Genomic DNA, 221,097 nt, shown 5'->3' with positions numbered 1-221,097 from the left:
TTATGACATTTTCTGTTTTATTAACCATTCCCTTCCTAATAATTCTTAACATTCTGTTTGCTTTTTTGACTGCTGCAGCACACTGAGCCGACGATTTCAAAGTATTATCCACTATGATGCCTAGATCTTTTTCCTGGGTGGTAGCTCCTAATATGGAACCTAACATCATGTAACTACAGCAAGGGTTATTTTTCCCTATATGCAATAACTTGCACTTGACCACATTAAATTTCATCTGCCATTTGGATGCCCAATCTTCGAGTCTCGCAAGGTCCTCCTGTAATGTATCACAATCTGATTGTGATTTAACTACTCTAAATAATTTTGTGTCATCTGCAAATTTGATAACCTCACTCGTCATATTCCTTTCCAGATCATTTATAAATATATTGAAAAGCACCGGTCCAAGTACAGATCCCTGAGGCACTCCACTGTTTACCCTTTTCCACTGAGAAAATTGACCATTTAATCCTACTCTCTGTTTCCTGTCTTTTAACTAGTTTGTAATCCACGAAAGGACATTGCCACGACTTTTTAGTTTTCTTAGAAGTCTCTCATGAGGGACTTTGTCAAATGCCTTCTGAAAATCCAAATACACTACATCTACCGGTTCACTTTTATCCTCTGATAAAACAGAGAGAGGCGCCCCCCATCTCTTGTTTCCGAAGGTGGGTTTGCAAACCTTCATTGGGAAGCTTGGGAAGATCCGCCACCTGAGCCCACTCCTCTCTTGGCCTGTCTGGGATGAAAGGACTGAGACCTATCGCAAGGCCGAGTCCTCTGAAAGGTTGACCCCCTGAAGGGATGAAACCGCTTGGAACCCCGGAAATGACCCTCATACCTAAGGGACGCTGCAATTTCTTCTTATCCTCCAGCAACTAAGAAACTGGAAATTCATCCCACTTACTGGCCAGTTTCTCCAACTCGCTCCCAAATTAGAGCAAGCCTTTAAAGGGCATCTTTTTAAGATTAGCTTTGGATGTGCATCAGCTGACCAATTTCACAACCAGTGTTGACACCTGGCTGCTATCACCAAAGCCACTCCTCTGGCCGAGGTACAGATCAAATCGCAGCCTGCGTTGGCTAAAAAGGTGGCAGCAGATTCCATAACAGCTCTGGAAGTCCCTCCAGAGTAATCAACCTCCTGAGAAAGAAGCAGACAAGATTGTGCCATTAGGGCACAACAGGAAGTGATTTGTAAAGTCATTGCCACTGCCTCAAAGGCTTGCTTAAGGATAGCCTCAATCCTCCTCTCATGTACATCCTTCAAGGCTGCTCCTCCCTCCATGGGGATAGTCATCCGCTTAGAGACAGCACAGGGAAAACACAAATGCTCTCTTCACAGCTGCCTCTGGAGCGTCCCTTTCAAGATCAATCAATTCCTGAATGGCATCCATCACAGGGAAAAAACAAGAGGCTTTACGCAAAGAAACCAAAATGGGATTCTTCTTCGGTTCCGACATGGCATTCGAACCAGGAACACCCAGCTGTTTCAAAGTCTGGGAAATCAGTGCTGGCAGTTCATCCCTATGAAAGAACCTCAATATGGTTCAATATGGTTCCAGTCCTGGAGGAATTTCCCCATCTTTCAGGGAATCAGGATCTACCTCATCATTAGTGCTATCGGGATTCCTTTCGGGAACACTTGCAGGGAGCCGAGGTGAGCTCCGGTGCTGAAGCCTAGGACTGGAAGAAGGAGGAGCCACCGGCTGAGGGCCCAACCTGACAGAAAAAGAAAAGCTTGTAAACCTTGAAAAATTTCACCCAAGAAAAGGTAGCTGGATCCAAACTAAGCCCAGAAGGAACTGGAGCTGGTTCCACAGAACTGCCCTCACCAGCGGAGCCGGTCAAGAGAGAACCAAGGTCTGGCATCTCTCCAGTCAAGGCCGTAACCAACCCATCATCAGAATGGGAGGATCCAGGCTTAGCAAAACCTGAGGAAGACAACTCTCCCTGAGTGTCTGAGTGTCTGAGCAGGTTAGAAGCCAAGTCAGGCTGAGAAGCCCTAATATAACAGGCAACACAAATAGGAAGATGCTTAGGCTTGTTTACCGGCACCATCGCGGCGGTAAACGTGCCTCTGAACAGCTCGCACTCAAAAATTAATGTGCACAAAATTGAAGTGCTGCAGAAGTGCAACAAGGCATGCGAACAACTTATGCGCCAAGTCTTGAAGCATGTAAAGTCCAAAAGTTGTGTGCGTAAAAGGTGCACCCAAAACGAGCGCGCAACACATGTGCAGAATCTACGTACTGCGCACACCGATGGCCTGTAGAGGGCAGAGGAGCAATCACAGGAGGGTGAAAAAAAAGCTGCTGTGGCCTACCATGTGGCATGCAAGGAAAAAGCCTAACTGCTGGGCCTAGCCCACTGAGGTCGCACAACCTGCCAGGCTGCCCAATTCCCCAATCCCCATCGGGAGCAGGAACATACAGTGCACCAAGCATGGAGGCTGGAGGAAGTCCTAAAACCCCTCTAACTGTCTGTTTAAAAGGTAAAACTTTTTTTAAAACCTTACCTGAGCTCAGCGCTTACCAGGTTAAGAGCAGTAATCTCCATGCCTTCTGTTAAAGGTGGTAACTGCTGCACTGAGCAGGGTACCCCCATGCTTATCAGTACTCCAGATCGTAAAAGTTGGAGCCCTCATTGGTTTTAAGGGAGCACATAAGCAGCCTGGAAGGCAAATTACAGGATGAATGACTGCAGTCCTTCCTGTCAGTTCAGACAGCCATCCTATAGCCCTGGAACTTATTTATTTATTTATGTGTTATTATATACTGATAACCGTATTCACATCGGTTTACATAGAACGTATAATAATGATAGAGAAAATACACTGAACAATTTGGTTACATGGCAAACAGAGAAAGGAGAATAACGTTATATGCAGAGTGAACATAACTGTTGATATAAGTATATATATATATATATAATAGAAATCAAAAAATAAGGCAAAGTATTATGTATTATGTGTGCTTACCGTATGGTATACACAAAAAACCCCCCAAAACCAAAATATTTGGGGAGAAAAGGAAAGCACTATTACTTCTTATTTACTTCAACCAAAAAACTACATCATTCAGTTAAAAATTATTATGCTTTATTGAAAGTATAACATAGTGTCAATTTTACTTTTTTTGTAAAACATACCAAAATCTAATAAAAAAAATTTTTACTACTTAAGTATAGAGTTACTACTTAGTATAGAGTTGAGGAAAATATCAGTTGGATTTAAAACTGTACGTTTGTGGATACTGATATTGAGGTTTAACTTAAGTAGTAAAAACTTTTTTTATTAGATGTTGGTATGTTTTACAAAAAAAGTAAAATTGACAGTATATTATACTTTCAATAAAGCATAATAATTTTTAACTGAATGATGTAGTTTTTTGGTTGAAGTAAATAAGAAGTAATAGTGCTTTCCTTTTCTCCCCAAATATTTTGGTTTTGGGGGTTTTTTTGTGTGTATATATATATATATATATATATATATATATTGGGCACTATATACAATGTTTGGATAAAAATTAGGTAATAAGGCATGTTTAGAGATAGGTATATATTATTGAAATTAAAGAAAGGTGCATGACTTTATATGCAGAGTGAAACATAACTGAGGATAAAGGCATATATATATTGTACACTATATACAATGTTTGGTTAAAGATTACGGTAACAGGCATGCTTAAAGTGCGGTGTATATCATTAAAACTAGCAAGTAGACGACTGTTGAAATAAAATATGTGTAAGGAAAATGGCTTGGTAACTAGGCATGTTCAGAGAGCATTTTATGACTTTAAAGCAGTTTATAACTAAAATAGAGCATAAGTGGCTGGGGGTAGGCTAGCTTAAAAAGTCAAGTTTTCAATTTGTTTTTCAATTTGTATATGCAGGGTTCAATGCGTAGGTCGGGAGGCATAGAGTTCCAGTTGATGGGTCCTGCTATTGAGAGTGCTCTGTCCCTAGTGGAGGTTCATTGTGTAGTTTTAGGAAAGGGGATGTGGAGGGTTCCTTTATAGGCAGATCTGGTTGGCCTGTTGGAGGTATTGAAGTGGAAAGAGTTATTTAGCCATGTGATATTCTGGTTGTGTAAGGTTTTGTGTATAAGGGAGTGTGCTTTGTAAAGAATTCTAGATGAGATCGGGAGCCAGTGTAGGTCTCTTAGGATGGGTGTGATGTGGTCTTTTCTACGGGTATTGTTGAGTATTCTGGCAGTGGCATTCTGTAATAGCTGGAGGGGTTTGGTGGTGGAGGCGGGGAGGCCTAGTAGGAGAGAAGTACAGTAGTCTAACTTGGCGAAGATTAAGGTTTGAAGAACGGTGCGGAAATCATGGGCGTGTAGGAGTGGCCTAATTTTTTTTAAGCAATCTAGTATGGAGAGGGAAAATGTATATTCCCAAAAATATTAAAATACTTATTCAATATATTAAGTAAAGAGAAAGGTATCAAAGTTAAAGTGCCTAGTAGTGTCAATCCACCGTCTCCCGCCCTTACAGGGCCTCAGACGGTATCAGCTCTTATGGCACCATAAATTATAATCACGTACCCACTCTCTTATACATATATATTTTTTTATTTTTTATGTGCAATTACTTTATTTATCAAATCTCTGAAAATGCAATAATATAGGTATCTCAATCCTAACCACTAATATCTTAGTTCAAAAATTCCCAAAAAGGTACTTAGTTCAATCACTGGCGTATCGATATAATATTTTGCTGATACTGTATCAATTCAATGAATCACAATGAATCATTGAGCGTACTTGGCGCCATTGTTAAATCTGTGTCGGCAAGAATACCCTGTTTTGAGAACAGCTTTGTTCCGTAGAAGGGTGTGGAGATATGAAGAGTTCGTGGCGTGCTGATAATGTTTGAAAAAAAGAAAATCCCCTGATGAAGGCTAATTTAGCCGAAACATGGTCCGTGTTGGGAACAACTTATGATTCATTGAAATGATACAGTATCAGCAAAATATTATATCGATACGCCAGTGATTGAGCTAAGTACCTTTTTGGGAATTTTGGAACTAAGATATTAGTGGTTAGGATTGAGATACCTATATTATTGCGTTTTCAGAGATTCCATAAATAAAGTAATTGCACATAAAATATCAAAAAATATATATGTATAAGAGAGTGGGTACGTGATTATAATTTATGGTGCCATAAGAGCTGATACAGTCTGAGGCCCTGTAAGGGCGGGAGACGGTGGATTGACACTACTAGGCACTTTAACTTTATGATACCTTTCTCTTTACTTACATATATTGAATAAGTATTTTAATATTTTTGGGAATATACATTTTCCCTCTCCATACTAGATTGCTATATATTGGGAGAGGAGTTTGACTTCTATGGTGTGACTAATTTTTTTTAACACATGAAGTTTAAAATAGCATTCCTTTAAAGTTGATTTTATGAATGATTAAATCTAGTGAACAGACAAAACAAACGGTAGATCAGTCACCTTAGATGTAGGGATGCTTTTATTTGCAATGCAACTTCGCAGGATAAAATAACTTACACCCAACTCAGGCCGAGTTTTGCCCAGAAACTGGGCTGCATCAGGGGCTAAAAAAACAAGCTGATATAAATTGCAATATGAAACTTGGTATTGCCTTTATTTTCTTTATCTGAATTCTTGGGCTCCTGAAGCTCCGGGAGAGGGAGTACCTCAGCTTCCAATGTACATTTTCTTTACTCATGCTAAAATAAGCGTTAACTCCTGATGCAGTAAGCTAATGCATTAGGAGTTTAAAAAAGCACCCTAACCTGAAAATGTGCGTGGCGACATGCTTAGTGTGCAGAAAATGGTTTTTGTCCTAATTATAAAGCATGATCACCTTTTTCTTCTATATTAATCAGAGCTGGGCATGGAAGAGAAACAAAATAGCAAAATGGTGTTAATTAGCATAGAAAGGTTCATTCCTGTTCACAGCTGCTAAACAAAACTTGCCTTGGGTCACAGATTCTGCGAGATACATCCCATCCCAGGTAGAATGAGAGCAGGAGCCCTGTGCCTATAAGCTACAAAATATTTAAAAGGATTGCAGAAGGCATAGGAAAGGCTTACTGATTATTACTGTTTATTTTTAAGGAAATAAAGGTTAAAGATTAAAAACAAAAATATATAAGGAAATAACTTCTTAGCTTTTGGGAGTTAACACTCCCTTCCTCAAGTAAAAATAGAATGACAAAAGATATTACGAGAAAATCTAAAAGACTTTCCAATGATAGTATGAAGGGGAAGGGATGCCATTGGAGAGGTTTGATGAGTGATCAGAAGGTGACAGGCAGTATCATTTTATGGCTCATAATGGGTTAAAAAAACCCAGGTGCTTGCCGAGTCCTTTTTTGTCAGTTCCTGTGTCTGTTACGGTCCCGGGCTGTGCCCCGGTCCCTCCACCTATCTCGGGGCCGGCCCGGGCCGCTAGAAGGCTTCTTCGGCAGTCTAGGCCTGACCTGGCTCCTGCCCGGCATTCCCTCTGCGAGGGAGATGCTGTTGATCCTCCATGCCTGGCCCCGCCCCCTAGGCGCGCGCACGCACAGGGTCTCCGGATTTAAAGGGGCCAGTGCGGGAAAACGAAGGACAGCCCTAGAGATGACGTCAGATGCTGCAGGGATATTTAAACCCTGCAGCTGCCTCAATGCCCTGCCTTGCAACGAGGTTCACTCTCTTGAGTTACGAGTTGCTGTTCTTCTGACTTCTCTTGCTTCTGACTTCTGGCTTCCGACCTTGGTTCGTCCACTGACTCCAGCTTCAGCTTCCGTCCCTGGCTTTGACTCCGGCTTCTGACTTCTGGCACCTTCCACAGGTATCCAGTTCCTCACCTGCCAGGAGGTCTCGCCTAAGTCCCAGCGGCTCGGGTCCTCATGGGCTTCTCCCAGGGGGACCGCGGGCTTCCAAGGGTGAAGTCTCTTCTGACCTCCTGGCTCAGCCGCTTCTCTGGACTACCTCTTCTGGATCTCTCTTCAGGTCCTCGGTCGCAGAGGACCTCACCTAAGTCCAAGAGGCCCGGATCCCTATAGGCTCCTCCTGGGGGGAACTCAGGCTTCCAGTGGTGAAGCCTTCCCAGGACCACCTCTTCAGCGCCGCCTCCCAGCTGCGACGTCCACTGTGGGCTCCCCACAGTGCATCACCATCCGTCTCAGCTGGCCCAAGGGTCCAGGAATCTAACAGTGTCTGATCATTTTAACATCAAAAGTCTTGCATTTCTGGATTGTTTTCAATTTTCCTTTAATTAACTTGATCAGAAGGTAATTGATGCAGTGATCTGCTTCTGAAAAATGTTCCTCCCTCAGAGATGTCACTTTGATTTTCTCTGTGGTGTTTGATCTTGTTTGTTTTTACTTATGTACCAAGCCTGAGGCTGGTTTTTCACCCTGACAGTCTAACTTTACACACACTGTGAAGCCAGCACCATCTAGTGGCGAAATGAAATACTGTATCAGCCAGATATACACAAAAAAAAATCACTATTAATATTACTAGATTACGTGTTAATTTTTCTAAATAGGGTCCCCTTTTAATGATGTTTTATTTATATTGCATTTTTTTTATTGATTATATATTTTTGTGTTGTACTCTGCTGAGAATTTATTTATGGATTGGTGGAATATAAATGTTGTTTAAATAAATAAGTAGAAGCTAAATGTCTCCACAGGATAAATACTACATGAATAGTGGCAGTCCAGTTAATACACCTGAATTAGATTTTGGACAGTCCACTCTCCCCGCTGGAGTGGGGAGGTGACTTGGCATTTATTTTCAATAGTTGACCAGTTGTGTGTGTTTCTTATTATGTTCTGCACCCGCATAAAATTTGTCCAAAGGAAAAAAAAGTGATAATTGAACTAACAATACAGCAAGATACAAGCTAAGCCTTCAAAGATATCATTTTATATAAATATTTTATTAGGCATTATAGATATATTATAAACATAGACTTTATCATAACAGTTAGTTCATTTATCTAAAAAGCTATAAAAATGCTTTAGAAGAAAATACTTTAAACCAGTGTTGTTCTGATCCTTCACGCAGCGGTCTCTCAGTGAGGAGCGCAGGAGCTGGAGTAAAGGCAGGCCCTCGAGGAGCGAGTACCTGGTTCCAGGGAATAGCTCTGAGAGATAGAGGTGGTAACTCACAGATGTTATAGGCAGCAGTGTCTTCCTGGCAGAAGTGGAGTCCAAGTAGCGAGTCCAGGAACATGGGCCCTCAAGGAGCGAGTACCGGTTCCAGACTGCGACCTGAAAGTTAAGAAAGAGAGAGAGGCCCCCGAGGAGCGGGTACCCCAAATAGAGTAGGTCCAAAGGAGGCAGAGTTGCAAGGTATGGAGAGCGAATCCCATCCATTAGGAAACCTTTGCTAACTCGATTAGCTAGCAATCGCGTAGGCCTTTTGTATCCTGGATGCATGATGTCATCACAGGGGGACGCCCCAGAGGTTCGCGCCACTGAAGGTACTTGAAGCAGGGCCGCCCGGCATGCGCCCTAAGGCAGCTGAACAGCATGGCGGGAGGCAGCGCCCAAGCCGGGCCGGGGATGCCGGAGAGGATGGCAGACAGACGCCGCGGAGCCAAACGTCCGTCAACCGCAGGAGGAGTCGCCAGAGAGGTAAGGAGGGCAGAGTGGAGATGTCGAGCAGTGACAGTCGTAACAGTACCCCCCCTTCAAAGGGCGGTCTCCTCTTCAGGTACCAATCTTCGGTTTAGAAGGATGCGCAAGGTGAAATTGACGGAGCATCTCTTTATCAAGGATGTTGGCCTATGGCTCCCAAGAGTTTTCTTCGGGGCCGAAACCTTCCCGTGACAGAAGGGATTCAAGTGCTTTGCCTCGTCTTCAACCTTGTATTCTAGGTTGTCTTCTGTGTTGATAACAGGTGGCCCCTGAGTCTTGGAAGTAAATTCGCTGAGAATGAGCGGTTTTAAGAGTGAAACGTGGAAAGCATTACCTCTTCCACGCCAATCCTTACCTTCACATACACCATGACTAACCTTCTTGTTTGAATTTTATATTATTTTACACTATCGTTACATGTTTGAATTAATAACCTGTCCTTTCTCTTCTCTCTCTGCCAAGTTCTAATCTCCCTGTTATTTGTAACTGCCTTTTTCCGCACCATTGTTTTAGTTTTGTTTACGATGCACACTTGTTTTAATGTGAACCAGCATGATGGGACTGCGTTCTCGAATGCCGGTATATAAAAACCCTAAATAAATAAAATAAATAAATGTTGAGTCCAGGTGGTAGCTTCAGACTATAGGTGATGTTGCCAAGATGTCGGAAGATTGGAAATGGTCCAACGTAGCGAGAAGCGAACCGAGTGGAGGGTAGCTTCAGTCTGAGGTGTTTGGTAGATAACCAGACTTTATCTTCAGGCGTGAAGACTGGCTCTTGAAAATGGTGAGCGTCATAGTACTTCTTAGCACGGTCACTCGCTTTATTCAGCATGTCCTTTGTCTGAACCCACAAGTTATGGATTTCATCAGCAGTAGCTTGAGCTGCTGGGGCCGTCACTGAGAGCTTCAGTGGAAGTGGCAGTGTTGGAGAAAGTCCATATACCACTTCAAAAGGTGTTGATCCAGTTGATGTTGCTAGATGAGAGTTGATGGCGAATTCAGCCCATGGTAGCAGTTCGGCCCAGTTATTCTGACAGGAACTGACGTAGGCACGAATGAACTGCTTCAAAGTTCTATTCATCCTTTCTGTTTGGCCATTTGATTGCGGATGGTAGGCTGAAGTGTAGTCTAGAGAGATGTCAAATAACTTGCACAAGGCCCTCCAGAATTGTGCCGTGAATTGTGAACCACGGTCAGAAACAATGTGACTAGGTAGGCCGCGAAGGTGAAATATGTGCGATATGAAGAGCTTGGCAAGCTCCAAGGCTGAAGGTAAGCCAGGAAGTGCTACGAAGTGGGCCATCTTGCTGAAGCGATCAACTGTTACCCAGATGGTATTCATTCCTCCAGAAGGGGGTAAATCGACTACAAAATCAGTAGCGATGTGTGACCAGGGCTGTTCCAGAACTGGCAGAGGTTGCAGCAGACCCCACGGTTGACCAGAAGCGGGTTTGTTCTTGGCACAATTTGTACAGGATGCCACATAGGAATAGGTATCTTTCTTGATCAAAGGCCACCAATACAACTTCTATATTTTGAGCAGGGTACGGCTTGACCAGGATGGCCAGCCAGCTTGGAATCGTGCGCCCAAAGGAGCACCTTCTTCCTGAGGTGTTTTGGAACGATGGTCTTACCAGCGGGAACAGAATGGGTAGTCGCCAAGATGACTTTCTTCGGATCAATTATGTGCTGAGGTGCTTCAGACACAGCCTCCAAGAGAAAGGAGCGTAACAAGGCATCTGCTCTGGTATTTCTGTCTCCGGGGCGATACTTAAGCACAAAGTCGAAACGATTAAAAAATAAGGATCATCTGGCTTGTCTGTGATTAAGATGTTGTGCATGGCAGAGATACTCTAGATTTTTGTGGTCCGTGAATACATAAGAACATAAGAAATTGCCAAGCTAGGTCAGACCAAGGGTCCATCAAGCCCAGCATCCTGTTTCCAACAGAGGCCAAAACCAGGCCACAAGAACCTGGCAATTACCCAAACACTAAGAAGATCCCATGCTACTGATGCAATTAATAGCAGTGGCTATTCCCTAAGTAAAATTGATTAATAGCCATTAATGGACTTCTCCTCCAAGAACTTATCCAAACCTTTTTTGAACCCAGCTACACTAACTGCACTAACGACATCCTCTGGCAACAAATTCCAGAGCTTTATTGTGCGTTGAGTGAAAAAGAATTTTCTCCGATTAGTCTTAAATGTGTTACTTGCTAACTTCATGGAATGCCCCCTAGTCCTTTTATTATTCAAAAGTGTAAATAACCGAGTCACATCTACTCGTTCAAGACCTCTCATGATCTTAAAGACCTCTATCATATCTCCCCTCAGCCATCTCTTCTCCAAGCTGAACAGCCCTAACCACTTCAGCCTTTCCTCATAGGGGAGCTGTTCCATCCCCTACGGTTATTTGTTGTTGAGCGCCTTCGAGCCAAGGCCGCCATTCATCGAATGCAAGCTTTATTGCCAAGAGCTCTTTATCACCGTTCCCATAGTTCTTCTCAGTCGGGGAGAATCGTCGTGAGAAGAAGGAACAGGGCCGTAAGGCTTTCGAGTCTCCTGTCTGGCTCAATACGGCCCCCACGCCAACATCTGAAGCATCAACTTCAACGATAAAGGGCTTGTTGGGGTCAGGATGCCGTAAGCATGGTTCCATGGAGAAGGCAGTCTTCGGATTCTTGAACGCAGAAATGGCCTCCGCAGACCATTTTGAAGCGTTGGCACCTCTGTGGGTCATAGCGGTCAAGGGTACTGTTAAAGAAGAGTGGTTCTTTATGAAACTTCTATAACAGTTGGTGAACCCCAGGAATCTTCTCAGGGCCTTCAGGCTGGTAGGTTGAGACCAATTTTTGATACTCTCAAGTTTGTGAGGATCCATCTGGAAGCCTTCTTTAGACACAATATAGCCGAGGAAAGGCACTGAGTCTGTGGAATTCGCAATTAGAAAGTTTGGCATAAAGCCGGTGTTCACAGAGTTGGCGGAGTACTTGTTTGACATCTTCAATGTGAGTGGACAGGTCCTGGGAGAAGATTAGGATATCATCCAGGTAGACCACAACATTCTTGTACAGCAGATCCCGCAAGATGTCGTTCATCATGTTCTGAAATATGGCGGGTGCGTTGCACAGGCCGAAGGGCATCACTAAGTACTCGAAGTGGCCGTCTCGAGTGTTGAAGGCTATTTTCCATTCATCGCCACTACGAATGCAAACTAAGTTGTAGGCCCCCTTCAGGTCGAGTTTTGAAAATATTTTGGCCCCTTGAAGCTGGTCTAATAGCTCCGAGATTAAAGGCAAGGGGTAGCGGTCTTTAATCGTGATCACGTTCAGACCTCGATAATCGATACATGGACGTAGGGTACCATCCTTCATCCCCACAAAGAAAAAGCCTGCGCCGGCTGGAGACTTCGATGCTCTGAAAAACCCCTTCTGAAGGTTCTCTTCAATGTATTCGGACATTGCCTTGTTCTCAATTGCAGAGAGAGGATAGACATGTCGTTTAGGAGGTTCAATGTTGGGTTTCAGTCTTATGGCACAGTCATAGGACCTATGCGGAGGAAGGATGTCAGACGCTTCTTTGGAGAACACATCCCCATAGGATGCGTATTGGGGCGGACGTCCTGGCATCACTGGAGTCGTAGGCATGCAGATGACAGGATCAATCTCCTTAAGGCACCTCTCATGACACTCTGGGCCCCAGCAGGAAAGTTCCAAGGATGCCCAGTCAAATTGCGGTTGGTGCGCTTGCAACCAGGGTAACCCCAGGACGATATGGTGCATGGCCTTTTCCAATACAAAGAAAGGAAGCAATTCCGTATGGAGAGCTCTGGTGCGGAGAGTCACTGGTACGGTTTGGCAAGTCACGTCGCCCGGTAAGGGCTCTCCATGGATGGAGGATACAAGAAGCGGTACTTTCAAACTGACGAGGGGAATCCTCAGGTGTTCCACTAAACATCGGAGATTAAAGTTGCCTCCTGCCCCAGAATCCACCAGGGCAAGAGTTTGAACCGTGGACGGTCCGCAGGTCAAGGAGACTGGGAGAGAGAGTGGAGAAGAGGGCGTAGTGAGGCCTAAGAACAGTCCTCCTGCAGGACTTAGGCCCGTCCGTTTCCCGGACGAATGGGGGTATGTAGGGACATCATGGCCGGACTGACCACAGTACATGCAAAGACCATGCCTCTTCCGAAGTCTTCTCTCTTTGGAAGTCAAATGCCCGTGACCAAGTTGCATCGGTTCATCTTCACTGGCAGCAGGAATTACTGGAACCATTCTAGGTGCAGGTTTAGCACTAGCCTGTTTCAGCCCAGGAATTCTATTAGGCCGGAGTTCCTTCACCTTGTCATGAAGCCGGTGATCGATCTGAGTGGCCAAAGCCACTAGTTCATCCAGTGAGTCAGGTGTTTCGCGAGTGGCCACAGCTCGTCTTTTAAACGGGTATCCAGGCCTCTGAAGAAAAGGTTTTTCAGGTATTTAGGGTCCCAGCAGAGTTCTGTAGCAAGAGTTTTAAACTCTATCGTGAAATAAGCTAGTGGTCTGTTGCCTTGCTTCAGGTCCACCAAAGCAGAGCCGGCAATGGTAACTCAAGCAGGATCATCGAAAACGGATTTAAATGTCCAGAAATCCAACTGTCTCCTGCAATATAGGATCCTTGCATTCCCACAGTGTGGTCGCCAGATAAAAAAGGACGTAAGTAATCTTGGAAAAAGCTGTAGGGAACTGAGAAGGCTGTAGAGCAAAATGCATGCAGCACTGGTTTAAAAAGCCCCTGGTCTTCTGAATCTCTCCCGAGAAACGAACTGGAGCCACCAGCGGTACAGCAGTCTTTAAAGTTACCTCCTGTAACTGACCTTCATTGCTGGAAGCAGTGCCTTGGGTCTTCTGTGTGTGCAGCTGATGAAACGCTGAAGTGAGTTTCTCCAAAGCGTCTTGCTGCTCCGAAAGGCGCAGGGCCGGTATGGCCTGCAGGGCATTGAGCTGTGCCGGATCCATGGAGTTAGCAATCTGTTATTATTTGTAAGGGTTTTGGGTGGATCCCTGGACCTGTGGCAGATGACCACGCCCACGGGGGGAAGTCCCGTGAAGGGCCACAGGTCAGGCTCAGCGTAGGAGATACACACACTAGTTCTTTTATTATACAGGATTGGTGAACCATCAGAGGTGGCAGTAGTGAGCTGGAAAGTAGCCCGATTGGGCTTGTAGTCCCTCAGGCTCTGGAACAGCCATCCCACAATGGCTGTGCTGTAATAGAGAGAACTGATATTGTGAGTAGTAGCAGGATATGCAGAGTTCAGGAATAGAGCCTCATTGATAATGTACTCACACAGCGGTCTCTCAGTGAGGAGCGCAGGAGCTGGAGTAAAGGCAGGCCCTCAAGGAGCGAGAACCTGGTTCCAGAGAATAGCTCTGAGAGATAGAGGTGGTAACTCACAAATGTTATAGGCAGCGGTGTCTTCCTGGCAGAAGTGGAGTCCAAGTAGCGAGTCCAGGAACATGGGCCCTCAAGGAGTGAGTACCGGTTCCAGACTGCGATCTGAAAGATAAGAAAGAGAGAGAGGCCCCCGAGGAGCGGGTACTCCAAATAGAGTAGGTCCAAAGGAGGCAGAATTGCAAGGTATGGAGAGCAAATTCCATCCGTTAGGAAACCTTTGCAAACTCGATTATCTAGCAATCACGTAGGCCTTTTGTATCCTGGATGCATGACGTCATCACAGGCCACTGAAGGTACTTGAAGCAGGGCCCACAGCGCATGCGCCCTAAGGCAGCTGAACAGCATGGCAGGAGGCAGCGCCCAAGCCGGTCCGGGGACGCCGGAGAGGACGGCAGGCAGACGCCGCGGCAGCCAAACATCCGTCAACCGCAGGAAGAGTCGCCAGAGAGGTAAGGAGGGCGGAGTGGAGACATTGGGCAGCGACAGTCGTAACAGGGACTCATTGTTAGAAAGGTCAAGTGATTGCAGAATCAACCTTTCAACATCCATGCCGTCAGAGACAGGGAGTGGAGGTTCGGATATCGCAATAGTCCGTTGTTCTGCGTTATTTAGAGTTGGATCTGTGCCCAGGTGAATTGGTTGCTGGACTGAGAAGTCTCGTAGGATGGGAAACCAAACCTGCCATGGCCAGTATGGGGCTAAGAACATAAGAACATAAGAAATTGCCATGCTGGGTCAGACCAAGGGTCCATCAAGCCCAGCATCCTGTTTCCAACAGAGGCCAAAACCAGGCCACAAGAACCTGGCAATTACCCAAACACTAAGAAGATCCCATGCTACTGATGCAATTAATAGCAGTGGCTATTCCCTAAGTAAACTTGATTAATAGCCGTTAATGGGCTTCTCCTCCAAGAACTTATCCAAACCTTTTCTGAACCCAGCTACACTAACTGCACTAACCACATCCTCTGGCAACAAATTCCAGAACTTTATTGTGCGCTGAGTGAAAAAGAATTTTCTCCGATTAGTCTTAAATGTGCTACTTGCTAATGTCATGGAATGCCCCCTAGTCCTTCTATTATTTGAAAGTGTAAATAACCGAGTCACATCTACTCGTTCAAGACCTCTCATGATCTTAAAGACCTCTATAATATCCCCCCTCAGCTGTCTCTTCTCCAAGCTGAACAGCCCTAACCTCTTCAGCCTTTCCTCATAGGGGAGCTGTTCCATCCCCTTCATCATTTTGGTTGCCCTTCTCTGTACCTTCTCCATCACAACTATATCTTTTTTGAGATGCGGCGACCAGAATTGTGCACAGTATTCAAGGTGCATTCTCACCATGGAGCGGTATAGAGGCATTATGACATTTTCCGTTCTATTAACCATTCCCTTCCTAATAATTCCTAACATTCTGTTTGCTTTTTTGACTGCTTCAGCACACTGAGCCGACAATTTTAAAGTATTATCCACTATGATGCCTAGATCTTTTTCCTGGGTGGTAGCTCCTAATATGGAACCTAACATCGTGTAACTACAGCATGGGTTATTTTTCCCTATATGCAACATCTTGCACTTGTCCACATTAAATTTCATCTGCCATTTGGATGCCCAATCTTCCAGTCTTGCAAGGTCCTCCTGTAATATATCACAGTCTGCTTGTGATTTAACTGCTCTGAATAATTTTGTGTCATCCGCAAATTTGATAACCTCACTCGTCGTATTCCTTTCCAAATCATTTATATATATATTGAAAAGCACCGGTCCAAGTACAGATCCCTGAGGCACTCCACTGTTAACCCTTTTCCACTGAGAAAATTGACCATTTAATTCTACTCTCTGTTTCCTGTCTTTTAACCAGTTTGTAATCCACAAAAGGACATCGCCTCCTATGCCATAACTTTTTAGTTTTTGAAGAAGCCTCTCATGAGGGACTTTGTCAAATGCCTTCTGAAAATCCAAATACACTACATCAACCGGTTCACCTTTATCCACATGTTTATTAACCCCTTCAAAAAAATGAAGCAGATTTGTTAGGCAAGACTTCCATTGGGTAAATCCATGTTGACTGTGTTCCATCAAATCATGTCTTTCTATATGCTCATAATTTTGAGAATAGTTTCCACTATATTTCCCGGCACTGAAGTCAGGCTCACTGGTCTATAGTTACCCAGGTAGCCCCTGGAGCCTTTTTTAAATATTGGGGTTACATTGGCCACCTTCCAGTCTTCAGGTACAATGGATGATTTTAATGATAGGTTACAAATTTTAACTAATAGATCAGAAATTTCATTTTTTAGTTTCTTTAGTACCCTAGGATGCATACCATACGGTCCAGGTGATTTGCTGCTCTTTAGTTTGTCAATGGTTACATGGAATAGACTTAGTTTTTGGGTACTTGCCAGGTTCTTATGGCCTGGATTGGCCACTGTTGGAAACAGGATGCTGGGCTTGATGGACCCTTGGTCTGACCCAGTATGGCATTTTCTTATGTTCTTATAATCTGGCCTACTACATCTTCCAGGTTCACAGTGATTTCGTTCAGTTTGTCTGACTCATCACCCTTGAAAACTATCTCCGGAACTGGTATCTCCCCAACATCCTCATTAGTAAACACAGAAGCAAAGAATTCATTTAGTCTTTCTGCAATGGCCTTATCTTCCCTAAGAGCCCCTTTAACCCCTCGATCATCTAATTGTCCAACTGACTCCCTCGCAGGTTTCTTGCTTTGGATATATTTTAAAAAGTTTTTATTATGAGTTTTTGCCTCTTTGGCCAACTTCATTTCAAATTCTCTCTTCGCCTGCCTTATCAATGTTTTACACTTAACTTGACAATGCTTGTTTTATCCTATTTTCTTCAGATGGATCCTTCTTCCAATTTTTGAAGGATGATTTTTTGGCTATAATAGCCTCTTTCACCTCACCTTTTAACCATGATGGTGATCGTTTTGCCTTCCTTCCATCTTTCTTAATGTGTGGAATACATATGGACTATGCCTCTAGGATTGTATTTTTAAACAGTGTCCAAGCCTGTTGAACACTTTTAACCTTTGCAGCTGCACCTTTTAGTTTTTTTCTAACTATTTTCCTCATTTTATCAAAGTTTCCCTTTTGAAAGTTTAGTGTTAGAGCTGCAGATTTACTTATTGTCCCCCTTCCAGTTATTAGTTTAAATTTGATCATGTTATGATCACTGTTGCCAAGTGGCCCCACCACCGTTACCTCTCTCACCAAATCCTGTGTTCCACTAAGAATTAAATCTAAAATAGCTCCCTCTCTTGTTGGTTCCTGAACCAATTGCTCCATGAAGCAATCATTTATTACATCCAGGAACTTTATATCTCTAGCAAGTCCTGATGTTACATTTACCCAGTCAATATTGGGGTAATTGAAATCTCCCATTATTATTGCACTGCCAAATTGGTTTGCTTCCCTGATTTCTCTTAGCATTTCATCATCTGTCTGACCATTTTGTCCAGGTGGGTGACGTCACTGACGGAGCCCTATCACAGAAAACTTTCTGTCAAAGTTTCTAGAAACTTTTGACTGGCACACTGAGCATGCCCAGCATGCCATGATATTTTCAGCCACAGGGTCCCTTCAGTCTCATATGTAGCAATAAGCTTTAGCAAAAAATAAAATAATAAAACGTATCGGACCCAACTCCGCAGGGTGGCGGGTGGATTTCGTGAGGACTACATCCTGCTGTCCTGGGATAACACCTATTACAAGGTAAGCAATTTTGCTTTATCCCAGGACAAGCAGGATGCTAGTCCTCACATATGGGTGATTAGCAAGCTATAGGCTGAGTCATTTTGTAGTGAAGCAACATTGCAGTATTGTTGGTAAAAATGAGGCAGCCAAAAATCACAGCAGGTTGGATGTAGAAGGAGTTGGAATTATACTGGAAACAAATTCTTTAAGACAGATTGTCCGTAGGCTGAATCTTGTCATCCTTCTCTGTCCAAACAGTAATGAGCTGCAAAGGTGTTAAGAGAACTCCATGTTGCCGTTTTACATATGTCAAGGATTGACACTTAACGATAGTGTGCTACTGAGGTTGACATTGCTCTTACTGAATGTACCTTTACTCACCCTTGGAGAGGAAGGCCTGCTTTTTCATAACAGAATTCTATGCAATCTGCTAGCCAGTTGGAGAGAGTGTGTTTGCCCACTGGATTACCTGGATTGTTTGGATCAAAAGAAACAAAAAGAGTTGAGTGGATTTCCTGTGGACTGCAGTGCAGTCTAAGTAATATGCTAGCGCACGTTTACAGTCCAAGGTATATAAAGTCCTTTCACCTTGGTGAGAGTGAGGCTTTGGGAAGAATGTGGGCAAAACTATGGTTTGGTTCAAGTGGAATTCCGTAACTACCTTGGGGAGGAATTTTGGATGTGTATGTGGAATCATCCTGCCATGTAGGAATTTTGTATAGGGTGAGTATGTGACAAGTGCTTGTAACTCACTAACCCTTCTAGCCAATGTAATGGCTATGAGGAAGATAGTCTTCCATGTGAGAAATTTAACATCACAGGAATTCATGGGTTCAAAAGGAGAACACATGAGCCTTGTTAACACCAGATTAAGGTCCCATTCTGTGACTGGTGGCCGTATTGGTGGTTTAAGGTGAGTTAAACCTCTCATGAATCTACTAACAAGAGGTTGTAAGGATATAGGTGCATCTCTCATCTTGTTATGGTAAGCCGAGATTGCACTTAAGTGTACTCTTACAGATGAGGTCTGGAGACCAGAGTCTGAAAGATGACATAAGTAGTCTAGCAAAGAAGGTGTGGGGCAGGAGAAAGGATCAATGTCCTTTTGTGCACACCACAAAGTAAATCTTTTCCATTTTGAAGAATAGTTCTTCTGTATGGAAGGTTTACGTGAAGCTATAAGCATTTGAGAGACATTAGTGGAAAGATTGAGTGGTTGTAAGATCAAGCTTTCAACATCCATGCTGTCAGAGATAGGAATTGAAGGTTGGGATGGTGCAACCTGCCCTGATCTTGAGTTATGAGAGTGGGAGCCACAACCAGGCGAATTGGCTCTGCGATTGAGAGGTCGAGAAGTATGGGAAACCACATTTGTCGAGGCCAATGTGGGGCTATTTCTCGCTCTTGCCTCCAAGGGCCCCTGCGCCGACCACGGGCCATCTGGCAGCTCATCTGCCCGCCGTCCTTGAACCGACGAAGCCCTCAAAGACGCCGATCGCCTTACACAGGCGCCCCTCCTCCACTGGACGCACACGTGACGTCATCACCCCTCGACCTAGGGGGATTTAAACTTGGGAGCCGCTCCCAGGCGCCCTTTCCCGCGGCGACCAACGCGATCGGAGGACGCCCGAGCAGAGGCAGAAGCAGGAGCTGGGAGAAGGGGCCGCGCAGTCGGCGCTTGAGCCCGTCGGGGTAAGGCCCACTTTTTTCTCGCTCTTGCCTCCAAGGGCCCCTGCGCCGACCACGGGCCATCTGGCAGCTCATCTGCCCGCCGTCCTTGAACCGACGAAGCCCTCAAAGACGCCGATCACCTTACACAGGCGCCCCTCCTCCACTGGACACACACGTGACGTCATCACCCCTCGACCTAGGGGGATTTAAACTTGGGAGCCACTCCCAGGCGCCGCGCGCCGAAGGAGCGCGACAAAGGGGCCTGCCCCTTTGTGCGCCCCTTCGTGCGGACCCTGAGAGCGGAGCTGAACCACACAGAGGCAACCAAACACACAGCACAGCCTTACCAAACAAACATTCATCATCCAGACTACCAGTCTTCCAAACAAGCCCTCTACAATACAGACAACCCAATGAGATGCCGCAGTCTGCACTAACGACACAGCTTAAACAATAAGTCTTCACTGCTCAGACAACCAGAATCCACAGTTGCAGACAAACAGACAGCACTGACTGATAATCAGACTACACAGACATCACAAATAACGAAACTAACTAAACTACCAGACGCCATCACCAGACAACTCAACCACTACCCAGACAACCAGACGCCATCACCAGACAACTCAACCACTACCCAGACAACCAGACGCCATCTCCAGACAACTCAACCACTACCCAGACAACCAGACGCCATCTCCAGACAACTCAACCACTACCCAGACAACCAGAGCCATCTCCAGACAACTCAACCACTACCCAGACAACCAGACGCCATCACCAGACAACTCAACTAATACCAAGACAACTAAACGTCATCAATTAAACAACTCAGCTACTGATCTGACATCCAGTCGCTTCATCACTGACAACTCAGCTAGCTCCTAACAATGCAAAAAATGTGCCACGGTCTCCCAATACCGATTCTCCATCATCGAACGCTACTCACAGGAAAACCAAACATACTCTACAATCAACGCACCTACAAATCCCTTATCCCTATCATGATTACTCCAATCACACAACTTCTAGGATTCACTCTTTTTTCACTGATATTATTTAATGCTCAATCACTATCCAAGAAATCTCTGATTATAAATGACCTTCTCCTAGATGCAAACCCAGACCTCTGTGCTATAACAGAAACGTGGTTTAAATCTACAGATATAGCTTTAATTAATCAACTACCAACTCAGACCTACGACTTTTTCTCGATCCCACGACAGAAAAAAAGGGGTGGGGGCATTCTCCTAGCAGCTAAGAAAGAACTCAGATTCTCTCATCACCCAATCAAATCTGACTCGAAATTGGAAACAGGTCTTTTCAAATCAGACTCTCTACAAATCCTTCTAGTATATGCCCCCCAGGACTTCTAGAAGCGGATCCATCACCCTTCCTAGAAATCTTAGCATCTTATCTAAAACCAGACTTCCCAACGATAATCCTAGGAGATTTCAACTTGCACGTTGATAACACCACACTCTCTACCAGCTGCGAAACCATTCTTACAGCCATGTCTGCAATGGGATTCAAACAAATAATCAATGAACCTACCCACAAGGCAGGTCACATACTGGACCTTATCTTTGTGAACTCAGGTATAACACATTCAGTACAACCCACTTGCAAAAAAGTTCCCTGGTCAGACCACTCTTTAATCTCCACCACCTTCTCAATGACCCAAACGAGCAATAAACCCTCCCCTCAACACTCATTTCTCTACAGAAAAGTATGCGCCTCGGATGAACTCAGCAATCATCTAATCACGGAACTCTCACACATAGACGTCACATCACCTAATGCAGCCATAAATTCCTGGTCTACTATAACAAAAACTGTGGCAAACAAACTTTGTCCGTGGACAACAAAAAAAGTCAAACAAGGCGAGTCAAAAAGACAGCCATGGTCTACTAACGAACTTAAAAACCTCAAATTTAACCTGCGTCAAAAAGAAAGTAAATGGCGTAAAGCCCCTTCCCCCTTTACACTTTCTACATACAAACTCGCCCTCCAATCATACAAGAGCTCCACTTTAAAAACAAAAAGGGACTTCTACGCACATAAGATTCATGACATTATATTCGACTCCAAAGCGCTATTCACATTTGTCTCCAATCTAACTCAGGCCAACCCTCCTGACATACCACCTAACCAAGCTCAAACAAAAGCTGATGAGCTGGCATTCTTCTTCAGTAAGAAAATCACAAACCTGCTAACACAATTAAAGCCTAATACAGGCACACCAGCCAGCAATTACGCACTCCATAATAAAGACATCTCCCTCCAGTCTCTTGAACTCACCACTTCCTCAGAGATCCAAACACTTCTTAAGAAAATGAAACCCTCATCTCATCCACTAGACCAGATCCCATCTAAATTACTACTGCTAATCCCGGACACCATAACCAAAACCCTAGCGGACATCATAAACTGCTCATTCATCCAGGGTTTCTATCCAGACGACCTCAAACTAGCATCCATTAAACCGCTCCTCAAGAAGCCTAACTTGGACCCCAAAGATCCTAACAACTTCCGTCCAATCTCCAATCTGCCTTTCATTGCCAAGGTGATGGAGAAACTAGTTAACACACAACTATCTGATTACATAGAAGAACACAAAATTCTATTCCCTACTCAATTCGGTTTCAGAAAAGCTTCAAGCACAGAATCCCTTCTAATCTCACTGACTGACTACATTATATTGGGCCTCGACAAAGGACAGGCCTTCCTACTGATTTTATTGGATCTATCGGCAGCTTTCGATACTGTTAACCACGCCATATTACTAAACCAACTGGCGAACATCGGTATTGCAGGATCAGCACTAACATGGTTCAAGACATTCTTAGAAAACAGAGGTTTCAAAGTTAAAATCCACAACAAAGAATCCCCCAGATACCCATCTTCACAAGGAGTTCCTCAGGGTTCCTCTCTCTCACCAACACTTTTCAACTTATACCTTCTCCCGCTTTGCCAACTGCTAAACAAATTGAACCTAAAACACTTCATATTCGCCGACGATGTCCAGATTGTGATCCCCATCAAAGAATCCATTACTAAAGCTCTAGAACTTTGGGAAAACTGTTTTCAAGAAATTAACGATCTCTTATCCAGCTTAAATCTTATTCTAAACCAATCAAAAAGCGAATTCATGCTAATCTCTCCAGATAATTGCAAAATCACTACAAACCCGCCAGCCAACTTGCAAATCTCAAAAGTAAGAGATTTAGGAGTTTCTATAGACAACCGGCTAAATTTAAAATCGTTTATCAACCAAACAACCAAAGACTGCTTCCACAAACTGCACGTATTAAAAAGAATAAAACCCCTATTTCATTTCCATGATTATAGAACAGTGCTCCAAGCAATAATATTTGCGAAAATTGATTACTGCAACTCTATCCTACTAGGCCTCCCATCATCCCACACTAAACCTCTCCAAATGATACAGAACACGGCAGCAAGAATTCTAACAAACAAAAGGAGAAGAGATCACATTACACCAGTCCTCAAAGACCTTCACTGGTTACCAATCCACTACAGAATAATTCATAAGTCCCTCACCACAATCTTCAAAAATATCCATTGGCTGGCTCCACTCCATCTACAAATAGCTCTCAAAAAACACTCCTCCAACAGACCCATCAGAGAAGCATATAGAGAATATCTACAGGTACCTCACAACAATACTACCCAACATATAACATTGAGAGATCGGGCCTTCTCCACAGCAGGTCCCCCACTATGGAACTCAATCCCCTTAGAATTACGACAGGAACCATGTCTTCCAACCTTCAGGAAGAGACTTAAAACATGGCTGTTCATGAAAGCATTTCCGGACCCTTAATGATTCACTTCCATCAAATGCAGCAACACTGAGCATCTTCTATTAAACTGAAACAGACAATACCAACCAATCACTATAATGTTTTACTTCTAGTTAAACTTTTTATCTCTCCTCTAACTCTAATCCCAGTTAGAATTACCCCTGTTTTATTGTAACTTTTTCTTCTATGCACTTGTTATACTTTTGTAATGTATACTCTTACGTTTTAGCTATGTACGTTATAATGTATTGCTCACCCCTTGTTTTATGTAAACCGACATGATACGAACTTCCGTGAATGCCGGTATAGAAAAACACAAATAAATAAATAAAAAATCATGGACCCCTTGTCCTGTTGTAGCTTCACTAGAGTTTTGGATATTAGCGGTATCAGAGGATACGCGTATAGAAGACCTGAGTTCCAAGGGCGAGCAAAGGCATCCTTGGCTGGCTGGTATTTCTGTTTGTGCAGAGAGCAGAAGTTGTCCACTTTGTGATTTAGGTGTGATGCAAAGAGGTCTATTGTTGGTTGCCCCCAACGTTGAAATATCCTGGTCGCTACTAAGGGATCCAGGGACCACTCGTGAGGTTGGAACTGACGACTGAGGCGATCTGCAATTACGTTGTGGATGACCGCTAGATAAGTGGCCCGGAGAAACATGGAATGTGTCAGGGCCCAGTCCCAAATCTGTGCTGCTTCTTGACAAAGGAGATACGAGCCCGTACCTCCTTGTTTGTTCAGGTACCACATGGCTACTGTATTGTCTGTTTGAATCAGAACACTCTTGTGTGAAAGGCCGTCCTTGAACGCATGCAGAGCATAACGTAGAGCTTGAAGTTCCAGGAAATTGATCTGAAATGTTGCTTTGAGTTTTGTCCAAGTACCCTGGGTTTGGAGATTGTCTATGTGAGCTCCCCAACCTAAGGTGGATGCATCTGTAGTTAAAGTTATCTGTGGGACTGGTTGTTGGAAGGGTAGGCCCTTGCGCAAGTTGTCCCTGTTTGCCCACCAAAAGAGAGATGAATGTAGTTGGTGGGTTACTTGAATTGGAGACGACAGTGGTTGAATGGCTTGTATCCATTGTGACCTTAATGTCCATTGGGTCATTCTCATGGCTAGTCTTGCCATAGGAGTGACATGAACTGTGGAGGCCATGTGGCCTAGTAAAGTGAGAAACTGATGAGCTGTGGCTTGTTTCTGCAAGTGTAGCGATTTTGCCAATAGGGAGAGTGTTTCTGCCTGATCTTTGAGTAGGAAAGCTCTTGAAAGGATGGCATTCAAGTCTGCTCCAATGAATTGAAGTACGTGAGACGGGATGAGATGGGACTTTTGGTAATTGATGAGAAAATCCATCGAGTGTAGCAGAGTAATCGTTTGACTGAGAGAAGCCAGAGCTCCTTGTTGAGATTGACTTCTGATGAGCCAGTCGTCTAGGTAGGGGAAAACGTGTACACTTTCCTTGTGTAAGTGTGCTGCTACTACTGCCAGGCATTTCATGAACACTCTGGGAGCTGAGGCAAGTCCGAATGGCAGTACTCAGTACTGGAAATGTTGTTGACCCACCAGGAAATGCAGATACTTGCGATGAGGAGGGAATATTGGAATGTGAGCGTAAGCATCTTGTAGATTCAGAGAACAAAGCCAATCTCCTGTTTGAAGAAGGGGAAGCATGGTGCCTAGAGAAACCATCCTGAACTTTTCTTTTCATAGAAATTTGTTGAGATTTCTGAGGTCTAGGATGGGACGTAGGCCTCCTGTTTTCTTTGGAATGAGGAAATAGCGGGAGTAGAATCCTCTGCCCTGCTGAGTCCGGGGCACCGGTTCTATTGCTCTGGCTTTCAGAAGGGTGGATAATTCTGCTTGCAGATGAATTCTGTGATTTTCATTTTGCGAAAGAGGTTTTGGAGGAGAGTCTCTTGGAATTGAGAGGAAATTGAGTTGGTAACCTCGTGATATTATTGAGAGTACCCACTGGTCTGTTGTTATCTGTAACCAATGGTTGTAGAAGGAGGAAATTCGACCTCCTACTGGCAAGTTCAGTTTGGGATTGAGGAGATGGCTTTTGCTCTCTGGTGGTGGTTTCAAAAACCTGTAGCCAGTCCAGTCTGCGGTGGAGGTTGCAGCCTAGCGGTTCTTTGCTGTGGGCGAGATGATCTACCCCTGGATGCTGGTGGATAATACTGTCTCTGCCTTTAGAAAGGTTTCCTGGTTTCTTTCCTTGGTGGATGGCGAGACATTGATGAGGAAGAGTCTTGTGGGACTGACGATAGTTGGCGTAATGTCTCTGGGGGTTCTTTTAATTGGGCCACTGCGTCCTGGACCTTTGACCCAAACAGGTTGTCACCTACGCAGGGTAAATCCACCAGCTTATCCTGTACCTCAGGCCTGAGGTCAGAGGCTTTTAGCCAGGCCCATCGACGTGCACTGATTCCTGAGGCTGCTATTCTCGAAGCTGTTTCGAAGTTGTTGTAGGCGGCCCGGACTTCATGCTTTCCAGCTTCAAGTCCTTTATGTATGATAGCCTGAGCCGCATCCTGGTACTGTTGAAGTAGGGAGTCAGTGAGTTCCTGCATCTGCTTCCATAGATTCCTCTGGTATTGCGTCATATATAGTTGGTAAGACGCTATCCTGGAGTTAAGCATGGCTCCTTGGAATACCTTTCTCCCTAAAGAGTCCAGGAATTGATGTTCCTTTCCTGGTGGAGTAGAGGAATGAGGTCATACTCTTTTGGATTTCTTTTGAGCCAATTCAACTACTACAGATTGAAGCGGTAACTGTGACTTTTGGTAACCAGGAACATGTTGGACAAGATATGTAGTGTCCACTCTTATTAATTGGTGGAACAGAACATGGATGTTCCCAGAGCCTGTGTTGTAATTCCAAAAGTACTTCGTGGATAGGAATGGTCAGAACCTCTTTGGGTGGATCAACGAATTGTAAGATTACTAAAGTCTGCTGATGTGTATCCTGCTCAGACAATAAGTTGAAAGGAATTGTATCTGTCATATCTTTTATGAAATTAGTGAAGGACAAGTCTTCTGGTGGAGACTTTTTCCTTCCTTCAGGAGGAGATGGCTCAGACATGAAGCTTTCAGATGAGGAATCAGTATTTTTCTCCTTCCGTGAGTCGTATGGCACTTGTTTTGAAGGAGAAGTTGGAGAAGACCTCGGTGGAAGTGATGGAGCCAGTGGTCTGAAGAGTCCTGAAGATCCCGGTTGAGGATTATCAAAGGGGTTTTGCCAGGAACATCCTCTATTCCCCTAGGATTAGTAGGGATAGGTTGCGGTGGGATGGCACCGACGAGGACGTCGAGTCTATCCATCAACATTTTAAATATGGAGAATTCCAGTTGCTCTGGAGCCCCACGCATGGGTACTGGCATCGGTGTTGGTCCTGTTTTCAGGGATGGCCCCAGCCTTTGTGCGGGCACCGGTGTTGGTGCTGGCATCGGCAGAGGTGCCGGCATCGACAATGGTGTCGGCTTTGGTGAGGGCATCGGCGTCGGTATCGATGGTCGATGCTCCTGGAGTGCTTCTTGCACCGCCTGGCGGATGAAACCACTCAGTTCCTCCGTAATAGCTGATGCAGGCAGAGCAGCTATACGTGGTGGCGGTGGGGCATCATCGGTCCTACCACAGGGCCTGTGGAGGTTCGATGTCTGGCACTTCGATAGAAGGTGAACGCCTCAGTGTCAAAGGCCTCGGTATTTCTTGTAAGCGAGTCCGCTTAGCTGTCGACTTCTCCGGGGATAATAGAGACTCCGGAATCAAAGGATGTCAATGTTGATGTTTAGACCGGTGCTCCAAGGTTTTTTCTAGGCCCGATGCCGACTTGATCGATGCCACGGATGGGGTTGGTGATGAACGATCCCCTGAACCCTCCAGACGATGTTTTTTAAGGATTATCCTTTTCGAAGCTCCGGCCAGAGACGACTGAGTGGACATCGATGTGGAAGGTAATAGTTGAAGGTGGAACAAGTGTTCCATCTTTTCTTGTCTTGCTTTGCGACCTTTAGCGGTCATTTCTGCACATTTCGGGCAGGATGAAACATCATGAGACTGGCCCAAAGTACACACTCAAGGTGTGGATCCGTAATCGACATGGTCCGATTACATTTGGGACATTTTTTAAATCCCATAGCCATGATAATCCTCAACAGCCGTCGATGGATATCTGACAAAAAAAATTTTTAAACTCGAGTGAGTTGGAAAGGGATTATTGTACTCACCGGCCGGTGGTAAAGTGAGAGAGACCCCAATGTGGGAGAGAAAAAATGAACTTTTAAACTGATATTTAGTCAGAGATTGTGTGAAGAAGTTCACACAGGGCTCCTGCTCCGCGATGCCAAAAGCAGCGCGGAAAAACAAAGACTGAAGGGAGACCCCTATGGCTGAGAATATCATGGCATGCTGGGCATGCTCAGTGGGCTCAGTGTGCCATTCAAACGTTTCTAGAAACTTTGACAGAAAGTTTTCTGTGATAGGGCTCCGTCAGTGACGTCACCCATATGTGAGGACTAGCATCCTGCTTGTCCTGGGATAAATAGGAATTTCTAATGTGGGCAAATATCTAACAACATAGCCAGTAAATTCTTTGGTATAGTAAAAATAATATTCTGTATTTCTAGATCTTTACAATTTTAGCTAAGGTGGTTTACAAAATTTTTCAGTAGCGGGTGCTGCCAAGCCCACACAAGAATGCCAACAGACCACGCGGCAGGACGCCACCATCACTCTCACTCCCGAAGGCTCCTAGGCGCACACACAAAACACTCCTTCTTAAAGGAGCTGTGGCAGCAAAAGGCCCTGTGGTGCCCTCTGATGAAATCATGACCCAGACTAAATCATAGGGGTGTGAATCGTGTGATCGATCGTCTTAACGATCGATTTTGGCTGGGGGGGGGAGGGAAATCTGATCGTTGTGTTTTGTTTTGTTTTTTTTTTAAATCGTTAAAAATCGTAAATCGGGGGAGGGCGGGAAAACCGGCACACCAAAAAAACCCTAAAACCCACCCCGAACCTTTAAAACAAATCCCCCACCCTCCCGAACCCCCCCAAAATGTTTTAAATTACCTGGGGTCCAGTGGGGGGGGGGGGTTCCAGTGCGATCTCCCTCTCTCTGGCCACGGCTGCATTAAGAGAAATGGTGCCGGTGGCCCTTTGCCCTTATCATGTGACAGGGCAAAGTTAGCGCCGGCGCCATTTTGGTTCCAGGCTCCCGACATCACGCGTGCAGGAGATCGCCCCCGGACCCCCAGGGACTTTTGGCCAGCTTGGGGGGGGGCCTCCTGACCCCCCAAGACTTAATAAAAGTCCAGCGGGGGTCCGGGAGCGACCTCCTGCACGCGGGCCGTATTGCCAATATTCAAAATGGCGCCGGTGCTACCTTTGCCCTCACTATGTCATACGGGCGACCATCGGACATAGTGAGGGCAAAGGTAGCACCGGCGCCATTTTGAATATTGGCAATATGGCCCGCGTGCAGGAGGTTGCTCCCGGACCCCCGCTGGACTTTTGGCAAGTCTTGTGGGGGTTAGGAGGCCCCCCCAAGCTGGCCAAAAGTCCCTGGGGGTCCAGCGGGGGTCCGGGGGCGATCTCCTGCACTCGTGACGTTGGGAGCCAGGAACCAAAATGGCACCGGCGCTACCTTTGCCCTGTCACATGATAAGGGCAAAGGGCCACCGGCGCCATTTCTCTTAATGCAGCCATGGCCAGAGAGAGGGAGATCGCGCCGGGACCCCCCCCCCCCCCCACTGGACCCCAGTTAATTTAAAACATTTTGGGGGGTTCGGGAGGGTGGGGGGATTTGTTTTACAGGTTCGGGGTGGGTTTTAGGGTTGTTTTGGTGTGCCGGTTTTCCCTCCCTCCTCCCTCCCCCCTCCCCCGATTTACGATTTTTTGACGATAAATCGGGGGAATTGTTATTGTATCGCGGCTCCAACGATTTTGACGATTTAAAATATATCTGACGATTGTTTTAAATCATCAAAAAACGATTCACATCCCTACTAAATCAGCTCAGGATGCTTCCTCAATGCCTCAGCAACAGGTCCCCTGGTGTTCCTTTGTGTCCCAGTGCGTGTTGCTAGTTGTCTGTGTGTTTTTGTCTTGACCTCGTTCCTGCCTTGCCCTTGCCCTAGCCTTGCTTGTGCTTCGTCTTGTCTGTTCTGTGTTCCCCTTGGCTTGACTCCCTTGTTTCAACCCCAGCATGGGCTCGACTGTGCTATCTGTTGCCTGCCTTGACCACTGGCTTGGATCTCATCTTGCCGTCTGCTACCTGCCATGACTCTCGCTTGGACTTGGACTCTGTTCTCCTAGATAGCCCTAGGGACCCATCTAAGACCTGCCAGCCTCCACAACACAAGGGCTCAACTTGTGGGGGAGGCAGCTGGTATAGGTGAAGCTCCAGTCGGTCCTAAGGGCTTCTCTGCCAGCTGTTGGTGTGAGCCTGATGGCTTCACTCACTAGGCAGTGCCAATTGCACCACAGCATTATGGGTCCACTTTTCCTGCCAGCAATATAGGCTGCTGAGACTATGGCACTTTACTCATGTAAGTGAGCTGTTGAAAATTGCTATAAAATATGCCATTGAATTGTCCATAGGATATTCATATGTAAGTGCACTTTACGCTAGTAAATGGCTTTTGAAAATTATGATAGTATGCTACATTAATATGTGTAACTCCTTTGAAAATTACCTCCCCTGTGAGTACCTCTGGCAATAGAAGACAAAGTGACTTACCCAAGGACACAAAGAATGTTAGTGGGAGAAGCACGATCTGAATCCTACTTTCCTTGGTGTGTAGCTGATTGTTCTAACCACTAGGCTCCTCCTTGCTCAGCCTACAGCATCATTTATATTTGATCTTTAGCTTTAATTAGATGAAATTGCACAGCAATTAATTTAGGCATAAAGCTGGGAGCTTTCAATCAATGGAGTTCTATAGATGTTTCAAAACTGGGACTGTGAAGTTTTTTTTTTTCATTTTAGCAAAAGCAGCATGAATAAATTAAGAAGGGCCTTGGAACATATATGATGGTGGGGGGAAGGAGTTCAAGAAAGATGGTGATATTTTGGTACTTTTTCTTTGCCTGCACCTCCTTCCTCTGCTTCCTCATGTTGTGTGTGGAATGCTTGGTGCACCTATTGTTTGACACATAATCAATGTGTTATGACAGCAAAGTGTCACTAACACACTACCCATTTACGATACTGAGCTATCAAAAAATTGGGTGAGAAAAAAGTAAGACGAGGGGAAAAAAAACAAAAAACTTTTTGTGGACTTCTTATTGTTCTCATGTTTGACATTTTTGTACTGATGCTGAGAAGTTCAATAAAACGTATTTTGAAAAAAAAAAGATAAAAATACAAATAGGAAGACAAAAAGCAAATCAGATGCTCCATGCATGGTTGGGTTTTTTGGGGCTTAACAGTTTCCTTCTGTTCCTTTGGATTTTCAGCTCAATTGTAACTAAGCCTGGGATCTCACACTGTCAGCTTTCTCAAAGGCCTAGGGATCTTTCCACTATTTGATAGCCACCTCAACACTCTAGGGGCTGATACAATATTTGTGCAAAGAAAACGGGTGCTTAGTGTTGAGCGCCTGTTTTCCTAACGCATACTCAGCCAACTCTTCTGGGCACGAGATGCAATATTTAAATTAGGAGTCACACAATAAAGGAGGCAACCGTTTTCTCCTGCTACCGGCATAGACATGCACAAGATACATGGACCGGGACCAGGCTGTCATAAAATTTGCTGGATTGCAATGGATGCACTGGCCATACGGGAAATATTTTGCATCGCAGAGATTAGCTAATAGCCTCATCTCCATAGAATTTACATGTGATGAGCATTATTAGCTTTGCAGTGATTTGGACGCGCGTTTTGGACATGCTAATCCCCATATGGCATCGGAGGTTATGGACACGCATCCAGTCATGTGTTAAACCATATGCTAGCCACTGCATATGGTGTTGCATCGGTCCCTTAGTCTGATTAATGCAGCAACAATCCTGAGCCAGGGGCAATGTACCAAGGCCCCTTCCAGAGCCTGCAATCATGGGTCTTGAATACAATCATGAGTTGTCACCATTAGACACTGACCACGACTCCCTTTACTCTAGAGGTGGTCAACTCCAGTCCTCAAGAACCATAAACAGGCCTGGTTTCAGGATATCAACAATTAATATGCATGAGATGGATTTGCATACAGTGGAAGAACTGCATGTAAATCAGGCTCATGCAAATTCATTGTAGATATCCTGAAAACCTAGCCTGCTTTTGGCTCTCTAGGACTGGAGTTTGCCACCTCTGCTCTGCTTCCCTTCCTCCCTCCCTTCCAGGGGCTGTGAACACTCCTTCTGCAGCATGTCCAACCCCGGTTAATCTGGAAAGTCCTGACTCAGGGATCCACTGTCATAAGCCACTGAGCTAGCCCTCCATGTTTGTTCTAATGAAAAACTGAAGAACTGGAGACAGAGAAAGAAATAAGAGATAATAGACAAAAGTCATGTTGAGTGGCTTTTCTTAAATAAGATATTAGAAACAGGGAAATCCTTCTGCTCAGTTCTCTGGGCCCTGACTTGGCTGAGAAAGAAGGATTAAATACCAAACTTTGCCTGCATAAGTTCTCCTTAGCCAGCTTAATGATACACTTGGAACAAGCATTTTACTATCATTAGAAGAGTCAGAATAAAGGATTGTACTCCCTAAAATGTTCTGAACACTTTCACCTCGCTCTATACAATCATTATAAAAAAGTTTCAGCTCTGAATCTCACAGACCATAAGAAGAACGGGGAAAAACTTTCGGTGCATATTTACACCTGCTAATGTGTTCACCGAGTTTTTCCTGGGGAAAAATTATATCCATGCTTCTGAAAATGCAAAAGTATACCCAGAATTCTGAAGCCCACCCCAAACTCACCTTTTCAGACTGCAGGTAACAGGCCTAGCGTACAGGTCCTTGGTGCATACGTTTACCTGCAGATCAGGCGGGTAATTTTGTAAAAGCCCATTTCTGCAAGTGTAACTATTTTGTTATGGTTAAGCTGTGTTTGGGTGGATTCCTGGGTACTGTGGCAGATGACCACGCCCATGGGGAGGAGCCCCGTGAGCCACCACAGTACTGGGCTAAATGCACACGTACAAACATAGAGTTAATTCTTTTATTAAACAGCTTGAAGTGTTCCACCAGAGGTGGCAGTAGTGAGGTAGTCTGGATGTAGCAGTCTCAGGACCCTCGGCAGAGGAGACCATTCTCACCCAGTTGGTATAGGGGAATTCCGGTGCAGGTTTCCCAGCAAGGTAGAGCTGTAGGTAAGATAGACTGAGAGTTAGATTACTCACTAGATGGTTGCTGTAGGTATGCGATTCCACCAGGTTGAAGAAGTTGGTAGCGGCACTGAGGCAGGGAGAGCAGGCCCTTAAGGAGTGAGTATCTGATCCCTGTAAGGCACCTGAAATAAAGTAGAGGGGCCCCGAGGAGCAGGTACCCAGGTTAGCAATACCCCGAAGGGCAGAGAGAGAGAGAGAGCTTCCAGCAGCAGCATGAAAGCGGCAGAGTAGCTTAGACCGGCCAAAACCAATCCTTTGCTAACTCAATGAGCTAGCAACAAAGTACAGGCTATATACCCGGATGGCGTGACGTCAGTAGAGGGGAACGCCCCTGAGGTTCGTGCCAATGCTGGAATAAAAAGACGTGGGTGGCGTGCGCGCGCGCACCCTAGTAGGCCCTTGGGAGGAGCAAGGCAGAAGGCAGCACCATAGCCGTTCCGGGGACGCCGGAGAGGTTGGCTTGTAGACGCTGTGGCAGCCATTTTCTCTAGGGATGCGGAAGAAGCCGTGAACAAGGTGAGGCAAATGGGGCGAAACCGTCTAGCACCGACGGATGCAACAGTACCCCCCCCCCCCTCAAAGGGCGTCCTCCAGGCTTCCTACCTGGTCTTGGTTGCTGAGGATGCATCTTATGGAATTCCTGTAGCATCTCTTTATCCAGTTTATTAGCCAAAGGTGTCCAAGAGTTATCTTCAGGTCCATAACCTTCCCATGACAGGAGGTATTCCCATACTCTGCCTCTTTTTCTTACGTCAAGGACAGCATCTACCTTGTACTCGATGTCTTCTTCTGCATCTATTGGTGTAGGTTCAGGTGTCTTGTTAGAGAACTCACTAAGGATCAACAGCTTCAATAGTGAGATGGGGAACGCATTATGAATATTCAATGTAGGTGGTAGCTTCAGACTATAGGTGAGATTGCCTAATCGTCGGAGAATAAGAAAAGGTTCAACAAAGCATGGAGCGAAGCGAGTTGAAGGTATTTTAAGTCGTAAGTGCTTAGTGGATAGCCAGACTTTGTCACCAGGCTGGAAATCAGGAGCCTTGCAGTGGTGAGCATCATATCCTTTCTTAGCTCGAAGTCCTGCTTTGAGAAGCATCTCTTTGGTTTGAGTCCAAAGTTGTTGAATATCTTTGGCAGTAGACTGAGCTGCCGGGGACGACACGGACAGTGGAAGTGGCAGTAGTGGCAATGGTAGTCGTCCGTAAACCACTTCGAATGGTGTTGATCCAGTGGATGTTGCTGGATGAGAGTTGGTGGCAAATTCAGCCCAGGGCAACAGTTCTGCCCAATCATTCTGGCGAGTGTTCACATAGGCACGAATGAACTGCTTGAGTGTTCTATTCATCCTGTTTGCCCATTAGATTGAGGATGGTATGCTGAAGTGAAGTCGAGAGAAATGTCAAACGTCTTGCACAATGCATTCCAGAATTTAGCTGTGAATTGGACTCTGCGATCGGAGACTATGTGCTTGGGCATGCCATGTAGGCGGAAGATGTGCATGATGAAGAGCTTGGCAAGCTCCATAGCTGTGGGTAAACCAGGGAGAGCCACGAAGTGAGCCATCTTTGAGAACCGATCTACAGTTGCCCAAATCATGTTGCTTCCTCCTGAGAGTGGTAACTCCACCTCAAAGTCTGTAGCAATGTATGTCCATGGCTCGTCTGGCACTGGCAAGGGTTGGAGTAGACCCCAAGGACGATTGGGTGGCATCTTCTGTCTAGCACAATTTGCGCAGGAAGCAACGTAGGAGAATGTGTCTTCCTTCATGGTGGGCCACCAGTAAAATATTTGCAGTTTAGACAGAGTTCTGCGTTGACCAGGGTGTCCAGCCAGTTTAGAGTTGTGAGCCCATGCTAACAGTTTTTTTCTGAGGTTCTTGGGTATGATGGTTTTACCTGCAGGTACTGAGGTAAAACCTCAGTACCTGCAGGTAAAACATGCAGGTACTGCATGTTTTACCTGCAGGTACTGGCGCAGGCTTCTTCTTTGTGCAGAACTCTGTCTAAACTGCAAATATTTTACTGGTGGCCCACCATGAAGGAAGACACATTCTCCTACGTTGCTTCCTGCGCAAATTGTGCTAGACAGAAGATGCCACCCAATCGTCCTTGGGGTCTACTCCAACCCTTGCCAGTGCCAGACGAGCCATGGACATACATTGCTACAGACTTTGAGGTGGAGTTACCACTCTCAGGAGGAAGCAACATGATTTGGGCAACTGTAGATCGGTTCTCAAAGATGGCTCACTTCGTGGCTCTCCCTGGTTTACCCACAGCTATGGAGCTTGCCAAGCTCTTCATCATGCACATCTTCCGCCTACATGGCATGCCCAAGCACATAGTCTCCGATCGCGAAGCCTTTTTGAAGATTTTCCTGAATATATTCGGACATGGCTTTATTCTCTGCCACAGAGAGAGGGTACACCCGACCCTTGGGTGGTTCAGTGTTCGGCTTCAGATTAATAGCACAGTCATAGGATCTGTGAGGCAGTAGTACATCTGCAGCTTCTTTAGAAAAAACATCTTGGAACAATGCATATTGAGGCGGCAATCCTGGCATCACTGGGGTAGTTGGCATGCAGGGTATAGGAGCGACCTCCATTAGACATTTACCATGACAATCGGCCCCATCGTGAAAGCTCCAGAGTAGCCCAATTGAATTGCGGCATATACTGCTGCAGCCATGGTAGCCACAGCACTATAGGGTGCATGGCCTTCTCTAAAACAAAGAAGGAGATAGTTTCAGAATGGAGAGCACCAGTCCGCAGACATACTGGTTCGGTGAGCTGGGTTACTTCACCCGGCAAGGGTTCTCCATGAATTGAAGATAGAAGTAGCGGGGACTTCATAGTGGTAGTGGGAATCCGCAAGTGCTCCACTAATCGTTGAAGAAAGAAATTACCTCCTGCCGCTGAGTCCACTAGGGCAAGAGTCTGATACTCCAAGGGTCCGCAGATCAAGGATACAGGAAGAGAGAGCGGAGGAGAGGGGGCAGTAAGATCTAGGAAGAGTCCTCCCGCAGGACTTAGGTCTGCCAGTTCCCCAGACATATAGGGCATGTTTGAACAGCAAGACCAGCTTGTCCATAGTACATGTACAGCCTCAGTTGCTTCCTTCTTGTTCTCTCTTTAGCTGTCAGATGGCTGTGGCCTAACTGCATTGGTTCTTCTTCGTCAGCAACTGGAACCGGGGAGCAGGTCTGGGTGTGGACTTAACTCAAGTTTCACCCTGAAAGGGTCTTCTGGGAGTCTTGGTCTCTTGAACCTTGTCACGAAGTCGGCGATCAATCCTTGTTGCCAACTTCACTAGTTCAGCCAAGGTCTCAGGCATTTCACGAGCAGCGAGCTTGTCCTTCAGACGAGAGTTCAGTCCTTCAAAGAAGAGGGTCCTCAGGCATTTAGGATCCCAATGTAATTCAGATGCCAGTGTCTTGAATTCAATAGCGAAGTCAGCCAAAGGTTTATTACCTTGCTTCAGGTGAACCAAAGAAGATCCTGCAGTGATATACCGGGCAGGGTCATCAAAAACTGATTTGAATAGCTCGAGGAATTCTTCAATGTCATGGAGAATGGGATCCTCGTGCTCCCACAGCAAAGAGGCCCAAGACAACGCTCTTCTGTCCAGATAAGATAAGATATAGGTGGTCTTGGCATAAGCTGTGGGGAAATGGCTAGGTTGCAGGGAGAAGTGCATGCAACACTGATTAATAAAATCTCTGCATCTCTAAACCTCCCCCGAGAAGCATGTAGGAGCAGATAGAGGTACAATCGTCTTAACCATCACTGCTGGCGGTGTAGCTTCTTTACCTGTGGTGGTGGGTAAATTCATCTGTGTGTGCAGCAAGTTGAATGCAGTAGTCAAACTTTCCAGCACACTCTGCTGTTCGGAGATTCACTGGGCCAGGCCTGAAATGGCCTGCAATGCAGTGAGCTGAGCTGAATCCATGGAGTTAGCAATCTGTATGGTTAAGCGGTGTTTGGGTGGATGACCATGCCCACGGGAAGGAGCCCCGTGAGCCGCCACAGTACTGGGCTAAACGCAGACGCACAAACACAGAGTTAGTTCTTTTATTAAACAGCTTGAAGTGTTCCACCAGAGGTGGCACTAGTGAGGTAGTCTGGATGTAGCAGTCTCAGGACCCTCGGCAGAGGAGACCCTTCTCACCCCGTTGGTATAGGGGAATTCCGGTGCAGGTTTCCCAGCAAGGTAGGGCTGTAGGTGAGATAGATGAGAGTTAGATTATTTATTTATTTATTTATTTATTTATTTATTGTTTTTGTTATACCGAGTTTCATGATAGGCATCACATCAACCCGGTTTACAAATAACAAGGAGTGTAAAGCATAATGTAACTCACTAGATTGCTCACTAGATGGTTGCTGTAGGTATGCGATTCCAATGCTGGAATAAAGATGTGGGTGGCGTGCGGAGGAGCATGGCAGGAGGCAGCACCATAGCCATTCCGGGGACACCGGAGAGGTCGGCTTGTAGACACGGCGGCAGCCATTTTCCCTAGGGATGCAGGAGGAGCCGTGAACAAGGTGAGGGAAACGGGGCGAAGCCGTCTAGCACCGCCGGACGCAACCTATTTATTATTTTGCCATTATCAGAAATTCCCTTTAAGAGGTATTTAGCATGCAATTATTCTCTAGCAGGATTAGCAGTTTCACTTGATCCTTTAACTCTTATGGCTGGAGGCAGTATCTGTCAGGAAATTAATGTAAAGTTCGAAAATAAAAATGAACACATTTTTGGACCTTTACAGCTTTCAATGTTATTGACCTGCCAGGCTTTTGTCTACCATTCAGATCCAAAACACAGGTCCGCTCTATGCCAAATGGCTCATGAGGTGCCGTATAATTCCATGGATTAAAGCAGACAGCTAACACTAATGATACCAAGAATCCTTTTATAACAACACAGCCTTGTTGTCCACTTATAATTCTAGGCAGCCAACTGGAAACAAAAGACAGCAACAGAACAATTCAAAGAAGTGATATCATGGAATGTTAACTCAACAGGCACATGTTACCCTACAACAATTTAACACAAATAGCAATATCCTGTCCTACACAAGTATACATTCTTCTTCTGTCTATGTTTGCATTCAACCTTTTAAGACTATAGTGACAAGCAAAAGTGTAAATTAATTTGCTACATCATTAAATTTTATTTGTGTAGTTTTATACAAAAATTATGGGAACAGAAATGATTTTTAACAAAGTCTCCCAACGTTTCAATGGTACAAACCAACCACTTGCTCTTCACAAGATAATGGACCTAAAAGAAGAGCTCACAAAAGCTGTGTGAGGATTTCCTGCTCACTTCCTATCTATGAATCTCACGTTGATGGCATCACCTGGTCCTAAGAGTCCACATGTTTGTGCATGTACTGCCTTTGATTTGGGAGATACTCCAATTTCAAATTTCTGAAGTATCTGAAAACAAAGAATATTAAAAATGTTAAATTAGACAGTTCAATTGTAACACCAGAGTCAGCAGGAGACACCTCTGCCATTTTAAGTGCTGGTCACTCAAGAGTTATGGAATGGGGATGATATAGTTCTAACTATGTCCTCAGAAGATTTTTCCAAACAGAAAAGCCCAATCAGTTAGCAGGAACTCTTTCTGTAAAGGCCTCTTGGGCTCCATACCTGTATCAGTGCAAGGTGAATCTCCAGTTCTGCAATTCTTCTGCCTATGCAGCTTCGAACGCCATAACCAAATGGGATGGAACCAAAGTTGTCCACTCTATCCATGTTGCCTTTCCTCAGCCAGCGCTCTGGTTTGAATTCCTTTGCTAATGGGAAATAATCCTCCTCGTAAGATGTGGAATAATGGCACAGTGCCAGCTGGGTCTGAGGAAATCAGTCACCAATTAAAGGAAAAAAAAAACAGAATACATCAATGAAATTTTCTCCAGGAATCCAGTGAGTAAATATCAAATAAAAGATGATTCAAACTCCCTGACTGATCACAGGTTTAACAGGAATCACTAACAAAAACGACACCTTAAATCTCCTTAATTCTTTCTGTTGCTGACTAATAAACATGGGGAAAACAATTTTCCAAGCGATTCACTCATGTTAATCAGCCATCTGAAAATTGTCTTCCCATAGGGGCAGATTTTCAAAGGGGTACGAGCGAAAGATAGCGCACATACCCCCCGAAAACCTGCCCCAAGCTCCCCCTGCGCGCGCCGAGCCTATGTTGCATAGGCTGCCGGCACGCGCAAAGCCCCGGGATGCGCGTAAGTCCCGGGGCTTTCCTGGGGGGCATGTCGGAGGGGGGGGGGATGTCGAGGCCGGCGCGTCATCGGGGGCAGGGCCGCGGGCATGGTTCCGGCCCGGGGGCATGGCCGCGCCCTCCAGACCAGCCCCCGGACCGGAACATGGCGCGCCGGCAGCTGGCCCAGCACGCCATGTTCCAGGCGCGCCTTGGGCAGGCGTAACTTTTACAACAAAGGTGGGGAGGGTTAGATAGGGCTGGGGGGGTGGATTAGGTAGGGGAAGGAAGGGGAAGGTGCAGGGTGGTGGAAGGAAAGTTCCCTCCGAGGCCGCTCCGATTTCAGAGCGGCCTCGGACGGAACGGAGGCAGGCTGCGCGGCTCGGCGCGCGCAGGCTGCCGATTTTGCTCAGCCTTGCGCGCACCGACCCCGGATTTTAAAGGATACGCGCGTATCTATTAAAATCCGGTGTAATCTTGTTCGCGCCTGGTGCACGAACAAAAGTACGCGCAGGCGTACTTTATTAAAATCTACCCCATAATGAGGCTGAAAGTCTATACATTGCTCCACAATGTGCCATTTAACCTTGTTGAGGGGAGCTGTTTTCCTGGAGGCCTAGGAGGAAAAGTGTGCACTTAAAGGTGAATTTTAAAAGCCCGGCTCACACCAAAAGTGGGAGATACGAGCACAAATCAAGTAGGTGCACACCGAGTGGATTTTAAGCTGCCCGAGTACACGCATACTTGCTGCTACATACACAAATGAAAAGTTCAAAAAAAGGGGTGGGTGTGAGCGTGGTCTGGGTGGGGCATGGGCATGCCTAGATTTCACATAGAAATAAGTGCGTAAATACTTACGTGCACAGGGGTACTGGGGTCCCCTGCTGTGTAACTTTACTTCTGCTATGGATGATGTGTAAGTTGTAAAACAAAAATTTCTAGATAGATTAGTGGGATTTTAAAGGTTCGGGCTAACATGGGAAAAGGGAGACTATTAAAACTAGGGAGGTTTGGATGTCCTATATCTTACCTGGGCGAACTGGGAACGAACTGGGAAAACTAGTAATGGTATCAGTACGTGTCTATTAAAATCCCCCTATTTATGCGGTAGGAGCGGCATTTGCACGCACAGACGCACATCTGTTTAAAATTGCGGGTACATGTGTGTGCGGTCAGGCTATTTTATACCATGCAAATATTCACACGTATATTATAAAATGGCCACATCCTTGGGCACGGGTTGATGAATGCATGCACATGGGCACCCGCGCACCTGTTTAAAAGTTACGGCCTTTGATTGTATTTTCCACTCTTCTCAGGTACTTTTCCATTTAAAAATTCACCCACAGAAAAAGGTGGTGCAAGTGACCCTCCATATTTTGTACCTAAGGCAAATTTCAAAGCAAAAGTCCATGCATATTTATTTTAAAACATTTATGGCTTGCTTCGTCCGCAGTTTAAAGCATAAAATTCAGTACATTACACCATAAAATGTTCCAGAAGAAAAAGATGGGACACTGGCTGAATAAAGCGTGCTATTAGTGAGCTACCATAATGCCAAAATATTATTGAGATCCATATTCAGTTACTGCTGGATTCAAATTTAGCCGGATAAACTTATCCAGCTAACTTTGGAGAGATATTCAGTGGTGCAGCTGTATTACTCAATATAGACGACTATCTTAAAGATAGCCAGATAATTTTATCCAGTTAACTTTAGGACAGCTCTATGTCACAAGCAAGGTTTGCTGGATGTGTTATCCAGCTATCACTGAATATCACAGTTAGCAGGATAACTTATCCGGCTAACCTAACAACTCCCAGAAATACCCCTGGAATGCCTCCTTAGTTATTTGGCTAATGATATCTAGCTATAGTTTAACTGGATAAGTGCCAAAAAATATTCAGAAGTTGGCATTTAGCCAGATAATGTCTGAGTTATTTGTTTAGATTTATATTCCACTTTTTGCAGCACTTCAAAGTGGATTATATTGAGGTAATGTAGGTATTTCCCTATCCCCAGAAGGCTTATAAGCTAAGTTTGTACCTGAGGCAATGGAGGATAAAGTGACTTGCCAAAGGTCACAAGGAGTGACAGTGGGACTTGAACGCTGGTCTCCTGGTTCATAGCCCACTGCTCTAACCACTAGGCTACTCCTCCACTCCACTCCTCCACTGTCTTTACATATTGACCACTGCTCTAACCAATAGGCTACTCCACTCCTCCACTGTCTTTAAATATTGACCTTATTGTACCTGAGAGCCTGCTGGTATTACATAGAACATAGAAATGGCGGCAGAAGAAGACCAAACGGCCCATCCAGTCTGCCCAGTAAGCTTTCGCACTTTTTTTTTTCTCTCATATTTATCTGTTACTCTTGGCTCTTAATAACCTTTTTTATTCTATTTCCCTTCCACCCCCGCCATTAATGTAGAGAGCAGTGTAGGAACTGCATCTAAGTGAAATATCTAGCTTAATTAGTTAGGGGTAACCACTGCAATAAGCAAGCTACACCCATGCTTATCTGTTTATCCAGATTATGTAATTCAGTCCTTGTTGGCTGTTGCCAGAATATAGATCCACCTTTCTTCATTCCTCCCTGCCACTGAAGCAGAGAGCCATGCTGGCTATGCATTGAAAGTGAAGTATCAGTCTTGCTCCCCTGCCGTTGAAGCAGAGAGCTATGCTGGATATGTGTGAAGTGTCAGACTTTCTCCCCCATATTATTACAATGATAAAAGTTGTATTTGTATTCCAAATAAATTGGTGTAACTGCGCTTTAAAAACTGGTGCAAAGCCTGGTGTAATGGATATGGGGTGTGGGAGCCCTTAACATTGCAACCAATTTTTTTTTCTAGTGTGTGGATGACCCATTAACTTGAGCAGCATCAAAAAGCTGCTGTGCAAGATGCATAGGGAAATGTCCTTGTGAGATACTCAATGTTAAGAGGTGTTTTTAATTACATTAGGCTTAATTAATTAAATACATTTAATACAGTTTTACCAATGAATTTTTTATTTGCAGCATTGACTTCAACAATTCTTTATCAGTATGTCACTGAACATCACAAATTTTCAAATATCTCCTATCAACCTCAACTCTTGTAAACAGTTAATATTCAGTTAATCATTTTTGGCATCTGTCTTTCAGCGACAACCCTTGTTTATTCATACTGTCATGATTGATCTGTTGTCTGTCATTCTGATGTGACTTTATCCTCACAAGCATATCTAAATGTAACTCTTACAACCGATTTTGAGAATGTGTTTTTATAGTGTTCATCAGGCTGAATCCTTGTTCAAAGTCTGTGCTTGATATACCTGACATCAAGATATTGAAGCATTTTTTATTTTTAATATACCAACATTTGATCTGAGATATCACAGTTTACATTCAGGTACTGTAGGTAGCTCCCTATCCCCAGAGGGTTTACAATCTAAGTTTTGTACCTGAGGCAATGGAGTGATTTGCACAAGGTCACAAGGACTCGAACCCTGGTCTCCTGGTTCTTAGCCCACTGCTCTAACCACTAGGCTATTCCTCTTTTTAATGTCATCAGAATTATTCAAGAATGCCACATATCTGGAAAACAGTGCTGCGAGTTCTTCTTGACCAAAGTCAAAATCTGACATGTTGACTATTGCAGCTACTTGCTTTCAGGGAAGAGAGCTTCTAGATGCAGCAAACATAGGCGTTCAATATATTTTAGGATGGAACTCATGTTGATCTCCTTGTCATTCTAGAGCACATTTTCACCAAATTACTGGGCAAGGAGCTTAGTTATCTTTGCTCTCACAAACTTAAATGCCTCGATGGTTGTAAGATTTTTTTGTTACAGCAGCTTGCATAATTCAGTTAGTTCACCAGCAACTTCGTCAAAAACAAGCAATGCAGTTTGAAACTCTGGGTCCCTTAATTTCTTCATACAATATTTGTTGTCTGTATCATTATACAAGTGTATGGTATTTAGCCAAAACTTTTATGTTTCTCATCAATGCTCATAAAGCAAAGTGTTATGAAAGTCACCTTACTTCATTCAAAGGTCTAAAGGCTAGAGACTCACATTTCAACACTTCAGCTAATTCAGTGAACTTTGCTTTCCTTACAGTTGACCTACTGAACAATGTCTAAACTGTCGTAAGGAAAGTTCCAATAGCTGCCATTAAAAATCATTTCTGCAAGCATCTTCTATACTTAATCCTTCCCGATCAGCAATGAGGTGGTTGTTCTAGCAGATGTGGAATACTACAATGAAGAACTGCAGCGACACCATTGTTCTTGCCTAGCATAAACTGATGCACTATCTGATATAAACATAACCATTTTCTGTATGTTCGCGTTTTCTTCATAAAATGCGGTTATTGCTGCTGCTTTGGAACCACTGTCACATGTAATCAAATGTACAGTTCCAGCAAACACTGTCTTGTAAACAGTGTTGTCATGTGGCTGAAACTTGGCGTATAAGATCAGCATTTTTGTAACTGATGCCAGTGCTCTCATCTACTGCTTGTGTATGGAAATTTGTGCTGCGAAGTTTGTGCATGGTACTCTTAACTACAATATTTATACATTCGACAAACTGAAAAGCATAATTCTCACTGCACCAACTGTCAGGGACCGAGGTATACTTTGCTATGTGGTCATGTACATCTTGCACTCATGTTGATAGACAAGAAATATTGTCAATCAAAATTTTTACCTGGTCAGCTTTTGCACTTTTATGTTGCCCTATGTTTTTTCTCATTTCTTGATCAACAGCACTTTCTGTGAGTGTTCGCAACAGACCTCAGGGGCGGATTTTAAAAGGCCCGCGCGCGCCGGCGCACCTATTTTGCATAGGCCGCCGGCGCGCGTAAAGCCCCAGGACGCGCGTAAGTCCCGGGGCTTTCGAAAAGGGGAGGGAGGGGGCGTGTCCGGGGGCGTTCCCGAAACGATGTGGCGTTTTGGGGGCGTGCCGCGGCGTTTCGGGGGCGGGCCCGGGGGCGTGGCACCGGCCCGGGGGCATGGTCGAGGCCTCCGGACCAGCCCCCGGGACCGGAGGACGGAGCGGGGCTGCCGGCCGACGCGCGCAAAGTTACGCCTGCTGAAAGCAGGCGTAACTTTGCCGATAAAGGTAGGGGGGGGTTTAGATAGGGCCGGGGAGGTGGGTTAGGTAGGGGAAGGGAGGAGAAGGTGGGGGGAGGGCGAAGAAAAGTTCCCTCCGAGGCCGCTCCGAAATCGGAGCGGCCTCGGATGGAACAGGCAGGCCGCGCTGGGCTCGGCGCGCGCAGGTTGCACAAATGTGCACCCCCTTGCGCGCGCCGACCCCGGATTTTATAAGATGCGCGCGGCTACACGCGTATCTTATAAAATCCAGCGTACACACACCATCATTCTTCAAACAATAAAATCAAGAAATATAAAACATCATTATGTTAAAATCATACTAACAAAAAAATTAAATATTTCAAAAGAGTTGATGAACAGAATATCCAATAACTGAAAACATACAAATTTTTAAAAGTACCCAAGCACCAATAACATATATTGAAAAACAGCAGACATATCAAACAACCACCAAACAATTAAAATTAATAAGAATTAAACAATCCCCTGCTCTCCATAACCCCGACAGTGCAGGGGTTATGGAGAGCATTTTGGAGCCCTCTGTGAACAATTAATGTGCACTGCTGTGGTGTCAACCAGAAAACTCTGCATAAAAGCCAAAAAGATCCTTGGAACACTTATAGTATTAAGACTATTGTAACGCAAGATGGTTGTGGGCTTGGTCCTCAGAAAGCCATGAGCAAACTAAATTACAGATACAATATAATAAACCTCCCATTCCGAAACAGCACTAACTGCCAGCACTCAAACAGTTAGAACCCTATGAAAAGGTGACCCTGCAAACAATACACCAGGCCTTAAAACACCAATATACCTCCTATTAAGAAAACATAACAAACCAAGCTTCTATAGATTCCGAAACAGAAACAACACTTTAGCAGGATACCCTGCTAAAGATAGTAACTGCTGCACCAGCAAGTGAAGGGAGGTAACTTACTGGTGCGACAGTTACTACCCTTAGCAGAAGGCATGGAGATTATTACACTTGACCAAAAAGCCTTGATGCTTTTAATGCAACTGCAAAATTGCTCCCCACTTCAATGGCAGGGGGAAAAGGGGAAATGAATTCGGACAATAACCAAGAGGGCTCTGACTTCTACGGTCTGGGGTACTGATATTCAGGCAAAAGGGAAAAAGCACAGCACTGCTTCTACAGCAAAGTCCGTAAGTAATGCATGTCAAGCAGCACTGCCTAAATGTTCAAGAAAGCTCATCACCCAGTAAAAAATGTTGGTAGCTGAAATTTTTATGGGTTATCATAAAACTTTGGATAACTACACAGAGTGGCAGTTGCTACCTCAGGAAGCTTGCTGGACAGACTGGATAGATCATTTTGTCTTTTTCTGCCGTCATTACTATATTACTATATATGTTACATAACCTCAATCACACATGCAGAACACAGACAGACCCTTACAAATATAGAATAAAGTGTCATAAAATATAAATGGAAAAATGCAAACATAAACTGAACTGGAAACCGCAACAAGTCAAACTCCTTATATAGTGTGCTAATGGAAAAACAGAAACATCACCATTCCTCAGAAAACATCAAACAATAAAATCAAGAAATATAAAGTATCATTCATAATAGTAAAACCATTCTAATAAGAAGAATTAATATTTCAAAACAATGAACAGAACATCCAAAAATCAAAAATTCATATATTTTATTTTCCAAACACCAATACAATTTTTCAAAACAGAAGACACATCAAATAATACCTGATTAATTAAATCAATAAGACAAAATAGATCACTCACTCTCCTCCATACCTGGGAATTTTTGACTTTCGGTCACCCTTTGTTCTCTCTCATATACACGCGTTCATCCTCATCTGCTCACACAGACACACAAATGCTCTTTCAAAACTCACACGCTCACAGACATGTACACATGCTGGCTGGCTCTTTCAAGCATACAATTCATTGGCTCCCCCTCTCTCACTGTAAAAGAGATGGAGATGATAGTGATGGTTGGGACGAGAAGCAAGTGCAGCAATGCAGCACTTTCTTACTTTCAGCATTATTAATTAATCATCAAATCATCATTATTCAATTAATTATCAATAATTCATCATCATGAAGTAATCATTTTTAATCAATTCATCATCATCATTAAATCACTAACTTGGGTCCTACTTATTCTCTCAGACTACTCTGAGCCCTGAGGCTACTGCTGGTATACCCTTCTGCTGGTATACCCTTCTGATCCAGCTAATTATCGCCCCATATCCAATCTTCCATTCATCTCTAAACTACTTGAAAAAACTGTCAACAAGCAGCTCACAGAATACCTAGAAGAAAATCATATCCTGGCCTCTGAACAATACGGTTTTCGAAAATCTCATAGCACTGAAACTCTTTTACTTTCCCTGACAGACCACATTATCAAAGGATTTGAGAAAGGGCAATCATACATTCTTGCCTTCCTTGACATCTCCTCCGCATTCGACACCGTTAGCCATCCCATTCTCCTACAGCGGCTAACTGAAATCGGTATTACAGGTGTTGCCCACAATTGGTTCAACTCCTACCTTAGTAATAGAGATTACAAAATCCAGCTAGGAAATCACGTATCCAAGGCCATCCCCCTCAACCGAGGTGTCCCTCAGGGATCCTCCCTATCCTCAACCCTATTCAATATTTACATTCTGCCCCTCTGTTACTTCCTCTCCAGTCTAAACCTCCCTCATTACATATATGCTGATGATGTTCAGCTGCTTATACCCATCACTGACTCCCTATCAAAAACCATGGACTTCTGGAATGAAACCCTCCATTCCATTAACAATCTCCTTTCCTCCATCCACCTTGCTCTTAATACTAAAAAAAACTGAAATTATGCTCATCTCACCCCAAAGCCAACCGATCCTCCCCCCCTCTTCCTCAGTTCCAATTTGCTCAACAAGTCCGTGATTTGGGTATCATTCTTGATGGTCACGTCACACTAAAGAAATTCATAAATAACATTCTAAAAGACGGCTTCTTTAAACTCCACACACTAAAAAAACTCAAACCCTTATTACATCCCCCCCGATTTCCGTACAGTTCTCCAAACCACAATCTTCGCCAAAACCGACTACTGCAATTCCCTACTCCTCGGCCTACCTAACAATGCCATCCATCCCATTCAAATCTTACAATACACCACAGCCCGGATCTTGACCAATTTACGTAGACATGACCATATTACACCTGTTCTAAAGACCTACATTGGCTTCCAATAGCCTCCCGCATACAATATAAGGCTCTCTCTCTCATCCACAAAGCCCTATACAATCCCGAAATGAACTGGTTCAATGAATCCTTCCGTTTTCACCAGTCTAATAAGCCCACCAGACTAGCACATCTCGCAACCATGCCTATCCCCTCTCCTAAACTCTATAAACTCACTTCCACAAGAGCCCGTGCACTATCGATAGCCGGGCCGACCCTCTGGAACAAAATGCCTGTTGAACTACGGCAAGAAGAATGCCTCAAATCCTTCAAGCGGAAGCTCAAGACCTGGCTCTTTGCAAAAGCATACACTTAATTTTTCACTATACCTCACCACTGTCCCCACTCTCCCCATTCCTCCCCTGTTTCCCATTCTACCGCCCCTCTCTCCCCTCCCCTTTTCTCCACCACCTTCTTTTCTTTCTCTCTGCCCCTCCTCTTTCCTCGCTCTCCTCCCTTCTCTTCCCCTTCTTATCTCCTAGCCTGATTAAAATTAACCTCATAGTTTTCTTTCTTTTGTACATATGTATATAATTGCAAACTTTGTTTACAATTTTATTGCAAAACTTCCCATGTTATTGTTCCCCCTCTTGTTAATGCCTTGTTATCATGTTTTTACTGTTCAATGTAAAGCGCCATGCCGTGCGTTTGTTTTTGCGTTACAATGTGAACCGATATGATATCCTGGATGAATGTCGGTATATAAAAATTTTAAATAAATAAATAAATAAATAAATAAATAAATATAGGTGGGCAGCTCAGCTGTCCAGAGCTGCAGGCACTTCTCCCTGGACTTAAAAAATAAATACCACCACCATGGGCCCCTGTAAAACTTGTACAGCCTCTAATTCACCCTGAGGCATCTGTGCCACTGTGCGTCAATCAGCACCAATCATATCTTTCCCTGCTCCAGGCTGGATTACAGAAAGGAAGATAAGCTGAACAGATTGGGCTGGAAGACGAGGCTGGACTAGAAGGCAAGACAAGGCTGGACTGGAAGGCAAGGCACAGGAATGCTGGTGAGATGCACTTAAGGATATGCAAGAGACCTGTTGCTGAAGCGTCTTCTGCTCCTCTGAGGGAGCCTTATATAGGGAGCAGGCGATGATGTCATCAAGGAATGCCAAAGCAACTTTCCTGCCATGGGTCCATCATAATATGGAGCATCAGATGCACACATGCCTAGGAGAAGGGGCCCAGAGCAGAAGAGCAGGGCGATTTGCCACGCTGCACTTGGCAAAAATGGAGAGAGTGTGGCATCCTGGCCATGGAAGCGTGTTGGCAGTGTTGGGTTGAGTCCAATAGCTTGCAGAGCCTTTCTGTGAGCCGCGATTCTTAACAATCGATGGGTAAAAAGTATGTACAGATTTTGTCCCAGTGTGAATGGTTTGAGACTTGCCCCCACAATGAATTGTGGTCTAATCACTTGTTCATAGTGCAGTCAAACTGCAACTACAGTATAGTTACAAAACTTTTGATGAAGTACCATAGCAATTCTTCTTGACCCGTTGGCTCTAGTAATAAGGCAGCTGCTGCTAAGCAGAGTGAGCAGAGATACTTCCTGCCTCTGACCTATGGAGATGTGCTGCACTAGGCTCCCACAGGGACAAAGATTTATAGGTGTGAAAGAAACAAAAGTAGTGATTGAGCCAACTGTAATACTTTTGTAAGAAGCTAGAGTAGAGGATCTGGTCCCTTTTGCTGGAAGATGGCATATGCAAAGTTGAAGTAGTAGCTGACAGTGGAATAGGACTGAACAATAAATACAGTCAAGGAAGGACTTTGATATCTAAGCTCCCTTCTCCTCCCTCAACAAAGTAGGGCCAAGTGGGGCTAGAATAGCCTTCTTTTAACAGGGTCAAGTAAAAAACTGCTAAAAAAAAAAATTCAGAAATATTACAGCATTATTCAGATCAATTTCATTCAAATTTTGTCTGAAATCATTTTGCTTTTGGAGATTTTCTTGACACCTTATACCTGTGGTTCTAGCGTTCCCTATTGGAAGCCTAATCCAATGCCGTTTAACATTGTCAAAACTAGGAAATTACAGTAGAAAAATAAAAAATATGCAAATTCCAAGATTAAAAAAAACTCTGCAAAAGTGTGGAAAATCAGAAACATTCTAGTGCCCATACTTTTCCAAATTTTTCAGCCATGAGACTAAATACTAGATATCAACTTTGTTCAAATACTTGCTTCTTAGAGGTGGTGGGAAACAAAGCCGTTGTCAACAGTGATGATGTATTTTCCTTGCTGCTGCACTGAACAGAAAAGCTCTTGGGCTGACCTGGTGGCAGTGCTGTTCTCTGCCATGCAGCAGGACCTGGGTTCAATTCCTGGATCTGGTCTTCTGCTCAGAAATGTCAACACCTAGAGGCTGGATTTAGGGCCCATGACTGCAGACTTCTGGAAGTTCCTTGGTGCCCAGTTCCTGGCTGAGGACTGTCACTGCCACAACTGGACTAAATTAAGTTGGAAGAGGATATCAAAAAGGGTAAAATTCCACGATTTGCAAATGAGGCTTGTGGCACCAGATCCCAGTCCTGGTCCCGACTGAGCTAGAAGCCCAAAGGAGCAGGAGAAAACTGCAAGGTTCCCCCACAAAATAAATAAATAAAAGCTTTCCAGAACTTGTGTCCCATATTTGAGAATAATGTACTCAACAAGGACCGAGATCTATCAAACAAAACAGTATTCTATGCAATCATATTAAAAACTGCAACAACATGGAGACAGAGCCCATGAAATCAATGAGTCTCATCCTCTTTTTCAATATAGAAGTACAGAGAGCTTTTCTTATTAACTTTGTATTGTATATATTGTTTCTAAAGAGAGTTTATTTATTTAACATTTATTGCTTTACTGATTAAAAAATGCTCAAAGAGATGTACAATTTTTAAAACACATAAAATATTCAACAAGACCATATACAAGCAAAGCACTTTATCTAATGCTCATTTTAATTCCCTGTCAAACAGGGTTTTTTTTAGATGTTACATCTTAAAATGCTGCTAAAATGAGCCATGTTTTCAGCTTTTTTTTTTTTCTAAACTGCTTCAAACCCGTTTCCTCTCTTAAGTCCAAAGGGAGACTATTTATAAACTTGGAGTAGTCCCTAAAAAGGACCAATTTTGCTGTCATGAGTGGTGGAATGATTTGCTGGTGGTAACTGTAATAAAGATTTTCCCACTGACCTTAGACTCCTACCAGATGAATACCACTTCAATTTTTCCCCAACTGGGGAGAACCCCTCCTCATAGAGCCTTAAAAGCTGTATTTAAACATATAAATTTACATCGTGCCACCACAGGTAATTAGTGGAGTTGTAAAAGTAACGGAGCAGCTTTGGTCCTTCTAATGCTGCATGTCATAATCTGGGCCGTTGTATTTTGCATCAGTTGGAGTTTACAAATCAATTTACCTGGTGGTCTCAATTAGTCAAATAAAAGATATTCTCTGTTGAAAGAAAGCTTTGCAGTTGTGCCTATATTTGTTGGCAAACAAGACAGTGAAAAATGTAAACTGGCGTGACACAGAAAGAATTCCATCTGGGTTCAAAGAGGTTTCGGTAGATTGTATCCCCTGGTAGCAGCAGGAGCGCCAAGCCAGGGAACTAGTACCAGGTTTTGGTAACACAAAGCACCCCATGCAGTTTTTAAGCTACCGCTGAACTGATACCCTTCAGCTTCCATACAAGGGAAGAGCTAAGCCAGCCCTTTCAGAGCCCACTTTTCAATAAGAAGGAAACGAAAGGCCATAACTATCTGACATGTTCAGCACAATGTTGACAGGAGCACACATTTATTCTGTACAGGACATATCTGTCAAAACTGAAGTAGCATGTCAGTTTTATCTATACCCCTTAAGAATATAAAGGCGCAATGGTTTTCTGCTGTCCCAATATACTTTTAACCTTTGTGAATAACATTTTGTAAATGCTTTTCAGCTGCTCTCCTTAAATTCTCTCAAATCTCTGGTCGTGATCACAAATGACCAGATATGGGAAATGATGTTAATGGTGTTTTCAGTTTCATGGATAAGCAGTAAGGAAATATAATAAAGAAATAAATAACTATGTTGGCATTCTAATCCAAACTCCCTGACACAGCATTAGTAAAGGGTACCTCGACTAAAGAAAAATCTGCTGAATATTTTACCATCTTGGCTGCTGATCTTCTTGCTTGCAATGCCAGGAGGCCCACCTATTTGGTCTCCAAAATAACTGACAAATATACCATGAGATATTGGACAAAATTAGCATCAGACTGCCCCCTAGCGAACTCTGTCAAATCTATAGCAAACTCTAAAAAAAAAAATACTTCCGAGTTATGTTGGGTTAGGGGACATAACCATACACTTTATACCACTAATAAGTAACTTGGCATACATAAAATTTAGCATAAGATTAGGGACTTTCATTTTCTGTTTTTATTTAATCTTTTCTGGGAATTTCGCAATATGTATGATAAACAAAAACTGGACAAACTCAATGGAAAACAGTCTCTCTTTCACACTGATTTTTAGGGGTGTGAATCGTGTGATCGATCGTCTTAACGATCGATTTTGGCTGGGGGAGGAGGGAAATCTGATCGTCGTGTTTTGTTTTTTTTAAAAATCGTTAAAAATCGTAAATCGGGGGAGGGCAGGAAAACCGGCACACCAAAAAAACCCTAAAACCCACCCCGAACCTTTAAAACAAATCCCCACTCTCCCGAACCCCCCAAAATGTTTTAAATTACCTGGGGTCCAGTGGGGGGGTCCCGGCACGATCTCCCTCTCTCTGGCCACGACTGCGTTAAGAGAAATGGCGCCGGTGGCCCTTTGCCCTTATCATGTGACAGGGCAAAGGTAGCGCCGGCGCCATTTTGGTTCCTGGCTCCCAACGTCACGCGTGCAGGAGATCGCCCCCGGACCCCCGCTGGACCCCCAGGGACTTTTGGCCAGCTTGGGGGGGGCCTCCTGACCCCCACAAGACTTGCCAAAAGTTCGGGGTGGGTTTTAGGGTTTTTTTGGTGTGCCGGTTTTCCCACGCCCTATTTAACGATACAATACAAATGCCCCTGACGATAAATTGGGGGCATTTGTATTGTATCGTGCACTCTAACGATTTTGGACGATTTTAAAATTATCTGACGATAATTTTAATCGTTCAAAAACGATTCACATCCCTACTGATTTTCTCCCATTTTTATTCTTTATAATAATTCCCATGCAAAATAAAATACAAACTGAAAACAAAGGTCTCTGCATATGATTTATAGGACTCCCAAATCCCAGCGCTTGTTGATGCAGACACAAATATAACTCACCCCTTTGGGAATCAAATATCCTCCTATAACCAGATCATCTTGCGTTATTCTGCCATTTCCTGGTAAAACTGGAAATAACCTGTAGAAAAGGAAGTTGTATCTGTAAGTTCTTCAGTACTATGAATTGACATATAAAGGGTGGGAGAGTGTTTTTTATACTACTGAGTACATCAACTCTGATTATGCTATATTCTTTATAAAGATAATGTTTTAATTGTTTTAGTGTACTGTATTCTTTATATTCTAACCCTCTTGAGGTTTTTTTTATATATATAGTGGAAAATCTATTTTGTTGCTTTTATTTTTTATATGCTTAGTTTGCTTTAGTTCTGGTTTTTAATTTTTTTAAATTTTTGATGATTGTGTTTATTTGTAAACCACTTTTATTGTTCTCATACTGATTCTGGTGAATTTTCAAAGGAATTACGTATGTAAATTTAACATACTATTGTAGCAATTTTCAAAAGTCATTTACCCAGGTAAGGAGAAATTATGTCTTACTTGTTAATTTTCTTTCTTTTACTTCTGTTCCACCAGTCAAGAACCAATGGGTTACATCCTCTCGTTCAGCAATTGGAGGCAGGGTGATTTTTTTTTTTTTTTATATAATGACATTGCATGAATGTGTGTCATCAAGGAATCTACCTAGCCAGTGTACTACAGTCAAAGCCAAAAACAAACATTAAATTCGAAAAATCTCTGGCTATAATAAACATTTTTTAAATAAAACTCAAATGCTAATGGACAATCAAAAACCAAAAAAGTAAAACAAACATAGGGGGTAATTTTCATAAGGATTTACACGTATAAATGTAACTGCTATTGTAGCAATTTTCAAAAGCCATTTACTTGAGTAAAGGACACTTACGTGAGCAAATCCTATGGACAATTCATGACATATATTGTAGCAATTTTCAAAAACCCACTTACACGAGTAAAGTGCATTTACTCGAGTAAAATCCAGTTTTAAGTGAGTAAATGCTTTTTAAAATCAAGCCCATATTCTTACTTCAAAAATATATGTTCAATATATAGGCAAATGCACCCTCTTTGCAGATGTACAGCTGAACTTTAAATCCTGTTGGGTGTCCCCTGTCCAAGAGGCTGGAACCTTCCCCTTCTTTCATCTCTGCATCTTTTGTTTATATTCGCTACATCTTGAAAAAGGGTGGGGATCTTGATTGGTGAAGCAGAAGTAAAAGAAAGGAAATTAATAGGTAAGACATAATTTCTCCTTCCTCTTCCTTCTGTTTCACCAGTCCAGAACCAATGGGAAGCACTAAGGCCAAAAATGGTATCTTGACGAGTGAGAACATCCAAAATATAATGTCAGGCTAATGGACCTAATGATGACCATGTGGCTGCCTTACAAATATCAGCCGGACTCACCACACCTCTTTCAGCCCAAGATGCCAATTAAGCTCTAATCGAATGTATCTTAATGATGACCGGTTCTTGTTTGTCTTGAAACAAATATGCAGAAGTAATTGCCTCTTTTATTCATCTGGCAATAATAGCCTTAGAGGCAGAAACACCCTTAGAGATCAGAAAAAGAACAAATAGGGGTAGATTTTCAAAGAGTTGCGCGAGTAAGATACGCGCACAACCCCCAAAAACCTACTCCTGCCTCCCCCTGCGCGCGCCCCAGGATGTGCGTATGTCCCGAGGCTTGCAAAAAGGGGCGGGGTGGGGCAACTTCTTCAACAAAGGTAAGGGGGGGTTCTAGGTAGGGCTGGGGGAAAAGTTCCCTCCATGGTCGCTCCGATTTCGGCGCGGCCTTGGAGGGAACGGAGGCAGGCTGCGCGGCTCAGCACACGCAAGTTGCACAATTGTGCACCCCCTTACGAGTGCCAACCCTGGATTTTATAACATGTGCACGGCTGCACGCGCATGTTATAAAATCGGGCATAGATTTGTTCGTGCTGGGTTGCGCGAACAAATCTGCGCCCGCGCACAGGTTTTAAAATCTGCCCCATAATCTTTTTGATTTACGAAATTCCTTAGTTCTATCTAGATAGAACTTCTGACATCTAAAAACTGAATTGGCTCCAAACCAGCTTTAAAATCCTCTTTATCAAAAGCAGGCAAAATTATCTATAAATGGAAAACAGATAACACCTTTGGAAGAAATGAAGGTACTGGCCTTAAAAAGATCACATTCTTAAGTGAATCTGAGATAGGGAATTCAACTTGACAAAGACTGCAATTCCAAAATACTGTAATGGAGTATATATTCCTTGGGAAAGGAAAAAGGGAGATGACAGGGGAAATGTTGGCAGGGGTCACCTATAATGATTGTCCCCTGCCAGGGAGGAGGGAGGAGTCCTAGGTGAGGGAGGGTAGGGATTCCTGGCACACAAGTGTAATTGAAGAGTGGGGGTGCTGACTCAGAGGAGAAGCCTAGGAGAGTGCTGCAAACTCTCCAAAGAGACTGGAAATTATGGTGTCATAAGAATTCATATAATGGATTACAAACTTCGTTGTTAGCATATTGTGCTAAAGTAGTTTACAGACATATAGCAATGGGATAACAGCTTCACAAACTGTAAGCGACAATCGGGCCGCTACAGTAAAGCGCGGCCGTGGTTACCCGGTTTTTAACCCGCTTTGGACGCACGTTTTGGACACGCAAGGTGTACCCGTGATTCAGTATCGGCTTTTACGCGTCCTTACTGCTTGCCGAAAAGAATGCGTATCCCTTTCTACCCGCCGCATGTATATGACATGTTAATGATCGGATTAGCTATTCCCTCCGATACAGTAACGTGCGCCCAAATTATCACCCTGTTAACCAGCTTATTTACCGCGTCTTTAAGCTGAATATTTACCGCCTACCCTGTGTCCCTGGCATTAGTGTGGTGTTCAGTCAGCTTCGTACCGGACAGCGCCATGGACAACATGTATATACTGGCTCTGGCGATATTTTTCATACATGCGGATACAGGCGGGAAGGTCCATGAACGAATGCCGCGACCTTGGATGTCCGAGGTCGCGGCTTCCGTTCATGGACCTTCCCGCCTGTAGGCCCCACTGCCTTGAGCGCCCGGCCGGACATCCAAGCTGCAACCCATCTGGCCAGGCGCTCAAGGCAGCGGGGCCTCTGATCATGGACGCCCAGATACAGGTGGGAAGGTCCATGAACGGAAGCTGCGACCTCGGACGTCCAAGGTCCCGCTGCCTTGAGCACCTGGCCGGACGTCCAAGGTCGCGGCTTCCGTTCATGGACCTTTCCGACCTAATGGAGACAAGAGGAGCCTGAACTGTGAAAGTGTATAAGTCGGAGACTAGATTACACTGAGTTATGTCTTAGTAGGGAGTCTGAATACAAGTCTAAAATAGGGCCAACTCCACAGCATGGAAGAAAACAGAGTCCTGCAGAGTGGAGCTAGCAGGGAAAGTCAAGCCTGTATTTGATGATCATCAAAGTGGGGACAACACCTTGCGATAGATTTGGTGGTAGCAGTGGTATTCGATGTCATACCGGAAAAGGAGACCCTGAGTGTGACCGGGCAAAAAGAAAGATAGAGGAGAGAGTGAAAACCCTCTTGGCAAGGCAACCAACAAGAAGGTGTGAGGTAAGAGTACCAAAGCCTTCTTGTTGAAGGATACCAAGGAGGTGATAGCAAAAAGGAGGAGTGTTGACCGGCAAGAATTGAGTAGCGATACGAGATCCAGAGGGAAAAGATGAGCATGTATCGCCCTTCAAAGGACCTCCTATCAGGGCTTTGAGCAAAAGAGCAGACGGTAAGGGTTTCCAAGCCTGCTTGTTTCAGAACATCATAGAGAAAAGTTTCATTTAAATTAGATGGACGGGAGCCAAAGGGCTGGAGGGTTGGAAAAATAAAAAGAACCACACTTGGATGTTTTGTAGGTGCAGTGGGAGAACAATGGATGCAGAGAAACTCTTTGGTTGTTGCAGCAGCAGCTCAAGGAAACAAGTCTATTTGCAAAAAACTAAGTCTTAAGGAGTTTCCAGAGGAGTCAAGAGGAGATAAGATTCAGTTTGGGAACCTAAACTGTGAAAGTGTTAAGTGAATACAGGTCTGAAATAGGCCAACTCCACAGCAAGGAAGAAAACAGAATCCTGCAGAGTGGAACTGGCAGGGAAAGTCAAGCCTCTGTTTTGAGGATCACTGAAGTGAGGACAACGCCTCGCTACAAATATATCTGGCCAGAAATATAGTCTTTAATTTCAAACCCTTTATTGTCTTAATGGCTCGAAAAGGGCTTTAGGTAACACTCACAAAACCAAGGATAAATTCCAATGAGGAAATATTGGCCTAAGCAGAGAGCGCAAATGTTTTACACCACTTTGAAAACGAGCCACATCCTTATGGGAAGAAATTAGACTATCTTTAATTCTCCCTTGGAAACAAGAGAATGTTGCCACCTGAACCTTCAATGAGTTTAGAGTAGGCGCTTATCAAGCCCTTTCTGCAAAAATGAAAGGATGTCACTGATTTGAGTCATGCATGGCAACAAATGTTTCTGTACGCAATAATCTTAAAAATACACCATACTCTTACATATGAAAAAGAAACAGACCTCTTTTTCTTTATTTAAAATAGTTTTTGCCTGCTTACACCACAACAAGTGAGCTAAGTGAGTTACAACACAAGAAATAAAATACAAAAAAAATAATCATGGGGGATCATGTGATGTGGTGAGTCTGGTGAGCTGTAATTACTAGAGCTCCGGGTGCCAGTCCTCCAATTTTCGTGTTTCTTCTCCTTAAAAGATTTTTTTTTTATGGTGGATTGGAACTTATCTGATTTATTATTTGTGCATGGACAAATGCATTATAAAAGGAGACGCAGAGATGACAACCAAGCCTCTCAGACAGGAAAAAGAGAAAGGCAAAGCGATGGAACAAAGTGGCCGTCAAGCAGGAGACCCTGGGTGCTTACAACATAGATTATCAAATGGTTCTCAAGCTTACCCAAGCTGTAGTTGCGGCATTAGAGAGTAAATTTGAGACTACAAACTCTAACTTTTCAGAGCTGAAAGAATCAATGGCCGAGATCGGGAGGAAAATGGAAGTGGCCAAAAGGAGGATTTCCCTCATGGAGAATGGCACTATGGCGCTAGTGACAAAAGTATACATGCTGGAAAAAGCTTTGGCGACAAGTGAGGCCAAGCTGGAAGACTTTGAGAACTGTTCGCGCCGCAATAATTTAAGGTTTTTGGGCCTACTGGACAGTATCCCAGAAGAAGAGCTATTGAATATGCTAGAAATTTCGCTCCTATGCTCATTGATATTACTGGAAATGGAAGGTAAACTTACAATTGAACAGGCTCATAGAATTGAGCGGAAGAGAGACATGGGAAGCACTCGTGAACAGTAATTGCAAGATTTCTAAATTCCTCCCAATAAACAGCATTGCTCACAGCTTATAGAAAATCCAGAGATCTCAAAAACAAAGGGCAAAAGATCCTGATATTTCAGGATTTTCAGTGGCTGTGTCTGCTCAGCGTCGTGTGTACTCCGCAGTGTGCAGTGAGCTAGTAAACAAAAATATAAAGTTTGCTTTACTCTTTCCAGCTAAGTTGAAAGTTTAGAAGGATGGAAAAGTTCTTACTTTTGATTCTCCTATTCAAGCAAGATTTATTAAAACCTTGATTGATTTTTGCTGAATGTAATAGTTATATTACACTGATCAGGCCAATCGTTTAACTGAGCTATCATTTGCAGCATTTGAAACTGCCAACAGTCGGGAGGGATACATTTTGTTTACTTCGCATGGAAAATGGTGCCCATCGGGGGAACAGGAAAAGCAAAATTGCTTACCTTGTAATAGGTGTTATCCCAGGACAGCAGGATGTAGTCCTCACATATGGGGTGATGTCACTGACGGAGACCTATTGCGGGAAAACTTCTGTCAAAGTTTCTAGAAACTTTTGACTGGCACTGTGAGGCCACTGAGCATGCCCAGCATGCCATGATATTCTCTGCCACAGGGGTCTTGTATGTAGCAATAAGCTTTAGCAAAAAATAAAATAATAAAAGGTATGAGACCCAACTCCGCGGGGTGGCGGGTGGGTTTCGTGTAGCTAGTCAAAAACTTGAAACTAGTTTATCTGGCTGCTGCTTTGTGGTTTTGTTGATGACTCTCATGATGGTGACTGCATGTTTGGGTCATGTGAGCCTGTTGTCAACTGGACTGAAGGGTCAATAGTCAGTAATGATGGAACAACCTGTACGGTTTCCTCGGGTAGTAGGGCCTCTTATACGAAAAGTAAAGTCGCCTCCTTGCAGTATGAGGTTCTGCAGCTGTCAACAAGGACTGAACCGCAACATTTTGTTCTTTTATTTGTGAAAATGTTTTCCTTAGTTTCTTACAAAAGAGGTTATCTTCCAGACATAGGAGATCAGCCAATGGACATCCTCTCTGATGCTACTGGCCGTGCCATTCAACATGCTCCTATGGAGGCAGCAGATGTGTTTGCAGTGGTATCAAATGACTCAGACAGATCACAGAAAATGTCTGATGGCTTCTTCCCAAAATGAATAGTTGAACAGGGCTTATCTGTTCCCCTGATTCTGAATGAATTTTAGACACACTTGTAAATGTGTTGCACCATGTAAAATTGACGTTAAGTAATTCTCGTTATTAACATGGTGTCCTGAAAAACGTTTTTGCTGAATTCATCTAGCATCTGGTGGGCCTTTCCCAGAGGGGTGTTAGAGTGGAGATGGGTTTTCTTCACCTTTTTCACCACAACAGAATTATATGGTAGCTGAATGACTCCATATCCTGAATATTTTTTCATCCAGAATTTCAGATCCAATTTTCAGATTTCTGTTGTCCCAGAGTAAGGAGTTTCCCACATCTTCATGAACAGCAAGTCTAACAACGCATGAGTCGGCAAGGCAGACAGCTCTGCAAGGATGTCCAGTATTTTGAGTATACCTTTGACTTCGCTTCTGGGGTCTGGATCTTTTCATACTTCTATTTTAAGTTCCCATTTTCTCCACAAACCTTGAGTATGTGAGATCCTCTGGCAGAGATGTGTGATCAGGCGGCCCTGGAGGTGGTCCGGAAGGAATATCCTTCAAGTTGCTTGGGGATTGATGGCTGGACCAGGAAGAATGTGGTAAGCAAGGAGGGCTCTGGGCTCCTGATGGTAGAGGAAGATCTCTGATCAGAAGAGGAAGAAGATGAAGATGTAGGAAAAGGTGGAGCACACTGAATCACCCTTTGTGGAGAGGTCGGGATGATTGGGTAGGCCAGTAGTAATGATGGTTGTTCCTGCTCCATCATTTGTTGAAATCTCTGATTTGGCGTAAGCAGAGTAGCATCTTTTTCAAAATGAGAACAGGTTCACATTCCAGCACTGGTGGCTGGTATGGCAGTAGCAGAAGAATCAGATAATGTTTGGAGCCTGAAGGTTCAGACTCTGAGTTAACAGCTGTGACACTGGAAGTGGTCTTGTTATAGGAAGTGGGAAATGTATCTTGGGTCATTTAAAGGAAGAGGCAGAAGCTGTGTGTTTTTTGTGTTGGTTATGCCGCTCATAGAATCTCGTGTGTATATTGCTCATCAGGGTAAACTAGTAGAACTGGGAAGTAATAGTCGCCACTTTTGGATCTCCTGGATGTCATGAAATGGGGAGATAGAGGGAAGAAGTCCGGTTCATTGTCTGAACTAATAGAAATGATCTACTGTGTTTGTTCTGGAGCTGGCTCAGCAGCCTTCTTTTGAGATTTGTGTTACTCCATGTGCTTCCCCACACAGTATGTCAGCATTGACTGTGATGGTTTTTGCTTTTCCTGATGTTTTGTGCATCAAATGTGTTGAGAGATCATGTGCTAATTGTCCTGGTGCTCCATGTGCAGAGTGCTCCAATGTTTTATGCGCGATGCGCTCTGGCACTCCAGGCACTGGGCACTCTGCCACCTCTTGTGTCAAGAGCTCCAATGTACTGAGCCTTGAGTGCTTCAATGCATTGAGCATTGACAGCTCCAATGTACTGTGCTTTGATTGCTTTAATGCAATTTGCTGTTTAGAAGTAGTCGTCAAAAGCTCTGATGCACTTTGATGTTGCTTCATTGATTTTTGTAGAATTTGTTGCGTGCACCAAGGAATCACAGTGCTTAGCCTTAGTGAACCTTATGACCAACTCAATCGATTTATGCCATGGTGGTGTCGGTGCCTCTCGAGTCATCCATTCTGGCTCTCGATGGTGCGAAGAACTTGTATCAGAGGACTTACTTCTACAGCACTGAGAGGAAGAGGAATGTGGTCCTGGAAGTAGATGCTTCCTGCAATTCGGTTCTGAGGGTCTCTATCTTAGCCGCTCTAGAATGCTGGGCTCTTGGTGACATTCTTCCGCAAGTCAGGCAGTTGGGCTGGTCGGGTTCTGGAGCTAAGCAGAAGTAGCATCAGTCAAGGCAGTCAGTGATGGACATTATTGGCCACATGCGCAGGCCATGAAGCCACTCACTATCTTTTCTGAGGTCATGAGAAGAAAATAAGAATTGAGAAAGTTGATTCTTCTCAGAATTCCCTCAAATAAGGACTAGTAGTACTGAAAAAGTGTTGTGGGTCACAAGAAGTGGAAAAATGACTAAGGAGTGAAAAATTCCAGAGAGACAAGATAACCATCTGTGCAAAGCGGACAGAAAACAGAATGAGAAAATGCTGAGGGGACTCTCGCACATGCTCAGTAGAGCTCAAAGCTCTACTAGCTTGGCGAGACAATTCCATTCAGTGCCACCAGATGACGTTACCCACAGAGCATGGCTAATTCAGCCCTGCTTATCAGTGGAAAAAGGACATTTACATAAGTAAAACCCAGTTTTAAGTGTGTAAATGCTTTTGAAAATCATGCCTTGTATGCAGTATATAAATGTGTTAAAGAAATCAAATCAAAATTATAAATAAATAAAAATACATTTTCTTTTCAGTTCAGCAGTTTCCTTCTTTTTTTGGGCTTCCAGCTCAACTGGAACTGGCCTCTCTTGTGCTATGGTATTAGGAGCTTTTCCTCCCCATTTTATATCCCATTCCCAACTCAGGCCAGCATTTTGTCAACAGTCCTCAACCACAGACTGTGGCTCCCTTTGGAACCCAGCTAACATGGACTCCTTGTCTTGTTGCGAGGCCTCACTGTTTAGCAATGGCTGAATATCCCCATCCTGGTGAACACTGAGTCCACGGTATCCCAGCCAGCCCGGGAATCAAACCCAAGCATCAGTGCCAAGCAACAGTGCATAGCATTGCCCCTAAGTCACTTGGGTGGCCAACAACATTTAAAGAGGGTCATTTTCAAAATATTTATGGGCACAAACTGGCTTTTGAAAATCGTCTTCAGAGAAGAGGATGTGAGTAACTCAATTCCACAGCAGGATGCTAGTCCTCACATATGGGTGACATCACTGGACGGAGCCCTATCACGGAAAAATTTCTGTCAAAGTTTCTAGAAACTTTTGACTGGCACACTGAGGCCACTGAGCATGCCCAGCAAGCCATAATTCCCTGATCCACAGGGGTCTCCCTTCAGTCTTCTTTTTTCCACGCTGCTATTAGCCTCGTGGTTAAGGAGCCCTGTGTGGTATATTCACACTTCAAAAAAGTTTTTAAAAATTGTCGGAAAAAGTTATCCCAAGATGGAGCATCTTTTCCATCTTCAATTGTTGCTGTCAACTTCGACCCAATCATCTCCAGCTGGAGCAGTTAAAAAATTGGTTTTGAAAACTCAACGTCGTCCGGACGAAGCGGGTGACCAACCATCACCAACCCCTTCTCGGTCGTCTATCAAATCAACCTCGATCATCGAGAAAAAGAGTGCCGAGCATCAAATGAAACATCGGCATTGAAGGCCTCTGGATCCAGATTCTGACATGATGCCCGGAGTTGCTTCGATGCCTATCGAACCAACTCCTAAGAAACCTTGGATGGATGAGTCATCAATGCCCTTGAGGCCTATGACTCCCAGGCGATCCCCACCGACATCGGTGATGGGTACCGTGCCACCACAGGGACCTGTGGACCAGCTGGTTTCACCCTCACTGCCACCCCCTATAGCTGCTCTGAATTCACCAGCTATAAGGGCGGAACTGGATGTATATATATGTCAGGTGGTTCGAGATGCTATCCTAGAGTTACCTTCGATGCCAGCACCAGCGCCGATTCCATCACCGATGTCGATTCCATTACCGTCACCGATTCCATCGCTGATGCCAACACCTTCGCCGGCACCAATGCCTGTACCGATGCCGATGCCAGATATGTTGCTGTTGGAACCATACTGGCAAAATTGGACACTCTTATCGGTGCCATGCCGGTGCATGCCGGTGCCATGCCGGTGCAGCCGCTAGATGTTTTGATGCCACAGCACACAGATGAGGATGTATCAAAGACTTTACTGATGCCTGAACCATCACCAGGTCCATCGGGAGTTTCTCATCCCAAACCTTCCTTCTCTCCATTACTTCCATCGAGGCCACCAATGAAACCGTCGATGCCCTCGATACCATCTTTCCATCTTCCTTCGACACCTCCACGTCGACCTGCCTCAGACACCTGGGAAGACGCAGGCACCGATACTTCATCGGACGAAGTCCTATCTGATCCATTGCCTCCGGAGGAAAGAAGACGATCCCCCCCAGAGGATCTCTCTTTTTCTACTTTTGTTAAAGAGATGGCTGATACCATCCCTTTCCAATTAGAGATGGAGGAAGATACCAGACAAAAATCTCTAGAAGTTTTACGATTTGTGGATCCATCAAAAGAAGTTCTTGCATGAGGTGCTTGTGGACCTCCAACACAGGTTATGGGAACACCCTTGTACCATACCACCTGTCAATAAACGGAATGATGCCACCTATTTGGTACAGCACATTCCAGGGTTTCAGAAGCCTCAGCTTCCCCACCAATCTGTGGTGGTGGAATCGGCCCAAAGGAAATCTAAAAGAATCAAGCCACATTCATCTAGTCTTCCTGAGAAGGAGCACAGATTCTTAGACACCATTGTAAGAAAGATGTTCCAAGGCTCAATGCTGGTTTCCAGAATTGCGTCATACCAGCTTTATATGACACAATACCAGCATAATCTATGGAAACAGCTGCAAGATCTAATTCACTTCCACAACAGTTCCAGGATTCTTTCAATACTATCATTTATAAAGGCTTGGAAGCTGGAAAGCACGAGGTACGTGCAGCATATGACAGCTTTGAAACATCATCCAGGATGGCTGCATCGGGCATCAGTGCTCGCAGATGGGCCTGGTTGAAGGCCTCAGACCTTCGGTCAGAGATACAAGAAAAACTCGCATACCTCCCTTGTAGAGGAGATAATCTCTTTGGAGACAAGGTATGTGAAGCTGTATCACAGCTCAAGGAGCACTCAGAAACTCTGCATCAGCTTTTCTCTGTTCCAGCAGAACCCCAATCTTCTGCATGCAGACCTCCCAGGAAAGACTCAAAAAAAGCCATATTACAGCTCAAGGAGATACTACCCCCAGCACCCCGTGGTAGGTCATCAAGGCCAGTGCAAAGAGCCGAAGCCCAACAGCCAAGAGCTCCTAGAGCCCAGCTTCCACCCCAGACAGGTCCGGTCTAGGGGTTTTGAAATCTCGCCAGAGAACAGAAGCCTGTCCACCAATTCGACCCCAACTCTACCTGTAGGTGGTCGAATAGCCTTCTTTCATCGAAATTGGTCGCACATCACCACCAACCAATGGGTACTCTCAATCATATCTCATGGTTACCATCTGGACTTTATAACAGTACCAAATGATGCTCCACCCAGATTGTTTTGGACAACTCAAAATCATTCCACGCTTTTACAAAAAGAATCATCCACCCTTCTGAGAGCCAGGGCCGTGGAACTAGTTCCCCGACCTCAGCAGGGCAAAGGATTCTACTCCCGATATTTCCTCATTCCAAAGAAAACAGGAGGCCTACGTCCCATATTAGACCTCCAGAAACTCATCAAATTCCTGCGGAAGGAAAAATTCAGAATGGTATCCTTAGGCACCATGCTACCTCTACTTCAAACGGGAGACTGGCTCTGTTCTCTGGAGTTTCAAGACGCTTATGCTCACATTCCAATATTCCCTCCTCATCGCAAGTATTTACACTTTGTGGTGGGACATCAACATTTTCAGTACCGAGTTCTACCGTTTGGACTTGCCTCAGCACCTAGAGTGTTCACAAAGGGCCTAGCAGTGGCAGCGGCACAGTTACACAAGAAAAGTGTACACGTTTTCCCGAACCTGGACGACTGGCTCATCAGAAGCCAGTCAAGACAGGGAGCTCTCAACACTCTCAAGCTCACAATCAATCTACTTCTTTCCTTGGGATTCCTAATAAACTACCAGAAATCCCATTTCATACCATCTCGCCTATTGCAGTTCTTCGCAGCAGAATTAAACACCATAACATCAAGAGCTTTCCTTCCAAAAGAACATGCAGAGACACTCTCCTCATTAGCGGGATCTCTACGCACAAAGACACATGTGACAGCCCATCAGTTCCTAACTCTACTCGGCCACATGGCCTCCACAGTTCATGTCACTCCTATGGCCAGATTAGCCATGAGGATCACTCAATGGACATTGAAAGCACAGTGGATACAAGCCATTCAACCACTGTCGTCTCCAATTCAAATAACTCATCAACTACGTTCCTCTCTCCTCTGGTGGGCGAACACAGACAACTTGCTTACAGGCCTACCCTTCCAACAGCCAATTCCACAAGTAACTTTGACTACCGATGCGCCCACCTTAGAATGGGGAGTGCACATAGGAAATCTCGAAACACAAGGTACTTGGACGAAACTCGAAGCAACATTTCAAATCAATTTCCTAGAGCTTCAAGCTATACGTTATGCGCTACATGCATTCAAAGACCGTTCTCATACAGACAACACAGTTGCCATGTGGTACCTGAACAAGCAAGGAGGTACAGGCTCGTATCTCCTTTGTCAAGAAGCAGCACAAATTTGGGACTGGGCCCTGACACATTCAATGTTTCTCCGGTCCACTTATCTAGCAGGCATACACAACATCATTGCAGACCGCCTCAGTCGTCAGTTCAACCTCACGAGTGGTCCCTGGATCTCTTAGTAGCGACCAGGATATTTCAACGTTGGGGTCAACCAACAGTGGACCTCTTTGCATCTGAGCTGAATCGCAAAGTAGACAATTTCTGCTCCCTATACCATCAGACCAACAAGTTTGCCAGGGACACCTTTGCTCACCCCTGGAATTCAGGCCTTCTATATGCGTAACTCCCGATACTGCTACTAACCAAGACTCTAGTGAAACTACAACAGGACAAGGGGTCCATGATATTCATAGCCCCATATTGGCCTTGACAAGTATGGTTTCCCATACTCCTCGATCAGAGAACCAATTTGCCTGGGCACAACACCCACTCTATTAACTCAGGATCAGGGCCGGTTGCGCCATCCCAACCTTCAATCCCTATCTCTAACAGCCTGGATGTTGAAAGCTTGATCTTGCAACCACTTAATCTTTCAACTAATGTCTCTCAAGGGCTTGTAGCTACACGTAAACCTTCCACACAAAAAGGCTATCATTCTAAGTGGACAAGATTCACTACATGGTGTGCACAGAAAGGCATTAACCCTTTCTCCTGCCCCACATCATCTTTATTAGACTATCTTTGGCACCTTTCAGACTCAGGTCTCCAGACCTCATCAGTAAGAGTACATCTCAGTGCAATCTCAGCGTACCATAATACATTAGGGGATGCACCAATATCAGTACAACCCCTTGTTAGTAGGTTTATGAGAGGTTTAATTCACCTTAAACCCCCTATACGGCCACCAGTCACAGTATGGGACCTTAATGTGGTACTGACAAGGCCCATGCGTTCTCCTTTTGAACCCTTGGCTTCCTGCGATATTTAATTTCTTACATGGAAATCTATATTCCTGATAGCCATTACATCTGCTAGAAGGGTTAGTGAGTTACAAGCACTTGTCTCATACTCACCCTATACAAAATTCCTACATGATCGAGTGGTACTTCACTCGATCATGTAGGTACCCAAAATTCCTTCCCAAGGTAGTTACGGAATTTCACTTGAATCAATCCATAGACTTACCCACATTCTTCCCAAAACCTCACTCTCACCAAGGTGAAACTGTTTTGCACACCTTGGACTGTAAATGTGCACTTGCATATTACCTAGATCGCACCGCACCTAGTCCACAGGAAGTCCACCCAACTCTTTGTTTCTTTTGATCCAAACAAACCAGGTAAAGCAGTGGGCAAGCAAACTCTCTCCAACTGGCTTGCAGACTGTATAAAGTTCTGCTATGAAAAAGCAGGCCTTCCTCTCCAAGGGCAAGTAAAGGCACACTCAGTAAGAGCAATGTCAGCTTCAGTAGCGCACTATTGTTCAGTGCCAATAGCTGACATATGTAAAGCTGCAACATGGAGTTCTCTTCACACCTTTGCAGCTCACCTACTGTTTGGACAAAGAAGGAAGACAAGATTCAGCCTACGGACAATCTGTCTTAAAGAACTTGTTTCCAGCATAATCCCAACTCCTTCTACATCCAACCTGCTGTGATTTTAGGCTGCCTCATTTGTTTTTTTCCAACAGTTCACCAGTTGTTGTGCCTGTTGCACACTGTGTTCCCTGTTGGTCCACTACACAATGATTCAGCCAAAGCTTGCTAATCACCCATATGTGAGGACTAGCATCCTGCTTGTCCTGGGATAAAGCAAAATTGCTTACTTTGTAATAGGTGTTATCCCAGGACAGCAGGATGTAGTCCCCACAAAACCCACCCGCCACCCCGCGGAGTTGGGTCCAATACGTTTTATTATTTTATTTTTGGCTAACGCTTATTGCTACAAACGAGACTGAAGGGAGAGCCCTGTGGATCAGGGAATTATGGCATGCTGGGCATGATCAGTGGCCTCATCAGTGTGCCAGTCAAAAGTTTCTAGAAACTTTGACAGAAAGTTTTCCGTGATAGGGCTCTGTCCAGTGATGTCACCCATATGTGAGGACTACATCCTGCTGTCCTGGGATAACACCTATTACAAGGTAAGCAATTTTGCTTTCTTTCTCCTGCTCTCATGATAGGTGTTCCAGTGGGGGAAGCTGGGGCGGGGAAAGCATTTATGTGCATACTTTTGATTTTAGAAAGTATGCACATAAATATACATGCAGAAAGTTGTGCTCTTTCAGGAGCATGGTGTAACTTTCTAGGTGTATGTGTACGTATGTACTGAGACAACCTGCATATTTTCAAAGATTTGTGTGCTTAAGTCTACTCTGACAATTTGGGATAAAGTTTTTGTACCCCCACACTTTAGCGCTATGTGGGTTATTGACAATTACTCTCTAAGGAGTTAATTTTCAAAGGAGTTATGCATGAAAATGTAACATACTATCAGCAATTTTCAAAAGCTATTTACGTGCTAAGGAGGTAATTTACTATTGTAACAGTTGTAACAGTTTTAAAAAATCCATTTGCATGTGACCTATTGGCCCCCAGAACCCAAGGGTTCAACCTGCGGGGGAGGGGGTTGGTTAGGCAGAAGACCAGCCCTAATCCTGCCCTGCATTCTGCCTTGCTGTCCTGTACTGTTCTTCAGGTAATGTACCTCCAGCAGAGAAATCCTGACAAAATCCTTTTGAAAATTACCCCTAAAATAATAACCTAATCCAATAAAGATACTGTATTTTAACAGTCACTCTCAGACAATTGCTGCCAGCACTGATGGGGCAAGGTGATTATACAGAATGGGGCGGATTTTAAGAGCCCTGCTCGCCGAAATCTGCCCAAATCTGGGCGGATATAGGCGAGCAGGGCCCTGCGCGCCGGTAAGCCTATTTTACATAGGCTTACCGGCGCGCGCAGAGCCCCGGGACTCGCGTAAGTCCCGGGGTTTTCGGAGGGGGCGTGTCGGGGGGGCGGGCCCGAACCGCGCGGCGTTTTCGGGGCGTGTCGGGAGCGTTCTGGGGGCGGGCCCGGGGGCGTGGCCGTGCCCTCCGGACCCGCCCCCAGATCGCATCCCGGCGCGCTAGTGGCCCGCTGGCGCGCGGGGATTTACTTCTCCCTCCGGGAGGCGTAAATCCCCCAACAAAGGTAAGGGGGGGGTTTAGACAGGGCCGGGCGGGTGGGTTAGGTAGGGGAAGGGAGGGGAAGGTGAGGGGAGGGCAAAAGAAAGTTCCCTCCGAGGCCGCTCCGATTTCGGAGCTGCCTCGGAGGGAATGGGGGTAGGCTGTGCGGCTCGGCGCGCGCCGGCTATACGAAATCGATAGCCTTGCGCGCGCCGATCCCGGATTTCAGCGGCTACGCGCGTATCTACTGAAATCCAGCGTACTTTTGTTTGCGCCTGGAACGCCAACAAAAGTACGCCTATTCGCGGTTTTTGAAAATCTACCCCAATGGCTCTATGCTATTACTGAAAAGCTTAAAATAAATTCAGCGAACGAAGATGGCTGCTCGCGCATGAGGCTCTGCCTTGTTAAGTCATAACATCTTTACTTTTCCCCCGAAACTAACATCAAAACTGGTGAATCGCCGCAGAGCCCGATTCAACACATTGTGCGGACCGCCATCTTGAGGAGCGCGAGATAAGTGGGAGACGGCCTGACCGGGCAAAAAACAGAGCAAATAAAAGCAAACAACAGCAGCACCGAAGACAGCTTACAATAAAAAGCAGTCCTCAGCACTTACTGGTGTGGGGGCGAGCACTGCGGGACAAACAGGAGGCCTGGTGCTGGAATAACGCGCTCTGCCCCTCCCCCTCCTCTCTGGACACGCCGTGGATCTGATGGTCAGAGAAGCAGGAGATAAGTATATAAATTGGATCGCCATAATTACTTGACTCCGGGAGGCGCCTTATCACCCGAGAATGCTGTGTGGGCGGCGGGGCTGAGAGGAGACGGAGGAGGGTTACCCGCAATAGAGTGTTGCAGCCACATGGCCTGACAGAAGGAGCAGGGGAGCTGCGGAGGACAATCAACTTTGCCTCTGTTTCCCTTAGAGGCAGTCAACAGTGCCTCTGCAGTTGTCTCAGCGACAGCCATCATCTATAGGGAAATACATATAACACTGTCAGATTCAGGAACCGGCCACTAGTATAAGGTGAACTGACTTGTTTCAGGGGACAGAAGTGCCAACATCAGGGCCTCCCATTTTACCCCTAACAAGTACTATCGAATAATAACCAAGCAGGCGAGGGCCGGTGCGGAGTGGAAAGGCAGCCTTATCAGAGAGCGCCCGACCATCATGAGCCATTAAATGCAGACGGCGAAAGGGGGGTGCAGGTGGGCATCGCGGCAGGATGATTGATTGAATCACAAGCTTCATTTTCTTTGCTGCCCCCCCTTCTCCGGGTTCATTAAACTCTTTTCAAGACTAGCCTCAACCCTACCAACATTTAACCGACAAATCCAGTAGCATCTTGGGATTAAGATGGCTGCCCGCTGAAAAGCGGCAGATTTAAAGCAATTTGCATTTAGGAAATTAATGGACGAAAACTTGTCTGAGGTGCAAGCGACCCTGACTACTTCCCAGGGAGTAAGGTCTGCTGAAGATGATTTGGGAGAAGCGAGAGCAGAGGGTCCGGATGCTTCAATGGGCACCACTGGTCCAGACTTCCCTACATGGGATGAATTGCAAGGATGGTTTGTTGAATTCCGGTCGGACCTTCGAGCTCACAAAGCGGAAATTCTAGCTTGCATTGAGAATGTGAAAGAGGATCTTGCTTCCTTGGGGACTCGTGTGGATGAGTTGGATGGGAGAGCGGACGGACAAAGCGGCCAGATTGATGTCCTTTCTGCACAAGCAAAGCAGTTCACGACGGAACTGGAAACTCTGGGAGACAAAGTGGAAGATCTCAAAAACCGGTCTCGTAGGTCTAACATACGCATCAGGGGAGTCCCCGAAGAGGAGCAATATGCGGATAGCATGCAGATGGCAATGACAATTTGCAAAGACCTATGGGACTGCTTCGGGACCCCTTCAGGAGAGCGGGACCATAGCTTCCAGGTGGATCTGGAGAGAGCTCATCGAGCCCTAGGGCCTAAGCGAAATAACCAGCCCAGGGATATCATCATCAAATTTCTTCACTATAAACAAAAGGAAGACATCAGTAAGCTGGCTCGGGCTCATCCCCAATGGAAATGGCGCAACCATGACATTGCCATCTATAACGATCTAGCGCCTTCCACGCTACAAAAGAGGTTTCTGCTGCGCGAGGCGACAACCGTCTTACGTCGTGAAGACACTCGCTACAAATGGGCCTTCCCGTTTGCCTTGATTTTTCAACATCAAGGCATCTCTTACAGGGGTAAATCACTAACGGAGGCGGCGGAATGCTTCACGCAAGCGGGTATTAATTTTGATTTCACCCCAACAGCTTGGCCGGCGCCACATGCAGTGATGGATGCAGACCTCCGATGGAGGCGACAGGGACCAGGCAGAGGACAGCTACGTCGGCAATCAGCTGGCCCTAGGAGCTCCAACACAGATAAGCGCTGACGGTGAAAGATCTTATCATGCTTCTAACCTGGGATTAGGAGACAGTTTAGAGGCGGAATGGATTATGCTCTCCTTTCAGACTTCAATGGTTTTATGTGCAAACTGTTCGTTTCACAATTGCTTGTTACATCTTGTCTTAGGGTATTATTAGTGTGCACGGTAGGCAAATAGATAACGATAAACCAAATTTATAGATACATGGCTCGATAAATGGGTGTGGGGGGGACGGGACAGCAGCTGGTCTGGCGGTGGTGTCCACCATGTACCCCCCAGGGATGAATTCGCAGAAGATGGAGAGCGAATCCTTATTTGTTAAGGTGAAGGAGGCGGCAGAGCTGGAGCATTTGGCTAACCTGAGCGACCCAGGAAGCTTAAGGTCGTTACTTGTTAATACAGCCAAAGCTATGATACATTCTCACTCACAGTTCTTTAGCTTAGGGTCAGTTGGGCACCTGAAGGTTGCTTTCCCTAATCTCAAAGCGATGTTACCTTTTATCATTGACAATGGTTAAGATATCCCTCTTAATGTTAAAGGCCTCAACACCCATAGAAAGCGATTCCTCCTCCAAAAAGAGATGCTACATCAAAAGGCAGACATAGCATTCATTCAGGAAACCCATCTGAAACGCAAACATGAGCACTTACTGTCGAGTAGGAAATTTCCACATGTATTTTTAGCTGCTAGGGGGAAAGAGGCTAAATATTCGGGGACAGGGATCTTGATATCAAAGCATTTGGTATTTGAATACTTATCCCATGCTGCCGACCCGAATGGGAGGTTCTTTATCTTAAATATCCAAATTGGCATTAAAAAATACACCCTTGTGTCTATCTATGCCCCAAATCGGGACCAAGGACCCTTCTGGAAGGCACTACATGGAGCCTTATCGTCACATGCGGAAGGGCCAATAATAGTAGGAGGGGATCTTAATGCTGCCCTTAAACCGGACATAGATACTTCTAAATTGCACTCTTCCTTATCTGGGCCCATCAGAAAACTAGTCCGACATTTCATGACTGACTGGAATGTTGTGTATAAGTCTCGATCCTATACTTTTTTCTCAGCACCCCATGATAGCTACTCATGCATTGACTACTTTTTGGTTGACAAACATTTGGGAAATCAGGTTAGGGGAGCAGATATAGATGTCATTACTTGGTCTGACCACGCCCCAATTAGTTTGGAAATTGACCTGGATGATCGGGACGAAGGTAGTCGATTCTGGAAGCTGAATGAATCCCTCCTACAAGACGAGGCCTTTGTGCAGATTTTGGGCACTCAGCTGCAGGAATATTTTCGCCTAAATTCGGATGGGATGGTATCCCCTAGCACTCTCTGGGAATGCTCCAAGGCGGTAGCAAGGGGGGTACTAATATCGCAGGCTACTGCTTGTAAGCGCCAGGAACAGGGGGTCCGCCTCACCTTACTGGATAAAATTGCAGCATTAACGCAGACACATATGAGAACCCAATCTAAGCATTGCTATCAGAAATTACTTGCTCTAAAAGATGAATTAGCACAACTTGATAATAAGCGTATACTTTATGCTTTGGATTCTCTAAAGCAGAAATATTATGAAGGGGGGAATAAGGCAGGACGTTTCTTGGCCCGTCAACTTCGGGCCAGGATCTCCCAAAATACCATCCCAAAAATTAAAAATTCGTCAGGCGACATCCTTACAGCCTCAACGGGCAAACGTCGTACCTTTACGGAGTTTTTTCAGATTTTGTATATATCTGAGGGATCCATTCAGCAAACAGACATAAATGCCTATCTGCATGACCTAGAATTGCCTAATTTGACACCTGAACAACTGCAGAGTTTGGATGCTCTGATCCTTCCCAGTGAAATTGAGCTGGTGATTAAATCCTTGAAATCCAGCAGGTCCCCTGGCCTGGATGGACTCTCTGGGGTTTATTATAAAAAATGTGTGTCGGTAGTAGTGGAACCCCTAGCTCAGTACTTTAATCACCTTAGAGAGGGCAACGGTATTGGATCCCATAATAATGTGGCTGGCATCACTGTTATTGCTAAGACTGGACGGGATCCGGTACAATGTGGCTCTTATAGGCCCATCTCGCTTATCAATGTGGATCTAAAAATCCTGGCCAGGGTCCTTGCTCAACGACTTAATAATTTTCTTTCCCAGCTTGTCCATTCCGACCAAGTGGGGTTCATCCCGCAGCGCATGGCGGCGGATAATATCCAAAAAGTCATTGATCTCATCTGGTGGGTTCGTAGAACTCAGACCCCAGCAGTCTTATTATCCCTTGATGCTGAAAAGGCTTTTGACCTAGTTCATTGGCCCTTATTTTCCACCTTAAAACATATGGCATTTGGGCCCTTCTTTTTGCAATGGGTACGACAGCTTTACGACAATCCCTTTGCCTGGGTTAAAGTGAATAGTGGTTATGGCCCTGCTTTTCCCATAGGAAGGGGAACTAGGCAAGGGTGCCCACTATCCCCCTTGCTATTTGCCTTGTATCTTGAACCCCTAGTGACCAGAATCCGCAAGGCCGCTGATAAACATGGAGTCCAAGTGGGCCCTGAGGAGTACAAAGCATCACTATTTGCTGACGATATTCTCTTAACATTAACGGATCCAGTATCGTCACTGGGAGGGGTTACATGCGAATTACACAATTTTGGCATAGTAGCTCGTCTCAAGGTGAACCTTACTAAGTGGGAATTGCTCAATGTGAACTTGGAACCAAGCCAAGTACAAAATATTCGCAACAGGTTTCCATATAAGTGGGCGAAGTCCCATATAAAGTATTTGGGGATATTCTTAACTGCCAACTTAACCGACCTCTATATTCTAAATTATATACCATTGCTTAATAGCCTCACCTTAGATATGAGTCGGTGGAATAGGGGCATGTTCTCATGGTTGGGAAGAATAGCAATTACCAAAATGACGGTCTTGCCTAAATTTATTTATTTATTTTTTTCCCTGCCAATAGACATCCCCTCTCAGGTGCTCAGACGCTGGCAAAAAAGGGTTTTTGATTTTATCTGGCGAAGACGCCCCCCCCCCCCGCCTGGCGCATCAGGTACTCTATCTTCCAAAGTCTCGGGGGGGGGGGGCTGGGAGTACCCAACCTCCTATGGTACTATAGGGCAGCTCAGTTACGGGCTATACTTGATATCTACTGCAATATTTTATTTATTTATTTAGATTCTTTTTTTATACCGATGTATAGCAGAATGCCTTCACTCCAGTTTACAGTGAAACAACTTCATACATAAAACGTTTTCAAAACACATAAACATTACAATAATGATAATTAACATCTCGGCAAAAGCAGAGTAGAAGAGAAGAACAGATTTAAAGAAAAACGACTTATAAATTGGTCTTGCTGATATTTAACAGGATCTATTGAACAAGCAATTTTAGGGCCAATGGATTTGCAGGCCATATTTTGGCAACCCCGGAATACTTGGAGACCAAAGCATTGCATGGTCCTTACAAGTTACCTTACAAATTTGGAAGCAGAGCAGTAGGCAAGTAGTTGGGGATATATAAGCACTTTTATCAAACTTCCCTTCTTCATAACAGTCACATGCCGACAGGTTATCAGATCTCTCAACTGAACTTTTGGAGGGACAAGGGGGTTACCACCATAGGGCATATGATGTCACAGGGGTCGATCCTTTCATTGACGGGGTTGACGGATGTTTTTCCCTTTAGCACAAAAGATTTTCTGGCGCATGCTCAAGTGGTGCACTTTATCCAAACTCTGCAACGCACCAAACTGCTACGACCAGGACGTTCGCTGTTTGAGTCCCAAGTTCGGTACAGTGACAGAATAAAGGGTGCCATCTCTAAGATATACCAGGCCCTTTTCCCAGACCAGCTGGAGATCAGCAATTATGCGAGACAGTGGGCAGTGGACCTGGGGGAGCAGATGAGCTCTCAGACATGGGAGGTCATATTGCATTTTGCCAGAAGATGTTCAATCTCAGCCGGATTACGTGAGAATTGCTATAAAATGATATATAGATGGTATCTCACTCCAGATAAAATCCATAGGATATATCCGGCGGTATCGGACTCCTGCTGGCGAAACTGTGGCAGTAGGGGGAACTTATCTCCATATTTGGTGGACTTGTCCAAAAGTACAGACCTTTTGGGAGATCATATTCACTTGGTTAAGTAACCTATTCCAAGTTACTCTATCTGCCTCTGCTATTATCGCCTTGTTGCATGTTTATCCTAATGACTTACATTAAGTCCCAATAGTGATTTTGCTCACATACTTTTATAGCTGCCCGTAATTTGATAGCAGTACGGTGGAAGACAGAACAGGTGCCTCAACTACTGGATGTTATAGACAAACTTCATGCATACTATCGGCTGGCCTCGTTAACAGCCACCAAATATGGGAGAATGTCTTCTTTCCTTAAATCTTGGCAACCCTTTCTTGATTATATTGCTCAAATGTAACTTGATATTGTTTGCAATTTTCAGAAGATATCTGAGGGACTGTTTTGCATCTCGGGTGGGAATGTATCACACTACTTTGTTCTTCATGGTGCATTAGAGGTGGCGTGTCTTTCATAAGCATTACACACTTTGATATTCTGGTATGCATATGAGAAGCCACTCTTTATTTCTACTGACTTTGGATCCTGAAGCAGACTGGCCACAACTCCGCTACACCTGTGGGGACAGGGGTGGGAGGGGGGGGAATTGGGGAGTTTTTCTGTATTTTGTATTCATAATGATATTGTTCTAGCAATGTTATGTTGAAAGTTAATAAAATCATTAATTTAAAAAAAAAAAAATAAATTCAGCATTACCACATTGCTACTTAACAAACCCAGTTAACAGCAGATTTTCAACACATTTCAACTTCTGTCAAACAAACTGAAAGACAGTAGGAGTGCAATGCTAGCCTTTCTTTTGCATGGAAATCCAGAAAAAGGTTGCCCATACCACAAGAGACAGATCAAGTGGATCTAAATGCGGTCAAACTGAATATCCAATCTAAAATTAACCAAAGTTGTCCAGGTACAATTAGGCCTGCTATTTGACTGACTAGAGTTACCTGGATAACTTTGGCTGGCCAGGAATGCCCCCAGTGCTGCCTCTTTATCTGGCAACATTTCGTGCAGGCTATGCTTGGTCACACAAAATTTAGCTGGCCAGCGGGAACAGGAAGTGGAACACAAAAGCTTCAACCATGAAAATGTGTCCAGCTAATTCCAAAAGTTAGCCAGACAAACCTTTTGAATATGGACCTCAAGCATTTAATTTCATTTATATTCTGCCTTTTGTGACTGGTCAGCCACTTCAAAGTGGATTATATTCAGGTACATTAGGTACTGCCCTGTCCCCAGAGGGCTCACAATTTAAGTTGGTACCTGAAATGATGGAGGGTGCAGTTATTTGCCCATTGTCACAAGGCGTGTCAACAGAATTTGAATCCAAGCTTCCTTGGTTCACAGCCCACTGCTCTAACCAGTAAGCTATTCTTCTACTCCTTTTTCATGTCATTCATCATTTCAGTTTGTTTTATTTCACAGAATTTCCATTGGGGGAAAAAAGAGAAAAGTCCTTGGAAAACACCTATTTTTCTCCAAATTTTGCCAGGTATTCATATCTCTACACTCACCTCAAGGTTTCCTTCAGAATGGCTCTAATCATGGGCATTTTTGGGACATCTTCTGTAGTAGGGACCTGATCTTTTCCAAAGTTCCTAACAATCTCTTCATACACAGTTTGCTGTACTTCTGGATGTTTTGCCAGAAGGTATGCTGCCCAGGATAATGTGAAAGCCGTCTTAGGAAAAAAAACAACACAGCTGTCAGTCACATTAAACAAAATGGACTGCCTAGTCTCTAAAGCATCCAAGTTTCACACCATCTACATACATCAGCAATGGCAAACTTTAGGTTCCAAGAGCAACAAGTGGATCTGGTTTTCAGGAACATTCATGAGATATAGCTAAGAACCAGATTAGATTGCATTATTTATCTATCCTGAAAACCAGGCCTATTTGTGGCATGTGGGGACCAGAATTTGCCCCCTGTCCTTTATTAATTATCTGAGTGTCAGGTGAGGTCAGAAAAAATGCATGTAGTAATTTTCAGACAATTCCCACTGGAAATGGTCTTAGAGTTAGGGAGGGGTTCTACATAGTAAAGGAGTCCAGAAGGTTCTGTTCTTCCTGTTCTGGCTCTCCTCCAGGAAAGGTGGCTGAGATTTAAGGTCAAAGCCTTCTAGGAGAGCTTATAAGCTTGGAATCCAGGAGGATCTTGAAAGGGAGAGGACCCAGAGGTGATCCTTGTAAGAGGGAAGTTATCCCTAAACTCCTTGTTTGCAGTGGAGATTATTTTATCTGTCTTGAAGTGATTTTACTGTCTGGAGAAAAGAACTCTCCCTCAAGAACTGGCAATGGAAACTCGAGGAGGATTTTCACAAAGGACAAGGCAAGTTAAATTCTTGCAGGTAGAGGGAATCAACATTTACCCAAGGTACCAAAACAAGGAAAGCTCCAGTGGAGAGAACCTCTAAAGAGTACTCTGCTAGGGTTGTGGGAGAAAAGAAGCCCCTTAGTGTTGTTGACCAGTGCCTGTGAATTTTTTCGACTGTTTTAAGAATTTTGTTGTTTCTATATGGATGTCAATGGAAGAAACCATCCACTTTGTAACATTACTTTAACCTCCCTAATAATTCAGGAAGTGTTTCTTTTATGAACAATTGCTGGTGAGGACAGTTGATTTTTTCCCATTATGGTCAATGAGTCATAACCCTGTGGGCCCCTGAATCTTTTGCTTCTTTCCACTGAAGAACCCCATGGGATGCAGTAAGCTAGCTCTTGTGCCCTTTTGTTCTTTCCAAGGGTGAAATGGAGGTTGTACCTGTTATTTATTTCTACTGAAACATATTTTTCTCTTTGCTTTGGTAATACTAATTAAAGGAAAATTGGTTCTTCCCTGCTATTTTTTGTTCCTGGAATACCACAAATCTGTCCAGACAATTGGGTTTATGCATCCCTACCAGCAGATGGAGACAGAGAACAAAACATTGAGGCACTGCTACATATCCGAGAGTGCCACCTGCACTCCCTCAGTATTGACCTGTATCCAAGCCAAGAAGACTAACCCCAATCTCCAGGACCTCTATTTCTAAAAAAGCTGGGGCACCAGTTGCAAACTCCCAACCAAACTGACCCCAGAACTAGGGGCAAGAAAAATAATTCAGTCTCAAACAAGTGAAAACTATATACAATATTATTCTGCAGTACACAACTTAAGTTTGTATCACAAGGAGCATCCAGAATCAGGAGAGGTCTTTCAAAAAGCATTATAATGGGCCTGGATTCTGGACTGATCTGTGGTACTCCAGGAACGAAAATTAGCAGGTAAAAACCAATTTTCCTTTTCTGTTCATACCCCAGATCAGTCCAGACAAGTGGGATGTACCCAAGCCCCTATAACCTAGGTGGCCACTGAATAACACAAAAAGATGGCCAGAGCAGCGAAATCCTTTGGTCACCTTGAGATATCTGAGGAGAACCCGACACACATCCAAAAGATGAAGCTCCCTCACATGGGGAGAATCGGGCAACAGGTGAGAAAACCCCAGCAGCTTCATCATCTGGCTGGTGGCTGGAAAAAGATCAGTGAGTACTGCTTGGAGAAACTTTTAAAACTTAAAATTATTGTGGAGATGTAAATTATTGGGATATATTATTTAGTGTGTTCGTGTGTTTTGTTTTAAATAGGTAGTCAGAAAGCCAGGCAGCAAACAGATTTTTGTGTGTTTTATTTTAAATAGGTAGTCAGAAAGTCAAGCAACAAAAAGAAGTTTGTGTGTTTGTATTTTCCAACCTTCCCACCCCTCTCCCACCCACCCCTAGCTCCCCCTCCTTTAATTTATAGGCAGGTGTCACTTTCATACTTACATTTTTTTTTAAATCAGCCTTTTAACTTAAATTCAAAAAATCCCCATACCTTATCAAGAGTTTGATCATTCCCTTGTAGGTCACTACCAGATATATAGTGAATACACTAATACATTTAAAGGGCCCTAATTGTACACAATCCTACATCCATAGACCTAAAATTTAACTAGGAACCTATCAAATTTAAGATGACTCTTAATAACTGAGAGGGAACACTTTTTAGTATAAATAACAAGTATTTTAATGTATATTTAATTTGTTTTTAATTGGATTGCATTTTATTTCATTTTAATTGCTTATTGTATTTGCTTTTGCTTTTATTTTACTATGTTTTAGAAATAATTGCTCTTTATCTAATTTATTGTTATTTATGTTTTATATATGGAAACCGTTGTGATGGTCAGTCTGAACGACGGCATATAAGAGCTTAATTAATAAATAAGTAATTAAATAAATGACAGCAATCCAGCAGCAAGAGGGGGGCCTCCCAGTCTTTTGCATCGAGTGTCACATGTATGAAGCAGTACATGTACATCTGATGAAAAGAGCTCCTGTCTCTCAGAGAACGAGTCTGATCTCTGGAGGCTAGAGTGGCAGACCTGGAGGAGCTGAGGCAGACAGAGAGGTATATAGATGAGACCTTCAGGGACACAGTAGCCAAGTCCCAACTCCAGCCTGGCATCCCTGGTGCTGCCTTGGAGGAGGAAGGTCTCATGATCAGAGAGAATCAACCTGGTGCAGCAGGAAATGATCCTGTAGCAAGGACCTGCTCTCCAGGTGGTGCATTGTCCTCTTGCACCAAGGATGTCTCTCCCAGGGCTTCTGCCAAGGAAGGAAGGGTTAGATTGGTTGTCATGCCTACCTGGTGCAAAGGTGGTGGACCTCAAGTATCACCTAGATAGGATTTTAGACAGTGCTGGGGAGGAGCCGGCTGTCGTGGTACGTGGGCACCAACGACATAGGAAAATGTGAGAAGGGGGTTCTAGAAGCCAAATTTAGGCTCTTAGGTAGAAAGATTAAATCCAGAACCTCCAGGGTAGCATTCTCTGAAATGCTCCCTGTTCTACGCGCAGGTCTCCAGAGGCAGGCAGAACTCCAGTCTCAATGAAGGGATGAGACGACGGTGCAGGGAAGAGGGATTCAGTTTTGTAAGGAACTGGGGAACCTTTTGGAGAAGAGGGAGTCTTTTCCAAAGGGATGGGCTCCACCTTAACCAGGGTAGAACAGGCTGTTGGCGCTAACATTTAAAAAGGAGATAGAGTAGCTTTTAAACTATAACAAAGGAGAAAACCAACAGTCGCTCAGCAGCGCTTGATTCAGAGGAATGTATCCTTGATGCCCTAACTCGAATGAAGCATTCGAGTTAGGGCATCATAACAGAGAAGTTCCTATAATAAGAAAAGTAGTCCAAGTGCATATAATTAAAATCTCATCTGAGCTAAAATTGTAAATGCAAACAAAAACAAAAAACTCATTTTGAAATGTTTGTATGCTAATGCCAGAAGTCTAAGAAGTAAGATGGGAGAATTAGAGTGTGTAGCAGTGAATGATGACAGACTTAATTGGCATCTAGAGACATGGTGGAAAGAGGTTAATCAATGGGATAGTGCTATACTGGGGTACAAATTATATCGCAATGACAAACAGGAGCATCTTGGTGCTGGGATGGCGCTTTATGTCCGGGATGGCATAGAATCCAACAGGATAAAGATCCTGCATGAGACTAAATGTACAATCAAATTTTTATGGGTAGAAATCCCTTGTGTGCTGGGGAAGAGAATAGTGATAGGAATATACTACCATCCACCTGGCCAAATGGTGAGACGGATAGTGAAATGCTAAGAGAAATTAGGGAAGCTAACCAAACTGGTAGTGCAGTAATAATGGGAGAGTTCAATTACCATGAAGAACAACAAGTGCAGATCAAATTCTTGGATTCAATGTCAGCTCCTCACAGACCTCGGCCTCAAATTCTACCTCTATGCAGATGACGTTCAAATCGTCATTCCCATTCACAACTCTCTCTCAGATGCCCTTGCCTTCTGGAACACATGTCTTGCCAACATCAATGACTTCCTCACCAACATCCACCTCGCTCTAAACTCCTCCAAAACAGAGCTGCTCCTTATCTCTCCTCACCTCCCTCCCAAACCACCGATCTCCAACGATCCAGCTTTCAACGTCATTACACCCCAACCCACAGTAAGAGACCTTGGGGTTATCATAGATCAACAACTCAATCTCAAAAAACAGATCAACTCCATCCTCAAAGAAGGTTTCTTCAAGCTTCACATCCTGAAGAAACTCAGACCCCTCCTCCACTATCATGACTTCCGCACCGTCGTCCAAGCCACCCTTTCCTCAAAGCTGGACTACTGTAATGCCCTCTTCCTTGGCCTACCCTCCTCCACCACCAAGCCCTTACAAATGCTCCAGAATGCCATCGCCAGGGTCATCACCAACTCAAGGAAAGCTGATCACATTACCCCAATACTCAAAGAACTCCACTGGCTCCCCATCGCATCCCGAATTCTCTTCAAAATTCTAACCATAGTGCACAAGTCCATCCACTCGCACAATTCCAATTGGTTGGATGAACCCTTTCGTCCTATACGCACTGAACGACCCACTCGCACTGTCAACAAAGGCACCCTCTCCATTCCCCCTTTGAAAAAAGCCCACCTCTCCTCTACTAGGGACCGTGCACTATCCATTGCAGGCCCTAAACAATGGAACACCCTCCCTACCACTCTCAGGCTAGAGCCATGTTACGCCAAGTTCAGAAAAAAACTTAAAACATGGCTCTTCCGACAAGCCTACCCTGATTAAGTACACCGACTTCTGCAAGTATCTTGCCTACGCCTTGTATATTCCTGTAAATAGTCCGTTGCAGTTTTTATTTATTGCTTTAATTCCTCCACCTCCTGCTCTTTGTATACTCCTCCTTGTTCGCCCTCCCTGTTCATTGTAATTTCTACCTTTAAAGTTACATTGTAAACCGGTATGATGTATGCATACTAATACCGGTATATAAAAGTTTTTAAATAAATAAATAAATTTATTAAGTGTAAACAGATTCAACGGCAACTCCACTGTCAAAATTATTGTATTATTCCAATCACGGGTAGGGGTCCCCCAACACGGACCCCGTGTTTCGCCCACTGGCTGGCACTACCTGTAACCCTGATGTTGAACTCTTTAAAGAATATTGATTATATGGTGCTGTCCCTCCCGACGCAGCCAGTGGGCGAAACACGGGTCCGTGTTGGGGGACCCCTACCCGTGATTGGAATAATACAATAATTTTGACAGTGGACTTGCCGTTGAATCTGTTAACACTTAATAAATATTTGGATCCAAGAATTTGATCTGCACTTGTTGTTCTTCACGATTTCCTGTTCAAAGTGCAGTACCAGCCTATGTGGTGTTTAGATTTCAATTACCCCAATATTGACCGGGTAAGTGAAACATTAGGGCATGGTAGAGAGATAAAGTTCCTAGATGGAATAAAAGTTTTATGGAGCAATTGGCTCAGGAGCCAACGAGAGTGGGAGCAATTTTAGATCTAATTCTCAGTGGAACAAAGATTTGGTGAGAGAGGTAACATGGTAGGACCGCTTGGCAATAGTGATCATAATATGATCAAATTTGAATTAATATCTGGAAGGGGGACAGTAAGTAAATCCACGGCTCTAGCACTAAACTTTCAAAAGGGAAACTTGGACAAAATGAGAAAAATAGTGAGAAAAAAACTGAAAAGTATAGCTACAATGGTAAAAAGTATGCAACAGGCATGGACATTGTTAAAAAATACCATCCTAGAAGCATAGACCAGATGTATTCCATGTATAGCAAATATTGCTTACCTGCAACAGGTGTTCTCACAGGACAGCAGGATGTTAGTCCTCACATATAGGTGACATCACAGGATGGAGCCCTGTACGGAAAACTTTTCTGTCAAAGTTTCTACAAAGCTTTGACTGACTCTGGCACACTGAGTGCACTGAGCATGCTCAGCCTGCAATTATCCCTGTGAGCCACAGGTGTCTCACTCAGTCTCGTCTTATAGCTAAAAGCACAAGCGAAACTAAAATAAAAGTAAAAACATATACAGACCCAACTCCGCAGGGTAGCGGGGGGGTGTTTCGTGAGGACTAACATCCTGCTGTCCTGTGAGAACACCTGTTATAGGTAAGCAACACTTGCTTTCTCACAGGACACAAGCAGGATGGTAGTCCTCACATATGGGTGAGTACCAAGCTGAGGATGCCCAAGAGTGCACCAAATGCACCCAAGACGCGCGAAAGGCGCAATGACGGGGGTGGAATTTGGAATGGAGGGCATCCTTCCACCAACCCTTAACGGGTTGGTGGAAGGATGTTGGGTTCTTAAACCAAAAAGAATAAGAGTAGACGGACTGGCTAAACATGGAGCATGCCGGTTAGTCGTATCTAAGCAATAATGGGCTGCGAAGCTGTGGAGAGAGCTCCAGGTTGCAGCCTGATAAATATGTACAAGCAGCAGCGGCCGAGGGGAAGCTATTGAGGCTGGGACGGGCGCGACAGAGTGTGGTTACACACAGTTTTGTAGTGAAATGCCTGCTTGTTGGTAGGAAAAAAGATACAGACAGTCAATTAGGAGGAATAGGTCTGTTTGCCCAGTGGAACTCGCAGCTTGACTCTTGCCACAGAAGGAAAGAGTTAGGTGGAATTCCTATGGAATGTAGTGCGATCTAGATAGAATGTAAGTGCACTATTATTGTCCAAGAAGTGGAAAAACCCTCTTGCTTTGGTGAGAGAGAGGTGCTGGGAAAAATGGGCAGAGTATATTCTGAGTAAGGTGAGATGCAGCGTCTACCTTAAGAAGGATATGAAGTTGAATACGTAAAACCACTCGGTCACGGAGGAACGCAGGGTCGAATGAGTATGTAACAAGGTGTGTAACTCACTGACCCTGTTGGCAGAAATAACATTTATGAGGGAAAGAATTTCCCATGCCAAACTGTGAAATGAGAGGAATGGAAAGGCTCGAACGGAGAACGTATGAGACTTATAAGGATAAGATATAGGTTCCATTCCATGACTAGTGAAAACAGAGGTGGCTTGATCAGTGGATAATCCATGGTAAGCTGACTCAGAAGGGGTTTACCTTAAATCGGGTATCCCCACTCCCAAACAATACACCAAGTGGAATAGAGGTGTGCCTATGTGGAGGATGTCTGAGGAGCAGAATCCGAGGGAGCAAGAGAAAAGAGTGGTGTAGAAAAAGAAAAAGGGTAATACCCTTTTGTATGCATCATGTGGTAAATCATGCCATTTTGAATGGTAGGATTTATGTATGGAAGGTTTTGTGACGCTACCAGTACCTGAGAACATCAGTGAGTCTACGATTTGAGACTGACTTGTGAGAAGGCAAATTGATTACTGGTGCAATAAATTGAGAAGTATGGGAAACATACTGGTCTCGGCCAGGACCTGGGTCTGAGGAACAGTGAACCCCGTCCCGGTTCAACATTAGAAGAGTGCTGGCTATGAGAGGCAGCAGAAGAGACACATTTAAGAGGCCTTTGATGGAAGAAAGGAGTCTATGGGAACGCATTGGAAACGTGTAGGGAGTAGAATCTGTGCACCGTATGGTTCGATTCGGACGCAGTGGGCAAGTTCGGTTGACCTCAGCGTTAGAAGATTTTTCTCGCTACACATGTAGTCCGAGACATTCGAGAGGATGGAAACCTACATGGAGAAGTTCTGCTAGTGCACTCTTAGATAAGTGGCCCGAGGATGCATGAAGTGAGCAAGGGCCAAGGATAGAGCTGCGCAGCTTCCTTGCAGAGCAGCGAAGATGTTGTGCGTGCTTGTGTGTTGGAAAGCACATTGTCCCTATGCTGTCTGTCTGTATGCCCAAAGATTTGTTGCAGAGGCAGTATTGAAAGGCATAAGGGTATAACTCATGGCTACAAGCTCCAGAAAGTTCATGTGAAACTGTGCCTGGAGTGGAATAGACGCATATTGGGTTGAGAAGATTTTAGGTCAAACTTTACAACCCTGAGTAAATGCAAGCATGAGCAGGATCAGACTAGGTTTTGGTTCTAGATCTGCAATATGGATGAGGGACGAAAGCAGTTGAACAGCTTAGATAATGGAAATTCACTGAATCTAACCCATAGCAGTTTTGGATCTATGAGGAAAGTGCATAGTGAAAAAATCCCATGGCCCGCCAATGAAGAATTGAGGGGCTGAGGTTATGGAAAATGCGCGCAGGGACATGTAAGAATTTATTAGAATGTCTGCGCGTATGCTGGAGAGGAAGGTCATTATGACTGTGGTGTCCAGAAGTGTTGTATAAGGGATTTATGGCAGTGACAGTAATTCCAGGTAGTAAATGTATAGTGAGTCATGAAGAAGTTAGAGCTCCTTGCGTGGATTGACTGTGGTTATGCAGCAGTGCATGCAAGGAAGGCGTGAATGATGTTGTACTCCGTAGAGAATCAGCAGTCAGCGATAGCGATTCAATGAAATACCCTAGTTGCCGAAGCTGGTGCAACCGACAGAGTTTGGGATCGTAATATTGTTGACTCACCATGAAGCACATAGAAAGATTAGAGGTAATGTACTTACTGCGATATGGAAGCATGGTGACGAGAGATACCATTTTACCTGTGCCTTCTGAAGAAAGTTGGTATTTCTGAGGTCCAGGATGGGCGGAAAGTAACTACTTTCTGTTGAAAGAAAGAATAGTGTAATTCTCCCCAACCCCCCCCACCCCCGCGCTTTGTAGCATCTGGGGGAGTGTACCGGGAACCTTGGTACAAAGGGAACAAAGTGGGGTGGCCACTCTGATATCCAGCCAGTTGGGAGACCAGGAGGTGTCCAACTGGAGGGGCTGATGTAATCTGGATATCATGTAAGCTTCTACGGGAGAATGAGCGGTAAAGTCTTACCCACATTTCTGTGTGCTGTACAAGGAGACATCAAGACCTGTTGTCAGGCTTCGAGGTGAACTTGCACTTGAGGTAGTAGTTGCTGGATCTTGTGTTTATCAGATCAGCGAATGCATCTGGAACTTTGGTTCTGAATTAGGAACCAGAAGCCAGAGTATTAATCAGTACAGAGCCCAGTTGCTGAAAATGGGAGGATGTCCTGATGCAATCCCAAAGAAATGATAGAGAGGTTCTCTTGGTATTGTGGCTGACTTAGCTGGCATAGCGATATGTGATACTAATACAGTTCTTGGAAGGTACATGACCTAAAACTTTTCGAACCATGTGGCCCGAATTAGAGAACACATCTCGATGGCAATGCCGCAGAAGCAGGTACTTACCATCCGACGTGGATCGCCGAAGGACGAGCCGGTGAAGATTGCTGGCTCTGTGGATTTCAGGAGTCATCGAGGGAGTAGACGCCCGTCTCAACTCTGATGCCTGGTATGGTGGCGCAGGTATAGAGGAGACTGGCTGAGCGTGGCTGGCGCTACCACTGTAATTAGTGGAGGGCCACAATCCCACACCGATGTCGGTGGGGCACGCCTCGGGAACAGGGGAGCCAATTAACAGCTCGTGAACCCAGCCCTCGTTGCAGCGGCTCAATGTTTTGTGACGCCAGTACAGAATTCTTCGGAACTCGTTCCGGTGTTTCTGGAGCACCAAGGACTGCCAATACTGTGTGGAACAGTGTTGATGGCAGTGGTGATGTTGCTTGGCCTGAGCATTCTCCAGCATCGAGAAGGATAGCACCGATGTGCGGACGGCGTCGGTGGCGGACAGTGACCGTGTTGGTGACTATGCATGCCATGGTGCTCGGCCCGGTCTTTCCCCAGCGCCGAGATGGATGCCCTCGCTGTCTTGGATGGTGACTGATGACGGACTGTCAGCATGCCTGCATTGCTCCTGGCACTATGTAGTGTCATAGGCTAATATGGGGCTTTAATAAGAACATCCAGGCGAGAAGTGCAGATATAGGAATTCAATCCCAAATGACTTTAAATCCAGTTCTTAAAGTACACAGATTGTTTATTTCTTTAGAAATGCGGCAACTCCACTGACTTATAAAGCATCTTACAGGCGTCCCCCGACACAGTCCCGTGTTTCGCCTCGGGCTGCATCGGGAGGGAACACAGACTTTTGAAAAAGTAAGCTGTAAAAACATGTAAACAAATCAGGACAAAGATAATGGGCTTAATGCCGAACAACTTATAATGTAACAAAAGTATATGGGTACAAACTTACCTGGCTGCAGAGTAGGTTCAAATATAACAGGGAGCGCGCGTTCACCCTGAGTACAGGGTGAACGCACATAAGAACCCAAGCATGGAGCACTGTGTTTAGGCGTGGTCATTGTTAAAAAATACCATTCTAGAAGCACAGTCCAGATGTATTCCACACATTAAGAAAGGTGGAAAGAAGGCAAAACGATTACCGGCATGGTTAAAAGGGGAGGTGAAAGAAGCTATTTTAGCCAAAAGATCTTCATTCAAAAATTGGAAGAAGGATCCAACAGAAGAAAATAGGATAAAGCATAAACATTGGCAAGTTAAATGTAAGACATTGATAAGACAGGCTAAGAGAGAATTTGAAAAGAAGTTGGCTGTAGAGGCAAAAACTCACAGTAAAAACTTTTTAAAATATATCCGAAGCAGAAAGCCTGTGAGGGAGTCAGTTGGACCGTTAGATGATCGAGGGGTTAAAGGGGCACTTAGAGAAGATAAGGCCATCGCGGAAAGATTAAATAATTTCTTTGCTTCAGTGTTTACTGAAGAGGATGTTGGGGAGGTACCCGTAATGGAGAAGGTTTTCATGGGTAATGATTCAGATGGACTGAATCAAATCACGGTGAACCTAGAAGATGTGTAGGCCTGATTGACAAACTGAAGAGTAGTAAATCACCTGGACCGGATGGTATACACCCCAGAGTACTGAAGGAACTGAAAAAATGAAATTTCAGACCTATTAGTAAAAATTTGTAACTTATCATTAAAATCATCCATTGTACCTGAAGACTGGAGGATAGCAAATGTAACCCCAATATTTAAAAAGGGCTCCAGGGGCGATCCGGGAAACTACAGACCGGTTAGCCTGATTTCAGTGCCAGGAAAAATAGTGGAAAGTGTTCTAAACATCAAAATCACAGAACATATAGAAAGACATGGTTTAATGGAACAAAGTCAGCATGGCTTTACCCAGGGCAAGTCTTGCCTCACAAATCTGCTTCACTTTTTTGAAGGAGTTAATAAACATGTGGATAAAGGTGAACCGGTAGATATAGTATACTTGGATTTTCAGAAGGCGCTTGACAAAGTTCCTCATGAGAGGCTTCTAGGAAAAGTAAAAAGTCATGGGATAGGTGGCGATGTCCTTTCGTGGATTGCAAACTGGCTAAAAGACAGGAAACAGAGAGTAGGATTAAATGGGCAATTTTCTCAGTGGAAGGGAGTGGACAGTGGAGTGCCTCAGGGATCTGTATTGGGACCCTTACTGTTCAATATATTTATAAATGATCTGGAAAGAAATACGACGAGTAAGATAATCAAATTTGCAGATGACACAAAATTGTTCAGAGTAGTTAAATCACAAGCAGATTGTGATAAATTGCAGGAAGACCTTGTGAGACTGGAAAATTGGGCATCCAAATGGCAGATGAAATTTAATGTGGATAAGTGCAAGGTGATGCATATAGGGAAAAATAACCCATGCTATAATTACACAATGTTGGGTTCCATATTAGGTGCTACAACCCAAGAAAGAGATCTAGGTGTCATAGTGGATAACACATTGAAATCGTCGGTGCAGTGTGCTGCGGCAGTCAAAAAAGCAACAGAATGTTGGGAATTATTAGAAAAGGAATGATGAATAAAACGGAAAATGTCATAATGCCTCTGTATCGCTCCATGGTGAGACCGCACCTTGAATACTGTGTACAATTCTGGTCGCCGCATCTCAAAAAAGATATAATTGCGATGGAGAAGGTACAGAGAAGGGCTACCAAAATGATAAGGGGAATGGAACAAGTCCCCTATGAGGAAAGACTAAAGAGGTTAGGACTTTTCAGCTTGGAGAAGAGACGACTGAGGGGGGATATGATAGAGGTGTTTAAAATCATGAGAGGTCTAGAACGGGTAGATGTGAATCTGTTATTTACTCTTTCGGATAGTAGAAAGACTAGGGGGCACTCCATGAAGTTAGCATGGGGCACATTTAAAACTAATCGGAGAAAGTTCTTTTTTACTCAACGCACAATTAAACTCTGGAATTTGTTGCCAGAGAATGTGGTTCGTGCAGTTGGATACGTTCTTGGAGGAGAAGTCCATTACCTGCTATTAAGTTCACTTAGAGAATAGCCACTGCCATTAGCAATGGTTACATGGAATAGACTTAGTTTTTGGGTACTTGCCAGGTTCTTATGGCCTGGATTGGCCACTGTTGGAAACAGGATGCTGGGCTTGATGGACCCTTGGTCTGACCCAGTATGGCATTTTCTTATGTTCTTATGAGGGCATTACATGGCTATGTCGGTATTGATGGTGTCGATGACGGCCGAAGCGGCCTCGAGGGTATCGTCAAAAATATATATGAAAAAACATCGATGATCCGGGCAGCAACGATGACAGTGATGGAAGCACTGACGGCATCGGCTTAGATATCTATGAAAACGATGTGGCATCGAATAATCAAAAAAACATCGTTGGTATCGGAAAAACGATACTGGCATCGACGGAGTCGATGACCGCATCGATAGGAACGTCGAAGACACCGATGGAAGCAACGTGGGCATCAATGGCATCGATCTATGGAGGCGGGCGCCAATGGCATCGGTGGCATGGCCACGGACGTCGACGGTATCGATTGGATCGACTCGGGCACCAATGGCATCGTTGGTATCAATGCCACCAACATGGGCATGGATGGCACCGACATGGCACAGATGGACTCGACGTTGGCATGGATGCCATTGATGGAATTGACATTGTCATTGGTGGAATCAACCCTGGCATCAATGCCATCGATGGAACCGACCTGGCATCGATGGAAATGTCCTGGGCATCGATGACATTGATAAAATAAACAATGGCATCGATGGAAGTGCCCTGGGTGACAATGGCATCGACCCGGGCATGGATGGCACCAATGACACAAAGTGTGAGTTGATGGCATCCATCTGGGTGATGATGGCACCAATGAAACCCAAGGAAAAATCAGTGCCATGGATGAAAAACATGGATGGCACTGATAGAAACGATGCAGGGACCGATGGCATCAGTGTACCGTGGGGAGAAGCGTACCGATGGCATCTAAGAATCCAGGACGGTCTGAAGGGGGTTCGGATGGTAGCGATGGGGGCATCGACTGCGTGAGGGTACCGAGAAAATCGAAGGACCTGAAATAGACAGGGGCCCTGGCAGCAACGGAAACCGTGGAAGTCCCTGTCCCACTAGCGCTAATAACCAGGCAAAGTCACAGAGGGACACTCGCAGGCTTTGTGTGGCTAACTGAAAACATAGGGAGAGGGAAGGCCGCAGTCGGTTGGCAGGCCAGGGAGGTGACAGGAACCGACAGAAAAAACAGGGCATAGTACTCACAGAGCGTCAAATAAACGTATGCGAAGGGAGACCAGTGCATGGAAAAGTGTTTGTGAAGTAAAAGTTTAAGTGTTTCCGTGAAGAAAAAGTATTAGAATTTCTCATAGAGCTCCTAACTGCTATGCTTACTGCAGAGCGGAAAAAAGAAGACTGAGGGAGACACCTGTGGCTCACAGGGATAATTGCAGGCTGAGCATGCTCAGTGCACTCAATGTGCCAATGTCAGTCAAAGCTTTGTAGAAACTTTGACAGAAATGTTTTCCGTACAGGGCTCCATCCTGTGATGTCACCCATATGTGAGGACTACCATCCTGCTTGTCCTGTGAGAATAAGAAAGATGGAAGGAAGGCAAAACAATTACCAGCATGGTTAAAAGGTGAGGTGAAAGAGGCTATTTTAGCCAAAAGATCTTCCTTCAAAAACTGGAAGAAGGATACATCAGAAGAAAATAGGATAAAGCATAAGCATTGGCAAGTTAAATGAAAGACATTGATAAGACAGGCTAAGAGAAAATTTGAAAAGAAGTTGACCATAGAGGCAAAAACTCACAATAAAAACTTTAAAAAATATGTCCGAAGCAAAAAGCCTGCAAGGGAGTCAGTTGGACTGTTGGATGATCAAGGGTTACAGGGGCACTTAGAGAAGTTAAGGCCATCCTGGAAAGATTAAACGATTTCTTTGCTTCAGTCTTTATTGAAGAGATGCCCATTCCGGAAAAGGTTTTAATGGGTGATGATTCAGATCAACTGAACCAAATCACGGTGAACCTGGAAGATGTGGTAGGCCTGATTTACAAAATTAAGAGTAGTAAACCACCCCCAAAAGTCAAAATCAGGGCCAGGAAGCACCCTCCCTCCCTTTCAATCTCGCTCACCCCAGAAGTCCCCTCAGGCTTCAGTCCTCATAACTAAGCATCTTGCATTGATCCGACTCCTATCACTATACTCTTACGCAACACACATGGGATTTCTACCCATATAGAATCTACTGAGCATTTAGTCTCTTGTATGAACTTTATCCTGTTAGACTCTATACCTTCCCGGACATAAAGTGCCACACTCCCACCAAGTTGATCCTCCCAAGGGTCCACCTTCCAAATCAGAACAAGGGCTGATGTGCACGGAGCAGGAGAGAGACCTTGGGGTGATAGTATCTAACGATCTGAAGTCGGCGAAACAGTGTGACAAAGTGATAGCTAAAGCCAGAAGAATGCTGGGCTGCATAGAGAGAGGAATATCGAGTAAGAAAAGGGAAGTAATTATCCTCTTGTACAGGTCCTTGGTGAGGCCTCACCTGGAGTACTGTGCTCAGTTCTGGAGACCGTATCTCCGAAGGGACAGAGACAGGATGGAGGCGGTCCAGAAAAGGGCGACCAAAAAGGTGGATGGTCTTCATCGAATGACTTATGAGGAGAGATTGAAGAATCTAACTATGTATACCCTAGAGGAAAGGAGGAGCAGGGGTGATATGATACAGACATTCAGATACTTGAAAGGTTTTAATGATCCAAAGTGAACGACAAACCTTTTCCGTTGGAAAAAAATCAGCAGAACCAGGGGTCACGATTTAAAACTCCAGGGAGGTAGACTCAGAACCAATGTCAAGAAGTATTTCTTCACGGAGAGGGTGGTGGATGCCTGGAACGCCCTTCCGGAGGAAGTGGTGAAGACCAAAACTGTGAAGGATTTCAAAGGGGCGTGGGATAAACACTGTGGATCCATAAAGCCTGGAGGATGAGAATGAAGAGAAGAGGTATGGGGGTGGCTTGCGGGAATGACGGCTACTACTTAGTGATTAATACCCTTATTCAATAAACGTTCACACGGTTAATGCGACTCCAACATTGCTCTATGCTTCAACGGCAAGAGGAAATGTGGAAAAGCAAATGTTGCTTACCTGATGTAACAGGTGTTCTCACAGGACAGCAGGCTGTTAGTCTTCACAAATGGGTGACATCGAGGATGGAGCCCTGTACGGAAAACTTTTCTGTCAAAGTTTCAACAAGCTTTGACTGACACTAGCACACTGGGTGCACTGAGCATGCCCAGCCTGCAATTATCCCTGTGAGCCACAGGTGTCTCCCTCAGTCTCGTCTTATAGCTAAAAAGCGCAAGCGAAACTAAAATAAAAGTATACAGACCCAACTCCGCGGGGTGGCGGGCGGGTTTCGTGAGGACTAACAGCCTGCTGTCCTGTGAGAACACCTGTTACATCAGGTAAGCAACATTTGCTTTCTCACAGGACAAGCAGGATGGTAGTCCTCACAAATGGGTGAGTACCAAGCTGAGGATGCCCGGGATTGCACCAGATACACCGCAGATGCGCAAAGGCGTAACGACTGAGGTGGAAATGGGAACGGAGGGCATCCGCAACACCATAATGGGTTCGTGGAAGGATGTTGGGTAGTGAATTGAAAAAAGTAAGAGTAGGCGGACTGGCCAAACATGGAGCATGCCGGCTAGTCAAATGTAAGCAATAATAGGCTGCGAAGGTATGGAGAGGACTCCAGGCTGCAACCTGATAAAAAAGTACAAGCAGCAGTAACCAAAGGGAAGCTGTTAAGGCTAAGACGGACACAACAGTATGTGGATACCCACAGTGTTGTAGTGAAATGTCTGCTTGTTGGTAGGAAAGGAAATATAGACCACTTAATCAGAAGGATTAGGTCTGTGTGGCCACTGGAAGTAGCAGCTTGACCCTTGCATGAAGGAAAGAGTCAAGTGGAATTCACATGGAATGCAGTGCAATGTAGATAGAATGTAAGCGCAGCATTACTGTCCAGGAATGTGGAAAACCCAGTCTCTCCCTAGGGCGAGAGAGAGAGGTTAGGAAAAATTAATAGAGTATTTCCTGAGGAAAGGAGATACAACATCTACCTGAAAAGGATAGAAAGTTGAATGCGTAGAACTACTCAGTGGCAGAGGAACGGAGTCAGGTGAGTATGGAAAGAGTGCATAACTCACGGACCCTGCTGGCAGGAATGACATTAAGAGGGAAAGAAGTTCCCTTGCCAAACTGTGGAAGAGAGGAATGGAAAGGCTCAAACGTAGAATGTATGAGACTTATAAGGAGAATATATATGTTCATTCCGTGATTAGAGAAATAGAGGCGGCTTGATCAGTGGATAATCCATGGTAAGCCGACTCAGAGAGGATTACCGAAAACGGGAACCCAACTCCCAAAATGATACACCTCCTAAGAGAAAGGTGTATCTATGTGGAGGATGTCTGGAGAACAGAATCCGAGGGAGTAAGAAAAAATGGTGGAAAAGTAAAAGGGGTAATACCTCTTTTTTTTTTTTTTTTTTTTTTTTAGCGTCAGGAGGTAAAGCCTGCCATATTAAACGGCAAGATTTATGTTTAGAAGGTTTTGTGACGCTACCAGAACCTAAGAACATCAGTAAGTCTATGATTTGGGACTGACTGGTGAGAGAATAAAAGGTTACTGATATGATGGATTGAGAAGTATGGGAAAGCATACTGATCTCAGTCAGGGAGTAGGGAAAAGAATACTGAACCCCATCCCAGTTCAACATTAGAAGAATGCTGGCTACGAGAGGCAGCAGAAGAGATATATTGAAGAGGCCTTTGATGGAAGAAAAGGCATCTAAGGGAACGCATAGGAAACATGTGCAGGGAGCAGAACCTGTGCATCGTATGGAATGATGCAGACGCCGAGGAAAGTTTAGTTAAACTCAGCGTTAAAAGATTTGCCCTGTACACATGTAATTGAGACCATTCGAGAGGATAGAACCTACGTGGAGAAGGTCTGATAGAGCGTTCATTAAATCTCTTAGATATGTGGCCCAAGGACGCATGAAGTGAACAAGGGCCAAGGGTAGAGCTGCGCAGCTGTCTAGCAGAGCAGCTAAGAGGTAATGCGTGCTTATGAGTTGGAAAGCACATTGTCCCTATGCTGTCTGTCTGTATGCACAAAGAATTGTTGCAAAAGCAGTATTGGAAGGCATAAGGGCATAACTCATGGGTGCAACGTCCAGGAAGTTTATGAGAAACTATGCTGGAGTGCAATAGATGCATAATGGGTTGACAGCTTTCAGGAGAAACTTTATAACCCTAAGGAATTGCGAGCATGAGTCGAAGGAGACTAGGTCCTAGTTCGAACTGGGATAAGAATCAGGGACGAAAGCAATGAAACCACTTAGGTCCATTGAGTATAGAATGTCACTGAATATAACCCATAGCAGTTTGAATTATGAGAAAAATGCATAGTGGGAAGAAATCCCATAGCCCAACCATGAAAAGTTGAAAGGCTGAGGTTATGGAAAATATGCGCAGGGACATATAACAATGTATCAGAATGTCTGTGCGCATGCTGGACAAGAGGGTCTTAAGACTGTGGTGTCCAGAAGTGTTACAGAAGGGATTTATGGCAGTGACAGTAATCCCAGTTAGTAAATGTATAGTGAGTCCTGAAAAAAGTGAGAGCTCCTTGCATGTACTGAAAGTGGTTAGCAGTAGTCTATGCAAGGAAAGTGAATGATGTTACACTCCGCAGAGAAAACAGCATTCACCAACAGTGATGCAAGAGACAGTTCACTTACCGAAGCTGGTGCCAGCAGCAGAGCTTGGGGTTGTAATGTTGACTCACCATAAAGCACATAGAAACATTAAAATAATGTACTTACTGCAGTATGGAGTGATGGTAACCAAAGATACCATTGTACCTGTGACGTCTAAAGAAAGTTGGATTTTCTTAGGTCCAGGATGTGCGGAGAGTAACTATTTTCTGTTAAAAGAAAGAATAGTGGCAATTAAAAACTCCCCAACCCCCCTCCCTTCTCCCCTCTGCACTTCGTAGCGCCTGGGGGAGTGTACCGGGACTTTGGTACAAGGTGGGGTGGCCGCTCTGATATCTGACCAGATGGGAGACCAGGAGGTGTCCCAATGGAGGATATCATGTAGGTTCCTGCAGGTGTGTGAGCGGTAAGTGGTACCCGCATTTCTGTATGCTGTACAAGGAGACACTGAGACCTGTGGCCAGGCCTCAAGGTGGACTTGTACATGGGGCAATGGTTGCTGAATCTCATGTTTAGCAGATCAGCCAATGCAGCTGGACCTTGGTTGGGAGGGAACCAAGAGTCAGAGCATTGGTCGGCACAGGGACTTGTTACTGACAAGAGAAGAAGCCCTGCTGCAATCCCAAGAAGATAGAGGGGTTCTCCTGATATTGTGGCTAACATAGCTAACATAGCGATATGTGACACTAATACAGTTCTAAAAGGCACATGACCCAGAACTTTTCGAACCACGGTCCGAATGGGAGAACACAACTCTATGGGAATGCCGCCGAAGCGGGGTACTTACCATCCGACGTGGATCGCCGCAAGACGAGCCGGTGAAGATTGTTGACTCCGACGGTCTCCGGAGTCCTCGAGGGTAAGGCCGGGGACGTAAACGTCCATCTCGCTCTGAAACCCGGTATGGTGGCACAGGTACAGAGGAGACAGGCCAGGCGTGAGTGGCGTTTAGACTGCTAAGTGTAACAGATGGCCATAGTCCCACACCACTTGACGGTGGGGCACGCCAGGAACAGAGGAGCCCTAACGGAACTCATGTTCCCTTCCCTCGTCACAGCGGCTCGATGTGTCGTGATGCCAATGCAGAAGCTGTCGGACCTGGATCCGGAAGTTCTGGATCACCAAGGACTGCCAAAACTGTAGGAACAGTGCTGATGGCAGTGGTGATGTCGCTCTGCCCGAGCGTTGTCCAGCCTGGAGAAGGATGGCACCGATGTGCTGGATGGCGTCAGCGGCGGACGATCACGATGTCGGCGATGATGGGTGCCACGGTGCTCGGCCCGGTCTTTCCCCAGCGCCGAGATGGAAGCCCTCGTCGTCCTGGAAGGCGATCGATGACGAACTGTCAGCACGCCTGCTCTGCTCCTGACACAATGGAGTGTCTTAAGCTAATACGGGGCTTAAAAAAGAACCCAAAGCGTGGAGCAATGTGAGGAGGCGAGGGTATTATGTGGCGGTGCTATGTCGGTATTGACGATATTGAAGGCAACCTAAGGGGCTTCGAGGATATCATCAAAATGGGTATGAAAAATCATCGATGACTGGCCAGGAGAATGATGACAGTGACGGGCACTGACAGCAGTGGCATAGGTATCTTTGAAACGATGTGGAATCGAATAATCGAAAAACATTGCCGTTATTGAAAAAGATACCGGCATCGACTGAGTCGAAGTCGAATCAATAGGGCGTCAAGGACACCGAAGGAAAACGGAGGTATCGAGGGCATCGATGCATGGAGGCGGGCATTTATGCCGTTTGTGGCATGGCCACGGGCATCAACTATAGGGCCACAGACGTTGACGGTATCGATTTGGACAGACTCAGATTTCCAAGTGTACATGGCATCGGTGCCCCAGACACGTGTGTCGGTGGCATCGATATGGACACGTATGGAATCGATGGCATGGATCTCCCAGTCGATGAATTCCATCCCGGCATCAACGCCAGTCCTGGAATCGGCATGGGCATCGATGCCAGCCATAAGGCTGGCATTGGCATCAACGCCCATCCACGGAATCGAGCCGGCATGGATACCCACCGATGGGACCCACCTGGGCATCGAATTTCACCGATGGGAGCAGCCTGGCATCGACTGCCCTCGATGGATGCATTCTAACATAGATGCCCATGGATGAAACACCTGGGCATCGGTGTCCATCGATGCAAAAGGACCTGGCACCGATGCCATCGACGGACGGCCATCCGGCACCAATGCCATCGACGGACAAGCCATCCGGCACCGATGTCCATCGATGGGGACCATCCGGCACCGATGTCCACCGATGGGGACCATCCGGCATCGATGCCCACCGACGAATCGATGTGGCACCGATGCCCACCGATGGAAAAGGGCTGGACATCGGTGGGGAGGATGGGGCATCGATGGCATCCCCAAAAGGGGGGGTTGCATCGATGAAGTGACCCTGGGATCGTTAAAAAGTGTCTCGGGCAGCGGTGGCGGCGACCCGAGTATGCATGGCAGTGACTAACGGCGTGTGCGTCAATGGCATGCATCCGGGTAGGGACGGCACCGAGGAAGCCCAAGGAAAAAAACAGTGCGTAGGAGGAAAAAGCCTGGTAGCACTGAAAAGCAAAAAACATGGATAAAGGCATCAGGGCACCGTGGGGGGAGGGGCGCTGATGACATATAAAAGCCCAGGGCGGTTTAGGAGGGTCCCGGTGTAGCGATAGGGTATCGACTGCGTGAGGGTACCAGGGAACGAAGGACTTGAAGCTACAGAGGTCCTAAAGTTAAGGAAAAAATCCCTACCCCACTAGCATAAGCAAGCAGAGTGTCACAGAGATACTCGCAAGCTGTTTTAAAGTTAACTGAAAAATGGGGGAAGGGAAGGCTTCAGTCAGTTAACAGCCTTAAGATAGTGACAGAAAACCGACCGAAAAATAAGAATTAGTACTCACCGAGCGTCGTAAAAACGTACGCGGAGGGAGACCTGTGCAGGGAAAAGTGTTTTTTGAAGTGAAAAGTTAAGTGTTTCCATGAGGTAATTAGTTAAAAAAATCCTCACAGAGCTCCAACCGCTATGCTTACTGCAGAGCGGAAAAAAGAAGACTGAGGGAGACACCTGTGGCTCACAGGGATAATTGCAGGCTGGGCATGCTCAGTGCACCCAGTGTGCTAGTGTCAGTCAAAGCTTGTTGAAACTTTGACAGAAAAGTTTTCCGTACAGGGCTCCATCCTCGATGTCACCCATTTGTGAGGACTACCATCCTGCTTGTCCTGTGAGAAAGAGGATTTGCATTCAGGCAACAACCAACAAGGTAGCATAGTCTGGGTAAACAAATAAGCATGGGAGTAGCTTGCTTGTTACGGCGGTTACTACCCCAAACCAATTAAGCCTGATACTTCACTTTCAATGCATATCCAGCGTAGATCTCTGCTTCAACGGTAGGGAGGGAAAGAAGATAAGAGGATTTACATTCAGACAACAACCAACAAGGACTGAATTGCACAGTCTGGGTAAACAAATAAGCATGGGAGTAGCTTGTTTGTTGCGGCGGTTACTACCCCTAACAAATTAAGCCTGATACTTCACTTTGAATGCATATCCAGCACAGCTCACTGCTTCAACGGAAGGGAGGAATGAAGAAATAGGATTTACATCCAGACAACATCTAACAAGGCATTGATCTGAGCAGTATGAGTATACAAACATCGTGGTAACTTGCTCGATATGACGGTTACTACCCTCAAACATTAAGCCTTATTCTTCACTTTGATGCAGCTCCAACACTGCTCTCTGCATCAATGGTGGGGGTGGAAGGAAATTAGAATAAAAAAGTTACCAATAAGGGCCCTGAACTCAGTGGTTGGAGTAACAGATTATGAGAAAATAAGTGTGAAAGATTGCTGGGCAGACTGGATGGGCTTATTGGTCTTCTTCTGCCGTCATTTCTATGTTTCTATGTTTCGTTCCACCAGGTCTCTGAGATGCCAATTATGTCAATCTCATCATTTACTGCTATACACTCTAACTCTCCCATCTTACTTCTTAGACTTCTGGCATTTGCATACAGACATTTAAAAGTGTGGTTTTTGTTGGTATTAACAACCTGCCTTTCAGTTGATAGGGATAATTTGGAAATCTTTAGCGCAGGTGATTTTTTACATATAGGCACATGGACTATGTTTGCTTTTATTTGAACCTCTCTGTTGGGATGCCATAACTCTCCTGGTTTCATTATTATTCTTCAAGGATACATTCCTCCGAACCATGCACTGCTGAGTGACTGTCGGCTTTCATAAGAACATAAGAAATTGCCATGCTGGGTCAGACCAAGGGTCCATCAAGCCCAGCATCCTGTTTCCAACATAGGCCAAATCAGGCTACAAGAACCTGGCAAGGTTCCCCCTTGTTCTAGTTTAAAAGCTGCTCTATCTCCTTTTTAAAAGTTACTGCTAGCAGCCTGGTTCCACTCTGGTTAAGGTGGAACCCATCCTTTCGGAAAAGTCTCCCCCCTTCCCCAAAAGCTTCCTTACAAAACCGAATCCCTCTTCCCTGCACCATCGTCTCATCCATGCAATTGAGACTCCGGAGCTCTGCCTGCCTCTGGGGACCTGCATGTGAAACAGGAAGCATTTCAGAGAATGCCACCCTGGAGGTTCTGGATTTCAGCTTTCTACCTAAAATCCTAAACTTGGCTTGTGATCTATCTAATGTTTGGTTCTTGCCAGGTACTTGAGACTTGGATTGGCCACTGTTGGAAACAGGATACTGGCTTGATGGACCCTTGGTCTGACTCAGTATGGCATATCTTAAGTTCTTATGTAAGATGAAAAGATGACATTACCTTGGGCAAAAAAGAAGGAACCGCCCGCAACGAGACCCCCTCATCAGAAATTCGCAAAAAAGGTTTTCTGTACGATAAGGCTTGGAGCTCAGAAATCTTATTTTACTTTAACAGACTGCAGGTTTGTACCTCTACTATCTGCTGGAGACAGAGAAATATTGAGGGACTGCAGGTGGCATTCTCAGATAAGTAGCAGTGCCTCAAAGTTTTTTTCTCTGACTCCATCTGCTGGTAGGGATGCATAAACCCACTTGTCTGGACTGATCTGGGGTATGAACAGGAAATATTGTTACAAAGTTTGACTTTAGTCATATGAAGGCCAATATTCAAAGGCATTTATCCAGATAACCAATCAGAACCCTGTAAATGTGCCCAGCTGCTGGGACTGTGGTACAAACGTACCACTTCTAGTGGTGTCATGCGTTGCTTTGACAGCAACGTTGGTAGCATAATTTACAAGTGTTACAGTAGAAGTAGTACTCTTACAGCAATGCTAGAAGTTTATGCTATCAGTGATGCTGCCAAGGCAACACATGATGCTGCCATAAGCAGAAAGCTTGAACCAGTGCCCCAGAAAATGGGGTCATTCACAGGGTTCTGGCAAGGATGGGAGGGTTGGGGTTGGCCTCGAGGGAGGGTGAGAAAAGAGAGGAATGGGGGGAAAATGGGACATTCTTTATTCCTAATCAAATCATTGGGGATGGGGGCTGTCTCGCCTCCATGGGCCTTTTGGCCCACTGATTTTTTCTAACCATTTTGGAGGGCATGTGGGAGTGGGGGGCATGGGCTCACTAGCCCCAGCTTGAACAGTACTAAGGTGGGGTGGGGGGAGGGGGACCCTGGCTGTAGGGCTGAAATTTTTTTATTTTTACGTTGCATGGCGCTTATACGGCTATATTTTTTTAATATAGCTGCATAAGCTTAAACTTATCTGGCTACCTTCAGCAGGATAAATATCTGGCTAAAGATGGCTAGACAATTTTAATTGTCAATATTCAGCAAGACATTTATTCCATTGAATATCCTGGATAACATTTAGCTAATGTTAGCCGGATCAGTTATTTTAGGGATTTTGGAATATTTACCTCATTAAGTAGTTTTAGATAAGAGTCTGCCTAATGTCATTATTATTAACAAAATAATCCCACTGTGCTTTAAGGTCATTTGTGCCCTTACTTGAAGATTCAGACCTTCAATTCAGACAAGATATTTAGAACCCAGTATTCAAAAGATCTGGGCTCCTAACTTTTGGAGTAGGCACTTAGATCTGGCTCTGTAATCTTTTTCCTGGACTTAGCAACTAAATTTAGGGGCATAATTTAAAAGGCAGCTACATTTAGATGCTTTGAAATGGGTGTGGTCAGGTCAGGTGAAAAAAGTTAGGGGCTTAGTGCTAATTTCCAGTACTAGTGTTGCTCAAGCCGCCAGTACCTCAGCATCCTACCTTGCATCCAGCCTTTTTAAAAGCCTAACGATGCCCCAATCTCCTGAAGCTATGAACATGCATGGCACTGACATCCCCCACCCCCAAAAGTCATAATCAGGGCCAGGAAGTGCCCTCCCTCCCTTTCATTCTATCTCTCCCCAGAAGCCCCCTCAGGCTTCAGTCCCTCCAAACTAAGCATCTTGCGTTGCTCTGACTGCTAACAGCTTTGCTATCAGAGCAGCAATAGATGCTGGGAGGACACAGGCTTAAGCTGTTCCAGTGGCATTCTGCGATGCTGCCAAAACAACGCAAGATGCTTAACTGGAAGGATTGAAGCCTGTGTCCTCACAGCTAGGCTGGAGAATCTTTTGGTTGGGAGAAGGGGAGAATCTGGGAAGTGGGAAAAGTAATATTGTGGGATGGGGGGGCTTTCCGGTACTGATTTTGACTTTGAACAGGTGGGAGGAAGCGGGGGTGTCAGCATCACATGTGTTTATGGCTTCAGGCAAGTTTGGAGAGGGCGAATGTCAGGCTTCTTCCAACATTTTTAAGTGACTAGGTGCAAAGGAGGATGTTGGGAGGACTGGTAGATCCCTCAGCCAGCATTAACAATTTAAATTTGCAGATAAGAAGGGAGTTATGAAATATCCTTGGTCCTGTGATATAATTTTTATTGGGTACTTAAAGTCAGCTGAATATAAGATCCTAAACTAGACACCTAATTTAGGAGCCTTGAGGCACTGAGCATACTGTGAATATTGGCCTCTTACTGATTATAAATGCCTTGTCCAGAAACAATTATTACTATTAAAAGGTACAAAGGTCTTGGTTTAAGTTTTACTTTTAACATGGTTTGTAAAAAAAAAAATAAAATAAAATAAAAAAGCAGAAGAGAGAAATATTTTACCAAGTCATTGAACTCAAGCCTTTGTAAGCATTATGACATTCTCACTGTACCACCACCAATCAAGAGTGCTCACAATCACTACATTCATGTGCTGAAAACCAGTATTTCTCTCTCATTCAAAGTTAACTGTTTTTATGTTATGCATCTGGGGAGGGTTTTCTGATCAGATGATTGATAGAGAACATCTTCTGCCTGAGGAAGGGACCTTAGTAGTCAGGAAACTTGCATTTTTGAAATTTAGTTACCCTACATATAAATTCACTGTACCCCACTACTGGGTTGTTTATAGCTAAGCTGGAGGCCCCCACAGAGGGTAGGACTTCAGGCAACGTTGACAGGATGCATGAATAACAGATTATGAATTGAACTATATATTTATTGCATATGCGTTGTCATTTAGTATTTCTACAAGTTGGTGATGGCGGCCTAGAACATCGAAATAATAAATAAATAAATAAGGAGAGTCCTGGCAGAGGGCTGCTGCTGTAGAGGGCAATTTTCAAAGCCACTTATGCAGGTAAAACACTGGAGTGGATAGTTTGGGGAACTCACACTGGCCAGATTTAAGGGAAGCATGGAAGATTAAGATGAAGTAGGGTTACCGTGTCAACCCCAGCCAAGAACATCTCCGTTACATTGGCATAGATCTCTTCCAGCGAGAGCTCTTTGCTGACAAGGAGGCAGGTGAGAAGCCCACCTGTCACTTCTTCTCCTCTCTCCAGTTGGGATTGAATTTCTCTCAGTCTGTTGTCAACATGAATTTGACCTTTTGGAAAAAAACAGAAAAAGGGTTTAATTCTTACAGCTGTGAAGTCACCCTTATTTGAACTGAATTCTTTCACGGGTAATTTTATAATAGCCTACACATTTTAGCCCAAATTTTCAAAGATTTATGAGCATAAATCTGCTTTGAAAATTCATGAGTGCACCTGGTATGCACGCTGATATATACGCACAAACTTATGCCTGCTCCCAAGCAGGCATTATTTTGTGTGTAGATCTCTGTGCACACTTTCAAAAAGAGCAAGACGGTAACTTTCAAACCAGTGCACATTTGCGTACATACATTAGCCCATGCCCAGATACGCAGCCATTGTATAATATATGTGCCCATGTTATAAAATAGCCTGGCTGCATAAACATGTGCGCCAAATTTTAAGTGGGTGCACACATCCCGCTTCTACCACATAAATCGAAGTATTTTAATAGGGGTGCATGCTGACGCCATTCCCACTTTTACCAGTTTATCTCCAGTTCACCCAGTTAAGAGAGAGGTCCTCCAACCCCCCCCCCCCCCCCCCCCCCCGGCCCGGTTTGATAGCCTTCACTCCCCCCAGTTAGCCCCAACACTTAAAACCCCGCAGATCTGCTTAGTTTTCTTTAAATTTTAATTGGCACGGCAACCATACCAGAAGTAAAGTTATGTGGCAGCAGGCTTCAGCGTGTGCTAGGTTGCGCCAATATTTATGCATACATCTTTGGTTCATGTCCTACCCAGACCATGCTCACACCTCGCCCCCTTTTTGAAAACTTTCAAGATGTGTGTGCTGCAGGAGATATGCACATATCTCGACGGTTTTAAAAACCTGTTCGGTGCTTGTGATCCTCTAATTAATGCGCGGGTCGTGCTTTTAAAATTCACCTCTATGCATGTAAATCCTTTCCTTGCCCACCTCCCCACCCCATAATGCCTCTTCCTACTGTAGGCAAAAGTATGCACAAAATCAGGATTTGTGTGTAACTGTGCTCAAACAGCTTGCAGATTGATTTCCAAAGCACAATTTATGCAAATAAAAGGAAAATTAGTTCTTACCTGATAATTTTCGTTCCTGTAGTACCAAGGATCAGTCCAGACAGTAGGGTTATGTCTCCCTTCCAGCAGGTGGAGTCAGAGGTCAAAGTTCTAAGCACCTCCCATATCCCAGGGTGCCTCCTGCGATCCTCCAGTATTTTGAATAACAAAGCAGAAACTCATGAATAAGGATAATCAATGACTAGATCAACTATATATATGAATAGAACAAATACATAACCTGAAAAAAATAACGTAACCATATTCAGAGCTTCTTAAATCATTGCATAGGAAAAATATAAAAAGGAAATCAAAATAAGAAATTAATAGCGAACTCTCCGGAAAAAAAAACTGGGCAGGCGTCTGGACTGATCCTTGGTACTACAGGAACGAAAATTATCAGGTAAGAACTAATTTTCCTTTCCCTGTACGTATCAGGATCAGTCCAGACAGTAGGGATGTACCAAAGCTGCCCTAAATGGGGTGGGATCCGGAGAGTCCCGCCTTCAGCACACTACTGCTGAAAGAGTCGACGTCTGGAGCACGAACGTCCAAACGATAATGTTTGGCAAAAGTGTGCAAAGATTTCCAAGTCGCCGCTCTACAAATTTCTTGAGGTGAAACACAATGACTCTCGGCCCAAAACGCTGCCTGAGAGCGTATCGAATGTGCCTTGAGACCATCAGGAACTGGACGACCGTTACAAATGTATGCCGAAGCAATGGCTTCCTTCAACCACCGTGCAATGGTAGCCTTAGAAGCCTGATAGCCCTTCTTAGGACCGCTCCATAGAACAAAAAGGTGGTCAGAAAATGAAAGACATTAGTGATTTCTAAATAACGTAAAAGCACTCGGCGGACATCAAGTCTCGTGATTGAGAAGAAGATTTATCCAAATCTGGGAAGGCTGGCAATTCAACAGATTGATTGAGATGAAAAGAGGAAACCACTTTGGGTAAAAAGGATGGTACTGTGCGCAATGATATACCTGAATCTGAAATTCTCAAGAAAGGCTCACAGCAAGACAATGCCTGAATTTCTGAAATGCGTCTAGCAGAACAAATTGATACGAGAAACACTGCCTTGAGCGTTAAGTCCTTCAAAGTTATTCGCTTAAGGGGTTCAAAAGGATGAGCACAAAGACTACGAAAAACCAAATTCAGATTCCATGATGGACAGATAGCCCGGATTGGTGGTTTCAAATGTTTGGCTCCTTTGAGAAAACGGACAACATCCTGATGCATAGCAATAGACACACCATTCTCCTTACCTCGTAAACAGCCTATTGCCGCAACTTGAACGCGGAGCGAATTATAAGCCAGACCCTTTTTTAAACCGTCTTGTAAAAAAGCCAAAATGTCTACAACTGTAGCTTTGCGCGAAGACAACCCGGACTTACTACACCAAGCATCAAATACCTTCCATACTCTAACATAGGTGAGAGAAGTAGAAGGTTTTCTCGAACTAAGCATGGTGGTGATGACTGAGTCTGGATAGCCTTTCTTTTTTAATTGCCTTCTTTCATAAGCCAGGCCGCTAGACAAAAGTGAAACGCCTGGTCGAAATATACTGGACCCTGTCGAAGGAGGTTGTTGAGGTGGCCTAGGTGGACTGGACCGTCGATCGCTAAGTTGATGAGATCCGCATATCATGGTTTGCGAGGCCATTCTGGAGCGACGAGAATCACCGGACCTTCGTGGGATTCTAATTGTCTCACAACTTTTCCTATTAGTGGCCATGGGGGAAACACATAAAGAAGGATGTCTTTGGGCCAAGGTAGAACCAAGGCATCCACCCCTTCCGCTCCATGTTCTCTCCTTCGACTGTAGAACCGAGCCGCTTTCGTATTGACACGGGTAGTTATCAGATCTAACCTGGGTGTCCCCCACCTTTGAATGAGAATGTTCATTGCCTCCCAGGAAAGTTCCCACTCTCCGGGATCTAGATACTGACGACTGAGGAAGTCTGCTTGAAATTTGTCTACTCCTGCTATGTGCGATGCCGCTAGACGGCGTAGATGAGATTCGGCCCAGGTCATTAGCATGTCTGTTTCTATGGCGACGGAGCAACTTTTTGTGCCGCCTTGCCTGTTGATGTACGCTACCGTCGTGGCATTGTCGGAGAGAACCCTCTCCGACTGATGTTGAATAAGTGGTAGAAATCTGCGGAGTGCTAGTCGTACCGCTCTGGTTTCCAAACTATTGATAGGCCACTTGGCTTGTGAAGCTGTCCACCGATCTTGTGTCGAATGTGACTGGCATACAGCTCCCCAACCGAAAAGGCTGGCATCCGTTGTCACTAATATCCACTGAGGAGGCTCCAGGTCCATTCCTTCCTGCAAGTGACGCGGTATCAACCACCAATTTAAACTGGACCGAGCCAGCTCCAGAAGGGGTAGAGGAAGATGAAACTCCTCTGACTTGGGGTCCCACCTGGAAAGCAACGACCTTTGCAAAGATCTTAGATGTGCAAAAGCCCAGGGGACCATGTCCAGAGTAGATGCCATAGAACCAAGAACCTGTAAATAATCCCATACCGTGGGTAAATTTAGATCCAAAAGCCAACGGACTTGAGACATCAATTTGATCATCCGGTCCTGTGGAAGAAAAACCTTTCCCACAGCCGTATCGAATCGAGCACCCAGAAACTGCAAAACTTGCGTTGGGACTAGATGACTTTTCTTGAAGTTGACTACCCAACCAAGTATATGAAGAAGATGCAGAACCTTTTGGATCGCTAGTTTGCAAAGAGTCTTTGACTTCGATCGAATGAGCCAATCGTCGAGATAGGGATGAACCAATATCCCTTCTTGTCTGAGTGCTGCTGCAACTACCACCATTACCTTGGTAAACACTCGAGGCGCAGTTGCTAGACCAAATGGAAGAGCCCAAAACTGATAGTGTTCGTCCAATACCATGAAACGAAGATATCTCTGGTGGGATTCTTGAATTGGTATATGTAGATAAGCTTCTGACAGATCTAAAGAAGCCAAAAATTCGTTTTTGTGGACGGCCGCAATGACTGATCTCAAGGTCTCCATATGGAAACGAGGAACCCGAAGTGACTTGTTTACTTCCTTCAAGTCTAATATTGGACGAAATGTTCCTTCTTTTTTGGGAACAATGAAATAAATGGAGTAACGACCGGTGCGATATTGGGGCAGAGGAACCGGAACAATAGCTCTTAGATCCTGCAACCAATGTAAGGTTTGACAAACAAGTTGCTGCTTTAGAAGAGAACCCCTTGGAGATACTAGAAACAGATCCTTTAATGGGCGTGCAAAATCCAAAGCGTAGCCTTGTTTTATAATATTGAGGACCCAATTGTCTGAGGTAATTTTGACCCATTCCCTGTGAAAACGTGAAAGATGTCCTCCTATTTCTGGCACCAAGGAATGGGCCGGTGCACCTTCATTGTGGAGATTTGGAGGATGGAAAAGTTTGGGAGCTGTTAGAACGGAGAGGCCGTCTCCCACGAAAGGAATGGGCCCAAACCTGAGCCCTTGAAAGCTGTTGACGTGTAGAAAAAGATGGAATTCTACCAGTACGGAATCTTCTCTGGCCCCGAAAACGGCCTCTAAGGGATTGATAGGAACAAGGTTTATCCTCTGGTAATTTATAAACTTTATTATCTCCCAAATCTTTAATTATTTATTTTATTTATTTATTTTATTTAACAGCTTTTAATATACCGGTGTTCGTGCGAGCACATCACGCCGGTTTACAATAAACTTGAGAAAGGAAGAAAGTTACAAAAAACGGGGAGTGGGTGATGGAGCAGGAAGAAAAAAAGGGGTGGGGAGAGAGCGGGAGAAGGTAAAGGTGGAAGGATAGCAGCTGAGAAGGTAGAGGAACGTAACAGTATTTACAAGAGTAACTGATTAACACGGGTTACATATTGTAGCTTAATTACAATGGATAACGAAGGAGGTATAGAGTATAATGACGGATATATAAAGTAGCTTATTTACAATGGTTACAGCGGTTATAAAAGGTGACTTATTTAGCATTTCTAACACTTTCCCAAAGAGTAATGATCCTTTAAATGGAAAAGAACCCAAGCGAGATTTGGAAGTTGCGTCAGCTGCCCAATGACGAAGCCAAAGAAGCCTCCTTGCAGAAACTGCAGAAGCCATAGTACAAGACGAAGTACGTAACAAGTCATATAAAGCATCAGCAGTGTATGCTACTGCTGATTCTAAACGATTGGCTTGTTCAAGTTCTGCTGACGGCAAATCCTGAGAGGTAACTGTTGGACCCACTGAAGAGTTGCCCTCTGCATTAGACTACTGCACACCGCCGCCCGAACACCTAAAGCGGATACCTCAAAGATACGCTTAAGAAGAACCTCAAGTTTTCTATCCTGAAAATCCTTTAGAGCAATGCCTCCAGTTACTGGAATTGTGGTGTGCTTAGCAATAGCAGAAACTGCAGAATCAATCTGAGGGACCTTTAACAAATCCAAAAATTCTTGTGGAAGTGGATAAATTTTATCCATAGCTCTAGTAAAAGCAAGTTTGCTTACCGTAAACGGTCTTTCCGTAGATAGCAGGATGAATTAGCCATGCTGTATGGGAGCTGTCAATCAGAGCCCGGGAGGCGGAGCTTCATAGCAGAGTGTAGATCTTTTTGATCCTCTGCGGCTGCGCGTGGGTTCCCGCGCAGTAGTCAACGGTTCTCCTCAGTCTGTATTTAAGCTTGAGCGTAGCGGGAAAGTCACGACTGCCAGGGAGGTGGGTGGGTCAGCATGGCTAATTCATCCTGCTATCTACGGAAACACCGTTTACGGTAAGCAAACTTGCTTTTTCCCGTCGATATCAGGGCTGAATTAGCCATGCTGTATGGGAGTCCCAAGCTCCAGTACACGCTGTCGTAACGTTCTTTAGCGTGCATAAAGTGTGGTAGTCGTGGATCACTTAGAGATGGTGTGCAGAATGGTTTGTCCCAGTGCCGCATCTCCTGCAGATTGCTTATCTATGCAGTAGTGAGTCGTGAAGGTATGCAGCGAAGACCAAGTGGCTGCCTTACATATATCCACTGGCTGAACGTTATGTAGAAATGCCACCAACGTTGCCATAGCCCTTAGTTGATGGGCTTTTGGCAGCGAAGGAAGTGGAGTTCCTTTCTTGGAATAGCAAAACTGGATGCATTGTACGATCCAACTGGAGATTGTACGCTTTGTTACTGGCAATCCGGGAGCATTCGGGTTGAATGATACAAACAGTTGCGATGTCCTATTAGGAGAATGTGTTCTTCTCTTATAGTACGCTAACGCTCTTTTACAGTCCAAGGTGTGTAACAAGCGCTCTCTATCATTTGAGTGAGGCTTTGGGAAAAATATAGGCAAGTTTATGGTTTGATTGAGATGGAACGTGGAAATTATCTTTGGAAGGAACGATGGGTGAGTCCATAGGACAACTTTGTCATGATGAAACTGTAAATACGGTTCGTAGTGAACTAGTGCCTGTAACTCACTGACCCTGCGTGCCGAGGTTATGGCTACCAAAAACACTACTTTCCAGGTGAGATACTTCATGTGCGCAGATTCCATGGGTTCGAACGGAGGTAGCATGAGTTGTTCCAGAAGCACATTAAGATTCCATGGCACCGGTGGTTTAGACACCGGTGGGCGTAAGTGCAGAAGACCCTTGAGGAATCTAGATAGCAACGTGTGTTCCGCTACGGAGTGGCTATTGAGTGGCCTATGATATGCAGCAATTGCACTGAGATGCACTCGGATAGAAGAGGTTGCTAACCCAGACTCATAGAGAGACTGCAGATAATCTAGTAAGGATGCTGGCGAACAGTCCATGGGTGAAATACTCCTTTCATTACACCAGTTGGAGTAGCGCTTCCATTTGAAGGAGTAGCTTCTTCTAGTGGACGGCTTTCTAGACTTGATAAGAACGGTTTGAACCGTGTGAGAAACTCCTTGTTTGGTTAATAATGCCCGCTCAATCTCCATGCAGTCAGATGGAGGGAGGAGAGGAGCAGGTGAATGAGAAGGCCATCGTCCTGGAAGAGAAGGTCTGGGCGGTCTGGGAAGCGGATTGGGGCTGCCACTGACAGACGCAAGAGATAGCTGTACCACGGTTGCCGAGGCCAAGCCGGCGCGATGAGTATGAGCTGACTGCTGTCTGTGATGCATTTTTGTATCGTTTTCGTTATTAATGGAATTGGCGGAAAGGCGTATAGAAGAGTTGACGACCAAGGAATTAGGAACACGTCCTGAGCTAAGCGGGACGGGCTGGGTCGGATGGAACAGAACTGTGAAGTTGGGAGTTTGCTTCCGTGGCAAAGAGGTCTATGGTCGGTGTTCCCCAACTGTTGAATATCGTCCGCAGGACTTCGGGATTCATCCTCCACTCGTGCGGGTGAAAGATGCGGCTTAATCTGTCCGCTCTGGTGTTTGCTATACCCGGCAGATACGTGGCCTGAAGGTGAATGGAATGTCTGTGAGCGTGAGAGAAGATCTGCAGAGTCTCCCTGCAGAGGGGCCATGAACCGGACCCGCCTTGTTTGTTTATGTAGAACATTGCGACTTGGTTGTCCGTGTAAATCATCACCCTCCGACTGCGTAGATAATCCTGGAAGGTGAGTAGGGCATTGCGAATTGCCCTGAGCTCTAATAGGTTTATTTGTAACACCTGTTCGGATGGGGACCAAAGGCCTTGTGTCTCCAGGAGGTCTAGATGAGCCCCCCATCCCCTCCGAGAGGCATCTGTTATGTGGACTACATTGTGTGGAGGGGGGTTGAAGGGTGCTCCTTTGTCCAGAGTTGGCCCCCGGAGCCACCAGTCGACGTCCCGTCGCATCTGGTTGGTTAATTGTATTCGTTTGTGTAATGGTTGAGAGTGTTGTGACCATTGTCTTTTTAGACCCCACTGCAGGAGTCGCATGTGGAGTCTTGTGTTGGGGACAGTGAAGTTTGCAGCTGCCATGTGTCCCAGAACTCTCAGTATGGTTCGGGCTGTGGTGGCGCGTGCTCTCTGTAGGGATTGGAGCAACGAGCACATCATTATTTTTCTGTCTTCCGGCAGGAACGCCCTGGCCTGAACTGTGTCGAGTTGGGCTCCTATGAATTGTAGAATCTGCGCGGGTTGCAACTTGGATTTTGGATAATTGATGATCAACCCCAGTCATTGCAAACAGTTTATTGCTGTGCTGAGATGAGATTTCAAAAGGATCGGATCCAACGCAACTAGTAGCCAGTCGTCGAGGTAAGGAAATATAGTTAGCCCCTGTAAGCGGAGATGGGCCACCACCACCACCATGCATTTGGTAAATACCCTGGGTGCTGCCGAAAGTCCAAAAGGCAGGACCCTGTATTGGTAATGTTGATTGTGATACTGGAAACATAGGTACTGCCAATAGGATTTGTGGATCGGAATGTGTGTGTACGCATCCTTGAGGTCTATAGAACACATCCAATCCTTGGGTTGTAATAAGGGCAGGATGGACTTCAGGGATACCATCTTGAACCTTTCTCGAACTAGGCACTTGTTGAGCTCTCTGAAGTCCAGAATGGGTCGGGTGCCCCCTGACTTCTTTGGAATGAGGAAATATGGGGAATAGAACCCCTGGCCCAGTAACGCCAGAGGGATTGGGCGGATAGCTTTTTGATGAAGAAGAATTGTTAACTCCTGGGCCAGTTGGGGTTGTAACAGATTCCTCCTTTGCAGGGGGAAGTGCGGAGTAATGGGTTTGGATAGGAAGTGTAACTGATATCCGTCTTTTACGATGTCGAGAACCCACTGATCGGTCGTGATGGCTTGCCATGCGGCCAGACAAGCTGTTATCCTGCCTGGGGGAGCTTCCGGTAAAACAGGTGGTGGTGGTGGTGGCAGTGAGTTCAAAAAGACTATGCAGTCTTTGCTGGGACTGCCGTCTGCTGTAGTTGTTGCTGCTGCTGTGAATGAGGTTTTCCCCTCCTCTGTTGCTGTTGTGGAGGATTATTATTGGGTTGCCTGTGATAAGGTAGATAGGGTTGCGGCCTGAAGTTCTGATAATTTCTGTATGGTCTCCTGGAGAAAGGCTGTCTGCGCGAGGAAGAGAAATATCGTTTAGCAGATGTTGGGGCTGCAAGCGACTGAACCGCTAGAGCCTGATCTTTTAGTTTACTAACTGTATCATGCAGGCGGTCCCCGAAGAGGTTATCGCCCGTGTATGGTAAATTAGCAAGTTTTTCGTGGAGATCTTCTCGAATGGCACTAGCCTTGAGCCAGGCAAGACGTCTGGCTGCTATAGCCATGGCTGAAGCTCTCGAAGAGTTTTCGAAGCCTTCGTAGACCGCTCTCAGCATATGACGAGTGCACTCCTCCATGTCCGATATCGGGGACGAAATGGTCTGCCCCAATGCCGTAAACATGCCCTTGGTGGCTTGTAGGCATTCGTACATATACTGTACCATGTAGAAGTGGTGGTGATGAATTCGTGCAGTGAGCATTGCATTCTGATAGACGCGTTTCGCAAAGTCGTCCAGGCATTTATTGTCCTTCTCTGGGGGGGCAGATGCATGCGCTTTCGCTTTCCGAGACCTCTGTAGTGCAGACTCTACCACTATGGATTCATGTGGTAGTTGAGGGACGGCATTCGTAGATGGTTTTTGTAGCTTGAATTTTAAATCAGTTTTCCTAGATACCGCTGGCAAAGCAAAGGGGGTGTCCCATGATTTTTGCAGGACCCCGTGCAGAACCGCGTGTGGTGGAAGAGCTGACGGTTCCCCCGGGGCGTCGAAAATTTTTAGCAACCCCAACGTCTCCGCTCTCGGTTCCAGCAATTTTTGTACATCTAGTTTTAGGATGTTTCCCATTTTATCAATGAACTTGGGATACGTAAGATCCTCCGGAGGGGAATATGGTTCCGCTGGCTGGTCAGGCGGATCAGATGGGTAACCCGTAGAAGATAGAGGTGAGGAGTGTATGGATATGGAATCTCTCTGAAGAGATGGAGAACAAACCGGAGAGATTGGTGGAGAGCGGGATAATGTGGGCGGTATATCCTGTTGGGCTTGCTGTTGCGGAGGCTTCGCATTGTCTCCCGGGGACGAAGACTCCGGTGGCAGAGTATACGAGGATTGTAGGGTTTCAAAGAAGCCCGCTAAGGACTGTTTCAGGTCCCAAAAGGCTTTTGAAGTCTGGGGTGGCATTGGGGGGCGTTTCGCCAAGTGAGCAGGGTCATGTGTTAAGTCTGAAGGAAGAGGATTAGGACCCCTCTCCTCATCTGATGGATCACTCCACTCCGTTCCGTGGTGACGTGTGGACTGTAGACTCCGTGATCTGCTAGGAGATGGGGATGACGAAATTGGTATTACTCCATGCGAAGTAGAGTGAGAGCGATCAGATCTACTTCTATAATGGGAGGAGGATGAAGATGAAGATATCACCTTCCTGTGATGGGAGACATGATGTCGCTTTGAGTGACCATGGCCTCGACTAGGGGATGGCGATGAGTCAGAATAGTGATGATGTCTCTTCCTTTTAGAAGAAGGTCTGCTGTCTCGGGGATCCTTGTCCGTGTGTGCCCTTCTGCACGAATGGCTATCTGCTCATGGAGACCTGTCGTGTGCCTTCTGCAACTGTCTAGTCCCCTGTGGTGTCTGGTCACGCTCCCTCATCTGGAAGGTAGCTAGTGCTGCCGGTGTAAGCTCCTGCGAGTCCTGTCCCGGCTGTTGCGCATGTACCATTTTGTGTGGCACCTGAAGTGTGGTAGCCGATGGAGATTTGGAGCGCGATGCAGTATGCGCCTCGCTCGTCTTTGATATCACTTTTCGCTGCTCGGACTCCAAGAACCCCTGCTTTGGATGGGACTTATGTCGCGGCGCCGGATGCACAGTCGACGGCTCCGAGCGTGTGGGCTCCGACGCCAATTCTGATCTCTTCAGCCCCGATTCCGGTGTCTTCGGCGCCAGGTGTGTTTTCTTCGGCGCCGATCATGCCTTCGGCGCCGACTGTGACTTCGGCTCAGACTATGACTTCGGCGCCGACTGTGATTTCGGCACCGACTGTGACGTCTTCGGCGCCGCCTCCGATCTCTTCGGCGCCATTTTTGGTATTTTCCATGCCGGTTCCGAGCTTTTATCCCGCTCCGACTGCGGCCTCGGGTCCATGTCCCATGGCATCGACTGCTGCAATAGCATTAATGCCCGCACTGGATTGTCCTTAAGTGGCGTTCGGGAACGGGGCTCAGACAATTGGAAAGGCCTCTGTTTCCCAGCATCAAGCCCCTGGGACTGAAGACCAGGTCCCTGGTCTGCACTATCCTTGGGTTTCCTCTTTGTATCCCGTACCTTCGGGGACTGCGGGTCCCAAGAAGCCGCTCTTTTATTGGAGGCTGATATTCTTGATTTTGGCCCCGGGGAACAATGGGTCGTGGACGCCTTGTCTTCTACCGAGAGCTCCAGCCAGCAATAGCTCCTATGCCAACGAGCTTTCGGGGACATCCGGTCACAATGCTCACAGTTGGACTGGATGTGGTCGCGCCCCAGGCAGCGGTAGCAGCGATCATGCCCGTCGGTGACGGACATGATCTTACCACAAGGGCACGGCTTAAACCCCGACTGCTTCTTTGACATTCTAGCAAAATTTACTTTCTTCTGAGGAGAAGAAGGGCTCCGCGTGTGCTCCGGCACGCGGAAAAAAACAGACTGAGGAGAACCGTTGACTACTGCGCGGGAACCCACGCGCAGCCGCAGAGGATCAAAAAGATCTACACTCTGCTATGAAGCTCCGCCTCCCGGGCTCTGATTGACAGCTCCCATACAGCATGGCTAATTCAGCCCTGCTATCGACGGGAAACCTTAAGACCAGCTTCTGGGAAATCCCATTCTCTAGTAAGCAACTGGAAAAGCTTAGGATGAAAAGGAAAGGATTTAGGCGGAGCCCTAATCCCTGCGAGAACAGGATCCCCAGGAGTGGAATCCGTTACTGGTTGTGGTGCTGGAATTGCCAGTTCCTCTAGTACAAAAGGAATAAGAGGATCTAACTCCTCTTTGTGAAACAATCGCAGTACTTGGGGATCATCCCCTTCCACCAGCGCTGATCCCATAACCTCTTCATCAATAATATCAGCTGATGATCCCAGAAGTGGGTCTTGTAAGTCAGGATCCTGACCCATATTAATTAAATGTGACATAGGTTCCTCTGCATGCTTAGGAATCTTAGCAGAGGGAGGCTGATTACCTTCTGTATCTGCTGTAGCCTCCAAATATGCCTTATGCATAAGCAAAATAAATTGTGATGAAAACGGCTGCTTTAATACACCCCCCGGGGGTAAAGAAGGTTGAATATTATCATTTTCGTTCAAACTAGAGTGCTCTGGGGCTAAAATAGGAGGTGATAAACATTCAATGTGCTCAGATGGCTCTTCGCCGCCAGAAACACAGCGAAAGCACAGACTGTCTCTGGAGAGCCGTGCTGCCGGCTCTCCACAGGCAGAACAGCGACAACCGCGTGGCATAACAAAAAAAAATTAATAAGCAGCTCTGAAAAAAAGAAAGGCTTGAAATAAATTTGTCTTGTGTCCTTCCCAATATTAAAATTTGCCTTGAACTTAACAGTTTTTTTGTTGGTTTTTTAAAACTGCTATACAGTTAATGGAGCTTTCTCTTCAGGGGAATGAAACCTCCCTGGAAATCAACAAAAAATCTCTAAGCTCCCTTCAGAGGCATATAAACTTCTCTGGCACTGAAAGGGGGAGGGACCGGCCCACCGGTAAATCCCCTCTTTGCCCGGGAATAATTAAAGTTTTCCGGGTGTCAAGGCCAACAGACACAGCATCAAATTAATTCTAAATTCTTTTTTTTTTTTTAAACATAAGAAGATCTAGTCAAAGATCAGCCAGGGACAAAAAACTCCCTTCACTACAAATAAAGGTAAATTTACTCAGTTGACCAAAGTAACAGGACCGCAGGGGATGTCTTCCTTCACCTGCTGGAGTCAGAGGAATACTGGAGGATCGCAGGAGGCACCCTGGGATATGGGAGGTGCTTAGAACTTTGACCTCTGACTCCACCTGCTGGAAGGGAGACATAACCCTACTGTCTGGACTGATCCTGGTACGTACAGGGAACTAGGGTTTTATGCATGTAAAGAGCTCTGAAAATCAACCCTAAAAAGCCTAGTGAAGTACTACTGCAATATTTAAAATTCAGAGCATTAATATGTTTAGCTATGTACTAACAGAAAACTCAGGATTCTGGGTGGGCACCACTGCAGAGCACTTTGTAAAGAGGTACAGCCAGAGATACTGCTAAACATTATTAGCTGATCTATATGAAGCATTTTTCCTTCTGTTCAGGCTCCCTGACAGCAAAGGTTCTTCATATGGATTCCCCTACTCTGGCAAGAAGCATCTGTAGTTAGAATTTCTTTAAACTATGTATAATCCTGAACTGGAGTCCTCTTATAGGAATCAATGGGAACAGAGTCCAATTGGAGTCTTCTTATAGGAACCCTGGACTGGAGTCCTCTTAGTTAGAGGAATCCATGGGAACAGAGTCCAATTGGAGTCTTCTTATAGGAATCCTGGACTGGAGTCCTCTTAGAGGAATCCATGGGAATAGTCTTCTTATAGGAACCCTGGACTGGAGTCCTCTTAGAGGAATCCATGGGAACAGAGTCCAATTGGAGTCTTCTTATAGGAATCCTGGACTGGAGTCCTCTTAGAGGAATCCATGGGAATAGTCTTCTTATAGGAACCCTGGACTGGAGTCCTCTTAGTTAGAGGAATCCATGGGAACAGAGTCCAATTGGAGTCTTCTTATAGGAACCCTGGACTGGAGTCCTCTTAGTTAGAGGAATCCATGGGAACAGAGTCCAATTGGAGTCTTCTTAGAGGAATCTTGGACTGGAGTCCTCTTAGAGGAATCCATGGGAATAGTCTTCTTATAGGAATCCTGGACTGGAGTCCTCTTAGAGGAATCCATGGGAATAGTCTTCTTAGAGGAATCCTGGACTGGAGTCCTCTTACAGGAATCCATGGGAACAGTCGTCTTAGAGGAATCCATGGACTCTGTTCCCATGGATTCCTATAAGAGGAGTCCATGGGAACACAGATCTATCAAAGTTAGTGCTAAAGCATACCTTTATTGCCAAGGTAGATTGTGATTTTTGCTACTATGCTAAATTGTTTACACCTTTCTTATTGTGATGCTGCAAATAACCTTTTTATTTTCTATTTTTAATATGTTGCAAACTGCTTTGGGTAAATTTTGTATTCAAAAAGGCTGGCAATAAATCCAAGTAATAAATAAAGTTAACACTGGAACTATTAATCTCTTTACCTCCCATTTAATTCACATAGCCCCATTCTTACAGGATTCAACATGGGGGGCAAGGGGGAAGGATAATCTGCTGGGCCCTAGGCATTATCTTCAACTCCTTTATAGTGATGATAAAAATCCTCACTGGAAACAAATTGGTGTTTCAACACAACTCTACTGGAAAAAAGTTCTTTAAAGGTGAAGCAATGGTACTTCTTACCAGTCCATTTCCTTTTGTAAAATACACCAATCAAGGTTACCTTCAGTAAATCAGTGACATTGGAGTTTCTTTTATTCCCCTTGGACACTGGATGAATGTCCAAGCTGTCTCCCAGATTTTCATTAGGTGGGTGCTGTATCTCTCAAGTGGAAATAGATGAACAAAATAAAAAAAAATCCCAATGTTCAAAAAGGAAGGAAGGGTGGAAAAATGTCCTTCAAAGAAATTCCAAAGTGGTAAGTCATGTCCTCCGAAAAAAAGGAAAACTCAAATCCAGGTCCTAATGTGCAGGGACTAGGATTTCTTTTTAACCAAAAACCAGGAACTCATGAGAAACATGCCTTACTCTCTTAATTCCAATGTAAAGATCCATACATCCACTAGGGATCTTCATCTTGTACAGCAGTGTTCCCTAACCCTGTCCTGGGGACCCACCAGCCAGTCGGGTTTTCGGGATATCCACAATGAATATGCATGAGAGAAAATTAACATGTTATGAAGGCAGTGCATGCAAATTTTCTCTCATGCATATTCATTGAGGATATCCCGAAAACCCGACTGGCTGGTGGGCCCCCAGGACAGGGTTGGGGACCACTGATGTACAGGAACAATCAGCAACCACTGCAACAGCTTCACAAGGGGGTGTTATGAAATACATGTTATGCTCCTCTAATACTACTATACCTGCCTAGCCTCTGCAAAACTACACTTAAGTAAGGATCCCAATGGGGCCCCTTATATGGTTGGTGAAATATTTGACCTTTTAATAGATTCAAATGGGCCAACCACCCTCTCAGAGAGGGGAAAAGATTGTTGAATATTTTCACCTTCTCTTACACTGTTTGAAGATGTTGATTCCATTGAAATCTTAGTTGCCACTGAGCTTCTCTCACGTGAAGACATGCAAAGGCTTGTTGTGAACTATTGCTGCCATACAACTCAACATTTTCATATAGATGCAGGCAGAAATTTGTCACTGTCCTATGATCTTTAGGATTAACTTGTGTAACTCGTTTGCTCTCTGTTGAGGTAGAAACACTTTTTGTGATGTATCTAGATGTGCTCCTCTGTAATCTATTATGTGAAGATTTCATGTAGTATTTTTGAAAACTGATAAGAAAACCTAGGGATTGAAGAGTGTTCATAGTACACAGGATGGACACATGGGCTTCCTGCAGGGAATGGCCTAATATGAGCCAGTCATCAAAGCAGGAAAAAATAAAACATTACTCTTAGGTGAGCAACGAATTTGTAAAGTCTCTGGGTGCTAGAGAGAGAACAAATGGGAGATTACGATATTGGTAGTGACCAACTGCTATGGTGACACATAAAATCTCCTGTGAACATTGTGAATCAAGATATGTGTGTAAGCATCTTTTAGTTCCAGTGAGGAAATCCAACCATTATTTTCTAATTGAAGACGGATGGAACAGAGAATTCACCCTGAATTTTTTTTTTTTTTTTTTTAGGAATTTGTTAAGATTCCTGAGGTCCAAAATGGATCAAAGACCATCTGTCTTTTTTGGAATCAGGAAGTAACTTGAACAGGAGCACTGAATTCCTTTCCTGTAGTGGGACTGGCTCTACTGTCATGGTTCTTAGAAGGAACAATAGCTGCGTGGCTTTCAGAGAGTATTTTGTTGGAGAATTTTTTTTTGGGCGGGGGGGGGAGATCTGGGATTCAACTGGCATCCTTGGTTTATAATTTTTAGTACATAGCAGTGGCATAGCCAGAATTGATTTTTTGGGTGGGCACAAGGTTAACATGGGTGGGCTGTAGGCATGCAGGTCTACTAGTTGTTTTTTTACTGATAAATAATGCCAAATTATGCAGCATAGCATTCACATCTACGCCTAAGTATGAGGTTTACTTAATGATACAAACATAATTCACGGTGATTTGTGGTACTTTAGCCTTCTTATTATTACGATTTTATACACGGCTCCTACCTGTCCATAAATTTTGAGAGAGCGGTTGTGTTGCTTATATTTAAATTGCTAACATCTCAAAATATAGATATATATTTTTACCTTTGTTGTCTGATCTTTGTATTTTTCTAATCAGTTGGTCCTGGTCTCTTTTTCCCATTTTTTCCCTTATAGCTCATTTCCTAATTCCTTTTCAGTGTCTTTCTTCTATTACTGTCTTCTTCCCTTCCACACACACACACACACACACACGCTTTCTCTCACAGACTCCCTCTCACACACTCAAGCTGTCACTCTCATATGCTCTCCCCCCCCCACCCCCCCACAAGCTCACATTCAAGTTCTCACTTTCTCACCCCTCCCCAGGCTTATATTCTTATGCACACACAGACGCACATCTAGGCACCCATTCTCACCCACACACATAAACCCAGACTCCCATTCTCACCCACAAACCCATGCTCCCAGTCTCACCCACACATATTCAAGCTCCCATTCTCATCCATACATATACACATTTAAGGTACTATTCTCATCCACACATACACACATTCAAGCACCTATTCTTATCCACATATTCAAGCTTCCATTCTCACCCACCCACACAAACCCAGGCTCTCATTCTCACCCATATATACACACATTCAAGCTCCCATTCTCACCCACCCACAAACCCAGGCTCCCATTCTCAACCACACATACACACATTCGAGCTCCCATTCACCCACATATTCAAGCTTCCATTCTCACCCACATACACACCCAGGCTCCAGTTTTCACCCACACACACTCCCATTCTCATCCACACATACACATTCAAGCACGTGCACAGCTTCCGCTTTCTCCCCCAGAGCAGGAAGATCAGCTGCCTCTCCTGCTGCCACCGGACTCCTGCTATCTTCTTCGGGCGTCGGGCCGTACTGCCCGCCGAACTTCCTGTCGGGGGGGGGGGGGGAGCGGAAGCGCAGCGCACAACGTCCGCTTCCTCCCTCCCCCCCAAGCAGGAAGATCGGCAGGCCATAGGGCCCGACGCCCGAAGAAGATAGCAGGAGTCCGGTGGCAGCAGGAGAGGCAGCTGATCTTCCTGCTCTGGGGGAGAAAGCGGAAGCTGTGCGCAGCGCTTCCGCTCCCCCAAACAGGAAGTTCGGCGGGCCGTTTGACCCGAAGATAGCAGGAGAACGGGTGGCAGCAGGAGAGGCAGCTGATCTTCCTGCATTGGGGGGAGGAAGCGGAAGCTGCGCGCGGCGCTTCCGCTCCCCCCCGAACAGGAAGACCGGTTGGCCATACGGCCTCAGCAGCGCTTCCCCACGTGTGCCGTGATGGCGCGCGAGGCGTGGGTTCTCTTGTTCGCTGTCGCGGGGATGGGATCCCGCGACAGCCTTGCAGTTCCGGTGCTAGTTGGGTGGGCCTGGGTCTAAGTTGGGTGGGCACCTGCCCACCCAGGCCCACCCGTGGCTACGCCACTGGTACATAGTAGTCCGTTGTTATTAAAGATCATATTTGATTGAAGTTCTGCAGTCTTTCCCCATTCCACTGGAAGACTAGTTTCAACTAAGAAGATTTTTCAAGACTGCAGTGAAAAGTTTTGATTAGCTTTTGCTTACATTTGTTGCAAAGGTATAGACTATGTTCTTTCTCTCGCCTACGGCTTGCTTTGATGCTGCTGCTGCTACTGAGAACAAGGACAGCGATAAGGATATTTGTAGTATCTTCTCCTGTAATAAAAGTATTGCCTCCTATAAGGCTGCTGATGAATCATTTTGGAAGTAGAAGGTTGTTCCATCATAGCTGCTGAAAGGTGGGCAGGGTAGAATACTTCACCTCGGTCATGAATGCAAAACACAGACAGATCCTCACAAAATACAGAATAAGTGATCATAGAAAAATGCAGACAAAAACTAAACTGGAAATCCCAAGCAGCCAGACTCTGTATGCAATACAATACTGGAGACATAAAAACAGAAATGTATTTCTTCCTTTTCTGTGCAAAATACAAAGCCATCAGCTGTGCACATTTCCCAAAGCTAACTGAGAAAATTAAAGACTTCCCACAAAATAAAGAGCAAGAAGAAGTCTTTATAATCCTAGGGGAAAGAGCAGAAACAGCAGCTATAGCAGCAAAATATGTGGTATCCTGCTGCTAAGACCAGAAATAAAACCTTACCAGTGATAATACAGAGCAGCACAAAACCCTGAAACTGTACTTTCTGTAACCTATACCTTATTATCTTTTTGTAAGTTTTCTTCTCTTTTCTTGTCCTTTAACTTTAATCATTCTGTATATTACTTTGGCAACACATGTAGAATAGTCATATGAATAGTTATCTGAATCGGTAGCACAGTGATCGTTAATGGTATCTACTGCTTCTTTTACTTTCTCTCCAAAGAGATTGTCACCCATGCATGGAACATCTGCTAGCTTGTCCACAACATCCTCATGGATTCCTGAAACACAGAGCCAGGCCAGTCTTCTGACTCAAATAGCCACTGTGAAAGTTCTGGAAGAAGTGTCATAAGCATCACAAACTGACCTGAAAAGGTGCTAGCCACACTCATCTGCTTCTTGAATCACTGGCATGAACCTATTCATTTTATCTATAGGAAGTGCTTCTGTTAAGGATTGCAGCTTCTACGTATACTGGATTATGCACACCTGATGAACAGCTATTCTAGCATAGCTGCCTGGAAAATCTTTTTTGCTATGCTATCTAGCATTCTAGCATCCTTACCAGGAGGAGTATTGGAATATGTTTAGAGTGCTTTGCTCTTTTTAATACCTACTCTACTACCACTGATTGGTGAGGAAGCTAAACCTTGAGATGTCCTGGTGATGGTTGCATCCTATACTTAAGGTCTAGCTTTCTTGATACAGAAAGGATAGACAAGGATTTGCCACCTTGATACAGGAAGGATGGACAAAGTGCCACATTTTTGTTTGTAGCTCCTGCAAGAGACTGTATACTAGAACTGCCACTATTTTTTTTTTGAGTGCCTGAATGTATTTAAGCAAGCTAAGCAAATTCTCTCTAAGTTTTGCTTCCTCTTACAGACTAAAGGGAATTTCTCTTGCCATCTTTTATATAATGACCAGGTTTGACCTATCTTCAGGAGCGGATTTATTTATTGGATGTTGAGGCAAAAGGTCTGATGGAAGACATTTGGATTCCTCATCATTGGAATGAGAGAATTTTAAGAAGACTCAAAGCTTTATTGAGAACAGATAAAATAATAGGAAGGTCTTCTGGTGTTGACTTATTTTTGGACAAGGGTGATTCATGAGAAAGGGAAAAGATCTGTGTTTGGATTATTTCATCTCTTCAGTGAAAGCAGAGTTGCTTACCTGTAACAGGTGTTCTCCCAGGACAGCAGGATGTTAGTCCTCACATATGGGTTCATAAGGATGGAGCCCAATCACGGAACTCTTTTGTCAAAGTTTCTAGAACTTTGACTGGCACCCTGAGCATGTCCAGCATGTCACTAACCCTGCATCCAGCTGGGGTCCCCCTTCAGTCTCGTTTGTAGTAAAAAGTACGAGCGAAAAATAAAATAATAAAACGTAAGTGAACCCAACTCCACGGGGAGGCGGGCGGGTTTCGTGAGGACTAACCTGTTACAGGTAAGCAACTCTGCTTTCTCCCAGGACAAGCAGGATGGTAGTCCTCACATATGGGTGAATAGCGAGCTACAGGATGCCAGAGTAAAGTGAACCAAAAGCACCCAACGACATGCAACAGGCACAACAACAGAGGTAGTTTTGGGTATGAGGGCAGCCTGAGTTTCACAGTGGGTTGCAGGAAGGAAATTAGGTTATTAAACTGGAAACAAATTACGCAGGACAGACTGGCCAAAGATGGAATCCTGTTTGCCAGCCTTGTTGAGACAATAATGAGCTGCAAAGGTGTGGAGAGAGCTCCATGTGGCAGCTCTGCAGATGTCAGCAAGAGGTACAGAACGGAGGTGCGCTACTGAAGTTGCCATAGCTCTTACTGAATGCGCTTTCATGCGTTCCTGTAGCAGAAGGCCTGCTTGTTGGTAGCAGAAGGTAAAACAGTCCGCCAGCCACAGGGTCTGCTTGCTCACTGGAACTCCCAGTTTGGTTTTATCGAAGGAGACAAACAGTTGGGTGGACTTCCTATGGGCTGCAGTGAGGTCTAAATAAAAAGCGAGCGCACGTTTACAGTCCAAGGAATGCAGGGCCCGCCCACCTGGGTGTTAGTGAGGTTTCAGAGAAAATGTGGGTAGTATTAAGGATTGATTTACGTGGAAATCAGTCACTACCTTTGGCAAAAATTTAGGGTGAGTGCGGAGTACCATACGATCGTGGAGAAATTTTGTGTAAGGTGGATATGTTACCAGCACCTGGAGCTCACTGCGAGCCAATGTTAAAGCAAGTAGAAAGAGCACTTTCCAAGTGAGATGACGTAGCTCGCAGGAGTGTAGAGGCTCGAACGGAGAAGGTACAGAGAAGGGCTACCAAAATGATAAGGGGAATGGAACAACTTCCCTACGAGGAAAGACTAAAGAGGTTAGGGCTTTTCAGCTTGGAGAAGAGATGACTGAGGGCGGATATGATAGAGGTTTAAAATCATGAGAGGTCTAGAATGGGTAGATGTGAATCGGTTATTTACTCTTTCGGATAGTAGAAAGACTAGGGGGCACTCCATGAAGTTAGCATGGGGCACATTTAAAACTAATCAGAGAAAGTTCTTTTTTACTCAATGCACAATTAAACTCTGGAATTTGTTGCCAGAGGATGTGGTCAGTGCAGTTAGTATAGCTGAGTTTAAAAAAGGATTGGATAAGTTCAAGGAGGAGAAGTCCATTACCTGCTATTAAGTTCACTTAGAGAATAGCCACTGACATTAGCAATGGTAACATGGAATAGACTTAGTTTTTGGGTACTTGCCAGGTTCTTATGGCCTGGATTGGCCACTGTTGGAAACAGGATGCTGGGCTTGATGGACCCTTGGTCTGACCCAGTATAGCATTTTCTTATGTTCTTATGTTTGTGCAAAGGCTGAATCTGGTCATCCTTCCTTGTCCAAACAGTAATGGGCTGCGAATGTGTGAATGTTGCAGCCTTGCATATGTCAGCAATCGGTACAGAACGATAGTGTGCTACTGAGGTTGCCATTGCTCTAACTGAGTGCTCCTTTACACGTCCCTGGAGAGAAAGGCCTGCTTTTCCATAGCAGAAGTCTATACAATCAGCTGCATTGGGAGGGACATCTTAACGTGAGGTTGTTCATGGGGTTCCCCCTTAGTTCAGCATGTTTTTAGTGTACTTAATCTAGCCACCGGCATTTTCCGATTTGGCAGTCTCGGGTTTATTTACTTTTATTTTGAAGGTATGTCTCTTTTTCCTTTGGGGATTTGCATGTATGTTTCATCTGCATTTACAGCTTGTTTTGTTTATTTACAGACGTATTGTATCATTGGCTTGAAGATCCTTGTGGTCTCATTTTCTGTCCCTCCCGATGCAGCCATTGCGAAACACGGCCCATGTCGGGGGACCAACAGCGCTGTTATTCTAATTGAATTGTACTCTCTTAACCTTTATACAAAACAAGACTGCCTGTTATTTGGAATAATATAAATAAACTTATTTCATGCATTAAGCCATTTTGTCTGTAGATGAACTTAAGCATTTGAACACACTCCTCTCCTGTGGACTCATTTCTTGGTGTGTTTATGTCCTCCACTTGAATGTTGGTTTACAACAATTATTTCCACACCCTCAAGGTGGAAATTCTGTCATGTTGTTTGATCAAGAAAGAAAAAGGTACATCTATCATTTAGACTGTTGCTCTGAGAGGTATAAATAATAAACCTGAATGGGCATTTTTTGTGAAGGTGATATTGGGAGGTTTTCTATTTACAGGTTTCTGATTGGATATTGGCCCTGAGTAGGCATGTAAAGTTTAGAGATTGGCTATGGTGATTGCAGATATATCCACTATCCAATCAGCGTCCATATCAGTGAAGGATTAAAAATGTTGTTGATGTGTGAACAAATTTGCTGCCTCTTTGTTGCAGCTCTGCAGAGCAACCGCTGCTTTCATTTGTTTAAATTTGATTCTGAAGATTTGTTTTGTTTTGTCTAGATGTGTTCAGGCATTGAATGTTTTCAAGTGCGGGTCAGGGTATTTAATTGGGTAAGCGTTGGTTTTTGGGATTTTTGAAGTGTTACATTTTTTTTGTTTGTTCTTTGTTGTGTTCTAATCTTTAGTTTCCCCTGAAGCAGCCTTTTCTTTGAGGAAAAACATGGGCTTATGTCGTTTAAAGGGATTCCTTTGGGAAAACTTTACTAATTTTTATTTTTTTAAGATTTTGGGGCACACTGTATTTGTGTAGGGTGGGTTATTGATGTAGTGGGTGGGTGTGCTTGCTTTTTTAACATTTGCTGTTTTTGTGATGAGTGATGTGAGGTGGGTTTATAGATGTATAGGTGTGATTATGGTTTTTTGGGGGATATACGGTATGTTATGTGTATTTATATCAAAATGATGCTATATAAGTAATTTGTTGTAATTCTATTAAATATGTACAATATATTTTTATTTTTTGATTAAAAATTAATGTATGATACATTTTCCATAATTCAAATGCTATTGCTGAGTTATGTAGACCTACCGTATTTGATTGATTTATAAGAATTAAGGTAAGGTGTTTTGTGATAGCCAGATTTTTGGTTTACATGATATTAAGTTCACTAAATTAAATTATCTATGCAAAAGAACTGAAAAACTAGTCCTTAATGTTCAAGTAATGGAACACAATGCTGCACAGTTGTAACATTTTAGTATTTCTTCATAGACTTAAAGGTGATGGAATAGCATGAGCTGAACTAATTGAATCTGGACTTCTGAGGTACAATTTGTATTTATATTAACCATTTTCTGCACTAAGATCAAATATTAGGGATGTGCATTCATTTTGGCCACATGTGCATATATGCCGATCGGAAGGTATGTGCACAAGACTGATTGTGCGCACACGTTCGGGTAAGCGCCCACATGCATACATACCAGCAGTTTTGTGTGCGTGCATGCTGATTGCGAGATATACGTACAACTGCCAAAACAAATGAATTGAATGGCCTTAGAAAACCAACGAATGCACATCCCTGTCAAATATTACTGAGCATTAAATTTATTGAGCAGTTTTTCTTACATGGGAGAAAATCCTTATTAAACCATTTTTTTCTCTATTTCTCTTTCCCCACTATAGATACAGGGGTCAATTTTCAATGGTTTTAGGAGCCTAATTTTGGGAATTAGGCACTAGATCAAGTTCCTTTCACTATTCTCTACACCTGTGCATCTAAATTTAGAGGCCTAAAAAGTGGGTGGCAAAAGGTTGGAGTTAGGGCAGGAGAAAAAAGTTAGGTGCTTATTATTGATTTTCAGCAGTAGGCACCTAATTTACTACAACTTATTTTTTAAAGTGCTACTAGACATATATGGTCCTTGCTCCTTGAAGCTTACAATCTAGTCAAGACAAACTTACATGACAAACATTAGCTAGTATTAACATTTTCTTTTACTGAGTAGTTGTCAATAGTTTTAAGATCATTTAGGTTTTAGATTTGATCTTCACTAATTGCTTTTAGAATAAATATATTGGATTTTAGTTACTATATTATGAAATAATTTTAGGATTATTTAAGATGTATTTCAGGTTAATTATGATCCAATTTAGATTTAATAATGTATTTGAACTGTATTTTAGGTTTAATAATGTTGTACGATGTATTTTAGCTGTATGTTTTATTTTATTTCTGTTGTGAACTGTTACAATGGGTCTTTAGTGACGGTATATAAAACCTAATAAATCTAAATCTAAACAAGAGTCTGTGGGAAATGTACAGAAATATTTAGAATTTAAAAGCAAGCGCTAAAAGGTGAGTTTAGACTAGACTTGAATATGGCCAGACAGGGAATATGACGCCCTGAATAAGGAAGTCTGCTGCATGCAAAGTGGCACACCAACATGGAAAGTGTGGAAGCTGGCAGTGGAGAAGAAGAGCACAGATAAGAGCAACTTACCTGATGAACGTGCGACAGGATGCCCAATTCTGCCCCTTACAAAAAATGGAAGCAGTGCCTTCAGCTGATCTGAGTACCCTTAGTATGTGTCGGAGGTTTCAACCAGACCTTGCTCCCATTGTGAGAGGTCAATTTAGCCTAGGTGTGTTAAGGAAGAGTACCACTTCCCATTGGGAGGGATTTGAGGTTGAATAAAAACTCCTGCATCCATGTGAAGCTGGAGCAGTTGTGGTAAGGATTCCAAGATCTGGAGATCTGTAATGTATCCACCTCCCCACAAGGTGCCCGTGGGCCTTGTCCTTCCACAGACAAGGATAAGGCCCACTGGAGAAAAAGAAAAATTGTTTCTGTTTAAGGAAGGTGGTTGGGATCTAAGGAAGAGGGTGGCCAGGCCTTGCTGGGAGGAAAATGAAAGGAGTCAAGGAGAGGAGAAAGCCTGGGATTCCAACATGTGATGAGAGATGTGCTCCTATGGAAGCTTCTAAGTCTGAGGAGCCCCGTGAAGAAGAGAGTTTTTCAGAGAGAGAGTGTGAGAGGATTGTATTTAGGAGTTTCATAAAGAAGCAGTCTGCCCTGGGAATGTCCTAAGGAGTGCTGACTGACTAATCTCATTAACCAAAGGCTCCTCTGAAGAGAAAGAAAGAAAAAGGAAGAAACCTTGCTCTACCAAAAAGGTACTGGGAGGACCCTGGGAAGAAGGTTACATGACCAAAAGAGCTGATCATTTTGGTGGACTTTGTTGCGTGATCTGGAAAGAGACTGAGTTAATTTTTTGTGTTAACTATTTTTGGACTTTGTTTTTCCCCTGCCATCAGTAACATAAAATTTTTATTTTTTGAATAGCTTCTGAGTGTGTGTGATGTATTAGGTATTTAGGTATTAGTACCTATGGTTTTATACCCCCACTTTCTTTTCCAACTCCCAGTTGTACTCCCTTGTTTTATTGTAACTTTTTCTCTTCCTCTAATTTTACCTCTTGTTAATTGTTACCGTTATTGTTAAGATCTTTGTTCTCTGTAAACCGAGTTGATTTGAATCAAGAAAGTCGGTATATAAAAGCTATAAATAAATAAATAACTAAAATGTTTTTATGACTTTTAATGGACTGGTATACAGGAAGATGCCCTGTGTGAAGAAGAAAACTCTAAGGGCCTTGAAAAGACAGTCTTTTCCCTCTAAGAGGTCAAGGGGCCTTGCATGGTCAATGACCCTTCCCATGTACCCTCATTCCCAAGAGCTGATGGGCTGGGGCTACAAATGGTATTCACGAGGAAGAGTGTAAAGAGAGAGAAAATATAGGTAATGAGGAGCTGCAGGGTAAATGCATTTGTAGGTGAGTAAGAGATACTTGAACTATATATGGAAGCAGACAGGGAGTTAATGTAGCAACTTGAGAAGAGGCGTTGCAAAGTCATAGTGACATTAAACGAAGATAAGTCGTGCAGCCAAATTCTAAATAGACTGCAGTGGAGAAAGATGGTTCAGTAGGAGGCCCACGAAGAGCAAGTTGCAGTAATCTAAGCAGGAGCTGAGAGAGTGAACAGATGAGTGGATGAGAAGATTTAGGATCCTAACACAGACAAATGAAATGCAGATCTCAATTAGGCTCCTAAGTTTTAGATAGCTATAGTTAGGTGAAATTTTAGCCAAAAATTTAGGGACCTAAATTCAGTAAATTTTCAGTCCCTAAATTCAGCTGAAAAACTGACTAAATTTAGATGGCTAAAATTTAGGTAACTAATTTAGCAACCTTTCATTTTAGCCAGCCAACAATTATTTGGATTTACCAAACCCTGTTTTCATTATGCATTGCGTGAGTTGCTGTTAAAATGCAATAAAATGCAATAAAATGCATCTGAGCACACACACAGCACAGTACTGTAAGGATAAAAATGCAATTTCACAATCATGCTGGGGTGAAGAGACATATATTTGAGAGTTATGATTATTTTACTATAACAAATACTTAATAACATGTGTTTATAAAAACTGTACAAATTATAGATGTCTTACTAAATTTGAAGAGTCCATCCCAGGATCTGCAGAACTCATTCCAGGGTTTGGGGACAAATGGTCGAAGCCATTTCGGAATAGCTCCTGCATACATGGTGGTCTTGAACATGCTGAACATCAGCTCCAGTGCTTCAATGTACTCCATTGTCTGCTGTGGGACAACATTTTCCAGACAGCCCAAGCGGCATTCATAAAGAATAGTAGCCACCCCTGGGAATTACAATAAAACAGTTTTAAACTACCTCATCATAAAATACTGGGATCAGCTCCACAAATAAACATGTGGAAAAGAACTTTTGCATGCAGCTTATTACACACCAGTCAATAACAAACTTATTTTGCATAAAAGGTTAAAAGGCCAGACACTCTCCTCCAAGTGCCTCTGGTATTTACCGCATCTTCTCTGCTCCACGGAAGTGAAAAATAGTATAGGCTTAGCATATAAGAATAGGTTAAGGTAGGCCAGGATACTTGGTTTGTCTTCACTTGTACTGGGAACCTAAGAGGTAGGCCTGAAGAAGAATATTAAAGGGACTTTTGGTATGGGACTTTCCTTGCTGAGCAAACAGGAGCCTAACAAGCCAATTGCAGCTTGAGATAAGAACAAATAGCCACTGGTAAATAATCATAAGCCTTCAATATTACACATACCTGGATGAGGAGGGGCTACAAATTCCAACAGATGCGGATGTAGGTCGCAAGATAAGAGACTCTCCATTTTGGTACTGAGGGCCAGCCAATCATTATGAGGTCAACAAAGCAGCCCACCTAGACCCCACCAATCATGAAGAAGTCAACAAGATACACTTATAAGCTACCAAAATATCTGCTGATGAACTAAGAGACAGTCTAGTCCAGGGGTACACATACCGAGGGGGGAGGGGCCAAGCCGGAGATTTCTTTGGGCTGCGAATGGCGTACTGCGGGGAAAGGTACATAGGGCCACTGGTGGACCTGATTTCACTGGCAGACAAAAAACAGAGAGAGAGGCTGTGCAGCCACCAGTGGACTTCATCCCATTGGCGGCTAAGCAGAGGACAACCTGTCTGTGCACTTTCTCTATGCTGATTTTGCGATGCACAAGGTCAACATGGAGGAAGTGCTAGTTCTTGCAATTTTTAATATCACGGCCTAGGAGTTGGTGTATGTGTGTTTGTGCGAGAGAGAGAGAATGCGCGTCTGCCTGGGGGATGATGTGCATGTGCGAGAGAGAGACAGAATGAGCGCTTGCTTGGAGGCTGATGCGTGTGTGAAAGAGAGAGATCGAGTGCCTGTGTGTGAAAGAGAGAGAACATAAGAACATGCCATACTGGGTTAGACCAAGGGTCCATCAAGCCCAGCATCCTGTTTCCAACAGTGGCCAATCCAGGACATAAGAACCTGGCAAGTACCCAAAAAATAAGTCTATTCCATGTTACCATTGCTAGTAATAGCGGTGGTTATTACCTAAGTCAACTTAATTAATAGCAGGTAATGGACTTCTCCTCCAAGAACTTATCCAATCCTTTTTTAAACATAGTTATACTAACTGCACTAACCACATCTTCTGGCAACAAATTCCAGAGTTTAATTGTGCGTTGAGCGAAAAAGAACTTTCTCCGATTAGTTTTAAATGTGCCACATGTTAACTTCATGGAGTGCCCCCTAGTCTTTCTATTATCCAAAAGAGTAAAAAACCGATTCATATCTACCCGTTCTAGACCTCTCATGATTTTAAACATCTCTATCATATCCCCCCCTCAGTCGTCTCTTCTCCAAGCTGAAAAGTCCTAACCTCTTTAGTCTTTCCTCATAGGGGAGCTGTTCCATTCCCCTTATCATTTTGGTCGCCCTTCTCTGTACTTTCTCCATCGTAATTATATCTTTTTTGAGATGCAGCAACCAGAATTGTACACAATATTCAAGGTGTGGTCTCGCCATGGAGCAATAGAGGCATTATGACATTTTCCGTTTTATTCACCATTCCCTTTCTAATAATTCCCAACATTCTGTTTGCTTTTTTGACTGCCGCAGCACACTGAACCGACGATTTCAATGTGTTATCCACTATGATGCCTAGATCACTTTCTTGGGTAGTAGCACCTAATATGGAACCTAACATTGAGTAACTATAGCATGGGTTATTTTTCCCTATATGCATCACCTGTATGATAGTGGACCCTTGGCCCGGAAAGAGAGGACACCCGCCTGTGGTACCTAGGTGAAACTTCTCTTCCGGATGGTGGAATCTCCGAAGACCGGCCAATCCACACGGTGACCTCGGCTGGGCCACAAACGCAATCCGGGTACGGCAAGCAGGAACTCAGTCCAGATACCAGGCAGGAGTCAAGGCAGGCAGCAGGCAAAACTCAGTCCAGATACCAGGCAGGAGTCAAGGCAGGCGGCAGGCAAAACTCAATCCCGATACCAGGCAGGGGTCAAGGCAGGCAGCAGGCAAAACTCAGTCCAGATACCAGGCAGGGGTCAAGGCAGGCGGCAGGCAAACAGCGAAGTCCAGGAAGCAATCAAGGGTCGAGGCAGGCGGCAGGCAACACAGCGAAGTCCAGGAAGCAGTCCAAAGTCAGAACAGGAACACAGGAGAGCACAGAACACGATCCAACCACAGAGACCTGTTGTGAAGGCGTCCAAACCTTCACTGAGGGAGTTTAAACCCCCCCCCCCAATGACGTCATCTTCCGGGGCCGGCCTCGATTCTGCGACCCGGCCCCTTTAAGAGGCGGGGCCAGCCGCGTCTTCCCCGATGCTGCTCCTCGAGGCCTAGACGTCGTCACGCCACGGCCTGCGCGCCACGGACCGCTGCAGTGAGGACCCCGGCCAGCCTGCGTGGACGAGGTAGGGGGGTCCGGTCGCGTGTGATCGCGATCGGACCTCACAACAGTACCCCCCCCTCTTACGCCCCCTCCTGGACGGCCCCGGTTTATCGGGGTGCGTAGAGTGAAAGTGCTGAAGTAAGGACTTATCCAAGATATTAGCCGCAGGTTCCCAGGAGTTCTCCTCAGGACCAAAGCCCTCCCAGGCAATCAAATACTCTCATCGTCTATGGTGGCGACGAATGTCCAGAATCTCCCGAACTTGATAAATGGTGTCCTCCTCCGACTCGACGGTAGCAGGCTGACATGGAGTCTTATGGAATGAAGAAGAAATCAGAGGTTTAAGCAGAGAGACATGAAAGGAGTTATGAATCCGGAGACTAGTGGGAAGTCGTAGTCGATAGGTTACCGGACCCAGACGTCTACCGATGAGGAACGGTCCGATATATCTGGGGGCAAGTCGCATGGAAGGGACCCGAAGCCGTAGATGACGGGTGGAGAGCCAAACCCGATCTCCCGCATTGAATTGTGGAGCGGGACGACGATGCTTGTCAGCCATCCGTTTCGCGGTCTTGGCCGCCCGGCGAAGCCGCGCATTGGTGACCTCCCAAAGTTCATGGAGCCGCTGTGCCGACAGTTGAGCTGCTGGTGAAGCCACAGTAAGCAGTAGAGGTAGTGGAGGCCGTGGTTGTTTACCAAATACAATCTGAAAAGGTGATTGTCCAGTGGCCGAGTGTACATGGGAGTTATGAGAGAATTCGGCCCAGGGTAGTAGAAAGGCCCAATCATCTTGGCGATGGTTCACAAAAAGGCATAGGAACAATTTTAACCCTCTATTGACTCGTTCCGCCTGACCATTCCCTTGCGGATGGAAAGCTGTAGTAAAGTCAAGCTGTATGCCAAACTTCTTGCAAAGCGCGCTCCAGTATTTAGCCGTGATTGAGGCCCTCTATCAGAGGTGATATGAAGTGGAAGTCCATGGAAATGGAAAATATGTGTAGAGAATAGATCCGCCAATTCAGGGGCAGAGGGCAACTTGGGTAAAGGCACAAAATGGACCATCTTGGAGAACCGGTCGACAACAACCCATATTACCTGGTTCCCGCTGGATAGAGGAAGGTCAACAACGAAATCCGTGGAAATGTGGGTCCAAGGTTCTTGAGGAGGCGGAAGGGGTTGGAGGGGGCCCCAGGGTCGACCGGTTAAAGGTTTCTGCTGTGCGCACTTTGGGCATGAAGAAACATAAGCCCGCACACCCCCCTTCATCTGAGGCCACCAGTAGTAGGGGGATAGTAACTCCCAGGTTCGTGCTCTCCCAGGGCGTCCTGCAGAAAGAGAGTCATGTGCCCAGGACAGCACCTTCGAACGAAGGTTAAGTGGCACTACAGTCTTCCCAGGGGGTACAGTCTCGGTGACCGCAAGCATCAGCTTGGCAGGGTCTATAATGTAATTGAGAGTCTCAGGAGAATCTTCTGTTTTATAAGACCGGGATAGCGCGTCAGCGCGACTATTTTTGGCCGCAGGACGATATCGAAGTATGAAATCAAATCGCGAAAAGAACAATGACCAGCGGGCTTGGCGAGGGTTGAGACGTTGAGCTCTATTGAGATATTCCAAATTCTTGTGGTCGGTGTAAACTGTGATGGTGTGTTGCGCCCCTTCTAGCCATTGTCTCCACTCTTCAAAAGCCATCTTGATGGCCAATAGCTCTTTATCGCCTATACCATAGTTCTTCTCAGCGGGCGAAAACTTCCGAGAGAAGAAAGAGCAGGGGAATAACACTCCTCGGTCCGAGTGCTGACTGAAAACTGCTCCGACTGCCACTACGGATGCGTCTACCTCTACTATGAATGGTCAATTAGGGTCTGGGTGACGAAGGCAAGGTTCTTGAAGAAAAGCGGTCTTGATATCCTTAAATGCTTGTACGGCTTCCTGGGACCATCTCTTGGTGTCCACCCCCTTCCTGGTCAGGGCAGTAATCGGAGCTATAATGTGGGAGTAATGAGGAATAAAGCTTCGATAAAAATTTGAAAACCCAAGAAATCGCTGGATAGCCCGAAGTCCCGTGGGTTGTGGCCAGTCTCGGATATTGGCCACCTTCTCCAGATCCATCTGAAACCCTGTGGTGGATACAATAAATCCTAAAAAAGGGTATAGATTGTCTCTCAAAGAGACACTTCTCCAGTTTCATGAATAATTGGTTCTCTCTTAGTCATTGAAGAACTTGTTTAACATCCTTGCGATGAGTGGCCAGATCCTTCGAATAGATAAGGATATCGTCCAAGTAAATGATCACCTGTTTATACAAATGTCCCGAAATACTTCGTTCATAAGATTTTGGAAAACCGCAGGTGCATTACACAGGCCAAAAGGCATAACCAGGTATTCATAGTGGCCATTACGGGTATTAAAAGCTGTTTTCCACTCGTCTCCAGGCTTAATTCGAAACAGGTTATAGGCTCCGCGTAAGTCCAATTTAGAGAAGATACTAGCCCCGTGCAATTGGTCTAGTAATTCCGGTATCAGAGGAAGAGGGTAACGATCCTTGCGAGTAATGGCGTTGAGCCCCCTGTAGTCGATGCACGGTCTTAAAGACCCATCTTTCTTAGGTACGAAGAAAAATCCCGCCCCCGCGGGGGACGTGGAGGGACGAATGAACCCTCGTGCGAGGTTTTCCTTAATGTAATCCAACATGGCCTGTGATTCAGGGCCCGAGAGTGGGTAAATTCGCCCCCTGGGTGGGATGGAGTTGGGGAGCAAGTTGATTGCACAGTCAAACCTACGATGACAAGGCAGGATCTCTGCCTTCTCTTTAGAAAAGACATCTATGAAGTCGGAGTATTGAGGTGGCACAATTATTCCGGTAGTGGTCACCGGTATTACCGGTTGGTGTGTCCATTGGATACAGGTCCCCTGACAGTCTGGAGAGTCCTCCAGTCTATAGTAGGAGAATGTCTTTGTAACCAGGGCAGGCCCAGTACAACTGGGTGGACAGCCTTTTCTAAGACAAAAAAGGAAATCTCCTCGTGGTGCAGGACTCCGGTGAGTAATGAAATGGGAGCAGTACAAGAGGTAACCTGTCTAGGAAGGTTCTCTCCTCTGATGGACGAAATGAATAATGGCGTCTTGCGAGGGTGTATCAGCAGCTGTAGCTGGTGAACGAGTTCAGCCAAGATAAAGTTCCCTCCAGCTCCAGAATCAACCAGAGCCTGGGTGGTAAAAGACCCCTGTTCACATAATAGCGTCACCGGAACCACGAATTGAGGAGCTAGATTGCTCCCTAGGGTCTGCTCCTCGGAGACGCCTAGGATCGGTAGTTTCCCGGGTGCTCGGGACACTGAGCGAGAAGATGTCCTCGGTTGCCGCAATATAAGCACAACCCCATCCTTCTTCGGCGTTGTTTCTCTTCCACCGTCAACCGACTTCTTCCTAACTGCATGGGTTCTTCTTTAGTTTCAGCCGGAGCCTCGGAGGTACCGGGAGCCACCAGAGGACGCGAGAAGTTAGGGGCCAAGGAGACCAGTCGACGAGGTGGTCTTGCTTCTTTGGCACGCTGCTGAAGCCGTCGATCAATACGGCCTGCTAAGTCGATGAGCGCATCTAGGTCCTCCGGAATCTCTCGACCTGCGAGTTCATCCTTGATGCAGGGAGATAAACCCTCTAGGAAAATGCCCCGCAGGCAGTCGGAGCCCCACCCTACTTCAGAGGCCAGGGTGCGGAAATCAATTGCAAAGTCTGCCAATGTATGGGAACCTTGACGTAAGTTAAGAAGTTCTGAAGAAGCAGTAGCAAGCCGTCCAGGTTCATCGAACACTTGTCGGAATGTAGACACGAATCTGGTTAAGTCGTTCAGTATCGGATCCCCTCTCTCCCAGAGGGGAGAAGCCCAAGCCATGGCCTTCCCATCGAGTAAAGAGATGATGAATGAAGTCTTGGTCTGGTCGTTTGGGAATTGCTGTCCTTGTAGCGAAAACCTGAAGAAGCATTGATTCAGGAACCCTCGACAAACTTTGGCATCTCCGGAAAAATGAGGGGGTGCAGGCAAATGCGAGACTGAGGCAGAGGTACTCGGAAGAGAAGGAGCTGGAGTGGCTGCCTCAGCTCCATGGCCAGAATCCAGATGCTGGACCAGTCGATCCACCGTAGCTGTTAGTGCCTCCAGACTCAATTGTTGTTGCTGCTGCTGTTGTCGTTGCTGCATCATCTGCTGGGCAAGACCTGGTGTAGCCTGCAGACCGGACAGATCCACCGGGTCCATGGCCTTCACAATCTGTTATGATAGTGGACCCTTGGCCCGGAAAGAGAGGACACCCACCTGTGGTACCTAGGTGAAACTTCTCTTCCGGATGGTGGAATCTCCGAAGACCAGCCAATCCACACGGTGACCTCGGCTGGGCCACAAACGCAATCCGGGTACGGCAAGCAGGAATTCAGTCCAGATACCAGGCAGGAGTCAAGGCAGGCAAAACTCAGTCCCGATACCAGGCAGGGGTCAAGGCAGGCGGCAGGCAAACAGCGAAGTCCAGGAAGCAATCAAGGGTCGAGGCAGGCGGCAGGCAAACCAGCGAAGTCCAGGAAGCAATCAAGGGTTGAGGCAGGCGGCAGGCAACACAGCAAAGTCCAGGAAGCAATCAAGGGTCGAGGCAGGCGGCAGGCAACACAGCGAAGTCCAGGAAGCAATCAAGGGTCGAGGCAGGCGGCAGGCAACACAGCGAAGTCCAGGAAGCAATCAAGGGTCGAGGCAGGCGGCAGGCAACACAGCAAAGTCCAGGAAGCAATCAAGGGTCGAGGCAGGCGGCAGGCAACACAGCGAAGTCCAGGAAGCAGTCCAAAGTCAGAACAGGAACACAGGAGAGCACAGAACACGATCCAACCACAGAGACCTGTTGTGAAGGCATCCAAACCTTCACTGAGGGAGTTTAAATCTCCCTCCCCGATGACGTCATCTTCCGGGGCCGGCCTCAATTCTGCGACTCGGCCCCTTTAAGAGGCGGGGCCAGCCGCATCTTCCCTGATGCTTCTCCTCGAGGCCTAGACGTTGTCGCGCCGCAGCCTGCTCGCCACGGACCGCTGCAGTGAGGACCCCGGCCAGCCTGCGTGGACGAGGTAGGGGGGTCCGGTCGCGTGTGATCGCGATCGGACCTCACAACATCACCTTGCACTTATCCACATTAAATTTCATCTGCCATTTTGATGCCCAATTTTCCAGCCTCACAAGGTCTTCCTGCAATTTATCACAATCTGCTTGTGATTTAACTATTCTGAACAATTTTGCATCATCTGCAAATTTGATTACCTCACTTGTCGTATTTTTTTCCAGATCATTTATAAATATATTGAAAAGTAAGGGTCCCAATACAGATCCCTGAGGCACTCCACTGCCCACTCCCTTCCACTGAGAAAATTGTCCATTTAATCCTACTCTCTGTTTCCTGTCTTTTAGCCAGTTTGTAATCCACGAAAGGACATCGACACCTATCCCATGACTTTTTATTTTTCCTAGAAGCCTCTCATGAGGAACTTTGTCAAATGCCTTCTGAAAATCCAAGTACACTACATTTACCGGTTCACCTTTATCCACATGTTTATTAACTCCTTCAAAAAAGTGAAGCAAATTTGTGAGGCAAGACTTGCCTTGGGTAAAGCCATGCTGACTTTGTTCCATTAAACCATGTCTTTCTATATGTTCTGTGATTTTGATGTTTAGAACACTTTCCACTATTTTTTCCTGGCACTGAAGTCAGACTAACCAGTCTGTAGTTTCCCGGATCGCCCCTGGAGCCCTTTTTAAATATGGGGGTTACATTAGCTATCCCTCCAGTCTTCAGGTACAATGGATGATTTTAATGATAGGTTACAAATTTTTACTAATAGGTCTGAAATTTCATTTTTTAGTTCCTTCAGAACCCTGGGGTGTATACCATCCGGTCCAAGTGATTTACTACTCTTAAGTGTGTCAATCAGGTCTACTACATCTTCTAGGTTCACCGTGATTTGGTTCAGTCCATCTGAATCATTACCCTTGAAAACCTTTTCCAGTACGGGTACCTCCCCAATATCCTCTTCAGTAAACAATGAAGAAAAGAAATCATTTAATCTTTCCGCGATGGCCTTATCTTCTCTAAGTGCCCCTTTAACTCACTTTGAAATGTTTGTAAGCTAATGCCAGAAGTCTAAGAAGTAAGATGGGAGAATTAGAATGTATAGCAATGAATGATGACAGACTTAATTGGCATCTCAGAGGAAGGAGGATAACCAATGGGACAGTGCTATACCGGGGTACAAATTATATCGCAATGACAGAGAGGAGCATCCGGGAGGAATTGTGGCACTTTATGTCCGGGATGGCACAGAGTCCAACAGGATAAAGATCCTGCATGAGTCTAAATGCACAACTTAATCTTTATGGGTAGAAATCCCTTGTGTGTTGGGGAAGAGTATAGTGATAGGAGTATACTACCGTTCACCTGGCCAAGATGGTGAGACGGACAGTGAAATGCTAAGAGAAATTAGGGAAGCTAACCAAACTGAGAGTGCAGTAAATAATGGGAGATTTCAATTAGCCCAAAATTGATGGATAAATGTATCATCGAGACATGCTAGAGAGATAAAGTTCCTGGATGGAATAAATGACAGTTTTATGGAGCAATTGGTTCAGGAACCGATGAGAGAGGGAGCAATATTAGAGCTAATTCTCAGTGGAGAACAGGATTTGGTGAGAGAGGTAATGATGGTTGGGGCCGCTTGGCAATAGTGATCATAATATGATCAAATTTGAATTAATGACTGGAATGGGGACAGTAAGCAAATCTACAGCTCTAGTGCTAACTTTCAAAAGGGAAACTTTGATAAAATGAGAAAAACAGTTAGAAAAAAACTGAAAAGTGCAGCTGCAAAGGTAAAAAGTGTGCAAGAGTTGTGGACATTGTTAAAAAATACCATCCTAGAAGCACAGTCCAGATGTATTCCACACATTAAGAAAGGTGGAAGGAAGGCAAAACAATTACCGGCATGGTTAAAAGGTGAGGTGAAAGAGGCTATTTTAGCCAAAAGATCTTCATTCAAAAATTGGAAGAAGGATCCAACAGAAGAAAATAGGATAAAGCATAAGCATTGACAAGTGAAATGTAAGACATTGATATGACAGGCTAAGAGAGAATTTGAAAAGAAGTTGGCCGTAGAGGCAAAAACTCACAGTAAAAACCTTTTAAAATATTTCCGAAGCAGAAAACCTGTGAGGGAATCAGTTGGATGTTAGATGATTGAGGGGTTAAAGGGGCACTTAGAGAAGATCAGGCCATCGCGGAAAGATTAACCGATTTCCTTGCTTTGGTGTTTACTGATGAGGATGTTGGGGAGATTCCAGAGAAGGTTTTCATGGTTAATGATTCAGATGAACTGAAGCAAATCACGGTGAACCTAGAAGATGTGGTAGGCCTGATTGAAAAACTGAAGAGTAGTAAATCACCTGGACTGGATGGTATACATCCCAGGGTTCTGAAGGAACTAAAAAATGAAATTTCAGAGAGAGGAGTGACGTCATTGGAGTGGATGGCTGACTGAATCAGGGCTCCTGCTCCAGACATTCTATAATCCCTAGCAATCTCCCACATCAGCTCCTCAAAACCAACTAGAAGCACACCCATACCAGGATTAAGAGCTTCCGATGTCAAATCGTAAAAAATTAGCAGATTTACGAAAATTCTCTTACAAAAAACAGGACTTGCTGGAATCAGTGGGCCCACCTAAAATGGCAGCGCTAGAAAAAGGTGCACCTCCGACTTCGCAAACAGAAGAGCAAACTCCGATTGATGATGACTTACCATCCAGAATGGAAATGAAACCCTGGTTTGCTGAACTTCGGCAAGATTTGCAAGACTATAAAAGAGACATCGTGGCATCTATAGATGAGATAAAGGAAGAGATGGACGAAAATGGCCGCCGCATTTTTGAGGTGGAAACAAAAACAGAACCCCTATCTGATTACATAAAAATGGCCCAGGAGGAACGGCAAAATCTGCAAAAAGAAATAGATTCTCTATCTGAAAAGGTAGAGGACCTAAAAAAATCGGTCACGTCGGCAAAATCTTCGGTTTCGCGGTGTACCGGAAACACCAGAATACCGAGACTGCAAGGCTACCATAGAGAAAATTAGTCTCATGTTGCTGGAAGCACAGGAATCCACAGCACCTGAGATTCACAGAACAATTAAAATAGACAGAGCTCACCGAGCATTGGGAACCCAACAAGATAATCGCCCTCGGTATATCATAGTGCGATACCATGACTACTACATCAAAGAAATCATTGCTACAGCAGCCAGGAAACAGGCAACATGGAACTGGGAAGGACATAAAATCATGATTTTTGCTGACCTAGCGCCAATTACCATTCACAAGCATCAAGACTTGAAAACCATAACTGAAACTCTGAGAAAGGACAATGTCAGATAAAGATGGTTATTTCCTTTTGGGCTAGGCTTCACCCTGAAGGGCAACTGTCACAAAATCAAAACTGCACTGGAAGGTGCTGCCATATTAAAGGAAGCTGGCTACACAGGATTTGAGGCAACCATTCTCCAAGGACACACCAATGGACAGCGAGATGATGGTCCCCGATGGCAGAGAGTGTCCAAGGGAGGACAAAGATTGTGATGCAATCCAGAACATGAGTCAACATCATTCACAGCTACCTGAACGCTGCAGGGAACTGTTTTTTCATGATAATTTCATAACAGTGGGGACAAATTATGCAACGACAGCAAGGCACAGCTGACATTTATGACTCACTAGTCACAGATAAAAGATGCTGGAGACACATAAAGGGTAAAAATCTGTTGTTTTTGGGAGATTGCAGAACATGTTTTTACAGTGAAATATTGCATCGAGGATGTTTGGGGGAGGGGCGGGTGGGGGGCTAAGTGTGGGATGGCTGATTCCTTTCTAACAATGGCAAACAGTTTCCTCCAGGGGGATCTGCTTGCAAGGGAATTTTGGTTACAAGGGGTTGCCTTGATGGGATTATTTGAAAAACAGAGTTTGGGAATAATTGTGGGAGATCACATTCATAAGGTTAACTTGCTAGTATCACCATCTTCTAGCTCTCATGATACTGGTAAGCATAAGAAGCTGGAATCCATAATTTCTGGGAGGGAAGGTTTTTATTCCATGTCTAGCTGGAGTAAAATAAAGCAATATCAATGGTTGACATAAACCTGTTATCCCTTAATGTAAAGGGACTTAATTCATATAGAAAGCGCCAATTTCTGTTTGATGAATTGCTTCACCAACACACCTCCATAGCCTATATCCAGGAATCACATCTAAAACGTAGACATGAACACACAATGAAACATGCCCTATTCCCACACCAGAATTGGGCTGCATGCACGAAACATGGTAAATATTCTGGTATGGGAATACTCATACATAAGGATATCATATTTGAAGAAATGTCCTGTGTTTGTGATCCAGGGGGCAGATATATCCTTCTCGTAATCAATATAGGCAGTGCTATACATACTTTACTCAATATTTATGCTCCTAATAGCAGCCAAGGATCCTTCTTGAATAACCTGGAACAAACAATAGAATTTCACGCTGCAGGGTACCTCATTATAGGTGGAGATTTTAACTTGACTTTAAATCCACATCTGGACAACTCCAAGGGACATGGGTCCACCCTGGGCAAGGACAGAAAGCTTTTTAAAGCGTTCCTTAATAAGCATGGCCTCCTAGACTCCTGGAGAGTGCATAACCCCACCTCCAGGAATTACACATACTTTTCAAGAGCTCATCAAACTTACTCTAGAATTGATTTTTTTCTAGTAGAGAGAATTAACATGAATAGTGTAGTTAATCCCTTTATGGACTCCATCACATGGTCAGACCATGCCCCTATCGGATTCACGTTAAAACTAAGCCTATGATAGAGGCACACAATATTGGAAACTTAATGAAAGCCTTCTGGAGGACGAAACATTTTCAGTAACACTTAAGAAGGATATTTTGGACTATTTAGCACGAAATGACAATGGGGATACTTCCCCTATGACTACCTGGGACTGCCTAAAGGCGGTGATTAGGGGGCTTCTAATAGCCAGGACAACACATGTAAAAAGAAAAAAGAATGCAGAAAAAGAACAATTAAAGCGTCAGATTAGAAATCTACAGGAGCAACATAAACGTACAGGCTTCAGTAAAATACTGGCAAGGCTAGATCAAAGCAGACAACAATTAGAAGGATTGGAGGTGGCTGCGATTGCGCACCGCTTAGAATTATTACGACAAATCCATTATGAAGGAGGGAACAAGGCGGGGAAACACCTGGCTCGCAAATTAAAGACTCAGATGTCCATAAATAATATAGTTAAAATAAAAGATGAGCAGGGTAACTTGCTGACAACCAATAGCGACATTAGACAGAGATTCTTACGATTTTATAAGGAGCTTTATACTACTGACACTGCTATACAGAATGAACAGATCCAACAATACAATACAATCACTGCTCCTCTTCCTCAACTATCTTTTGACCAACAAGAAATGAAGGACAAAGAAATTAACGGAGCTGAGGTAACCTGGGCCATCAAAAGTTTAAAAATGGGTAAATCACCAGGCTTAGATGGCTTTACAGCAATATTTTATAAAAAATACATAGAAGTACTGACGCCTCTCTTGGACCGAGTGTTCAACTCCTTGAGGTCCACTGGGTCAATTTCTGCTGTTTCTATCACAGTGAGCATAACCATACTGGCCAAGCCGGGGAGAGATCCCACAATTTGTGGATTATATAGGCCAATTTCTTTAAGAAACCTAGATATGAAATTACTAGCAAAGATTCTGGCTAATAAGCTGAACTCGATTCTACCAGGCTTAATACATCCTGATCAATCCGACTTCATTCCCGGCAGAATGGCGTCAGATAATGTCCACAAATCAATAAATTCCATTTGGTGATCTAAATACAGAAATATACCCAGCCTATTATTAGCGGTTGATGCAGAAAAAGCCTTTGGCTTTGTTCATTGGCCCTTTCTATTTCAAACCTTAAAGGCCATAAAGATGAGAGACTATTTCATTGGGTGGATAAAGAAACTATATGACTCACCCTTGGCCTGTTTAAAAGTGAATGGGGGCTATTCACCCACTTTTCCAATAGGTAGAGGCATGAGACAGGGGTGTCCTCTATCTCCTCTTCTCTTCGCTCTTTTTCTGGAACCAATTACACACCGGATCAGGCATAATGACAAGATAACTGGTATAAACGTGGGAGACTTTTCTTCTAAATTAACACTCTTTGTAGATTTATTTATTTAAGGTTTTTTTTATATACCACGGCACGTTAGAAAACATCACCTCGGTTTACAATGAACATTAAATTAGCAACAGGCTTTACAATCCAAACAATTAGAGAATGGTACATTCTATAATTGACATTCTATCAGATGACATTCTCTTCACTATAACAGACCCTCTTAAATCACTACCAACTATCAGTCATAAGATTACAGATTTCAGTCTTGTCTCTGGTTTTAAAATAAACTGGGAAAAGTCGGAACTCCTTAATATTATTGCCCCGGCGGACATGGTAGAATGCCTTAAGCAGAATCACCCCTTCAGATGGGCTAAATCAAAGATCAAATACTTAGGTATCTATATTGGCAATAAGGACGACTTATTCCAATTAAATTATCCACCGCTAATGGAAAAAATATACAAAAATCTTGAAGAATGGGTCCGCTACCATATATTCTGGGCGGGCAGAATTGCAGTATTCAAAATGAATATCTTACCAAGGATCCTTTATTTATTTCAAACACTCCCCATTGCACTCCCTTCCAAGTTGCTAGAAAAATGGCAGAAGAGAATCTTGAAATTTATATGGAGGGGAACGCATCCAAGAGTGGCGAAAAAAGTTTTGTTCCACCCAAAAATGCAGGGGGGTATGGGTATACCGAATCTCCACTGGTATCATGCTGCAGCACATCTTAAAGCCATAGTAGGCTGGCACAAGAGGGGTAAACAGCCATTGTGATGAAACTTGCCCATGCCATAGTGGGTGCCACGACCCTTAATGCCATGGTATGGTAGCCTAAACACACTTGGCACATAGTCACAACTATTCCCGCAACTGTACAGACAATTTATAACATTTGGCTTCGTTGGAAAAAGCTACTAGAGGGAAATAGGGATAATTACCAAAGCACCCATCTATTTTATAATAATTTATTTACCCCTTGGTCAACATCCGGCGGCTTTTTGAAGTTGGCAAACTAGGGCAATATCTTCACTAGACCATATATGGGAAACGGGAGGAATGATTTCAATCGAAAAGCTAAGCCACAGATATCATTTGCCAGTAGAGAAGTATTCTCCTATTTACAGATTAGACACTTTTTCATTAGTAGGGCAATAGAAGCGGATTTAGCCCTAGGTCTCTTGGACTTTGAAATTATATGTAGACAAGCAGACAAGTCGGATAAGATTATTTCTAGAATCTAACGCATGCTTATTGGAAGACCTAATTACAACTATGCCCACTTGAGGGCCTGGAAACAGGATTTGCCTGAGGTCTTTTCAGAGACAATCTGGACAGATATTTTTCAAAACATTGGCAAAGGGCTTATTTCTGCGGGGCACATAGAGAATGGGTACAAGTTGCTGTACCGTTGGCATATCTCACCGGACAAATTACATCATATGTATCCCAAGGCGTCTAAACAATGCTGGAAACTATGTGGAGAAATGGGTACATTTCTCCACATGTGGTGGATGAGTTCCAAGATCCAAACAGTATAGTCTCAGGTCTCTGATTGGCTGGGGGAAATTTTACAAGTCTCCATTAATATTACAGCGTCACAAGCTCTATTACACATGAGCATCGAAGGTGAGAACAGAGAGACTATGAGATTCATTAAATTTGGGGTGTTGGCTACCAGATGTGCCATCACAAAATTATGGAAAGATAGTGGTGTACCTTCCTTAAAAGATATACAAGCTAGGGTTCATAATATGTACAACTTGGACAAAATTACTGCATATAAACATAAAAGTATACAGGGATTTCTGAAGATATGGGCACCATACGAACAATGGTCTCTAAAATTGGCTTCTTAGATATGCCGGTATTGTAGTTATGGCTAATGAAGTGTATACTAAGTATTGTTGGTTTTCGAATGTTAAGAATCATCACCCAGCAAATTTAAATTTCACAGGCTAACCCGGGGGGGAGGGGGGAGGGAGGATGAAGGGTAGGTTCAGTTCATTTTATACTAGTTCAACTTTACACGGTTCATAAATAATGACTGGACTACATTTTCTGTTTGTAATAGTTTAATTATTGTGTGATTAATCAGACAACACGAAAAGGACAGAAGTGAATGTAACAGTTTTCATATGGATTTTTAGAATTACAGATTATACATGATATCATTTCTGTATATTATACAATGTAAGCATGGCATTTGATTTTATTTTTCAATAAAAACCATTTATAAACAAAAAAAAAAAAAAGAAATTTCAGATCTATTAGTAAAAATTTGTAACCTATCATTAAAATCATCCATTGTACCTGAAGACTGGAGGGTGACTAATGTAACCCCAATAGTTAAAAAGGGCTCCAAGGGCGATCCGGGAAACTACAGATCTGTTAGCCTGACTTCAGTGCCAGGAAATGCAGTGGAAAGTGTTCTAAATATCAAAATCACAGAATATATAGAAAGACATGGTTTAATGGAATAAAGTCAGCATGGCTTTACCCAAGGCAAGTCTTGCCTCACAAATCTGTTTCACTTTTTTTGAAGAGGTTAATAGACACCTAGATAAAGGTGAACCAGTAGATGTAGTGTATTTGAATTTTCAGAAAGCGTTTTGATAAAGTTCCTCATGAGAGGCTTCTAGGAAAAGTAAAAAGTCATGGGATAGGTTGCGATGTCCTTTCGTGGTTTACAAACTGGTTAAAAGACAGGAAACAGAGAGTAGGATTAAATGGACAATTTTCTCAGTGGAGGGTAGTGGGCAGTGGAGTGCCTCAGGGATCTGTACTGGGACCGTGCTTTTCAATATATTTATAAATGATCTGGAAAGGCATACGATGAGTGAGGTAATCAAATTTGCAGATGATACAAAATTATTCAGAGTAATTAAATCCAAGCAGAGTGTGATAAATTGCAGGAAGAATTTGTGAGACTGGAAAATTGGGCATCCAAATGGCAGATGAAATTTAATTTGGATAAGTGCAAGGTGATGCATATAGGGAAAAATAACCCATGCTATAGTTACACAATGTTAGGTTCCATATTAGGAGCTACCACCCAGGAAAGAGATCTAGGCATCATAGTGGATAATACATTGAAATCGTTGGTTCAGTGTGCTGCGGCAGTCAAAAAAGCAAATAGAATGTTAGGAATTATTAGGAAGGGAATGGTGAATAAAATGGAAAATGTCATAATGCCTCTGTATTGCTCTATGGTGAGACCGCACCTTGAATACTGTGTACAATTCTGTCCGTCGCATCTCTAAAAAGACACAGAGAGAGAGCGATTATGAGTGCCTACCTTGGGATTGATGTGTGTGTGTGTGTGAAAGAGAGAGAATAAGTGCCTGCATGGGGGTGTGTGAGAGAGAGAACGAGTGCCTGCCTGGGGTCGGTGTGTGTATGTGTGTGTGAGCGAAAGAGAGCCTGCTTGTGGGTTGGTGTGTGTGAGAGAGAGAGAGAGAATGAATGAGTGCCTGCCTGGGGGTTGATGTGTGTGTGAGAGACAGAATGAGTGCCTGTCTGGGGGTTGATGTGTGTGAGTCAGAGAGAGAGAAAGAATTTGCGTGCTTGATTGGGGGTTGGGGTATGTGTGTGTGTGAGTGAAAGAGAGAGAGAGAGAGCCTGCCTGGGTGTTGATGTGTGTGTGAAAGAGAATGAGTGCCTGCTTGGGGTTTGGTGTGTGTGAGTGAGAGAGAGAGAGGAAGAGAATGAGCGCCTGCCTGTGGGTGGGTATGTGTATATGAGAGAGAGAATGAGTGCCTGCCTGGGTGTAAGTGTGTTTGTGTGAGAGAGAGAGAATGAGTGCCTGCCTGGGTGTGTGTGTGTGTTGTGTGTGTGTATGTGAGAGAGAGAGAGTGTGTGTGTGTGTGTGTGTGTGCGCGCATGTGTGAATGAGTCTCTGCCTGGGGGGGTGTGTATGTGTGTGAGAGAATGAGTGCGTGTGTGTGTGTAAATGAGTGCCTGCCTGGAGGTGTGTGTGTGTGTGAGAGAGAGAGAATATGAGTGCCTGCCTGGAGATGTGTGTGTGTGTGTTTGTGAGAGAAAAAAAATGAATGCCTGCCTGGAGGTGGGTGGTGTGTGTATGAGAAATAATGAATGCGTGCCTGGAGGTGGGTCGGTGTGTGAGAGAAAGAATGAATGCCTGCCTGAGGGTGGATGGGTGTTTGTGAGTGAGAGAATGAGTGCCTGCCTGGGCATGTGTGTGTCTGTGAGAGAGAATGAGTGCCTGCCTGGGGGTGGGTGTGTATGAGAAAGAGAAAAGAGTGCGTGTGTGTGTATGTGTGTGCGTATGTGAATGAGTGCCTGTCTGGGGGTTGGTGTGTATGTGTGAGAAAGAGAGAATGAGTGCCTGTGCGTGTGTGTGTGTGTGTGTGTGTGTGTGAGTGAGAGAGAGAATGAGTGCCTGCCTGGGGGATGTGTGTGTGTGTGTGTGAGAGAGAGAGAATGAGTGCCTGTGTGTGTGTGTGTGAGAGAGAGAGAGAGAATGAGTGTGTGTGTGTGTGAATGAGTACCTGCCTGGGGGTGGGTGGGCGTGAGAGAGAAAATGAGTGTGCACGTGTATGAATGAGTGCCTGCCTCAAGATTGATGTATATATGTGTGTGTGTGTGTGTGTGTGTGTGTGAGTGAGAGAGAGAGAGAGAGAATGAGTGCCTGCCTGCGGGTTGATGAATGTGTGTGTGTGTGTGTGAGAGAGAGAGAGAGAGAGAGAGAATGAGTGTGTGTGTGCGTGTGTGAATGAGTGCCTGCCTGGGGATTGATGTGTGTGTGAGAGAGAGAAAGAGATTGAAAGAGAATGAGTGCCTGCCTGAGGGTTGATGAATGTGTGTGTGTGTTTGTGTGTGAGAGAGAGAGAGAATGAGTGCCTGCCTGGGGGTTGATGTGTGTGTGTGTGAGAGAGAGAGAGAATGAGTGCCTGCCTGGTGGTTGGTCTGTGTGAGAGCTCTATTTTCAGTAGTTTTGAAATATTTATTCTTTTATTAGTATGATTCTAGGCGTCATAGTGGATAACAAATTGAAATCGTCGGTTCAGTGTGCTACAGCAGTCAAAAAAGCAAACAGAATGTTGGGAATTATTAGAAAGGGAATGGTGAATAAAACGGAAAATGTCATAATGCTTCTGTTTCGCTCCATGGTGAGACTGCACTTTGAATACTGTGTACAATTCTGGTCGCTGCATCTCAGAAAGACTAAAGAGGTCAGGACTTTTCAGCTTGGAGAAGAGACGGATGAGAGAGGATATGATAGAGGAGTTTAAAATGATGAGAGGTCTAGAACGGGTAAATGTGAATTGATTATTTACTGTTTCGGATAATAGGACTAGGGGGCACTCCATGAAGTTAGCATGTGGCACATTTAAAACTAATTGAAGAAAGTTCTTTTCACTCAACGCACAAGTAAACTCTGGAATTTGTTGCCAGAGGATGTGGTTAGTGCAGTTAGAAACACAGAAACATAGAAATGACGGCAGAAGAAGACCAAACGGCCCATCCAGTCTGCCCAGCAAGCTTCACACATTTTTTCTCTCATACTTATCTGTTTCTCTTAGCTCTTGGTTCTATTTCCCTTCCACCCCCACCATTAATGTAGAGAGCAGTGATGGAGCTGCATCCAAGTGAAATATCTAGCTTGATTAGTTAGGGGTAGTAGGGGTAGTAACCGCCGCCATTAGCAAGCTACACCCATGCTTATTTGTTTTACCCAGACTATGTTATACCGCCCTTATTGGTTGTTTTTCTTCTCCCCTGCCGTTGAAGCAGGGAGCTATGCTGGATATGCGTGAAGTATCAGTTTTTTTCTTCTCCCCTGCCGTTGAAGCTATGCTGGATATGCGTGAAGCATCAGTTTTTCTTTTCCCCTGCTGTTAAAGCAGAGAGCTATGCTGGAAATGCGTGATGTATCAGTCTTTCTCCCATGCCGTTGAAGCAGAGAGCCATGCTGGATATGCATCGAAAGTGAAGTATCAGGCACATTTGGTTTGGGGTAGTAACCGCCGTAACAAGCCAGCTACTCCCCGCTTTGTGTGTGCGAACCCTTTTTTCTTCTCCCCTGCCGTTGAAGCAGAGAACTATGCTGTATATGCATTGAAAGTGAAGTATCAGGCTTATTTGGTTTGGGGTGGTAACCGCCGTAACAAGCCAGCTACTCCCCTCTTTGTGAGTGCAAATCCTTTTTTCCACATTTCCTCTTGCTGTTGAAGCTTAGAGCGATGTTGGAGTCACAGTAACCATGTGTATGTTTATTGAATAAGGGTATTGTCTCCAGGCAGTAGCCATCATTATGGCGAGTCACCCACTCTTCATTGGCGGCCTCTTGTGTAGCTGTGTTTAAAAAAGGATTGGATAAGTTCTTGGAGGAGAAGTCCATTAGCTACTATTAATTAAGTTGACTTAGAAAATAGCCCCTGCTATTACTAGCAACAGTAACATGGAATAGACTTAGTTTTTGAGTACTTGCCAGGTTTGGCCACTGTTGGAAACAGGATGCTGGGCTTGATGGACCCTTGGTCTGACCCAGTATGGCATGTTCTTATGAGGAATGAAGGTTCTGTTTTTTCATTGTTACACTGTAGACAAAATCTGACTTTTGGACTTTCCATTTCAGTTTTTGTCTCCATATTGCTGGTCCTAATTTGTGATCCTTTATTCTATATTTGGTGAGGGTCAGTCTCTGCTCTGTGTGTGTAACCAAGGGGAGAGATTTTACTAGCCTGTAGTGTCTTTGTAGGGATCTATAGCAATCGGGTTTGTTTTGTTTCCTTAGTAAGTGGTGAATTGGTATTCTGGACTCTGTGTAATATCTACAGTGCTGCTTTTACACAGGTAGGGTTCTTGTTTGAGTTCTTGGTGTTACAACATTACATAATATGTTTGCTGTATAGATTTTGAGTGTCTTTTTTTGTAGGGTTTTGTGGAAGGAGTTTGTGTTGCTGCTGTTACTGTGAGGTGCCTGTCTGGATGTGGTAAATGGAACCTACTCTGAAGAAAGAATGGTGTTAAGTGGAGTGCCACAGGGATCAATTTTGGGACCAATTTTGTTCACTATCTTTGTGAACAACCTGGTGGAAAGGATAGAAGGTAAAGTTTGACTATTTGTGGATGATACTAAGATCTGCAACAAAGTAGAGAATGAAGTGATTTAAGAAAACTTGAAGAGTAGTCAAAGATTTGGCACAGATATGTGTGTGAGAGAGAGAATGCCAAGAAGTACAGAGTCATGCATCTGGGATGTGGCAATCCAAAAGAGCTTTATCTGATGGACTGTGAAAGACTAATGTGCAAGGACTTGGAGAGGGACCTTGATGTGATAATGTCTGATGATCTGAAGATGGTGACGCAATGTGACATGGCAATAACTAAAGCCAGAAGAATGTTGGGTTGCATAGAGAGAGGAATAACCAGTAAGAAACAAAGAGTTGATAATGCCCTTGTACAGGTCCTTGGTGAGGCCTCACCTGGAGTACTGTATTCAACACTGGTGCCCGTATCTCAAAAAGGATAAAGTTAGGACAGAGGCTGTCCAAAGAAGAGCAACCAAAATGGTGACAGGTCAGCATTGAAAGACTTATGAGAGGTTGAAAGATCTGAATATGTACACCCCAGAAGAAAGAAGGTGCAGGGGAGATATGATACAGACCTTCAGATATCTGAAAGATTTTAATGATGCACAATCGTCAAACCTTTTCGAAACCAATAGAACTAGGAGTAATGAAATGAAACTCCAGTGAGGTCAACTCAGAACTAATGTCAGGAAATATTTCTTCATGGAGAGAGTAGTGGATGCCTGGAATACCCTTCTGGAAGAGGTGGTGAAGACGAAAACAGTCAAGGAATTCAAAGGGGCATGGGATAAACATGTGGATCCCTAAAGGCTAGAGGTTGGAAATAACAAAAAGAGTGCATGGGTGTAACTGGGGGTACCTTACTAGTGTGGCAGTTGCTACCCTTAACAATTAAGCCCTTGATGCAACTCCATCATTGCCCTCTGCTTCAATGGCAGTGAGAAATGGGGAATTGGATTCAGACAGCAACCAACAAGGGCCCCAACTTTTACGGTTTGGGGAACAAATAAACATGGGAGTAACTAGCTTATGCGGCACTTACTACCCTTAATCACAAAGCCTGATACTTTTGATGCATCTCCAACATTGCTCTCTGCTTTCACAGCAACTGTTAAGGGAAACTGGATTCAAACAGCATCCGAGGGCCCTGGCCTTTACAGTCTGGTAAACTGATAAGCATGGGGGCAACCTACACAGTGCAGCAGATACTAGCATAAGCTTGCTGGGCAGACTGGGTGGATCATTTGGTCTTTTTCTGCTGTCATTTCTATGTTGCTATGTATGTATCTGACTGCTCCTTTCAGCAACCTGAAGAGAACTGAAACTGGAATTTTGAGCTTCTGGTTGGAGGCATGATTGCCTATTTGGCAAACGATTCAACAGCTAATTGCTTGATGAAAGACTTTGACCTCCACAGAAAAAGGTAAAATTCTTCTTGAAAAGTAGTAAGAAGTACAAAAAACATTTGGTCTATGCAACCTATAGATGCTTTTGAAACAACACTGAGATTCTCTGCTTGAGTCTTGATGCCCATAGGCTCGCATGTTTGTGGGTTTCAGGTTTCAGGGAAGATGTGCAGGAAATGCTTGCGCCATGCCGTAGAGGTAATCGCTTCAGAGATAAGATCAAGGAGGCAATGCATCTTATGAAAGACCATGATGGCCCATTTCAGACTTAAACCACTGCCCTCTCAGCCTTGGGATTCAGCCAGATAGTTAACAAACCCACACACAAAGCAGGTCATACGCTGGACTTAATCTTTGTAAACTCTGGCGTCAAGCAATCTTCTCCCCTGGATTGCAAGAAGGTCCCTTGGTCAGATCATTCACTACTATCAACCAGGTTCACGCTGAAGGATACCATCAATGCCTGCGCTCCCTAACCCCCCTTCCTTTATAGAAGATCCTGCTCACCAGAAGACCTCAGCAACTTACTGACCTCACAACTTCCTCTCATAGAACTCACCAACCCAAACACAGCCCTCCTATCCTGGTACAGCATTACGGAACCCATAGCTAATAAACTTTGCCCTCTTACAACAAAAAAACCCAACTCCAACACGTCCAAAAGACAACCATGGTTCACCATCGAACTCCAAAAACTGAAACAAAGCTTAAGACAGAAAGAGAACAAATGGCGTAAAGCCCCGTGTACAAGCACACTCTCGGCATATAAACTGGCCCTACATCATTACAAGACCTCCACCGCTAGATCTAAAAGGGACTTCTACTCGCATAAGATCCATGACCTGGTCTTTGACGCCAAAGCACTCTTTGCCTTTGTTTCTAATCTAACCCATACCAACGCACCGGATATCCCCAGTAATCAAGCTCAATCAAAAGCAGAAGAACTAGCCCTGTTCTTCCTAAACAAAATAATAATAATTAATCTCCTCACACAGCTGCCCATGACCACCCCACCTTACTCAAGCACTCATCAATTAAATAACAACAAATCCATATGTTTTGAAGCATTCGATCCTATCACCGCAACAGAGATCCAGTCAATCCTAAAGAAAATGAAACCCTCCTCTCATCCTTCAGACCATATCCCTAGCAAACTTCTCCTGAAAATCCCTGACTCCATCTCCAAAACACTGGCGGACATCATAAACTGCTCTCTATCTCAAGGAATATACCCTGACATACTCAAACTGGTATCCCTCAAACCACTTCTAAAGAAGCCAAACCTGGATCCTACAGACCCGAACAACTTCCGCCCGATCGCCAACTTACCATTCATAGCCAAGATCATGGAAAAATTAGTGAACACCCAAATATCAGACTATATCAAAGATAATAAACTACTATTCCCTTCTCAATACGGCTTCCGCAAAGCCTCCAGCACAGAATTGCTTCTAGTATCGTTGACAGACTACCTAATTTTGGGTCTCGACAAAGGACAATCATTCCTATTGATTCTTCTAGACCTCTCGGCAGCTTTTGACACCTTTAACCACTCCATCCTCATAAACCAACTCTCGACCATTGGTATAACAGGTACGGCAATATCCTGGTTCAAAACTTTCCTCAGCAACAGAGGCTACAAAGTTAAAATCCACAATAAAGAATCCCCCCGCCATGACTCACCTGTAGGAGTCCCTCAGGGTTCTGCCCTATCACCCACGCTCTTCAATATTTACCTCCTTCCGCTATGCCAGCTCCTAACAAATCTAAATCTTAAACACTTTCTCTATGCTGACGATGTCCAGATAGTGATCCCCCTTAAAGAATCCCTCTCTAAAACTCTCGATCATTGGGAATCATGCCTTCAGAAAATCAAGAGCCTTCTTGCCAGCCTAAATCTCGTATTAAATGCTGCAAAAACAGAATTACTGCTCATCTCCCCAGAAATCAGCAACACCTCCTCTTCTCCTCCAGCCATCCCACTCTCCACCCAAGTGAGAGACTTAGGAGTTATAATTGATAACAGGATGAATCTGAAAGCATTTGTCAACCGCACAACCAGGGACTGTTTCTACAAACTCCAAGTTCTGAAAAGGATAAAACCTCTATTTCACTCTAATGATTACAGAACAATACTACAAGCTTTAATCTTCTCAAAGATTGATTATTGCAACGCCATCCTACTAGGCCTCCCATCATCATACACCAAACCTCTACAGATGGTCCAGAATGCGGCGGCAAGAATTCTCACCCAACACCAGGAGAAGAGACCACATATCACCTATTCTAAAACACTTACACTGGCTCCCTATACATTTCAGAATTATCTTCAAATCCATCACCATCATATATAAATCCATCCACCACCTTACTACACTTGACTTACAATTCCCGCTCAGCCATCATCACTCCACAAGACCCACCAGAGAAGCATACAGAGGATCCCTCCAAGTACCTCATATCAAATTCACTCGACACATAACTTTAAGAGAACGGGCCTTCTCAACAGCTGGACCAGCACTCTGGAATTCCATCCCTCTGAATCTCCGACAGGAGCCCTGCCTCCCAACATTCCAAAAAAGACTTAAGACCTGGTTATTCAAACAAGCTTTTCCGGACCCCTCCTAATTGCTGCCTTATCAGCTTCCACGACTCAATCAGTACTGCCCTTGTAAATAATACCACGAGATGTTAATCCAATTCAGCATTTCTCTACGCCACTAGTTCGATGTTAATCTACTTCTATATTTCCCTTCTCTCCCAGTTCGATCGCCCTTGTTATTTGTAACTGCAATTTCCTTGCACGTGTTTTTAGTTTTAATGTATTTGCACCCCTGTTTAACTGTAAATCAGCATGATGTGATTGTATCATGAATGCCGGTATATAAAAACCCTAAATAAATAAATAAATAAATAAATTTCTGAACCAGCCTCCACATTTTAGATGTTATAAGGTGGACTGCCTTGTAAACAGATTTTTGTGCAAAATAAATGCTTCCCAGAAACCACTTATCTCAGACAACAGTGCAAGTAGAGATGTTCTGAGCCTTATAACTCAAATAGTCAAGTAGCACATTTAAAACAAATCAGAGAAAATTCTTTTTCACTCAATGAACAATTAAGTTCTGGAATTCATTGACAGACTATTTGATTAAGGGAGTCAGTGTAGCTGGGTTTAAAAGAGGTTTGGATAAGTTCTTAGGGGAGAAGTCCATGAACTGCTGTTGGTCATGTTGACTTCGGGAATAGCCATGGCTTATTACCAGCATTAGTAGCATGGGATCTATTTAATGTTTGGTTACTTGCCAGATACTTGTAACCTGGATTGGCCACTGTTGGAAAGAGGATGCTAGGCTTGATGAACCCTAGATCTGATCCAGTAAGGCAACTTCTTGTGTTCTTAATCAGGGACAGGTTTTTGAATTAATCCAGAGCAAACAGCCAGTAGCTCAGGGGTGGAAGTTAGGATGGAGAAAAAAGTTAGGTCCTTAGCATAATACTGGGTACTTAACTAAGGATCCTATATCTAGGTAAATGAATAGCAGGCATAACTTTAGGTTCCTAAATTTTAGGTTACTAAATTTAGGTGAATTTTCAGCTGAAAATTTAGGCTCTGAAGTTCAGTTTAAATTAGGCACTCGGCTTTTTTTTAAATATCTGTCTCAGATTCAACAGTATTTAACTGGATAACTAGCCAACTAAATGCCAACTTTTGAGTATTTCCACTATTTATCCCACTAAATTTTAGCTGGATAACAGAAGTGTTCTGCACGAGTTCCAGGGCAGAGTTAAGTTAATGGGATAAGTTATCTGGCTAACGCCAGTATTCAGAATTAACAAGATAAATTAGCTGGATAACTATGGTAGTGCCATAGAATAGAATAAGGTTAACCAGATAAAGCTAACTGGCTATCTTTAAGATAGGGAAATTGGTTCTTATCTGCTAATTTTCTTTTCTGGAATACCACAGATCAATCCAGACATGTGGGTTTTGCATTCCTACCAGCAGATGGAGTCAGAGAACAAAAACTTTTCTGAAACTGCTACATAAGCGCTAGAGTGCCACCTGCAGTCCCTCAGTATTGACTTGCACCCACGCCAAGATGTAGACAAATTGAAAAGCTAACCTAACTCCCTCCTCTACATGAGCAGGGGAATAAATGTAGAGCCCATCAACAAGAGCCTGGACAAAATGGTCTGACAAAATGGTCAGACAGATGATGAAATGCTAAGAGAAATCAGGGAAGCTAACCAATTTGGCAGTGCAATAATAATGGGAGATTTCAATTAACCGAATCAAAAAAGTGCAGATAGATTAATTTTAAGTCCCGATCAAAGGATTTCCAAACTCTTTTTTGCAAGAAATAATTTTTATATTTTATTGCGGCAACTCTACTGCATTATATTTCCAACGCAAGAAATATTCAAAAGTCCCCCGACACGGTCCCGTGTTTCGCCGGTGGCTGCATCGGGAGGGACCACAAATTTTAATGAATCTGAAAATTAAAATAGTTAAAGATCAGGACATAACAATGGACTTAGGCCGGCAATGAACTCAAATAAAATCAATAGTTACATACCTTGGTGCAACGCATTTCAAAACATGGCAGGGAGTGCATTAACCCTCAGTACAACCAGGTATTTAAAGACAGAGTTTGGGCGCCAAATTACAGGTGAGTTGATCACAATTTGCATGGGAGCCAATCACCGGTTCCCAAGAGTCTGTGCGCCCCGTAGCAGTGCAAAGACGGACTACCAGAGAAAATTATGGAGGTTAAACAACATGGTTAAGAAAACAGATACCATTCGATCTCCCGATTTAGACCTTTGGGAGACACAGTATTCAAAGTAAAAATCCATTTTTGTTCTTGTCTACCCAAATGTTCTGCATAGTTACCCCCCCGAGCTGACTTAGGAACTACCTCAATGACAAAAAACCGCAAGTCTGCAACACTGTGAGAGAAGCTCATCCAGTGTGAGACAAGAGGTTCTAATATTCGAGCAGTGCTCGATAATCCGGGTTTTGATTTTGCGGGAGGTTTTTCCAACGTAGAAAAGAGGACATGGGCATTTAATAATATAAACCACTCCTTGTGATGTACAGTCAGAATTAGTTTTTAGATAAAAAGTTTTATTAGTAATAGGGTGTTGAACACATGAAAGAGTCTCCGAATGGTGGCATACTATACAGTGCCCACACGGCCGATGTGTATAAGCTCCAGAAGGGGACGCATCAACCCTGCCTCGATATGCATGAACCAGTCTGTCTCTTAAATTACGCCCCCTACGGAAGGTAAACCGCAAAGGGCCTTGGAACGTCTGATGTAAAGACAAGGCATGCCAATGTGAGCGAATAATTTTAATGACTTCTCGACTCAGAGTAGAGAATGGGAGAATGCAATTATTAGTAGGCTCCGATGAGGAGGACTGGGGAAGAAAAAGTAAGTCTCGATTTACAAAAAGAGCCCGCTTGAAGGCATTTCGAATCACTTTTGTGGGATAGCCTCTCAACATAAAACGGGATGTCATGATTTGTGCTTGTTTTAAAAATTCTTCACGGGTCGAGCAAAGACGCCGTAATCTTAGGAATTGACGAATCGTAGATACATGTGATGTTGTGTGGAAATGGGTATGTGTGCATAAATGGCCTGAAGATCTAGAGAACAGAGCCAATCTCTCCGTTGAAGCAATGGAAGGATGGTTCCCAGAGATACTATCCGAAATTTTTCTTTTTGAAGAAATTTGATGAGATTGCGGAGGTCTAAGATAGGGCAAAGGTCGCCTGCTTTCTTTGGAATTAGGAAATAGCGGGAATAGAACCCCTTGCCTTGTTGAGACCGGGGAACTGGTTCGATAGCCCTGGCAGTCAACAAAGTAGAGAGTTCTCCTTGAAGTTGAGGTGCGATGACCATGCTTGTCCAAAGTGAAATGGGTGGCGAATGCGGGGGTATTGTTTTGAATTTTAGACGGTATCCCCGATTTAGTATGGCTAACACCCATTGGTCTTTTGTGATGAGACTCAATTGGTGCTTGAAATGATGGAGTCGACCTCCTACAGGTAAGTGGGGCATAGGGTTGATGGAGAGGCTTCTGTTCTCTTGATTCATTTCAAAAACCAGCTGCTGGTCCAGTTTGTGGTGGTGGCTGGGTTTTTGTCTGTTTTGGTTGGCGTGCACATCCCCTTTGTGGTGGACGGTAGGAACGCGCTAAAGAAGAAGGTGGGCAATATCTTATAGGCCTATAGAAGAGTCTTCTGGTTTCCCTTCTGGTCGATTTTCTTATTGAGGATGGCTGATCCAATGGTAGTCTAGAGAGTTGATGTAGTGTCTTGTGGTGATCTTTCAACTGGGAGACAGTAGCCTGAATTTTTTCTCCGAAGAGATTCTCTCCAGTACAAAGAAGATCTGCCAGTCTCTCTCGGACTTCTTGTCTGAGGTCCGAGGCCTTGAGCCAAGCCCACCTCCTTGCATTAATTCCCGATGCTGATAGGCGGGCAGACGTCTCAAATGAGTCGTAAGCTGCCCGTACCTCATGTTTGCAGATTCAAGCCCTTTTGCAATTAGTGTGTTCAAAGCCAGTTGTTGCTGCTGAGGGAGATCATCAGCAATACCTTGAACTTCCTTCCACAAGTTTCTTTGGTAGTGTGTCATATAAAGCTGGTATGCCGCAATGCGAGATACCAGCATGGACCCCTGAAAAACCTTTCTCCCTAAGGTATCTAAGAACTTCTGTTCTTTTCCTGGTGGGGTAGAAGAGTGTGGTTTTTGTTTCCTGGCTTTTTTCTGAGCCGATTCGACAACCACAGAGTGATGAGGCAATTGAGGTTTTTGGAAACCTGGGGTATGTTGCACCAGGTATGTGGCATCTGTTCTTCTATTTACAGCCTGTGCAGAGCAAGGATGCTCCCATAACCTATGCTGAAGTTCCAACAGGACTTCATGAACTCCTTTGGTGTGTCAACGAATTGTAGGAATTCTAGAGCCTTGGGCCTTGTGTCCTCCTCAGTCAGTAATTCGAAAGGAATTGTGTTCGCCATTTCCTTTATAAAATTTGTGAATGACAAATCTTCGGGAGGGGACTTCCTCCTCTCTTCTGGTGGAGAAGGTTCAGACTGTAATTCCTCTGAATCAGTGTCAGTATCTACATCCTTCCAAGGAGTAAACTGAGGATGATAAGGTGATTCAGGATCATCTGGTCCTTGTGTTTGCAGATGGTGTTTCGTTTTAGAAGCAGATTTTGATAGTTGAGATGGAATCTGCTTTGGTAGCATAGGAGGCAATAAAGGTATCGATGGGGAATCGATGGTTCTTGATGTTGGGCGACACCCAATGGACCGGGACGCAATGGCATCGAGGGGTCCTTTAATGGCATCAATGGTCTTGCCGGTGTTCGGCAATGTTGAAGGCCCGATGGTCCCAGGACGGAATCCGAGTCCCTGTCATCATCCTCCAATGAGCCTGGTATTGGAATCGAAGGAACCATCGGTGTATGTTTTGGCATCGATAGAGTCGATGGCCGCACCGGAAGAGTCGGTGTCGTCAATGCCGGTGGAGGAAAAACTCCAATCAATGCGTCGATTCTATTCAGCAAAGGCTGAAAAATCGACGGATCCGATGTCTATGCCGGTGTTGGTACCGATGGTGGCATGGAGGGAGGCTGAAATTTTCGAAAAGCCTCGACGATGGCCTGCTGGACCATGGAAGTCACTTCTTCCCTGGAGACTGGGACTGGGTCCACTGTCACAGGAGAAGGTAAGACTGATGCTACTGGCACTTCCACGACTGAACGTGGTGGCACAGTCTCTAACACCGATCCCGGTGGACAGCGCCTCGGTTCCTCGGGTACAGAAGGGAGTGTTGGTTCTAGTACCTGGACTCGCTTGGGCATCAGCTCGATGTCGATGCGGGTGCCATTCCATCCGATGGATCGGTGACGGAACGGTGTCTATGGCGTCTTTTTTCTCGATGTTCTTTAGATGTCAAAGAAGACGCTATGGAGGACCCTGATGGAGTCGGTGTCGGACGGTCATCGGTCTTCTTTTTTCCTTGATGTTTTTCAACAGAGAGTGATACTTTCCTTGGAGACTACATCGACAATGACAGAGTGAGTTTCTTAAACAGCTCCTCCATTTTGTCCAATCGGGCACGCCTGCCCTTTGGTGTCATCTGGGCGCAAGTTGTACAAGCCTGGACATCGTGGCCTGATCCCAGGCACAAAACACAAACATTGTGCGGGTCGGTAATTGATATAGTTTGGTTACAATCTGGAAATGTTTTTAATCCGGAGGCCATATTAGAAAATTTAGGCCAAATAACGGTCGATGACCTGCGGATACCGAGTGAAGGTGACAGGAATCGACCAAAAATTGACTCAAAAAAATACTCACCGATTACTATGTCGAAGGGAGACCCGATGACAATTTTTTTGTGACTGAAAATATTATCTTTTCCGTGAGGAAATAAGTGAGGGAAATCTCACAGAACTCCTAATACGCTATGCTTACAGCAAAGCGGAAAAAAAGAGACTGAAGGGAGACCCCTGTGGCTGAGAATATCATGGCATGCTGGGCATGCTCAGTGGGCTCAGTGTGCCAGCCAAAAGTTTCTAGAAACTTTTGATAGAAGTTTTCCATGTCAGGGCTCCATCTGATGATGTCACCCATATGTGAGGACTATCATCCTGCTTATCCTGGGATAAAAAAAAAACACCAAAAAAGAGGGGTTTTAAAATGCACTGATTAGATCAGGAGTTCGTAAACTTTTAAGCTGGGATGCAGTTGCATACAATTTTCAAAGAAAACAACTTCTTAATCAGACTTGACTAATATAACTATTGCTTTCCCCAAAAGGTACAGACCCCTTTTCCCTTTGTTACTTCACCATCATATTAAACTTCAATTTGTTTTGAAATACCCATCCCCTTCACCAAAACAAATCTCTCTTACTCTTTTTTTACATCTTTCAGTTCAATCTCACCCTTCAGTTCCTTGAGACTTTACAGAGATTTCCCTGGATTCTCCCACTCAAATCTCCCTGGAACTCCTCACCCACCCCCCAAGTCTTCCATGACAGCAGAGCTCCATGCTCCGCTCCCTTCTTCACTGACCCAGAATGGGTCACCTGGTTATTTCTTCATGAGGAAAAATACCTCCAAGCCTTAGGCCTTTCCCCTTGAGGGAGAAAGCCCCTGCAGAGTCCCCAATTCAAGAAAAAGGTTCCACCTAATCCCCCCTGCCAAAACCTCAAGCACAAAGTTATATAGTCTCCATATGAGCTTCCCCTAGGGAATTTCTTCTGACCCTCAGTCACATGCATTGTGTAATTTTACCAGACACAATGCTGTCTAGTGGCTGTTCAGTGTAATCACACTATCAGAAATCTCTTTCCAACAATTCACATTATAAAACCACCTATAAATTCACAGGCAGAGTTTATGTGAGCCCCTCCTACCCAAACTCTTCACCTAACAAATCTCCAATGCTACAGGCTCAATTAGGGGGACCATCATTTGACGAGTAGTGAACTGCATTTGATCTTTTGATCACCACTATCTAAGCTGTTCATGAAGTGCAATTATACTTAAAAACTGTAGGGGAATAACAATAATATAAATAACTAATATAGCAAATGTTGCTTACCTGATGTAACAGGTGTTCTCACAGGACAGCAGGATGTTAGTCCTCACAAATGGGTGACATCGAGGATGGAGCCCACCACGGAAAACTTCTGTCAAAGTTTAAACAGAACTTTGACTGGCCCCTACTGGGCATGCCCAGCAAGGCACTGACCCTGCAGCCAGCAGGGGTCTCCCTTCAGTCTGATTTCAAAGCTACAGGCAGTGCCTAAAAAGTAAAAATAAAACGAACCCAACACCGCGGGGTGGCGGGCGGGTTTCGTGAGGACTAACATCCTGCTGTCCTGTGAGAACACCTGTTACATCAGGTAAGCAACATTTGCTTTCTCACAGGACAAGCAGGATGGTAGTCCTCACAAATGGGTGAGTACCGAGCTGAGGATGTCCTGACTGGCACCAAATGCACCCAACGGCGTGCAACAGGCACAACAACTGGGGTGGAATTTGGGAAAGGGCATCCGCACCCTACCGGGAAGGTGGAAGGGTGTTGGTACATTTTATTTTATTTTATTTATTTAGAGTTTTTATATACCGGCAATCATGAAAACATATCTTGCTGGTTTACATCGAACAGGAGTGCATTATAAACAAAAACTAGAACTGTGGTGTCCGAAAGTACAGTTACATTTAACAAGGGTAGCCGAACTTGGAGAAGGAAGAAGAGAGGAGAGAAAAGAGATGGTTAAACAATATACAATTTAAATATAGTATACAGAATAAATGTTATATACAAGAGGAGTGGTGTTTTAGGAGTCATTGGAATGTGTCATTGGGTTGTGTCCGGAAATGCTTGTTTGAATAACCAAGTCTTAAGTTTTTTCCTAAAAGTTGGGAGGCAGGGCTCCTGTCTGAGGTCTGTAGGAATGAATTTCCACAAAAGAGGGCCAGCTGTGGAGGGTGGCGCGATCTCTTATGGTGATGTGTCTGGTCGTTTTCGCTGGGGGAACTTGGAGGGAGCCTCTATAAGCATCTCTAGTAGGTCTGGTAGAATTATGTGTTTGGAGAGGGAATTGAAGATCGAGAGTGGTAAGTTGATGTATAGTTTTGTAGGTGATGGTTATGGCTTTGTACATGATGCGGAAGTAGACTGGTAACCAGTGAAGCTCTTTCAGGACGGGGGATATGTGGTCTCTTTTCCTTGCGCTGTCATGATTCGGGCTGCTGAATTTTGAACCATCTGTAGGGGTTTGGAGTATGATGATGGTAGACCTAGCAATAGGGAATTGCAATAGTCTAGTTTCGAAAAAATGACTGCTTGGATGATCGTTCTGAAGTCTTGAGCGTGGAAAAGAGGTCTTATCCTTTTCAGGACCTGAAGTTTATAGAAGCAGTCTTTGGTTGTTTTGTTGATGTGTGCCTTGAAGTTTAGCCGGTTGTCTATTATTACTCCTAGGTCTCTAGCTTGTGTGGTAGGCAGATCATGTTGGAAAAAGGTTACGCAAGACAGATTGGCCGATTGGCAGATCATGTTGGAAAAAGGTTGGAAAAAGGTTGGAAAAAGGTTACGATTGGCAGATCATGTTGGAAAAAGGTTACGCAAGACAGATTGGCCGAAGATGGAGTCTTGTCTTCCCGCTTTGTCCAAACAATAGTGGGCTGCAAAGGTATGGAGGGAACTCCAGGTTGCAGCTTTACAGATGTCAGGAAGCGGCACGATCGAAGGTGTGCTACCGAAGTCGGCCATGGCCCTCACAGAGTGTGCTTTATTACAACGGTCCTTGAAAAGGAATGCCAGCTTGCTGATAGCAAAAAGAAATGCAGTCCGCCAACCAGGAGGAAAGAGCCTGTTACCCACAGGTTGTCCTAACTTGTTAGGATGGAAGGAGACAAACAGTTGAGTGCTCTTCCTGTGAGCAACTGTACGGTCTAGGTAAAAAGCTAGAGCCCGTTTACAGTCTAGGGTATGCAGAGTCTGTTTCCCCAGAGTTGGAATGGGGCCTGGGAAAAAAGATAGGTAGTATGATGGATTGATTGATATGAAATTCAGAAACTACCTTAGGTAAAAATTTAGGGTGAGTGCGGAGTACCGCCCTGTCTTGCAGGAGTTTAGTGTAAGGCGGATAGGTGACTAAGGCCTGTAACTCACTAACCCTGCGAGCTGAAGTAATGGCCAACAGGAATAATACTTTCCATGTGAGATACTTCAATTCACAGGAGTGCAGAGGTTCGAAAGGTGGTTTCATTAGACGACCAAGAACCAGATTAAGGTCCCAAGATGGGGCCGGAGGACGTAAGGGTGGTTTCAGATGGAGCAAGCCTTTAAGGAAGCGTGTCACCAGGGGTTGTACTGAAATAGGGACACCCTCTATACCTTTATGGAAGGCGGCTACCGCACTGGCATGCATCCTAATGGAAGAGGTCTTTAGACCGGATTCTGATAGGTGCCATAAATAGTCCAAGAACTTAGAGATTGGACAGGAAAGGGGATCAAGGGACTGAGAAGTGCACCATGATGTGTACCTTTTCCATTTATATGAATAGGATCTTCTGGTGGAGGGCTTTCGTGAAGCTATCAGGACACGAGAAACCGAATCTGAAAGGTTAAAAGGCTGAAGGACTAACCTTTCAACATCCATGCCGTCAGGGACAAGGCTTGGAGGTTGGATGGAGGAGGCATCCGTCGTTTTGAGTGAGGCAGATGCGGATCCGTTCCCAGAGGGATGTGCCTGCGGATGGAGAGATCCTGGAGTATGGGAAACCACACTTGGCGTGGCCAGTGGGGTGCTATCAGGATCATGGTTCCCCTGTCCTGGGCGTAGCTTCACGAGAGTCCTTGACAGAAGAGGAAGTGGAGGGAATGCATAAAGCAGACCTGTCGTCCACTTGAGGGAGAAGGCATCCCTCGGCTGAGAGTGTTGGCTCCGAATGAGAGAGCAGAGTAATCGTCCACTTTGTGGTTCTGAGGGGACGCAAAGAGGTCTATTGCGGGGAAAACCCCACTTGTGAAACAGAGAGGTCACTACCAGAGGATCGAGTGACCACTCGTGTGGCTTGAAGACACGGCTCAGCTGGTCTGCCAATACATTGTCTACTCCCGGGCAAGTAAGTGGCCTTGAGGTACATGGAATGGGAGAGGGCTTCTGCCCAAATCTGGCACAGCTTCCTGACACAGAAGGAAGAGCCTGTGCCTCCCTGCTTGTTTATGTACCACTTGGCCACTTGGTTGTCTGTCTGATTAAGATTATCTGATTCGATAGATGATCTTTGAAAGTTCTGAGCGCGTAGCGGATTGCTCGAAGTTTCCAGAAATTTATCTGGTGTTCGGCTTCCTCTGGTGACGCATAAACGCCTTGGGTTTGCAATTCGTCCACATGGGCCCCCCAACCGATGTGGGAAGCATCGGTGGTTAGGATTACCTGTGGAATCTGGTAGAGAGAAAGGGTAAGCCTTGAAGGAGGTTGACTTGAGTTTGTCCACCAGGTTAAAGACAGGCGTAGCGCTTGTGTAACTGTGACAATGGAGGACAGAGGCTGAAAAGCCTGAATCCATTGGTGTCGTAGAGTCCATTGTTGTTACTCTCATGGCTAGTCGGGTCAAGGGAGTGACTTGAACCGAAGATGCCATGTGGTCCTAGGGAGGATGAGGAATTGGCGAGCTGTGGCAGTGTGTTAGAGCTGGAGCTGGCGAGCTAGGGACATGAAGCGTTTGAACTCATTGAAGTGGAAGGTAGGCTTTTGCCTGTAAGGTGTCCAAGTCCGCTCCAATGAAGGATAAGGTTTGAGATGGGACTAAGCAAGATTTCTCGTAATTGACAAGAAACCCCAAGGAAAGGAGTGTGTGAATTGTCAACTTCAGGGAGGATTGAGGCAAGTTGAGGGGTGGAGGCCCTGATTAGCCAATCGTCCAGATAGGGGTAGACGTGGACACCTTCCTTCCTGAGGAATGCTGCTACCCACTACGAGACATTTGGTAAAGACCCGTGGAGCAAGAATGCCAGCCCGAAAGGTAGTACCCGGTATTGATAATGGTCGTGGCCTATCAGAAAACGGCAGATCTTGCGATGAGATTGTGTTAGTCGCAATGTGTGGTATAAGCGTCCTTGAGGTCGAGAGAGCACAGCCAATCCCCCTTTCGTAAGAGAGGGAGCAGGCGCCCAGGGTTACCATCTTGAACTTTCTTTTTGGCAGATACTTGTTGAGGGCTCGAAGGTCCAGAATTGGACGTAGTCCCCCTGATTTCTTTGGTATGAGGAAGTAATCTGGAATATAATCCTTTCCCTTGTTGACAAGGAGGGACGGTTCTATAGCATTTGATTGTAGAAGAAGGGATACTTCTTGTTGTAAGTGAGTCAAATGGCTGGTTAGACTCCATGCCTGAAGGGGCGGGGAGTCTGGCGGAAGAGTTATGAAGTTGAGGTGGTAACCCTGTGCGATAATTGCTAGCACCCACTGATCTGAGGTGAGCTGTTTCCAACGGTGTAAAAAGTGGTACAGACGACCTCCCACAGGGATGTGTGGAAGAGGGATTTGGCATGTGCTCAGTACAGGGAAGTCAAAGGCCCGCCGTAGGCCCAGGAGGTGGGGCTACAGTAGGTCTTTGCTTTCTCGGCTGACGAGGCTGAGGTCTGCTGGAGGACCGTGCAGGACGAGCCCTAGCTGATGGAGGAAAGTAGCGACGTGGTCGAAAGAACGACTTCTTAGAGTCCTTCTTTGGTGGTTGCTTGGAGGACACCTCAGGCGGGACAGATGAGAGTTGTTTCAACGTCTCATGGTGGTCTTTTAACTCCGCCACAATCTGTTGAATTTGCTCTCCAAACAAATTGTCGCCTAAGCAGGGTAAATCAGCAAGACGATCTTGGACCTCTGGACGAAGGTTGGAGGACTTTAACCAAGCCCAACGTCTGGCTGAGATGGCTGTGGCTGAAACCTTCGTGGAAGCATCGAATATGTCATAGGCAGTTCTGATGTCGTGCTTCCCTGCCTCAAATCCTTTGTGAAGAAGGGCTTGAAGCTGCGGTTGGTATTGGTCTGGTAATGTGTCAGCATAGTCTTGCATCTGCTTAAGGATGGCTCTGTTGTACTGAGTAATGTAAAGTTGATATGAAGCTATGCGTGAAATCAACATAGCTCCATGATATACCTTTCGTCCCACACTATCCAGGAATTTATTGTACTTGGTAGGTGGAGTAGAAGAATGTGGTTTCAGACGCTTGGCCTTCTTTTGTGCGGACCTCAACCACAACAGAGCGATGATCCAGTTGAGGCTTTTGAAAACCTGGTGCTGACTGGACAAGGTATTGGAGTCAGCCTTCTTGTTGACTGGGGAAACAGAGGAAGGAGATTCCCAGTTTTTCTTGAGCAGATCCAAAAACACCTGGTGAATAGGAATAGAAGCGATGATTTTTGGAGCATCCAGAAATTGAAGCAGTTCCATCATCTGGTGTCTGTCATCAGCTTCAGATTGTAGTTGAAAAGGTACAACTTCTGACATCTCTTTCACAAAAGTAATGAAAGGTAGATCCTCAGGAGGAGATCTTTTTCTACTCTCTGTAGGAGAAGGTGGCGAAGGCAAATCTGTGTCAGAAGAAGTATCATCATCATCACCCCAGGTATCGTAGGGATCATGTTGGGGCTTGTAGCCCTGATGGACCTGGCTGAGGCTCTGAAGGCATCGATGGAAACCGAGGTGGAATCGGTGCGGTAGGTGGAACCAAAATGAATGGCATCGATGGCTTCGGTGCTGCCGATGGAATCGGTGCCTGGCGCGGAATCGATGAGCCGAAGGTGGATAATCGGTGGAAAATCCCAGAAGGTACCGATGGAACTACCCCCGGAAGGGGGAAGTCGAAACGGTGTTTCTCCTGCCGATGAGAAACCAGTCGGAGACGGTGGTGTTGTCGATGGCACTGGAATCACCGATGGAAGGGCCGTCATGAGTGCCTCCATGCGGCTCAGTAGCGGTGCTAGCGCTTGCACCAACGGCTCGGTGGACGGTTCCCTCCTCGGTGGCGAAGCCGGTGCCGGCATCGGTGCCGGGGGCGGCACTGGAACCGGTGCCGGAGACGGTGCCGATGGAGGTTGTAATTTCTTTTCATCGCTTTCTCGATGGCCTCCTGGACCAGCCGGTCCAGTTCTGCCCGGAGACCAGGGGTAACCATACCCGGCTCGACGGGAGAGGGAGGCTGAGGCAGGGCCGGAGGGACCACCGTAACCGGTGGGATCACGGCCCCCACACCCCGAGAGGGTGAGGGTTTCCTCCTCGATGCCGGCGAACGAGACGTGGAGGGTGTCCGTCTGTTCGCGGCTTCTTTGTCGGTGGCTCGCTTGAGCGGAGGTCGATGGCTGTGGATCCTCGACAGGCCGAGACTTGTGCCGTCGATGGCGATGCTTTTCTTTCCGATCCCCTCGCCCATCCGGGGAAGGGACAGGAGTCGACGGCCGAGAAGCGATCGATGGCGGACGGTCACCGGAGGGTTGACGATGGTGGTACAACTTCGACGGTGCCGGTTCCGAGGACGTCGATGCTATCGATGGTGTTGGGGTGGGTGCTGGAAGAGGAGCCCCATCTTCTCCATCCTGGCTTTGCGACCTTTGGGTGTCATTAAGGCACATTTGGTGCAAGTCAGGACATCATGCTCACTACCCAAACACATTACACAAACCCTGTGGGGGTCTGTGATGGACATAGTCCGGGTACAATCCGGACAACGACGGAACCCCGTTGCCATGGCTGGAAGCCAAAATTTAGGCTGGGGATCGGTAAGTGCCAACAGGCCTCGAGGGCCAAAATCGACGGTAGTCAATGGAAAAGGCAAAAAATTACCGGGTTCCGTAAGATGACTAAAAATTTGTCGAAGGGAGACCCCTGAGGGGCAAATTTTCTTAGGAAATTAATTTCCAAATTCCTGTCAGGAACGTGTTAGAGAGCTCCTTTCACCGCGTGGCAACTGCTGCGCGGAAAAAAGAAGACTGAAGGGAGACCCCTGCTGGCTGCAGGGTCAGTGCCTTGCTGGGCATGCCCAGTAGGGGCCAGTCAAAGTTCTGTTTAAACTTTGACAGAAGTTTTCCGTGGTGGGCTCCATCCTCGATGTCACCCATTTGTGAGGACTACCATCCTGCTTGTCCTGTGAGAAAACCAATAACCAACACATTACACCTATCCTCAGAAATTTGCACTGGCTACCAATCAGCTTCAGAATTTTACACAAGTCCCTCACCATCATTCACTAATCCATTCACAACCAAGCCCCCTTGGATCTTCAATTCCCAATAAGACTTCACACATCCTCTAGACCAATCAGAGAAGCTTACAGAGGATCCCTGCATACCCCCCCAACAAAATCCACCAACCATCTTACCACCAGAGAACAGGCCTTTTCCACAGTGGGACCAACTATTTGGAACACTATCCCACCAGAGCTCAGACAAGAACCTTGCCTGTTGACTTTCAGAAAAAGGCTTAAGACGTGGTTATTTAAACAGGCCTTTCCACAAACCAAGAGCCCCCAGCTGTTACGAACGATCACTCAACAATTTGTAAATAATTGATACAGTTATCTAGTTACTGTCTGCTATTTCTTCCTCTTCCCAGTTCCAGCACCCCTGTTTCATTGTAACTTTTGTATTCTCTATACCATGTTAATAGTTAGTTAGGTTACGACCCTTGTTATTTGTAAACCGACATGATATGATCTGTATCATGAATGCCGGTATAAAAAAGCACTAAATAAATAAATAAAATAAATTTATGAGGAACCTTACTTTAAAAAACCTTTAAAAGTGCACACAATTCAATTTATCTCAACTTCTTGCCATAACTTAACGGACACCCCAATGTTCTTTTTGCCGTGACTTAACAGACACCTCAGTGTTCTAAAACTTGATTGGGAAACAATTTCTTTTTTTCTTTTAATGCTGCCCTGCACGTTGCTCACTTTAATCAACTCAAGTCATGGCAAGAAGAACACTGGGGTGTCTGTTAAGTTACGGCAAGAAGTTGAGATAAGTTGAATTGTGTGCACTTTTAACGGTTTTTAAAGTAAGGTTATTATATATGCATGATTGAAGAAAAAAAAATATTGGGAAATAGTAAATGAAGTGAAATCAAGTGCTACATACACGAAACTGGTTGCAGCCCATTGCAGGCAAGAGCCAGACGACTGTATACATGAGAGCACATTAAAATCTGATACTAATTCCCTTATTATTATAAAAAGAAAAATTGTCATAATATAACTAATTTGGAGTTCCCATAAATGTTGGTTATTGGCTGTATGATTATACGGTGAGGACTTGGTAGCCGAGATTGAGAGATTAATAACTAAATATATACATAAAGTTAGATTGTACTAATGTAATCCATATTTTTTTAAGCAGGGATTTCATTTCTTCTAGCAATTTTATAACACGTATTAGCTGTTGTCTCTAATGCTCTCTACTGCCACTAATAATAGCATGGCTCTGGGAAAAGGTAGATTCTCCAGGCCCTCATACTTACATACATACATACATACAGTGTGCATTTCTATGAACTAAACTGATGCAGATCGAGTTACAACACTAAAGAGGTGGGGTATGATGCTATTATGATGACTGGAGGTCTCCAGTCATCATAATAGCATCATAAACTGAACCTTACCTTCCATAGAATACTTGAAGAAAAGGTTGTTAACATCAGTCACTGTCTCGCCATCTGCTTCTTGGCTCCTGAGTGTGCGGATTCGTTGGAGAAGATCTGAAATGACTTCATTGACTCCTTCAGAGTAAACAGCCACATCTTTGGGTTTGAGGATTTTCTTCCTCAACACACTTCTCATTCTCAGCCAATTCTCCCCCTCCCTGTAAAGGTCAAAAACACAGATATTTATTTTCTTCTATACTGGGAAGAAAACACAGGAATTTCTCAGGTATTTATTTTTCAGTCAACAAATGGCATATTCACTTGTGCATGCAGCTGATTTCACAGAAAATGTAGAGCTCAATTTTTAACCAATTTATAACAAGCTTTTTGATTAAAGAGCATAAAGATACAATCTCCTTCTATTCCAGTAATGATGATGCATTAGTCTTTAAAGCAGCCCTTTGTGGCCAAGTTTACTGGTATTCAAGGGGGGCAAAACTCTCAATGAATAATGAAATTGTGGCCACTTGAGGCCACAAACATGAAACAATGTTGGGATGACTTCCACTCACACTTGGAACCTGGTTATTTGAGAATTTCAATAAGCCTTTTTTTTTTTTTTTTTTTTTTAATAAATCAGAATGAATTTCTCCATTTCACCAAAGTTTTTGGCAAATCCTTTCTTTGGTTGTGATTAAAACAAAAGAGAAATCAAACTAGCTATGTATAATCACTGCGGCTAACCAAACAGAAAGAAATCCAGAAAATCCCCTGAAAATTATTCATGTAATATTTACATAGCAGTAACACTATTGAGTTGTTACAATATGAAATGAGTGACATATTTACAGTTGTGACGCAGTGGTAAAGATATGCAAATTGAAGCACCAGACACTGTAACTCCTTGAGAGCTGGCTTGGCAGGATGAACTAATTCTTTTGCTTCATTTTGCAGATCTTTACTGCCATAGCAGAGGAAAAAGATTCACAAAGACATATATTCTCAGAGAATGCATATAAATTAAATAACGTTTACACACATTCATTGTAATTAGCAAGCATTTTTGCAGTCATTGCTTGATTTTTACAAGTATTTCCCTTTCAAAAGATGTCCTGAAGGTCAACATGAAGAAGAGCAACATTGACAACGCAACTCATAGCAGACTACTGCCCAGGACCCACCGCAGCAGAGAGAGGAAAAAGTCTGATACAAGGACCTTAGTGCTCTGAAACCCTACAACACAAGAGGTGGAAAAGCATGGAGTGGCAGAAACAGTGATGCTAGGCAGACTGAACACCTGGTCACCCTATGCTTGCTCAGTAATGTGCCCAACTTGTTGATCTTGAACCCAAAATAGGGCTCAAGACAAACCATCAATACAGTAAACATAGTAAATGATGGCAGATAAAAGTCAAACTAGCCCATCTACTCTGCCCAGTTGAGATTGTCCACAAGAAATTGACAATATAGACATTCACAGATATGTAAATTAAAGCAATAGGGTGGCTGATCCAGGTAAGCTCCATTAACTTGTGAGGCCAGATTAATGTTTAAAGCAAAAGGAGTGTTTGCATCATTCTGAAATAGCACAGCTTTGGTCCAAGGATACCATTTCCTGCTACTTCAAATCATGCAAGCAAAAGCTTGCACATAAAACACTGTGGAACTTTTGGACAATTCTTAAATGTAGCACTTGCAAATAACATCTGGAAGCGGTGTGAGTTTGTGCTGTGTGTCTGCACACATTTAAGGCCATTAATCTGACATGGAAGCATGTAATGTGATAGTATTTCATCAGCTTGAATGTAGTGTTCTAGAAGTTTACCCTAGTTTAGTTATATCCCTGTCCTCCAAGCTGATAAAAAAATAAACCACTTCTCTTCAGATGGTTTATGTTAAGACAATGAAGCCTGGATCTTACTTACGCAGAAATAAGTCCCGTAGACCTCCCTCGCAAATCTCGGTACTCTTTCCAGGACTCCATGTTTGCCCTTTGTGGTGAAGTCCTCTCTGCTCTTAGCACCTGGGCAACCATGGCTCGGTCGGCAATAGACACCACAAACTGTGGACCAAAGTGAGATTTGAAGATCCTTCCATATTCCTGGGCATGCTTTTGCTGCAACACCACAAGCAAACCAAACAGAAAATATAAAATTTCAACAAAAGGGCAGAAGGGGGAAAAATTCAGTCATAAACCTATTTCATATTTGTTACAAATTAATACAAATTAAATCCGTCATTTGTTCAAAAAGCAACCCTCCCACTGTGTCTTTGTATTTCTAGGAGCTGACACACTACTAAAATCTTAGAAGAGGGATTGGATAGAAGGAGCAAATGAGTAGAGCAGCATTTTCCAATGTGTTTTGCTCTCATTTGATTACAACCCACCAGGGGGCTAATGGAAGGAGAAGCTGAGCAGGATCACAAATAAAAGTTCTAAAATATATTGCTATAGGGGACAAGAGTTGATTTCAGCTCTGCCTTTTCTGCTGAAACTGGCAACACAAAAATTAGCACCAATTGTTTTCTTATACTACATGATGAGATCAAAACTTTAGCAAATGAATGAGGCTGAGTACAAAATGTATGAATGCAGTATTGAACTTACAGTTTTTATAATTCTAGGTGGTGAAAGACATTGGTATTGTACAAAATGCCCCCCCTCCCTTCCCAGTGCTCAAATGGGCAGGAGGATGGTGTCTTTAGAAGGAAGCATTAGGTGGCCTAGTGCCCTAGTACAATCCCTAGTACATAAAACTCTGAAATTTGCACAGCCAACTTTAAATCTTGTTTCTATAAGCCATTTGATCTTAATCTCTTCTTGGATTAGAAGATCCACATTGGGGGGGCCTGTTAACCATGCAATGGATTTTGTGCAATTTGTGTTCATGGACGGCACTATAAAACTCTAGCAATTCTGAAGAACCTGTGAATCTTTGTACTTTCAGATTGCAAAGAAATAGAAATATTAAAGAACAGCAGTTGAAATAATGTAAAACTGGTCCTCTCTTTTACATCAGTATCTTCTCAGTAATGTTTCCTTACTCCTCCTCATCTGGTTTTGAGATCATCGCAACTCAGAACTGGAAATATCTTTAGAAAACTTAGACACCATCCAAAATTCTTAGGATCGAGGGGGAAAATTCTTTATAGCATTTTTTTTTAATCATTATTCTTCTTGCTTCTTTTTCTTTTGATGTGTTTTGTTCTTCCATTCCCCTCCCTCTCCCAACATTTTTTCTCTTCCCTTGAGCCTCTCTTCCCTACTTTCTCCTTTCTTCTGCAGTCTGACCCTGGAGGCTGTTGATCCTGGTCCCAGTCCCAGACCACCCAGGTTTCTCCTGGCCCCAGGTAGCTGCTGATCTTCCTGGTCCCAACCTGACAGCTGCTACATCTTTCAGCCCCAGCTCCTCTGCAAAGAGAAATTACTACTTACCTGATAATTTCCTTTCCTCTAGTAAGGGCACGTCAGTCCTCACAAGTGGGTTATGCACCTCTGCCAGTAGATGGAGCAAAAGGAGACATCACAGCCATATCACGCCCCAACATCAGCCCGCCAGTATTTTCTGGAAAAGCTAAACTGTGAACAAAACTGATTATACTTGAACATTACTATTAACAATCAACCATTCATGTTTCCGAACCAACAGGAAGACTGAGCTTAGCCAAAAGAAGGAACATAGCTAATAAACTAAGGGCTAAAGAAGCCACTTACTTCTTTTCAATGAAGAGCAGGAATCATACCCCTACTCGCCTGAAGAAAGGCTAACTACAAACTAAAACAGTGGCAGCCGAGGGCAGGTTGGGGATTGACCTGCCCTTAGTAGAGAAAAGCAAATTATCAGGTAAGTAGTAATTTCTCCTTCCTCAGCATTTTGGCAGGTCAATCCCCATGAGTGAGATGTACCATAGCTAATCTTGAGAAGGGCGGGAGGCTGCCAGCAGTCCAATCAATACTGCCCATGTAAACATGGCATCCTCCCTAGCTCTAACAACCTGCTTAGAGGAGGTTTGCAAGATAACCATATCGCCACTCGGCAAATTTCAGCAGGCAACAACAAATGAAGCTCTGCCCACGCAACTGCCTGAGCCCTTGTCAAAGTCAGGTTAAACTGTATTCTACAATGCCACCTCAGCAGCCACAAAGGCTGCCATAATGACTTCCTTAACCAAGCAGGCAATCATTGACCATGTTGCCAGTGCTCCCTCCACTGAGCCTTTTCAATGGACAAACTAAGATAGAATCGATCTGGATCCTCGTGCAGAATGGGCTCTGATATAACAGATCCATCTGAGATGGTAGCCAAAGGGAACTGCCCACCAGAAGTCTGGAGATCTGCGTATCAAGGCCTTCAAGTAACTAAAAGGACAGTGTTGGTTTGGCTTGCAATCTTCGTACCAGCCTACCTATGAAAGGTCAGGGCAGGAACGCATACAGCAGGGCACCACTTGGCCACTCCTGAACGATAGTGTTTATGCCCATCGCTTTAGGGTTCTGCCTACGACTGAAGAAACATGAAATCTTCGCATTGTTGAAGTTGGCCAACAGGTCTAGATCTGGTAGGCCCCAGCAGTTCACCAGGAGTTGAAAAATCTCTTCCGCCAGCTCCCATTCGCCTGGGTCCAAGCTTCTCCTGCTGAGGAAATCGACTCTGATATTGTACTTTCTGGCAATGTGAGAAGCAGATATGCTTAGGAGATGCTGCTCTGCCCACACCATGAGCGCATCTATCTCCTCCAACACCTGCTGACTCCTGGTTCCACCTTGATGATTGATGTAAACCACCATCATCGCATTGTTGGCCATTATCTGGACCAGCCAAGTCTCTAGCCACTCAGCAAACTGCAGGCACACTAACCAAACTGCTCATGCCTCCAGTCTGTTGATGTTCCACTGCCGTTCTGCTGCATTCCAGTACCCTTGTACCACTAACCCCGGAGGCTTGTATCTGTTGTGAGCACCAACCAATCCAGCGACTTCAGGGAAACTTCCTTCCTGAGATGATCTGCCTGTAATCACCAGTAAAAGTGGGCCCTCACCTCTAACGGAAGGAGCAACCTCACCACATAGTTCTGCGACTGCAGACTCCATTAGGAGAGCAATGTGCATTGAAGAGGCTGCATTAAGCCCTCATACAGGGAACCACTTCCAATGTAGCAGCCTTCAACCCCAAGAACTGCAGATAAGACCACACAGTTGAATGAACAGAGTTCTGTAGGGATCGAATTCACATCATCAATGTGTGGATCTGAGACTCCAGAGGAAATACTCTGCTCTACCTTGTATTGAACTGTACCCCGAGGTACTCCAGGGTCTGCAACAGCTACAAATTGCTCTTGCCCAGATTCACCACCCAGCCTAGCTCCTGTAGTAAGGAAACTACCCTGCCAGAAGCACGAAGATTCTCTTGCACATCCTTGGCTCAAATCAATCAGTCGTCCAGATAGGGATGAAATAGAATGCCATCCTTGCGGAGGGCTGCCACTACCACCACCATGATCTTGGAAAAAGTCCTGGGCGCCTTGGCAAGCCCGAAAGGCAAGACCTGAAACTGGTAATGACGATCCAGAATAGCAAACTGGAGGAATCGCTGATGTTCCCGAAGGATGGGAATATGCAGATACGTCTCCGTCAGATCTAGAGAAGTGAGGTACTCCCATGCTTGTACTGCCATTATGACAGAGCATACACTTTTCATCCTGAAATGCTTGACTTATAAATGTCGGTTGATGCCCTTGAGATCCAGTATGGGACAAAACAACCCTTCCTTCTTGGGCATGACAAAATTAATGGAATAGCGGCCCTTATTTCTCTGCAATTCGGGAACAGGAATCACCGTGTTCAGGTTCAACAGCCTTTGTAATGTCGTTTCAACTTCTACCCTCTTTGCAGCCAGAGGAATGTGATGAAATTTGAGAGCATACCCATCCCAAACCACTTCGAGAACCCATTGATCCGAAATAATATGGACTTCCCTATGATAAAAACAGAATAGGTGACCACCTGTTTTCTGCATCACCAGGTGAGCCCATAAACCTTCACTGGGAAGACAGAGAGGCTCTACCCTGAAGCCTGCATCCCTTCAAGATCCTCGGGGGCAAAAGGACTGAGACTATGGAAGGGACAGGGATCACAGGGAAGAATCTATTCTATAAGGCTGAAAACGCCTGTAGTCTCAAGAGTGGCCACCTGCCCGAAAAGACTGGGCAATGGGTTTCTTGTCCTCTGGCAAATGAGGGGCCTGGGTCTCTCCCCATTTACCTTCCAGTTTTTCTAATTCACTGCTAGACAAAAGCAAGCCTTGAAGGGCAGCTTAGCCTTTGAAATAGTATCCACCAACCAGTTGAACAGCCACAGATGCCACCTGGCCACAATAATCAAAGCAATTCCTGTGGTGGCTGTCAAAGCAAGTCACAGCCCATATCAGCTAAGGTGGCAGCCCCCGGTTCTATCATAAGTCCAAGAACGGACATGGCGCTAGCAGAATCTTGACAAAGACGCAAGGTAGCCTGAGCTACCAAAGCGAAACAAGAAGCAATTTTCAAGTTCATTGTCACTACCTCAAAGGCTTGCTTTAGAATAGCCTCAGTCCTTCTATCCTGAGCATCTTTCAGTGCCTCACCTCCCTCCACCAGGATGGTGGTACATTTCGTGACAGAACACACAAAGGCATCCACTTTAGGGAAACGCAACTGCTCTCTGGCCTGCGGATCCAAGGGATATAAACCCACCAAGATTCTTCCTCCTTTAAAGGATGCCTATGGCACACTCCATTCCAGATCCAGAAGGGGAAAGAAACAGGAAGCCTTGCGTAGGGTGACTAGAATGGGATCTTTCTTCTGCATCCCCAAGGGGTCAGACCCAGCCACTCCGAGGATCTTCAAGGTCTGAGAGATCAAGCTCAGCAACCCATTTCTATGAAACAGAGAAGATTTCTATAATGTTCAAAATCTGGGGGAAATCTCCCCTTTCTCATCGGAAGAGCCACCACCATCAGCATTGGTATCATCTTGATCCACCTGCATTCAAGCCTTGTCACACTGTGCTGCGCCATGGCACTTGACCGTGGAGATAAGCGGAGGAGCACTCTGAGCGCACGGACCTACATTAGCAGGTATTACTGACTCAGAAGAGTGCCCCAGTAGAAAAATCTGCAATCCCTGGAAGAATTCTACCCAGGAAAAGGAGGACAGGTCCATTCCAGGCCCCATATGCCCGAAGCTGAGATCCTGAGAGCGAGTGTCTCCTAATGACTCGGTCCATGGATCAACCGAGGGAGGAGACACCCCCGCAGACTGAGGAGATAGACCATCGTCGGCAAAATCAGGAGGTAAATCTCACCGAGCGTCCAGGCAGTGCTGTCACAGGCTTAAAGACAGCTCCAGCTGAATGGCTCTGATGTGGCATGCAGCACAAATGATTAAGCACTTAGACTTCTTCACTACGAACGTCATAGTTGTAAGTGTGCAGAATGGTTAAAGCTTTCACCTAGATTATGTGCGCATAAAACCCACATCCAAAATGGATGCACAAAAAATGTGCACGCTGGGTGTCATAGTGGATAACACATTGAAATCGTCGGTTCAGTGTGCTGCGGCAGTCAAAAAAGCAAACAGAATGTTGGGAATTATTAGAAAGGGAATGGTGAATAAAACGGAAAATGTCATAATGCCTCTGTATCGCTCCATGGTGAGACCGCACCTTGAATACTGTGTACAATTCTGGTCGCCGCATCTCAAAAAAGATATAATTGCGATGGAGAAGGTACAGAGAAGGGCTACCAAAATGATAAAGGGAAAGGAACACCTCGCCTATGAGGAAAGTAAAGAGGTTAGGACTTTTCAGCTTGGAGAAGACGGCTGAGGGGGGATATGATAGAGGTGTTTAAAATCATGAGAGGTCTAGAACTGGTAGATGTGAATCGGTTATTTACCCTTTCGGATAGTAGAAAGACTAGGGGGCACTCAATGAAGTTAGCATGGGGCACATTTAAAACTACCGTATTTTTCGCTCCATAAGACGCACTTTTTTCCCCCAAAGGTGGGGGGAAAATGTATGTGCGTCTTATGGAGCGAATATAAAAAAAAACCAAACAAAAATCTAACAAACACCCCCCCGACTCCCCCAAGACCTGCCGACTTAATTTCCTACAACCCCCCCCCCCCAAGACCTGACAAATTAATTTCCTGCAACCCCCCACCCTCCTGACCCCCCCCAAGACCTGCCAAACGTCCCTGGTGGTCCAGCGGGGGTCCGGGAATGATCTCCTGGGTGTGGGCCGTCGGCTGCCAGTAAACAAAATGGCGCCGACTGCCCTATGCCCTCACTATGTCACTGAGACCGACCGCTGCTATTGGTCGGTCTCAGTGACATAGTGAGGGCATAGGGCCGTCGGCGCCATTTTGTTTACTGGCAGCCGACGGCCCTATGCCCTCACTATGTCACTGAGACCGATCGCTGCTATTGGTCGGTCCTCAGTGACATAGTGAGGGCATAGGGGCCGTCGGCTGCCAGTAAACAAAATGGCGCCGACGGCCCTATGCCCTCACTATGTCACTGAGACCGACCAATAGCAGCGGTCGGTCTCACTGACATAGTGAGGGCATAGGGCTGTCGGCGCCATTTTGTTTACTGGCAGCCGACGGCTCACGCCCAGGAGATCGTTCCCGGACCGCTCCTGGACCCCCGCTGGACCACCAGGGATGTTTGGCAGGTCTTGGGGGGGTCAGGAGGGTGGGGGGTTGCAGGAAATTAATTCGGCAGGTCTTGGGGGGGTCAGGAGGGTGGGGGGTTGCAGGAAATTAATTCGGTAGGTCTTGGGGGGGTCAGGGGGGTGGAGGTTGTTAATTTAAAGGGTTGGGATGGGGGGGGGTTTTTGGGGGTTCCCACAGAAAGAAAAATTTTCTGATCTGGGGAGTGGACCGAAATGGCCCTCCCCAGACCCGAAAACAAAATGGGGAGAAAAAAAAAAACTATGCACTCCCCTAATTTGCTCCATAAGACGCCCAGACGCAGAGCCGGTTTAGCACAATTTTTTTTTTTTAAATTTTCCCCCTCTGAATCCTAGGTGCGTCTTATGGTCAGGTGCGTCTTATGGAGCGAAAAATACGGTAATTGGAGAAAGTTCTTTTTCACTCAATGCACAATTAAACTCTGGAATTTGTTGCCAGAGGATGTGGTTAGTGCAGTTAGTATAGCTGTGTTTAAAAAAGGATTGGATAAGTTCTTGGAGGAGAAGTCCATTACCTGCTATTAAGTTCACTTAGAGAATAGCCACTGCCATTAGCAATGGTAACATGGAATAGACTTAGTTTTTGGGTACTTGCCAGTACTTTTGGTACTTTTGGCCTGGATTGGCCACTGTTGGAAGCAGGATGCTGGGCTTGATGGACCCTTGGTCTGACCCAGTATGGCATTTTCTTATGTTCTTATGTATATGAGCTTAGGCCGCATGCCCAATTAGGTGCCAAAACTGAGTGCCCAGTACCAACACCAAGAGACGGAGCTGGGCGCACAACTGGATGTGCAGGTGTACACCTACTGCCTGCAACAAAAAATGAGCAAAATTAACTCATGGCCTACCACACACCAAGAGTAGAGAGGCCTGGGAGTTGGGCCTAGCCAAATGGCTTCTCAACCTACTGTGCCTGCACTACCTCCTCACTTCACCGAACTCCCCAGAGACGTGAATGGGATGGCCAAACACTGAGGTAACAGACCCTTTTTCCTGCTTTCTTTCTTCATCTCACTGTTTTGTTTTTTTAAAATAAAACCTTTTACTTGAGCTCAGCTCTTCCTGCCTGAGAGCAGGAACGGGTCCTAGCTATTGGGGGGGAAAGGGCTAAAAAGCCTTCACTGCCGAGCCTCTCTTGGCCTGCAGCTGCTAATTAAAATTTTAGGTCTACACCAGTCAAGGCTACTGGACTGGGGACACTCTACTAAGGGAGGGACCGCACAGTATGACATCTTGTCTTTCTCCTTTCGATTCCTTATTTTTTTTTTTTTACTCACAGGCAATCCCCTGAAGAGAAATGCATGTCCACCATCTGCTGGAGACAGAATACTGTTGGACTAATATCAGGGTGGGACTATATGGTCATGACATCAGCTTTTATTTTGACTCCATCTGCTGGCAGAGGTGCATAACCCACTTGTGGGTACTGACCTGCCTGAACACTGAGGAAGCATCAATTCTAGATGCTTGAACATGGCACCCTGTTTGTTTCCAGCCCTGATCATATTAACAGAGGCCTCCAGTACTGTACAAGAGGAAATGAGAGGAAAAAAAACAGGAAAAGTACTGCAGCACTTTATGGCAAAGTAGGAATGATGCAGCTCAGATAAGAGCTACTACCACTGCTGTTCTTTGGCTAACTTTGCCAAGAGAAGTACTGATACATCTCCCACAGAACTGTAAATGACTGTTTAGCAGAACTACTCTCACCAACCTGAGGACAAAAGCCTGAGCTAGAACTCACATCCAAGTATCCCACCTGGATAGCCTCTATCCAATTATATTCCAACCCTGGATCTTAAATGCATACACACACCTAGGAGTGGTAATCTATTTGTAAAGTCCTCCCAAAGTAAGAGGTCTTTGTTTTACTGTATAGCTCTTTAAAAGGTGAACACAATCACATCCCAGAAAATCCAGTCCTAAGCCCTGACATTTATTTTATTTATTTATTTTTAGTTTTTCTATACCGATTTTCCTGCATAAAATGCATATCAAACCGGTTTACAATAAAACTGAATACGCAGGAAGTGAAATTCCTTAGTCTAATACATTTAAACATTTAATATTTAAACATACCTAGAGACAAACATTTCACAGGTTGGTATCACATCACTTTGACAGCTATATAATTCCAGTGTTACTGAGAAAAGAGCTCCACTCTAAAACCACATTTCTGGAATGCTTCCCACTCATAGGTGATAAGCATTTGGTTTCATGTGAATTCAAACCAAATGTTCATGGAGTTGCATTCAACATACTGGTGTTAATCAAAGCAGTAGAAGGTATGCTTGCAAGCTGACTTGGAAAAGGGGATGTTACATGGAAAATTTAAAGGTTTGTTTTTATTTGACTTTTAACAGCAACTCCTATTTAACTTAACAATTCTTAAAGCACCTCTCTTTCTTCTTGGGAACTCTCTTGCCTTTTGGAAAGACACAGGTAGGATAAGAGAAAGCTCAAAAAAGGATAGTTATATTTCTCGCTCCCTCTCCCACTTCCCCCCTTACCCGGACTGTCTTATATAGCAGATGGTTTAGCCACTGGAAGGAGAGTAAAGTGTGGTGCACAAGTTAGCTCTCCAGCTTTTTGAAATGTCTTCTGTAAAGAATGCCACAGAACTAATTCTAGTCTCCACATCACTTACCTTCCAGTGCTTAATCATTGGCTATAGCATGAGCTGGCATTAGGTACTTAAAGAAAATGAGGTTTACCATTCCTGATTCTAGACATGCCGAGTACCCTCTCCTTTGTCTTTTCGGACAAACAAGAGAAAGCCATAATCTTGACTCCATTACATTAGCTTTGTAAAATGTTAAAATTAGGAATCTATTAAAACCTTACTGTCCGACACATGCATTACGTTCAGAGAACCAGCTATTGTGGGTGACTTCTTCAGCCAAAGCAACTCGGTTACAACAGACCAGATGCTGTGCCTTTAACTTTTGCTGCTCCTTTGCTTTGGAATGCCCTTCCGTTGGAATTGCGTGAAATCATAGAGTACAAGTGTTTTAGGAAAGCACTGAAGACATATTTGTTTAGATTTGCTTTTAATTGAGATGATGTTTTTAATCTTTTAATGTTTAATTGCTTTTTCAGTATTTTTGTATTTGATAAGATTGTAATCTGCTTCGAACAAAATGTTTTTGGTAAGGATGTGGAATAAAAATTATTGTAAATAAATAAATATTGTAAATAAATGATCCAAATTGTATTTCTTCCTGTGACTGTTTGGAGAAGTTCCTAAAGCAAAATGCAACTGGAAATTTAATAGTATCCAAAAATTGGATTGTGCTAATGATTATCCAAACTCTGTCCCTCCAGCCCCCAATCCAAATATGTCTGGGGGCTGTGAATGTAAATTATCCAGACACAGCAGAACTATGATAAAATTCCCTATCATGTCAGGTACTTACTTCTTTACATCTAAAGTTTACCCAGCTGCAACAAAGTAATCTTGAATCACAAAAAAAATAATCCAACTTTTCAGAAATATTTATTTATTTATTTATAACTTTTATATACCGAGGTTCAATTAACAGGGTTAATTATCACTTCGGTTTACATTACAACCAGCAAACAACAACAGTGACAAAGACTTGTCTTACATTGAACAAGGTAGAGAATATCTAGATAAGAGGTCAAGTTTTGGATGCTAATTAATGCAATCCACTTTTGTCCCATATCTACTTAATAGTGTAAGGACCCCTTGAGTTCCCCATCATTGTTACTTCCCCTAGAACAGGGAATGCAATATTATCTATATAGAGCTATGAGACATATGTAGCACTGTATAGACACATATAAGTCAGTCTCTGTTCCTTGGAGTTTACAATCTAGTCAAGACAGACAGACAAGCCCATGCCTAAGGCTATCTCCTTTAAATGTGCACAGAGTGATCTAAAACAAAAAGAGACCTTGGTAGGACAGAGTCTGTTCTAAGAGAAGGATAAGATAGAATCTCTTCTATCCAGGAGAAGAGAGTACCTTGTACCAAAGAAGAGTAAGAGGAGGAAAACCCTCTATATTTATGCACTTATAAGGATTTGTTACTCACTTCTCTACTGGAGTACTCAAAGCTAAGTTCAGGATTACTAAATAATTTACAGGTACAAAAGAAAAGACATATATAAATAGGGGTAAAATTAAATTACACATGCAACAGTAACCATACTGTTTAAAAATTGTGTAAGAGTTGTCTTCAAAAGGTTTCCAGAGACATTCTAGAAGACACAAAGATAACTGATAACTGCTATAAGCCAAGTGGAGAAGGAGGGACTTGTGTAATCCTGTCCAAGTACCTATCCGCTACAACAATTAATAGAGGAGTCTTTTCTTCAGTGTGAAAGAAATTCATTGATAGGATCTCCATGTATTGGAGTATGTTGAATGGCATCACGAGGGGAAAAGGGGAATTGGATTCAGACAGCAACCAATGAGGGCCCTGACTTTTATGGTCTGGGGAACTGATGCGCAGACATAAGGGGAAAAAAAACACAGGACTGCTTCTATGGCCAAGTCCATAAGCAAAGCACATCAAGCAGCACTGTCTGAATTTTCAAAAAGGTTCCTCACCCAGCTGAAAAATTTTATGGGTTATCATAAGGCTTAGGGATAACTGCACGGAGCAGCAGTTGCTACCCTTAAGAGAAACATGAGGTAACCTGCACAGCGTGGCAGATTCTACCATAGGAAGCTTGCTGGGCAGACTGGATTGACCATTTTGGTTCTTTTTTGCCATTATTTCTATGTTTCTATGATAAAGAAAATCCTCAGGGGAGTTATCAGGGAGGGAAACAGCTGTTTGGTGATAGCAGGAGGTGCAAAGATCCCTACTGGTATTTCCCAGTATTTGGAAACATGTATCTCTGGGCAGAGATGGTCCTGAAGTCTGAGTATTTACCAGGATTATTCACTAGAGGCGAAATTATATGCATCTCATAGGTGTAGCCAATAGAAATGGATTGTTTGGATGCCACTTAAGTTAAATATACTGTCTGCAAGACTATTTCAATTGTTTTTTGAGTTAAGAATTTTTCTTGGAACACCAGTGGAAACTGGACACCAACAACCTTTATTCCAAGTTAACACCCCCTTCCTAGAGAGCAATATTTCTTAACCATCGATCTGTGAACTGGCAGAATTTCTGCTAGTCTGAGGAACAGTAGTGATTGCAGGAGGATGAGGAGGAAACAAGACCTGTCCTGCAGCTGCACATGCTGAATTGCACACTGCACCACAGCTAGCATAGACTTTTCCTAACCATAGCCCCTCCTCCACCCCACCCTACAGATCTTTCTTTTTACACTTGGGTCTGGTCCTGAGGCCGCATATCTAGGAGGGGTGCAGCTGAAGTTGAATGTTAATGAGCCAGTGTAACACTGAGCTGGTGTCTGCTCTTCTCTCAGACCCCACCCCCTGTACAGAAGCCAAGAGGGGATGGGGGTCTGAGAGCAAAAATTGATTGTCTCATGCTGACCCATCAACATTTTGCTGTGGTTGTTATTTTTCCAGAGACTGGGCCTTTGGTACCAGCACCAACTCGAAAAAAAAGTCTACAGGGCAGTAATATTAATTATATTAGTGTTGCTGGCTGGCGGGGGGGGGGTAAGAGAAAAAGAAAGGGATGGATTTTTTTTTTTTTTAAATGATAGAGTGGTAGTTGACTGGCGAGAAGGGAAAGAGGGATTTTTTTCCTCTTTTTTAAATCACCAATTTATGGCTGCCTGGATGAGGGAGGGAGAAGGGATTTTTTTTTCAATGCTCAACTGGTGGCTACGCTAGGCAGGAGAGGGAGGTATTTTTTTCTTTTCTGAGAATACTGTTGGCTAGCTGGGATAGGGAAGGAGGAAGATAGAGGTGGAGGAGGTTTTTTTGTAATACGTTTTAGAAATGGAGAAATTACTTACCTGATAATTTCATTTTCCTTAGTGTAGACAGATGGACTCAGGACCAATAGGTATTGTGCTCTCCTGATAGCAGATGGGAGACGGAGTCAGATTTCAAAGCTGACATCACCCTACATATACCCGTGGAGCAAGCTTTGCTCTTCAGTATTCTCTTCGAAAAGCCAGTGTGGATATATGTTGCTTAATACTTGATTACACTTGATTAACCTTGAACTGGATCAACTGATTTTATATATATATATATATAAAACTTTTGAAACTGGAGACTGCCAGTATACTCAGACAATAAACACAGACACCGGGCAACTGCGGGTGTCTTGAATTAGGGGTAGGCCGTGGCTTACCCGTACTTGCTCAGACTCGAGATTTGATATCCAAGGTTCTCGATTTCTGGAGCAGCCGTGGGTGGGATGCTGAGTCCATCTGTCTACACTAAGGAAAACGAAATTATCAGGTAAGTAATTTCTCCATTTCCTAGCATATAGCCAGATGGACTCAGGACCAATGGGATGTACAAAAGCTACTGCCCTACAGGGTGGGAGGCTGCCCATGGCCCACTTAGTACTGCCCTTGCAAAAGCTGTATCCTTCCTGGCCTGAACATCCAGGCGGTAGAACCTGGAGGTGGTGTGTAGGGAGGACCATGTCTCCGCCCGACAGATCTCAGCTGGCGAAAGCAGCTTGGTTTCAGCCCAGGAGACTGCCTGGGCCCTTGTAGAATGCGCCTTGACCTGTAGAGGTAATGGTTTTCCTGCCTTTATGTAGGCTGCCTTGATTATTTCTTTGATCCAGTGGTCTATGGTCGCCCGCGATGCCGCTTCCCCTTGTTTCTTCCCGCTGTGAAGAACGAACAGGTGATCAGTTTTGCATAAGGGTTCCGATCTTTTCAGGTATCAGACTAGGATTCTGCCGACATTCAGGTGGCGAAGGAGGCGCGAGTCTTCCGAATCCTTGTGCTCATCTGGGGATGGTAAGGATATGGTATGGTAAGAAGGATGGTACCGTACGTAGCTGTATGGTGCCTGGGGTGAACCGGAGGAACGGTTCCCGACAGGATAGTGCTTGAAGTTCGGAGATGCGCCGAGCTGAGCATATTGCAACCAAAAATTCTGTCTAAGGTCAGGAGACGTAGAGACAGACCGCGTGTTGGTCTGAAGGAATCCCCTGCTAGGAAGTCTAGTACTAGGTTGAGGTTCCATAGAGGCTTGGCCATTTTAGGGGTGGTCAGAGTTGCTTAACTCCTTTCAGGAAGCGAGACACATCAGGATGAGTTGATAGTCTGATACCGTCCACTTCGGACCTGAAACAGGCCAGTGCTGTGACTTGGACCTTGAGGGAGTTGAGAGACAACCCCTTCCTCATGCCGTCCTGTAGGAATTCTAGGATCGTGGGAATCTTGGCTGTCCTCGGGAAGAGACAGCGGTCTTCACACCAGGCTTCAAATACTCTCCAGATTCGTATGTAAGAAAGAGATGTGGAGAACTTGCATGCCCGGAGCAGGATGTCAATCACGGCTTTTGAGTAGCCGCGCTTCTTTAGGCTAGTCCTCTCAAGGGTCATACCGAAAGAGAGAAACGAGCTGGGTCTACGTGGGAGATCGGTCCCTGCTGAAGAAGGTCCCTGTATGGCAGTAGACGCAGAGGATTCCCCGCCAGTAGTCTTCTCATGTCCACGTACCATGGTCTTCTTGGCCAATCCGTGGCGACTAGTAGAACTAGTCCCCTGTGGTGCTCTATCTTGTGGATGATCCTGCCCAGTAGTGGCCAGGGTGGGAAGGCATACAGGAGGTCTTCCTCTGGCTAGTTCTGGACGACAGCGTCAATTCCCTGAGATTGTGGTTCTCGTCTGTGGCTGAAGAACCTGGGGACTTGGGCATTGAGATGAGACCCCATCGATTTACTATCAGCTGGAAGGCCGTGTCCGCCAGCGACCATTCCACCGGGTCTAGGCTCTCTCTGCTGAGGTAGTCCGCTGAGATGTTGTCTTTTCCCGTGATATGGGAGGTCAAAATCCCTTGCAGATTTATTTCCGCCCACGCCATGAGGGCGTCTATTTCCAGAGACACCTGCTGGCTCTTGGTTCCTCTCTGGCAGTTGATGTAGACAATGGTTATCTCGTTGTCTGACATGACTCTGACAAACTTGCCTCGGAGTCTGTGGTTGAATCGTAGGCAGGCTAGTCTGACCGCTTGAGCTTCCAGGCGGTTTATGTTCCATCCCGCCTATCCTTGTTCTATTCTCCTTGGGCCATCAGTTCCTGACAGTGGGCTCCCCACCCTCGCAGACTCGCGTCCATGGTGAGCAAGATCCAGTTCAGTGGGGATAGGTTTATGCCTCTGCTTAGGTGGTCTTCCTGTAGTCACCATTGAAGCTGATCCCGAACCTCTGTCGGTAGCTGGAGGCGAATTGAGTAGTTCTGGGACATTGGGTTCCATCGTGACAGTAGGAAACGTTGCACCGGTCGCATATGGGCCCTTGCCCACGGAACGATTTCCAGAGTTGATGTCATGAGGCCGAGGACTTGAAGGTAGTCCCATACCTTGGGGCGAACAGAGGTCAACAGTTTTTGCAATTGACCCATCAGTTTCCTTCTCCTTGGAGGGGGAGGTAGACCTTGTTCTGTTTCGTATCGAACTGGACTCCCAGGTATTCTAGTGACTGGGAGGGCTGTAGACAGCTCTTGGCTGTGTTCACGACCCACCCGAGTTCTTGTAGTAGGTTCTTGACTCTGGTGGTCGCGTGGCGACTCTCCTCAGAGACTTTGCCCTGATCAGCCAATCGTCCAAATAAGGATGTACCAGGACTCCTTCTTTCCTCAATGCTGCCACCACTACCACCATAATTTTGGTGAAGGTTCTGGGGGCGGTAGCTAGTCCAAAGGGTAGCGCCCAGAATTGATAATGATGACTCAGTATCGCAAAGCGCAGGAAGCGCTGGTGGTCCTGATGGACCGGGATGTGAAGGTAGGCTTCGGAGAGGTCCAGGGAGGTTAAGAATTCTCTCAGTTATACCGCCATTATAACGGAACGTAGGGTTTCCATGCGGAAGTGTGGTGCCTTTGGGTAACGGTTGACGGCCTTGAGGTCCAGGATGGGCCGGAATGTTCCTTCTTTCTTGGGAACGATAAAATAGATGGAATAGTGACCAGTATTTTGTTGAAGCGTGGGCACCGGGGATATTGCCTTCAAGCTGAGTAGTCTTGCTAGTGTGGTTTCCACTGCCAGTCTCATGGAGTGGGAGTGGCAAGGTGATCTCATAAATTTGTCTGGAGAGAAGATTTGGAATTCCAGAGAGTACCCCTCTCAAATGATAGTTAGGACCCACTTGTCTGATGTTATCTCGACCCATCTTTGGTAGAAGAGGGCAAGTCTGCCCCCTATTTATTTTTATTTATTTTATTTAACGTGTTTTGTATACCGTCATTCGGTTTCGCCATCAGAATGGTTTACAGAATTATGTAACAAGTTGTATAAACATCATCACAGTATCTTATCATGTAGTGTCAGTTGATTACATATAACAGGTATTACTTGTGAGGCTCATTATATACATTAGAGGTATTACATACAGCAACGATATTACATATACACTGTTATAAAGATATTACATATACACTGTTATAGATAGGCTTGGGTTAAAACGTGGGGAAGACAGGAATGTGTATAGGTTGGGTGAGCTATTATACATTTAGATCTTTAAGAGCGGGGGTTTAATAATTCTAATTATCTTTATATTAAGTGATATATACTATATGATGTTGGTTGGGTGATCCATTGTTAAAGGTTCTTTGGTGGTTCTGTGGATGTAGCATTTTTCTTGTTGTTGTTGTGTTGCGTGTGTACTTGGTGGGCAGGTTGGTTGAGTGAATCTGAGTAGGCTCTGGTGAATAGCCAGGTTAAGAACATAAGAACATGCCATACTGGGTCAGACCAAGGGTCCATCAAGCCCAGCATCCTGTTTCCAACAGTGGCCAATCCAGGCCATAAGAACCTGGCAACTACCCAAAAACTAAGTCTATTCCATGTTACAATTCTTTCTTGAACATTTTTATGCATGGTTGAGTTCTTATTCCAATTGGAATTGAGTTCCATAGTGAGGGGCTGGCGATGGATATGGCTCTCTCACGTGTTGTGTTTAGTCGAGTGGTTCTTGCGTGAGGGATTTTGAGGAGACCTTTATTCACTGGGCGTAGGTTCCGTTTTGGAGTGTGTATTATGATGGATTTGCTTAGCCAATTGTTTGGTTGTCCCATGATTATTTTATGCAGGATTGTCAGTACTTTGTATTCAATTCTGTATTTTATTGGGGGCCAGTATAATGAGATGAGTGTTGGTGTGATATGTTCATATTTTTTTGATCCAGTCAGAATTCTGGCAGCTGTGTTTTTCTTCCTGTGGATGGGTCTGCGTCTTCTCATTGTGGGGTATGGCCAGAGCCTGCTCCCCTCTTAATGTGCCCGTACCGAAAGGAATGAGACCTTCCTGAAGGGCGAGGTGCTTGGGACTGTGTGTTCTTATAAGGTCTAAAACATTGCGATCCTCTACCCTTGGTTCTTCTGGGGGAGAAGCGCTATGTTCTTTTGTTCCTGTCTTCAGGTAATCGGGGTACTGGAGATTCGCCCCATTTGTTGGCTAACTTCTCCAGTTCGCTTCCGAACAGGAGAGATCCTTTAAAGGGCATTCTTGTGAGGTTCGCTTTGGATGTCACGTCAGACGACCAATTCCGGAATCATAGTTATCTTCTGGCCACCATTGCCGTGGCGACACCCCTGGCTGAGGTGCGCACGAGGTTTGCGGTAGCACCGGTGATGGAGACCACAGGCTCCATTGTTTCTCCGGACATGGTTGCTTCTCTGGAGAGGAGCAAACAGGATCGTGCCACCAATGAGCAGCGGGAAGCAATTTATAGCATCACTGCTGATACATCAAAGGACTGCTTAAGGATGGCTTCCAGCCTTCTGTCCTGGGTGTCCTTCAGTGCCGCTCCTCCTTCCACAGGGATTGTAGTGCGCTTTGAGAGTGCACAGATCATAGCTTCCACTTTAGGGAAGCTATGTGCAGGTTATCCCCATGCCTTCTATTTAGGGCTGCAATTGCCACTCTACACAGGCCACCCCCATGCCAATGTTACACATACAGTTACCACATCTACCCCATTTTTTCCATTTCCAGCCTTTAGGCACTAGGGATCTTCTGTGTTTATCCCACACCCTTTTATATTCTGTTACCATTCTTGCAGCTCCTTCAGGAGGGCATTCTATGCATCCACCACCCTTTCCGTGAAGAAATATTTCCTGATGTTGTTACTGAATCTTCCCTCTTGGAGTTTCATATCACAATCCCTAGTTCTACATTTTCCTTTCCACAGGAAAAGATTGATTCATGTGCATTATTAATTCCGTTCAGGTATTTAAAAGTCTGTATCATGTCTCTCATATCTCTCCTCTCCTCCAGGGAAAGTGGACAAAGCCATGGGGGCCTGATGAGGTCCATCCCAGGATACTGAGGGAGTTCAGAGATGTGCTGGTGGGTCAGCTGAAGGACCAGTTCAATGGATCCCTGGAAATGGGATTGGTGCCGAGTGACTGGAGAAGAGCAGTAGTGGTCCTGCTTCACAAGAGTGGGAGCAGAGAGGGGGCTGGAAACTACAGGCCGGTTAGCCTCACCTCGATGGTGGGAAAATTAATGGAGACTCTGCTGAAGGAAAGGACAGTGAACTATCTACAGTCAGGAGAATTGCTGGACCTGAGGTAATATGGATTCACAAGGGGATGGCCCTGTCAGACAAATCTGATTGAATTTTTTGATTGGGTGACTAAAGAATTAGATCGAGGAAGAGCACTCAAAGTGATCTATTTGGATATCAGCAAAGCTTTTGATACAGTCCCGCATAGGAGGTTTGTGAATAAAATAAGAAGATTGGGAGTGAGCACCAAGATGGTGGCATGAATTACAAACTGGCTGATGGATAGAAGACAGCGTGTAATGGTAAATGGAAGCTTCTCTGAAGAGAGAACAATGTTAAATGGAGTGCCACAAGGATCAGTGTTGGGACCGGTCCCTGTTCAATATCTTTGTGAGCGACATTGCAGAAGGGATAGAAGGTAACGTTTGACTATTTGCGGATGATACTAAGATCTGCAACAGAGTTGACATGCCGGAAGGACTAGAGAGAATGAGACATGATTTAAGGAAGCTTGAACAGTGGTCGAAGATATGGCAGCTGGGATTCAATGCCAAGGAGTGCAGAGTCATGCATATGGGGTGTGGTAATCCAAAAGAGCTGTATGTGAAGGGGGGGGGAGGGTGAAGGGTTGTTGTGTATGGAACAAGAGAGGGAGTTTGGGGTGATAGTGTCTAGCTAACTGAAGATGGGGAAGCGATGTGACAAGGCGATAGCTAAAGCCAGAAGAATGCTGGGCTGCACAGAGAGAGGAATAACCAGTAAGAAAAAGGAGGTGATAATGCCCTTGTACAGGTCCTTGGTGAGGCCTCACCTAGAGTACTGTGCTCAGTTCTGGAAACTGTATCTCAAAAGGGGCAGAGACAGGATGGAGGCGGTCCAGAGAAGAGCTACAAAAATGGTGGTGGGGAGGGGGGGGGGGGTCTAAATCAAATGACTTATGAGGAGAGGTTGAAGGACCTAATTATGTATACTGGAGGAGAGGAGGTGCAGGGGATATATGATACAGACCTGAAAGATTTTAATGATGCACAATCGAGAAACCTTTTCTGTTGGAAAGAAATCAGAACTAGGGGTCATGTAATAAACTCCAGGGAGGAAGACTCAGAACAATCAGGAAATATTTCTTCACAGAGAGGGTGGGCCCTGACTTGGAAGTTTTGGAAATTAAATATGGGGGAGACCTGTATGGAGCAGCAGATGCTACCAAAGGCTTACTGGGCAGACTGGATGGACCATTTGGTCCTTTTCTGCTGTCATTTTTTATGTTTCTGTGTTAAGTCCTCCAGTTTCATCTCACTGGAGGCAATCTTTAACGTTTATTGCATAAACTCCAATGGTAGAACTAGAAACTGAGAACATTCAGGGCTTGATTTTAAAAAACATTTACACGAGTAAAACTGGGTTTTACACATGTAAATGCACTTTACTTGAGCAAGTGGGCTTTTAAAAATAGCTATAGTATATGCCATCAAATTGTACATAGGATTTACTCCCATAAGGCACTTTACTCTGAGTACATGGCTTTTGATAATTGCTACGAAAGCAACTCCTTTGAAAATTACCTCCTTTGTGTATTTACATATCAACAGCGGTAAATGAAAAACTAGATTCAAAATTAAATGCTATTTAACATATTCACTGAACATGAATATTGAACCTCTGGCACTAAATGAATGTGAAGGGGCTAAGACCAGTGGCTTTGATGGAGGATTTACATTTGAATGGAATGTTAACAGAATAATGGCAATCCAAAGAGGTCACATTATATTACCTGCGAGTAATTAAGTAGTATAATCACAGAGGGATTTGCTACATAATTAGTAAAACATTTTTCTACTCTACGAGGTACATTTTAACGCTGCAAGCAAGCAGCCGCAGAATATACAACTCTCGCCCCAGCTTTCCACGCACCTTTTCAACCGAATCTTGGTAGCGCCCCCTCCCCAGAAGACACTAGGGGGGGGAAAAGTTACATAGTTATTCCATTCGGAATGACACCCCCGTCGTATTTCACGACGAACAAGCCGTGAGCTGAATAGGTGTCAACCTGTCGTGCAAGTCCTGATTTATTTTGGAGAATTGCTTTGTTTGTAGGCATAAAACAAAGACGAAGTCCAAAAAACACAGCTCCTCACAGGGAAAACGGGAGTGGGGGGGGGGGGGGTAACGACCACTGCCCCCTCGAGCCCGAGCGACAGGTCAAGGCTCGGCAGCAGCTGCTCGCAGCCTTCCGCCTCACGAGCCAAAGCCCGGCGGCGCGGACCAATCAGAGCCCAGCCCCTGAGGAGGACGTCAGGCACCGGCGAGGAGGTGGGAGGTTGCTACGTGACCCCGCTTCTCCATGGCAACGGGAGAGGTAACCACGTGGAAATGGAGCAGTGCTGCCGAGACTCCTCTTTTTATTTTAGTTTATTCTTTACAACTCGAAATGACAATTAAAGCGAAAATTGTAAACAAAAAAAGAACACAGGATTAGGGTTCCATTTCACCCGATCAAAGGCGAGGCGCTAGCGTACATCACCTTTCTCCTCCGTCAGAAAGCAAAGGGGCAGCGCGCGAGCTCATCTCTTTTGGCGTTGGAAGAGCAGGCTCAGCGCCTTCGAATGCGCTCGCGACCACCCAGAACAAGCTGGTAAGGCGTTCCAACGCCAACCGCCGTTCTCGCGAGCGCCCACCCCCCCCCCCCCCTCCCTTTCCTTTCTCGGATTGTGAGGCATTGACCGTCACTAGTTTACCGGCAACCAACAAATTCATAGCGGTAGTCAAACAGAAATATGTTTAGAATCTTTAAGGGGGTTTTCATAAAGTAGAGCCATTCGGGAACGACAAAAGCTTACTCGCTCGGAGGCTGGGTGATTTAAGTTTCCCTTGTAGGGATGCGACGAACAGGTGAGCGGGGAGCAGCCGGAAAATCTGTGCGGCTAATCCGAAAGGCTCCGGCCGCCTCTTTGCCAGTCACTGGGTGCTCCGGGGCACACCGCGGGGAGAGGGGCAGGCCGACTGGCGCTCGCATGTCCAGCCTCCAGCCCTCTCATTTCCCCGTGCGAAAACATGGGGGGGAAAAGTTCAGCAGCGCACAAAAGCCGCCGCATCAAAAACTAGCCCCTTTGCCCGTACCTACCCGGCTCCTGTGCGAAATACAGTAAAGGAAAAAACCAAATCAAAACCTCGACAAACAGAAAAGCCTTCATCCGGTACTAGCAAAAAAAAAAAGGTTTAACCCATTCAACCAAAAGGATCCGGAGAAAGGCTTCGGAAGCGAGCTTACCTGAATTTCGTGGATGCGGCTGAAGCCGTCTTTGCAGAAAAATTCCCGCAGGTTGGTGAGCGTGCCGGGGCCGGGCATGTCCTTCAGGCTCTTCAGCCGGACGTGTGGCCGCGGGCTTGCCCTCCGGGCTTCGTGGGGACCGGGCAGCAAGACCTGCCGGTCCTTGGCCCCCTCCTGGCTTGGAGTGGCGACGGTGCCGGAAACTTTGGGGAGCTGGTGAAAACCTGCAAGGACAACTAAACGCCCCAAGCTCGCCGACGCAAGCCAGCAAGGGGTTTTGAAGATATTGCTAACAAAAGTCATCGCTGTGGTTTTTGTCCCAGCCATGGGGAATGGATTCAGGTTTATTTTCCCCCTTTTGTTTCTGCACCCCCTTGGTTACTCTTTTTTTTTTTTCCGCCCCAAGACTAGACCTGATTTCTGCAAACACATCCCCCTCCCACGAAGGTCTCTGCTGTCTGCTGGAGCATCAGTTTACAGACCATTATTTAATGCGCCCTCCCCCAAGGTTGGCAGAAAGGGGGGTGGTCTTGGATAAGAACTGGATTCTGATCAGATCAAATTTTTCAAGCTCTACATGGACATACATCGGTTGTTGTTAAGGTTTAAAGAATTAAAAAATAATAAGGGTAGGTAGAGCTTATCTGATCCAAATAACTTGTACACCTGCCTATACTTTATTTTGTCTGAAGGTGGCTCTGAGCTTTAAGTTCAAGATAGAGGTTGAGAAATAAAAAATATATATACATTTTCCATAGGTTTAGTAGTTTATTTAATCTTTACCACCCCTTAAATACCTGTTTTCCCATGCTGTTTTTCTCTGAAGTATAAAGGATGGAAAAAAAGAGAAATCTTAGAGGTGACAGAAGTGATATAGGAGGGAGGAATCAAAATATGACGGGAAAGTGCTAGAATTAGCAAAACATCGTAAGTACTGTAAGAGTACTTTTATAGTAAAGTTGTATTGAAAGACCAGGATTCTCATTATGTCCATTCTTCTGAATGCTTAAGGGCTATCTCTTCTTGTTAATGTAAAGGAAGGTAAGGAAAACACACTGTATAGCCAATTTGAATCACACTAAAAACAAAAGCCTTTAGCAATGGTTACATGGAATAGACTTAGTTTTTGGGTACTTACCAGGTTCTTATGGCCTGGATTGGCCACTGTTGGAAACAGGATGCTGGGCTTGATGGACCCTTGGTCTGACCCAGTATGGCATTTTCTTATGTTCTTATGTAAAATTTCCTCCCTGATTACACATAGCACAATCTGTATTTTTCTATAGACACCAATTTTTTTCCAGAACTTTTGTCCAGTTTTCTTATTTTGACTATGCTGACACAAATACTTGATATTTTCACCATTCTTTTTGAAATATTTTCATTCAATTATCAAAAGTAATTGCAAGTAACATACTTGTTTCAGAAAAAGAAATCATGAAATATCAAGTCAGTATACATAAAGGTACACAAAAACATTAAACATCTCCAGCATTTTACAAGACCACAAATAATCGAGAGAAGATAAAAATAAAAGGAAAACTAGTACAAGAAATAAGGAGCAATTAGCGATATAGCAAGGCATTAACAGACTAAGATTATTTATTTATTTATTTTTTAACTTTTATATACCGACATTCTTGCATTAAATGCAAATCATGCCGGTTTACAATGAAACAGAAAAAGCAGGAAAAAATTCCTTAGTCGAATACAATGAAACAGCTTAGTTAACAAAGGAAACATAAAAATAAATTTTTACATATACACAAAGGTTTGCAAGAAGGGGTGCATAAAGGGGAGAGCCCTTTATGCACTTTATGCCTGGTGTTGAGGCTGTCTTAACTGTCCGATGTTAGTGACGTCATGGGGGGGCGGGTCTAATGATCGCAGCACTTACATCGCTGCTTCTTTCCAGTTCCAGGTAAAGATCAAGATAAAGATCTAAAAGTTGGCCATCACTACTATGTCTACTTTGTTCTCCGTCGATAGCAGGGCTGAATTAGCCATGCTGTCATGGGATCTGTCAATCAGGTCCGGGAGGCGGAGCTTGATAAAGCAGAGGTTAGTTTTTTGTATCCTCTGCGGCTGCGCGTGGGTTCCCGCGCAGGAAGTACAGATTCTCCTCGGTCTGTTTCTTCCGCGCGCGGGATCGCACGCAGAGCTGACATTCTCCTCATGTCGAAATCAGGATTCAAACGCTGCCACTGCAATCGAGTAATGTCGGTCACAGACGGTCATGACCGGTGTTACCGTTGTCTCGGTAGCAATCATGACGTTCCAAATTGCGAACATTGCGCCAAAATGGCGCCAAGGGCCAAACGGCAAAGGGCCTACCGCTTACAAGAGCTACTAAGCACTTCCGAGCTGTCGGAGGCCCACTCTTCACCGGGACCGGTGAAGAAATTGAAGTACTCGGCCCCGAGGGCTTCCTCGGACACCTCGAGACCCAGAGACATTCAGGTACAGGGGGACCAGGGCGCTGTAGCCCCCGACCACAACCGTTCTTCCAGCCACTCGACTTCCAGCTGGGATTCGAGAAAAGGAAGATAGCCGCGCCGCCACACGCACAAAAACAAACAGCGCACGTCGGCGCCGACAATGGAGCCGTACGAGGCGGGGCGCCATCTGACGCCGGAGAAGGCGGCCCACCACGTGGCGCCGATACCGCCACATCACATTGTGCAGAAGCCATCGCGCCACAAGGAACCGACAGCACCGCGCCCTACGCCACAGAAGGTATCGGGTCCAGTGGCGCCAGAACCACAGCGCCCTACGACAAAGGAACCACCACGTCAGGCGGCGCAGGAATCACCACGCCAGGCGGCGCAGGAGCCACTGCGCCATGCGCCAACGAAGCCGTCACGCCATGCGGAGCCAAAACCACCGCGCCATGCAGCACCGGAAGCACCGCGCCGTGGGCCACCGGGCGCCGGCACCAAAACGGAGGACAGTATCAAGCACGCAGAAGCAACTACCGCCTAAGACGGGGTCATTTGTTATGGTGCAAGCTGAAAGGAGATCAGAGTTATATTCCTTATCAGGACCAGCGGTTTCCACTACAGAAAAGGGAAGTCGCAAGCGCAAACAACCGAATAGCCGGAAGTCTACTTCAAGCGACTCTAGGCACCGAAGATCCAGTTCTTCTCCTCACAGCTCAAGGAGAACCCATAGCCATCCAAGTCCAATACTCGACACCACAAACGAAAACGGGTTCAGGAACCACACAGTCATCCTGGTGTCAAACCTCACAAGGCCACGGATATCAGTCCTTCCACCTCTATGTCGTCATTACTGTCTCATAGACGTAGTCACGATTCACCCATCTGCCTCACATCGTCTCAGACTTCTCCATCGCCGACCAGTGCCTCGGAGCTACCGGAAGAGACTTCTAGACCTCTGAAAGATCAACAATCCCAGAGACCAACTAACCCGCCTATGCCAAAAGCGACCAAAGATGCCTTCTGGCAATTATCACAATCCCTGGCAGGGTTTTATGAAGCGATAGAAGCATCATTTACCATAGACAAAGATCCTTCCGATTCGAAACCAGAACCGAGGGTTTCACCCCCGATAGACGAGGCAGGCGAGAAACCTTCCTCCCCTACAGAACCGAATCCACAGCATTTGCCTACACGTTCCGACTCACGCGATCATTATGACTCCCTCTCTGAGTCCCCCACCTCATCAACTGGGTTTCCCTCAGAACCAGAAGGCCAACAGGAACCTTATTCTCCACCTGAGGATCTTTCATATCCACTGCTCACTCCTTCCCCTAAGCCCATACCCACCACCAAGTATACTCAATAAAACACTATACAATGCATTATGGGAAAACAGGCCGCAGCTGTTATTGACTAGTAACACAAACACAACTGTCACGGTACCCGAGTCACACGTGGATACTACAAACCCCAATCCGGGCATTGAACCGGCGTCCACCTTGTCACAGCAAGAAAGCCTTGGCCCTCCGGCCCCTTGCCACATATCCAAGCATGGGGCCATCACATCTGGGCAACCCATGCCCACCGGAAATACTCATACCGTCCTATAGGACCTGCAGTTCCGCCAAATCCGTCACCCACCTGCAAGTGACCTAATGACTCTGGTACCCCCCCACCACAGGCCTGGGATAGTAGCGGGGGGATACCCTAACTACAGCCTGGCCAAACCTATGCCCCCCAAAACTCTCTCCAATGCTTCCTGAACAGTGTTATTAAATAGTTCCTGTCCTATGTCAGACAAATGTATTTTGTCCATCCTGTACAAACCCTCACATAAATCGTCTGCCCATTTATTCCTCATCTGGTGACCACCCAACTTTTGCACCCAAACCCCTACCTGCCTGTTCATCTTCTTCCTTCCCTTGCCCTATAGCTTCTGAGCTCTTCACTTAATGTGAGGTATGATGTCTGACCAAATCAACTGGGCCGTGCAGATCAATTTTTTTTTAACACCACCATATCCCTCTTTTTTTTTGCCATCATCTTTATTAGAGATTTCTTTAGAAATACATACATAGAGCAATATATACATATAGCGAAAGATACAAGTACATATTCAAGCATAAACATTGCTATAATTCTATAGTGGACGTTGAATAGCTACGAATAACTGTCTTTACAAGTATAAATTCTGTAAACATTATAACTTAGTACAGCTCGAATAGTTTTTACTCACATATTCGAAATCTCGATTTTACTCCCCTTATACCCTATTCTCCCCCTGCCTTCCCTCCCCCACTTCAAGCTGGGTTTTCTTCTAGTTCTGATACAAGGAAGGTCAAGATACATCAGAGAGATAAAATACCAAGCAGAACACACAAGAACACTGCAGATTTCGCTTGGCGACTCAACATTGTTACAGAGGGTGCCTGAATTTTGTGGAGGTAAGGAAGTGCCTATAGGTCATGTAAGATATCATGGAAATAAAAGGGTAGGCTTTGCATTGCTCACTATGGTTTCCCCAGTTTGAGTATTTCCATAGATTCTTATCCCCTTGGGCAGCTTGAACCGTTTCTGTGCCTCAGCTTTTTCCTCCCCTCCACACTGATGGCAATGGCAATTGGGGGTTGCCCACTGATATTTAAATTTGTTTTGATTGTAGGAGACAAATATTCATAAAAGAGTTGCCATGTTTCCATCATTGCTCAGAATCTTTTGAAAGAATTCCGCTTCGCAGAAAGAAATTCAAGTGCGAGCAGTCTAATCATTTTTTGAAACCAATTTTCTTCTGAGGGGGATGTTTTCAGCAACCAGTGGAATAGAATGACCTTCTTCCCTCTGAGACCCATTTTTGCAATTAAGTGTCGATTATATAAATTTCTGTCTGAGTTATCGTGAGGTCCCCTGCCACAAAGCCATGTATTTGGGTCTTCAGGCAGACTCCGGCCTATGATCTTTTGTGCTTTATTGTGTATGCGCTGCCAAAAATGCTTGATGTAGTAACATGTCCAGAACATGAGGATTTAGTCTCCTGGTGCTCCATCACACTTTGGGCACCTGTCTGTGATTGAGTGGCTTTAAATGCCCTGGTAGGAGTCCAATAAAAATACCAGAGAAAGTTTAGCTGGGTTTCTCTCAATGTAACGTTTTCAGATATCTTTGTAATATCCAAAAAGCACTTTTGAAAAGTAATAAAGGATAAGTGAAAAATCAGACTAGGCCACCCATTTTTGGTGGAGTGGTTGCAGATCTCTGTTTTGAATAGTTTGTATAAGCATTTTACGGATAAAGGCTATAGCTGGTTTTGGATCTTTTTTGGGGACAGCTAAAATAATTTTCCGTAATATAATAGAGGAATTATAGGTGTTTGGGTAATTGCCAGGTTCTTGTGGCCTGGTTTGGCCTCTGTTGGAAACAGGATGCTGGGCTTGATGGACCCTTGGTCTGACCCAGCATGGCAATTTCTTATGTTCTTATGTTCTTAATTCAGTTCCTGGAACATCATTCCCAAGGTCTCTGCAAAATGGCGCGCTTGTAGGTAACCATAAAAAATGATGATTAGGGATTTGAAATTTTTCTTGCAATTCTTAAAAGCTATGGAATTGGTGAGTCTCTGGGGAATATAATTGATAGAAAAAAATGAGTCCTTTTGCTTTCCAGTTACTGAACACAGTTGTTCCTAAGCCCGGGGAGAACAATGGATTTTGACTTAAAAGTAGTAGGGTAGACATGAGCTTCGGGTGTCTTGCTATCTGGCACAGAAACTCCCATGCCTTCCTGCAGGAAATAATTAGCATGTGGGATCTTAAATGTTGAGGTAAAGCCTTGAAATCACTTAATATTACAAAATTTAAGGATGGTGTCTTATACACACTGGCTAAGATGGGCATGGGGGATGCACTTGGCCGAGTCTAGGATAAAATCTTAAACCCACCGCAACATTGAGGTTAGATTGTACATCCTCAGGTTAGGGCATTCAATCCCTCCCTGAGCTAATGGTCTAGTAAGAATCTGTAGAGTGATGCGGGACTTCTTCCCATTCCATAAGAAAAGGTGGAATAATTTGTCAATTTCCTTATGGTTTCTTTTCGTGATCCAAATTGGGGCCATTTGAAAAAAGTAAAGCCATTTAGTGATGATCATCATCTGGAGGAGTTGTACTTTCCACCAGAGAGAAAGAGGCAAAGCTTTCTATTGGGTGAGTGAAGTGGTAGTGGCTTTAATCAATGGTTTGATGTTTGCTTCGTACAACTGGGATAGGTCAGCCAGGATGCGTACGCCTAAGTACTTCATTTTCCCTCCCACCCATTTCAGTGGAAATGTACCGGGCCAAATGAGGCGTACATTGCCACAGTCCTCTAGTACCTCAGACTTATCCTGGTTGATTTTGAGCCCTGCAAATTTTCCAAAGGCTTCCTGAATTTGAAGCAGAGGAGGGAGCGAATTGAAGGGGGTCTGTAAGAAAAATCAGCACATCATCCACGAATGTTATCTTAAATGTAATCGGGTCCTGGGAGAAGCCAACAACTTCAGGCGTGGAGGCTACTTTCCGCAGCAGCGGGTCAATAGATAATATGTAGAGCAGGGGGGAGAGGGGGCACCCCACTCTTGATGTTCACTGTGGAAAATTTGGATCCATTGGCCAAGATAAAAGAGGTTGGATTGTGGTAGAGAAGCGATATGTAATTCAGAATTTCCCCCTTGTACACAGTATTCAAAGTGCAGTCTTCACCATGGAGCGATAAGAGACATTATGACATCCTCCATTTTAATCACAATTCCCTTCCTAATTATTCCTAACATTGTTTGTTTTTTTTTTACTGCAACAGCAAACTGAGCCGACAATTTCAAAGGTTTATCTACTATGAAACCTAGATCTCTTTTATGGGCGGTAGCTCCTAATATGGAACCTAACATCGTATAACTACAGCATGGGCTATTTTTCCCTATATGCATCATCTTGCACTTATCCACATTAAATTTCATCTGCCATTTGGATGCCCAATTTTCCAGTCTCACAAGGTCTTCCTGCAATTTATCACAATCTGCTTGTGCTTTTACTACTCTGAATAATTTTGTGTCATCTGTAAATTTGATTACCTCGCTTGTCTTATTCCTTTCCACATCATTTATAAATATACTGAAAAGCACGGGTCCTAGTACAGATCCTTGAGGCACTCCACTGTATACCCTCTTCCACTGAGAAAATTGTCCATTTAATCCTACTCTGTTTCCTGTCTTTTAACCAGTCTGTAATCCACAAAAGGACATTGCCACCTATCCCCTGACTTTTTACTTTTCTTAGAAGCCTCTCATGCCTTCTGAAAATCCAAATGCACTACATCCACTGGTTCACCTATATCTGGATGTTTATTAACCCCTTCAAAAAATAGTGAAGCAGATTTGTGAGGAAAGACTTGCCTTGCATAAAGCCATACTGACTTTGTTCCATTAAACCATGTCTTTCTATATGTTCTGTGATTTTGATCTTTACAACACTTTCAACTATTTTTCTTGGGACTGAAGTCAGGCTAACTGGTCTATAGTTTCCTGGATTGCCCCTGGAACCATTTTAAATATTGGGGTTACATTAGCCACCCTCCAGTCTTCTGGTACAATGGATGATTTTAATGATAGGTTACACATTTTAACTAATAGATTTGAAATTTTATATTTTAATTCCTTCAGAACCCTATGGTGTATACCATCCGGTCCAGGTGGTTTATCACTCTTCAGTTTGTCAATCAGGCCTACCACATCTTCTAGGATCACCATGATTTGCTTCAGTCCATTTGAATCATTAACAATCAAAGCCTTCTCCGGGTGCAGGTAGGTTCTGTCTCGGCTACAATAACCCGTATGCTGCCCAAACCGGCACAACCGGCCACTGAGGCAGGCCAAATGCCTGCCCCTGCATACTGGGCCAAGCACATTGCGCCGAAACCCATGGCCTCACCTTGAAATCCTCAGAGGTCACTGCCGCTTGTCCCGGCTGCATAAGCCACGCTTGAATCATCATTCCGCCAAGCCAGCACTGCAGCTGTGACTTCTCACTCCGCTTCCTGCACACTCTCGCCTATTTGGCCGCCAGGTGCTACCCGCCAATCCCGCTCCCCCATGGCATTGCACTCCCGCCGCTCAATAGACCTCCAAGCATTCAACCTTGTACCGAGCCTGCCTCCCCCCGCTTCACATGTTGTACGCACGCGCTGGATGTCTTGTGAGTGATTGTCATTGCCAGCACCAGCTTTGGATCACAGGCTGCATCCAGACATAATGGTCGAGCCCCATCGCAATGGCTAACCGCTGATGTACGTCCCATTCTTATCCTCTAGGGACAGGCACTCGCCGATGTCTGCAGGGGGAGGGGCTGGGGCGCTGACAGCACGATCCCAGGTATCGAGAGAGTCCCGGCCCAGCTTCCCCTATTTAAACTACTGGTGGGCGACATTCGCCATATTATTGGCCTGCAGCCACATTGTTGGTGGTTTGAGGCAGTAATCGTCAATTGGGAGGGCTGCGTAGCTAGTTGTTGCAAGGCAGTGGGGGCCATTCGGATTAGTTTAGCCTATATCTTCACCACAACACAGATAAAAGACTGGGACATACATCGACTGTTAGCCATCGCTATGGGGCTCGACCGTTAAGTCCGGAAGCACCCTGCGAACCAAAGCTAGTGCTGGTGATGACAATCGCCCACAAGACATCCAGCGGGTGCGTACTCCCGCTTGGACTCTCTTATAAGGGAGAATCTATTTATTTAGCAAATGTTGCTTACCTGATGTAACAGGTGTTCTCACAGGACAGCAGGATGTTAGTCCTCACAAATGGGTGACATCGAGGATGGAAGCCAACCACGGAAAACTTCCGTCAAAGTTTCTGGAACTTTGACTGGCCCCTACTGGGTATGCCCAGCACGGCACCAACCCTGCAGCCAGCAAGGGTCCCCCTTCAGTCTTGTTTCAAAGCTACAGGCAGTGCCGAAAAATAAAATAAGAAAACGAACCCAACACCACGGGGCGGCGGGCGGGTTTCGTGAGGACTAACATCCTGCTGTCCTGTGAGAACACCTGTTACATCAGGTAAGCAACATTTGCTTTCTCACAGGACAAGCAGGATGGTTGTCCTCACAAATGGGTGAGTACCGAGCTGAGGATGTCCGAACGTGCACCAAAAGTACCCAACGGCATGCAACAGGCACAACAACTGGGGTGGAATTTGGTAGAGGACATCCGCACCCCACCGGGTAGGCGGAAGGGTGTTGGTACGTCATGTTGGAAAAAGGTTACGCAAGACAGATTGGCCGAAGATGGAATCCTGTCTTCCAGCTTTGTCCAAACAGTAGTGGGCTGTAAATGTATGGAGAGAACTCCAGGTAGGAGCCCTGCAGATGTCAGGAAGCGGCACCGATCGAAGGTGAGCTACTGAAGTCGCCATGGCCCTCACAGAGTGTGCCTTAACACGGTCTTGAAAAGGAATGCCAGCTTGCTTATAGCAGAAAGAGATGCAGTCCGCCAACCAGGAGGAAAGAGCCTGCTTACCCACAGGTTGCCCTAACTTGTTAGGATGGAAAGAGAAGAATAATTGAGTGCTCTTTCTGTGGGCAACTGTACGGTCTAGATAGAAAGCTAGAGCACGTTTACAGTCGAGGGTATGCAGAGTCTGTTCCCCGGAGTTGGAGTGGGGCCTGGGAAAGAAAATAGGTAGTATGATGGATTGATTCATATGAAACTCCGAAACTACCTTAGGTAAGAATTTAGGGTGAGTGCGGAGTACCGCCCGGTCCTGCAGGAGTTTAGTGTAAGGCGGGTAGGTAACTAGGGCCTGTAACTCACTAACCCTGCGAGCTGAAGTGATAGCCAAAAGGAAAATCACTTTCCATGTGAGATATTTAAGGTCATAGGAGTGAAGAGGTTCGAAGGGTGGTTTCATAAGGCGACCAAGAACCAGATTAAGGGCCCAAGATGGGGCCGGAGGACATAAAGGTGGCTTCAAATGGAGCAAGCCTTTAAGAAAGCACGTTACAAGGGGTTGTACTGAAATAGGGACACCCCCGATACCTTTATGGAAGGCGGCCACCGCACTGACATGCATTCTAATGGAAGAGGTCTTTAGACCTGATTCTGACAAATGGCAAAGATAGTCCAAAAATTTAGGAATTGGACAGGAAAGGGGATCAAGGGACTGAGAAGTGCACCATGATGTGTACCTTTTCCATTTATAGGAGTAAGATTTTCTTGTGGAAGGCTTTCGTGAAGCGATGAGAACACGAGAAACTGAATCCGATAGGTTAAGTGGTTGAAGGACTAACTTTTCAACATCCATGCCGTCAGGGACAAGGCATCCGTCGTTTTGAGTGATCAGATGCGGGTCCTTTCCCAAGGGAATGTGCCTGCGGATGGAGAGATCCTGGAGTATGGGAAACCACACTTGGCGTGGCCAGTAAGGTGCGATCAGGATCTTGGTTCCCTTGTCCTGACGTAGCTTCACAAGAGTCTTCGACAGAAGAGGAAGTGGAGGGAATGCATAAAGAAGACCGGTTGACAACGGGAGGGAGAATGCATCCCTGGGCCAAGAGTGCTGAGTCCGAATGAGAGAGCAGTAATTGGCCACTTTGTGGTTCTGAGGGGACGCAAAGAGGTCTATGTGGGGATAACCCCATTTCTGGAAAAGAGAGGTCGCTACCAAGGGATTGAGTGACCACTCGTGTGGTTGGAAGACACGGCTCAGCCGGTCTGCAAGACATTTTCTACCCCCGGCAAGTAGGTGGCCCTGAGGTACATGGAACGGGAGAGGGCTTCTGCCCAAATCTGCGCAGTTTCCTGACAGAGAAGGAAGGAGCCTGTGCCTCCTTGCTTGTTGATGTACCACATGGCCACCTGGTTGTCCGTCTGAATCAAGATTATGTGATTTGATAGGCAATCTTGAAAAGCCCGGAGAGTGTATCGGATTGCTCGAAGCTCCAGGAAATTTATCTGGTGTTTGGCTTCCTCTAGAGACCAGAATCCTTGAGTTTGTAAATTGTTTACGTGGGCTTCCCAGCCGACATTGGAAGTGTCGGTGGTGAGAATTATTTGAGGATCTGGTGGATGAAAGGGCAAGCCTTGGAGGAGGTTGGATTGATTTGTCCACCAGGCAAGAGACAGACTGAGTGTATCGGTGATGCAAACAATGGTCGACAGAGGCTGTGTGGCTTGGATCCATTGTGATTTCAGAGTCCACTGCATGACTCTCATGGCTAGACAGGCCATTGGAGTCACATAAACTGAGGAGGCCATGTGTCCCAGCAGAATGAGGAATTGGCAAGCTGTTGCTGTGGGTTGAGACTGCAACTGGCAAGCTAGGGACACAAGGGTTTGGACACGTTGATGAGGAAGGAAGGCTTTTGCCTGTAAGGTGTCCAAGTCTGCTCCAATGAAGGATAAGGTTTGAGATGGGAGTAAGTAGGATTTCTCGTAGTTGACAAGAAATCCTAGAGAAATTAGAGTTCGAATTGTCAGGGTCAGGGAAGACAGAGCGATCTGCTGGGTTGTGGCCCTGATCAACCAATCGTCCAAGTAGGGGTAGACATGGACGCCTTCCTTCCTGAGGAACGCTGCAACCACTACGAGACATTTGGTGAAAACTCGTGGTGCGGATGCTAGACCAAATGGGAGTACTCTGTATTGATAGTGGTTTTTGCCTACTAGAAATCGGAGGTGTTTGCGATGAGACTGAGTTATCACAATGTGGGTATAAGCGTCTTTGAGGTCTAGAGAGCAGAGCCAGTCCTCTCTTTGCAGCAGAGGGAGAAGCGAGCCCAGGGTTACCATCTTGAACTTTTCTCTGTGAAGGTACTTGTTGAGGGCCCGCAGGTCCAGGATTGGTCGAAGTCCTCCTGACTTTTTTGGGATCAGAAAGTACCTGGAATAGAATCCTAGTCCTTGTTGCGAGAGAGGAACGGGTTCTATAGCGTTGGACTGGAGGAGAAGAGAAACTTCCTGCTCTAGAAGAACAGAGTGGTCGGTAAGTCTCCACGCTTGCAGAGGTGGAGAGTCCGCAGGAAGAGTTAGGAAGTTTAGATGGTAACCCTGTGCAATTATCACTAGCACCCATTGATCTGTGGTGATGTGATGCCATTTTTCTGTAAAGTGGCTTAGTCGACCTCCTACTGGTATGTTTGGTAGAGGGATTAGGCATCTGCACTCTAAGTGAAAGTCAAAACCCCGACGCAGGGCCTGGTTGCGGAGCTGTTGCGGGCTTTTGCTTTCGAGGTTGGCAAGGCTGAGGCTTTTGATACGGCCTCGTTGACCTGGACTTGGTGTGTGGGGGATAATACTTCCGTGGACGGAAGAATGACTTTTTAGGTTCCTTCTTAAATGGTTGTTTAGAAGGGAAGTCAGAAGGAATGGATGAAAGCTACTTAAGGGTCTCGTGATGATCCTTTAATTCAGCAACTATTTGTTGAATTTGCTCACCAAACAAATTATCCCCTAAACAGGGCAGGTCGGAGAGCCTGTCCTGAACCTCGGGGCAAAGGTCAGAAGACTTAAGCCAAGCCCAGCGTCTTGCCGAGATGGCTGTAGCAGACAGTCTAGTGGAAGCATCGAAGATGTCATAAGATGTTCTTATCTCATGCTTTCCAGCTTCAAACCCTTTAAGCACGAGGGTTTGAAGGTGTTGTTGGAATTGTTCTGGTAAGGTATCTGAAAGTTCTTGTATCTGCTTAAAAATGACCCTGTTGTATTGGGTCATATACAGCTGATAAGAAGCTATTCTAGAAATGAGCATGGCCCCTTGGTAAACTTTTCTGCCTATACTATCTAGGAACTTGTTCTCCTTAGTAGGAGGTATGGATGAGTATGGCTTCATTCTTTTAGCTTTCTTTTGAGCCGACTACCACAACAGAGTGGTGGTCTAGCTGAGGTTTTTGAAAGCCAGGTGCTGACTGTACCAGGTAAGTAGAGTCGGCTTTTTTGTTTACTGGAGCAACAGATCCAGGAGTTTCCCAATTCTTTTTTAGAAGGTCCAGAAAAACCTGATGAATTGGAATGGAAGTGATGACTTTTGGGGCATCTAGAAATTGGAGTAACTCCATCATTTGGTGCCTGTCATCTTGCTCTGACTGAAGCTGAACAGGGACCAGGTCCGACATTTCCTTCACAAAATTGGTGAAAGAGAGGTCCTCGGGAGGAGAACGCTTTCTGCTTTCAGCAGGGGAGGGTGGTGAAGGTAAATCATCGGTATCTGTGGAAGTATCATCACCCCAGGTGTCATAAGGATCAGGTTGCTGACCTGTAGGACCCCGAGAGGTTGAGACTCTGAGAAACCCGAAGGAATCACCGGGGGCATCGAAAATACCCTTGGAGGCATCGGTGCCGGCATCGAAGGCATCGATGGAGCCGATGTGCGTATCGCCCCGGTGGAATGTATCGGTGGCGAGGGATGACACGTCATCGATGGAACCACTCCCGAAGGAGGAATTAGATACGGTGTTTCTGCACCCGATGAAGTTGGCATCGGGGAGTGCACCGGTGCTGTCGGTGACCCGGGTATCACCGGAAGGGCGGTCATGAGCACTTCCATCCGGGCGAGCAGCGGTGCCAGCGCTGCTGGAATCGGGTCGATGACTGGTTCCACTCTCGGTGGCGGAGTCGGTGCCGAAGGAGTCTGGAACCGTTGCATCGCTTTGTCGATGACCTCCTGGACCAGCCGGTCCAGTTCTTCCCGGAGACCTGGGGTAACAATACCCGGCTCCGCGGAAGAGGGAGGCTGAGGCGGAGGGACCACCGTCACCGGTGGAATCGCGGCTCCCAAACCCCGATGGGGTGAGGGTTGCCTCAATGTCTCAGAAACAGAAGTGGACGGTGCCGCTTCTGATCGAGACTTCTTCGGTGGAGGCTCGGGCGGTACCGAGGTCGATGACTTAGATTCCTCGACGGTCCGAGACTTGCGATGTCGTTGACGATGCTTTTCCCTCCGATCCCCACGATCCTCGGGGGAAGGGACGGGAGTCGATGGCCGTGGAGACGTCGATGGAAGGACTTAGACAGTGCCAGTTCAGAGGACATCGATGCGATGGACGGCGTCGGAGTGTGAACATGGAATAGGAGTCCCATCTTCTCCATTCTGCCTTTGCGACCTTTTGGTGTCATAACAGCACATTTGGTGCAAGTCAGGACATCATGCTCACTCCCTAAGCATAATACACACTCTATGAGGGTCTGTGATAGACATGGTGCGTGTACAGTCTGGGCACCGACGGAACCCCGATGCCATGGCCATTGACCAAAAATTTAGCCGCGGGACGGTCGACGGCCCACAGGCCGCGAGGGCCGAACTCGACGGTAACCGGCAAAAAAAACGTACCGAAATACCGCAGGCTAAATTTAGATAGAGGGGGGACCCCTGTGGGGCGAATTTTACTTCAAAGAAGTTCGAAAAGAAATTCCTGTCAGGAATGTGGAAGAGCTCCTTAACCGCGTGGCAACTGCTGCGCGGAAAAAAGAAGACTGAAGGGGGACCCCTGCTGGCTGCAGGGTTGGTGCCGTGCTGGGCATGCCCAGTAGGGGCCAGTCAAAGTTCCAGAAACTGACAGAAGTTTTCCGTGGTTGGGCTCCATCCTCGATGTCACCCATTTGTGAGGACAACCATCCTGCTTGTCCTGTGAGAAATTTTTTTATAAACAGCACTGTACAAGGAGTCTTGATCCAGGTAGTTCACAAGGTTACAAGCATAAAATTCAAGCAAAATGGAGCATGATACCAAACTAAAAATTCATATCATAAAACATTATAAAGATAGACAAGTACGAATCACACCTCATATATATATGGCAGATGAAAATAAACCTAATGCTATACTGCATTGCCAAAAGCTAATGAGCAAAGATAAGTTTTCAAGTTTTTCTTGAACTCCTTAGTATTCGAGTTGACCCAGAGTGAATCAGGCAAGGCATTCCAGTGGATGGGACCAGTGACAGAGAAGGCATGCCTTCTGTTGAGATCAAGTCTTGCTAACTTAATTGTGGGGCATCAAGGAGATTTTTATTCATTGATGCAGGGATTGACTTCCACAGCCCAGCTTTCAGAGGCCCCGCAAGGTTTGCAGTAGAGGAGGACCGGAAGCGAGCGCCATTAGGCGCGCGAATCTTGAATCCTTCCATTAACTGAGTGAAGATTAATTTAACCGTGGTTTAAGAGGATTGGTAAGTATAGTTTTCAGAAATTTTTGGGCTTAGAAAAGTTTGGTGAAAGGTGAAATTAAGAGATATATTCTTTAGAGTTTGTGTGTGTCTGAGGTAAAAAAAAGCAAGCCAGAGATAGTTAATTCTAGTGTCTGTCTTTCCCACCCACTCAACCCTTGATTTTTAGGCACAAGAAACTCTCATTAAAAATCAACCAGGATCTTATCTAAAACATAATACTGTACCAGCCCTTATTGAAAGTTTAATCATCCCCTTGTAGGACACTAGCTGATTAAATTTACAGGTAAATTTAGTAATTAAAGTACTCTCATTCCAACTCCCTTAGTATCCTAAACTTAACTAGGAACTCAATAAAACTAAGATGAAGGCAGCAGTCCAGCAGCAAGAGGGGGGCTTTCCAGTCTTTTGCATTGAGTGTCACATGTATGATTTTTTTACCCGCTGGTGAGAGATTGTATGTGTGCACTCGGTGCAAAGAGCTCCTGGCTCTCAGGGAACAAGTACGATCTCTGGAGGCTAGAGTACCAGATTTGGAGGAGCTGAGGGAGACAGAAAGGTACATTGACGAGACCTTCAGGGACATAGTAGCCAAGTCCCAAATCCATTCTGACAGCCCCAGTGCTGCCTTGGATCAGAATGGTCTCCCAATAGGAGAACATCACCCTGGTGTAGCAGGAAGTGATCCTATGGCAAGGACCTGCTCTCCAGGTGATGTATTGTCCTCTCGCACCGAGGACAAATCTCCCAGGGCTACTGCCCAGGAGGGAAGGGTTAGGCCGGTCATCATAGTTGGTGATTCGATTATTAGAAATGTAGATAGCAGGGTGGCTGGTGGACGTGAAGACCGCCTGGTAACTTGCCTGCCTGGTGCGAAGGTGGCAGACCTCACGCGTCACCTAGATAGGATTACAGACAGTGCTGGGGAGGAGCCGGTTGTCGTGGTACATGTGGGCACCAATGACATAGGAAAATGTGGGAGAGAGATTCTGGAAGCCAAATTTAGGATTTTAGGTAGGAAGCTGAAATCCAGAACCTCCAGGGTGGCATTCTCTGAAATGCTTCCTGTTCCACGTGCAGGTCCCCAGAGGCAGGCAGAGCTCCAGAGTTTCAATGCGTGGATGAGACGATGGTGCAGGGAAGAGGGATTCAGTTTTGTAAGGAACTGGGGAAACATTTGGGGAAAGGGGAGACTTTTCCGAAAGGATGGGCTCCACCTTAACCAGAGTGGAACCAAGCTGCTGGCACTAACTTTCAAAAAGGAGATAGAGCAGCTTTTAAACTAGAACAAGGGGGAAAGCCGACAGTCACTCAGCAGTGCATGGTTTGGAGAAATGTATCCTTGAAGGTTACTAATGAAACAGGAGAGTTAGGGCATCCCAACAGAGAGGTTCCATTAAATGCAAACATAGTTCCCTGTACGTACCAGGATCAGTCCAGACTCCTGGGTTTTGCCCCCCCCTCTAGCAGATGGAGACAGAAGTTTACAAACAAAACTCCACCTATATCTAGGCTGGTGCCACCTACAGTCTGGCAGTATTCTTCTGTCTCCTAGCAGGTGGAGAGGGTGCAAAACCTACAGTCTGTATTGAACTTAGTTTAGAGGTGCTAGAATTAAAAAAAAAAAAAAAAAAAAAAGAGTAAGGTAGGTGTTGTTTAGCGTAGGGGAAGGACCGCAGAGGCTTGCCTGCGGGTCCCAATCCCCGCCTCCCAGGGGACGGTTAGGTCCTGAGGGGACCATTCCCCCTGGTTGAGGCCGCCGAGGAGTGGGGGAGCCCCACGTACCGGCGTACCCGTCCTGGGGGTGATACCGGGGAAACCGGCTCACTCCCCCCAGCTGAATCCAGATCCGAGGTACAGTTTTTCTTGATTTTTACTGAAAAAAAAAAAAAAGTCTTGTGCCTGTGTGCTGTTTTTCCTGCCGTGCTTTCTCTCTCTCTCTCTCTCTCTCGTTCAGGGCCGGCTCTGCGCGGAGGTTTGAGGGGGGTTCGTGGTGAATTTTGTTTTTTCTTTCGCGGGCTCCTGCTCTACTGTGTGCGGCAGGTCATGCCGCGGCAAGCTGCTTGCCGGGCCTGCGGCAGCACGGCTGTCACGGTACAGCCTTTGCTCCGCTTGCGTGGGAGGGGGAGAGGGAGGATCGTCGGAGGCGTCGGGGACCCGGGGAAATAGGAAGCCTCGGGTCGGGTCTGCCGCGGCGCCCGCTGCTTCTCCGGGGGGGGGTTGTCTTTGCCGCTCCTGGGAGGCGCGATTTTGGCGGGAACGGCAGCCATTTTATTGCCTCGGGGTGCCGAAGCAAACGCGGACCTACAGGAAGGCGGGGAACGGGTTCGCCCGCCGCGTTTGTCCCCCCAGCGGGGACTCCATGGGGGGGGGGGGGGGGGGACAGGCCCACAGTCCCCAGAGACTCCGGGGAAAATTCCTCGGGGGAAGGCAGTGACGAGGAGGACTCGTCAGATTCGTTTAATTCGCGGTTTGTGCTCTTGATGCACAAGGCCTTTAAGGCCCGCCGCATGGCGGGCCTTAAAGACCTATTCCTCTCTCTGCCACCTCATCTCCAGTCTTGGAATAACTTTCTTTCTGTACGCCGACGACATTCAGTTCATCATACCTGTCACCAACTCAATAGAAGACGCTCTTCGCATAGCTGCCAAACACCTAACCACAATTAGAAATATGCTCAACAAGTTAAAATTATGCCTAAACATGAATAAAACTGAATGTATCCTCATTGGAAGAAACGTCTCAGACCAAACCATCTCCCACAACTCTCTTCTAATCAACAACATCTCCATACCTCTAAAAAGCTCAACAAAGGACCTCGGCGTATGGATCGATAAAGATCTCAACCTAAAAACATACATAGCAGCCAAAACCAAGGAAGGTTTCTATAAACTTCATGTACTAAAACACCTAAAACCGCTCCTCCACCATCAGGAATTCCGAACAGTACTATAATCCCTGATCTTCAGCAGCTTAGACTACTGCAACTCAATGTTATTAGGTCTCCCCAAATCCACCTTAAAACCGCTACAGTTACTGCAAAATGCCGCTGCAAGAGTACTGACCGGAAATAAAAAATCGGATCACATCACCCCAATATTAAAAAGTCTACACTGGCTACCAATCATTCAGAGAATTGAATACAAAACCCTGACGATCATCCACGACGCATTACACAATACAGTTAACTCCGCAGTCAGTAAAATGTTCCACCCCCACAAACCTCAACGGAACACCAGAACTTCTGAAAAACGTCTACTCGAAATACCCACATATCCCATGGCTAAACTTACTAACACCAGAAATAGAGCTCTCTCCATAGCGGGACCAAAACTCTGGAACGCCCTACCATGCTACCTCACCACTATCATCGAAAATAAATCATTCAAGAAGGAACTGAAAACCTGGATCTTCAGCCAGACTTTCAATGATGATTTAAGCAATCCACAATTGTGATGCCTTTTGCCTCCCATCCTTCCCCCCTCTTCTCTTCTCCGCATACCTACCCCTTCCTCCTTCCATTGCCTACCCCATCCCCCCCTTTTTTCCTTCTTTTCCCATTCATACTTTCTTGTATTCAGAGCACGAGTTTGTATATACCTTCCTCGTTTTTCGTTTCTATTTTCATTTTCGTTATTTGACTTAAGTTATTTTTAGTTATTTCCTGTTACAATCTACTCCATATGCTATTTGCATATACTTTTGTTTCTCAAATTGTTCTATGTATCATTGTTTCGTTTCAATGTAAACCGGGGTGAAGGCATGTGCTAAACCTCAGTATATAAAAGCTTCAAATAAATAAATAAATAAATAAATGGCTCGAAAAAGGGCCCAAGGGACCCCACCCTCGGAGGGACCCTCAGAGATAACCCCCACGGGGGAGAAAAGGCCGAGGTCCGGTCCGGGGGGCCCGCCGAGGTCCAGGCCCCTGTGGTCCCGAGGGGACGGGGGTCATCAGGACTCCTCTTCAGACTCCGGGGAGCCGGAGGAGCAATCAGAGGATCCGGAGTTCCCGTCCCAACCCCCGAGGGGGATTGAGGGGGACGGGGAGCCGGGAGCCAAGGGTTCCGGTAGGCTGCACGGAGAGGAGGGGGATGATCCAAAAGTGGTCAGATTGTTCCGGAAGGACGAGTTAGGGCCCCTCATTCCGGAAATCCTAGGGTAGTTGGGGATTCCTCTCCCGCAGGTTGAGTCTCGGCTCGGTCAGACGGATCCCGTCGTGTTAGGTCTTCGGGGACCACCTTCGGCCTTTCCTTTACATTTCTTGGCCTCAGATTTGTTATTTAAGGAGTGGGATACTCCGGAGTTGGGGCTGAAAGTAGCAAAGGCCATGGATAAGTTATATCCCCTGCCAGAAGACGTTCTGGAGCTGTTGCGTTTGCCGAGGATAGATTCGGCGGTGGCAGCGGTAACAAAGACGACCACTATTCCGGTAACCGGCGGGACTGCTCTTAAAGATGTTCAGGATAGGAAGTTGGAGGTTCAACTTAAGCGAATTTTTGAGGTCTCGGCGCTCGGAATTCGGACGGCCATTTGCAGTAATTTTTCACTGAGGGCTGGTCTGCGTTGGGCGCAGCAGCTGTTGGCTAATGAGTCCCTGTCTTCTGATGAGGTACGGCAAAGCAAGTCGTTTGGAAGCGGTCATTGCCTATAGTGCGGATGCATTTTATGATCTCTTGCGCACCTCCGCCAGAACGATGGTGTCAGCGGTAGCTGCGCGACGCCTGCTGTGGCTCCGTCATTGGTCGGCGGATGGGACCTCCAAGGCTCGGTTGGGTTCCTTACCCTTTAAGGGGAAGTTGTTGTTTGGCAAGGAATTGGAGGACCTGATTGAATCGTTAGGAGAGAATAAGGTGCATCGGTTGCCAGAGGATAGACCGCGGTATAGGGGGGCTCCGGCCTCTCGTCCTCTGTTTCGCGGCGGCCGCAGGTCAAGAACGTCTCGAGGATCCAATTCTTCCTTTCGCCACAGTGCTACTCGTCAACAAACTTATTCTCAGTCCTTTCGCGGGCGCCGTTTCGGTCGTCCGGGAGCCGGTCAAGGTGTGCAGGCAGGGAAGCCAGCACAATGATGTGAGGCCGGTCCATTCCTTCGTGCCCAAGATTGGCGGCAGGTTAAGCCGGTTTTACGAGGAATGGACCAGAATCACGTCGGATCAGTGGGTGCTAGAGGTGATAAGAAGCGGCTACGCCTTAGATTTTTCACGCCAGCCACCCCAGGGGTTTCTGGTGTCGCCTTGCGGTTTTTCAGAAAAGCGCAGAGCAGTGCGATCGGACCCTAGCTCGACTGCGCGATCTCGGGGCAATTGTACCGGTCCCTCCCGACCAGCTGCGGCAGGGCCAGTATTCCATTTATTTCGTGGTACCCAAGAAAGAAGGAACGTTTCGTCCCATTCTGGATTTGAAAAGCGTCAACAAGTGTCTGCGGGTCCCTCGGTTTCGGATGGAAATGTTGCGTTCGGTGATCGCGTCCGTAAGGAAGGGGGAGTTCCTAGCCTCCCTGGATCTCACGGAAGCATACCTTCACATCGGTATTCGTCAGGAGCATCAACAGTTCCTCAGGTTTGCGGTGCTGGGACAGCATTTCCAGTTCCAGGCGTTGCCGTTTGGCCTAGCAACGGCCCCTCGCACGTTCACCAAGATTATGGTGGTGGTGGCGGCGAGGCTCCGCGAAGAGGGACTGTTGGTACATCCGTATTTGGACGATTGGCTGATTCGGGCCAAGTCGAAAGCGCTTTGTCACCTAGCGGTCCAGAGGGTGCTACAGCTGCTACACTCCCTGGGCGGGGTGGTGAACGAAGCCAAGAGCCATCTGGAGCCGTTGCAGTTCCTGGAATATTTGGGAGCTTTGTTCGACACATGTCAAGGCACGGTGTCCCTCACGAAGGATCGTATGGTCAAGTTGCAAGCTCAGATTCAACGGTTGTTAAGCAAGCCAGTACCGATAGTGTGGGATTACTTGCATGTTTTGGGGTCTATGAACTCTACGCTGGAGTTGGTTCCATGGGCGTTCGCTCATATGCGTCCTTTACAGTCAGCATTGCTCTCCCGATGGCGCCCACTATCGGAGGAATATTTCCTCCCATTGCCGCTGACCCAGGACGCCAGGGACAGTTTGCCTTGGTGGCTCTGCCCGGACAATTTGAGTCGAGGAGTTTCGTTGGAAACGCCATCATGGACGGTGGTTACCACGGACGCCAGCCTGCCTCGGGCAGTCAGTACAGGGGAAATGGTCTGCCCGGGAGGCGTCGTGGTCCATCAATCGGTTGGAAACTCGAGCGGTGCGCCTGGCTCTTTTGAGGTTCCTTCCGCTGATCCGCGGGCGGTCAGTGAGGATACTGTCGGACAACGCGACTACGGTGGCTTATATCAATCGACAGGGGGGAAACTAGGAGTCAGCCGGTAGCGTCCGAAGCTCGGGCGTTGATGGTTTAGGCGGAGTCCCATCTGAGCAGCATTGCGGCCTCCCACATAGCCGGGGTAGAAAACGTCCAGGCGGATTTTCTCAGTCGCTATTGGCTAGATCCCGGAGAGTGGGAGCTCGCGGAGGAAGCATTCCAACTCATTTGCGCTCGGTGGGGCACGCCGGCGATGGATCTGATGGCTACCTTCAAGAATGCGAAAGCTCCCCGGTTTTTTGCTCGCCGTCGGGAGATGGCAGCGGAAGGCGTAGATGCGCTGGTAGTGCCGTGGCCGACGGATGTCTTACTCTATGTGTTTCCTCCGTGGCCACTCATAGGAAGAGTGCTACGGCGCATCGAAAAGCATCCGGCGGGAGTGATAGTCGTCGCCCCAGAATGGCCGAGGAGGCCGTGGTTCGCGGACCTGCTGAATCTGGCGGTCGAAGGACCTCTCCGGTTTCCGTATGTTCCGGACCTCCTGCACCAGGGTCCCGTTTGTTTCGACCTGGTGGATCGCTTTTGTCTAGCGGCATGGCTTTTGAGAGGCGACGGTTGAGAGCCAAGGGTTACGCGGATACGGTGGTATCTACCCTACTGCGCTCGCGGAAGAAGTCTACGTCGCTGTCGTATGTGCGAGTGTGGAGAGTTTTTGAGTCCTGGTGTATTGAGCACGGGCTGGTGCCTACCCGGGCGGCTATAACAGACGTACTTCTTTTTCTTCAGGAGGGACTGTCCAAAGGTCTTTCCTGTAGTTCATTGCGGGTGCAGGTGGCGGCGTTAGGCTCATTGAGAGGTCGGATTCATGGCACATCGTTGGCGGCGCACCCGGATGTAGTGCGTTTTCTTCGGGGGGCGAGGCAGCTGCGGCCTCCGTTTCGGCAGCCTTGTCCGTCCTGGAATTTAAATGTGGTCCTTAGAGCATTGTGTGCGGCACCTTTTGAGCCCCTTCGTAGGAGCACGCTTAAGGATTTAACTCTAAAGGTGGTGTTCTTGGTGGCCATGGTCTCGGCGCGACGGATTTCGGAGCTCCAGGCTCTGTCGTGTCGGGAGCCTTTTTTACGGATTTCGGATTCGGGAATCTCGTTGCGAACGGTACCATCTTTTTACCCAAGGTGGTTTCCTCGTTCCACGTGAATAAGACTGTAGAGTTGCCATCTTTTGGGCAGGTGCAGTCTTCAGATCCTATGGCTAAGGATCTTCGTAAGTTAGATGTGCGTTGCGTGCTGCTACAGTATTTGGAAGTCACAAATGCCTTTAGAGAATCCGACCACCTAGTAGTGATCTATGGTGGTTCAAGGCGGGGTAAGGCGGCCTCCAAGACTACGATTGCGCGGTGGTTAAAAGAAACCATTCGTTCAGCGTATCTTTTGCAGGGGAGGTCGTTGCCCGCGGGGCTGCGAGCCCACTCTACTCGCGTCCAGGCTGCTTCCTGGGCAGAATGCCATCATATTCCTACAAAAGAGATCTGTAGGGCAGCCACCTGGAAGTCGGTCCACACTTTCGCCCGGCACCATCGTTTGGATGTGAAAGCGCCAGGGTCGACGGGGTTTGGAGAAGGGGTGCTTAGAGCAGGCCTCTCCGGCTCCCACCCTACGTAAGGTAAGCTCTGGTACATCCCAGGAGTCTGGACTGATCCTGGTACGTACAGGGAAAAGAAAATTAGGTTCTTACCTTTTGCTAATTTTTGTTCCTGTAGTACCGAGGATCAGTCCAGAGTCCCGCCCAGTGTTGGGATTTTGTGCCGGGAGAGGATGTGTGGTCTTGTGTGTGCGTTACCTAAAATCAGGAAGAATTGTTGTTGATTACCTCGAGTTCGGTACCCAGTTGGGTGGAGTTATGCTTAGTTTTGCATAGTTTGAGGAGAAAATTGTAAGCGTTTGAAGTTTTATATGTTGGAAGTTGTCCTGCTGCTTTGACATTCCGTAATACTGCCAGACTGTAGGTGGCACCAGCCTAGATATAGGCGGAGTTTTGTTTGTAAACTTCTGTCTCCATCTGCTAGAGGGGGGTCAAAACCCAGGAGTCTGGACTGATCCTCGGTACTACAGGAACGAAAATTAGCAAAAGGTAAGAACCTAATTTTCTTTTCATATACCTATATGTAAAAAATCACCGAAGCTAATGATTTCCGAATTATCCCAAACAACTGAAAAGCAGGTTGTTAAAACAAACAAAAAACACACTTTGAAATGTCTGTATGCCAATGCCAGAAGTCTAAGTAGTAAGATGGGAGAGTTAGAGTGTATAGCAGCAAATGATGAGATTGACATAATTGGCATCTCAGAGACTTGGTGGAAGGAGGATAACCAATGGGACAGTGCTATATCAGGGTACAAATTATATCGCAATGATAGGGAGGATCAACTTGGTGGGGGTGTGGCACTTTACGTCCGGGAGGGTATAGAGTCCAACAGGATAAAGGTCATACACGAGACTAAATGCTCAGTAGAATCTATATGGGTAGAAATCCCATGTGTGTTGGGTAAGAGTATAGTGATAGGAGTATACTACCGTCCACCTGGACAAAATGGTCAGACAGATGATGAAATGCTAAGAGAAATCAGGGAAGCAAACCAATTTGGCAGTGCAATAATAATGGGAGATTTCAATTACCCCAATATTGACTGGGAAAATGTAACATCAGGACTTGCTAGAGACAAAGTTCCTGGATGTAATAAATGATTGCTTCATGGAGCAATTGGTTCAGGAACCAACAAGAGAGGGAGCTATTTTAGATTTAATTCTTAGTGGAACGCAAGATTTGGTGAGAGAAGTAACGGTGGTGGGGCAACTTGACAACAGTGATCATAACATGATCAAATTTAAACTAATAACTGGAAGGGGGACAATAAGTAAATCTGCAGCTCTAACACTAAATTTTAAAAAGGGAAACTTTGATAAAATGAGGAAAATAGTTAGAAAAAAACTGAAAGGTGCAGCTGCAAAGGTTAAAAGTGTTCAACAGGCATGGACATTGTTTAAAAATACAATCCTAGAGGCGCAGTCCATATGTATTCTGCGCATTAAGAAAGGTGGAAGGAAGGAAAAACGATTACCGTCATGGTTAAAAGGTGAGGTGAAAGAGGCTATTTTAGCCAAAAAAACATCCTTCAAAAACTGGAAGAAGGATCCATCTGAAGAAAATAGGATAAAACATAAGCATTGCCAAGCTAAGTGTAAAACATTGATAAGACAGGCGAAGAGAGAATTTGAAATGAAATTGGCCATAGAGGCAAAAACTCATAATAAAAACTTACCTGTGAGGGAGTCGGTTGGACCATTAGATGACAGAGGGGTTAAAGGGGCTCTTAGGGAAGATAAGGCCATTGCAGAAAGACTAAATGAATTATTTGCCTCCGTGTTTACAAATGAGGATGTTGGGGAGATACCAGTTCCGGAGATGGTTTTCAGGGGTGATGAGTCAGACGAACTGAATGAAATCACTGTGAACCTGGAAGATGTAGTAGGCCAGATTGACAAACTAAAGAGTAGCAAATCACCTGGACTGGATGGTATGCATCCTAGGGTTCTGAAGGAACTCAAAAATGAAATTTCTGATCTATTAGTTAAAATTTGTAACCTATCATTAAAATCATCCATTGTACCTGAAGACTGGAGGCCAATGTAACCCCAATATTTAAAAAAGGCTCCAGGGGAGATCCAGGTAACTATAGGCCAGTGAGCCTGACTTCAGTGCCGGGAAAAATAGTGGAAACTATTCTCAAGAACAAAATTGTAAAACATATAGAAAGACATGATTTAATGGAACATAGTCAACATGGATTTACCCAAGGGCAGTCTTGCCTAACAAATCTGCTTCATTTTTTTGAAGGGGTTAATAAACATGTGGATAAGTAGATGTAGTGTATTTGGATTTTCAGAAGGCGTTTGACAAAGTCCCTCATGAGAGGCTTCTACGTAAACTAAAAAGTCATGGGATAGGAGGCGATGTTCTTTCGTGGATTACAAGCTGGTTAAAAGACAGGAAACAGAGAGTAGGATTAAATGGTCAATTTTCTCAGTGGAAAAGGGTAAACAGTGGAGTGCCTCAGGGATCTGTACTCGGACCAGTGCTTTTCAATATATATATATAAATGATCTGGAAAGGAATATGAGTGAGGTTATCAAATTTGCGGATGATACAAAATTATTCAGAGTAGTTAAATCACAAGCGGATTGTGATACATTACAAGAGGACCTTGCAAGATTGGAAGATTGGGTTCCAAATGGCAGATGAAATTTAATGTGGACAAGTGCAAGGTGTTGCATATAGGGGAAAAATAACCCTTGCTGTAGTTACACGATGTTAGGTTCCATATTAGGAGCTACCACCCAGGAAAAATATCTAGGCATCTTAGTGGATAATACTTTAAAATTGTCGGCTCAGTGTGCTGCAGCAGTCAAAAAAGCAAACAATGTTAGGAATTATTAGGAAGGGAATGGTTAATAAAACAGAAAATGTCATAATGCCTCTGTATCGCTCCATGGTGAGACCGCACCTTGAATACTGTGTACAATTCTGGTCGCCGCATCTCAAAGATATAGTTGCGATGGAGAAGGTACAGAGAAAGGCAACCAAAATGATAAAGGGGATGGAACTGCTCCCCTATGAGGAAAGGCTGAAGAGGTTAGGGCTGTTCAGCTTGGAGAAGAGACGGCTGAGGGGGGATATGATAGAGGTCTTTAAGATCATGAGAGGTCTTGAACGAGTAGATGTGAATCGGTTATTTACACTTTCAAATAATAGGAGGACTAGGGGGCATTCCATGAAGTTAGGAAGTAGCACATTTAAGACTAATCGGAGAAAATTCTCACTCAACGCACAATAAAGCTCTGGAATTTGTTGCCAGAGGATGTGGTTAGTGCAGTTAGTGTAGCTGGGTTCAAAAAAGGTTTGGATAAGTTCTTGGAGGAGAAGTCCATTAACGGCTATTAATCAAGTTTACTTAGGGAATAGCCACTGCTATTAATTGCATCAGTAGCATGGGTTCTTCTTAGTGTTTGGGTACTTGCCAGGTTCTTGTGGCCTGGTTTGGCCTCTGTTGAAGACAGGATGCTGGGCTTGATGGACCCTTGGTTTGACCCAGCATGGCATGTTCTTATGTTCTTAAGCTTCTTGAATATTTGTTAATGTACTGGAGTGTTTAATCTGTTAGTGGTATATGATGTTAGTGCAAGGTTTGTTAAGGAATTCATATATGTATTAGATTTTTCTGTTAGAAAATCTTTATAGCTATTCTTTGAAATGGACATGTTGTCGTCAAAACTACCTCTGACAATATCTTAAAAATGAAAGTATTAAAACATTCTAGCACAGGGGTCAGATCCTATGACAGGATTGAAAATGGCTGCTGCAACAGTGCTGGCCCCTATTGATTAA

The 221,097-nt window shown here is 45.1% G+C and overlaps 1 protein-coding gene across 2 annotated transcripts; it reads right to left on the bottom strand.

The window, feature by feature from the left end:
- Nucleotides 1-37,565: 37,565 nt before the first annotated feature.
- Nucleotides 37,566-194,417, bottom strand: LOC115093434 (cytochrome P450 27C1). 2 transcript variants are annotated; one of them, XM_029605134.1, is made up of 9 exons: nucleotides 193,693-194,417; nucleotides 172,023-172,213; nucleotides 170,116-170,315; nucleotides 129,373-129,582; nucleotides 102,714-102,877; nucleotides 76,567-76,733; nucleotides 52,465-52,543; nucleotides 38,258-38,461; nucleotides 37,566-38,041 (listed from the first exon to the last, which is right to left on the bottom strand). In XM_029605134.1, the coding sequence occupies exons 1-9, from the start codon at nucleotides 194,017-194,019 to the stop codon at nucleotides 37,925-37,927; spliced, it is 1,659 nt and encodes a 552-aa protein (XP_029460994.1). In that variant the 5' UTR covers nucleotides 194,020-194,417; the 3' UTR covers nucleotides 37,566-37,924. The 2 variants fall into 2 exon arrangements, with proteins under 2 accessions (XP_029460994.1, XP_029460995.1); XM_029605135.1 differs by lacking the exon at nucleotides 193,693-194,417 and adding an exon at nucleotides 192,336-192,560.
- Nucleotides 194,418-221,097: the final 26,680 nt, after the last annotated feature.

The sequence above is a fragment of the Rhinatrema bivittatum genome, chromosome 6 (assembly GCF_901001135.1).
Source record: "Rhinatrema bivittatum chromosome 6, aRhiBiv1.1, whole genome shotgun sequence".
NCBI lineage: Eukaryota > Metazoa > Chordata > Amphibia > Gymnophiona > Rhinatrematidae > Rhinatrema > Rhinatrema bivittatum.
Note: the sequence above shows the minus strand (reverse complement) of the source record. Positions and strands in the feature narration are given on the sequence as shown.

Bases quoted from the DNA above. Each gene is read 5' to 3' on its own strand.
- LOC115093434 (XM_029605134.1), bottom strand. From the start codon at position 194,019: ATGGCTGGGACAAAAACCACAGCGATGACTTTTGTTAGCAATATCTTC. The intron at 170,316-172,022 runs GTAAGTAAGATC...TGACCTTTACAG, and splicing joins TCTACGGGACTTATTTCTGC to GGAGGGGGAGAATTGGCTGA. The intron at 38,042-38,257 runs GTATGGAGCCCA...CTTTGTTTTCAG, and splicing joins TTCACCTTGCACTGATACAG to ATACTTCAGAAATTTGAAAT.